Raw genomic sequence first — 210,617 nt, forward strand, 5'->3', positions numbered from 1 at the left:
TAAGAAAGGATACTTAAACAAACATGACAAGAGCTATTTAATTAAAGAGTACAAAGGCTACTAAATCAAAAATAAGAAAGGATACTTAATCAAACATGACAAGAGCTATTTAATGAAAGAGTACAAAGGCTACTAAATCAAAAATAAGAAAGGATACTTAATCAAACATGACAAGAGCTATTTAATGAAAGAGTACAAAGGCTACTAAATCAAAAATAAGAAAGGATACTTAATCAAACATGACAAGAGCTATTTAATGAAAGAGTACAAAGGCTACTAAATCAAAAATAAGAAAGGATACTTAATCAAACATGACAAGAGCTATTTAATCAAAGAGTACAAAGGCTACTAAATCAAAAATAAGAAAGGATACTTAATCAAACATGACAAGAGCTATTTAATCAAAGAGTACAAAGGCTACTAAATCAAAAATAAGAAAGGATACTTAATCAAACATGACAAGAGCTATTTAATCAAAGAGTACAAAGGCTACTAAATCAAAAATAAGAAAGGCTACTTAATCAAACATGACAAGAGCTATTTAATTAAAGAGTACAAAGGCTACTAAATCAAAAATAAGAAAGGATACTTAATCAAACATGACAAGAGCTATTTAATGAAAGAGTACAAAGGCTACTAAATCAAAAATAAGAAAGGATACTTAATCAAACATGACAAGAGCTATTTAATGAAAGAGTACAAAGGCTACTAAATCAAAAATAAGAAAGGATACTTAATCAAACATGACAAGAGCTATTTAATGAAAGAGTACAAAGGCTACTAAATCAAAAATAAGAAAGGATACTTAATCAAACATGACAAGAGCTATTTAATCAAAGAGTACAAAGGCTACTAAATCAAAAATAAGAAAGGATACTTAATCAAACATGACAAGATCTATTTAATTAAAGAGTACAAAGGCTACTAAATCAAAAATAAGAAAGGATACTTAATCAAACATGACAAGAGCTATTTAATTAAAGAGTACAAAGGCTACTAAATCAAAAATAAGAAAGGATACTTAATCAAACATGACAAGAGCTATTTAATGAAAGAGTACAAAGGCTACTAAATCAAAAATAAGAAAGGATACTTAATCAAACATGACAAGAGCTATTTAATCAAAGAGTACAAAGGCTACTAAATCAAAAATAAGAAAGGATACTTAATCAAACATGACAAGAGCTATTTAATCAAAGAGTACAAAGGCTACTAAATCAAAAATAAGAAAGGATACTTAATCAAACATGACAAGAGCTATTTAATTAAAGAGTACAAAGGCTACTAAATCAAAAATAAGAAAGGATACTTAATCAAACATGACAAGAGCTATTTAATGAAAGAGTACAAAGGCTACTAAATCAAAAATAAGAAAGGATACTTAATCAAACATGACAAGAGCTATTTAATGAAAGAGTACAAAGGCTACTAAATCAAAAATAAGAAAGGATACTTAATCAAACATGACAAGAGCTACCTATTCAAAGATGAATAGCTCGTTGCCACGTCACTTGTCTGTAACACGTGGCAAATAGCTACTACTCGTAAACTGCCTACAGGCTGTGACGTTGCAGGTGAGTGCTAAGGCCTTCTATTTACGAATGGTCACGACTTCAAGCTAGTTTGAGAACTTTCCACTTCATAGTGAGTCATCAAGCTTCATCCCAGTGTTGTAATGTCCTGGGACTACTCAACATTCTATCGCGTTGTATCTCAGGATCAGCTGAGATAAAGGCAAGTATTACTTTAGCATAACTTGAACTAGTTCTTACTTTACATTGGGGGGGGGGGTGTCGATCACGTGATAAATGGACCAAGTTAATGTTAAGCACGCTCCTGATTCTGATAGAACGAGTCTATTCAAGAAGTCGGTTCATTATCAGTAGTAACTTTTTTTTTGGGTAGTAAATCTTTTTTAGTGCTGGTCTCTAAGGGACACCACCAGAATACCTTTGTTTCTTTTTCTCTAAATTATTAACTTACGAAATTCGTTATTACCAAAGAACTCTACCATTTTAAAATCTAAGATATATTTTTATATACAATCAGCATACCAAAGCTGGCATTGTTAGATACTCGTTAGTGCTTAGTATGACATCATATGACATTAACATGACATAAATATGTCATCAGCTTGACATCAAGATGAGATCCGCATGACAAAGATCACACATATGACATCAAGATGGCGCCAACGTGACTCAAAATTTCATCCCTATACCAAACATTGAATCATTATGACACCTGCATGATAAACATGTCACCAACGTGACATAAAACGACGTCCAAATGACACTAACATGTCGGCAGCATGACATCAGCATAGCTCCCATCTCCGTCAACGAAAACTCTCTATCAATAATGAACAAATCAAACCCGTCCTCTTGCCACGCCTTCTCTGCTTTATAGTTTCTACTTTGGCAAAGCCCGCAATGCAATTCCCTTAGCATGCACAGGTCCCAACGGGGTCCCGAGGCGTAGCCCAGAGTGGTTGTCGCGAGAAGCGGCAAGGGGGGCGGGGGTGATGGCGTGAAAACTCGTGTAAGATAAGTGCTGATGTCACATGACACCTTCAACATGTCGGCTTCAGATGACAGCTTAATGTGGACGTGGAAGAAACTATAGATAACAATGAGAAATGTTTTTATTTCCTGACATTCTGGGAACTCTAGCGCTTTTCAATCTTTCATAACATTATGGCAATTTTATGGCAACTCTACATGTTGGAATGTGTTAGTTGTAGTGAATTAGAGAGGGGCGGGGGAGAGAGTGGAAAGCGACAAACAAGCTTGTTAGTATCACAGAACAAGCGCAATATAAACAGAAGCTTTTTCATACAAACAAAGCGTATATGAAGCTAATTGTATCAATTATTTTGGACTAAATCCTATTGTTGTAACTCCGCTCCCGCCCCGACACTGATGGTGCGCATCAGAGCACAGTTCAACAGAGTAGGAGAAGACTTGTTGATTCTACTAGAACAGGGGTTCTCAACCTGTGGGTCGCGACCCCTTTGGGGGTCGATTGACGATTTACCATAGAAAAAAATGGATTGTTATTGTCTACTCTTCTATTGCTGTGTGTGTGTGCGGGGGGGGGGTCGCGGCAGAGTGGGGGATGGTAAAAAGGGGTCGCCGAGCCTAAAAGGTTGAGAACCGCTGTACTAGACTGACTGTTGTAGATCCGACTGAAGGAATCTGTAGGTTATAGGAGTCTGAACTGTCTGGGGGCTAAGTGTCGTCCTGTCTGATACCAGTGAACTGTTTGTAGGCCCTGGAGCGACACTGGGAAGTGTGTCGGTGTTCTGTCCTAGTGTTATGTAGGACTTGTAGAACTTAAGACACTTACTCCATGTGACCGGATAGCTGAAATCTATGTCTAACTATTTGTTGATAGCTGTAGATAAATACCTCGTCTATTATTACCTCCCTTCCCTTCGCTGAGTGCTTGCATTAGATTTATTACAATATTGTTACGAATTCTTGGACACAGCTTCAGAAGAAGGGAGACAAGTAATAGAAACAAGTAATAGAACTAAGACAGAATAAAGCCAGGTCGAAAGAAGCACATCAAAACCCATGTTTTTCATCCACCCGAGGGCAAATCTTTCTGACGTACAACATAATCCATAATTTGCCTAGCGAGCCGCCCGTGCGAATCACAGGATTATAACACTATAAATAATCTATTATAATTAAACTGTGGGAGATGGGCGGACAGAGAAATATAGAGGTGCAGATCTTAGAGAGAAAGTGGAGATGGATTGGAGCCTTAGAGTGGAACCCCCAGGGCACAAGACGCAGAGGAAGACCAAAAAAGAACATGGCGACGCAGTGTACTAGATGACGCCGAGAGGACAGGAAAGAGCTTGGAAGCCATTAAAAAAAACTAGTACGAGACCGTGGAAAGTGGCGTGTTTTTACTGAGGCCCTATGTTCCATGAGGAACGTAAAGGAAAGATGATGATTACAAATGACTCTAACACATTCACTGATCATGGAATCTCTTAAACTGGCGTATGAATTTTGTAAACAAGTTCTTTTACCTCCTAGACGCTTGCTAGGAACGGTTTATTCCAGGTTCACAAACCTTACGACTGCTATTTGCAAAAGACAACACAAGCTTTCTATCAAACCTCTTGTATTTTAATTTCGGTATTTCCTCAAAAGGCAGCTGTCTACATAAAAAGCATTTTTCAAAATATCAGGAATTTCGTATTTTGAAAGAAATTTGTTTTCTTTTCCCCAAAGTCTACTTATTTAAACCTCCTTTTAGACAAAAGTCAACCAATCCTAATTGCATTAATAAAATAGATGGAATGGGTTGCCTGAGTCAGCCATTCCATGCTCTAATAACAATGAAAATAGATTTTTTTAAAATGTTGTACAAAATGTATACTAATAAATAAAGCTTTCTTATAAAAGCTATAAAACGAAACATGTAAATTGTAATATGTTTAATTTATATAGGTATTATGTGTCTACAAGTACTAAAATAATATATGTCAGTTAATCAATACATTTTAAAACATGTATCACACCCCCTTCTCTCTCTATATATATATATATCACTTTCTCTTGTTCTCTCTCTTTTTTTGAAGAACCACAAACCTATGAAAAGCTTAAGTGCTCCACTAGACGACTGCACGTGTTGGAACTTGGATTAGTCTTGTCTTTTTTGTCGACCCCCCTAGCAACGCGATGCGTTCTCTCGGGCGTTCTAGCAGCACGAGCAGATAACTCTCTCCTCTTTCACAAGGATAGCGTCCCTTGTTTTTTTTTGTTTTGTTTCGTTTTAGTTGACAAAGAGTCGAGGTCGTGAATTTTTTTTTTAGTTTCAAAATATTTCATTTAAAGATGATGACATCTACAAGTGATGACATCTACAAGTGACACTGTCATTTACAGGAAAAGTTAGCGAAGTGATATCAGTTCAAGTGAAAGTTCTAGATGTATTTATAGTTGTGACTCTCTAATTTCAACCTATTGATCCAGCGATTCGTGTCGGCTTGACGGACATGCTTTTAAAAGTGTAAAATGCCATCTTGATGTTTTCATTCTATGTCAAGGCGTAACTTTGTCATACGGTAGCCTCATTTGCACAGGGTGAGTTGTCATCTGCGCAAGTTAGCTTGAGTTATAGTGTAGACTTCCTTCATTGGATTACTGTACCATGTGAGTGCACGGATCACGTGACTTGATTGTAAACACCGAGGCACGTGGCTGAAGACCACGTGACAACAACGTTTCAGAAAACAGAGCAGAAGGTAAGATTATTCACATTTTGCTTTTTTCAAGTTTTCTTGGTTTAAGTCACAAGGACCCTCTACTCAACGCTTCACAAATCAAAGCAATGAAAATAGTAAGAGAGGTCAAAGGTCAAATCTAAAAAAAAAATATCGTTAAATAAACATTTTACGATGAAACGTCATGAAGTTATGGTATATCTACTTTTGTTAGCGCCGAATTATACAAGCATAGGAAGTTGGATACATTATTTGTATTGATTTCTTTAAAACAAACGCTAGCGTTTACTTGTTGACCTACTATTTGATTGATCTTGCACAGTATGAGGGACTTTGTACAGTTTTAAAAAGCTGAACAGAAGTAATAGATCTTATTTAGTTTGTGAGTGGCCATGTATGGAACTAGGCTTTTATTTACATGACGGCCTACCAGGGAGGACGGTAGAGCCTACTCGGTCAGACATAAGAACGTCCTTAAAATCCTAAAAAAAAAAATATATTTAAGAAAAGATAAAATAAAGATTATTTATAGATAAGATAGTGGTATGATACAAATGGCATAAATATAAGATACAAAAACATAAATATAAGATACACAAAAAACAAAAAACATAAATTAAAAGCGCCATAAATATAAATTACGATCATCATTAATATAAGATAGTGTTGCGACACGGTTACTGTGTGAGGTCAACCGTGACACACGGTCAAGTGTTGGGTATCGGAGAGTTAGGGGACTTGCGGGAAGTGACGAATGTGTAAACAAGAAGAGAGTAAATCAGCGAGTGAAGTTGGGTATCTGTACATAACGTTGCCGTGTATATATGTTATGTTGAAATGTTCCACAATTAAAAGGCACTGTCAACGTAAAAGGAACTTGTTTCTTCACAGGTAGAAATAACGTAAATATAAGATACAGATTAAAGATAAATATAAGATACAGATTGAAGATAAATATAAGATACAGATTGAAGATAAATATCAGATACAGATTAAAGATAAATATAAGATACAGATTGAAGATAAATATAAGATACAGATTAAAGATAAATATACGATACAGATTAAAGATAAATATAAGATACAGATTAAAGATAATATAAGATGCAGATTAAAGATAAATATAAGATACAGATTAAAGATAAATATAAGATACAGATTAAAGATAAGATACAGATTAAAGATAAATATCAGATACAGATTAAAGATAAATATCAGATACAGATTAAAGATAAATATCAGATACAGATTAAAGATAAATATCAGATACAGATTAAAGATAAATATCAGATACAGATTAAAGATAAATATCAGATACAGATAAAAGATAAATATAAGATACAGATTAAAGATAAATATAAGATACAGATTAAAGATAATATAAGATGCAGATTAAAGATAAATATAAGATACAGATTAAAGATAAATATAAGATACAGATTAAAGATAATATAAGATGCAGATTAAAGATAAATATAAGATACAGATTAAAGATAAATATAAGATACAGATTAAAGATAAAGATAAGATACAGATTAAAGATAAATATCAGATACAGATTAAAGATAAATATCAGATACAGATTAAAGATAAATATCAGATACAGATTAAAGATAAATATAAGATACAGATTAAAGATAAATATAAGATACAGATTAAAGATAAATATAAGATACAGATTAAAGATAAATATAAGATACAGATTAAAAATAAATATAAGATGCAGATATAAGATAAATATAAGATACAGATTAAAGATAAATATGTTAGGTACTTTTTCATGAATGCCATTTTTGTATGTTCTCCAATATTTTGTTTCTTTTATGAAGCATGTAGACTTTTTGTATTTTTTTATCTTTTTCAGAACTCCATCAATGTCCGGGTCACATGATCGGCTATTCCCGAAACTGACCTATAAATAAACTTGCCTGTAGTTCTGAGATAGAAAAAAGATTAAAAACAATGACTGGAAAAATTTCCTTTCCTGGAACTGAATGCTTACTCTTGACACTGATAGTGACCTCCAAGCTGTGAGTACAAGCCTCTTAAATGTTTCCTTTTCTAGTTGTTTGGTAGGAATATAATACTTGACAACATTAACAAACATAACAACATATAAAGGAATGATTGGAATTTATTAAATATAACATTTCAGTTTAACATTTCAACTACGTTTTGCAACATAGAGCTATCTTCTTCTTTTTAACATTTCAGCTCAGCCTTTAAATTGAACTTTGCAACGTATCATTTTAGGTCAACATTTAACTGAATATTTTAACTCAATATTTGAACTTCTCATTTTTACATGACATTTCCACTCAACATAGTGTAATAACTTAAGGGAGGCAACTCAACGATATAGATGTTTATTTGCAAGGGGACATCACACATACATAGAACAACGTCTGCCTTGAGCACAGCCTCTTCATGAGCGCAAGACTTGGGCGGAATGCGGTCTATTCCTTCTCATGTCAACATCCTTCTCAGTCTGGTTTCTGGCAGTGCGCACCTTCTGCACTTTCTTGAATGGCGGTGCGCATGACAAGGTTATAACATTGAATAGGTCAACATAACATTTCGATTTTTAACATTTGAACTTACCGTTAGGCGTCAAAGTATTTTTATTTCAAATGATCTTTTTAACTACACACTTAACTGAACAACTCAAACTAATGATCTTCTTTTAAATGGAATAGTTAGTGTTATTATTTCTGATTTCTGTTAAGGCAATAGTTGGTGTTATTATTTCCGATTTCTGTTAAGGCAATAGTTGGTGTTATTATTTCTGATTTCTGTTAAGGCAATAGTTGGTGTTATTATTTCTGATTTCTGTTAAGGCAATAGTTGGTGTTATTATTTCTGATTTCTGGTAAGGCAATAGTTGGTGTTATTATTTCTGATTTCTGTTAAGGCAATAGTTAGTGTTATTATTTCTGATTTCTGTTAAGGCTACCCAAAAGTTTAATAGAATTTCATTAACTTCATTTTTTTTTCTTCTATAGAAGTCATGTTATAGTCTTCTCATTGCATTGAAGATGTCCAAATTGGAAAAAATTTAAAGTAGCTAGTTGTTGTTTTTTTAGTCTATCTGGTGTACAGAATAAATGAACGTTTATAAGCTATTTTGTTGAAAAAAGGTTAATTATTTTTGAGCACATTGTCAGTGTCACAATCATCAATGGTGTCTGATGTCACAATCTAAGATGGTGCCAGATGTCACGTTCAATCTTGATTGTGGATGTCAGATGTCAAGATCTATGAAGATGCTATGATGAATGTCACGTTGTAGATTATCTTGACCTGTATCACACCATCAATGATAATGATTGCCGAGGATCTTGAAATAATCTTTCAATAAGATGATCGTATAGAAGTAGCTAGATCTATGTTGATAATACGATCATTCAGAATGTTGCCAGTTGATAAGAGGATCATCTAGATCTAGGAGTTACTATTTAACAATACGATCTAAGTATTTTATTGTATTCAATGAAGAAACTTCTCTTCGTCTAAAAACAATTACTTTAATTCAGAACTTGAAAAACACTTTTCACAAATAATTACAATATTTAAATGTACTTGAATAGAATATCTGATTTACACAATAATATAACTGAGTTCTAAAACAAAAGGTACATGTTTACACTAGCAAGTTCCATACAAGACTAACTAAAATATAAAGAAAAATCCAAGCTTTGGGCGATTTGCCATGTGACTCATATCTCATTGCCGCTTGGTTAAAAATCTGACCAATAAATGCAGCAACAATCAACACCTCAAACCAATTACTTTTGTTCTGCCACATAGCTCTCCACGTGAAGGAAAAACCCGAGGTCATTGACGAGCTAAATATAGACTGTGTACGTAACAGTCAGCACTGCAGAATCAAATTCTTAAAGTTTTTTTTTCTTAGCTGATTTTTGTTTTACAATTGAGTTGGCAACATTCAATTTAAAATTAGCGTCCTTGACCTTGTAGTTTATAATGAAAATACTCAATACGCGTGAAACTTTATGTTGAATTTCTTGGCTAGTGATTTTATTATCAATCATTATGTTTCAAAATACTGTTCCAGTTTATCAGTTCACATATGACACCTGTATAACATTACGTCAGCCCTATAGCATACACTTTAACAATGAATACAAATATAAATATACACTTCTTGTGTATAAATATTAACTTGAGTTTAAATCTTTTAGTGTCTAAACAAATCATAAGTAAACATGACCTAGAAAATACATTTGGCATTAAGATTTAAAATATCCTATAGCACTGTTATGATGCACGCTATAACTAGGATTAAGAATGTATTCTTTATCTATGAAACCGTCCAGTAAAGAGCAAAGGTGAGAAAAGATTTACACACAATTATGTGTTACAGCTCGTTGATACATAGTGATCTATCTTTCATCAGTTGTCATCCATTATTGTACAATTAGCATACACGATCTACCGGTGATTGGGTTGTATTAGCAGGGCCAGAAATGAACAGTGCTACAAGACTACACTGCATGTCTGAGACTCCTTAGGTCATTGATTGTATGATGCGCTGCCTGGCACGTATCCAGTTTTTGGGGGATGGCCACATGCTGAAGGCGAGTCTCTTTTGCGAGATAGAAAGATGGCAGAAGAGAAAACGTTACTAGATCCCAAGCGGAGAGCGTCTTGTCATAAGGCAAAATATGTAGGTCGAACTGGGGTCAACGTGAAATACTGCACTCATCCTTAATCTTTTTAATCGAAGACATTATTGTATTATTATTGTTATGAAATGTATCTGTCTAGATGTTGAGATGTCTTTATTGTCTATAGCCACGTCAACTTCAGTAATGTTTCGAAAATTGCAAAAAATTTCTAAATTAGAACAAGATCTAAAACCTGTCAAGTCTCTTGATACATTAATGCGGACGGTTTCAGGCCGAGGCTTGTCGATAATCCTGTTTGCACGCTTTGTCACAACCTCTAGACGTACACTGTGCCGATCTTTTGTTTTTGAGTGTTTCATTGTGAAGACGTCTTGATGTCACGAGGAGATTTTGTTGATCAGACAATGCGTTGCGGATATTATAAGTTAGTGTCGATTTCTATTTTAAACAATTACTGAGCACTCTAATAAGATCGTCATGCTGGAGATTCAAATACAAACTATTAATTCAAACAATGTAGATGGTTTAACAATAAATAATAAAGCTTTCATTCTGGAACTAGGAATCACTTCAATAAAAGACACACTGTACAATACAATTAAACACGTTAACTCTCTTACTTCAAGCTCATTACTACAACTAAATTTACAAATGGCTCAGGTTCTGCAACTTAACTCAACTAGAGTTGTTTCTACAACTGACTTTTCTTTGTCCTTTCCAAACTTTGTATTTTCATTAACCTCTCTCTGCAAGCCACGCCTTTGTCTACAGATACAAAAGAACTTTATTAATCCGACCGTTTCTCCACATCACCATCGGAGAAACCTCCACCAGTTGGCAGAACTACACCTGCTTCCAGATGTTAACCTGTCCTCTTTTTTAAAAAAAATTTTGTAGTTCAAAAGGTTTTACATTGTCAAAAACAAATTTTCATCAAACCGAAATTGAAACCTAACAGCATTGCATTGAGCTCATGGGTAATTAAGTGGACTAGATCTAAGTAGATTGTGAATACAAGTAAGTCTAGGTCTGGCGGTAATAGCCCCCCAATGAAACCCAGGGACAACTTATTGGGGGAAACTTAGGGACAACTTAACTTCTTCAGTTGACACCGAGTAGGAGTTGTTAGAATCACCACAGACTGACAAGATGTCAGCTTTTTTTTTTTTTGGTTCATTATTATTATTATTTTTTTTTGCTAAGCATTTAACACTTGATCTATATAATGTTATAGAGAACATACCAATATACAAAGTTCACAAAGCAGACTATTTAGATCACAGCTGTATATATACACATTTCACTAATGAGGTTGAAAACTAGCGACAAACAAGACAATACAATTGTATACTTTTTCTGTTCATTCATATATTATTATTTTTTTTTTTAAAGGAAACCTCAGAATTTGCGCTATTCAGTTTTAGCTTTATCATCATAGGAATCCTTGGGCCTTAGGCCTCTTTTCTTTGCCTCTTTTTGGGGCTTTATGTGCCTCTTTTATGGAGAACGATATAGATTATACGAAATAAAGCGATGACTTTACATACTTTAAATACAAAACAAATAAAAACATATTAAACTTTGAGAAAATTGAATAATTTGCAGCTGTATCGAAATTTTAACTAGTGACAATCAGGACTATCCCTACTTCTTAACTAAACTCTCCCTATCCCCCCCCCCCCACACACACACCATTCCTGCAATACTACCAATAAGTTTATGAACAAACAAGGAAAAAAAAAAAGAATGGGACGATATGGAGACGACTGTCACCTCAAACGCACGATTAGGGTTAGCCACCATTACAATTAAAAAAATCGGATGGAAAGCGAATCCTTACATTGAAGCATAAAACACTGCTTTTTAAATTCATAGAAATTCCGGGACAAGGTTCAGGATATTTTGAGAGAGCTTTTTAAATTCTATTTTTTAAAATCGGTTTTTACAAAAAAGTGCTTTTTTTTTTCACTTTGGTGTTATCCCCAAGCCCAAGTTCTCATGTGGGCCACAACTAGTCAAGAGTCATGGGCCAAAGCGTAGTGGGCCCCTAATGGTCGCGGGCCCGGGTTCATTGAACCCCTTCGCGCCACGCTTACTACGCCACTGTGCATCTACTAAGAAATATAGCAGCTATAAGAAGACCTCTCCTTAGTGACGGAAATAAAAAGGAACAGATTACGTTGGGGGCAGGTCACCTCGAAAGAATGCCAGAGAACAGAGGTGCAAAGATTGTTCACCGGCAAAATCCAAAGGGCAGGCGCCCCAAAGGCAGACCACGAGTACGGCGGCCTGATGACTTAGAGCGCAGCGGTTCTCAACCTTTTATGCTCGCCGACCCCTTTTTACACTCCCCCACTCTGCCGCGACCCCCCTCCCCCCCCCCCCCCAAATACACATACAGCAATAGAAGAGTAGACAATAACAATCCACATTTTCGATGGTCTTAGGCAACCCCCGGCAAATCGTCAATCGACCCCTAAAGGGGTGTCGACCCACAGGTTGAGAACCCCTGGCTTAGAGGCAGATCTACAACAGCTAAAAGTCCGGGCCTGGAGACGTAAAGCACAGGATAGTTTAGAATGGAGACATGTGCTAAAGCAGGCCAGGGCCCTCCATGGGCTGTAGCGGCCATTGGATGGATGGATTCGTTTCTATGTGTGTGTTTTCATTCTCTGTCCTCGAGTAATCCATCTCGATCATTCCTTTCCTTCTTAGTTCTCAATGATACACTACACACACAAAATAATTAAAAAATTGAATGCATAATGCATCTCGGGATGTTGAAAGAGGGGTGGTGTTGGTGGAGGATATGAAAGGAAAACGAGTTCAATGTGTTTTGGGAAAATTCGATGGGAATATACTAGGGCAACAAGCATTGGAACATGTGGGAACATGTATACTTAAAAAATACATAAAATTAAAAAAATGAGTGAAATCGCTACAAATATTGTGAATCATCAATACTGTCAATTTTGGATGTATCTAGACCACACTTTTTACCAGATAGAGAGAGAGAGAGAGAGAGAGAGAGAGAGAGAGAGTTGATATAAGCTTTGTAAAAAATAAGTGCCGAGATTATCATGTACTTACAAAGAAAAAAATTATAGTCTATTGTTAGTTTAAAATTTTTACCGAAAGACCTAAGTCTCTGCGCAAGGCTTCTTTCAGCTTAGCGCATTATCTATATTAAACAATATAATTTAATTACGACTAATTGATTAACTAATTGTTTGTTTTTATCGGTTCATGTGTTGTTATCGACAATGAATAATTATGCAAATGTATAAATTGATCCGAAAATTTGAAACTGAAGAAATACAAGATTCCACCCAGACAGTCAGACAGACAGACAGACAGACAGATTAAGTAAATATAAATTTTAAAAAAAAAAGAGACAGACATAATGTTTGAAAGAATTTAGAGCGACAGAATGACAAAAGAGAGAGAGAGAGAGAGAGACAGTAATAAACATAATTACCCACACAAACTATAGCAAAGAAAGAAACGGTGAAAATAAAAAAGAGAGAGAGATAGAGAGAAAGAGAAATAGAGAGAGAGAATGAAAAGGAGAAAGAGAGAAAAATAAAAACTCATTTTATCTAGTATCAGCAAACAAGTTCGTGCTGTTAAATATTCCAATTGGTGATCACTTTATTCTCTTTATCTAGTACAGAAATCAAAAAGTCTTCAAACTTAATAGCAAAAACATAGCCAACAACAACCGCTACACACAACAACAAAAGCGAAAACAACAACCTCTAAAACAATAACAACAATAGCAGCAACAAAACAACAACACATCAACAACCACAAAAAAAAATCAAATAAAATAAAAGTCTTGAATTTAGTAACCCAACAGACCATATTTCAAAAACTCGATATAACATCCAAACTTGTTTTTAACATTGAATTCTCCTCACGGCTAATAGTTTTAGATCACTCATTACACCGTAAACCGTATAATGGAATGAATCCTTAGTGTAGGTCGATAATACAGAAGTAGCTGTTCTCTATGGACATAATTCAATTTGTCACCATTTATTTTCCATTTACATACACCCGTTTGCAGTGACCTGTTTAATATTGCGTGAATTCTGTGGGTTTGTTAAACCAGTCATGTGGAACTGTGTCGAATGTTTTTTTTTTTTTTGAGTCTATATGAAATATATTGCTTTATTTTTTTCCACCCGTTACTCTTCCAAGACTCATACTGCAGCAGTAGAAGCGGGGGAGGGGGAGTTTGGGGTGGGGTGGGAGTACGGGAGGAAAGATATTAATTAACGGAAGTTGTTCGCGGCGCAGTAGAAAGGCTCCGAAAATGATGTCCATCATCTTTGAGAATCTTGTCCAAACAATGTCCAGACCTGGTGGGCCATTCACGCTCAGAGATTGGAAAAGGAGAAAATATTAGACAGTATAAGAGAGAGGGGGGGGGGGAGAGAAAGAGAGAGAAGAGAGAGAAAAAGAGAGAGAGAGAGAGAAAGTGTGTGCTTGAGTGTGCCGGGGGTGAATGAGACTGGAGCAGTGGCTAATACCAGAGCATGGACGAGGTACAAGAGAGAAGGGTTGAACAGGGGCTTAACTCATAGGTAAATAAACTCCAATCTGGGTTTTTTCGCACGTGCCTATCAGACAAAGTAAGATTATTAAGTGAATAGTCTGTGACCTGTATTCCACCATTCAAACCCTGAAACTATTTCATTTCCTTCGTTTTGAGCTGATTTACCAGGCATTGGGCTAAATATCTAAAGTATTATTGAATAATTAAAAGAATAAGCGAACTGCTTTAAATTATGTAATGGCTGGTTAATATTAGTATGTCTGAACATGTTTATTGATATTAAAAATATGCAGACTAGTTTCCAGTGGAAATATCCTTTGCTTATACATATGTTGAAATATTGGTTTTTTTTACCAATTATCAACCAATTAAAATTATATAAAGTTAAAATTCTTTGTGTCTAAATGTGCTTATAAGTCAGTGTCTCCGAAGCTGTGTGTTCCGGCGTACCCTTGTGTCCCGCAAGGCCTACATAGGTGTTGTACTTACTTCTGGAATAATTGACTAGTTGACTTTGTTGGGAATAAATCTCTCTAAAAAATAAGCAAAGTGTTCCGCTAAATACTCAGAATGTGCAAAGTGTTCCGCTAAATACTCAGAATGTGTGAAGTGTTCCGCTAAATACTCAGAATGTGCGAAGTGTTCCGCTAAATACTCAGAATGTGTGAAGTGTTCCGCTAAATACTCAGAATGTGCGAAATGTTCCGCTAAATACTCAGAATGTGCAAAGTGTTCCGCTAAATACTCAGAATGTGCTAACTGTTCCGTTAAGGAAAAATTTTGGGAAACACTTTTCGTAAGATGTATTAAAAAAATGTTCACGACATGTTAGTTTTGGTGTAGTGTGTCTTCCCTTCAGTGTTTTGATGTCAGGCAATACAGACAGGGTCTTAGTGTTCTGATGTGTCTCTGTCATTGGTCTCCTTCATCGTGTCTAGGACAAGGACAAAGACATAATACGTCTTTACAAAAAAAACACGGTTTTTAAGTGCACGTGTGATCCTAGTAGGTCTCGAGACCAAAACACGGCCTTTGGTGGCGCTAACTCTTGATAGGACCTGCAGTAAAGCTATATAAGAATCTAATATTGGAACCACCATTATTAGGTGGAGTCCCAACATTACATAGTTCAATCTTATTACATATATAAGTGCTGTGATGTACTGGAGTTTACGGAAAACATTTTGTGACATGTATTTGACATGGTACTGGGGTCTTTAGAAAACCTTTTGTAGTGCATGAGTTTGATAGTACTGGGGTCTTTAGAAAACCTTTTGTAGTGCACGAGTTTGATAGTACTGGGGTCTTTAGAAAACCTTTTGTAGTGCATGAGTTTGATAGTACTGGGGTCTTTAGAAAACCTTTTGTAGTGCATGAGTTTGATAGTACTGGGGTCTTTAGAAAACCTTTTGTAGTGCATGAGTTTGATAGTACTGGGGTCTTTAGAAAACCTTTTGTAGTGCATGAGTTTGATAGTACTGGGGTCTTTAGAAAACCTTTTGTAGTGCATGAGTATGATAGTACTGGGGTCTTTAGAAAACCTTTTGTAGTGCACGAGTTTGATAGTACTAGGGTCTTTAAAAAACCTTTTCTAGTGCACGAGTTTGATAGTACTGGGGTCTTTAGAAAACCTTTTGTAGTGCATGAGTTTGATAGTACTGGGGTCTTTAAAAAACCTTTTGTAGTGCATGAGTTTGATAGTACTGGGGTCTTTAGAAAACCTTTTGTAGTGCATGAGTTTGATAGTACTGGGGTCTTTAGAAAACCTTTTGTAGTGCATGAGTTTGATAGTACTGGGGTCTTTAGAAAACCTTTTGTAGTGCACGAGTTTGATAGTACTGGGGTCTTTAGAAAACCTTTTGTAGTGCATGAGTTTGATAGTACTGGGGTCTTTAGAAAACCTTTTGTAGTGCATGAGTTTGATAGTACTGGGGTCTTTAGAAAACCTTTTGTACTGCACGAGTTTGATAGTACTGGGGTCTTTGGAAAACCTTTTGTACTTCAATAGTTTAATAGTTTTGGGGTCTACAGAAATCCTCTTGATCTAGAATAGATCTTCTTTAAAGAAAAAAAAAACACTTAATACAATCGCAATAAAAATCGCATATTCTCCCTTGTTACAATGAAGGGAAAAAAAAAACAACAGTAAAATTCTTCATAGAAATTTATGCTGGTAAAATCATTTGCAAAAAACAAACCCCATTTGGGCAGTTGTTTGAGGCAAGCATCTATAAAAAAAGCTAACAAGATCCTCGAAATAAAGAATCACCCTTTGTGTCAGGATTTTGTGATTTTACCACCACAAAAGAGACACAAGACACCGATAGCAAAGACAAACAGACACATACACTCTTTTACTTTTAGCAATCAAATCATTAAATAAGAACAATCATGTAAATGATGAGTGAGTCTGGTGTGAATGTACACTTTGGCTTCTTATAATGATTTTTTGTTTGGTGTAATGCACAAATTGTAGGACACATTTCTATACGGACAATTAAGATTACTATTATTATTATTATTAGCGACTAAGAAAACAAAATGTAGTGAAAAATTTACCTGAGACTATTCAAGTTTTAGTTCCTCTAATGTATGCATTTTATTTGGGGCCGGGGTGGGGGGGGGGGGAAATTTATGTTTAAGTGAATTCGATATTAATAATGGTGATATTAGTTCTATTGTGTTCATTCTCCGTGTCTACAAAAAATTCCTAATTGTGTTCTAGTATAACTTGCTAAGTATCTAGAATGTGGTAGAAGTATTATGAATAATTTCTGGAGTTCTTGACCTATAGGTAACCCAAGGGCTTTAGCACTGGGTAACCCCAACAAGTCTATGACAATTCCTGACAAAATGAAACCTTTCTTATATTCTATTCTATTGTGTTGCAATTAAAACGGGGAAGGGGTAAAAAGTTCAAGGACATCCTCATGACAAAAAAAAAATCTATTTATATCCCAAGCAAAGGGGCGGTACTGCTACAGATGTGACGTAGTAAAAGAAAATGTACATGTTTCAGTTTCAGTTTCCATCCATCCTGGTTTTCAATTGGCTTCTTTAAATCTAGAATGTATGTTTTGTTGAATTGATGGTGAATTTACATTTTTTTTTAAATTACAAAATATAAAATTAAAACTTTTACATGCAAAGAGAAAGAGGGAGGCACACAACGAGATCAGCAGACACAGACACACACAGACAGACACACACAAAGAGACACACATACAGACACACACAGAGACACATACACACAGACACAGACACACAGGTAAAGATCAGCAGACACAGACACACACAGACAGACACACACAAAGAGACACACATACAGACACACACAGAGACACATACACACAGAGACACAGACACACAGACACAGACACACAGGTAAAGACACAAAAAGGGGCAAACTTATAGATCTAGGAGACGCGATTAGTGAGTGGTATAGGGCTTGGCTTCCTAACCGCGGAGTCCCGATTTCGAAATCTGGTGAAAGCTGGGATTTTATGAGCGCCTCTGAGTGCACCCAGCTCTAGTGGGTATCTGGCATTGGTTGGGGAAAAACAAGCGCGCTTGTCCATTGTGCTGGCCTCATGACACCCTCGTTGACCGTGGGTCACAGAAACAGATGACCTTTACAATTTCCACCCCATAGATCTCAAGTTGTAAAAGGGATACTTGAACACACAGATTTAGAGGTAGAGACACACATAGAGACACACGCTGAGATATAACATACAGACACAGAGGTAAACACTCACCAAGAAATACACACAGACACAAAGGTAGACACACACACTGAGACACTCACACAAACACAGAGGCAGATAGTCACGAAGTCAGAGTCATAAAGAGACAATGAAATAAAGACACACACAGAAAAAGAAAGAAAGAGAGAGAGAGAGAGAGACAGAGAGAAACAGAGCGACACAGCTGTAAAGATAGAAAGACAAATATATTTATAGACTGAGAATGGGAGAAAGACAGAATAACAGTAATACAATGTGTTTGGGTTTTTTTTTTCCACCTAGAAAACACAACTCACTCTTGGTTGTTAACATCAAGAAATGTATGCACCCACGTCCTTGGTTTTTAATTTCATCGCGTTTTGTATTGCAAGTCTGCTCATCGTACTTCCGGTAGAAAAGAAAGTGACATTAGATGCCATTCAGTACAGTTGTCATTCGAAATAGATGTCAATTCACCGCTAGCCAGTGAGCCGGCTATTACTGCGACAGTGATATCCCGAAGGGTCTATTTTTTTTCTTTTCACCCCCCGCTCCCCCTCCCATGTATCAGTAAGATAGCCTCTGGGTCTAAGCGGCAAATCGATGCAATCTGGAAAATCTATTGACCGCTATGACACAGAGTAGACGCTTCGGGGGGTCACTCATGATGGATGAGGCGCATCTCCAGAGTATCAGGGCCACCACCAAAAGGGGTCAAACATCGAAGGGTGTTTTTTTTTTCTGACCAGTTATGACCCAAATCTTACTTCTTTCTGTGTCTTGTTTTAACTTATATCAGAAGTAATACTGGGGTATGGACCTGGAGATGTAATTAACTCCTTCCCACCTACTCGAATAAATAGATGCAAACAAATATTTGGTCAGTAAAACTAAGACTTATGTGACTTTAATTTAAAAACGTGGCATTCTTTAGGTATGGGATTCTCATTAATAGGATTTGCAGTTAGTGGTGCGATTAGCCGACACGGGAAGGAAGCCTATTTTGTTCCTGACATGAGTTGTTTTTTTTTTTGTTTTGTTTTGTTCTTATTGGCCAGTATAATCAGAGATAACGCTAAAAAGATGCTAATATGAGCAGAGTTTGAAATACACGCTAAAGAGATGCTAATGTAAGAAGGCTACTCATTCAATTCTCTAAATTTGTTTTTAAAGCTGAGATTTATAATACTAATAAATAGCATACTCATCCGTTGAAACTTTTTTTTCTTTGTCTTTACTTTTTTTTTTAACCAGTTTTTATATTTATTTTTTTTAAATGTTTGAATTCTTGTTTATAGTTCCATTGGTTAAATCAGGATAGAAGATTCAATGGTATAAAGTGACAATTAAACATAAAACATTGAACGAAAATCTTCAAATACAAAAACAAAATTTAATAAAACACTCAGAAAGTCACAAAGATAAAGGCATATTTCTCGTTCCATATGCTAGAACTAATTTGTACAAATGCTCCTTCTTCCCTAGTGCTATTAGAGCATGGAATGGGTTGCCTGAGCTAGCCAGGAAAACCAGTGACTTGGCAGAATTTAGGTCATTGGTTAATATGCATGACTGAATGCATGACGCGTAGGACGTAATCATCTTCTTTTTTAAAGTAGCGTCTGTATTATATAAGATAAGATAAGAAATCATCCAATACAGATTCATACATTAATGTATAAATTTTGTCATTGTAATTCTATAATGATAGCATCTTATATGGTAAAGCCTACCACGGCAGCTAATATATAAAACAATAATTCCAAACTAAATATGTATGCAAAGTTAAACTTAAAATCAATAAAAATGGCACAATTCCGAGTCAGACTCCTGAAGGAAAAGTTTTTGTACATTGGGCTTACAACATAGCAATGTTCCTAACACAACGTAACATAGATTCTACGTTTAAAAATATAGGTCTACATTAACGCACACTCTAGCACATCACAAAATAATGAAACCATCACATTATTATTCTGATTACTTTCTCTTTGCCACCTTCTGTACTATTTTTATCCCCTCCCCCCCAAAAATATATTTCTTTTTACTAGCAATCCTTATTGACTTAAAAAATATTGCTATTAAGAAATGTGCTACTGAATCTGGGGGCTTGACCCAATAATAATAAAAATGTTATTAAAGTAAGTAATGTATATGTCTACATATGTCTATGAGGGCTAAAAAAAAAAACAACTGCTAATTTGTCAGGGGGTTTTTCATAGATTATCTCTGGCGTTTGAGATGTTGTTCTTGGCTGTGTGTTTCATATGAGAGTCAACACCGGCCCCCAAGTAAAAGGATCGAACACAGATAATAGAGTTAGGTCTCAAACAGTGTCTGTTGACCCGTTCACACGTTTCGCTGTGTGAAGGTCATCTGTAAGGCAAACAAGAACTGACCAAATGAATGCTAGAAAAAACAGCTGCCGAGAGTGGTCATCCATTGCCTTCGTTTAGCTCGTGGCCTCTTACGTTGTTGTGTGTGTGTGGGAGGGGATGGGGCGGGTGTTGCTGACCAAACGGCTCTCCCCCTTTCCTCCAATCTACTTTGTTTACTCTCACTCTCTTCTCCTCCCTAACAATCACGCTCACTCAATCTCCCCAATCCTGTATACGGCCCAAATAAGTGAGCTAAGGAGGTTAGCTGCGTTGGTATGAGGGGCTGACCTAGTTGGTGGGACTTGATGCTTGAGCTTGTTATGCTGGTGATGCTAACCTTTGACCCTAACCTAAACCTTTTAACAAGACCAACCAGTCTAATGAGTCCCTGGCATCCCTTGGAAGATTTGCCCTAGCATTTTTTTCAATTTTTACCATTTAGGAAATCACATACCTATGTGCGAGCTAAAATTGGGTCACATACCATGAGGACCTTAAAAACATTTAAGATCAAAAACAACTTTGTACAATTTGAATATTTTCTACTGTGAATTAAATCATTGGTCAAATTTGTAGTGCTCCATATAAGGACTTACCTTATACCTAATTTATTTTTATAATTTTGTAACACTGTGTGTGCGGGGTATGAAGTAGCTTCATTAGATTATAAATATAAGTAAAATTATTGTAACAACTTTATGGTGTAGCTCGCATTGATTAATAAAGATAGCTTTCGTTTTATTAAGTAGAGATAACGTACATTGAGTTAACTTTGCGCCACACTAAAAAAAAAAAAGTGGCATTCAATCAAATCCTTTCAAATGTATGAATTTGTGAAAAGTAATAAATCCGTACAACCCTTGTATTTACTCTACAATAACTCTCACGTGGTTTACGTGTTCAGGTTGCAAGAGAAGTGTCAACAGGAAGTTTATTTATACATTGGCTTCTCGATGCTGCGAGTCTCTGCACAAAAGAACACACAAAGGGAGTTAACTAGATATAAAAAATATTATTCCTATTCCACTACTAAAAGATTCGGTTCAAAAAATTAAAAAAAAAAAAACAACAACACTTTATATTTTGAAAAGACGAGTTTGTTTTGGGGTCTTGTAGCAATTATACATAAAACATCAAACCATAATCTTCAGATACCGGGTACAAGTATAAAATCTAATAACATACTCAGAAAGATAGACAGGCATATATATAAATTCCACGCACCATATGCTAGTTCTAGTCTGAGGAGATTCATTCTTTTCTAGGGCTATTAGAGCATGAAATGGGTTGCCTGAGTCAGCCAAGAAAACCAATGACTTGGCAGAATTTAAGTCATTGATTAATATAACATGCATAACTAGATTGACCTAGGAATACGCTTAGGACGAAGTCATCTTCTCTTTTTAAGTAATGTCTGTAGTTCATAAGTTAAATTAAGATACTAAGTTTTAAGCTTCATGTTAAGTTTACTTTTGTGAATTTATTAATGAATTTGGCAAACAATGTGCATTATTGCTTGATATAATGTGTGTTCAATATTCTCTTGATTTTTGTTTTTTTAATTCGTAAATAATAACTCTTATACTACTTCGCCTAAATGAAGATGTCCGACATTCTTTGGAGACTCAACCATTTAGAGTTCACAGAGGTTCTCAATTTTATTTTTTTGATCCGGGAACTCCATTATGTAGCCAAAACTTGCCAACGGACCCCAAAGTGAAAAAAACTTACATAAATACATATTACATAGTATATAATTTAGAAATGTAAAAAAACAACAACATTTTGTTGACGGATTTTTTATCAAAATTAAATCGTTTGTTTAAAATAAAATAAAATTTAAAAAAATGACTTGGCTAAACTTGATGAAATTTTATGAGTGTCCGTCTCGATGTTTGTAAATAACAAACGCTAATCTCCACAAGCACAAGGACCTTCTACGGTCGTTTAGCGAACCCCCCTGAGGGTCCTTGGGCGACAGTTTGAGAACCCCTGTTCTAACATATCAAAGCGAATTCAATATGTATAACGATTTTCATCCATTTTCATTTTGGGGCGAAATTAACTCTTCATATAGTGGCAATGTCCATTTTGTGGACAAACTGAATCTATAATCAATGTTTAATCTTAGTCAAAAGTTTTTCCAATAATAATTTCATCAAATTCATGGGAGAGAATAAATTAGTCAACTAAAAACATACAAATTATCTACCCTCACGATGTATAATCGAAATAGTCTATTAGATCATAAAATGCCAAATATGTCTGTAAGCAAAGTATTACTATAATTGTATAAAAAAAAAACATATATTTATAATACGTTTTTTTTTTCTATCGTCTGCTAAAATTGCAGACGATAAAATAGTATTGGAGGGGAAATGGGGAGACGATTGTACAGCGAAAGATTACGGGGACATCACCCACACGCTAGTTGTTTTTTTTTTTAAGCTTTTATCATCATATCGTTAGACGTCTGCTAAAATAGCCGCCATGTACTTAAATCTAAACTCCCTCCATGGCTAGACGAGTCTTTCAATTTTCCAATATCGTGATTTTTTTATTTTTTTTTCACAGACTTGGAACACACTCACGATAAAACTTGAGAGTGGCAGAGTTAGATTAAACGAATTAAATTCCTGTCAATAGTGTAGAGGGTATATAAACACTGAAAGTTTAAGAACTATACTGCCTATCTATCTATCTATCTATCTATCTATCTATCTATCTATCTATCTATCTATCTATCTATCTATCTATCTATCTATCTATCAGAAGCATAGAAGCATTATATTTGAGCCAGAAGATTAAAGGTGTGTTGTATTTAAATGTCTTGGCAGACCCAGGTGTGAACTACAGATTTTATCAATGACACACACACAAACTGTTTGACTGCTGATGACCTATTTAAGCCCTTCTTTTCATCGTCTGCGCCAATCTTCTTCCGGTTTTAAACGTAAGTGCGGCGTCTATTGCTAGAGTTCTTTAACTGTCTCTTCCGGACTCCCTTTCTGATAAGTGCTACTTGAATGCCAGAAGATACAACAAGTGTATTTACTTATACAAACATGTATCTTATACAAAGTGCCATCATAAAGATATCATATCATACACGATACCGATTCTTAGTTCACAAAGTGGTCATCCTTTTGTATGTACATCGCGAGGTGATTAGTGGTGTGGCACAATTTTTTAATACCGTGTCAAATGTCTAGAGGATTACCTTAATATCTGTTCGGACAAGCTTTTCCTTGAATTTTGCTTTGGAGATAGTATGGTGGGAATATGGATTGGCAGGACGGCCTTAGGTCACTGCAACCTATGCAGCCGCAGTGGGCCCCGCACTTTCGTAGGCCCCGCGCTAATTCTAGGAGTAAATTATTACATTAAACGATTGTAGCTTACAGATTGAACAGCTGAAATCATACCACAGCCTATTTTTTTTTTTTTTTTGTCTAACGAAAGTTTACAGCGAGCCTCAAGCACCGACGTCATCAACAGACCATTCAGCTGATATATCTGGGTGAAAACTTAGCAGATCAAAATGGAATCTTGAAGTCATATTCTACCAAATACCGCCAAAACTTGAGGAGACAATTTTAGCTTATCTGTCACTTATGAAAGGTACACTGCTTTCCCAAACTACTTTGTTGCACTCAGAATTTTTTTTAACAACTTCCGTGACAGTGGCATCTGGTGAAAGAAGCTTCTCGCGCCTCAAACTAATAAAAAATTGAGGTCAACAATTTGGCGAGTCTTGCTATTGAGCGTGATCTATGTCGGTAACGGAATTTTTATGATATACTGTATGACTTCGTTACACGCAAGGCTCGTAAAGTTAATTTGATCGTGATTTTGTACTTTGTAAAGAATGAACAAAATGCAAAGACGAATTTATTTTCGAATACAAAATCTTAATTTTCATTTATTATCATTATCTCTATCCAGACTTGATCCTGCGCATTCCGTTTTGCATTTGGCCCCACAATTTTTAGGGCCGTCTCTGATGATAGGAATATGGATTGAGTGTAGGATAGAAATATGGATTAAGTTCTGGGTCAAAATGTCCACGGAGTCGAGAACAAGTTATTTGAATACAGAATTGGGCGGGCTATTATTCCGTTGATTAGTCGGCTGCTCGAGTCAGGTGTAATTTCGACTCTGGGTTCCCCCGCTGTGGGGAAGGTAGGGGGACCCTCCACTTCATCCTTTTTAGTACTTGAGAGTCACTCTGTCTTGATTTGTTTACAGAAATGAGGGAATCACACACACAAGCGCAGGTCTGCTCTCCATGAATCTTGGTTCAGTAGACGTGATAACAGGAGGGTCCTAAATTGAATGACTATTTTTTTTAGGAAATTTCCCATCTCAGCATTTGTGTTTTTCACTAAGCTTTTCCATCATGGGTATCTTTTGTTTCAAAGCCTTTTTTTCGGCCTTTCCGTCTCTTTTTTTTTTAAAAGAATGTTCACACTTTACATACACGTTGAGTAAGGAAGGTGTTGAACAATAGTATAACACATTATTCAGTTATACATAAATAGTAGATTCTAGTAACCTTAGATTGAGCTAACTCATGTTTCCGTCTTGTGAAGAGTGATCTCCCGCCCTTTGTCGTCTGCTGATTTACTTTAGTTCTTTGTGTTAAAAAATCCAACGTAAATAATAGTTTATTTTTCTTTTCGTGAATCTTTGCCGCCTTCATTTTTAAATGATAACCAATTACCTTTAATTAGAGGTAGGGTTACTACAATTGAAGCGATGCTATTCGAATAAACAGTTCGGGGCTATTGAGATGGATATTATAATATTAAACTAGGTTTAAGAAACTGTTGTTATGTTTATTGTGACCTGTATCGCATCTACTCATTTGCATTTTAAAGACTATATGCTGTAATTATGATATGTTCAGAAGGTTGCTAGTATTGTGCCTACGTATGTCGTAAGAGATTACTATTTACTATAAAATATCAGAACAGTTTTTTCAAAACAACTGAGAATAAACTGATTAAACCTTCCCAGAGAAATATTTAAAATTTTATTTAAGTTTCATCTTAAAGGCTTCCTTTTTTTCTCCTAACAAAATCGAAGACGTTATTAAAATCGGGAGTACAGATTACCTCCCCTCATTATTAAAAAAAAAAAAGAGTAAAAATAGGGCCTTGAAATTTACATTCACTCTGACCTTCCCATTTGTCAGACGACCAAAATTTTACCGCAACTTTTTTTTTCCCTTCTGACACACGTCAGGTCCTGGAGTACATTTTAAAATTGCTGGTCTTTTATTTTGTGTATTTTTTTAGAAAAAAAAAAAAAAAAGAAAAGAAAAAGTTTGAAAGTTATATATTTTTGTTTTTACGCTGACGTCACACTAAAACGACCAGACAAGTACTTTAGCGGGTGAAAGCGAATTACACTAAGTGGGCCGGGGCGATCAGGTCAGACAGAGACCTCGAGATCCTGTGATAATGTATGGGCGTCCTTGTTATGGAGCTGCGGGAAGAACTTTTTTTTCTGACTTTTACACACACACACACAGAGACACTATCACACACAAACAGATTAACTTCGACACGCTGTAGAAATATTGTTTAATTTAAAAAAAAAAAAAAGGTTTCGGATTGTTTTTAAAACTTTTCAACTGATTAAAAAGACATTAGTCGAATCGGAGATTACATTCGAAGTCTCCAGTCGAAAATTTTGGCAGCATTTTTGTTTTTAATTCATCCTTTTTTTGCATTGATGTTCAGAGCGCTCTGGTTTGCTTGCTACCGTAGCATGTTCAGTGCGCCCTAGTTTGATTGCTACTAAAGCATGGTCAAGGGGCAAGGTTGTTGATGGGCAAAGCGATTGGCTTTCGAACCGGGGAGCTCGGAGTCGAATCATGTTAAAGACTGGAATTTTTAAATTCGAGATCTTTGGGCGCCTCTGAGTCAACACAGCTCTAATAATAATAACCTTGTTCAAAATGTGTACAAAACAGACAGGCAGAGTAAGTTGATATAAGCTTTGAAAATTAAATTGCGTAATGCATATTTAAATTGTATTTTATCGCTTATGTAAATTCTCTAAACAAGCTTACTTTTAAATGGTTTTTAGATTTAATTATGATAATAATTATTTTTAAGGTGGAAATTTATAATTCTAATTTACGTACAAATAAAACATATAATTTCACGAACACAAATGTCCATGACAGATATGCTCATTTAATCAAATTGCCGGCACTCCTCTGTTCCTCGAGTACCGTATTTTACTATCCATTTAATTTCTGGACGCGGATGTCACGAGGATTCTTTAAAGCATAAAAACTAAACCAAAAAAAAAAAAAAAAAATCCCTAAGAGAAGAACCAAAAAAATTGACAACAAGAATTAATTGCGTCATCGCAGATGTTTTTCTTTGCGTAGCTATCTTGACAAACTCACCAGGAGGGAATGCAAATTTCAATAATGCGTTTAATCTAAATGTTTGACGATTACAATAATTGAAATGAGGAATGTTGATTTTATTAATTCACAGCACTTGTTGCTATGGAAACGTGTCTAGCAACTTAGTATGATTTGTTCCCAAAATTGAAACCTGCTGCAGTCCGTATAAGCAGAGTAGCCTTTTCCTTTGTTGCTTTGGTTTAAGTTAGCATTTGTAATCTTTGAGAAGATAAACATTGAAGATTGTTTGTTTTGTTTGTTTTACATGTTTCGGATGTTCCTTCAGAGTTGAAGATGGTTTACTTCCTAGTCCAAACCTCCCGCAGGACGACGGGGGATGGGAGCGGGCAGGGTTTGAACCCTGGACCATCGATAAATCTGATCGACAGTCCAGCGCGCAAACCGCACGACGCTTTCATTCGAATTCTATTCTCAGTTATCTTTTTTTTGTTTTCATTTTAAAATTAATTTTCCAGTGGCGAAAAAAAATAAAAAAAATTATAATAATTATGGTTTAAAAAAAAAAAGAATATCAATATTTCCACATTCTGTACAACTTATACGCCCAAAAGTTTTATGGAATGGCTAAATTTTACAAACATTCCTGTAAGTTGAACCTGCTTTTCTCAAAGCCTAATTTATTTAAAAGTCCTGTGTGTACGCGCCATTGTCTGAAGAGATATGTAAACAAGATGTTTACTTACATATTGGCTTCTCGAAGCTACAGGGAATTTCCAATAGTGCTAAAAATAAAATGTGAAGTTATAAATAGAGTTGTCGTGTCCTGTTGCATGTTGAAGAAAACACATTATTTTGTGCTGGTATATACGTACAAGTTACTATAGATCTACTAAATGGTTTCAAACTTGATACTTTTAATACATATATATAATAAATATATTTGGAATTTGAATCGTATGTTTCTCTGTTGATGATTCTAACTTTTAATTTTTTTTTAATTTCGTAAAGTCGAATTCTATTTTCTTTCTTCATCAGAAGAAGAGTTCCAGGCAACACCGTGGAATTAGAGTCGTAAAATTGTTGCTGATGTTACTTTAAGGCAGGGGTTCTCAACCTGTGGGTCGCGACCCCCCTTGGGGGTCGATTGACGATTTGCCAGGGGTCGCGGAAGACCATCGAAAAAATGGATTGTTATTATCTATTCTTCTGTTGCTGTATGTATGTGCGGGGGAGGGGGGGTCGTGGCAGAGTGGGCGGTTGTAAAAATGGGTCTCCGAGCCTAAAAGGTTGAGAACCGCTGCTTTAAGGTATTAATTACCCTCTTCCGTTGTAACTTTAAGTAACAGTCATCTACATCAACAGCAGATTGGCCAAAGTATTGAAATGAGTATTTTTATCGTAAATAAGAAGCCTTGTTATAAATGGAAGTCTCACCCTTTTATATATCAATGTATGTGTCCTAATTAAATGCCGTTAAATTAACAATGAATGCATTGTACGGCGCGGCTTCAACCCACATGTCAAATATTCTAATAACCCTAAAAAAAAGGTTTATCAAGGAGGACATGCATCTATTTACAGGACGCAAAAAACACTGAATAACTAGCTCTGCTTTTATCACAACTTCTTCATAAGCCCTAAAAGTGATCCTTTCAAGTCTAGTCTCTAACAGTGGACACCTGCTGGCTGCCTGGTCGGGATGGCTTCCTGGGGTTTGCGCGCTGGACTGTCGTTCGGATTTATCGATGGTCCCGGGTTCAAACCCTGCCCGCTCCCATCTCCCGTCGTCCTGCTGGAGGTTTGGACTAGGGAGTAAACTATCTTCATCTCTGAAGGAACATCCGAAACATGTCAAACAAAACAAAACATAACATGGTTGGTTGTGTGCAATGAAGGCACATAATAATATTGTGTCACAAACTATCCGTTGTCCGCTGGTGATGATAAAAATTCCATTTTCGACGCTAATTTAACTCTTTCAGTGCGAATTATTTTGATCGAAGCAATCGAGTTTTCTTGAACAAAAATCTGCTGGGCTGTTAGAGTTACTAAAACTAACGTAGCTTTTTTTTTTTAAATGTTATTATGTAATTTGATTTTTTTTTTTTAAGTCTCCACCAGCAGCGCTAGCCTAGTTACTCCCTGAGAGTAACTCAGCACTGAAAGAGTTAAACTAATTTTAATTCTTTTTTTCATTTGTCTCTGACGTGTGTTTAAACCCACTCGTGCAAACAACGGAAAATGTAATACTTTGAAATTCAATATGAGTTTATCAACCCCAGCCACTTTGCTATCTCATGATTCTAAACATGAAAAAAAAAAGTCCATTGAATTGATTTGAGAGAAGACGGAAGCTCGACATGTAGGGATCCAGCTCAAAGTCTTCCTTAACAAAACAGACTAAAGTCTGGGAAGACACGTTCCCTTGCAGTCAAATATTATTTCAGTCATCGGCGTTTTCTACGCACGTGATCGTGGTGCTAGCTTAACCTTCATGGGCGGAAACTGGTTCCTTGTTGGCTCTGGAGATGTTCTAATTATAGATCAATGCTGTGCCTAACATTTAAAGAGATAGGGCGAATCATTGCACGTTAGTTTCGTATGACAACCTTACTTATTGTATGGATATAGATGATGTGTAGATACCGCCTAGAGTGAAAAAGTTTTTACAAGGCTTGTATTCACTCACTCTTGTCTGTCTAGTGAAAAGTGTATTGACTCAATCTTGTCTGTCTAGTGAAAAGTGTATTCACTCACTCTTTTCTGTCTAGTGAAAAGTGTATTGATTCACTCTTGTCTGTCTAGTGAAAAGTGTATTGACTCACTCTTGTCTGTCTAGTGAAAAGTGTATTGATTCACTCTTGTCTGTCTAGTGAAAAGTGTATTCACTCACTCTTGTCTGTCTAGTGAAAAGTGTATTGACTCACTCTTGCCTGTCTAGTGAAAAGTGTATTGACTCACTCTTGTCTGTCTAGTGAAAAGTGTATTGACTCACTCTTGTCTGTCTAGTGAAAAGTGTATGGACTCACTCTTGTCTGTCTAGTGAAAAGTGTATTCACTCACTCTTTTCTGTCTAGTGAAAAGTGTATTCACTCACTCTTTTCTGTCTAGTGAAAAGTGTATTGATTCACTCTTGTCTGTCTAGTGAAAAGTGTATTGACTCACTCTTGTCTGTCTAGTGAAAAGTGTATTGATTCACTCTTGTCTGTATAGTGAAAAGTGTATTCACTCACTCTTGTCTGTCTAGTGAAAAGTGTATTGACTCACTCTTGCCTGTCTAGTTAAAAGTGTATTGACTCACTCTTGTCTGTCTAGTGAAAAGTGTATTGACTCACTCTTGTCTGTCTAGTGAAAAGTGTATGGACTCACTCTTGTCTGTCTAGTGAAAAGTGTATTGACTCACTCTTGTCTGTCTAGTGTAAAGTGTATGGGCTCACTCTTGTCTGTCTAGTGAAAAGTGTATGGGCTCTCTCTTCTCTGTCTAGTGAAAAGTGTATTGACTCACTCTTGTCTGTCTAGTGAAAAGTGTATTGACTCACTCTTGTCTGTCTAGTGAAAAGTGTATTGACTCACTCTTGTCTGTCTAGTGAAAAGTGTATGGGCTCACTCTTGTCTGTCTAGTGAAAAGTGTATTGACTCACTCTTCTCTGTCTAGTGAATAGTGTATTGACTCACTCTTGTCTATCTAGTGAAAAAGTTTAAACACTTAATTTCTCCCTCACACACACTTTCCCGGATACAGTCGAAACTTTAAAAAAATATTTATTGTAAAAAAAAAACATGAAACAATTTAAAAAATTAACCAATTAGTCAAATAATTATTGGTAATTAAGTAATTTGTGTGCTATCGAAAAAAAGGGAAATAATATCTATATTTTTGAGTGATATAGTTGTGGAGTTATTTCCCTTTAATACGTTATTTTACAGTTATCTAATTTTTTGCTTCTCTAAAAAAATTTTTTTTAACAAGGACGCGTTCAGACTAACAAAAAAATAGTTTGGCTTATGTACACAAAAGCCAGATTCAAAAGACCTACATTTCGAGCAATAGTATCCAGCCTGATATACACATTACAGAGAAGCGGTATGAAGACACGTAGGGGAGATATAATGGCACATAATTGAAAAAAAATCATAAGAAACGGAAACACTTTTGCTTTTTTTTTTTTTATAAAGAGAGATATTGAAATAAATAAACAAAATAAAGAAAATCGTTGTGGCCAATAAATATTGGAAATAAATATTGGAAATAAATATTGGAAATGACTTATTGTTACAATAGGAGCTGCATGGAAACTGGATTGTGCTAATAAGTGTAAAAAAAAAATCAATTATAAAATAAATAGGTTATCAATACTAAGTGTCGTCTCTAAACTGATTACACCAAAGAAATATCTATTTATAGCATGGCTTCCATTATGAAAATACGACTTATAGGAAATAATGCTATAGGCGGCATTATGGAAAATGAGATAACTCAACGTTTTTATGTGAACCTTTTTCTATCTTGGCATTCTCGATTCCTGACCTAATGACGAAGATTTGGAAAATCATACAAATAAGAAACTCCAATTACACGCATATTCATTTTTTTATATGCCAAATTTTTGTGCATTCACTTCATTGGTCATGAAGATCTAGAAAAAATAAAATCCGTTATTGAAAAGAATTAAACAAGACAATCAAGCATACATACTTTGGTGCTAAATGTTGTAAATATAGTTTTTATTTTCTATATTTAATATGTACATGTATATGTTTATGCATATTGCTATAACCATTTTATCTATTAATCTAATAATGATTTCAAGCAATAAAATTCGGTTTGATAATAGGATCAAACAGAATATATGCTACTCTCTTCTCCAATACTTCTATTGCTACGTCTGCCGAATTACTGGGATCAGACAGTATATATCTATTAGGTTTAGTATACTTATATTATCAATGGTATGGCTATGGATTTGGGGGCCCGGGATTTTACCTCTTTAGAGGCCCCTGCATTTTTGGCATTCGACCTCTTGACATGACGTAATTGCGTAATATTTAATGTTAAAACAAAATATGGACACTCATTTGGGGGTCTCCTCAAGTGGGGGCCGCGGGGGGGGGGGGAATTTTCATATTGGGCCCCCTGCCCCCTTTCCTTTTGCCATAGTTATGCTACTGTATATTAGAGTAATAAGACATGTTAACTCTTTCTCTCCTAACCGACGATACAAACGTTGATTCCATCAGAATGTGGTAAATAATTACGGAGAGAAAGAGTTAGATTTAAGTGAGATTGGCAGTAAAAACGTAATTAGGGTTTCGCGGTAAAAATAAATAAAATAAAAAACAATTATAAGCAATGTATATATTTCCCTGTTTATGCTCAAATAATATGCAAAAGGGATTATACTGACACTTCGTAATAAAAAAAAATACAATGTAATTCATAGCTTTCTTAAGTCCCATATGACACGAGGCTTTAATTGAACAAAAGAAGTTTATGGGCCACATTTAATCTCGGTCAAATAATGACAAGTTGTCAACGAAATGACTCAAAATGCTTCACTGTCAACGAAAGTGTGAGTTAATGATAGAAATGTAAAAGAAAAAGAATGTGAATGAATTAGGGCTAGTATCACTAGAGGTCCGGCAAAAAATGGTTATTCTTTTTGAGGTCGTGTCCTCCGTCTGGTTGGCAATGGCTTAAAATGTGAACACATCCAGTTTTAGCTCTTTTGTTCACTTAAAATGGAATAATATTAGTCCCTAGAAATATATCAGTACACAAAATCATTTTTTCCACATACAGTCCCATGTTAATGTTGTTTTATTTTCTTGATATGTGTATTATTTTTTAAAAAATAAATTTTCAACACTCTACAATAGGCCCATCCTACTTTTAAATAAAAAACAAATCTTTAGAAAAACATTTATCTAAGGAGAATAAGTCTAAACGTATGATTGAGGTCCCTGCTTCAATATGTAACAAAATTAATTATCTATTATTCTATTCAGTTAACTATGGTTGCCTGGTCGTGCGGTTTGCTCGCTGGTCTGTCATTTGGGTTTATCGATGGTCCCGGGTTCAAACCCTGCCCGCTTCCATCCCCCGTAGTCATGCGGGAGGTTTGGACTAGGAAGTAAACTATCTTCAACTCTAAAGGAACATCCGAAACATGTAAAACAAAACAAACAAACAAACAACTATTTGTTGATTTTTTTATTGATTCATGTGTTGTCTTGGACAATAAATAATTGTGCAAAGTTTATTATTAAAAGTAAAGGGAGAAATAACGTGTTCAAAATTTGTATCAACCAGACAGACAGACAGACAGATAATGTGACTTATTATAAGTCTTGTAAAAAAAAAACTTTTATCAGAAACAACATTTTTTTTTTTTTACCTTTTTTCAGAGATCTAATCTCTTGTACTATTTTCAATAAAAAAAAAAAAAACTGGTCACGTGTCAGACACATCTGTTCTGTTGGCTAACCTTGACTCGTGGGGGCCAATAGTTTCAAAGGAAAAAAAATGAGTTAGGTCATCTGAAGAGCTAAAATAAAAATCCTTTTGGATGAAAGTATTAATTGGGATTGCGATGTGTGGCCGAGAGACTTAAAGCGCTTGGCTACCTTTCAAGGGGGCCCGAGTTCGACACCCTACTCGATCAGAGTTGTGTCCTAAAGGCAGCACGGAAAACAATCTCCCACATACCACCTCCCCCAACTGTTCCAGGGAAAAGAGAGGACCACAGCGCTCTGAGCTATTTTAAAAATTAATTGTAAAATCTATATAAAGCCTTCATCCATTTAATTATATAAACTGCCTGATATATCATTCGAGGAATTCGAAGATAACTGTTAATACATCGTGTTGGGTATACAACACATTTGACTCATGGACTAGAGTCAGGTCTATAGACATGCAAGTAAATTATCTGTTTTTCTTACATCCATCCCAGTGGCGCTACAGCCCATGGAGGGCTCTGGCCTGCTTCAACACACCCTCCATTTAGATCTCACCTGGACCTTTCGTCTCCACGCCCGAGCCCCAAGCTGTTTCATCATTTGGGGGTTAGCCTTTGGGTCGCCTGCATTTTTGTTTTTGCTTATAAAATTTTCGCTCCTCTGTTCTCTGACATACTTTCAAGGTGACCTGCCCAACGTAGTCTGTTCTTTTTTTTTCTGTCAATATCGGTGGGTTTTCATACAATTGATATTCTCTTTCTTCTTCTAGCCAGCTTTTTGCTGCTTAGCTGTCAGCTCTTTTGCAGACTGTGCCACGGAAAAATAGTGTGCTGTTTTCTTCAGTTGTTCAGCACTGCTGATACAATTGATCTACCTCATTATTTAATGGTACTCTTTTATTGTAAGTTTTTTTAAAACAGTTAATAAATGGTTGCCACTAACATGAGAGTCTAGTATTTTAATGTTTCTTTAACTACTGTAAGTTACATTACGGAAGAGGTCCAAACGTTTATCTGGGAGATTTGTGATCTGTGCCCTCAGGTCACAGAACTCTGCTCGAGTCAAATCCAACTAAAAATGTCTGATCAACACCAGGATTCAAATTCAAACCTGTCTTGTTATGTGGCCAAGCACTTCATCCCATTCAGACATTTACAATAATTGTAAGTCAATCCATATCCATCATAAATATGTTTAATGAACTATATCACAGTATTTGTTGTGGGTCAGAGGTTTAAATTCGTTGAAAATGACCTGGTCCACTTCTCAAAGCTGAAATGAAATATTGTCTGCAAGAAAATTCTTACGGAAGCTTCTAACTATTATTAAAGACCAGAGAGTCTCAACCATTGAGAGAGATCGGGTTTGAGACTAATTTCGTCTCCAGAAAGAGAGCGGAAACGCTCCGTTAGCTTATCATTCGGTCAACAGACTCGAGCTCTTTACCGCGAGAGTTTCAAATAGACAGAACGCAATCTACTTAATATCTCTACGTCCGGTCGATTCCCTGGACAAGTGTTTGCGTAACACGGGATGGCTGCCCATCTGAATGGTAGCAGACGACTGAGTTTGAGACGTGTCCATCTAGGGCCTTTGCTATTTCCACAGATGTGCAGGAAATTGATGTTGATTGGATAGACCCCTATGTAGCTGTTCAGAGGGGTTGCTGGAAATGGAAAGAAATGATTGTGTGTAGACATAAACATGATTGTATGTAGATATAAACATGATTGTGTGAATATAATTATGATAGTCTGTAGATATAAACATGATTCTGTGTAAATATAAACATGATTGTGTGTAGATATAAACATGATTGTGTGTAGATATAAACATAATTGTGTGTAGATATAATCATGATTGTGTGTAGATATAAACATGCTTCTCTGCAGATATAAAGATGATTGTGTGTAGATACTTGCTTCTCTGTAAAAATAAATATGATTGTGGTACATATAAACATGCATGTATGTAGATATAATCACGATTGTGGATAGATATAAAAATGATTGTGTGAAGATATCAGCATGATTGTGTATAGATAAAAATATGATTGTGTGTAGAAACATGCTTATCTGTGGATATAAATATGATTGTGGGTACACATAAACATGATTGTGGCTAGATATTAGCATGGTTGTTTAAAGATATAAACATGATTGTGGCTAGATATTAGCATGGTTGTTTAAAGATATAAACATGATTATGTGAAGATGTAATAATGATTACGCAAAAATATAAACATGATTTGACAAATCTCATTGGATATTGAAATTCCATAAAATAAAAGTATAACTAACTTAAGAACCCCGGCCTGTGCAGCTTTATTATGTATTGTGGAAATATTTTATTTGCAAGATAGCACCTCTAACCGGCAAGATAGAACCCGCAGACCGTAGTTTGGAGTTCACTGATTTAAAAATGTATAAAGACGTTTATTGTAATTTCTTATGCTAGTCAAACGAAAAAGGCAGACGACAAAAAAGCTGTGGCCTATTCCCAGCAGACGATTTCCTCTGCATCATGGGATAGCTTCGTTTTCATATCTGCAAATTTGATATAGATCTATAAGCTTTTTTGAACATAAGAGAAAAAGAAGGTACCCCTTGCAGACCTTGCGATCTAAGGTGGGTACCTGGTGTTAAGGTCACCAGGTTCTATGGACGATGATTAATGAGGGTGTCATGCATCCACCACAACCACGGCCGGCCCTAACTATTGCGGGGCCCTATGCGCAACGGATTGCGCGGGGCCTAGTCAGGATAGGGATAAGCATAATGTCAACATTTTAAGATCTTGTATTAGAAAATACATTCGTCTTTGCAAAACATTTTTATTAAATGAAAGCTCACAGTGCAGTTTTTACTTGATGACATCCTGAAATGACAATTTAGTCTATTTTTCAGTAGACTTTTATGAGTTTTAAGGAGATTTTAATAATTTCAGAAGATTTCCAGGAGACCCTGGAAAATCAGGAGGCCTTGGAACCACTGTTATTATATATAAGTTATAATTGTGTAATTTAATAATTTACACATAAAATTAGTGAGGGGCTTATGAAATTGCGGGGCCCACTGCGACCGCATAGTGTGCAGTGACCTAAGACCGGCACCTGACCACAACTACCAACCGCCTTTACATCCTCGAAATATGTCAGGAACCCATATAGTTTGGTGGACTCAGGGCGTCCTAAAAATTCCTAAGTTAAAAATCCAGTCTTCACAGAATTTGAACTTGAGACAAAGCGGTTCGGAACCAGGCCTTTCGTTACAGAAGGCCTCAACACTGTCCTGTGACGTCGTAACCTGTAGGCAGTTTAGACCAATACCTCGTCGCCACGTCATAAAGACTTGTGACGTGGCGACAAACTATTGGACTCTAATGCCCACAGGCCTTCTATGACATGGGCGTAGCCAGGATTTTTTTTTTGGGGGGGGTTTTGGGGGGTGAATTTTTTTCTCCCCCTCCCCGACCCCCCCCCCCCCCCCCGCAAAAAAAAATATTATATGTATTTATGTGTGTGTGTGTGTGTGTGTGTGTACATAATCTTTATTACATTCTGACCCTTCATTCTTTCGGAAGACGTTTATTGTGCCCTAGAATAGGTTCTTCCATGAGTTAGTGAAAAAATTGTAGATTCCCCGACATTACTAGGAAAGGGGTCTGGGGGAGCGCTAGGAGGTCCCCCAGCGCGGGGCGAAGCCCCGCCGCCAAGCACTATTTCTGATATTGAAAACCAACAAAATGCATATTCTGAGGTATCTACAGTGTATTTTCCTGCTATTAAAAAGTTCTATTTAAAAAACCTAATGTGCTATTCTTAATGACTTAGACCCTCCCACGCCGTTCGGAGCATTTGCCATCAACCTGTTTCCATAAAATTGTGGACTCCCCGGCATTACTAGCAAGGGGGCCTGGGGGAGCGCCACGAGCTCCCCAGCGCGGGGCGAAGCCCCGCCGCCAAGCACTATTTCTGGTATTGAAAGCCAACAAAATGCATATTCTGAGGTATCTACAGTCCATTTTAATGCTATTAAAAAAATTATTTCAAAAACCTAATGTGCTATTCTTACTGACTTAGACCTCCCACGCCGTTCGGAGCATTAGACGTCAAGCAGTTTCCATAAAAATCTGTCACTGGTAATGTCTGAAGCCTCTTCCCACCTACCATGAGGACCTCCATGAATGAGTGGCGTCAAGTTGTACTAGGATATCATTGCAACTCTTCTTATGCGTAATTCATTTTGTCGGAGAACATGTCCCGCAAACCTCATGCGTCGTTCTCTCACAATCTTACTAAGGGGTCGAATCCCAGTTCGGCATAGGATTTCCTTGATTTAGATCCGATCTCTATAATTGACTCCTGAAATCAATCTTAGCCATCTTTGTTGAGCTATATTTAGTGTTTTTCGATTTCGGTAGATGACTATTCACTGCAGTTTATTAATGGAGCCCTGCCACTGGTAAAAATGTGTAACCTCTCTTGAATACGCTCTTGGAATTAAGTGACTGTAGTTTGCTTTAGATTTTATATCGAAAAGAGAAGTTTTATCGTCAAAATCTTCTGTTGGGGGTTTTCCACCTCAAAATGCTTTGTAGGGGATCTTAGACTCAAAACCATCTGGAGGGGTTTTAAACTTTAAAAAAAAAAGCCATCTGTAGAAGAAACTCAAAACCCCCGATTGGCTTGGCTACGCTCAAATAATTTTAGTGTGTAATTTGCTTTTTTTTTATATTGAAGATGTATTTTTAGCCCCTAACCCCTCTGAATGGGGGTTTAAACTCAAAACCCCTTTCGGCAACGCTCATAGCATTTTGAGTGCGTAATTTGCTTGTTTTCTTACACTGAAGATGGCGGGGGGGGGGGGGGGGGGTTAAACTCAAAACCCCTTTGACTACGCTCATAGATTTTAGAGTGAGTAATTTTTTTTTATTTATATTGAAGAGGTACTTTTTAGCTTCAAACTCCACTGGAGGGGAGTTTAAACTCAAAATCCCATAGACTACACTCATAACATTTTTAGTGTATAATTTGCTTTTTTTTTATTATTAAAAAGAAGTATTTTTTACCTTCAAACCCCACTGAAGTGGGGTTTAAACTCAAAACTGAGTCAAAACCCATTTAGCTACGCACTTAACATTTTGAGTGCATAATTAGCTTTTTTTTATATTAAAGAGGGGATTTATCGTAAATTTTAGACGGGGTTTTAAAATCAAAATCTTCCTTAACTGTGCTCTTGGAATTAGAGGATTTTCGTTTTCCTTTTTTTTTTTTTGTTTTGTTTTATAAGAGGGGGAGTTAACTGCAAAAACCCAAGGTAGGGGGTTTAAAACTCAAAACCCCTGGTAGGGGGTTTCAAACTCGAACCCCCCTGGTAGGGGTTTTTAAACTCGAACCCCCCTGGGAGGGGTTTTTAAACTCGAACTCCCCCTGGTAGGGGGTTTTAAACTCAAAACCCCTTCGGTTGAGCTAGGGCAAGTGATGGTTTAGTATTAAAATCTCACCTAAAATAAACAAAATCAAAGCAAAAAATCAGTCACTAAATCCCTTAGGGGGGGGGGATTTCATTTCGGGGGGGGGGGGGGGGGGGTTGAACCCCAACCCCCCCCCCCCCCCTGGCTACGCCCATGTTCTATGATGATTGGTCTCGTTCGGAATAATATCGCTTTACCGCTTGTCCACCTCGCCTATGTTCATATGCAATATTTACATGCAGAAAAACAATAGGCCTTATTATTATTTGGTCTTATATACGATATATTTTCATAAAAGTAACCATAACTTATCTCATGAAAGATTCATTGACTAGTATTACTTCCCTTTTAGCAATGTCTCAATCTATGCCTGTGGTCATCGTCTCTCTTTTGTTCCATCTGTGAGATTAGAATTGTCCAGTTCAAAGAGCCGTCTGCCGGAAGACGTTTCCCAATAATTAGTCCAGGGAAAGTGAATTGCCGGTCAAGCAACTTAAACACGCCAGCCGGATAACTAATCTATAGCGACAGATACTTGAGTCCAGCAGGGCCGTGTTGGGAGGGGTCAGCCGCGACACAAATAAGATTTCGAACGGATGTAAGCGGCGAGCTTAATTTGATCCGTCGGTCCTAGCGTATGCCATTATGCTTGGTCACTTTATTATCACGTGAATGACTGAGTGATTGGTTTCTACGTTTCTTGTTTGTAGCTGAACATTGACCACAACGTGCATGATTGTCCAGTTTGCAAGTCGCCATTCGACAACTTATGAGATCAGATAGAGGTCAAAGTTCATATTTCAAGTTAACTTAGTGTATATAAATTTCAAAGGGTTAGCGTTTTGATTTCTTTATTTGATTTTCTGAACAAGAAAACCTTATTTAAATTTGACTTCCTTTATATAAATTTAAAAGAAAAATCATCATTTTGGCTTTTGTACATTCTTAAACTGGTCACTCGATATGTACCTCTGAGAGCCCTGTTCGCCCTCAAAAGTTACTGTTTGCGAGCTTTTTCAGTACATGGACCATAGGTTTGATAAGAGCGTCAGTTGAATGGACATTTTAAACAACAGCACTTACAATTCTTACAAATCTAACTTTACTAGATATGGCTAATTAATATTGCTTAAGATTTTTTCTGTTGCTTTCTGGAAGACATGAAGAAACTGACGGTGAGTATTATAATATAAACTTGGAGCATTTGTCTGCAAAACATTAATTTTGTTTCAATGAGGTCAAGAAATACGTTTTCACCTTCGAACAGAAAACAACAAATGATACCGCAGTGTCCATATAGAAGTTTTTCTTCGTTCTTTAAAGCTGCATACTACGTTAAGAGTCCCGAACAAGATATTGGGCCCAGAACATCCTACCAAAAGACAAGGTTAAGTGGAGAAATGCCTGATCTATGGAGAATGGCTTGATTTGTGAAGAAATGGCTTGATCTATGGAGAAATGCTTGATCTGTGTAGAAATGGCTTTGTTTGTGGAGAAATGCTTGATCTGTGAAGAAATAGCTTGATCTGTGGAGAAATGCTTTATATGTGAAGAAATAGCTTGATCTGTGGAGAAATGCTTGATCTGTGGAGAAATAACTTTGTTTGTGGAGAAATGCTTTATCTGTGAAGAAATAGCTTGATCTGTGGAGAAATGCTTGATCTGTGGAGAAATAACTTTGTTTGTGGAGAAATGCTTTATCTGTGAAGAAATAGCTTGATCTGTGGAGAAATGGCTTTGTCTGTGGAGAAATGCTTGATCTGTGGAGAAATGCTTGATCTGTGGAGAAATGCTTGATCTGTGGAGAAATGGCTTTGTCTGTGGAGAAATGCTTGATCTGTGAAGAAATAGCTTGATCTGTGGAGAAATGCTTGATCTGTGAAGAATCAGCTTGATCTGTGGAGAAATGCTTTATATGTGAAGAAATAGCTTGATCTGTGGAGAAACGCTTAACAAGGTTGTCATGTAGCCAGAAAAACGACCAACCACCATTACTTCCTCAACGAACGTCAGGTACACAGGGGCGTCCTAAAATCCGAGTCTTTACCAGGATTCGAACTCGTAACTCCCGGGTTTGGAAGACGAGCGCTTTACCACTCAACCACCACAATCCATATAATTTCTTGTATCATCTCTTTTCTTATCTTATAAAATACAGACGTTACTTCAAAACAAAAAAAAGGAGATGATTACGTCCTACGCATGTTCCCAGGTCAATCTAGTCATGAATGTTAATCAGTGACTTAAATTGTCAAGTCACTGATTTTCATGGCTGACCAACGCCAACATTTCTATATAGACACCAATTACAATGACGCCATTGCTTATTAGTTATTAGTCATTAAAAAATATTTGAGAACCCTTTGATCCAATCTCTCTCTGGTATCTCTTACATTCAGACTGTCTTTAGTTCCACAACCTTGACATTGTTAAGAACTCTCCAAGAAAAATACAAATCAATGCTGCTGTAAAGAATTGTGATCAGAACAGAAACGCGAGTGGTTCGAGGCTATTTACTTCTGTCATAAAATATCTGGCACGTGCCAGTCTAACTCAGTTTAAACAAACACTCTTTTAAACATTCACTGCTTGTTCCTCCTCCTTTTATACTCACTCCCTTATTTTACCACATTCTCTCTCGTACTCTTTATTTTTAATATTTTTTCCCACTCTCTTTCTCCTTCTTTCCAGCCAAATTCAGTTTCACTTCATTTTTTGGGCTCCATTTATTTTCCATTGTGCCAATTTGGCAAATCACACACACACACACAAAAATCTTTTTTTTTTCTTTCTATGCAAAAGCAAGCATTGAAATGTTTGACAGCATAGAACTGAAGTCTATACAAAGCTTTCTATTTAGCGAGGGAAAAAGTGATTCGATCAATGTTATTATTGAATTAAAAAATAATACAAGAAAATTTCCTAAATGTGTATAGAATGTAAGGGATGCATCGGGTATATAGCAATTTGTATCTGTAAGTTTTGAACAAGTAGCAATCATATTATTGCTGATGTATTTAAAGTTTCTTTTAAAAGGCTTGACTTATAATCGTCAACAGAAACCTTTACGTAGATACTGTATGGCAGGGTTATATCAAATGCAAGAAAGAATCATGAATGTATTTTTGAATTGCACTGTTTTCAGGAAATACTTGCTAACAAGTCAAAGGTCAAGATAAAAAAACAAACAAAACAAAACATAAACTACTTGTTATTACAAAGCTTATATCAACTCACCCTGTCTGTCTGGCGAAAAGTTTGTACACGTTATTTCTCCAACACTCAATCTCGGATCAAGCTGACATTTTGCAAGATTATTTCTTTTATCTGACAACAACAAGAATCATTATTTAAAAAAAAAAAATAACCAATTAGTTAATTAATATTTGGTAATTAATTATTTTGTTTGGTATTTCAAACAAGGGAAGGAATTTTTACTTGACTGAAATGGTGGTATAAGCTGAATTAGTCCCCTTTATAGGTCGTCGTCTGAGTCTTAGTGAAAACATGAAAACTAGGACGAGACTATAGAAACAATAGATATCTAGACAATCTTCCAAGTTCATAAGCTTTCTACTAGCAGAGTGGTTACCGTGTTGGCTTGGAAAGCCTGAGAAGACTTGAACCATGAGTTTGAATTCAGGTCGTTCCCCCTTTTTTATATTTTTATAAACGCTTATTATCGTAAGTCTAGATCTATTACAGGTCTAATTACATGACTGATCCAAACTAATACAAGAACGCTTAATCTAAGTATTTTTTAAAAGTATTTTTTTTGTTTATCTTGTTTTTACTTTTTTTTTCCCACTTTTTATGGATTTGATTTTCTATATTGAACATAATATTAAGGACAGTGCACTTATTCAAATGTATGACTACACGGCGGTGGAGGAGGGTCACTGATGAAATAGTAGCTCAAAGTTGGCAGAACTGTATTGCTGCCATGACCCAATGTGATTGAAACGGTCCAACATGAATGAAGAAAAAAATAATTTTTATTTTATTGAAAAAAGTTCCTGAGATTAATGACTTTTTTTTTTTATTTATCTAGGCCCTTTCAATGTCCCTCTTTTTTTTGTGTGTGCATTATTTTGGGATTCTTTCAAAGATATATCTACTTTTCCCAACTCAAAAATAATGTTTGATTACGAAATTAACAAATAGTGTTGAGATAGAGGAGAGCTAACTACCTTGAAATTAACTTTTGCAAGGATGAAACAAATTCATACGTCGCTTTCTGGTGTTAGTTAGCAGTTAGCCTATATTTCATTCAAGATTCACTGTGAGCGACATTAAGTGGTCTGGGCCTGCGCAAGTCAATCATCCCTTAAGCAAGAAAAAAAAATTAAAAAATAAATATTTTATAAAGATCGTGCCTCCCCCCTTCATTTAACGCCAAATATAATACAATAATAACAATAATAATAATAATAAAATAATCTATTCATTTCGGGGATTGAACTAGTGACACTGTCAGTTGCGTGATTGCCTTCAAGGTGATCGTCCGCATCATCTGATTCGGCCAGCGGTAAGACCAGGGGAGGACTGGCTATATGTGCATTTGGGCAAATGCCCGGTGGGCCGGTACCCAAATGGGCCGGTAGGGCCACCAAAATGGCCTAATCGAAGTCACTATGGCACATATCAAGTTGTTAAAAGTTTTATAATATTCTTATTTTATTATTATTTTTATAAAAGGCCCTCTGGGCGTCGTGTTTTAAAAATCTTTCACAGACATTGCAGTGTAATACTCTTTTAATCCAACACATTTTCCGAAAATAAAATGTAAAATCTAGACAGTGCTACTAGTAGGCTTCATCTTTTTAGGGCCTACATAATTGCTGATTTAAAAAGACGCTATATTGCTTATTAAGATATAGAGTTCACTGTATGCATGCATATCGATACATTATCAAACTTAACAATGATTTTTAAGGACCGATACACCTAGACATGGATGCCCATCACATGATAGAGAATTTGTGGGCCGAATTTTATAGAAATTCCCGGGCCGATTTTGACACCCAGTCTGCCCCTGGGAAAGACACATATCGAAAACGTATTGGTGCGTTTATTATAGACCTAAAGTTGTGATTTAGAACTCATCTAGTGTAGTTCTAGACAGTGGCGTAGCTAGGGTGGGGGGAGGCGGGGAGAATTGAAAATCCCCCGGGCCCCACACTTGAGGGGGGCCCCCAAATGAGTTTTATTTTACATTAAAAATTAAAAATTACTCAAAATGCAGGGGCCCCCAAAGAGGTCAAGCCCCTCGGGCCCACAAATGGTGAAAAATTCCTAGCTACGCCCCTGGTTCTAGATGTAGAATGTAGATGTGATCTATACGTAAAAATATAAGCAAGGCTTATAAACTTCCATGACATTGAGGCAACTTTAAATTGACTGTTATCCCATAATTACACCAATTACGGTAATGTTATTTTTAGTCAGTCTAGACCTAGAGTTTACCTCATGTTGCCAAGGAGCTAGTAATTCTCTTCTCAGTTCAGATTACTTAATATTTCATTATTCCACACTGCACAGCCACCAACCAAATAACCTTACCTCGCCCTCACCTGGGAAAGACACACATTACGTAGCAGAAGCATGTAGAGACTTTAGCAATTAAATGGCTTATACAATCATTGTTTAAGGCATCAAGTATTCAAATCTCAAAGTATTCAATCAATTCAGTCTTTTAATCTTTTCAATACAAAAACAAAATTTAATAAAATACTCAAAAATACACAAAGATAAAGGCACATTCCTCATTGCATATGCTAGGACAAATTTGTACAAAAGCTCTTTCTTCCCTAGTGCTATTAGAGCATGGAATGGGTTGCCTGAGCTAGCCAGGAAAACCAGTGACTTGGCAGAGTTTAGGTCAATGGTTAATATGCATGACTAAATGCATGACGCGTAGGACGTAATCATCTTCTTTTTTTGAAGTAACGTCTGTATCATATAAGATAAGATAAGACTGTCGTTCTGACTTATCGATGGTCCCGGGTTCAAATCATGCCCGCTTCCATCCTTCGTCGTCCTAAAGGAGGTTTGGACTAGGAAGTAAATTATCTTCTCACTGTGATGTAACATAGGAAACTTGTAAAACAGTTTACAAAACTTGAATCTATTTAAGCTTTCAATATGATATCGATCTTCCAATTCTTCAGTCTTCAATCACTTTACCACTCTGGGACATTTCATCTCTACGCTTTTGGAGAACGCTAAAAAAAATATTTTTTTGCCTGCCACTAGTCTAGAATACGTGCCACTACGCTAATGTTGAAAGATGAAACAGCTTCAACGTCCATTGCATGGGTCGTAAATCAAGATTACTTTTTCTTCCCCCATCTATTACAACTTAGAAAATTGTTCCACATTTACAAGTCTCATACAAATTCAAATATGTGATGTGTAGTATTGCCATGACAACCAACAAGAAGAAAGAAAAACAAAAATTCATTTTCGCCTCAGAACGAAACAAAATATCCTTTTAAAACTACAGCATAAATTTGATGTTCAGTGTCAGAAGAGCTATCTGTCATATCCATCACTTGGATAATATCCATAAATCCACTCAACCCTTGAATGGAGTAAAAAAAAAATAAATGCAGATCAAAAAGTTATCTACAACCTGAGCTTAACGATTTGGCCGACATGTTTAGCTCGCGCGACTACCCAGAAGACATTGCAAACATGGCGGAGTGAAAAAAGGGGAAATGTATTTCCTGGAGGATAAAAGAAAGAGCAGACGTTATTAGATTCTATTCTTCCCGCCATTTTCTTTGAGAAATGTTTTGAGGCGGAAATATTAGATTTTGATACCATCACATTTAATTAGTTTATCTTATGGAATGAACATAGCAATACCGGGTACATCAACGATTACATTTCTTAAATTACTTTAGACACCAGTGCAATATAATCTATAATATAAAGCAGAAAGTAAGGCGTATGTACATATGAATGTATGTATGTATGAATGTATGTATTGTATGTATCTTCTCAATCTGGCTTTACTATCTGTGTGAAGCTGAACGCAGCACATCTAACACAAGAACTTAACAACAAAAGTTTCAAGTAACAATGTGGTGGTTTAATGACAAATACATCAACAGCCAATAAAACACTATTGGCTTTACTCACTTCAAATGCTTTAACACAGTGATGCCCAACCTAATTCAATCTGCGGGCCATTTGAATTTCCAACACTAGAGTCGCGGGCCACATGATGAAAAAGATACAAAAACTGAATGATATTTGACCTATGACTATTTTATTTCAAACCCGAGGATCTAGTACTTACATTGAATTATTGAGATACTTGAATTTCCTCTTTACACTTAAAAAGAATTGACGTAAGTTCTGTTTATATTATATTGTATTTGTTTTTAAACAGCCATACTTTCGTCATAAAAACAAACATGCTGGCTAGCAATGGTAACATGTTCTACAAATTCTTACATTCTCCTATCTTACATTCTCTCTGCTATCTTACATTTTCTCTGCTATCTTACATTCTCTCCCCTATCTTACATTCTCTCTCCTATCTTACATTCTCTCTCCTATCTTAAATTCTCTCTCCTATCTTACATTCTCTCTCCTGTCTTACATTCTCTCTCCTATCTTACATTCTCTCTCCTGTCTTACATTCTCTCTCCTGTCTTACATTCTCTCCCATATCTTACATTCTCTCTCTTATCTTACATTCTCTCCCCTATCTTACATTCTCTCTCCTATCTTAAATTCTCTCCCCTATATTACATTCTCTCCCCTATCTTACATTCTCTCTCCTATCTTACATTCTCTCTCTTATCTTACATTCTCTCCCCTATCTTACATTCTCTCCCCTATCTTACATTCTCTCCCCTATCTTACATTCTCTCTCTCTTATCTTACATTCTCTCCCCTATCTCACATTCTCCCCCCTATCTTACATTCTCTCTCCTATCTTACATTCTCTCTCCTGTCTTACATTCTCTCTCCTATCTTACATTCTCTATCCTATCTTACATTCTCTCTTATCTTACATTCTCTCTCCTATCTTACATTCTCTCTCCTATCTTACATTCTCTCCCCTATCTTACATTCCCTCCCCTATCTTACATTCTCTCTCCTATCTTACATTCTCTCTCCTATCTTACATTCTCTCTCCTGTCTTACATTCTCTCTCCTATCTTACATTCTCTCTCCTGTCTTACATTCTCTCTCCTATCTTACATTTTCCCCCTATCTTACATTCTCTCTCCTATCTTACATTCTCTCTCCTGTCTTACATTCTATCTCCTGTCTTACATTCTCTCTCCTGTCTTACATTCTCTCCCCTATCTTACATTCTCTCTCCTGTCTTACATTCTCTCCCCTATCTTACATTCTCTCTCTTATCTTACATTCTCTCCCATATCTTACATTCTCTCTCTTATCTTACATTCTCTCCCCTATCTTATATTCTCTCTCTTATCTTACATTCTCTCCCCTATCCTACATTCTCTCTCTTATCTTACATTCTCTCTCCTATCTTACATTCTCTCTCTTATCCTACATTCTCTCTTATCTTACATTCTCTCTCTTATCTTACATTCTCTCCCCTATCTTACATTCTCTCTCCTATCTTACATTCTCTCCCCTATCTTACATTCTCTCTCCTATCTTACATTCTCTTTCCTGTCTTACATTCTCTCTCCTATCTTACATTCTCTCTCCTGTCTTACATTCTCTCCCCTATCTTACATTCTTTCCCCTATCTTACATTCTCTCTCCTGTCTTACATTCTCTCCCCTATCTTACATTCTCTCTCCTATCTTACATTCTCTCTCCTGTCTTACATTCTCTCACCTATCTTACATTCTCTCCCCTATCTTACATTCTCTCCCCTATCTTACATTCTCTCCCCTATCTTACATTATTTCCCTCACAGCTGATCTTGCCACTCATTGTATCTCTCATTTCTGTTTCTTTTTCATTACCTCCCTACCACCCCCTACCCTCAATATCTCTCTATATGTATATTTTTCGCTTTCCTTTAATTTTAATAATTTTTCTTTTATAACTTCCTTATATCTCTGACATTTCTGCCCTCCATTTTTCACGTCCCCTTTTACCCCTCCTTTTCTCTATCTATCCAGTTTTTTAGCTTTCTGTCTTTCTCTACCTCTTCTCTCTATCTTCTTCTCTCTTATTTTGCATTCCCCGTGTGTAGTAAAATAACTTCATCACTCATCAAATATCAGCCTTTCACAACAACAAAAAAATCAATCTATCACTATAAAATATCAGCCTATCACAACAACAAAAAAATCAATCTATCACTCTAAAATATCAGCCTATAAATTTTGAATAGTTAGTGTGTCACAAAAATGAGTATCACTATAGGCCTAGTTGTCTTTTTAATTATAAAAGAAAATTACTTTATCCTTTTAGTCTTGCCAGTCATGTCAATCTGTCACTATAAAACGTCAATCTGACATGATAGTCAGTTTATCTTTATAAAAAGTCAGTGAGTCTATCACGATGATCAGTCAGTCTATGATTATAGTTTACGTACATTTGTGTGGGTGTAAGTCATTCAACAGTCAGGTCAAGCCGCCCCCACCCCTGACTTTGTTCTGTGAGTATTTAAAAACAAAAGCAGAACTCATCGATCCGGAAGACACAGACATTAAGAATGAAGGTCAGCAGACGATGGTCTCTGGTGTTAATGTTTCTCTTCAACTTAATCCAAGGATCACATTGTGTGGCTGCTGTCTCCATTTACTTAATAATTCTTGAAGTCAACGTACTGTCGTCTGCTTGTGTTGAGACTAAAACAGCGAGATGTGGTTAGATGTGGTTTGATGTGGTTAGATAACATAAACAAGTATTTAAACAGTGAGATGTGGAAAGATGTGGATAGATAAAATACACACGTCTTTAAAAATTGAGATGTAGATACATGTTGATAGATGTGGATAGATGACCTACACAGGTCTTTAAACAATGAGATGTGGATACATGTTGATAGATGTGGATAGATGACCTACACAAGACTTTAAACAATGAGATGTGGATACATGTTGAGAGATGTGGATAGATGACCTACACAGGTCTTTAAACAATGAGATGTGGATACATGTCGATAGATATGGATAGATGACCTACACAGGTCTTTAAACAGTGAGATGTGGATACATGTTGATAGATGTGGATAGATGACCTACACAGGTCTTTAAACAATGAGATGTAGATACATGTTGATAGATGTGGATAGATGACCTACACAAGACTTTAAACAATGAGATGTGGATACATGTTGAGAGATGTGGATAGATGACCTACACAGGTCTTTAAACAATGAGATGTGGATACATGTCGATAGATATGGATAGATGACCTACACAGGTCTTAAAACAGTGAGATGTGGTTACTTGTTGATAGATATGGATAGATGACCTACACAGGTCTTTAAACAGTGAGATGTGGATACATGTTAATAGATGAGGATAGATGACCTACACAGGTCTTTAAACAATGAGATGTGGATACATGACGATGGCTATGGATAGATGACCTACACAGGTCTTTAAACAGTTGGATGTGGATACATGACGATGGCTATGGATAGATGACCTACACAGGTCTTTAAACAGTGAAATGTGGATACATGACGATAGCTATGGATAGATGACATACACAGGTCTTTAAACAGCGAGATGTGGGTAGATGACCTACACAAGATTTTAAACTGTGAAATGTGGATACATGATGATGGCTATGGATAGATGACCTACACAAGATTTTAAACTGTGAAATGTGGATACATGATGATGGCTATGGATAGATGACCTACACAGGTCTTTAAACAGTGGGATGTGGATACATGACGATGGCTATGGATAGATGACCTACACAGGTCTTTAAACAGTGGGATGTGGTTACATGACGATGGCTATGGATAGATGACCTACACAGGTCTTTAAACAGTGGGATGTGGATACATGACGATGGCTATGGATAGATGACCTACACAAGTCTAAAAGAGAATTACTTAAAAATTAAAAAAAAACGGTGACTCTATAGAATGAAATCCGTTGAATAAGTAAAAAAAACGGTTGACGTCAGACCTTGCAAACTTAAAGTGTTTTTAAGGAAAAGAGAGCTACCCATGTATATATAAGAAAGAAATATTTCCTATTTTTGTACAAAAAGAAATGAAACATCGTGTGATGTCTGTCACTTTGATACAAAAGTGTAGGCTTGGGGGGGGGGGGGGGGGGGGGGGAGAGAGACTTCTCTATGCTTTAACCCTAACCCTCCCATTTCCACCAAATTTTCAGTCCTCATTGTTACACTCCTGATGGGCGTGTGGTGGCTGAGTGGGTAAAGTGCTCGTGGGATCTCGAGTTCGATCCTATTGAATGGTGCCATTTTGAATTTCTGGATTTTTAGTGTGGCCTTAAAACTCTAATGCAGGGGTTCTCAACCTGTTTGTCACGGCTCCTTTGGGGGTTGATTGACGATTTGCCAGGGGTCGCCTAAGACCATCGAAAAAATTAATTGTTTTTGTCCATTCTTCTATTGCTGTGTGTGTATGCGGAGAGGGGGGGGGGTCGCGGCAGAGTGGGGCGAGGGGTGTAAAAAGGGGTCGCCGAGCCTGAAAGGTTGAGTACCGCTGCTCTAATGGTTACCTGATACATTTGTTCAGCGCGCATTAAAAAGCTGGACAGATGAAGTACAAGTAACTCAACACATTTCAAAGCGCCATTTAATATCTACCATTGGTCTTGACTGCTTTTAGAGCTTTACTTTATATCCATTTCAAGAATACAATTTCTGCAATTATACGCAGGCTTTTATACATGTATTTATTTTGTTTGATACGACTTGTTGTAAATTCTAATCAGAAAACACTTTATCTACTTATGCAGTCACGCAAAGCTAATGCACTGCATTTTTATCAACCTAACGAAATCTCAGTAATATCTCCACTTCAAATTTCTGGGACCGCTCTGAAAAAAACTCAAACGAAGTGATGAGTGTACTTTCATGTCCTTGAGTCTTCAAACTGAAAGCTTTCTGACGTGCATTCTTCGGGATCATTGACTGGCAGCTCTACGTCAGTGGTTCTCAATATGTTTCGGCCTTGGGCGCTGTATAAATTTCCGAAGTGGATATTACGGGTCGTATTCCTGATAAATGTCAAGTTGAATGAAACTGGGCGGCACTGTTAATATTATATGACCCGTGGGCCGTAGTTTCTCCTACCACCTATCCCTTCGTCTGTTGAACCGCTGGTGCACCACACAAGATCTGTTTACCGTCTTTCTCAATTCATCTGTGTCTTTAGCCTTGGATAGAATCTTGATCTTATTTCTATGGACATACAGTTTTAATTTGCGTTTTTTTTATAGTAGTTAGCAGATCACCGTTGCTCCATTGGCTGTAGTTTAGGCATTTTATCATATTTAAAGGTACTCCAGATTAAAAGCTTTAAAAACGACCTATTTTCCATCTGGTTTCAAGACCTTTGCTTCTCTAAATGTAAAGAAAGTTGGGAATCATCCAATCTTCTTCATTAAAAGTCTCGTGATCAGATAAATTATTTATTCATGTATAGAGCACTTATTAAATGATTGATGAGCAACTATTCATGCTCTAATGTACTTGTAATATTAACGAATACAACCGGGATTAAGGGACTACGCCACAGATAGGAGTCTACACTTCTATCGTTAGATTAAGGTTTATAGAATATGGTAGGATGAACACACACAGTGACTGTCATGGCTATGCAAATATCACTGATATATGTTCAAGCTTTCATGCTTACAATAATGTAACTATTATAAATTTTTGAAAGCTCTTCAAAAATCGGCGCTAAAAGTAGCTTGGAAAAAGAAGCTCTGGATAGATCCCCCGAGACAGCACGCATAAAGGAAGTGTCTTAGATTGCAGAAGGCGTACACACCTGAAGTAGAAAGAAGGGTGAAAGTGCCTGACGATTACAGATGCCCAACCTGTGACTGCAGCTATCAAGGATTGTCTTCATTAGTCACACAAGAAGTCGCAAAGGAAAAAAAAAGTCTTTTTCTCTCGACGAACAATGCCAGAGAGAAAAGCAAGTATTAGTAAGTGCAACTGTTCCATCTCCCATAGAGCCATTAGAGCAAGGAAATAGTTGCCTGAATCAGCCAATAGTTAAGACAGTTTAATGTCTTTAATAAACTTGCAAGACTAGATTGACACCTGAATACGCGTTGGACGTTAATATCGTCTGCTATAATAAAAGGTCTGTAATGTATAAGATAATAAAAAAGGATATATGGAAATAATAGGATTTATAAACAGAGAAAGATTCTCTAAGCTTTGCAGGTTGAGAACAAAAAATGACGCCTGACAATTTTGACTTTGATTTGACCACCGCAGTCTTGATCACTTTTGATACTAGTCTTTCTTTTCCAGTGTTTGTAATTAGTCAACAGATGGTAGCCGACAGTTTTATGTTACAGCAATACCCAATTGAAACAAGTTAGGTTCTAGCCTGGCAATATGATCTAATGCTGCACGAAACTACTAAAAGAAGTTGAGTTTTTTTTTTAACAAGGTGATATAAAAGAATTATCTGCCAAATTGAATGTATCGACTCGAATCTTTGCGAAATTTATATGTATAAACCAATTTCTGTAAACGCGTACAATATCCCAAAAAGTCGCATTAAATTGTTACGGTTAGGCCTATATTAGTTAAGAATGTTGACATTAAATTGTTACGGTTAGGCCTATATTAGTTGAGAATGTTGACATTAAATTGTTACGGTTAGGCCTATATTAGTTAAGAATGTTGACATTAAATTGTTACGGTTAGGCCTATATTAGTTAAGAATGTTGACATTAAATTGTTACGGTTAGGCCTATATTAGTTGAGAATGGTGACATTAAATGGTTACGGTTAGGCCTATATTAGTTGATAATGTTGACATTAAATTGTTACGGTTAGGCCTATATTAGTTAAGAATGTTGACATTAAATTGTTACGGTTAGGCCTATATTAGTTAAGAATGTTGACATTAAATTGTTACGGTTAGGCCTATATTAGTTGAGAATGTTGACATTAAATTGTTACAGTTAGGCCTATATTAGTTGAGAATGTTGACATTAAATTGTTACGGTTAGGCCTATATTAGTTGAGAATGTTGACATTAAATTGTTACGGTTAGGCCTATATTAGTTAAGAATGTTGACATTAAATTGTTACGGTTAGGCCTATATTAGTTAAGAATGTTGACATTAAATTGTTACGGTGAGGCCTATATTAGTTAAGAATGTTGACATTAAATTGTTACGGTTAGGCCTATATTAGTTAAGAATGTTGACATTAAATTGTTACGGTTAGGCCTATATTAGTTAAGAATGGTGACATTAAATTGTTACGGTTAGGCCTATATTAGTTGATAATGTTGACATTAAATTGTTATGGTTAGGCCTATATTAGTTAAGAATGTTGACATTAAATTGTTACGGTTAGGCCTATATTAGTTAAGAATGTTGACATTAAATTGTTACGGTGAGGCCTATATTAGTTGAGAATGTTGACATTAAATTGTTACGGTTAGGCCTATATTAGTTGAGAATGTTGACATTAAATTGTTACGGTTAGGCCTATATTAGTTGAGAATGTTGACATTAAATTGTTACGGTTAGGCCTATACTAGTTGAGAATGTTGACATTAAATTGTTACGGTTAGGCCTATATTAGTTGAGAATGTTGACATTAAATTGTTACGGTTAGGCCTATATTAGTTGAGAATGTTGACATTTAATTGTTACGGTTAGGCCTATATTAGTTGAGAATGTTGACATTTAATTGTTACGGTTAGGCCTATATTAGTTAAGAATGTTGACATTAAATTGTTACGGTTAGGCCTATATTAGTTGAGAATGCTGAGAGCCAGTGAAACACGTTTCAAAAAATTTTATTTCAGATGAAAATCATAAAACCATTTTAAAAGGATTATTGTTGTCCATTTTTGTATCAGATTTTTATTCACTTTTGGCCACAAAATCTAGAAAAAAAAAAAGAAAAAAAAAGCTCAGAAAGTAGAGGAATAAATTGTGCGCTGTTTAAATTGGAACTTGCTACCAACTAAGAGAACCAACCCCTAAAACAGCCCACCCTAAGACAAGCCCCACGTAATTATATCACTCTACTGAGAAACTCCAGAAGCCATGTTTTGTTTTTTTTCATTCTCCTATCGTATAAGTTTCTAGCATGTCCTAGGTGCAGTGCTGTGATGGTATCGCCCCAAGGGATAAGTAAGATTTCTCCAAAGATGACTATCTTATTTATCATGTAGGTCTGTTTAATTTCACATCCTTATCATCTCCTGGGAAATGACACTTTTTTTTTTATCTTCTATTTATAACTGGTATTGTTAGTATTATGTCTAATTACAAAAGTTTATATCGACTTTGTCTGTCTGGTACAAAATTTTAACACGTTATTTCTCCCACGCCAGTTCTTGTATTAAGTTGAAACTTTACATAATTATTTATTGTGCCTTACAAAACGTAGTTATAAAAAAATTACCCAATTAATTACTGATAATTAATTATTCTGTTTGGTACCAAGAAGGGAAGTTTTTTAGTATTCAGAGATATGGTTTTTTTTTTTCAATTACAAATCAATACCAAAAGATTATCTAAAATCGCTCGTCTGACTTATTGTATATATCCGGTATTTGTCATGCCGTAATGTGTAATATATCTCTTTATCAATAATAGGCTATTAGTTTGTAACCAGTTTGTTATTAAGTTAACAGCAATGCCTGGTCGTGCGGTTGGCGCGCTGGACTGATTATCTCGACGGTCCCGGGTTCATACCCTGCTCGCTGCCATCCCCGATCGTCCAGCGGGAGATTTGGACAAGGAAGTAAATTATCTTTAACTTTGAAGGAACATCCAAAACTTTTTTACAACGCCAAATAAATCTTTGAAACATTACTACTTTTGGCAATCAAAACAAATTCACTTCTTGCATATTCCTTCCGAATAGTCGGATCCGACAGTGATCCGACTAAGACGAGGGCCGCCTCTGATTTTGTGTGACAACACATACTCTCATTGTAATCGTTTTACATTTGTTTGTATTTCGCTAATATTTTTCCTTTCCCCATGTTTTGAAAGGTTTAGAGTAACATCTTTCCTATACTTAAGAAGGATAATTTTGTCTTTACTTATATACAAAATTGATGTACTAGAACTAGGTGTAGAACTTCAACTTTTTCTTTAAAAAATGCAATGTATACTAAATATATACATAATGATCTGTCGCTGTGTTCTTGTTTTAAGCTATATATATATTGAACTGTATGCAATGGGAACGTTCCATAACAGAAACAATAGTTTTGTTAGTACATTTTACTGAAGCCACTTGTCTTATGTTATTATGTTTATTAGTAGTAGTACAGTGAAGTACCCCTTTCAGGACTGGCGATGTATGGGGCAGATGACTGATCTGTTTCTGTGGTCCACGGTTAACGATGGTGTCATGTGGCCAGCACAACGACTAACCCAACTAATGTCAGGTACCCTTTAGAGCTGGATGGACTCAAAGGCGCCCGAAGATCCAGAAATTAAAATCCCAGTCTTCATCAAGAGTCTTCACCAAGATTCGAACCCGGGACCCCAGTTCGGAAACCAAGCGCTTTACCGCTCAGCCACGTGCCTCCCATCTGTCCTTAGGTTAATGAAAATTGAGAGCACGAAAGAGAGGTCGAGTCTAGTCTGACGTCATTTTTTTTTCACTCTCCTGGACAACAACTGCCCCCTCCCCCAACCAACTGACGCAGAGAGATCCTGGACAACAACTGCCCCCTCCCCCAACCAACTGACGCAGAGAGATCCTGGACAACCACTGCCCCCTCCCCCAACCAACTGACGCAGAGAGATCCTGGACAACAACTGCCCCCTCCCCCAACCAACTGACGCAGAGAGATCCTGGACAACAACTGCCCCCTCCCCCAACCAACTGACGCAGAGAGATCCTGGACAACAACTGCCCCCTCCCCCAACCCACTGACGCAGAGAGATCCTGGACAACCACTGCCCCCTCCCCCAACCCACTGACGCAGAGAGATCCTGGACAACAACTGCCCCCTCCCCCAACCAACTGACGCAGAGAGATCCTGGACAACAACTGCCCCCTCCCCCAACCAACTGACGCAGAGAGATCCTGGACAACAACTGCCCCCTCCCCCAACCAACTGACGCAGAGAGATCCTGGACAACCACTGCCCCCTCCCCCAACCAACTGACGCAGAGAGATCCTGGACAACAACTGCCCCCTCCCCCAACCAACTGACGCAGAGAGATCCTGGACAACAACTGCCCCCTCCCCCAACCAACTGACGCAGAGAGATCCTGGACAACAACTTCCCCCTCCCCCAACCAACTGACGCAGAGAGATCCTGGACAACAACTGCCCCCTCCCCCAACCAACTGACGCAGAGAGATCCTGGACAACAACTGCCCCCTCCCCCAACCAACTGACGCAGAGAGATCCTGGACAACAACTGCCCCCTCCCCCAACCAACTGACGCAGAGAGATCCTGGACAACAACTGCCCCCTCCCCCAACCAACTGACGCAGAGAGATCCTGGACAACAACTGCCCCCTCCCCCAACCAACTGACGCAGAGAGATCCTGGACAACAACTGCCCCCTCCCCCAACCAACTGACGCAGAGAGATCCTGGACAACAACTGCCCCCTCCCCCAACCAACTGACGCAGAGAGATCCTGGACAACCACTGCCCCCTCCCCCAACCAACTGACGCAGAGAGATCCTGGACAACAACTGCCCCCTCCCCCAACCAACTGACGCAGAGAGATCCTGGACAACCACTGCCCCCTCCCCCAACCAACTGACGCAGAGAGATCCTGGACAACAACTGCCCCCTCCCCCAACCAACTGACGCAGAGAGATCCTGGACAACCACTGCCCCCTCCCCCAACCAACTGACGCAGAGAGATCCTGGACAACCACTGCCCCCTCCCCCAACCAACTGACGCAGAGAGATCCTGGACAACAACTGCCCCCTCTCCCAACCAACTGACGCAGAGAGATCCTGGACAACCACTGCCCCCTCCCCCAACCAACTGACGCAGAGAGATCCTGGACAACAACTGCCCCCTCTCCCAACCAACTGACGCAGAGAGATCCTGGAGGTCTAAGAGAATCACCACGTATACAAACTGAAAAGACAAAGATAAAGAATCTGTTAGTACCTTTCGATTATTATTACTATTATTACTATTAATGTCCAGGAACTTTCCAGTTCGTATAGGCTGATCTAGATGTATGCATACTCGACATGAAGCTCTTCAAAATCGACACTAACAGCTGGGAAACAAGTGGCACTAGATAGATCCACATGGAGAGCGAGCATAAAGGAAGGGTTCCGTAGTGCAGATGCTACACATGCTATAAACATCAGTAGTAGAAAAAATGCGACGGAGCCTGGCGATAACTGGTGCCCACGTGTGAACGCAATCAAGGACCGGCTTCTTTAGTCCCACAAGAAGTTGCAAAGGGAAATACTATTTTCTCGAGACTTCCTTCTTCTTCTTCTTCTTAAACTGTCAGGTAGAGTTGAGTCTTCGGCTCTTGGAACTCTAGGCCAGCAAAAGTGAACAAGAGCTCCCTCTCACCGACCTGAATGACGGGTGGGTCCGACTCGCTGCAAGAGACCGTGTACACTAAGACCCCCGCCATTTTCCTTTTCTATACAAGGCTAACTGTGCGGGACACGCCATTTATGTAACGGCCCCTTGAGGAACAGCGCCTTGATTGTGACAAGGTCGTGGGAGCTTTTTTACAAGCTCTCGCACCCCTTTAGGCACCCCCACAGGAGTCTTGTTTTGCTACCCTTCAGCCTAATCGTTTCCTCTTACGTAAAATGCCACAGATAAAATGCCACAGAGACAAACGCAAAGTGCTCGCATTATGTCTGCTTAATCCAACCATTATAATTTACAGCCTTATAAAGCCTCAATGGGCTCAAACAGACTATTGATGATAAATCACAATGGTACTTTAGCGTATGAGCGAACGTACTTGATAGAATAGAAACTATTTATAAACAGCAAGATTCTAATAAACATTTAATCGTGGCTAATATACATTAACATTAAACAGTACATTCTTCACTTGCAAAAAAAAAATAATAATAAAAGGGGATAATATGAAAATTTGAATTTACACATTGCCTACTTCACGAGCCCTTATAGCAGGGGTTCTCAACCTGTGGGTCGCGACCCCCTTGGAGGTCGATTGACGATTTGCCAGGGGTCGCCTAAGACCATTGAAAAAATTGATGGTTTTTGTCTATTCTTCTATTGCTGTATTTGTGAGCGGAGGAGGGGGTCGCGGCAGAGTGTGTGTTTGGGGGGGGGTGTTGTAAAAAGGGTTCGCCGAGCTTAAAAGGTTGAGAACTGCTGCCTTATAGGCTTATATCTTACTATGTAATCTGTACCTTCGAAATAGGTCACAAAAGGCTACACTCGTTTCAAATGAAAAATGGACGAGCTCTCATCTAAAATCAAAAGAAAGATGATGCTTACTATAAGCTATCCCGATAAGACCAACGTCTAATCTTTCACAACAGAATGCGACGACACATGTACCGGAAGCTCAAAATTGGAACCAGTGAAATCTACCCATGTGGAGTGTCACCGGAGAATGCCGACCAACCCTCAAAAACTGCTCTCTTTACCAAGAGGCCCGTGTAAGACACTGGCCCCAAAGCACCCCAATAGAAGGAAAACTATATGGAGAGCTCCCTGATTTGGAAACCACTGCGCAGTTCATCTCATATATTTGTCTAGTCATCTGAACACTCCAACATAACAATGAGAACGAAGAAGAAGAAGAGGTTTCATTCTTACAGTGTCCCAGTAACCGGTAAACCTAGTCCATAGGCCTTGATAGTCAATGGCATAGTCTCAAAAACTTTTTTTTTAAATCGATAAACCTAAATAACTATTGTGGTGTCGCCACAGCTTTAAACTTATTTTTCAAAGAAACAGAAAAAAAAATCTTTTGTTATAATTGCAGTCTTTTCAAATATATTCTAAACATATTTGTGCACTCATTTAACCCTCTGAACCCCGAGACTCGTAGACAAAAATTACTTTCAACACTTATAGACTACCAACAATAATGAGCACCGATAGTGTTTCACGAATAAATACCTAGCTCACGTCTGCTAACTCTGCTTAAAGGGGGACAGAGAACTCTGCATTTTTGTTTATGCTGGATATTGTTTCCAAGGGTAATAACTAAATATACTTCAGCTTTACTGTCAGTGTAGATTCCCCCCTCACCCCCCACCAACTATGGCTGCCTGGTCGTGCGGTTTGCGTGCTGGACTGTCGTTCAGATTTATCGATTGTCCAGGGTTCAAGCCCTGCCCGCTCCCATCCCTCGTCGTCCTGCGGGAGGTTTGGACTAGGAAGTAATTATCTTCAACTCTGAAGGAACATCCGAAACATGTAAAACATTTTACAAACATTTTTACAACTAAGTTGGACGTGTGGAATAAGTTTATTTGATCTTTTAAATGTTGCACTTTCATAGTAATTAAAATAAGCTCATATAATTTTGTTGTTCCAAACAAATGAGAGTCTAATTTAGCTACAACCGTTCACCCGACCATTTAGTACTATAACTATAGCAATATCATTATTTGCATGGATAATCCATAAATCAGTCACCCTCCCATACATGAGTCCAGCGTAAGTGAATTCCCTGACAGGCTGCATCCATATAAATGTGCAGGAGAAATAACGTGTTTAAATTATTAACTCATTACTTCTATTACAACTCTGTGTCCTTGTTACTTGAAATAAAATAATACAAAACTTATACGAAAAGTGATGGTAACACTGTTATGGTGATTCACTGTTCTAGACACTTCTTTTTCTTTTTTTTTTCTAATTATCTCCCTTCTCAATTTTTTTGGCCTTGCCACCCTATATTGTAATACAGAAACGCACTAGGGGAAGACAACTTATGAACTAGGAGATACATTTTAGAAAGGTAGGAGAGGGGGACAGATTTGCACATACACACACAAGCACGCACACACACACACACAAGCACGCACAATGCATAAGGTAATAACTGTAACGGACAACTGCTAATGAGGAAGACTGGAACGGAAGTTGAGAATAACGATTGGCCGAAGATGGGGGGAAAAAAAGTTTAAAAAAAAAGGAATAGAAAGAAGCACACAAAAAACGCAGAAGGAAAGATTGTCTGCCCCTTATCCTGACAGGCAATTATGGCTCGCGGGACATTTCTTGACATAATGAGTCCAGAGGCTCGGGCTGCTTTTGTTGCCCGTCACGTGATTCGTTTGCTTATTGCTTGTGCAGTATTGCTGATCGATTGATTTCACGTTTTGTTTCAAAGCGAGACCAGCAGTGCTGCAATGACTGCATCCTTTTGCCATCGACTGATTTAAAAGCTAGATCTTTGATCTTTATAGTCCGTTTGGACAGTTTGGTTTCCGGTTTTTTTTCTCATAAAAGAAGTTTAATTTTGCATCCAATCGCAAGTTGAAGTTTTAATAGCGAAATGCTGTCCGACAGTAAGCAGTTGTATGGTAGGACATTATTGGTCTTCGTTCTTGAAGTCACGTCTGTTAATATAGTGTTGTTAATCCAAGGCGGGCAACTCAACCAAGTTCTACAGTAAATAAATAAGTGTGTTTTTTCACCAGGACAAACGCATAATAGCCTTCTACATTCGAAGAGTCTTATTCCAAAATCTACCAGTCCTTTCAGCAGCAACCTGAATACGGACCTACGACAGCCTTCCCTGCTTCGCTCCAGGTCCCCACTACAGTCTTCAGGAAGTACAAAAGACGGCTCCTTAGTTTCCAGCAATTCAGACTCTCCACAATCACGTGATACACTGTTCTTTTCTCTCTCCCAGCGTCTTCCTGTTCTTGTTCAATAGTGCCCTCTTCTGCATCACGAGCACTGGTGCAAGACAGGGTTACAACAATATATAAGAAATTTAATTTAAACAGACTTACCTCTAGCTTTTCTTATCTATACAATTCGTGCATTAAACTTGCTCACTCGTATGGTATTGAAATCCTCCACGTTTGTACTTAAATTTTCGAATTAGAATTTTGACACCATTAACCCTGAACAGAATATTACGTTTTACATAGTTATAGAAAAAATACTACCTTTGGCGGCATTTGTCTTTTCTTTACGCGTATGTTGGAAAGATAAAACTAACATGTTATTTAACCTTGGTTAGGCCAATAATAGAATATGCATCCTCTGTTTGGGACCCCTCAACTCAAGATAACATTAAAAAACTAGAACAGACACAAAATAGAGCAGTGAGACTCATAACAAACGAATATTCACACTTGACTAGAGTAACACCATTAGTAAAATCACTAAATTTAGAAAGCCTTCAGGACAGAAGACCCAAAAGTAAAGTAGCAATTATACAATAAAACACTGAACCATAATCTTCAAATACAAAAACAAAATTTAATAAGATACTCAGAAAGACACAAAGATAAAGGCACATTCCTTGTCCCATATGCTAGGACAAATTTGTACAAATGCTTCTTCTTCCTTAGTGCCATTAGAGCATGGAATGGGTTGCCTGAGCTAGCCAGGAAAACCAGTGACTTGGCAGAATTTAAGTCATTGGTTAATATGCATGTAAATGCATGACGCGTAGGACGTAATCATCTTCTTTTTTGAAGTAACGTCTGTATTATATAAGATAAGATAAGATAAGATATGGTTTTTATTTCCCTATCATCACGTGCACTATTTGCTTAACTTTTAAATTCTCATTAAAATTCTTCATCTCTCTGAATAACGGTTATTGGTCTGTATCGCCGTACTGCTGGAAGACAAATAAACAGTATTATATCATAACTTGTAGAACTTAAAATAACTTTAATAGCTTTTTGTGAACAATCTTATGTAGGAATGTATTACAATATAGACACAATCGACTTGAGATAAGAAGATGAAATAAAAGTAGTAGACTTTAGTCATAATATATACAATGGTATTCTGAACAAAATCTACCTCGCTACGTCAGCACATCTTTTCAGTCTACCAATCTGGAGTTGTCTCCCCTAACTAAGACCGCTGACGACAATGCCGATTATCTTGCATCATTCACAACCAATCACAAACCTCTTCCCACCGTCACCATAGAAACGCACACACTCACACGTATTGCGTGACAGATGGTATTAGAAGAATGGTATTAACATAGTCGTATAAGCCTTTAACTTTGCTAATTCTCACGTGACATAGTCCAACACTTGATACACATGAACAATCATAGGCAAGGAATTTGTAATCACCATACACTTCTTCCTATTTTTGGTATGCATACATCTGCCATCCAGGAACCCCCTCCGTTATGTTTGCCCTCCATGTGGATCTATCCAGTGCTTCTTTCCACCAAGTATTTGGTTTATTCCTGAAGAGCTTTAAGTAGCAATTGCATACCTAAGTGTCAGGGACGGACTGGGTATAAAAATCAGCCCGGGCATTTCAATACAATACGGTCCACAAATTATAAGCCACATGATGGGTATCCAGTTATACCTGTCCTCAAGAGCATTGTGTAAAGTTTAATAATGTATCGAAACTAGTGTAAAATGTTTGACATGTTTCCAATGTTCCTTCAGAGTTGAAGATAGTTTACTTCCTAGTCCAAACCCCCCGTAGGACGACGGGGGATGGGAGCGGGCAGGGTTTGAACCCGAGACCATCGATAAATCTGAACGACATTCCAGCGCGCAAACCACACGACCAGACAGCCATCTATATGAATAATTTATTAGATGATTTTGAAACTATCAGATATATGTTTCTTTTAATAAGAATATAAAATCATAAAACAATTTACTGGCATTCATGCGGCCCTTTCGGTAGCCCTACCAGCCCAATGGGGTACAGGCCCATCGGGCATTTGCTCGAATGCCCATATAGCCATTCCGCCCCTGCTAAGTATATCTTAGAATTGAACGACCTGCTACTCACGTATTACATCCCTATTTAAATGGCCTATAAAGAATGGTATAGTAACTATATTCGTAAAAAAAACACACACACAAAACACAGATATTTCTTGTTCGTTTTTTAAATTATACAGTGGTTGTGTTATAAAGTTTGGGCGTGTCTCCAGCGTAACCGTCTGAAAAAGGTGGGCGATTAATTTGGTTGTGTTGGCTGAATAGAGAGGGGGAGACAAGAAAGTCGTTGATTTTGAATGAATTTTAACTTGATTGAATCATTGTTTCTCCTGTGTTTCTACATAAATGTACATCAACTCTTACGCTGAGTCTGTGAATAGTATTATTATAAATACAAGTAAACAAAGAAAAAAACTAATAAAATACTCAGAAAAAAAAAATCAAGGTTAAAGGCACAGTCCTCGCTCGATATGCTAGCATGTATTTATAAGAATACTCCTTCTTCCCTAGTGCTATTAGGGCATGGAATGGCTTGCCTGAGCCGGTCAGGAAAACCAGTGACTTAGCATAATTTAGGTCTTTGGTTAACATGCATGACTAAATGCATGACGCGTAGGACGTAATCATCTTCTTTTTTGAAGTAACGTATGTATTTTATAAGATAAGATAAGATATTTTATATTCAGTTTTTGTTTAAAAGAAGCTTATTTATGTCTATTTTGAAGTTCTCTATTATGAAGATAATACGCCTACATCTGTTTAATATCGCTAGTTGTTTGAAGCTACAGACCAACGACCGAGCGTTGACACAGTGACAAGGTAAAAGGCTAATAATTGGCCAGCATTCTGTGTTCTCTCTACATACACACAATTGGGTATCTTCAATATAAACAACTTTCATTTCGCTTCACATCCGCATATCTTTCTAATCAGCTATATACACATCTTATCACTATTTTTTTGTCAGTTTGTCATCAGTCTGTCTCCTTGGCTGTCAGTCTGACAAAAATTAGCTTATCACCCTTTGTTACTTGTTTGGACATCAGTTTGCTTGTCATGTGATCGGGTTTCTAGTCATGTGATCAAGCTTCCAATCATGTGATCAGGATGTGGGCTCAACTGGGACAGAACACTCCAGCTATCTCGCCCAACGCTATGATGTATTTTTTATTTTTATTTTACAATAAAATCAAATTGATCCTTGTGCCTCCCTATAGACCTGATCTGAACCGACGTGGCGACAACTTAATCACGGACTATTAGACGTGTTTCAATGTTTTCTAAAAGTTAACCCCTTGGCGCCCGATCTCTTAGCGGCGCCCCCCCCCCCCCGGTACATATCGAAATAAGTTTGGAGGGCTTTGTGACATCTTAAATTTTCATAAAACTCTCGACGTGTTTTTTTTCTCTGTCTGACTCTGTTTCTTTTATGCTCTTTTTTTACAAAGTTTATATCAAGTCACTCTGTCGGTCTGTCTGTCATTCTGGTAAAAATATTGAACACGCTATTTCTCCCACACCCATTCTCGGATCAAGTTGAAACTTTGCACAATTATTTATTATACCTAACAAAACACGAATAATAATGAAAAAAAAGACAAAATAGTCAATTAATTTCTCACAATTAATTATTTTGCTTGATACCAACACAGTAAATTAATATTAAAATATTAAGAGATATGACTAAATATCAAGATTATGTCCCCTTAGATAATTGTACACGTTATTACTCAAATCAAGTTGAAACTTTCCACAGTTATTTATTGTACCTAACAGAACATGTATAAATTTTGAAAAAATTACCATTAAGCAATTAATTATTGGCTATTTATTACTTTGTTTGATATCTTAAAAAACAAAAAAAAGGAAATGGAACTGTACAAAGAGTTGGGTTTTTTTTGGTAAGATAAGCTGTATTTTTATATTTTGCTAACTTGATGTCCTCATGTCCGTTGTAAAGAATGATCTTATCAGGGCCGGCCTTAGGCATTGGCAAACAAGGCAGACACCTAGAGCCTCCGATTCAAATGTGTTTCTGAGCACCCTGCAGTCGTTGAGGATGTGTTCTACTGTCTCGCCTTCCGTGTGACAGTCTCGACATCTGGTATCGTGATTCTCTCGGGTCCTGGCGAAGTAGGCTCCTATTGCAAAGCTGCCTGATCCTTTCTGTCTAGCTGCCACCATTCGTCCTTCCTGTTTGGAAGTTTGAGAACCTTCCAGACATCCCGTTCCGTGCTACAATGGTCCAAATGATCGTACCTTTCACAAATCCTCGCTTTTGCACCCTCGTATGTTTGCGGCTCCTCTTTGTGTGTCTAAAAGCTTTGCCAAACTGTACGTCCTCTAGTTTCCTCTTGTTCCACAATGTGAGCGAATCTTTTGCATCACTTGATGTGGGATATAGACCTAGATCTAGATCTGTAGCCAAATTAAAATTTATTTCATTTTTTACATGAAAAATGAGAACGGTCAAACTAGTTTTTTTCCCCGTGTGACCAACGAGATGGTAATTATTTTCTCAGCAATATACATCAACTGTTAAATTTCTAGAAAAATCGTAAGAGCCGTTTTTGACATCTGCGTCCAGACTCCTCCACGATTGTCCGAGGTATTGAAATAAAGTTGTTAATAGCGTTCATTTATCCAACATATAGAAGATTCGTAAATAAATAAATACATATGTTTAATTGAATAAGGATTTTAACAACCAGAAAGATGAAATGGACCCGCTTTGTACAGCTTCAACTTACTTTACATATGGACACATCCAAGCCTGAACATTGTCCACTTCGCTGAAGAAGAACAGAACTGTGGAAAGTTAAGTTTATTTGACAATAACTTGATGGGGAGAAAGGGGGGGGGGGAGGTGGTGAGGCAGTGAAACAGGCATGGGCGTTGTGCGCATGCGTGCATGGGAGGAGAGGGTGGTGGGGAAGGGGAAGATTGTCCGCAGGACAGTGAAATGAGAAACTGCCAGGCTGGAGACATGTAGGTTTGATTACTGCCTGAGATTCACATCATTAGCCAGACACGGACTGAGCGATGTGTCTCTTTATAAAATCAGAAGACGAGGCTGATGAAGTGATGTGTCTGTTTGGAGAATTGTAGAGAAGGGGGGGGGGAGAATGTGTCTCTTTAAGAACTTCGCAAGAATGAAAGGATGTGTCCCCCAAGAAAATCGTTAACAATAAGTTATGTGTTTTGAGAATATATAAATTCCATGTCATGCCCTTAGATGTGTTTTTTTTATTGTGTTTTTTTTTTAAAGAAATTCATGCATCGCTTGGGGGGTGTAGGTTACAATGAATAAGTTTGAGATAGAAATAAGTTGATGTTTTAATCTAGAAACCGAAATAAAGCAGTTTGTCTTTTTGTGTTAATATTGAAACAAGGAAATTAGTTTAACTCTTTCTCTCCGTAATTATTTACCATATTCTGGTGGAATCAACGCTGGTATCGTCAGTTAGGAGAGAAAGAGTTAAGTTTACATAATATAAGAAAGTTGAGATATTCCTATAGAAGAAAAACTTGAGAACTGCCTGATTCGGAAACCAGTGCTGTTCATCTCAGATATAGGATTGCTGATCTGAACCATTGCAAAGGATGAGAACAATGAAGAAGAAGATATTTCTATGTTAAAGTTTTGTATTATAATTTCAGGATTAGAAGAATGTTTCTTTTTTAAATAGCTTAAATTAAAAATTTAAAAAATCAGAACAATTAGACAATGAAAGTATTTGTAACTCTATTTATACAAAAAATCTCCCACTCTAAGGAAATTTAACTGTCTGAATAATTGTATTTCTTTAAATGATAAACATTATTGTTGTAGTCGAATTAGAAGAAAAGCGTAGAAAATATTTTTTTTATATACCACAAAACTTGTACAAAGTGTAATTGTACCAATGGACCTCATTCACCAATCGTAAACAAACAACATTTAGTCACGTGATCTTATTGATAAAACAATGGAAAAAACTGTCACGTGACAACCATCATGAATTAAACATGAGATCGTAAATTATATAGAAGATATAGAGCGCCACGTGGCTAAATGTTGTTTTGTTTACGATTGGTGAATGAGGTCCATTAGTTTGGATCAGACATGTAATAACATTTGTAATAGATCTAGACTAGACCAACAACAATAAATCTGCGTGATTAATAATGTATTTAACAATGGACCTCATTCACCAATCGTAAACAAACAACATTTAGCCACGTGACAACATTGATAAAATAATGAAAAAAAAAACGTATCACGTGACAGCCTTTATAGATTGCGTAAATTGTATAGAAAAGATATAGAATCACGTGGCTAAATGTGAATGAGGTCCATAACGTAATACACACAGGCTGTCACGTGACAGTTTTTTTTTTCATTGTTATATCAATATTATCACGTGGCTAAATGTTGTTTGTTTACGATTGGTGAATGAGGTCCATTGATTTATTTTTTAGCGCTATTCCGTGCTTTTAGCTTTCTCAATATGCTATGATTCTATCATTTATATGTACCAGTCGGGAAAATGGGGGGGGGGGGAGAAGAAAGGGTTATCTGGGTGGATTTTACCGTCATAGTTTCTTAAAAGCATTTACAATAATAAATAAATAAATAAGGAAACGACCTGAATTCGAACTCAGGGCTCACGCCTCCTTAGGCTGCAATGCCAACCACTCTTCTAGTGAGACTAGATAAGATAGTATAGTTATATATTGTTTGTTTCAATTTAGAGCGGCCCTCGATAAAGGGGATTAATTCAGTTCATACCACCACTTCAGTCAAGTACAATTTCTTTCCTTTGTTCGAGATACCAAAGAAAATAATTAATTACCAATAGTTAATTAACTAAACAGTCAGGTTTTTTTTTTAATTTATTGATGGTTGTGTTGTCAGGTAAAAGAAATAATTATGCAAATTTCAGCTTGAACCGAGATCGGGCGTCTGAGAAATAACGTGTACAAACTTTTTACAAGGCAAAGAGACAGGCAGACAGACAGACAGAGTGAGTTTGTAAAACAAAAATAAATTCGTCTTAAAAAAAAACAACAGTTGGATCAAAGCTCTGGATTTGTCCGAGGTCTGACTGATGTATGGAGAACTAAAGACTTTTAATGTCGGACATTAGAGCTAAAGCATTGGCTTAGTTTCTCCCGTAATACTCTTTAGTTAGAGCTTCGCCCCCCGCCCCCTCTACTGGGCTCTAAGCTGAAGTATAGACTAAAGAAGTTCCGGTTCCGTTCTGAAACAAGGCGGAAACACTAATCCCCCGGTCTGCTTCCAATGACAGGATGCCGGAGATGACATCAAGAAGTACTGGGCGAAAGGAATTGGTTTCACTTCTATATTTAGCGCCTCGTGGTGACCAGACGTTTTGCGAATAACAAACAAACAACCAAAGTCTTATCAGACACAAATTTGTCTGAGTGAGCTTTGTACTCTTAGGCGAGGACAATTATCTTATCTTATAAAGTACAAGCATTCCATTGTATTATACGTCTTATGACTATTGATATTTGAACCTAGTCAAACATACTAATAAGAGATTTCCATTCTATGAATACATTGTCATCTTCGCTGATTAACTCTTTCTCTCCGTAATTATTTACCACATTCTGGTGGAATCAACGTTGGTATCGTCAGTTAGGAGAGAAAGAGTAAATGAAGCCCATTACATGGCAACAAGAAAGAAAGAGCACCTATAAGACTTTGTCCCATCGTATGGAATAATGACAATAATACTGTTGTCTTTATGACAACGTACAAATATTCATTTCGTATTTGTTTGCTGTGTGCGCCATTTTGTATGTATCTTGCCAACGTCACGGGCCTATGCAGAAAAGAAATCAGGTTCAACTTTGACTTTAAAGTCACGTGGTGTAGCTTCATTATTTATTTACTGAACCCTGAGTTCTGGTGTTGTTTTTTTTAATGCGCTATGCAAGGCTGATAATGTTTTGAAATAATCTTGCCTATTAAAAAAAATTAGATTCTGTAATTTTATCCAAATCTAAAGCTTTTTCTTATAAGTGTTTTCTCTTTTCTTTTCATTTTGCTGAGCATACTTTTAAGTAGTTTGGACTTTTTGCTATCGTTAGGTGGCGTTAGTAAAACATCTTCAAATAGATTAAGTGGATCCTCACTGCATAGCTGCTGTGCACTTAATATGTAGCCATAGACTAAAACTTATTTACGTTAGATTTGTATGTTTGTACATTTTACCTAAAAAAGAAACTTTCTTTATTAAAATTAAGCTTTATTTAATCCAATCATATTAAATCATATTAATAAACTATTCTAATAGAATGATAGGTGGCACTTTTAAGGTGCTAGGTGGTATCGTAATGTCAACCCCGTTATAAGTCTCATTTAAAAGGAATTTTTAAATACGAAAATACAAAAAACAAACGAAATGTGTACTTTTGTTTTCAATTTTCAAATTAAAAATCAACGTATAAAAAAAAATTTTGGAAAAATGAGACAATTCTGGTTTACCAAATTTCCATAAAATTATCTTTCTTATATTTTAAATACGAGTAGAAGAAAGAGACCGTCGACTGTTGACTACCATACTTACGCCCACTATCTGTACTATTTCGATCACACTGTCCACCACTTGTTCGTGACCGACTATGTAGATGAGGTCAACTTGGTGTCATCGGTAGAAGCCGTAGTCTCTTTAGGGAGCAGACAAATTTCTGTAAGAAGTGTCCAGTGTCTTCATGTCCAGACTGTCCGGCGATTCTTTAGAGGACCACCATGGGGACTACAAAAATTTGCATTTGGCTTGCACTCTTGGTGGTGCTGAATGGTGTTGTTGGTCAAGTTAGTGTCCAGTAGTGACCGTTGAATCCATTTATCCTGGTCATTAGGACATGTCCAATTCATTCTGACTAAAGAGTACTGTAACGATATTTTTATTTGAGAGCTAGACATGATAACGCCTTGATGTTACGATGAGATTGGGTTGATCAGACAATACAGTTCTGATGTTATACTTTAGACCAGTGGTTCCCAAACTTTTTTGTCCCCTTGCCATGCTTTCCAGTTTTCGGTAGACCCCCTGAATTTTTTTGAAAATTCATTCATTTCAAATGTGTTTTTCTTGCAGATTCTAGGCCATATGGCATGATATGGGATATAGATCTATATACATTGAGGATTATTCAAATTAAAATGAAGCAAAAAAAAAGGTTAATATGCATTACATGAATTGACAAAAAAAAAAACAACCTATTGGTGGAAACGATTGATACTAAAATTTTCATATTGAGCTTCAATTTAGGATTAACGTTATATCTTCTCGATTAGATAATGTTTGACTAAATTTGGAAAATAAGAAAATTCCTACAATACAATGCATGCTACATTCATTTAATCCTCACAAGAAACACTGAGATTATGACTTTGTTTAGACAAAATTTAGGTTATCACATTGTAGCTACAAATTAACCTCATGAAATTTATGAAACAAGTCTGTTACATAGACATGTCCGATTCCCGCTTTTTTTTTTTGTTTTGTTTTAAAATTGGAACATTAGCACCCAAGAACTCAAAATATTGTCACGCATAAACATAAGCATTATGGCAACTATCATACTTCAGTGTGACGGAGCTATTGATCAAAAAGTTCTTTGTAGATTTCTTGATTCATAACATAACGAAAAATATGATAGTAATAACACTATTTTATAGGGCAAGGTTAACTAGTCCAGCTTTTTTTAAATTTTAGAAGTAAGTCATTTAAAAGCAATTACATAAGAACCTTCCAGTGTCCTTACTCAATTACTATTACATCTTGGAACTGTAGTGTTACTTAGAGGAATTTTGTTCATGACATCAGATATAGGATTGTGTAAAACAGGTTTCAATGGCTGGCAAACTATATTTTTGCCTATAGTGTGCAATTTTCTAGAGTTTGATAAAGTAAAGTGCTGTAAAATGTTCACAAACCTCTTCTCTTTTATGATGTTTAAGCAAAAAAAATTTTCTACAGTGGCTCTTTTCTGAACTTAAATTGTTAAAACGTAGTCTATTTTAAATCTCAATATATTTTATCATGCTGGTGTAGTCTCAAATGATGTTCCAGATATAATGGTTTCATAGCGACATAACTTTAAACTTTATTGCATAAAAAGCACAAATGCAATTGCTTGTTTCACAAGGACGAAATTAAGCCAAATTTCTATTAACCAACACTGGACCCTCTACAGTCCTTTTTAGACTCTGCCATGTACAATATTACTTTCATATAGAAAAAATTAAGCAAATTAAAAGTAAATTTAAAAAATAAAATAGTTTAGACATGCTTAAATGAGATCCCGTATCATAGACCCCCATTCACAGTTCATAGACCCCCAATTTTTTTTTCACCTCCGTAGACCCCCTGGAAGTTTTCGTAGACCCCTGGGGGTCTATATAGACCACTTTGGGAATCACTGCTTTAGACCTAGTATGGCTTTCTATTTTTAAATTATTACTGAACACTCAAACAATATCGTGATGCCGGAGATTAGAAACTTTTGTATAAATATAATGGTGATAGCTTTCTTTAAGAACTATACACCAAATATTGAGCATTGGTCAGAGTTCCATATTCATATATGTATATACTTTTGGATAGATCAGCTGGGTGGAAAGGGGTCACTTCTGTGTGGGCGACATCGTTCCGACTTTCTTCAATCATAGGCATTCATCTCCGAAAGACACTATTCCACGATCATGTTTTTGCAAAAATATAATGGTGTTAATTAACTTTCTTTAAGAACTATGAACCAAATACTATGCATTGGTCAGAGAAAGACAATATTCCGTGATTAATTTTGACAACTTCCTATCTTCTACACCTTTGTTATAAGCCTGCCCCACATTATAACTGAACAAGAATTTCAACTTTAACGTTTCAATATGTGACTTACTCTGGTGTTTAGTCTCCTTGCTAAATATTTAATGTTATTATTTTTAGATTTGATCTCCTTTTTTAAAAAAATTCTGTTCTAATGATTACATTAACATTGTTTTTACACAATACAAAGACAACAAAACAATGTGACGAAGACTGTTGTCTTAAAGGAGTGTTATACACATTTGAAAATGTCTACTTTATTGGTTCGGATACAAAATTTTTAGAATTACAACTGTTGTGACAGCTTTATTACTTCGTAAATGCGAAGGACAATGAAATGAGATTTCCGATCTCACATTTTAAATACAGAAAAAACAAAAACCAATTGAGCTTTGAAAAAATTGAATAATTAGCAGCGGTGTCGAAATTTTAATTCGGGAACATCAGGACTTTTAGTGTCATCCGTTAGTTCTCACGTGGGCCCCAACTAGTCAAGAGTCATGGGCCCAAGTGCAATGAACCCATTTGCGCCTTTGCTACTCCACAGGCTGTGGGCCCCTAATGGTCATGGGCCAGGGTTCATTGAACCCCTTCGCGCCATGAATGTTACGCCACTGCCTAAGACCGCGTATCTTGCATCATTCCCACTGCATAGGTAACCTCTTTCCATCGTCACCATAGAATCACACACACACACACACACATACACACTTCATAACAATCAACTCTACTCTACTCAGAATTCCTAAGCCAATACAAACACATTCAATAACATATAGACACATACAAACTATAACAACAACAACAACAACAAAAACTCCCTTATTGTGTGGTATGTCCACTGGTCTGTCGTTTCGATTGTCCGAGATTTCCTTGTCGTGTTGTTGTTTCAATGGCACCAGATTCAAAATGTAACCGCTGCTATCACCAGCCGATATACGGAAGGAGCAGTTGTGAAAGGAAGAGGGAAGAAGGGCGTATCTTTGTGAATGTTTACATGATCGTTTTTCAAATGAATAAAAAAAAATCAGTCAGGGCTCAAAAGACCTCAATGGGACTATTCAAATTTACACCACCACATCTGTGAAGTACGATTTCTTTCCCTTATTCAGGGTACCAAACAAAATAATTAATTACCAATAGATAATTAACTAATTGGTTATTTTTTGTAATTGATTCTTGTGTTGTCAGGTAATAGAAATGATTGGGCAAAATCTCAGCTTTAGTCCGAGATTGGGTGTCGGAGAAATAAAATGTACAAACTTTTTACCATACAGAGTTAGGCCTACTTATTTATTTATCGGCATTCTTTTCTTTAGTTCCTTGAAGATATTCCGACATATTCTTATAATTCTGTGTATAATTCCCCTAAAGGGGAAAAGACCTTATTAGTTTTTGGTGGAATGTCTGTCCGTCCGTCAGTCCCGTTTAGATCTCGTAAACTAGCAAAGATAGTGAAAATCCGACAAAATAGTATTTCAGACCATTTAAAGTTCTGATCCAACGGCTACTTATTTCTTTTCTGAAAGCGAAAAATCTATTTTTTTAAAATCTCTTATGCAAGCAGTTTTTTCATAAAAATACACCACTTTTACAACTATTCACTATATTAATAGTCACAAACACTGGAGGCTCTTTAGTAAGGGAGGTTGCTATGAGACATATTTTATTATTTTTATCATTTATGCAAAAGGTTTTAGACTTTTTGTAAAATATTTTTTTTACATTTGTATTGCTAAGTTACGTAAGTTCTGTTATAATAATTACTACATTTACAAGAAACAATGTTTCCTATTTTTTAAAAGAGAAATCTATTTAGTATGCATATAAGTTGAACATAATTGAAAACAACAATTAATAAGTCGTTTTTCATATTATCAAGAGAACTTCAATACGAATTGAGAGATATAAAACACTTAACTATAGGAATTATTTTTTTTTCTTGAGGATTTTTAAATGAGAGATTGACCCTTTACAAAACAATTAAAATAATTAGATATTCATTATAAGACATCAGTGTGGCCAGGTTCACATCGAACTTCACATTCATTTTCACCTATCCTTTGGTCTGCTGGAGCACCACACAAGTTCTGCCAACCTTCTTTCTCCATTCTTCTCTGTCATTTTTCTTTCATAGAATTTCATTCTGATGTTCTTTCTGAAAACATTGAAACCTGCCTTTTTACCTGCCTGGGTGGACAACTTCGGGGGCAGATTTTGAATTTGTGTTTCACACAAACTGTTATTGTAACCTTGTTGTTTGTTTTTTTTAATTTACGTTTTGATCTTATAACTGAATGACATCATTATTTTGTTTAGGGCCTTAAATACTAAGGGAACCGAACAAATGTGAAACAGGCCAACTCCCCAGACCTACATCTCATAATACTGTCCATTCAACGTTCTGTCTCTCGCATCCATTAGCAAACATGGCCAACATTAAGCGGATTGGCTTAAAAAGGTTTTGATAGTGTTCCGAAAGGGAAACTACTCCAAAAGTTCACCTCTAGGGTCTATATGAAAAGTCCACTACTCTCCCCTTTAAGTCTGTCTTTCATTAGCTTGGCGCCAGGGTAATGTCCACTAATGCTCAAGACTGGGCCATCCTGATCTTTAGTAATCGATTACTTGTAATCGCTTTGTATTGTTAAATGATAAGTCTTCAATCTTCTTCTTCTTTCTCCTTAAAATGATTATTCAATTTTGAAACGCATTTATCTCTTGTGAATATTTTTGCATTTGTTACCCTTTACTGGGATACATTTGTGAATGGTTTGGAAGGATGAATATTTGTAATGTAGTTGAGATCGAATTCACCCACATTACAGGGGTTTTCCTCACGCGCAAGGAAAAAGAGAGAGAGAGAGAGCCAATCAAAGAACAGAGAAAGACCGGAAACGGAATCGGCCTTCTAATTTAATCCCCACTAACAATGGCGTGAGGTCGAATGGAGAGTGATTGAAAGTTCGTAAGAATAGCAGATCTAAACTACCACAATAGCGAATCTAATCTATGGCCTCCTGAAGATCTAAACTATTCAAATAACAGATCTAAACTAATACAGTGACAAATCTTAAAGAATAAACAAGACAATGGTGTCGAAACTGATCGTCTAGTATAGCATTCCATCTTATCATCTCACTGCACTGTATTTGCTACAAAAACAATCAAAATGAGAAAAAACATTTAAACAAAGCGCCTATACGAAGTGTAATTATATCAATTAGTTTGGGTCAGTCATGTAATAATTAAGTTTGTCAATGTGCAAAAGTTCAGCTAGACCCGAGATTGTGGGGGAAATAACGTGTACAAACTTTTTACCAGACAGACAGACTGACGGACAGAGTGAGTTGAAATAAACCAGTGGTCTTCAACGGAGGCGCTTTCAACCCCTGGGGAGAGGGCGTTTTCGTGATTTTAGGGGGCGCTGGAAGCCAAAGGGATGGTAAGGGGGGCGCTGGGCATAATGGGGAAATGAAGAAACTAAACGTGCACTGAAACAAAACAAATAAAACAATTCTTCAAAATCACAACTGGCAAACTAAATATAGACAAATTATAGTTAGCTTGCTTCTAATTTAAGAACAGAAACAACGTTAGAAATTGAGTTCGGGAATCCCATTTTCTATTTTTAAATTCTTACTCTTTTGCTGCGATCGGAGGGTATCTAGTGTCTTTAGATCTTAAGTGCATAAATGTTCATGATTTAATAAACAAATTATCTTATCTTATCTTATATAATACAGACGTTACTTCAAAAAAGAAGATGATTACGTCCTACGCGTCATGCATTTAGTCATGCATATTAACCAATGACTTAAATTCTGCCAAGTCACTGGCCTTCCTGGCTAGCTCAGGCAACCCATTCCATGCTCTAATAGCACTAGGGAAGAAGGAGTATTTGTACAAATTTGTCCTAGCATATGGGACGAGGAATGTGCCTTTATCTTTGTGTCTTTCAGAGTATTTTATTAAATTTTGTTTTTGTATTTGTAGATTATGGTTCAGTGTTTTATGTATGATTGCTACTTTACTTTTGAGCCTTCTGTCCTGAAGGCTTTCTAAATTTAGTGATTTTACTAAAGGTGTTACTCTAGTCAAATGTGAATATTCGTTTGTTATGAATCGCACTGCTCTATTTTGTGTCTGTTCTAGTTTCTTAATGTTTTCTTGAGTTGAGGGGTCCCAAACAGAGGATGCATATTCTATTATTGGCCTAACCAAGGTTAAATAACATTTTAGTTTTATGTTCTTATTTGATTTATAGAAATTTCTTTTAATAAATCCTAATGCTTTGTTTGATTTTTTTGTAGTTTCATCAATATGTGGATTCCATGACAGTTTTTCATTTATTATAACACCTAGGTATTTTGCGTTTTTAGTCTGTGTTACTGGTTTGCCATGAATAAGATAAGTGGAATTAATTTGTTTTAGTTTTTTTGTTACTCTTAACAACTGACATTTTTCTGGGTGGAAAGACATGCTCCAATTTGATTCCCATTTCTGTAATTCATCTAATTCTCTTTGTAAAATATCTGTGTCTTGTGTTGTTTTTATTGTTCTATATATTATGCAATCGTCTGCAAATAATCTGACTTTTGTTCCTGAACTAATGCAATTTGGTAAATCATTTATGTAAATTAAAAATAGTAGTGGACCCAAGACTGTTCATTGAGGTACACCTGAGTTTACTGTTATCGGTGTTGATTTAGAGCCATTTATTATTACAGTTTGTTCTCTCCCTATCAGAAAGTCTTTAATCCACTGATGCAGTGGACCATTAATGCCGAAATATTTTAATTTTTTAAGCAAACTATGGTGGTGAACTTTGTCAAAAGCCTTAGAAAAATCTAGTAAGATAGCATCTATTTGTTCACTATTATCTAAACCTTTTGAAAAATCATCAATTAGTCCTATTAGTTGTGTTTCACATGATCTATATTTCCTAAAGCCATGTTGGTATGGTGTGAGGACATTATGTTTGTCTAAGTGGTTTATGATGTTGCTACATATTATGTGTTCTAGCATTTTACATGTGATGCTGGTAAGTGATACTGGTCTGTAGTTTCCTGGGTCAGATTTTTCTCCTTTTTTAAATAGGGGGGTGACATTAGCTTCTTTCCAGTCCTTTGGTACTCTGCCCTGGTTAAGTGAAGCCTGAAAGAGTATTTTGAACACTGGGGCTAGCTCATTACTTAGTTCTTTGAGTAATCTAGCTGGAATACCATCAGGTCCAGAAGCTTTATTTGGTTTGGTGTTGGCTAATAGTTTTTGAATTCCATTTTCTTGTACTACTATATCTTCTATGTTGTCTACTTGGTTCAAATTCAGTAATATGTCTTTGTCTCCTGGGGCTGAGAATGCTGATGCGAAGTATTTGTTTAGAATGTTTGCTTTAGTTTCATTATCATTATGTATTATGTTATGTTTATCTTTTAATGGCGCTACGCCTGTTGTTTCCATTTTCTTAGACTTAATGTATGACCATAGGTTTTTGTTGTTGTCTTTAGATATTACATTGTTTATGTATTCACTCTGCAGCTGTCTGCTTACTTTTTGGGTTAAGTGTTTAATTTTTATATACTTTTTGTAAACTCTTTCTGCATTAGTTTCTTTAAATTTTCTATATAGGTTTTCCTTCTGTTTACAAAGCTTCTTTAGTCTATTATTAAACCAGCATTTATTTATTTTGTTTGATGTGTATTTAGTTGGTATTTGATTTTCTATAATGCTTTTAAGATGGTTTTTAATGAAATTCCAGAGGTCATCGACTGGTTGGTTAATGTCTTTTTCTAATAAGAATGTTTGTTGAAAGTTTAATGCAGCTTGGTGTAGTTGTGTTAGGTTACATTTATTCCAGAGTGAGATTTTTCTTTTGGGTTTTGTATTGGCTACTGCTTTTATCTGACTGTGTATTTTTATGATCTCATGGTCTGATAGACCAGGGATAATATCATAATCAACTACTAATCCAGGTCTGTTGGTTAAGAAGAGATCTAATGTGTTGTTTAATCTAGTTGGCTTTTTAATGATTTGATCTAAACTTAGGTTGTGTAAAGTTTCTATGAAAAGCTCATTTATGTCCTTAAGGTTTTGGTGTTTATCTATGGTTAGTGTTTTCCAATTTATATCAGGTAGGTTGAAATCACCCATAATCCAAAAAACTGCATTTTTATTTGTCTCTTTAAGTGTCGTAATCTGATTACATAGTTCCTGCATGTATTCTAAACTAGAATTTGGTGGTCTGTAAATGCTGCCTATTATTAGGGATGTTGAGGTGGTATTAATTTTACAAAATGTTGATTCTATATTTTTTGAGTTAGGTAAGGTAATTTCTTCTGCTATAAGAGTGTTTTTTATTGCTAAAAGAACTCCTCCATGATTATCAGCCCTATCTTTTCTAAAAATTTCATAATTACTATTGAAAATTTCTGCATTATAAATTTCAGGATGTAGCCAAGTTTCTGTGCCTGCAATTATGTCTGGTTTCTCACATTCTAATAAAATTTCTAAGTCTGCTGTTTTGTTCCTAATGCTTTGAAAATTTATTACTAAGGTTTTAAGGTATTTTGGTGTTACTTCTTTAGTAGGTTTGTTTAGTGAGGCTGTTGTATTAATTTTAGTAGATTTAGGTTTAACAGGAGTGGATCTGGCTAGTGGTTGGTGAGTTTGGTTTAGGTAATACGCCTATTAGATTATAATTTATTTTATCCACAAATGTTAATATACTGTACTCAGAACACATGCCTTGTAGACCTCCATTTAGGTCGCTGTGGTAAGCTTCTGGTTTTCCCAAACTCTTGGTGGTAAACTAGCGAAGGTCAAAGTGGCCTTCCCTATGCGGTTTTAAACTTAAAAAAAAAAGACTTGACCAAGGCAAGCAGCACGAGAGAGCTATACACGACCTGGTGAATAGAGCTCCTGACCATCCAGATGTATACCTTCCACCCCCCCCCCCACCCAGACACCACTCATGACAGTCATTTCGGTAGCCCAGGCTTTGAACTCTGCCCCAAACAATCAACTGTCGCCCTGCGGAACAATTTGGGTCACCTTGTAATTTTCGTTAAATCTGAAGTTACGCACGAAACACGTATGTAGTACAGCCTGTGTTTTGTCTAAACTCAACGGGGGGAATTTCCAAACCTTTGGTCCATTTACGGAAGAAATCTGAAAAAAGGTCACTGGTCAGGAAAAAACACTTGACGACAATTTTATTTTAAGAGAAATGTAAAAGTATAAGTGGGTCAAATTGGTGGCATTATGAGGGTATTCTGAATCTAAGTGGAACTAATTGGCGACATTACGAGGGTATTCTGAACTTCTGTAGACCTCCTGGGCGGCCTAAAGAGGGTATTCTGAATCAAGTGTTTCTAATTACCTCATTCACCAACCGTAAACAAACAACATTTAGCCACGTGGCGCTCTATATCTTCTATATAATTTACTATCTCATGTTTAATTCATGATGGTTGTCACATGACAGTTTTTTCCATTGTTTTATCAATGAGATCACATGACTAAATGTTGTTTGTTTACAATTGGTGAATGAGATCCATTGGTGAAATAAAAAGGGTATACTGAACCAGCCATATAAATCAACGACATTTCTTATACGACCTGTTTTCAATTTCAGGTCTTTGTCCAGTAAAGTGGAAAAAACAAAGGCTGTAACAGAAGTTTTGGACAACCTGCTGGAAGGGTACCAGAAGGAGATACGCCCTGGTCTTGGAGGTGAGTCACACCCTCTTCCCCCTGACACTTTGTTCAATGGCTTCCATATAGCCTCTCCAATGCAAACAGATTGTGTCTGTGTGTCTGTGTGTGTTTCAGTTCTAATTCAGACCTTTTATTTATGTACTAGAGAACTTGTCAATCGAACCACTTTTAATGTTAAAGTAACTGTATTTCTTGAATAGGGAAATATGATACAAATCTTAAAGATGTTGCTTGGAGCTTCTTTAAAAATTTGTGACTATCTCATTTGAAAATACTGCGAAAAGTCGCTTCCTTAAAGAAATATGACAGCTTTTGATTAAATAATAATAATATATTTCTCTTGTCCTTTCTGTTTGTATTCTCCTTTGTAAGGCTATGTCCTCCTTTTTGTCATCTTAGTAACGGCTATGTCCTCCTTTTTGCCCTCTTTGATAAGGCTTATTTCCTTCTATTTGACCTCTTGTGGGAGTACATGTGTCTGAAAACCAGTGGCGTAGCTAGGGTGGGGGGTGGGGAGGGAGAATTTGAAAATCCTCAAATGATTTGAATCTAGACGAAAAAAGGCATGTGATAATGTAATGAAAATATTTTAGATTGTTCAAATTTTGTCTTCTGATAAATAAAAGGATATTTAGAATCGTCTTCAATTAATTGAATTATGCACTTAAGGCTCACCTTTATTTCGTTAATAATTTCTAGTTTTAGAAACAAAAGAAGAAACTGTAAACAGGGCCGGCTTCCGCAACTACGGGGCACTATGCGAAACTAATTGCGCGGGGCCTAGTCTAGGTGAGAATAAGGTTAATAAGTGAAAATTAAGATTTTGTAATAAAATAAATTCGGCTTTGCATTTTATTCATTCTTTTCTAAGTACTAAATTGCGATCAAGTTAATTTTACTTTACCAATTTTGCAACCTATGGCATATTTATATGCAAGTAACAATAAAAGTAAATACGTATTGGAACTTCCTGTTAAGGGCAAAATTCGTCCGATTATTACATTTTATTACATGAAAGCTGACATTGTCTTTTTTTTTTATCGCGCGTAGGAATAGCGTTTCCCATAATGAATGACACACACAAATGGTAATTGTGTCTATTTTTCATGAGATTTTTATGAGTTTTCAGGAAATTTTAATAAGTGCAGGTTATTTCCAGGAATTTTCGTATATATTTTGCAATTAATAATTACACATAAAATTTGCGCGGGGCCTATGAAAGCGCGGGGCCCACTGCGACCGCATAGGTTGCAGTGGCCTAAGACCGGCCCTGACTGTAAATATGAAGTGCACACGCTTTACATAAGTATGTTGATATTAACGCCATTATGGCCAGCACAACGAGTGGCCAGCACAACGACCAACCGCCTTTACGTTTCCCAACTAATGTCAGGTACCCGTGAGAGCTGGGTGAATTATTTAGGCGCCCTAAAGATTCCAAAATTAAAAATATCAGTCTTCACTAGGATTCGAACTCGGGACCCCAGGTTCCGTAGCCAAGCGCTTTACCACCCCAATGGGCTTTCTTTTTTGCTTCCCTATGGGCCTAATCGACTCCTCTACAACCGTTTTCACCCAAGCGTGTATAAGCATTATAAAAAAAAGGGTTATTCTATTCTTCTTCTTGAAACTGTCAGATAGAGTTGAGCCTTCGGCTCTTGGAACTCCAGGCCAGCAAAAGTGAACAAGAGCTACCTTTCACCGGCCTGAATGAGAACAGGTACACTGTTCTGTCTGGCGGGGTGTCAGGCTCGCGGCCAGAGACCGCGTGCATCGGGACCCCTGCCATTTTCCTTTTCTATACCAGGCTAACCGTGCAGGACACGCCATTAATATAACGGCCCCTTGAGGAACGGCACCTGGATTGTGACAAGGTTGTGGGAGCACAGTGCAATGAGGATGCTCTCGCACCCCCTTAGGCACCCCAAAGGGAGTCTTGTTTAGCTACACTTGAGCCCAGCGGTTCTCAACCTTTTAAGTTCGGCGACCCCTTTTTACAATCCCCCACTCTGCCGCGACAACCTCCCCCCCCCCCCCCCCCCACGAAAACACAGATACAGCAATAAAAGAATATACAATAACAATCCAAATTTTCGATGGTCTTAAGCGACCCCTGGCAAATGGTCAATCGACCCCCAAGGGGGTCGCGACCCACAGGTTGAGAACCCCTGCTTTAGCCTAATCGTTTCCTCCTACGATCGTTTCCACCCGGGCCCTACTATGAGGCAGGGTAGCATGCCCGGGTTCTTCTATTCTAGACTTTTCTGTTGTTCCGTTGTTTAAGCTTCGAGGGGAGACAACTTGACAGGCCAGCATTTTTTTTCTGCTTAATGTTGTATATATCAAATAACGTTTTTATTTTTATTTTTCTTATGAAAGAAAAATTTACTGAACTTCCATTCAAATTATTTTTAAAACTTTAAAACTTTAATTCATGAAGATATTATTAAACACCTGTAAAGTATCAGCAATGTTGATTATAAATAACACATAAAAAAGGAATCTTTTTATGATTGTAGTTGCATCAAAAGTTAATGTGATTTTCCCACTTCAGATGGAAAATGAAATGAACTTAATATCACATGTAGTGCACTTAGTTATAATTTTACATTGATGTCATGCGTTTGAGAAAAGGCTTTAATTAACAATGTTTCATATGCGTTTATCTTTCATCTAATGTTCGATCATGTTTCATATGCGTTTATCTTTCATCTAATGTTCGATCATGTTTCATATGCGTTTATCTTTCATCTAATGTTCGATCATGTTTCATATGTGTTTATCTTTCATCTAATGTTCGATCATGTTTCATATGTGTCTGTATTTCATCTAACGTTCGATCATGTTTCATATGCGTTTATATTTCATCTAATGTTCGATCATGTTTCATATGTGTCTGTATTTCATCTAACGTTCGATCATCTATCACATGTGTTTGTGTTTTATCGAATTCTCGATCATGTTTCATATGCGTTTGTCTTTCATCTATTGTTTGATCATATGTACCTTGTATTCGTTCTTCTTCTTTTTGTCCATCTTCGTCTTCTGTTTGTCCAAAGACATATTGTCTTCATCCCTGTATCTCCTACTATCAACTCTACTGCGTCTCTAAATTTCTAGATTCTATATTTCTATTCAGTTTTCAAAGATTTTTTAAAACTCTCTCTCTCTTTAAATTAAAAAGAAATATCTCGGTGGGAGCATATTCTCAGCACTTGTAAATCAAACAGTTGTAAAAAAAAAAAAGCATGGAAAAAAAACCCTCTATTGAATTAGCATAAAGAAACAAACATGAAATCGAACGCAAACATGCCCTAAGGTAACGCGTGTTTGATTGGTGCTTGTCAGATTGTTGTCCGTGTCCACGTTCTTGATTGGATGGCTGGATCTGCACATTGGTTGCAGCCCATCAATGGGTGACTAGAGGACACGACAATAACATTAAGGAATTTTTTAAACTGCTAGTGACATATTTTCGTTATTCTGAGACCAAATAAAAACTTGAAGCGAACTTTACTGCATTCGTTGAAATCAGTATCTAAAAGTGATTTATGCCTATTTGCATAACGTCCTGATAGATCGTATTTAATTTATCAAGAATATAAATTTTATGTTGCGACTCACAGCTAAAGTAGTACATTTGCATTATCGATTATTATATATTAATTGTTGTGACCCTATTCGCGACGCAATAGGGTTAACTGTGTGTGATCAGCTGACATATGTGACACAGGCCAGTAATACAGTTTAGCGTGCTATATCGAAGGGCAAGGGACAGTACTGGCATGAACCTTGCACGTGAATAGGATCCGGGTTATGGTCATCTGATCATAAGCCTGCGTGGACCAGAGACACAATGTGTGTAAGGCAGTGCAGTTCAAGACCGGACAGCAAGTAGACCGGGACTGTTAGTATGCCATGAATTCGGTCCTGGTGGAGTCCTGAAGTGAATCTAGGAGCCCAGCAAGAGATTGAGACAGTAGAGCTTATTAGTTTAGTACGGTGATGTACACTGTACAGTATAGCATTTTTAGTGCTGATGTATTGTGTCATATTGGCTGTTTTAATTGACCAATATTAAAGCACCAGATTATTTGGAGCCTTGTCGTCAAGTTCTTGATGTGTTCTTGTGTGTTAATCAGTGTTTACAGAACGCCTGATTAGGAGAGAGAATCGAAACAGTATATATGTAAAAATAAAGTAAAGTTCCCCTTTCAGACCTTGGTATCTATAGGGCAGATGATGTTTATCTGTTTATATGGTCCATGGTTAACGAGGGTGTCAAGTAGCCAGCAATACGACCAACCACCTTTACTTTGCCCAACTAAAGTCAAGTACCTATTAAAGCTGGGTGAAGTCAGAGGCGCCCAAAGGTTCCGGAGTAAAAAATTGCCACTCTTCAACAGAATTCGAACCCGGGACCTCGGTTCTGAAGCCAAGCTTCTATGTATGTAGTTCAGTGATGCCCAACCCAATTCGATCTGCGGGCCATTTTAATTTCCAACTCTAGTGTCGCGGGCCACATGATAGAAAAGATACAAAAAAGTAATGAAATTGACTTGAAACTCCTTTATTTGAGATCCGAGGATCTAGTACTTACACTGAATTATTGGGATATAGTTGAATTTTCTGTGTACGCTTCAGAAAATCGCGTTAAGTTCTGTTTATGTTTTGTTGTTATTGGTTTTTAATACAGCCACACTTTCTTATCAAAACAAACATGTCGGCTAGCATGGTATGATGTTCTACAGCAAGGTAAAGATCCGTTCACTTTTCCTACTATATTCTGAGTCCTATTTCATGAACACACTAATGTAAAATACAGTTTCAACATTTTTTTTAGGGTGGGAAGGGGGGATTTTCTATATTTTGTGCCGACATTTCGGCAGGCCGGAAGGAAGCACGTCACGGGCCGGATCTGGCCCACGGGCCGTATTTTGGGCATCACTAATGTAGATAATAAGACTATCGATTTAAAGTTAGTCTTAAGCCTACATCTGATGATATATCAAGTAAAAATTAAAGTTCTCCTTTCAGACCTTGGAATCTATAGGGCTAATAGGTTAAGGTCATCTGTTTCTTTGGCAAACGGTTAACGAGACCAGCACAACGGCCTACCTTCTTTACAGTCCCCAACAAAAGTCAGGTACCCATTACAGTTGGTCGGACTCAGGGGTGCCTTCAAAATCCCAAAATTTAAAATCCCAGTCTTCATCGAGATTCGAACCCTGAACCCCAGGACTGGAAGCCAAGCGCTTAACCACTCAGCCGTCGCGCCCCCTCGTATCTGATGATAACCTCGAAGAAATGTATATAGCACAATAAACCTGATGCGCTGACCCATGTGGGAAAAAAAATGAAAAGAAAAAAGATGTGTACTTTCATCATGGTAACAAAACCTTTAAGTATAATCGATTTTTCAATAAGTTAAAAAGTTTTTTACTTTAAAAGTTCAACAAACACAAGTGCACGCATTCACACACACGTACACCTATTCTAATATCATATTAATGTCCAACTTCTCGTATCATATCAACAGTATAATTTACATAGCAACTAGTACGATGACTTTATAATTGATGAACTCCAGCGGGTATACTTCGATGAACAGTGTATTTGATCATGAACTGTATACAACTTCTCAATAACCTTGACTGCTCAACAGTATTATATGGTCTGGACGTGGATGCGTTAACCTGTTTGTCTTGTGTGTTAGTGTAAGTGAAAGTATAATCTGAATAAACCATTAAAAAAACAACAAAATATTAAAGTCTACATATTATATAGCATACATTATCTAATTAAGAAGTTAAGATAGCGATAAGAAAACATTAATGCAAACACACTGTAGCTATAACCTTTTACCTTTATAATTTGGCGCTACTTGTTAACGCCTTATAATTGTCAGTAATCCCAGCAGGGGCCGGCCCTACAAATTGTAGGGCCCAATTTAATTGACTTTTGCGAAGCTTTCTTCTAATTCTATTTACAATAACAGCTAATATTATTAAAAAGATCAATATACCAACATTTATTATTTGTTTAATAAATGAAAAACTTTCATGGAATCCCCACATTGATGAAGCTTTCAAAAAATCAAACAAAGCATTAGGGTTTATTAAAAGAAATTTCTATATATCAAATAAGAACATAAAACTAAAATGTTATTTAACCTTGGTTAGGCCAATAATAGAATATGCATCCTCTGTTTGGGACCCCTCAACTCAAGAAAACATTAAGAAACTGGAACAGACACAAAATAGTGCAGTGAGATTCATAACAAACGAAAATTCACATTTGACTAGAGTAACACCTTTAGTAAAATCACTAAATTTAGAAAGCCTTCAGGACAGAAGACTCAAAAGTAAAGTAGCAATCATACATAAAACACTGAACCATAATCTTCAAATACAAAAAACAAAATTTAATAAAATACTCAGAAAGACACAAAGATAAAGGAACATTCCTCGTCCCATATGCTAGGACAAATTTGAACAAATGCTCCTTCTTCCCTAGCGCTATTAGAGCATGGAATGGGTTGCCTGAGCTAGCCCGGAAAACCAGTGACTTGGCAGAATTTAAGTCATTGGTTAATATGCATGACTGAATGCATGACGCGTTGGACGTAATCATCTTCTTTTTTGAAGTAACGTCTGTATTATATAAGATAAGATTATTTTACAACATTCATAGGAAACAGCTTATAAGCAATAGGCGCCAGTGGGTTTCTTAAAGTTACACCAATCGAATGATACACTAAACATGTTAACCCTTTTAAAGGCCTACACTTTTAGAAGCATATGAAAAGAGCCACGACTGATATGCTAAATGACAATAGCGGGTCCGTTTCCAGACTGCCATAAGACCGGTCCCGATTCCCTGTGTACTTCGACCAGATGCATGCATGGGAGAGCTCGGTGATGCCATCACGTGATTGGAACCCACAGAAAAAGACAACGCTCTGCTAACTTCACTTTATCCAAGCTGTGTCCGTCCATTAAACTCTGTTTCGTCATTACATTTTTGGATTCTCTGAGTGCTCAAAGGATGTTGTGGGAAGCGATCAACTGGAAGACCAACGAGAGGGAGGGAGGGAGAGAGAGTAGATGAGTCTCAGAAAGGTTGAATAGCCTCTTTCAGGAGCAGATAATTACAACGAGGAGAGCTCTTAAAGTTTAGTCTGGGAGTTCTTTCCCCTTAAATGAGTTCCCTGGGTAAATTTGAATAGAGACAGCGCCTCCAGGGGAAACAATTTATCGCGATTGGAGTGGAGTTGGACAATCTGCACAGGCGCCAACCCTGGGTAAAATAAAAAAAAAAATACCATAATTGTCTGTGACAGTCAACGTAACATTGTTTGTAATATGTATAAATAGGAAATACTATATCTGTGTCTATGAATGGGAAAAGTGTTTACTGATATATAGCTTCTTCTTCGTGGTCGAAGATGTGCACAGTTATATTTCCTAAAAACTCAAAGATGGTCTATGTGAAGACACAAGTCCTTTTAAGTATCAACTGCCTTTTATTGTGAAGCATTCAAACATAACATATTTACAAGGCTAACATTATCTACAGACAGGGCCGGTCTTAGGCCACTGCAACCAATGCGGTCGCAGTGGGTCCCGAGCTTTCATAGGCTTCGCGCTAATTCTAGGTGTAATTATTAAAGTGCAAAATATATCCGAAAATTCCTGGAAATCTCCTGAATTTATTAAAATCTTCTGAAAAATAGACTAAATTGTCATTTGTGGATGTCATTCATTGCGGAAAACGCCAATCCTACGTGCGATAAAAGAAAAAAGGTATTGTCAGCTTTTATGTAATAAAATGTAATAATCAGGCGAATTTTCACCTTAATTGGAAGTTCCTTTATTTACTTTTATAGTCACTGGCATATAAATATGCCATAGGTTGCAAGGTTCGTAAAGTAAAGTTAATTTGATCGCAATTTTGTACTTAGTAAAGAATTAATAAAATTCAAATTCAATTTGTTTTCTAATACAAAATCTTAATTTTCACTTATTATCCTTATTCTCACCCAGACTAGGCCGCGCGCAATCAGTTTCGCATAGGGCCCCGCAATTGTTAGGACCGGCCCTGTCTACAGATGACCAACTCCACTAGATGACTTCCTTCTGCATATTTTTAACACACTCGTCACTTCCCGCAAGTCCCCTAACTCTCCAATACCAAACACTTGACCGTGTGTCATGGTTGACCACACACAGTAACCGTGTCACAACAGTCTATATCAATAGAGTGCCATCTTCAATTTGAATAGCAGGTATGCACACAAGGCCAACGGGTAAGTTGGATATTTTGGAAGAAACAACCCCAAAACACGGTATGATTTAACTGATCTTGGCAAAGTACTGGGACTTTTCTGGGCGGTGGTATAATAGACTTTTATTAGCTTATAAAAAATATTACTAGAGTTGTTTTTTTAATAAAGTAAAAAGGAAAGTAGAGACCTTCTGGTCTATAAGGCAGAAAATGTACAGGTCATCTGTTTCTGTGGCCTACGGTTAACAAGAGTGTCACGTGGCCAGCACAACGACCAACTGATTTTACTTTTCTCCAACTAATGTCAGGTACCCATTTGAGCTGGGTGAACTCAGAGGCGCCCAAAGATCCCGAAAAGAAAATCCCAGTCTTCACCAGGATTCCGAGACCTCCGGTTCAGAAGCCAAGCGCTTTACCGCTCAGCCACCGCGCCTGCTGTGTTGTTTTTTTATACCTTAGTTCTCTTCTGTGTAGCTCCTAGCACCTGACCCTATGTACAATAAATGGGATAAGTAATCCTTGAGAGATTGGACGCACGACCTGACTTTATTGTGACGATGTGCTAAATATTAAAAATACCAAATCCCTATAGAAGTAGTAATAAACTACCCTGTCCTATAACTTAACACAAATAGTATTGTTAATTGTAATAATTTTTGCCATTTGGGAGGGAATTATTTATCACTTCCTCCTGGTCAATTGGGTCTCCCAGATTATATTCCATGGAGACCCACGTTCCTATTGGCAGTTTGTGACATTACCTGATATGAGAAAATTGTGTCGTCTTAGGGACAACTGGCTTTATGGACATTCAGGCAAATGCCCGGTGGGCAGGAAACAAAACAAAAAGTGCCGAATAATCGTTTTAAATGATCTTATCTAAAAATCTGTGTGATTCTTGTTTTAGTAGCCTATATGGAACAAATACCTTCCCACAATTGAAACCTCGCAAACATATCCTTTCTGGTCCATCAAATCAGTTGTAGCCCTGAGAATAAAGAATAGCCATTCCGATGATTAAGGATGAGTCCAGTATATCACATGACCTCGCGAACCCGAGAAACTGCCTTTCATACACACAGAAAGACAATAACATCTTTGGCCCGTTATGGCCCTTATGGAGATTCACTAATTATTAGAATTATTTCCCCTGAATCAACAAGCTAAGACTTTGCACTTTTAGGATCATCATGCATGGGCCAGGAGATAGAAAAAAAAAGTGACAATGCATTAAATAGAACAGCCAAATGTTTCAGCCCAATACCCCAGAACATATGCTTTAAGCTCAGACCAAGGGATTCAGGGATAATATATTGAGCTTCATGCGATCCTATATGTAATCGAGCGTGTAGGTCATCTATCGTCATACTGAATGGAATCCTGGTTCAATTTACTTGACACATCCTGCATCAGTTCACGAGTCAATATCATCTCATCTTTCCTGTGTTCTTCTCGCGTGGCTAGTATTATCGCCCCCTGCGCGCTATTTTTAGCTGATAGAGGTGATTGGGTTCTCCTTGCATATGTTTAGATTTCAGGGGAGACAAAAAAAAAATCTATGCCTATTTTCATTCATATAAATCTGTGTTGTAATATAAGTATCACATATAATAATAGTAATAAATGTGAGTTATAATTATATACTATCGATCTATCTTTTATATATACACAAGCATTACCCATCGGCAACGCCCGATAAATTATTTGGTATTCAAACCTATAGATAGGGCTGCCGTCTCAGTCTTAGTAAACACATACATAAAATACAAACAATATAACACCATTCGGTCCCACATTGCCATGGTCTTTCCACTAGTAGAGTGGTTACCGCGTTGGCAGGGCCGGTCCTACAGGTTGCGGGGCCCTACGCGAAACGGATTGCGCGGGGTCTAATTTGGGTTGTGATAAGGATAATAAGTGAAAATTAAGATTTTGTATTTAAAAAAAAAGTCGTCTTTTTAAAAATACTTTACTAAGTACAAAATCACTGTCAAATTAACATTACATTTACTTTACAGTAGATTGTAGTTTTCCAACAAAAATCCGATAATCATTCATATCTCCCTTTTAGATTTACCATCGATTAGCAAAATATCGCTTTTTTTTCTCTCAGAGGTCGAGATAGATTTAGATCTTAATATGCCAGTGACTATAAAAGTAAATTAAGTATTTGAACTTCTTTTTTGGTTAACATTCAGCTTCTTATTATATTTTTATTAAATGAAAGCTGACAATGCCGTTTTTTCTTATCGCGAGTAGGATTGGCTTTGTCCATATTGAATGACATCCCGAAATGACAATTTCGCCATTTTTAAGGAGACTCGCATCAGTTTTAAAAAGATTTTTAATAATTTCAGGAGATTTCTTATGACTTTTTCTTATAATTTTAAATTCAGGAGAATTCCAGGAACGCTATAGTATTAAGTTAAAATGATTTAATTTAATAATTTACACCTAGAATTCGTATCGCGCGGGGCCTATAAAAGAGCGGGGCCCACTGCGACTGCATAGGTTGCAGTGGCCTAAGACCGGCCCTGCGCGTTGGCTTGAGATTAGGCTGCCGTCTCAGGTTTAGTGAACACAAACATGAAATAGAAACACTACACAACTACACAATCCTAAATAAAAAAAAATATTTGACACTCAAAAGTCGTCAGCAGAACAATGCATTGGCCACGAAAGAACTTTGGCCATTCTGACATGAGAAAATAGCGCCCCCACGTTGTCTGCTAATTTCTTAAAAAAATAAACTTTAGACAGGCCTTTCAAAGACCACAGTTCACCATGACTCGTTGCTTACATCCCATAATTTCCCTTGTCTAATTGACAAAGTAGCAAAATATTTTAAAAATCCTTTAAAAAACAAAAACAAAAAGGCGAATAACTCTGCACTTACAACTATAACTTTCAATAATGTAGAAGTTATTTCCCCTTATTCGATATCCATATAATTGATTTCCAATAAATAATTGGCTTATTGGTAAATTGTTTATTTATTCATGCTTGGTTAGGTACACTAAATAATTCTATAAGTATCAACTTGATCCGAGATTGGGTGTAGGAAAAATAGTGTATTCAATTAACTAAGGGGATAAAACTATATATATTGAGTATTGAGCCGTAGCTCTGAATACTGAAGCATTAATCTCCTTTGTTGGTATCTAACCAAAAAATTAATTACTAGAATTAAATTGACTTATTGTTGTTTTTTTTTAATGATTCGTGTATTCTTATAAAAAAAAAAGTAAACTTCTCCTTTCAGACCTTGTGGTCTACAGGGCAGATGATGTAAAGGTCATCTGTTTCTGTGTCTTACGGTTAACAAGGGTGTCATGTGGCCAGCACAACGACCAACCGCCTTTACTTTTCCCTAACTAATGTCAGGTACCATTAGAGCTGGGTGGACTCAGAGGCGCCCAAAGATCCCGAAATTAAAAATCCCAGTCTTCACCAGGATTCGAACCCCGGTGTCCGGTTCGGAAGCCAAGCGCTTTACCGCTCAACCACCGCGACTCCATGTATTCTCTATGCCTATGAATAATTGTGTAAATTGATACTAAAAAATGTGTGCATGAAAAAAAGTGTAAAAAAAAATTTACCAGACAGATAGACAGAGTAAGTTAAAATAAGCTTTCTAAAAAAAAAAGAAGAAAAAAGGAAAAAGGACCAGAAGTCTATCTACAAAATATTAAGATATTACCAACAGGGACATTAAGACGACGCCACAATTCTCCTGGCGCTGCAGCAAACACTTGTTCAGAGGCCGTTGCTACAAATACTGGCATTATCCACAATTTTCATATTCTATTGGATGAGGTACCGACTCCAGAGGGATTGAATAGGATTTGATACTCAAAAAAAAAAGGGAGATAAGATGGTCGAGTTAGAGAAGTCACTTGGGGAATCAACTAAAGTGTCATCACTCAGTTGGTCCGATTCTAAGCACTGCAAAGAAAAAGTCAACCTCGTCTTCTAAGTATATAGACTTAGGTTTGGGTTTATTTGCATGACTTATAAACAACATTTTGTATACAGTGAAATAATGTAAACATTAGATAACTATAACAAAATTAGATGTCTATTTTATCAACAATAAAAAACATACTACAATTGTACCGTACCACACCAAAAATGTACATGCGTATATGTGTCTACATAATATTAATCGATCGATCCGTAGATAGATGGAAGGATGGACAGAGTAGATAGATAGATAGTAAAAATATTTGTTTGTTTGTTTGTTGTTTTAAAATGTTTTACATGTTTCGGATGTTCCTTCAGAGTTGAAGATAATTACTTCCTTGTCCAAACGACTGGGGATAGGAGCGGGCAGGGTTTGAACCAGGACCATCGATAAATCTGAAAGACAGTCCAGCACGCAATTCACTCGACCAGGCAGCCATCCTTTAGATAGATAGATTAGATAGATAGATTAGATAGATAGATTAGATAGATAGATTAGATTAGATAGATTAGATAGATAGATTAGATAGATAGATTAGATAGATAGATTAGATAGATAGATTAGATAGATAGATTAGATAGATAGATTAGATAGATAGATTAGATAGATTAGATAGATAGATTAGATAGATTAGATAGATAGATTAGATAGATAGATTAGATAGATAGATTAGATAGATAGATTAGATAGATAGATTAGATTAGATAGATAGATAGATAGATAGATAGATAGATAGATTAGATAGATAGACAGATAGATAGATTAGATAGATAGATTAGATAGATAGATTAGATAGATAGATAGATTAGATTAGATAGATAGATAGATAGATAGATAGATAGATAGATAGATAGATTAGATAGATAGACAGATAGATAGATTAGATAGATAGATTAGATAGATAGATAGATTAGATAGATAGATAGATTAGATTAGATAGATAGATAGATAGATAGATAGATAGATAGATAGATTAGATAGATTAGATAGATTAGATAGATAGATTAGATTAGATAGATTAGATAGATTAGATAGATTAGATAGATTAGATAGATAGATTAGATAGATTAGATAGATAGATTAGATAGATAGATTAGATAGATTAGATAGATAGATTAGATAGATTAGATAGATAGATTAGATAGATTAGATAGATTAGATAGATAGATTAGATAGATTAGATAGATAGATTAGATAGATTAGATAGATTAGATAGATTAGATAGATAGATTAGATTAGATTAGATAGATTAGATAGATAGATTAGATAGATTAGATAGATTAGATAGATAGATTAGATAGATTAGATAGATTAGATAGATAGATTAGATAGATTAGATAGATAGATTAGATAGATAGATTAGATAGATAGATTAGATAGATAGATTAGATAGATTAGATAGATAGATTAGATAGATAGATAGATTAGATAGATAGATTAGATAGATAGATTAGATAGATTAGATAGATAGATTAGATAGATAGATTAGATAGATAGATTAGATAGATAGATTAGATAGATAGATAGATTAGATAGATTAGATAGATTAGATAGATAGATTAGATAGATAGATTAGATAGATAGATTAGATAGATAGATTAGATAGATTAGATAGATAGATAGATTAGATAGATAGATTAGATAGATAGATTAGATAGATTAGATAGATAGATAGATTAGATAGATAGATTAGATAGATAGATTAGATAGATAGATTAGATAGATAGATAGATTAGATAGATTAGATAGATTAGATAGATAGATTAGATAGATAGATTAGATAGATAGATTAGATAGATAGATAGATTAGATAGATAGATTAGATAGATAGATTAGATAGATAGATTAGATAGATAGATTAGATAGATTAGATAGATAGATAGATTAGATAGATAGATTAGATAGATAGATTAGATAGATAGATTAGATAGATAGATTAGATAGATAGATTAGATAGATAGATTAGATAAATTAGATAGATAGATAGATTAGATAGATTAGATAGATAGATAGATTAGATAGATAGATTAGATAGATAGATTAGATAGATAGATTAGATAGATAGATTAGATAGATTAGATAGATAGATTAGATAGATAGATTAGATAGATAGATAGATAGATAGATAGATTAGATATTTCGATCCTAATATTAATTATCTTAATTTCTCTACTGCCTATATCTATCTGTCTATCTTTCCATCCATTATATCAGCTTTTATGAACCGTAATAAACTTCTATGCTGTCTGTTTCATATACACACACATACTCTATACGTTTATTTTCTGGTCAATGTTTCTGTCGAGATTATTTCCCATCGTGTTATTTATCTTTCTATTGCTTTTTGTTTCACTTGTCAACTATTCAAAGTAACAAAGAAAACTAAAACAAATTAATTCCACTTATCTTATTCATGGTACACCAGTAACACAGACTACAAACGCAATAGGTTAGGCTAATACTAGAATCACTAGCGGATCCAGAACTTTGGAGTGGGGGGGGGGTGATTCTTTTCCAAACCCTAACCCTATGCCAAAACGTGCGTACAGTACACACACACACACACACGCACGCACGCACGCACGCACACACACACACACACACACACACACACACACACACACACATATAAAATTGTATATATATATATAAATATATATATATATATATGAGAATTTTTAAAAAGCAGCATTTCTCAACCTTCGGGGAAAAACAAAACAACTGGGGCAGCGCTATAAGGTTCTTTTGTGGGGTTCGGCCAAAAGCGTTTTCTTGCATTCTTCACTGCAGAAACGCATTCTCCTGATAAGTACAGCTCTTTATTCATCGATGCAGTTCGGGGCGAAGCCCCGACGCCAAAAGCGTTTTCTTGCATTCTTCACTGCAGAAACGCATTCTCCTGATAAGTACAGCTCTTTGTTCATCAATGGAGTTCGGGGCGAATCCCCGACGCCAAAAGCGTTTTCTTGCATTCTTCACTGCAGAAACGCATTCTCCTGATAAGTACAGCTCTTTGTTCATCAATGGAGCTCGGGGCGAAGCCCCGACGCCAAAAGCGTTTTCTTGCATTCTTCACTGCAGAAACGCATTCTCCTGATAAGTACAGCTCTTTATTCATCAATGGAGTTCGGGGCGAAGCCCCGACGCCAAAGGCGTTTTCTTGCATTCTTCATTGCAGAAGGGCCTTGTCCTGACTTCTACATCTCATTATTCATCAATGGAGTTCGAAGCTCATTATTCATACTATTAAAAAGGACCTTTTGATTAATGTACTAGAAAATTATTTTAATATGAATTTATAGGCCTTTAATACATTACAAATAAAACCGATTTGTTCCTTGAAAAGATAAGATACCCCACATATTTAGATTTTGGCTTTGGGGATCGCCGTCGAAAAAAAATTTAAATTATTCAATAAATAATATTCAATAAAATTGAAGTATAAATTGTGAGTTATTTAACAAGAAAAATATCAGATTGAGTAAAGGTTGGTAAAAGGCGACTATGTAAATATTATTAGAGTTTATAACTCATCTCAATCATGGCTCTTATACTGAAAAATTTTGTTTGAATTCTAACTTTTCTAATGCAAAGTCTTACTTAAAATAATTATGATAAATTCATGTGAAATTAAATAAATTCTGTCTGGAAATGGGAGGGGCGGTAGAGTGAAAACCATTAATCCTCTCTCCTTTAATAATTTCTGCTAAAGATTGAATTTGGCATTAAAGAATAGGGGTGGGGCGCCTCAATATAAGAATTTAATTTATAGTATATGTAAATTATATTAGTGACCGATTTTTTAAATTTTGTAATTTCTTAACAATAATACAAAAATAAAAAGTATTGATTTGTCCGATGGGGGAAATGCGATTGCATGTATCGCTCCTCCCACATGGTACAACCCTTTTACATTTAAATTTACGAATGATACAATTTGAGATTAGAGTGTGGTACGACATATTTACAATGGGCCACATATCAATACATAGTTTATATTATATAGATATTCAACTAATTTTATTCACAAACTATGATTCTCCACAAAAATAGCACCGCCCCCCCCAGCACTCAGAGGGCTAGAGTGGGGAGGGCAGTACATGTAATCGCCCCCCCCTCTCACCCCACCGAATCGGCCAAAATACTAGAAAGGGAGCGACATAATATAAAATGTATATATTAATTCAACTAATTTTGTTCACAAACTATGAATTCTCTATAAAAAACGGACCGCCCCCCCTCCCACTCAAAGGGTTTAGGTGGGAAGGGCAGTAGAGGTATACCCCCCCCCCCCCCCACCAATCGGCAAACAGGGAACGACATAATATAAAGATCGGTTAAAAAATCAATAACAAGATTTGACAATACAGATATTAAATTGATTCTATTAGCAAGCTGCGATTTCTACAAAAAAAATTGGACCGCCCCCCCACTCGAAAGTGCATGGGGGGGGGGCGAGATTGATACCATCGCCCCCTCCCGACCCCACCAATCGGCCAACATACTAGAGGGGGGGGGCGAAATAATCTAAAAATAGGTTGAAATATAAATAATTAGTATATATTTTTAACATAAGTAATAAATTCGTATACAAATTGTGTGAATTCTATAATAAAATTCGCCCCTACCGCCCCCCCCCCCTGGATCCGCCAGTGACTAGAATAGAATATGCATCCTCTGTTTGGATCCTCAACTCAAGAAAACATTAAGAAATGGAACAGACACAAAAATAAAGCAGTAAGATTCATAGCTTGTCAAATATTTAAATTTTGACAAGAGTAACACTTTTAGTAAAATCATTAAATTTAGAAAGCCTTCAGGATTGAAGACTTTTTTTTAAAGTAGCAATTATACATAAAACACTGAACCATAATCTTCAAATACAAAAAGAAAATTTAATAAAATACTCAGAAATACACAAAGATAAAGGCACATTCCTTGTTCCATATGCTAGGACAAATTTGTACAAATACTCCTTTTTCCCTAGTGCTATTAGAGCATGGAATGTGTTGCCTGAGTCAGCCAGGAAAACCAATGACTTAGCAGTATTTAGGTCATTGGTTAACATGCATGACTAGATTGACATAGGGACACGCGTAGTACGTAATAATCTTCTTCTTTTTTTTTTTTTTTTTTTGATGTAACGTCCGCATTTTATAAGATAAGATTGCCCTTCCTCTAGTAATTAGTATCCAGAAAATAACTAGTGGTACTTTTGACCAATACAATAATCCCATGACGATGTCTTGACTTGTTCACATTCATCTCATTTCTTTATTGATTTTAAAATCTCCCCCAATCCACTTCTTTTAATTTTCTTTCCTATTTTTTGTTTCCCCCCCCCCTTCCAAAGTTTCTCCTAATTGTCTACTCTTCTTTTCTAAGTTTAAAAACATAAAGAAAAGACTGGTGTGTTTAAATCTGAATGTGAAATATAATTGAAGAAAAATTATGAAGAAAATGTTAAATAATTCTTTTCTCCAGACACTATATAGAAGACAGTGGCGTAGTTAGGGAATCTAGGGCTCGGGGTCTTGATCTCTTTAGGGGCCCCTTGATTTTGACAATCGACATCATGACATGAGATAATGGCGTAATAGTTAATGCAAAAACAATTTCGGACACTACATTTGGGGGACTCCCTCAATTTAGGGCCCAGATGAATTTTCAAATTTGGACCCCCACCTCTCCCCACCCAGGCTACGTCACTGACAGAAGATCATTTGTAAAGATGTTTTATATTTGTTGGACGGTACAGAGTATAGTTCATCTGACATTGATAGCTAACTTGGAAAGCAAAACGAGGAATAAATGTATTTCTGATGTAGGTGTGTGTGCGTGTGCGCGCGTGTGGGACCGTGAATACAACAGAAGACTAAGAGCAGACATCGATGGAATCAGCCATAAAATAGATGTTGTGTTGGCGTGCTGTGTGGGCTGAATGGGAATAGGTTAGCGCGTGAGTTGATGGCAGTACGGAATGACTTATTCATTGCCGAAGCTTCTGGGCAACGTCTTGCTTTGTGTCCAAGTGTCTTGATTGTATCACTACGCTATCTGTCATACCCGGATGTAACCGAATTCTGTGGGGTTTTTTTTCAGCGCGTCATTATTTCCGGCACTTTATCAGTACGTTAAGGGCTTCGTTGCAACGCGAGTCATAGTATACAACATAGACGCTAAGAGTATAGCATTGGCTTGATTAAAACCACAAAGAGACATAATATTACCAGAGACATTGACCAATATTTTATCATTTACATACTGCAATACTACATTATTTTATAGAGGTAGCACAATACATCTATTCCCTTTTCTGCGACTATGACTTTTTAATTGATAAACTCCAGCGGGTATATTATAATGAACAGTGCATTTGATAACAACCGCACATTGGTCCGCCTCAATATGTCTATGACTACAAGATAACAGAGCCTGTAAGCACTAGCCTCCCTCATAGTTTGAGAATGACTGAGTACTGACAACACACCATCCATAACAACGTCTGTGTGTGTATGTGTCCCGGAAATGTTGGACTTTACTAGTAAATAAAGACATTGACCTTCAAAACTCCGAAGATCATGCATTTCGTGTGAGATTTAAGCCCATGTGGGATGTATGCGGACTTTCACATGTCTAGAGAGGGAGAATAGGACACGCAAATGAACGTAAGAACTATGAACAATTTCTGAACAAAGTTATTACATTTGTTGTTGTGATACCATGAATTTCGAAAGTGAATTGAAAAAAAAAAGAGTTTTTCTTTTTCCTATTGTGCTATCGATCCTGTTCTCACGAAATAGGCTTTTATATTTGAATGGACATGGCTGACTTAAGTACATACAAAAACTAATTTTAATAGTCCCTGGGAGGAGAATGGAGGAGGTATTACATTTATACATTTTTAGGTCTGTTGGGGCGTCACTGTTAACTAATTTATTGCTTCATTTTTACGCAATATGAATCTATGTTTGGATATAGGCAAGTGATGAACCACATTTTCGCTGACTTGAATCCTACTTTTTAACCCTTCAAATAAAGTCACACATACGCAGCTTTTAGACTGAGCCGTATCTTTAAAATAAACACTCTTTCGAGTAACTAAATAGACAAATAATTGATATTCAGATGGACTTTCTAACCCAGACCTACCACTTTAAAAACAAATATTACATAGTTAAGAACTGCTACTTTTTTTTTCTTAATAAATTGGAATAGAAAGTTACAGACTTTCATTTTAAACATGCAAAATTTTTTAAAGTCCTTTAGAAAAAAAAAACAAAAAAACAAGCTTATCTAAAGGGGAAAAACTCCGTTCTTAAAACTATATCTACTAATAATGTAAAAGTTATCTCCCTTATTCGATATCAAACAAAATAATTGACTAATTGAGTACTGTAGTTTATTGATTCGTGTTTTGTCAGGTACAATAAATAATTGTTAAAAATAAAGTATCATATTTATCGGAGAAAAAGTGTTGACAATTTTTAAGGGGATTAACCTAACAAATTTAGCCATGTCTGTGAATACTGAAGTATTAGATTCCCTTCGTTGGTATCAAACAAAATAATTAATTTTTTAATAAAAAAAAAAGTTATTAATTGTCTAATTGGTTACTTTTGTTTTATTGATTTATGTCTTGTCTATGCCAATGAATAAATTTGAACTTGATACGAGATTGGGTGTGGGAGAAATAACGTGTACACACTTTGTACCAGACAGACAGACAGAGTGAGTTGATATAAGCTTCGTAAATATTTTTAATCGCACAGATGTATTATGTCTAGGTCGATTACGTATATAGGAACACGACTAATCTATACTCATTGATACATAATACACTTATTACGTAAGGTTTTTTTAAACGTTTTTGTTTTGTTTTGTTTCCTTGTTGTAGGCCTACTTGCAGTATTATGTCGTTTAAGTCAATTGTTGGGTTTAACAACAGTCAGTTTGAGCTAGCACAAATCAGAATCAACTTGCTATTAACGAAACCTCATCAACTCCACCCGTACCAGCAAAGAACAGAGTCAAGGGTTTGAACTTCAGTGATAACTTAGCTACTTAGGGCGAAGTGGTAACGCCACGCCCGGCCCACTTCCAACCCTCCTCATAAGGGGATTACGGTTTAAAAAATCTTTAAAATCTTCATTTAGTTTTGAATATTTGTGTATTTGAGAAAAAAAGGAGCACTTGTACGAATTTGTTCTAGCGTATGGAATAAGAAATGTGTTCCTATCTTTGTGTCTTTCTGAGTATTTCATTAAGTTTAGTTTTTTGTATTTGTAAATTAATGTTTAGTGTTTTATGTATTATAGCTACTTTATTTTTTAGTCTTCAGTCCTGAATCAAAAACGTGAGGTTAGATTTCAATCTATCAGGCCGACGTTTTGTATGCTGATGTAAAATTTTGGCTACGTCTTTGATAAATGAGGCTACACCTACGCCAAATAAGACTACTCTTTCGCTTAACTTGTCACATGCCAACGCCAATATTAAACATGTCTAGACCATAGACATAAATAAATATAGACTGGCCGAAGGAAGTAACTTCATGTAACTTGAAAACATTGTATTCGGATTTCCGAATTATGAAAAATTGCATGATCTCTACATTTATGGATAAAAAAAAATACTCTGCCTTCTTATTTACAATATATGTAATACTTATATAAGTGTGTGGCTGAAATAGACATGAATACTTAACTTTTATACTGCTCATAAATGCTGTATACTAAAGTACACAAAATTGCAAGTCACAAACTTTCGTTTCATAAAACTCTTTAATCGGCAAGTCTATATTTATTTATGTCTATGGTCTAGACCTAGTATGTGGGAAGCCAATTTCGTTTAGTTTTATCCTGTTCCTCAATTTACATTATTTAATATCGTAAATTACTTGACATGCACTATGGCTTCATGCATTCTTTCTTCCCCAGGCGAGAGGGTTATCATAGATACAGACATTCTCATTAAAAGTATGGGGCCTATCAAGGAAACAGACATGGTGAGTAGATTACATTGATCAACTAAACGCTACAGCTAAAGACTATGCCGTCACTATGCTAAACTTTCACTTTGTGGTTATCCAGTGATTGTGTAGAAAATATCTAAACTTATTATTTTGAAGCTGATCGATTAGTTTATGTCTTCAACATTTTTAGGTTCCTTTTATTATCTAAAAGTGCGTAGGGAAGATCTAACATTCTGTTAAACTTTCCGTACTCTCTTGACGAATTAATAGTACAAAAAAAGTGATTACTAAGGTAGGTACAACATAGTTGGCCTCCTTCAGTCGTAGAATGACTATGGTTCATCTTTAACACTTTTTCATATTGCTGTGGAGCCCTATTTTGGATAGACTTTCACGTCCACATATATTGCAGGTCAAGGTGGCTTTTGCTTTGATGGTAGAGGAACCAGCCAGATTTCGTGTGGCACGCTTTTCTTCAAGAGCTAAGGCCTCATGTTTTCTCGCTGTCCATAGCTTTCTTGGTCACCATCTCTCTTCAACTAATTTGGTCTAAGGCTATGTCTTCACTGTGGTCAGTCTCAACGTTCAGTGATTTTAAATCCCGTTTTATCACATCCACGTAACGGAGGTGGGGGCGACCAGTTTTTCTTGAGTCAGACGCAAGTTGCCCGTACAGAATCATTTTTGGGATGCGATTGTCCTCAATCCGGCGAATATGTCCGAGCAAGCGCAGGCGGCGTTGCCTGAGGGCTGTACAGAAGACCCGTTCTCGAGAGGATCTCGGTATTATACACTCTTTCTTGTTATTTTCAAAATCCTTCAGAGGCGGCGCAAGTGGAATGAGTACAACAAATGACTACAAATAACAAGTAAAACATAGGGGAAAAACGACAGGTATAGAAAAATTACAAATGGTAGAACAAATGACACATACAAGAAATGACAAATTGTTGGCCTAGTTGCTGTAAATGACATCAAAAGATAGGTACATCACATCAAATGACATATGCAACAAATGATATTTTCTAACAAATGACAAGTACAACAACAGATATCTACAACAAACGATATTTACAACAAATGACAATTACAACAACAGATATCTACAACAAACGATATTTACAACAAATGACAGGTACAATGAGTGACGATTGACAGTTACTCCAAAAGACAACAAATTTCAAGTACAATAAATTTCAACTAGCCTGTACTATAAATGAAGACTTGAACTAACTAATGCCATGTAAAGAAATGTCAGGCAAATGACAGGTGCAACCAATATCAGCTTCAACAAACGAGAGCATCAACAAATGTAAAGTACAGCAAATCTCAGGTTAAATGTCGGTTCTGAAGGGACTCATGTTCGGCTTCATTCAGCGGTTCTCAACCTTTTAGGCTCGGCGACCCCTTTTTACAACCCCCCACTCTGCCGCGACCCCCCTAGCACACACACACAGCAATAGAAAAATGGACAAAAACAATTCATTTTTCGATGGTCTTAGGCGACCCCTGAGAAATCGTCAATCGAGCCCCAAAGGGGTCGCGACCCACAGGTTGAGAACCCCTGGCTTAATTGTCCCGAAAGCACTTTCTCGATCTCGTCATTTGGATTCGACGTTGAGACTTCTAGGATTGACAACAGCAATCTAACTCTCGGCCATCCCATCCTTCACCTTCTTCAACCATCCCTTAGTTTGTTTGACCGTTGGGGGCACCACACAAGATCTGTTGACAGTCCTTCTCCATTCCTCTCTGTCTTTTGCCTTGGACAGTAATCTCCCTCAATGGTTCCGATAGCGCCGAAGTATTTAAAACTACTGTCACATGTCAGCTTTTCACCTCCAATAGTGATCTCCCTTTTAAGGCCCTATTGGCTATTAGTCATAATTTTTTTCGGCCAGCTAAATAACTTGTTAAAACACAATACCCGTTATTCTGTTTGGGGACATGGCAGACTTTGAAACACTCCAATACATAGTAAATTCAATTACCAACCAAGTGCTGATAAATTGTCAATTATCAAAGAAGCGAACTCTCGCACGTAGCGGCTCCCGGGGCGAACAGTTTTTACACTTAGCTGGCTTTTTACTATTCTCGCCACGTAAGCCCCCCACCCCGCAGGCAAGTCACTTCCCGTTTTAATCCGATTTCCCGCTGTTTCGTAAAGAAGACCGCTATCTGGAAGAACTAATAATTGTCACTATTAATACTTCTTAAAGTAGGGGGGAGGGAGGGGCAACTGTGTGTTTGTGTTAGTGTGTGTGTGTGTGTATTTCAGTGTCGAGGCTTGACTTGATGCCCGACAAACAAGTTCCGGTAATGTCACGTACAAATATCGATACCTAGCGGAAAGAGTTCTGTCCCTTCCTTCATCTTAAGTCTGAACTGTAAAAGTTAATCGCTATCTTGGCCCTTAAAAGTTGTACTTCTTTAATACTTCAAGCAGTCAAAATCATTGATTTATGAATATCGTTTCTGGATGTTACTGAAAAAAAAGTATGAAGCATATACTAAATGCAAAGCACATTTGTTTTATTCTGTGCTTCTCTTTTTATTTTGTAGGTTAAAAATACACAAACTTGCTTTTATAAGATAAATACATTATCTAAAGTTTCTCAGTTTTTCAAAAGATATAACTAGAAATGATGATACTGAAGTTTGGTATGTGGTAGATAAATCTGTGTTTCAGGCTAAATGAAAAAATGAAATTCATTCGATTTATTTGGCTTGCTGGGCGTGTAGTCTGCGTTCTGGACTGTTGTGTCGATTGTCTAGGGTTCGATTCTTGCCTGACGCTACTCTTGCCTATCTGCGGGAGGGTCAGGCTAGTATGTAATAAACTTGAATTGTGAAGGAACATCCGAAACATCTAGAAGAAAGCATACAAAACATCTTCCTAGATCAGGAGTGGTCAATTCATAAATAGACCCAAAGGAGACTTACCTTTAGTGTCAACGGGTTTTCGGAAGTGAAATTTAACTTAACATCTATCTATGAGTTCAATTACCCCCAAGTGCTGATAAAGTAGAAATTATACATAAAACACATAATCTTCAAATACAAAAACAAAATTTAATAAAATACTCAGAAAGACAAAGATAAAGACACACTCCTCGTTCCATATGCTAGGACAAATTTGTACAAATGCTCCTTCTTCCCTAGTGCTATTAGAGCATGGAATGGGTTGCCTGAGTTAGCTAGGAAAACCAGTGAATTGGCAGAATTTAGGTCATTGGTTAATATGCATGACTAAATGCATGACACGTAGGACGTAATCATCTTCTTTTTTGAAGTAACGTCTGTTTTATATAAGATAAGATAAGATAAGTTCATAAGTGATTAGACTCTGATCATATTCAATCTCAACTGTGGAGTTTGATGCGAGGTGGTTGAGTGGTAACGCGCTTTGCTTCCAAACATGAATCCCGGGTTTGAATCCTGGTACATATGCTACCAATGTTTGAAGGCTCTAAGGATAAGAAAAAATGCATTTTGACTTGGTTAAAAAAAATTATCTTTATTAAATTTAGATAGTGGCTCTACTATAGAACGTACAACAGTATACAAATACACCACAAGCATCAATACCAACAACAACATAACCACAACACCTTTCAATAACAACAGAACTCTGTCAAAATTTCTGCGGAAGTGTTGGAAGCAACGAAATTTTAAAATAAGTCGACATTTATAGCGCTGTGTAACAACACTAAATGGATGTAGGTACTTTGCTCACTGTATTATGGTACAACCACAAGAGCTAAAACAACAATAGTTTTTATTGGGAAACTTTGAGGGTAAAACTGAGAGGGCTGGGGTGACACCCTGAGCTTACCGCTCCGGATGACATCCACTCTAGTGACGCCATTAATATTTTTGTTTAAAAATTGTTTTAAAATAATCTGAAAGTTTTATACCTAGTTATAGTACACAATTCTGTCATATAAGTAAACACTAAATTTAAATTATTGAATCTTATGTACGAATAAATGACTTCAATTAATTATCTCCACACCAGACATACTGGAATGTATAATTAATCTTAGATTATATCTAGTCCTCTAAGGTCCTCATGAGCTCACTGCGATACTGTGTGGCCTCAATGTTGGGTTGACGACAAGTGAACATCTGGAAACCGGTACCGGTCTGTCAACTTGTGGAGGTTTCTCTACTAGTGATTTGGGAAAGCGGTCATAGTAATAGAGTTCAGCCTATAAACAATGGCGTGGGACTTATGACTGAGTGATGTACACAAACAATTGTTTGTGTTGGTTAGCCCGCTTTGTGGTACATAACAACAGTTTCAGGAATTCAATCGCACCAACAAAAACATTTATAGTTCCTGGAATCTTTGGGCTTCCATAGAAAATAAAGACAAATCTTTCCGAAAGAATCTCAAAAATTTCGTTTGTCTACAGCAAAGGACAATGGACAACCCAGTGATCGTCAAGTTTGGACAATTTAGGAACAATTTTAACGTGAACTGTTGTGTAAACCGTAAACTTATGTTAGTGTCTTATGTGTTGTTGGCTTCAATACTGAAAAACCATTTATATTTCTTGGAATCTTTGGGCTTCCATAGGAAATAAGGACAGATCCATCCGAAAGAATCCCAAAAACTTCGTTTGTCTACAGCAAAGTGATCGTCAGGTTTGTAAATCTGTACATTCATGCATCCATTAAAGAAAACAAGTGACGACCAAATTATCACGAGCCATTCAACCTGCTTGGTTTAGTCTTGTGTGCTTTCGGTACTGTAATCCTCCTAAATTGCCGTATAAAGGTGAAACTAATCACTGTTCGCTTCATTAATTAAAATAAATTGTAACGTATTAAAATGTTGTATTAAAATGTATTAACTATGTTTTTACATTGAATTAAAAAAAAACGCATTATTTTTGTATTCGAAATTTTTCTATGATACTTCATAAAAGTCTCTAATTTTTTTTTCTTTTTATGTCAGAATCATAGTTTCATTAGACCATAGTCTTTTCCGGGTCTGAGAGTCCAGTAACATTGTTTAGGTCTGTGATACTTGAACTATTTTAGGCCAACTTAAAATGAGGGGATGCGAATCACTTTACCCCTGTTTAGAGACCCCCCGATAGGGGAATAGCCGCTATTAGTTCGTCCGTCCGTCCGTTTAGATCTCGTAAACAAGAAAAAGATATTGAAAATCCGACATCATGACATTTTAGACCTTTCAAAGTTCTAATGCAACCTCTACTTTTTTTTCTTTTTTTTTAAAACGAAAAATTTAATTTTTAAAATCAACTGTGTAACCAGTTTTTTTTTAAAATAATGTACACAACTTTTAAATGATTAATTTTTAGATTCGCGCATTGGTACAAAAAAAAAATTGCATGTAAGGTCACAATGGTAAAAGTATAAATGGCTCATTTTAATATATATTGTGCATTTATTAACTAACATTGAATGAAATACTGATTGAAATGTTGTTAAAAAATTTTGATACGAACTTCGCTTAGTTTAAGCTTAGGAAAAAAAAAACTGTTTTGACAGGTCCTCAGTATACACTCCACAACAATCAATATAGTACCAAAATAGAGGCCATATATAGATCTACATTTATACATAAATGTCTTAATAATTTGAACAAAATTTACATCTATAAATTAGTATGGCAAAAGTTTATCTTCTGATAGCGTAGGGGTGCAGATTTATTTATTAAGTCTACGGTAGTATGGCATTATGAAGCGGATCGGACTCGAACTGCATTATGTACCTTATTACCGGTGGCACTAGACTTGATTAGATCTAGTAATCCTGATCCCGTTGGTCTAGTAACGTGTAATTAAGACATTTAGACCTAGACCACAATGAACCACAGTTTTTGTTAAACAGGCGTTAAATGATCTACACGCATTTTTAGAAAAGAAAACAAGAGACTTTTGCTTACTCTTCAATATCTATTGACAATGTCTAAGCTAGGGATTGGAGAGCCTGGGGGCATGACCATTTTACTGGCCCCTGCAACATGACATGAGATAATGTACTTGATAATTATATAATTCTGAATTCAAATTGTTTGTATAATTTAAAAAAAAAAACAAAAAAAAAAAACAACATATAGACTGTTTAGATGAATAATACCGTTGTTTATTGGTGAGATAATGCTAAAGTGATAAATTTCAAATCGCCTCATGTCGTGCTTTCTGTGCAGCAAAGGCATCTGTAACTTCATCTAGTTGTATTATTGACTCCACAGGAATAGGGAATAGCAAGATTAGATAGCAGTAGCGTAATATTTAATATTTAATGTGAAAAAAAAGGACATTCAGTTGGATGTGGGCCCGGGTGGACTTTCGAATTTAAACCTTCCTTCTCCCCAAACCTTAGCTACGCCACTGTGTGTTGAAAACAAAAGATGCCCAAAGAGCGATGGAGACAATATACAGTGGTCAGCACAGGTTGGTCAAGAGTACTATCAACAAACATGTCGATATATAGGCCATTCAAATTGTAATAGCGTCTGAAATACTAGCAGACTTATATGATGCTGCAGTATAATATACCTTTTGAAATTTCCCCTCTAGTAATTAAATATCGTTGCCCCAAAATCCTAGACTGTTCAAGGCAGTTCTTTTCAAAGCTATTTTAAGTTTTGTCTACATTGCTTTAGAGCTAAGTGTAATTTAGTATATTACACGCAGTTTGCAATGCATTTCACTTCATAGTTCTATTTGAATAGTTTTTCAAGGCTGTTCAAGGCTGTATTTATTTCAGTAAACGACACATCTAATAGCTCCATTTAATTAGCTGTTCTAGACTGTTGAAGGCTGTTTTAGGCTGTTCCATAAGTTTTTTGTATTTATTTCAGTAAACGATACATCTTATAGCTCCATTTCATTGGCTGTTCTACGCTGTTCAAAGCTGTTTTCGGCTGTTCCATAAGCTTTTTGTATTTATTTCAGTAAACGATACATCTTATAGCTCCTATAATTAGTTGATCTACGCTGTTCAAAGCTGTTTAGGGCTTTTCTGTAAGCTTTTTGTGCTTATTTCAGTAAACACTACATCTCATTGCTCTGTTTGATCCTTTCAGTCGTACAGCATGCAGGTGTACTTTAGACAGCGCTGGAAAGATGACCGTCTGTCCTTCTACCTCCCAAACATCACCAGCTTCACCCTCAGCAACAAGTTCATCAACAACATCTGGAAACCCAACAGCTATTTCATCAACGGCAGGAACAGCAAGCAGCACAACCTGACGGTGCCCAACGCCTTCATCCGCCTCAGCTACGACGGCAGCATCTACATGTCCGTCAGGTAAGTCACAGCTATGGATGGTGTAAAAATCTACATCTGCTGATAAGAACTACGGTAGGGTGGTGGCCTACCTTTTCTTCTGTGTGCCATTTTTTTTTTGCTTCTAATTTTGATGTGATACACATATTTACTTAGTCAATTATATATATATATATATATACCCTGTATTATCATTTGCTATATATCATTTGTTAATAATAATAACTATAAGGCGTGGCTTCGTGTCCGAAGATTCATGAGGACGGTAGTGTTTCCCATGGCTACGCAGCCCTAGCTGCGACCTACATATTTTGCAATCTCATGCACAGTCATAACCAATTCCTGCCGGCGGTCGAGTTATTTCCTTTTCGCCGTCCATTTCTGTCCTTGGCAGCTGATTTTGTTTTGGTCTCAAATGTGTGTGTATATATATATAAATATATATCATTCATTTCATTTACGAAACAATTAGTCTTTATCCTGCAGTTTTACATTTAAGTCATTGAGATGGCTGGTAACATCTACCAAAAATGCGAAATCATTCTTTTTAATCACGTCTTCTAGAAAATCGTGAACGATATTTTTTTGTTTCCAAAGTCTTCTAAAACTTGTCTTCTAGAGATGGAGATATTCTACACCATCACCTTGACCTATCCCTTAGTATGCTGGACCGTTCGGGCATCACACAAGATTTGTTGACCGTCTTTCTGCATTCCTTGCTGTGTTTTTGTCTTGGATAGAATCTTCCACTTCTTCTTTTTCCTGGTGCTGTTCCCTGAAGGAAGGTCTTTGCGAGCACTGAAGACCTTGTAATATGTCCTTGTAACATATGCCTTTTTATTTTTACAATAGTTTGCAGGTCATCGTGGGGTCTAATCGCTACAATAATCTCTTCTTTGTGATGCGGTCTTTAAATCTACATCTATCTAACAGTTCGCACAAGTCTCTAAATTCTCTTGTGTTTAATCCTATATCCATATTTGTATTCAAACAATCCTCTACCGGTTTAATAATATGAGATGTATCACGCAATGATATTTCAGAAGAAGAAGATCTAGAAACCTTTCTGGCAGGGTTACAGTTCCAGCCTCTAAGTCATTGATTGATACAGTACTCCATCAGTACAGACATTTAAAAGCTTACTAAATTTTAACTGATGATTTTATAGAACTGACTTTGCTTTCTCAAACAGGCCTGTTTTTTTTTTATCCATGGATTCAAGGCCAATAAATTCTTCAAAGGTGTTGAAATTATCCTCAATTCCTCTTATAAGAATGATTAGCATCACAAAATAACTAATCTCAGTAGACTCGTTAAAAGCAAATAAGATAAGCGTGCCGACTCTCGGAAATATCGATGCTAAACATTTCAAAACTACCGTGTTCTGGGTATTGGGATGATTAGTACTATAACTATGTAGATTTGGAAGTTATAATAGCAAGTCAGATAAATTCGATTTATGCATTCTTTTATTGTAATCATTTTCTTAGGTAGCTGGCAGGCTAGTTCTTGATTTTTTTCCTTGGATGCATAGTGCGCACTTTTCGCGCATTGTATTACATATTTTAGAAGTTCTACACCTTATTTAAGTACACTTAATTTGTATATAAGTATAAACCTAATAAAAGTTTTTTTTCCATTAAAATCTATTTGCAATGTATTTGGAATGTCCATTATTCCTTCAAGATAGAAGTACTGTAATGGATCTATTGGAAGCAAACTGTGGCAATTATGTAAATGTTAACTTGTCTATTATTTTAAACAAGCTGCCAAAACTAAAAAATAAAATGATTCATAACTTTAACTTGATTATTGTTTCCGAATACAGGAATCTTGTTTGGGCTAGCTGGCTCAAATGTCTACATAATAATAAGGTGTTTGATCCTAATCACTTGGAATTAACATTTAGAAAAATAATGGACTTTTGGGTAGAGAATTATCTAGTTTGATTTTCATATACCTGTACAATGCTCATGTAGTTTTCCAGAAATAGGGTGTTGGGGGTCAAGGATATCTGATATTGTGTTGATTGTTCTGGAGTAGAGTATACTTGTATCATTTTTCTGTCTTTAGGGGGTTCATTGGTTAGGTAGTATGTCTTTGATATTAAATAATATTTCTATTACTAAAAAAAAAAAAAAAAAAAAATAAGAACTTAAGATAAAGTAGCCTTTTTCTAATACACAATGATACTCCTCACTATTTTGGTACAGTTACTCATCCATTTTACAAATCTATTTCAAGAATTTTACCTGGTAATAAACATTTAATACACAACAAAACCAAAGAATCATACACAACACTTAAAAAGCTGTTACATGAAAGCCTAGTGAATAGGATTAAGTGGGGGAGAGTTCTTGGGGTGACAGAATTCAAGGACACATTCATAAACCTACACAGTATACATATCCCACCAAAAGCTAGAGAGATAAGTTATAGACTTATCTTTGGGATGACCCCTATGGTTACAAGACGGGCAAATGACAGTGAATGTATATTATGCCACCTTGAAAATGCTGATAATGAGAAACATATGTATTTGGAATGTCCATTATTCCTTCAAGTTAGAAGTACAGTAATGGACCTATTGGAAGCAAACTGTGGCAATTATGTAAATGTTAACTTGTCTATGATTTTAAACAAGCTGCCAAAACTAAAAAATAAAATGATACATAACTTTAACTTGATTATTGTTTCCGAATACAGGAATCTTGTTTGGACTAGCTGGCTCAAATGTCTACATAATAATAAGGTGTTTGATCCTAATCACTTGGAATTAACATTTAGAAAAATAATGGACTTTAGGGTAGAGAATTATCTAGTTTGATTTTCATATACCTGTACAATGCTCATGTAGTTTTTCAGAAATAGGGTTTTGGGGGTGTTCTGGAGTAGAGTATACTTGTATCATTTTTCTGTCTTTAGGGGGTTCATTGGTTAGATAGTATGTCTTTGATATTAAATAATATTTCTATTACTATTATTATATTTTTAGGTTAATGACTTTTCAATTGTTTATGATTTAATACTTGTGAATTATGATAACTTACAAATAAAAACATAAAAAAAAGCCCACAAAAGAGGCAAGATGGCCCATAAAAGAGGCACATAAAGCCAAAAAAAAGGCAAAGAAAAGAGGCTTAAGGCCCAAGGATTCCTATGATGATAAAGCTAAAATTGAAGGCGCAAATAAATATAAGAACTTATAAATAAAAATTAGAAAAACTTTTGTAAAAAGCCCACAAAAGAGGCAGGATGGCCTAAAAAAAGAGGCCTAAGGCCCAAGGATTCCTATGATGACAAAGCTACAATTGAATAGCGCAAATGCTGATGTTTCCTTTAAAAAAAACGCAAATGCTTCAAATAATATTTCTAGCATACATCACGCTCAAAAGCAAGAATTGTCTAATTGTTCGTGAATTGTTGACCTCAAGTAATTAAATGACATCCCAATATGAATTTTTTTTCTCCTATTTTTCGAGAGATTAGGGTTTTTTTTGTTTTTTTTTTTTAGAGAATTTAATAATTTTAGGAAATTTCCTCTAGGTTTCTGGAAAATCAGAAGGCCGCGGGAACGCTGTATAATATAAGTTACAGTTGTTTAATGTAATAATTTACACCTATGAAGTGACCGGGGATGAAATGACGGGTATGAAGTGACTGGGGATGAAATGACAGTAGATGAAGTGACCGGGGATGAAATGATGGGGATGAAGTGACCGGGGATGAAATGACCGTAGATTAAGTGACCGGGGATGAAATGACGGGTATGAAGTGACCGGGGATGAAGTGACCGGGGATGAAGTGACCGGGGATGAAGTGACCGGGGATGGAGTGACAGGGGATGAATTGACCGGGAATGAAGTGACCGGGGATGAAGTGACCGGGAATGAAATGACGGAGATGAAGTGACCGGGGATGAAGTGACGAGGATGAAGTGACCGGGGATGAAGTGACCGGGGATGAAGTGACCGGGGATGAAATGACGGGATGAAGTGACCGGGGAGGAAGTGACGGGGAGGAAGTGACCGGGGTTGAAGTGACCGGGGATGAAGTGACGAGGATGAAGTGACCGGGGATGAAGTGACCGGGGATGGAGTGACAGGGGATGAATTGACCGGGAATGAAGTGACCGGGGATGAAGTGACCGGGAATGAAATGACGGAGATGAAGTGACCGGGGATGAAGTGACGAGGATGAAGTGACCGGGGATGAAGTGACCGGGGATGAAGTGACCGGTGATGAAATGACGGGATGAAGTGACCGGGGATGAAGTGACGGGGAGGAAGTGACCGGGGTTGAAGTGACCGGGGATGAAGTGACGAGGATGAAGTGACCGGGGATGAAGTGACCGGGGATGAAATGACGGGATGAAGTGACCGGGGATGAAGTGACGGGGAGGAAGTGACCGGGGAGGAAGTGACGAGGATGAAGCGACCGGGGATGAAGTGACCGGGGATGAAGTAACCAGGGATGAATTGACGGGGATGAAGTGACCGGGGATGAAGTGACCGGGAATGAAATGACGGAGATGAAGTGACCGGGGATGAAGTGACGAGGATGAAGTGACCGGGGATGAAGTGACCGGGGATGAAGTGACCGGGGATGAAGTGACCGGGGATGAAATGACGTGATGAAGTGACCGGGGATGAAGTGACGGGGAGGAAGTGACCGGGGAGGAAGTGACGAGGATGAAGTGACGAGGATGAAGCGACCGGGGATGAAGCGACCGGGGATGAAGTGACCGGGGATGAAGTGACCGGGGATGAAGTAACCAGGGATGAATTGACGGGGATGAAGTGACCGGGGATGAAGTAACCAGGGATGAATTGACGGGGATGAAGTGACCGGGGATGAAGTGACCGGGAATGAAATGACGGAGATGAAGTGACCGGGGATGAAGTGACGAGGATGAAGTGACCGGGGATGAAGTGACCGGGGATGAAGTGACCGGGGATGAAATGACGGGATGAAGTGACCGGGGATGAAGTGACGGGGAGGAAGTGACCGGGGATGAAGTGACCGGGGATGAAGTGACGAGGATGAAGTGACCGGGGATGAAGTGACCGGGGATGAAGTGACCGGGGATGAAATGACGGGATGAAGTGACCGGGGATGAAGTGACGGGGAGGAAGTGACCGGGGAGGAAGTGACGAGGATGAAGTGACGAGGATGAAGCGACCGGGGATGAAGCGACCGGGGATGAAGTGACCGGGGATGAAGTAACCAGGGATGAATTGACGGGGATGAAGTGACCGTGGATGAAGTAACCAGGGATGAATTGACGGGGATGAAGTGACCGGGGTTGAAGTGACCGGGGATGAAATGACGGGGATGAAGTGACTGGGGATGAAGTGACGAGGATGAAGTGATGAGGATGAAGTGATCGGGGTTGAAGTGACCGGGGATAAAGTGACTGGGGATGAAGTGACCGGGGATGAAGTGACCGGAGATAAAGTGACCGGGAACCATAGATATATATATATTACAGTACTTACCAGGCAGAAATTATACCATTCAATTATTTAACGAGAGTGATTTTAAAAAAAAACGAAAATAAAACAACATTTTGTTAAATCTTAATAAATGTCCTAGTTAATTTATTCTTTCTCTCTTTAAGAAAGCTCTAGCTTATAGACAGCGTTCTTAAAGAGTCCTAACAAATGACAATGTCTTTTGTAGTTTCTATTTCCTTTATCACGCTGCCTCTTTCTGTTGATCCTATTCCTAGCCCCACCCCACTTGTATTCCTCTCGGCTAAAAAAAAAATCCAATTCATCTCAAATAAATTCTTTTTTTTTTATTTTCACATCATTTCCTGTCAGGTAATTTCGCATTATTCTTCTGTTCCGGTTTTGGGGATTTATTGAAGGAGGAACGCACCGGAACGGAGTTCCGATTCTCTTTTTTTGGCATAAAAAAAGGCACTTGGAAATTCTGGTTTAATATTAGCGAGAAATAAATGCAGGCTACAATCTTCTTACTTTAAATTATTATTTTATAATAACATACTTTTATTGCTAATTAGTTTATTGTATATTTCATCGCTACATCATGTTTTATTCTTATAACTGTGTGTTCAAAATGTTTTAAAAGTTTTTTGTAAGATATTTTTTTCGCATGACAGGTAACAATGTGATCACGTATCAATGTGATCATATATTAATTGTATTTTTAATTCATGTATGCGAGTAATAATTTAACAATTAAATAATTTGATCATGCAAAAATGTTAACGTATATAAATATAGACATGTAATAATTTAATCGTATGAAAATGTAATCATGCAATAATCATGCACTATTATAATCATGTAATCATGTAATAATATAATAATAAGCTCATGTAACAATATCATCATGTAATAATGTAATAATGTCATAATGCAATTATCTTATCATTTTATAATGTCAGCTTGTAATAATGTCATATTGCAAAAATGTAATCTTGTAATTATGAAATCATGCAACAATACCATCATGTAATAATGTAGTCGGAGGCGGGGTGGCTGAGCGGTAAAGCGCTTGGCTTCCGAAATAGGGATTCCTAGTTCGAATCCTGGTGAAGACTGGGATTTTTTTGGGGGGATCTTTGGGCGACTCTGAGTCCACCCAGCTCTAATGGGCACCTGACATTAGTTGGGGAAAAGTAAAGGCGGTTGGTCGTTGGGCTGGCCACAGGACAGTCTCGTTAACGTATGCCACAGAAACAGATGACCTTTACCTCAAATGCGCCATAGACCACAAGGTCTGAAAGGGACAATTTATATATTTGTGTTTATAATAATGTAATTATGTAATAATCTCATAGTGTATTTATACTATTATTAGCTTGAAATAATGTTAAGTTGTAATAATGTAATTATGTAATAATAATAATTTACACCTATGAAAGTGTGGCCTAAGGCCAGTCATGCCTGTCTTTTAATATCAGAGATCTAGTGATACCGCTAACGGAAACTTTAGCGAGGTGCATACCTAGCAAGGTCCGAAACGGGGACTTTTTACCGTATACTTCGTGGGTAGGTGTGAACACTCTGCTTCTCATTTCTCTTTCCAGGCTGACTGTGAACGCCAGATGTCCCATGATGTTGTCCAGGTACCCCATGGACAGAGTGGTGTGCCCTTTGTTCATCGGCAGCTGTAAGTCACCAGTCTCCTTGTGGTGATCCGTCTAGATGTCACTATTGTTCACAAGTAAAGCCATTCAATGACATGTCTTTCAATGTCAACAAACAAAGCATAGTCTAAACATTTATACTATCTATAAAATGTTTTTGATCCTTACAAAAGATTTTGGGATCTAGTTTTAAACCAAGCATGCTAAGAACACAACGCATTGATTCACGAGAGTCTTGGTGTTAGAGTAGAACGGTGTCCCTCAAACTGTGTTCCGCGGAACCCTAGTGTTCCTGAATAGGTGTTTCATGAGCTACTGGAATAATTAACTAGTAGGCCACCACGTGAAAATAATCTATGTAAGCAAAAAATACTCAGAAAATGTGCCAGATGTTCCCTTAAGGAAAACGTTTGGGAGCCACTGGTGTAGAAGAGGAACTGGCTCATTGCTTGTTCTTACACTCAGTTGATCATTAGTGGAGAGTGAGATGTGAGATGGCTGAGAGGTATAGGTTCTTCTGGCTCTAACCCCGACTCAAGATATCTTATGTTTTTTAAGGGGCTAAAGGCAGCACGGAAACCTTCCCCATATATCCTCACTTGTCACGTGTCAGCAAAAGATATTAGACCAGAGCGCGCTGAGATTATTATTAGCGTGAAAAGAAATGACACCAGCTTGAAATATAGCTTCTAATTAAATCCACATGGGGGGAGGGATTTTTATCGGGACTATGGACATCTTCTCATGTTCATTATTCTGTGTAACTATTGGTGCACCAACCATGATCCTTTTCCATTCTACTTTTTTTTTATGCCCAGGGTTAGGCTCTATTTCATTGACGCATTTTTTTTTTCTTCCTCTACTTCTTTTGCCTGTTAATGTTCCCTGCAGGAAGTCCTTGGCTATACTGTGTCAGTATTAACCGCTAATATTCTATATAGTATTTTAGCTAAACGTAAGGGCACATCTATATATTAGGAATAGTCTACCATGTGATCATCATCATTATCTGGACCTTGACTTTCGTCGTAGGGGGGCGCTGAGGCACTTCGCGTACAGCTGTCCATCAGACTATTCAGATAAAATCCAGTCCATCCTTTTACATTGTCAGACCAGCTTTCTCTTGGTACGACTCTTCTTTATCAGTTTAATGTACATTGAATGATGACTTATGACAGTGATTCATGTCTTACAATATAATTGAATATAATGGACCAGCTCAGCTTTCGTCTCTTCACAGTATTGAGAAGCTCATCCTTTAACTCGTTCCCTCCTAACTGACGATACCAGCGTTGATTCCACCAGAATGTGGTAAATAATTACGGAAAGAGTCAATCCACCCAGAGTGATGACATCGTAAAGCAAAATTTTCTTACTTTTCCGGCATGATATTTATCTATTATTTGTAGCATTTACTCTTAGAAATAGTTGTCTTTGCTGTTACATTTTTATAGCTATATATATATAAGGCTTGTCTTCGAGTCCGAATATTAGTGAGGAATACAGTATTTTCCGTGGCTGTGCAGCCCCAGCTGTGACCTACATATTTTGCCACATCCAGGGCAAGCATAACCATTGTCCGCAGGTGGTCGATTTAGATTTTCTTTTCGCCGTCTGCGTTTGTCATCGGCAGCAGATTTTCTTTTGGGGTCAAATGTGTATCCCGCGGTCTTCGTGAGTGACCTCCAGCTGTCTCGTTCCGACGCCGCTTCCAGCCAGGTGCTCTCTTCTATGTCAGCCAAGGAAAGTTGACGCCTAAGCTGGTCTTTGAAGCGTTTCCGTGGGGCGCCTCTGTTACGTCGACCACCTTTTAGCTCACCAAAAAAAAACACAGTGTGGAGTTCAGGCGCTCCCGTGAATCATCTCCCCGTGCGGTAGATAGGGAATTGTCCACCAGATAGTAGGCAGGGAAAGCAGAGCCAGCGTCAGCCATTTAAAAAGTAAGAATGGAGCTCGTTAGTTATTCAGACATTTAAAAAAAAAATTTTTGTTTGGGCGAAAACACCAAGAAAGGATTTGTGGGGTTCAACCACGCAGACTAAACCCACTGAAATGCTGTGAGAAGTCGAAGCCGTTCAAAAACCATGCCGGAAAGGTCGAGGACAGCTTTTGTCCGGAAAAGGTGAAATGACCTCGTTACGCTTACGACTAAAGTCAAGGGACAGATGATGACGAAACAGTTATTCGTTATTAGTTTTACGGTTAGGTCATAAACTTACGTTGGGGGAAAAAAATATTTATTAGCCCCCTAGAAATCACGGATCCTCCGAGAATGATGCAATAGGCGCGTTTTCAGCACCTTGGATTATCATGAGCCGCCTCGAGTCACAAGGGGGGATAATTATGAGGCGCTTTTCACACTTCTGCAATCCAAAAGGATGACACATTATTGTCTCTATCCTATATTTTTTGGGAGGGAGAATATGAAGATTTAGGAATCATTGTAAAGCTCAATGAAAACGAGAACAAATAATGAAAAGGTAAAATTTGAACATTTAAATAAATACCTAGTAAGGATCATATTAGCTTTAGCATTTACGCATACATTCTTTATTGAATTCATAGTGAGCAATTGTATATTACAAATTATAATACAATATATTTCTCACTAGGCCAGTGTTTGCCAAACTTTTTCTTTCACGTAACACTTTGCAAATTTTGAGAATTGAGCAGAACACTTTTTTGTTTAAATAAAAAAAAAATTAATCCCTATTCTAAATTTAGCATTATTACTTATTTTCACCTCACAAGACGGATAAAAGACAGACATATGCATTAGGAAAAATATTGTTTAATCACTTCGAAGGTGATTATGGTATTGAGTCTTTGAAGAACAATCTGCTTGCTGTAAGGCACGCTATTAATAAGTTCCAATATCTGGTGTAGCATCGAGCCTGTTACTATTCTTTTTCTTTTGTTTCAATACAATATGAAAATGATTCGCACTAATAGATTTTAGGAAACGGAATTACATTATTATTGTCTTATCTTAAAATATTGTGGTAGACTACTTTTAGACAAACTCAACCAGAAATCATGAAATGGTTGATCTTTGTATAACTATCTTTGTTTCAAATTAGGGTGAACCCCCGTTCAAAGTTCATAGTGTGTTGTTAATAAGTTGTTATAGACATACACATCTTCTGTTGCTGAGATGAGCTATAAAAATACAATATTTCTGTTCTGCATTTACTGTAACGTTAATTCACGTGGTGGCCAACTAGTTAATTACTCCTATGGCTTGGGTAACACCTGGTCACTTGGGTTCCGCGAAACACGGCATTAGACGATTCTCTAATGACCCCTGTGTCTTGTTCTAGTTGGCTACACAACAGATGAGGTGGTCTACAGGTGGGAGAACCAGGTGGACATTGATCCAGGCGTGACCTTGTCCCAGTTTGAGCTTGGGCGCATAGAGCAGCAGAACATTACCAGGAAGGGGAAATATGGTACGAGCTTTCTTGATTACATAACCTCTTAAGTGCTAGCTAATGGGTTTTTTCATTTAGCTACTTACAATATCCTTTATTTTCATTTTTAACTACTGAATTATAGTTTTTTTTTTGACGGCGTCAGAATATCTCTGTCTTTTTTTCACTCTCTCTCTCTATGTCTCCTTCTCTCTTTTTCTCTCTTTCTCCTTCTCTCTCTTTATCTTCTTCTTTATCTATCTCTCATGTTATCTCTTTTTCTTTCACTCGCATTCTCCTTTCTCTTTCTCTCTCTCCTCTCTTTTATCTCTTTCTCTCACTTTCTTTCTCCTTATAAATTTCATTATGTCTCTTTTTGTCTCTCCTTATCTTTTTCTCATTTTTCGTATCTCTTTCTCTCTTTATCTCTCCTTATACCTCTTTCATTCTTTCACTCTCTCCACTTCTCTCTCTCTCTCTCTCCCCCACTTTCTATCACTTGTATAACAATCTCTTTCTCTCTCTCTCTCTAACTCTCTCTCTCTCTTTCTTTCTCTCTCTCTCCTTGTCTCTCTCTTTCTGTCTCACGGAATAGACTTTTCCTTCTACCTATAAAAATGAATGTCTATAAAGCAGTGGTTCTCACATGGCTCTGTGATGTGGGTGATTTATAAGTAACATTGGTTGTTCTTCATATCTACATTTTTTTACCTTGAACTATTATACAGGTCAAACTAGAGTTTTCCCAGAGTGTCCAACGAGCGAATAATTCTTTTCCGATCGATATACATTAAATATCAAATTACTAGGAAAATCGTTAGAGCCGTTTTCGATATCCTTGTCCAGGCTATGGAGCCCACCCAGGTTCCAAGAAGCACTGTAAAAAAATGTCTTTGTTTAAATTTTCAGGAGACTTTTCCATCTTGCAAGTGTATATCCACATGAGTAGAGTAGTTGGGTATTTCGTCATTCAGACTTACGTCCCTTGTTATTTGATCGTCTGCCTCTCCTGGGTCTCGTTCTGGATCAACAGAGACGCTGCACCTGCAAGAGTACTGCTAGGTAAGATGCCTGGTAGGCAAGAGTACTGCTAGGTAAGATGTCTGCTAGGCAAGAGTACTGGTAGGTAAGATGTCTGATAGGTAAGAGTACTGGTAGGTAAGATGGCTGCTGGGTAAGACTGCTGATAGGCAAGAGTACTGCTAGGCAAGAGTACTGCTAGGTAAGATGACTGATAGGCAAGAGTACTGCTAGGTAAGATGGCTGATAGGCAAGAGTACTGCTAGGTAAGATGGCTGATAGACAAGAGTACTGCTAGGTAAGATGACTGATAGGCAAGAGTACTGGTAGGTAAGATGGCTAATAGGCAAGAGTACTGGTAGGTAAGATGGCTGCTAGGCAAGAGTACTGGTAGGTAAGATGGCTGCTAGGCAAGAGTACTGGTAGGTAAGATGGCTGATAGGCAAGAGTACTGCTAGGCAAGAGTACTGCTAGGTAAGATGGCTAATAGGCAAGAGTACTGCTAGGTAAGATGGCTGATAGGCAAGAGTACTGCTAGGTAAGATGGCTGATAGACAAGAGTACTGCTAGGTAAGATGGCTGATAGGCAAGAGTACTGGTAGGTAAGATGGCTAATAGGCAAGAGTACTGGTAGGTAAGATGGCTGCTAGGCAAAAGTACTGCTAGGTAAGATGTCTGATAGGCAAGAGTACTGCTAGGCAAGAGTACTGCTAGGTAAGATGGCTAATAGGCAAGAGTACTGCTAGGTAAGATGGCTGATAGGCAAGAGTACTGCTAGGTAAGATGGCTGATAGACAAGAGTACTGCTAGGTAAGATGGCTGATAGGCAAGAGTACTGGTAGGTAAGATGGCTAATAGGCAAGAGTACTGGTAGGTAAGATGGCTGCTAGGCAAAAGTACTGCTAGGTAAGATGTCTGATAGGCAAGAGTACTGCTAGGTAAGATGGCTGCTAGGCAAAAGTACTGCTAGGTAAGATGGCTGCTAGGCAAGAGTACTGCTAGGTAAGATGGCTGCTAGGCAAGAGTACTGCTAGGTAAGATGGCTGATAGGTAAGTGTACTGCTAGGTAAGATGGCTGCTAGGTAAGTGTACTGCTAGGTAAGATGGCTGCTAGGTAAGTGTACTGCTAGGTAAGATGGCTGCTAGGTAAGTGTACTGCTAGGTAAGATGGCTGCTAGGTAAGTGTACTGCTAGGTAAGATGGCTGCTAGGTAAGTGTACTGCTAGGTAAGATGGCTGCTAGGTAAGTGTACTGCTAGGTAAGATGGCTGATAGACAAGAGTACTGCTAGGTAAGATGGCTGATAGGTAAGTGTACTGCTAGGTAAGATGGCTGATAGACAAGAGTACTGCTAGGTAAGATGGCTGATAGGTAAGTGTACTGCTAGGTGATGGCTGCTAGACAAGAGTACTGCTAGGTAAGATGGCTGATAGGTAAGTGTACTGCTAGGTGATGGCTGCTAGACAAGAGTACTGCTAGGTAAGATGGCTGATAGGTAAGTGTACTGCTAGGTGATGGCTGCTAGACAAGAGTACTGCTAGGTAAGATGGCTGCTAGATAAGAGTACTGCTAGGTAAGATGGCTGCTAGATAAGAGTACTGCTAGGTAAGATGGCTGATACTTAAGAGTACTGCTAGGTAAGATGGCTGATAGGTAAGATAGGAAAGAGTACTGCTAGGAAGAGTTTAATCAGGGCTGGCCTTGGATAATTGTAGGCCCTAGGCAAAGGGAATTTTTAATCCCTAGACAAAGTCAATTTGGTGGTCCTAAATGAAATAAATAAAAAAGAAACAGCGAAAAATAAAATTAGGCAATTCATTTATAAAAACCTGCTCGTCTATATCTAAATCGACAAATATCTAAATCGACAAATCGACAAATAACTGAACTTCAAATATCGCAATTCTTTCTCTAATTTTTTGTTGAGTTCTGTACGAGGCTCCCACCATTTGGAAGCCCTAGGTGGGTGCCTAGTTTGCCAATGCCTAAGGCATGCACCGGCTTAATACTTTCCAACTCGCAAAGAAAGATTTTTTAGAGAGTTAGGGAATAGTGGGTATTGAAATTATAATTAGTAACATGTCTTGATGTATAAGTTAGGGCTTGATTATGCATACCTTACTCTACAGGTGTCACCACTATTTTGACCACAGCCGCCATAGGTATGACTGTGCGGGAGGGGCTTCCAAGGGTTCCCTACCCCACAGCTCTAGACGTGTTTCTCAACATGTGCATCTTGTACCAGATGGCCGCCTTCATCGAGTACGCCGCTGTCAACTACTTCACCAAGCTCATGCCACTCGAGGGAGGCGCCGATGAGGACGATGACGAGGCGGATAACTTGGTAGGTAATACTGCCATCGTGATTGCATGCTTGTGTGATTGTTGTAGATGATTCAGGTGTTCTTTCAGAATGGATGATTTTTACATCCTGTGGGACGATAGGCAGGGTTGGAACCCGGGACCATCTAGACGACAGTCCAGAGCGCGTACCTCACGACCAGGTAACCATCAGTAAGGTTGGATTTGTAGTTCTATATGATTCTCTCTTCATCTGTTTTTTATATTTAACAAACTGGAAATAAACAATTAAAACATTGGCTACATTGCAATGGCCAACAAAATATAACAGTATACGCCATGGCCTATAAGTTGCAAATCTGCAGCACACCTTAAAACTTGAAATACTTGAAGTGCCGTAACTATCATTACTCTGTACCTGGCGCCTATTGTGTAACGGACCCCTTTGTTCCGTCATCGGTAATGCGTATTTGGGAAGGTTCCCCTGCGTATTATTTTCTAAAGATATTGTAGGGGATTGATCTCATGTATAAACATTAGATTCTAGATTGAAAAATATTGCATTTATACATTATGGTTTATATGTTTAGGTCTATACTACCTATGTGTCTGCTTTAATGAACATAAGGATTGTTATGAGATGTTTTTGACTATTTTATCTTGGTTGGGAGGGCACATAAATTATTGGATTGAAAACAAAATATAAGCCTCTAAAGATCTAATCTCTCCCTCGAATGCAGCAAAGTTTTACTTCCCTTGGGTATCTACAATCTTTTACTTCTCTTGGGTAGCAATCTTTTACTTCCCTTGGGTAGCAACAATCTTTTACTTCCCTTGGGTATCTACAATCTTTTACTTCCCTTGGGTAGCAACAATAAATAAATGCATAAATTATAGCTTTTATATAGCGCTACTTTTATGCTTATAGCATGCTCAAAGCGCTTTGGTTCAATCTCAGTTGTGGACCAGTGAGGTGTAAGGGGTATCTGGGAGAAGGTTTTCCGTGCTGCCTTTAGGCGCTCAGTAAACACAACTCTGCTCGATTCGGGTGTCGAACCTCGAGCCCCCTTCCCATTTTGTAGATACAATCTTCTACTTCCCTACTTACGTCCCTTGGACTCCACAGTTTCTTGCATCAGATAGACTATGTTTCTAAAAACAACTTTCCTTGTCAGGTGAAGCCAGGAATCAACAGAAAAGTAAAAAAAGACGGTGAGAATCACACGGCAGAAGCCGAGTCTCTCCTTGCAGGAAATGGACAGAATCTGGACAAGACGTATAGACACATCATAATATCACGAATAAAAAGTGAGTCGTTGAAACAAAACGTTATGTTCAAATAATCTTATTAAAAATTATTTTTCTGCAATATTATATTATTAGGATGATAAGATGATAATCTAAGAATCGCTTTTGTAATTCCCTAATCTTATATCTAGATATCAGTGATTATTGGGGGGGATCAAAGGGACAAAACCACATTTATGTCAACAACTCAGCATAGAGGAGTTGCGTCTCTTTCCATTACGATGCCGCTTACTTCCCATACGTTAATTAAGCCACGTCTCATCAAAGTTTTTACATTCAGATCTATTTTAAAATAGTTTATTTACATAGATAATGGGATAACAAATATTGAGCTTTAAAAGATCTGAAAGGCATATGGTATAATCTAACGATTAGTTAAGTATAGCTTGATAACTCTTACAAAGGCCATGTGAAAACTAAAGGAAAAACCACCATGGCTGACGAAGAAAAGAAAACGAGCTACCCTGTCGGACTAGCTATAAAGGACTAGCAGTGAAGGACTAGCTGTGAAGGACTAGCTGTGAAGGACTAGCTGTGAAGGACTAGCAGTGAAGGACTAGCTGTAAAGGACTAGCTGTGAAGGACTAGCTGTGAAGGACTAGCAGTGAAGGACTAGCAGTGAAGGACTAGCTGTGAAGGACTAGCTGTGAAGGACTAGCTGTGAAGGACTAGCAGTGAAGGACTAGCTGTAAAGGACTAGCAGTGAAGGACTAGCTGTGAAGGACTAGCTGTGAAGGACTAGCAGTGAAGGACTAGCAGTGAAGGACTAGCAGTGAAGGACTAGCTGTGAAGGACTAGCTGTGAAGGACTAGCTGTGAAGGACTAGCTGTAAAGGACTAGCTGTAAAGGACTAGCTGTGAAGGACTAGCAGTGAAGGACTAGCAGTGAAGGACTAGCAGAGAAGGACTAGCTGTGAAGGACTAGCAGTGAAGGACTAGCAGTGAAGGACTAGCTGTGAAGGACTAGCTGTGAAGGACTAGCTGTAAAGGACTAGCAGTGAAGGACTAGCTGTGAAGGACTAGCAGTGAAGGACTAGCTGTAAAGGACTAGCTGTAAAGGACTAGCAGTGAAGGACTAGCTGTGAAGGACTAGCAGTGAAGGACTAGCAGAGAAGGACTAGCTGTGAAGGACTAGCTGTGAAGGACTAGCTGTAAAGGACTAGCTGTGAAGGACTAGCTGTAAAGGACTAGCTGTAAAGGACTAGCTGTGAAGGACTAGCAGTGAAGGACTAGCTATGAAGGATTAGCTGTAAAGGACTAGCAGTGAAGGACTAGCTGTGAAGGACTAGCAGTGAAGGACTAGCAGAGAAGGACTAGCTGTGAAGGACTAGCAGAGAAGGACTAGCTGTGAAGGACTAGCTGTGAAGGACTAGCTGTAAAGGACTAGCAGTGAAGGACTAGCAGTAAAGGACTAGCTGTAAAGGACTAGCTGTGAAGGACTAGCTGTAAAAAACTAGCTGTAAAGGACTAGCAGTGAAGGACTAGCAGTGAAGGACTAGTTGTGAAGGACTAGCTATCATGAAGAGCTGTGAAGAACTAGCAGTGAAAGACTAGCTGTGAAGGATAGCTATCATGAACAGCTGTGAAGGACTAGCTGTGAAGGACTTGCTGTGAAGAACTTACTGTGAAGGACTTGCCGTGAAGGACTAGCTGTGAGGACTAACTGTGAAGGACTAGCTGTGAAGGACTAGCTGTGAAGGACTAGCTGTGAGGAATAGCTGTGAAGGACTAGTTGTGAAGGACTCGCTGTGAAGGACCAGCTGTGAAGAACTTGCTGTGAAGGACTTGCTGTGAAGGACTTGAACCAAATATCTAGTCCAATGTCATTTAGGCCAATGTCATCTGTACACAGTGGACAGAAGTCTCGAGATGACGAATGTCACCGAATTATTGGCCGGAGATAACCCGGAAGCTCAACCAATGTGGATAATTTTTACATAGTTTTTTCATGTCTTGATGATCCAAGTATCTGACAAGTTCTGAATACAGGAGAAAATGAAGACTGTCTTATGTTAGAAATTTCAGATGTGTCTTCAATATAGATTATTACGTTCTACGCGTATCCATGCGATAATCTAGTCGTGCATGTTAATTATCTTATCTTATCTTATAAAATACAGACGTTGCTTAAAAAAAGAAGATGATTACGTCCTACGCGTCTTGCATCGAGTCATGCATGTCAATTAGAGACTTGAATTCTTAAGTTATTTTTTTTATTCAGCTGTTATAGTTCGTAGAACCAACAATGTATCTGTTTACATTTTAAATCGTCCTTGTTTTCCCAGGATGCAACCACTGCTTCCTGGCATTCCTCAGCTGCATTGTGGGAAGCTCCGCCTACCGGCAGAAGCGAACGGAGGCTGCAGACCCGGAGGCGGGAAACAGCGTCAGCGACATTGATATGGTCTCTAGGGTTGTCTTCCCGTTGACCTTTGGCCTCATTAACCTGTGTTACTGGCTCATGTATTTTTACTTAGAAGTTAGTTGACTAGATGGTGAGGTGTGCATTAATATCACATGTTTCCTTTGAGTCATTATTTTTTATAGAGTAGTGTCTTTAGCAGTGGCGTCGCTAGGCGAGTGCGAGGTGTACGGTCTACACCTGGTAACATTTTGTAAAGGGTCACACCAGAGTGATTAAAATTCATAAACAACGAAGTATTTTTAAAATTAAAAAAAAAACGGTGCAGTTATTATACAGGTGCACATTTGATGATGAGTGTTGTAAATACTCTATTCGTATTATGTTGCAACAAAAAGAATTAACCAGCCACAAAATGTATTTGAAAAGTGTTGTTGTTGTTGTTGTTTTGGGGGAAGGGGTTTACGCCATTGGCTACACGCACTAAACATCAATAACCCTAGCGACGCCTCTATGCTGTAGTATTTTGTTTATATTTTTAAGATATACAGTAAAACCTGGAAAAAGATGGGACTACCGTTATCTTATAAATAAACAAATTATTTTACATTCAAAATGTTTTCTATTAAATCAACTGAAATTCATGCTTTCTCTTATTGTCTTGAAATTGTGGCCGCTAAAAATGTGATCGAAATAAGATTATGCACTTAGGCTAAATTAATTTATATGCAAGAAAGCTGGTACCAGTGGCGGCCTTAGGGGGTGGCTAGTGGGGCAACCGCCCCAGGCCCCGCGCCTGAGTAGGGCCCCGCGATCGGAGAATTAACTGTCACAAACTTGATCACTACACATTTTCCTAATAAAATCCGATTGGTTGTTGATGTTTATATACGAAATAAACGATTTAAATTGGTTGCTTCTGTCTAAGTGTTTTTTTATTTTATATATCTTGCGCCATGGGATTATTATTTTTTTTAACTTGAAAGAAAAATCTTGTAATATGTAAAAGATATATAATGCATTTAAGCAGACAATAGTAGGTCAACAGTACTTAACTAATGTTCTACGTTTTATAACAAAAATAAGGTGTTAGAGGCGGACATACTGAATTGTTATTGTTACAGCGTTAGAGACGGATTAGCCCGTATAGTCTACCCTTACGGCTCAGGGCCCCGCACATGAGGCTCGCCCTGGGCCCCGCGCACTGCTTAGGCCAACCCTGCTGGTACCAATTTGTGTGTGTGTGACTTTATCCTGTGTGAAATGTGTCTGACAAACAGACTTGAAAGAATGCAACAGCTCTAGCCACTCTCGTAATAAATTGCAGATACATTGAATCAATTCTGCTTTCACATTTTAACATCATTTGTAACATTATAAAGGTTGTTGTTTTTTTTTATAAATTGAACAAGATACATTGTTCTTATGAAAGATAATATTTGGTCCACATTTTAAATAATTCGAAGAGATTGACAATGTCTTGCTACCATCCATGATCGTCCCACTAGATTGTGTGTTCAATACCAGAATTCAAATATAACGTTGAATTAATTGTGATATGATCTACATTGTTTTAAATAAATCATAGTTCATTGCCTCATATGAAGGGATCAAACACAGACTTCAGCCTTTTAAGCACACACAAATTTTAGTCTTAACTTTTGATGAACAATCAAATAGAATTTATAACTCTTTCACTCCTAGACGATGCCAACGTTGATTTGACCTCATTAAACTAAAATGATTTTTAGATTTATAAACTTTAATATGTGTTGCCTAAAAAATTCGATACCAAATATAACATTTTCTAATGAGCAAACAAAAAAGTTATTTAAGTTTAATCAGTGCAGGTTAGTGAAATACAAATGAGCCAAATGAATAATTCTATCGGAACAAGGAAAATAATTACGGAGAGAGAGAGAGAGAGAGAGAGAGAGAGAGAGGTTAAACTTGCTTTTTTTTTGTGACACGGTTATTGTGTGGTCAACCGTGACACACGGTCAAGTGTTAGGTATCGAGAGCTAGGGGACTTGGGGGAAGTGACGAGTGTGTAAACAAGAGGAGAGGAAGTCAGCGAGTGAAGTTGGGTATCTGTATATAACGTTGCCTTGTATATATGTTATGTTGAAATGTTCCACAATTAAATGACACTTTAAACGTAAAGGGACTTGTTTCTTCACACTTTTCTATAGCCTCTTTCATACTTATAGCATGCTCAGTGCCCCATGGTCCAATCTCTCTTTTGGACCTGTACTGGGAAGGGGGTATCTGGGACAAGGTTTCCGTGCTGCCTTTAGGCGCTCAGCACACACAGCTCTACTTGAGTGGGAATTTGAACTGAGCCCCCTTGATAGATGGTTAGATTTTAGACAAGTGGTTTTGTTCTTTGAGCCATACTTTCCACACAATTCGGTATTTAGAATATCTTATTCGTAATACTAGCATTTAAAAATAATATTTACAAAAATTGTATGGCATTGTAGGATTTCAATTAATCCTGTTGGTTAGGGATAAAGCTTTTAATACCATCTATTTGAAGTTGAGTATAAGTTTAAGTTGCAGAACTTTGCATATTCTTCATCGTCTGTTTACACTAGTTTACAGTAAAGGCAAATTTATCAAATTAAAAAAAAAAGAATACATGCATAAAGATCTCAATAAAATAAGATTTCGGAAATAACAATTCTTTAGACAAATCATTTAAAATGCTGATATTTCTTTTACTGGTCGTTGTGCTGGTTATGTAACACAATCGTTAACCGGTTACCATAGAAATTGATGACCTTTACATCATCAGCCCCAAACATCGCAAGGTCGGAAATATATAATTTACATTTTTTATTTTACAAAAATGATTAGGGTTCACGTCTAATGAACGAATTTTACAGGTTTTACTGTATCTTCTTATACAATACAAGGCGTTACTTCAAAAAAAGAAGTCGCTCTTATTTTTCTTCTTCTGTGGATTGAAAGAATCAGTAAAATTGTTTCAATTAAATAAGACATGCACATTCTGTTTTTATATCCGTCGTATGAAAAGTTTGACTTAAAAATTACATCGAAACCAAAATTTGCTTCATTTCATAAGAGCTCTTTTTTCCCCAAGTTTGAGATGTTAACGCACACCTCTGTGACGACCTCTTGTCTAGTGAAATACAAAATATCATTTTTTGCAAAAAAAATTTTAAGAGGCAAGAATTCAACTTTTACCATTTCTTAGTGGATAAAAGAAGAAATGTTTTCTGTAATCATTGCATCCGTTCAATGTTTTGTTCTAAATCTTATCTTATATTTGATATGAAAAAGTTACATTTTTACAAAGCTTATATCAACTCATTGTGTCTGTCTGTCCGGTAAAAAGTTGTAACATGTATTTTCTTCCATTTTCCATTCTAGGATCAACTTTGCAAAATTATTCATTGAACCTGACAAGAAAAATTACATTAAAAAAAGTCAATAAGTCAATCGATTGTTCGTGATTAATTATTTTGTTTGATATGGAAATAAGTGGAATAAATGTTACTAAATGAGAGATGTGGATGTATATATGGATTTATTCCCCATATTACACTTCGACTTGTTTTTTCTCCTACTTCCCATTCACGGATCAAGTTGAAATTTGCAAAACTATTTACAGTCGATGAGAATACGCGAATCAATCCAAAAATAAACCAATTACTTAATTATTTAGTACTAATTAATTAGCGCATTCTTTCCCTTAGATAAGCTCTGTTTTGTTTTTTTAACTCTTTCTCTCCTAACTGACGATACCAGCGTTGATTACACCAGAATGTGGTAAATAATTACGGAGAGAAAGAGTTAATACTCTTTTTTTCAATTGCTTGTTTCACTTATTTTTACGTATATTTATGAAGTCATTTATTTGCCAGTATTGTTAATGTATGATTTGCGAATCTGAATGACTGATTCAACTTGTAAGGAGGTCACAACTTGTGAAGGTGAGCTTGCAGTTTATCTTGTTTTTTAAACGCCAAAATGTTTATAATACATGTAAATGAAATTTTGATTGAAGGAAATGTCACATGATAATAAATAAACATTCACCATGTCAATAAACAAAAAGTTTCTGAGGTATTTTTTTCCTTTATTTTTTTTTTTTTTAATTTAACTTGATGTTTCTTTGGTGAAAGAATGAATTAAAAACTATGTGTCAATTATGTGTAACATTGTCACTATTGTGTTTCAAGAGAGAGCTGTGTTGTCTTTGCTCCACAATCGTCTGACAAACGCGGACTCGGAGAAGTCGTTTGTATAGTTCAATCACTATTAGTACTTAAAGAACTAGCTATAAGTTTCTTGAGGTTGATACGTTTAAACTCAAACATTAAACAAGGACAAAATGTAGATATAGCGTACTTTCAATGTAGATACGGGCTACAATAACATTAAGACAATGTACAAAGAAACGAATCCAGCTTTGTGCCTTAACTAGTGACCAACTAACTCTCTAACTCTAACTTGAGTAGCGACTCCCACATCCTTAAATATTCCCATCCCCAGAATATTCCAGCAATGTCACTTTTTTCATCATTTCCCTATGTCAAAATAAAAAACTAATTAACAAAAACGATAAGCATTTCATGGTCATTTATTAGTTTTTGCTTACATTTGGTATGTAAAATAATTCTGGGATGATATCACAGTGTAAATATCAAATTGTTTTACCAGAAATAGAATTAAATATTCTGATGGAAATATTGACAATAGCAGTCTTATAGGAAAAAAACATGGATGAAGGCACATTTCTAATTCCATACGCTAGAAAAAAAAAGTCATACAAAATGTTCATTGTGTTCTAAAATCATGGAAGGTATTGCCTGAACTATCTTGGATGGCTGCCTGGTCGTGCGGTTTGCGAGCTGGACTGTCGTTCAGATTTATCGATGGTCCAGGGTTCAAAACCCTGCCCGCTCCCATCCCCCGTCGTCCTGCGGGAGGTTTGGACTAGGAAGTAACTATCTTCAACTCTGAAGGAACATCCGAAACATGTCAAACATTTTACAAACCAACAAACTAGACACACAACAACAAACTTAGTAGAGCTTTAGTCTTAAATGAGCATGCACAATTAGTTTGACACGTGGATTTGGATAGGATGCAAATATCTTCTGTTTAGAAAAAAGTCTCTAATTTATAAGTTAAAATAAAGATTAGATCTAGATACTTGTTAGTTTCAACATAAAGAACGGTCCCCGGTCATTTCATCCCTGATCACTTAATCCCCGGTTATTTCATCCACTGGTCAATTCATCCCTGATCACTTCATCCTCGGTTATTTCATCCACTGGTCAATTCATCCCTGATCACTTCATCCCCGGTTATTTCATCCACTGGTCAATTCATCCCTGATCACTTCATCCCCGGTTATTTCATCCACTGGTCAATTCATCCCTGATCACTTCATCCTCGGTTATTTCATCCACTGGTCAATTCATCCCTGATCACTTCATCCCCGGTTATTTCATCTACTGGTCAATTCATCCCTGATCACTTCATCCCCGGTTATTTCATTCCCTGGTCGTTTCATCCCAAAATAAAAATAATATTTGCTTATAGTTTAAGGAAATATAAATTTGTACTTTAGAGATTTAAATGACAGCCTTAAAAAAACATATTAGGTAGAAACTGCGTTTTAGGTCAATTTAACCGCTATAAGGTCGTCGTCTGAGTCGTGGTGAACACAAACCTAAAAAAAAATAGGTCGTATCTATAGAAACAATAGATAACTATACGTCAATATACGATCTTCCATATTTATAAGCTCTCCACTGTCACAGTGGTTACCGTGTTGGATTGAGAAGCTTGAGAAGGCTTGAGCCATATAATAATAATAATAATAATAATAATAATCTTTATTATCCGTAAGGAAATTTGTCTTACAATTTGTGCATTACACCAAACAAAAAACATTATAACTATAAGAAACCAAAGTGTACATTCACACCAGACGCACTCATAATTTACATGTGACAAAGTTTATACCAGATTGTTCTTATTTAATGATTTGATTGCCAGGGGAACAAAAGAGTGTTTGTGTCTGTTTGTCTTTGCTATCGGTGTCTTGTATCTCTTTTGTGATGGTAAAATCACAAAATCCTGACACAAAGGGTGATTCTTTATTTCGAGGATCTTGTTAGCTTTTTTATAGATGTTTGTCTCAAACAACTGCCCAAATGGGGTTTGTTTTTTGCCAATGATTTTGCCAGCAGCATTGAGGATTCTATTAAGTTTATTCCTATTTTTAATGCTCAGATTGCCATACCAGGCAGTGATATTGAAACTGAAAATATTGCAGATGTGAGCGTGATAAAACATAGCCAAGGCCTTTTCGCTAACATTAAACGAGGACAGTTTTCTTAGTAGTCGTAATCTTTGCTGCCCTTTTTTGCTGATGAGTTTGAATTCGGGCCGTGTTTTCCTTTTTTTAATTTTTTTTTTATAAATGCTTTTTTTTATTGTTAGTCTATAACTATTACAAATTTAATTACATGACTGATCCAAATTAATTGATACAATTGTCTTAATATAAGCTTTGTTTTTGTTTTTTTAAGTAGCCTACTTTTTGTCTTTTCTTGTTAAGGTTTGTGTTCACTAAGATTTAAACGACGACCTATAAAGGTGACTAATTCAGCTAATACCATCACTTTAGTCAATTACGAGTTCTTTCCCTTATTCGAGAGACCAAACAAAATAATTTATTACCAATAGAAAAACAGAGCAAGAGTTTTGCAAGAATGAGACTACTGTGAACAATCTTATAGTCTGTTAATCTCTGACTTCTATCTTTTTATTTCGTAACATTTTATTATACTATAATTTTTGATTTGTGGGCGTGTGTGTTTGTGTTTTGAAATAAAAAAAAGATGACAACAAAATCAGAACCCGGAAGTGACAAATCTTTGGACAAGACATTTCAAATGGTACTTCTTCTAGTTATGTCGATATCATTATACATTGGTAATGTACATTTTGCAGAACATTAGAATAGTCCAACTAAACCCTAATCATGCTTTTTTAACAAATAAATAGACTTGTATATAAATCGTACCCTTTGATATATATATTACATCCATAACTTTTATTTAGACTTTACTTATGGTATGTAGAATCTAGATCTAGATGGATCTATCTTATCTTATCTTATAAAATACATACATTAATTCGAAAAAGAAGATTACTACCGAAGCGTGTTTCTATATCAGTCTAGTCGTGCATGTTAACCAATGGCTTAAATTCTGTCAAATTGGTTTTCCTGGCTGGCTCAGGCAACTCATTACTTGCTCAAAACTAATAGCACTAGGGAAGAAGGAGCATTTGTAGAAAGGAATGTGCCTTTATCTTTGTGTCTTTCTGAGTATTTTATTAGATTTTGTTTTTGTATCTGAAAATTATGGTTTAGTGTCTCAGTGGCAAGAGTGGTCGAGAGGCCAAGTGCGTTTGAACTTGGCTTACAGGGCGCTCGAGGTTCGACACCCGGGCAGAGTTGTGTTTACTGAGCGCCTAAAGGCAGCACGGAAAACCAACTCCTAGATACCCCCTCCTTCCCCCCCCCCCACTGGTCTACAAATGAGATTGGACCAAAAGTGCTCTGAGCATGTTATAAGCATGAAAGTAGCGCTATATAAAAGCTATAATAATAATAATGTATAATTGCTACTTTACTTTAAAGTCTTCTATCCTAAAGGCTTTATAAATTTAGTGATTTTACTTTAGGTGTTACTCTCTAGGTTATTCTAGGACACGGAGCGGATCCAATTTGGCAGGATAACTCATAGCTTAGCCACCTCAGCCACCTAGATGACTTTGGCTAATGAAACCTCGGCCATTTTAATTTTTCAAAACTTATATCATTTCACTCCGTCTCAGGGGCATCTGTCCGTTTTGAGCACAATATTTATCACCACTTCCCATTCTCGGATAAAGTTTAAACTTTTCACAATTATTCATTGCCCCTAACGAAACACTGTGGCCGAGTGGTTTAAGCGCTTGGCTTCCGAGCATGGGTTTTTGGATTCGAATCTCGGTGAAGACTGGGATTTATAATTTCGGGATTCTTAAGGCGCCCCTGAGTCCACCCAACCTGACTTAAGCTGGGGAATATAAAGGCGGCGGTTGGTTGTTTTGGCCACGTGACCCCCTTGCTCGTCAAAGAAACGGATGACCTTAACATTATTTGCTCTATTGACTGCATGGTCTGAAAGGCAAACTTTACTTTACATAACTAACATAACACTGACTATTAAAAAAATTAACCATATAATTAATTAATTATTAGTGGTAATTGATCAATTTTGTTCGATTTAAAAAAAGGAAATAAATCTTAGAGCATTGAGAGATATGGATGCGAATGTGCTGCTTATTCCCTCATATAAGGCTTTTTTTTTAATTTTGTTTTATTTTGATTGTTTATCTCCCCTCCCCCCCCCCCCTTTTATATTCCTCTTAAGTATTTACTTGAAAACTGCAAGATATACCATTTCAGGGTTGAGCAGGTCAGATTGCCTTTTCTCTTCAAAACTTCAAGGTGCCTGGTCTATTCCTCACGTCTGGGATAACCTGTCAATAGCTGACGGTACAGTGTCCGGATTAAGAATAGATTTGAACGGAAGTCTCGTGGTGACCAAACTAACTTGTTTTATGAACCAAGGAGACTTCTACATTGTGTAAGAGTGCCCACAATATAATTAAATAATTCCGTTGGTTTTCTTATTGTTTAACCGTGCGGGACTCGCCATTTTCGTGAAACAATGAAACTGTGTGTGTGTGTTGACTTGGTTGGGTCTCTATTTGCAACCCCAACCTGTGCTACGAAGGTAGTCCCTCCCCCTACGTGTTTCGCTACCCTAAGTCATTAGCTCCTTCTGTAGTTGGAAACTTTTCCACGTTTTTGTCTTAGGCCGTTGTAGAACGTTTCTAAAACCCCCTATTCAATAGACTTGATTTAAACTTTTTAAAAACAAGATTTCTTCTAGTCTCATTGCAAGCGTGATTACAAATCATTTTGGAGATTAACGATTCTATTTTTAATAAAATCGGGAAGGTTTTTATTTTTTAAATAATTTTCCAAACGAACAGGCCCATAAAACCAGTGTATAAGCCCCCGAGTGGGAAAATGAGTATTTTTGAAGTTTTTTATATTCTAGTGGTAAAAATATATATTTTTCAAAACTAGACATATAGTTCTATTGTTTGTTTGTTTATGTGTATTACATCTTAAATGTGATTATTTTTGCAAAATAAATATTTTTTAGGATTTTTTAAATACGGAGTTATCCCTCTTTGCTTAGGACTTTGCAAGGGTTTTTCTTAACCGGAAATAGGAGCTATTGGGCAAATATCGTTTCGTCTTGCGTTCGTTTACACCGGGAGCCACGTTGATGCTGGATCGAGCTGCTCATTGCATAAACATGGAAAAGGCTTCTGAAGACAACAATGAGAAAAGATGTGGAGCCTGTGATTCTTAGGTAGCTTACAGCTTACAGTCTTACATCCTGGCAGCACGTACGGTGTCACTGATACCAAACTACATCGGGCCTCTTCCATTCGTTAGGACACGTCAGCTGCGTAGAGAGGGTGAATATGCTATGTGGGTGAAGTCATTCTGGCTATATCTATTGCCCAGAAGGCCAAGATATACTAAATAAACTTTCATAATTAACTTATTTTTCTTCATTCCTTACAATGTCACATTGTAATCACTTCACAAGTATACAATCTTGAGGCCTTTCACAAATCAACTTAGAGACCATACTGTTTCTGATAATCAGTCTGACAGCATTCAATCCTCTAAAAAAAATACGCCAATAATAAGTTATTAATGTTATATTCATCGCCGACAGAACATCAAGCAACCTACGAGGACCTAAAGGAGACTACTCAATATTCATGTGTTGGGAGTTTGTCTCGGTTACCTATGACACGTTTCTATTCTATCAGCTGACTGGTGAGTTGAACAGTAAATATGAGGGTCTAGAACAGTGATGGATTGGTACCATGACCTTTAACATTTGTGTGTTTATGAGATGGGACTCTGAATGTAGAATCTACCAGCAAATGTGAGAGAACCTTATACTTCTTTGTGGAACATTATCAAAAGCCAACAAGTTTGTTCCATAAAGAAAGTATGGCTAAAAAAATAAAAAAAACAAAATATAAACATCATTTTTATTCTAGCCGCGAATAAAGATTATTAAACTACGGGTATTAGATCCACAGGTTTCTACTTTCTAATAGTTTCAGGTTGATTACATTTCATTTCTGTGTCGTTTTGTTGATGTGGCCCGCGACACGAGTTTTTGGAAATTAAAATAGCCCGCAGGTTGGGCATCACTGTTCCAGAAGATTATACAATTATAAAGAACAGAGTGTACAGTACTTAGCCAAGTGTAATAGTTACAAGTGAGACTCAAGTCCTACGTCACCATTCGTTATAGAAGGCCTGAACACTGACCTGCAACGTCACAGCCTGTGGGCTGTTTAGACCAATAGCTCGTTGCCACGTTGTTCAGACTTTCATCCATTGGATGACTCACGCTGTTAAGTTCCATTGGATAACTTACGCTGGCAAGTTCCATTGGATGACTTACGCTGCCAAGTTCCATTGGATGACTTACGCTGCCAAGTTCCATTGGATGACTTACGCGCCCAAGTTCCCGTGGATGAATAACTCGGCCAAGTTGCGTAAATGAATCACGCGGTCCAATTCCCATGGATGACACTTGCGATCAATGTCCCATGGATGACTCACGCTGCCAAGTTCCCGTGGATGACTCACGCGGCTAATGACTCCAAAACAACTCAGACATCATTTTAACAAATATTTCCTCGTTTTCTCATATTTTAAGATGGTGGATGTTCTTCTTAATGTTTTTCATATCAAATCTGATAAGCACGTGACGGCGTTGTCAACAATGGTTCCTGGGTTGCAAGAGGACGTAATGCCAACATTAGCGAGGATGACGTCTGCTCGGAGCAAACCCATTCAGCCAACTATTACCCCATGTTCCGAAGAGGTAAGAATGCTATTTATGTAAGTATCGAATGTTTTCATCTTGATCGGTGACTTGGTATTCTAATAATTTTAAGGAGCAATGCTGGTATTTCACTTGATGATTTATATATGAAAATCTTCTAAACCTATTTTATAACTACCAAAGACTTCGTAAGAAGTGTTATTGATGTCTAATAATTGCCACATGGCGGTGATAATTGAATGTTTAGTCATTCTCGACATGACAACACAGGAATCAATAGAAAAATTAACTGATTATTTAAATACTTAGTCGTAATTAATTATTTAAAAAAAAATAGAATGGAAAAATAAATCTTGCACCATTGAGATATAGGGTAAAATAAATGTGCATTTTTTCCCCTTATATTAGCTTTGATTTTTTTTTTAAGAATTGTTTTTTAAATATTTTGCTTGTTGACTTTCTACTGCTGTAGACATTGAAGCTTGGATCAACTTTCCACTGTGTCCAAAGTTTGTAGTTGACCAGGTCCTTGACTGTAGATCAAGGGCGTCCACTTGTAAGAATGCTGATCAAAACTTATATAGACCAGGTATTTGTGAAAAAAATAAATTACACTTTGGGTAAAAAGGTGATAACTTTTTTTTCTATTAACTCACTGCGTCTGTCTGTCTGTCTGTCTGTCTGGGTGGATCCTTTTACGCTCTTCTACCACTTGTCATTCTCGTATCAAGTTACTGTTTCGGACAATTGTGTATTGTTAGTGACAACACATTAATCAATCCGAAATAAAATAACTAATTCATAAAAAAAATTACTGACTATTTATTGCTTTTGTTTTATATAGTAAAAGTAGAGATACAGCTTGCAATATCGATAGCTCTTGTAGGCTTTGTAGCCATTGAACAATGTACTTTAAAAAAAAGTAATTTAATGTTGTTGTTTTTTTATTGGATGAATATCTTAAGAAAATTAACTGACAAAACGACATAGCCTATTTATGTTTTACCCACAATTCAATTAAAACATAAGCGATGTGTATTTAAAAGTACGTAAATTACAGTTTCAACTCTCTGGCCCTCTGGCCCTCTGACCCTCTGGCCCTCTGACCCTCTGATCCTCTGGCCCTCTAGCCCTCTGACCCTCTGGCCCTCTGGCCCTCTGGCCCTCTGACCCTCTAGCCCTCTGACCTCTGACCCTCTGACCCTCTGGCCCTCTAGCCCTCTGACCCTCTGGCCCTCTGACCCTCTGGCCCTCTGACCCTCTGGCCCTATGACCCTCTGACCCTCTGGCCCTCTGACCCTCTGGCCCTCTGACCCTCTGACCCTCTGGCCCTCTGACCCTCTGACCCTCTAGCCCTCTGACCCTCTGACCTCTGACCCTCTGGCCCTCTGACCCTCTAGCCCTCTGACCCTCTGGCCCTCTGACCCTCTGGCCCTACTAAGCTCATGATTATAAGTAAAGTTCCCCTTTCAGACCTTGTGGTAAATAGGGCAGATGATGTAAAGATCATCTGTTTCTGTGGCTCACGGTTAACGAAGGTGTCATGTGGCCAGCACAACGGCCAGCCGCCTTTACTTTTCCCCCAACTGATGTCAGGTACCCATTACAGCTAGGTGGACTCAAAGGCGCCCAAAGATCCCGAAATTAAAAATTCTAGTCTTCACCAGGATTCAAAACCCCGGACCCCTCCGCGTCTCCGGGTATTTAAAAAGCAAGAATTAATTTCTTTCAGAGAGGATATATTAATCACACCTGTATTTCAATCACAAGGATTGTTGCCTTGTACAGCGATCAACTAGCTTGTGAATGAATATTGACCTAGTTCTTCCCTTATGTAATAAAATATAATAAAATATAATAAAATATAATAATTCGGTATTGGACTTTGTGTATATCGTACTTTCTTATTAATGTTATGTCCAGTGGTTACTCTACAGAAAGCTCCATGATGGCGTGTCAGAGCTTTAAGCTAAAGTGTGCATTCTTGTATCTGGCCAACACAGAGCTGGATGGAGACAAGGTCATTTGTGTGGTAAGTGTGTGTGCCCACACTTTTGTGTGGGTCTCATGGCTGGATCTCTTTAAACGTCCTATTTTATAATCGTCTTTAATTATAAGATAATTATAGGCCTCTGTGTCTCTATGTATTCTTCTTCACCTGCAATTATATTTAAATAGTACGATTTTTAGTTATTTATATGGTGTCAAGTGTTTTAATTTTTAAATAATTTTTACATATTAATTCGTTTCTATTTTCCTTATACACAAGAAGTGGAGCAATCTGTATATATAATTATCTTCGTCACCCAACTATGCGGGACACCACGCTAGCACGCCTCTAACCTCGATGAAAAAGTCATGGAAAGATAACTTTTTTTATTTCTGCAAGTCGGACTAGATTTACCCCACGTAACTTTTGCGGCGACAGAGAACAAGGCTCAGAAAGAAAAAAAAAAGATGGGAGGGGTATGCTACGCCGCGGGTCGGCTCGTAAATTATATTTTCTTTAAAAATTGAACACAGTAAATATCATTGTCTTAAAATATAGCGTAAACTGAGACTTTTATTTTTTTCGGGTTCTTTTGGCGCCTCTGAGTCTAACCAGCTCCAACGGGTACCTCACATTAGTTGGGGAAAAAAGTAATGGCGGTTGGTCGTTGGGCTGATCACATGATATCCTCGTCAACCGTTGGCCACAGAAACAGATGACCTTTACTTCATCTGCCCTAAATATCGCGAGATCTGAAAGGAGAACTTAATTTACTGTACTTACTTATACTTCTAACAGTGCTGAAATAATCCGTTTTATTCTTTTAGCAGGGCGAGGATGCATTCGGTAACTTCTCTGTTGGATTTTATTTGGGGGTTTGCAAATTGTTACGGAATGATCTCACCATGCCGTGTGATCAAAGTAAGTTGACGCATTAGTGACAGATATAGAAGAAGTTAAAAAGAAACGAAACAAATTAGGCTAACAGTTTTGAACCATTTTTACAACACGAAATGAATAGACAAGTATGCTCTAAAAACCATAACAAACAATGGCATTGTTTTGCACCCGCATATAGATTATTCAGATTTATATATATATATAAACTCAATGTTCTGCCTTTATTAAGAGGGAAAAATAAGACACTGGCCCCAAAACATCCGTATAGAAAGCAAACTAGATGAAAGCAGGCATGATTTGATAATCACTGCACAGTTCATCTCATATATTGGTCTAATCAACTGAACGCTCCAACCTAATAATGAGAACCGGGAAGTAGAAGAATGTTCTCCTGAGGTCTCTTTAAGGTAGAATATATATATATATATCAATATATGTATCTTGCTACGATTCTGCTTTCTGCTATCACTGGAAAACTCGACATCACTAAATCAAGAGCTTTTTAAACTTAAGTTCCGACTAGCGTGGCACTTTATGGAGTCGAATAAATGCACGGACTAATACTGCACGATGGGCAATATGATACTGCTAGAGCTGTACAGAACTATACTGTTCTATTGAATCCTAGAGCTGTACAGAACTATACTGCTCGATTGAATCCTAGAGCTGTACAGAACTATACTGTTCTATTGAATCCTAGAGCTGTACAGAACTATACTGTTCTATTGAATCCTAGAGCTGTACAGAACTATACTGCTCGATTGAATCCTAGAGCTGTACAGAACTATACTGCTCGATTGAATCCTAGAGCTGTACAGAACTATACTGCTCGATTGAATCCTAGAGCTGTACAGAACTATACTGTTCTATTGAATCCTAGAGCTGTACAGAACTATACTGTTCTATTGAATCCTAGAGCTGTACAGAACTATACTGCTCTATTGAATCCTAGAGCTGTACAGAACTATACTGCTCTATTGAATCCTAGAGCTGTACAGAACCATACTGTTCTATTGAATCCTAGAGCTGTACAGAACTATACTGTTCTATTGAATCCTAGAGCTGTACAGAACTATACTGCTCAATTGAATCCTAGAGCTGTACAGAACTATACTGTTCTATTGAATCCTAGAGCTGTACAGAACTATACTGTTCTATTGAATCCTAGAGCTGTACAGAACTATACTGTTCTATTGAATCCTAGAGATGTACAGAACTATACTGCTCAATTGAATCCTAGAGATGTACAGAACTATACTGTTCTATTGAATCCTAGAGATGTACAGAACTATACTGTTCTATTGAATCCTAGAGCTGTACAGAACTATACTGTTCTATTGAATCCTAGAGCTGTACAGAACTATACTGTTCTATTGAATCCTAGAGCTGTACAGAACTATACTGTTCTATTGAATCCTAGAGATGTACAGAACGATACTGTTCTATTGAATCCTAGAGATGTACAGAACTATACTGCTCAATTGAATCCTAGAGATGTACAGAACTATACTGTTCTATTGAATCCTAGAGATGTACAGAACTATACTGTTCTATTGAATCCTAGAGCTGTACAGAACTATACTGTTCTATTGAATCCTAGAGCTGTACAGAACTATACTGTTCTATTGAATCCTAGAGATGTACAGAACTATACTGCTCAATTGAATCCTAGAGATGTACAGAACTATACTGTTCTATTGAATCCTAGAGATGTACAGAACTATACTGTTCTATTGAATCCTAGAGCTGTACAGAACTATACTGTTCTATTGAATCCTAGAGATGTACAGAACCGTACTGTTCTACTGAATCCTAGAGCTGTACAGAACTATATTGTGCTATTGAATCCTAGAGATGTACAGAACCATACTGTTCTACTGAATCCTAAAACTTTACAGAACTATACTGGTGTATAGGACCATACTGCTGTACTGAACCCTAGTGCTGTACTGAACCATACTACTGTACTGAACCCTTGTGCTGTACTGAACCCTATTGCTATACTGAACCATACTGCTGTACAGAACCATACTGCTGTGCTGAACTCTGAACTCGTACCTCAGCTTCGATCCCAAGTCCACTGTACTGAGTCTTGACTTTACTACTCTCTCTTTACACAGGCCATTCCTTCCGCGACGATCACGTGACCATATCGCACGCGATTATCAACTGCAGTGTTCACGTTAGTATTTTTTTGTGAACGCAGCCCTCTATCCCTAGTCAATATTGACCGTTTGCAGTATGCTGGCCTTTGTTACTTGTGGCGACTATCTCACACATTTCTAACCCCCTACCTTCTTCAACAGATCATTTAAAACAATCTATTTTTATCGAAAAAATAAGGTATGACCAAAGCAGCCAGCTAAGGGCGCTAGAAAGGTTAAGGGATAGACAGCTAGTTAAAGTGAGCAGACGACTTAACAACTTTAAACCCAGAAAGCATTAAGAATAAACTTTTTTTTTCTTTTTTTGTCTGCTATATTTAGGTGGATGGTCAGCTGTTGCATGTCATGGCAGACGTGTTGAACTGGCCTTAACTGGTCCAACATTTATTTCTGTACTTTGGATTTCACGACTATTTGTGACGTTTTGACTGTGATACGGCCAAGGGAAGAAACTCATGCATGTTAGACTTTAGGCTTACTCCTCTTTTTTCCCAGAGATTTATTAAAATTTTGTATTCTTATTCTCGATCAATAGATCAAAAAAGATATACTCAATTTTGTATGCACCTGATTTTTTGACTATTCGTGATCAATCAAATACAATTCTTAATAAAATTTTGTTGTTGACTCATAAGTAACATATCCCTTATAAACACTCCAGTTATCGGAAATATATCTGAAACGAAAGAGTGCACGACGAACAAACTCCCAATTATCAATATGATATTATTTCAAGGGAGAGAACGAGAGAGAGAGAAAACTAGAATAAGAGAAAAAGTAAGAGAGAAAGAAAGAAATAGAGTTAGATAGAACAAAGATGTTAGAAAGAGAGAGAGAGAAAGGAAATGAGAGAAAAAGAGAAATAGAAAAAGAAATAAGAGACAGAGGGAATATAGAAGATTAAGAAAATGACGGATTGAAACTAAAGCTATCAGAAAGAAAGATGGATTAAGATTAAAAAATAAAGCATTATTTATATAGGTATATATATATATATCCTCCTATTGTATAGACACAAATCTGCCTTTCTATTTCCCCAATCATGTGTACTGTTGGGAAATATGTTTCTTCAAATCGAAGCATTGCCGAAATATTGATCCGAATTAATCAGGCGTACATTGACGATTTCACCCAGCAGACGATATGATTTCTCTTAAATATTAAAGATAATATAAGCTACCATGTAGTGATTGATCTAAATAAATCCTTTGATCACACTCTGTAACCTGTGTTTGATCTATCCTTATCAAACTCAGTCATGTACGTAAAAGAATCTATAAAATATCAATCAAAAAGCAGATACATTGTTCAATTGTGTGTTTTGCACAGAAATAACCAATTGCAATACAGAAACACGCCATTAGCAACAATTCTTATTAAGACACGCTCACATGAATTAAAGAACTAGACAGTTTAAAGGAAAAAAAAAAGTTTATTATAATAAATGTTAATTTAATGTGTTGCTATTGGACAAAAATATATTAGGTCATACCTGGATTAGCTTGTCACTTGTAATGTTGCACTTTATCCTCGGACCAGAAGATATTCGCATTATTACTTTGTTCATGCGTTATTTTGGGTTCACAATTTTTTGCACATACAGTTTCACGCCAGGGCCGACCTTAGGCATAAGCAAACTAGGCAGCCTGGGGCCTCCTATAGGTGTGGACCTCGCACGGGACTAAAAAAAAAAATTAGAGAAAAACATACACAATAGATGGATCAGTTCTCAATCATAGTACAGCACTCGACTATGACTATGCTTGCTAGTCTAACACTGTCTCCTCTATTGAAATTCAAGTTATTAGTCGATTTAGATATAGAAGGGCAAGTTTTTATCAATTGCTTCTTTTTTTATTTTCTGGCTTTCCTTTTTTTTTTATTGTTTCATTTTGGGCTCCCAAATTCACTTCGTCTTGGGCCTCCAATTATACAAGTTGTAGCAGTTGTAGCAGAAGTTTTCTGGTGATGTCTTCCTTACACATATGATTGTCGTTATGAAGGTAGAAGGTTCGATTATCTCCATCTGCCTTAAATATCCCTTATAGCGAGTAAAAATTACTTAATGTATTCCTTTTCTTTATTGCGAATTTCATGGGCGATCGGTCTTTGCAGTTTCGCATTACATACATCATTGAATACCTAGAACGAATACGATTCTATCAGAGGGTCAATCAGGCCTTGTTGGCAGTTCTGGGCCAAAGTCAAAATATTCTCATCCTGTGTCGAGAGCGATTTCAAACACAAGGGCAATTGAGAGAAATGTGAAGTTGTTGGCCTTGACTAGTTCACACGGAACCGGTCAAAACAACTGGACAAATGATCATTACTATACATTGATCTGTTCCTATCAGACCCAGTCATGTACGTAAAAGAATCTATAAAATATCAATCAAAAAGCAGATACATTGTTCAATTGTGTGTTTTGCACAGAAATAACCAATTGCAATACAGAAACGTGCCATCGATCTATGCGAATGTAGTTACATAGTTTGATACCAATAGTATATACAAATTTCATGTTTTAAACTTGGTATTAAGAATAAAAATTAAATAATATGCTGTGATAGATTAATTACCTTTCCTAAGTGATATACATATAGCGAGTCCGGCCCATGCAAACTAAGCCCTAGGGCTTTCTATTTGTGGGGGGGCCTTGCACACAACTCGCAACGATTTTCATAGGAGAATAAAAAGCCAAACATGTAGCCAATGCTATTGTTGGAGTTATTCCGACTAATTTAGACTGCAGCTTGTTGTAACTGAAGTGCGTAATTTTATTTTATTTCGCTGATATCTTTTATTTTCTATTTACTTTGCGGTCACCAAATCACTTTGCCTAGGGCCTCCAATTATCTAAAGCCGGCCTTGGCACAAGTTTCTACTTTCGTTTCAGTTTACAGCACATTTTTTTTTTTAAAGTGCCCATGAAGGGAGATAATTTAGAGTTGAACTACAGTATCCAAGAATTTCACACCCACGACCTTGTGATCGAATATAGGAACGGCAATCCGTTGGTCGAAACAAACAACTTTGTTATCAGGTCTCTCTCTCAGTTGTCTCCCTTGTCACTATAATTAACTCTCCAGTGGGAATACAAAAAAAGTAAGACCGGCACCAGCATGTCATTGTTGAAGTAGAACACTTCAATGTATTCATACTGACGATAGTATAGTGTGTACTAAATCTAGGTCTTCCTTGACATGTCAGGTTATCTCGTGTACAAATACAGGGTGGGAGCTCTAACAAGAACAATACAATAACATTTTGTGTCATTGTCGAATTTGTGTTTCAAATGGCGATATAATTTCTGGATTATGTTCCTTCTAATAAGGTACTCGTATATTTTAATTATTTTTTTTTTTTGTAAATCAACAAATTTTATATGTTTGTTTGGATACTACAGAGTCTAAATGATGATTGACTTTTATTTTTATTTATTTTTTGTTACTCGTTTTGAGTTGAATAAAAACAACATGTTCTTCCAAACTTTTAAATTTTGTTTGTCTATTTAATGTATCGTTAGGATCAAAACTAGTTTCTATTTGAAATTAAATAATTATTGTTTCCGAATACAGAAATCTTGTTAGGGCTAGCTGGCTCAAAACTCTACATCAGGGGTGAGCAAATTGCGGACACATGCGGCCCGCGGACACCTATAGAAATCACGTTTACTTACAGATTATACATATAAAAATGCTAATATATTAAAAATAACTAATTGTAAATATTTATATAAAATATTGAAATTTCCCTTTCCTATCACTTAGGATGAAGATGCGAAAGAAACATTGTCTCTACATGTCATTCTAAAAAGCTGAAAGTAAACTTAGATTATTCCTATTGGCAATATTTCGAAACATTCAGTTAAATATTCAACCCAGGCCACTATTTATTCAATGCTCTGAAGAACTGTGTTGAAAGTCTTGGGTTAGCTTGGAACGAATTGACAAAGGTTAACAGCTGATGGAGCCTGTGTTTTAGCTGGGAAAAATAGTTTTTTCTTTAAAATAAATTAGAGAAGAACAAGCTGCATTTAATATCAGACATGTTGTTAACTTATCTCAGTGATCAAACTCATCAGTGCCAGGGGTCTTCAACCACAAGCAGTTCCGAGAAGTACTTGAAGATTTGGAAACACAACATTCCGATGTTTGGTATCACAGCACTATTCTCTGGCTTAGCCTGGACAAGGTAGTGAGAGGAATATGCAAGCACACGTAAGAAAGTGTTATGTCCCTTGAAGGAGATTGACCATGACGTTGTTACTAATATTTCTAATGAAGAGTGAAAGACAGACTTCATGTTTTTCACTAAGAAGATAATACACGTTAAGTCTTTTCATCAAAGCTATCCCATTTCTACAGACAATCACGTGAAAACAGGTTTGTCATTTTGTTTCGCTAAAAGTGAAATGGTTGAAAAGTACAAGACTTATTTCAATTCTTTGATTGGGGAACTTGGAATCAAATTTTATGACGCCAAGAACTGGGAATTAGTTTTCAATACCCTCAGCTCACCATTTGTTGCAGGAGCTGATTAAGCTCTAAAGGAAATACCTCCAAGCCAATTACGACCTGAAAGAGAAGTTCCAGTCATTTATTCCGCGGGAGTTTTATGGGTGCCAAAGCTGTTTTTTCCACACTTTAAAAAAGTTGATGCTAAACTTTCACATTATTTTGGTCCACATTCATTTGTGAACAAGAGTTTTCATGTTTGAAAATAAACTAGAATAAGAACAGGTCAATGCTGACTGTCTGTAATTTGAAAGCAGTTACGAGGATAACAAATAGTAAGCTAGTTCCACAGTTTCCGAACATTATGCACGAGTGTAATTTGTTAAAAACTTTAAATTAAGTACAACTGTTCATTTGTGGGGAAATGTGACATGTAAACAGACGATAACAAATTTAAAAAAAAAAATAATAAAATTGGTTTCAGAAATTGCTAACTCTTGTTGTAATTCCTCAATTGGAAGTGCAAAAAAAAAATTAAATCTAAATGTATAATACAGTATAAATGTGAATTGAAAGATAGTATGCACAGCTAGCTAGCGCATTTTTGTAAGTTGTATATATATATATATTGTAATGCGGCCCTAGATAGGAAAAGGTTGCCCACCCCTTCTCTACATAATAATAAGGTGTTTGATCCTAATCACTTAGAATTGACATTTAGGAAAATAATGGATTTTAGGGTAGAGAATTATCTAGTTTGATTTTCATATACTTGTACAATACTCAGGTAGTATTCCAGAAATGGGTTGTTGGGGGTCAGGGATATTTGATATTGTGTTGATTGTTCTGGGGTAGAGGATACTTGTATCATTTTTCTGTCTCTAGTGGTTTCAATGGTTAGGTAGTATGTCTTTGACATTAAATAATATTTCTATTTTTATTATTATATTTTTAGGTTAATCACTTTTCAATTGTTTATGATTTAATACTAGTGAATTATGAGAACTTACAAATAAAAACCTATGAAAAAAAAAGAAAGCCCACAAAAGAGGCAAGATGGCCCATAAAAGAGGCACATAAAGCCCAAAAAAGAGGCAAAGAAAAGAGGCCTAAGGCCCACGGATTCCTATGATGATAAAGCTAAAATTGAATATCTCAAATTCTGATGTTTCCTTTTTTTAAAAAAAGAGAAAAAAAAATATTTATTAAGACAAGTAAAGAAAAAGAGAATGATGCAGAACAAATAATTTTTATCTAATATGTGATAAATTTTAAGTGGTAAGAGACAATTGAGATGAAATAATTTGACCAAAGTTGAACCTTTTTTTTTTCAACCACCATACTCAAATTAAGAAACAACAAAAAAATAGACTTAAATTGTTTAGTCCAGAACTGTGTTTAGAATCCATTAGTTCAGAAGTGTGTCTTAGAATCCATTAGTTCAGAAGTGTGTCTTAGAATCCATTAGTTCAGAACTGTGTCTTAGAATCCATTAGTTCAGAAGTGTGTCTTAGAATCCATTAGTTCAGAACTGTGTCTTAGAATCCATTAGTTCAGAAGTGTGTCTTAGAATCCATTAGTTCAGAAGCGTATCTTAGATTCCCTTAGTTCAGAAGTGTGTCTTAGGTTTCATTAGTTCAGAAGAGTGTCTTAGATTCCATTAGTCCAGAAGTGTGTTTAAGATTCCATTAGTTCTGAAGTGTGTCTTAGATTCCATTAGTCCAGAAGTGTGTTTAAGATTCCATTAGTCCAGAAGTGTGTTGAAGATTCCATTTGTTCAGAACTGTGTCTTTGATTTCATTAGTTTAGAAGTGTGTCTTAGATTCCATTAGTCCAGAAGTGTGTCTTACTTTCCATTAGTTCAGAAGTGTGTCTTAGATTCCATTAGTCCAGAAGTGTGTTTAAGATTCCATTAGTTCAGAAGTGTGTCTTAGATTCCATTAGTTCAGAAGTGTGTCTGAGATTCCATTAGTTCAGAAGTGTGTTTTAGATTCCATTAGTTCAGAAGTGTGTTTTAGATTCCATTAGTCCAGAAATGTGTTTAAGATTCCATTTGTTTAGAAGTGTGTCTTAGATTTCATAAGTCCAGAACTGTGTCTTTGATTGCATTAGTTTAGAAGTGTGTCTTAGATTCCATTAGTCCAGAAGTGTGTCTTAGATCAGATCCCATTAGTCCAGAAGTGTGTCTTAGATCCCATTGGTGAAGAATGTGTCTTAGATTTCATTAGTTCAGAATTGTGTCCTAGATTCTATTAGTTCAGTATTCTGTCTAAGATTCCATTATTTCAGAGGTGTGTCTTAAATTTCATTAGTCCAGACATTTTATGCATGATCTAAAGCTATTTTTGAGAATCTATGAATATAGCCTAGCTGATACAGTGTATTGAGTTCTCAAGAGTTTTGTTTATTACCATTTCTGAGTAGCGATCAATTTACGAGTGTACAATAAACTTTAAACTACAGAGGGAGAAGCCATTAATGTCATGTTCAAGTGACGTTCAGATAACTAAGTTCCTCTACAAGCAGGAGGTCTTCAGTTGTGAAGGTATATTCCGAAAGGACTGACACACAAACATTTTGACGGAGACGTGGAAAGATACTTTAACCAGGACTGTCTTTAAATCATTTGCCAAGCGTACATAAAATATCTGCCTCTCTTTAGAGTTAGAGGAAAGACTTATAGACAAGAAGTAATATCTCAGGGAGGGAGAAATGGGAGGGTAAATAATATACTTAGGGCTCCTTCTGTCTCGGAAGACAATGGATGCGCCCATGATTAGTCACTGATTTGTGGTTTCGTCTTGAGACGGGGCAGAAGACTAATAAAGCCAATTCTGACGCAGCATATTTTCGCCACAGTTTGTGCATGTAGATGCATCTGTTTTAGGGCCAGCTGATAGGACTGAGAGGGAAAAATAACATTTATGTTAAAGGAGAAAGGACTTTTAGAGATATTTATTGTTCGTTGTATGACGTAATATTTCTCTTTCTGTCTCTTTCTATCTCTTTCTCTCGTGCCCTCTCTTTCTCTCTTCTCCGTTCCTCTCTTGTCTTATACTTTATCACCTCTCTCGTCTCTATTTACTTTCTTTTTTTCTATTCTCTACAGGTTTCTCAATCTTTTCTTTCTTCTTTAATTCTCTCTTTTTTCTCCATCTTTCTGTCTATTTATTTGTCTATCTATCTATCTATCTATCTATCTATCTATCTATCTATCTATCTATCTATTTATCCATCCATCCATCCATCCATCCATCCATCCATCCATCCATCTATCTATCTATCTATCTATCTATCTATCTATCTATCTATCTATCTATCTATCTATCTATCTATCTATCTATCTATCTATCTATCTATCTATCCATCCATCTATCTGTCTATCTATCTATCTAACTTTATTTTTATTTTATTATATTAAATATCTATTTAACTAATTCTCATAAACTATTCTAGAAGTGACCTAGCATTGATTATTGTAACACTTCTATACTGACAGAAAATCAATATAGATACTAGATATTGGAATACAACTCTAAATTTATCACATGTAAACAATACATTCCCTTCCCCCTCCATCTCGCACTGAACCAGAACACAACAAAGTATCATATAAAACGATAAAATAGTCACATAATCTCAAGCTGTTTAGTAGCACCTAGCCTTTATTGCACAATTGTGTAAAACCATTTTGTCAATAATGTGTAATAAACTGATTGAGATTCAGTCACACATGAGAGATAGATTAAGGAATCATGTTGCCCGATTATTTTTTTTTCTGGTTGCCCTACCTGGTAATTGATAAAATATTACGAGACATTGTTGTAGACAGATACAGTAGATGTAGGTCACATAGCGCTATATATTATGAGACATTGTTGTAGACAGATACAGCAGATGTAGGCCACATAGCGCTATATATTACGAGACATTGTTGTAGACAGATACAGTAGATGTAGGCCACTTAGAGCTATATATTATGAGACATTGTTGTAGACAGATACAGCAGATGTAGGCCACATAGCGCTATATATTACGAGACATTGTTGTAGACAGATACATCAGATGTGGGCCACATAGAGCTATATATTACGAGACATTGTTGTAGACAGATACAGCAGATGTGGGCCACATAGCGCTATATATTACGAGACATTGTTGTAGACAGATACATCAGATGTAGGCCACTTAGAGCTATATATTACGAGACATTGTTGTAGACAGATACAGCAGATGTGGGCCACATAGAGCTATATATTACGAGACATTGTTGTAGACAGATACAGCAGATGTGGGCCACATAGCGCTATATATTACGAGACATTGTTGTAGACAGATACATCAGATGTAGGCCACTTAGAGCTATATATTACGAGACATTGTTGTAGACAGATACAGCAGATGTGGGCCACATAGCGCTATATATTACGAGACATTGTTGTAGACAGATACATCAGATGTAGGCCACTTAGAGCTATATATTACGAGACATTGTTGTAGACAGATACATCAGATGTGGGCCACATAGCGCTATATATTACGAGACATTGTTGTAGACAGATACATCAGATGTAGGCCACTTAGAGCTATATATTACGAGACATTGTTGTAGACAGATACAGCAGATGTAGGCCACTTAGAGCTATATATTACGAGACATTGTTGTAGACAGATACATCAGATGTAGGCCACATAGAGCTATATATTACGAGACATTGTTGTAGACAGATACAGCAGATGTAGGCCACTTAGAGCTATATATTACGAGACATTGTTGTAGACAGATACATCAGATGTGGGCCACATAGCGCTATATATTACGAGACATTGTTGTAGACAGATACATCAGATGTAGGCCACTTAGAGCTATATATTACGAGACATTGTTGTAGACAGATACATCAGATGTAGGCCACTTAGAGCTATATATTACGAGACATTGTTGTAGACAGATACATCAGATGTGGGCCACATAGCGCTATATATTACGAGACATTGTTGTAGACAGATACATCAGATGTAGGCCACTTAGAGCTATATATTACGAGACATTGTTGTAGACAGATACAGCAGATGTAGGCCGCTATTGTATGGCGACACTCTTGTTTCCGCTGTTGAATTCCCTCAGTCTCAATGAACCTTGACGAGTCGAAATGAGTCCTGCATGGCTGCACTCTCTACACTTGTAGGTTTGACCAATCCTTCTAAGATTTGAAACTACAAGCTTGCATCACAATCTTGAAGACAGAAATTAGGATGCCATAGCTGAGCAGTTGCTGGTAGATGAACACTCTAATCCTACTCTGGCCGTTGTGATCAGTGGCGAAGCTAGGGACCCGTAGCCCAGGGCGCAAGAATACCGTGTTAGCCCTTCCCACCCGTTCACCATGGAAGTAGGTTGTATGATGTCTATGCAGGGCTGGATTTAAGTGTGTGAAGGGCAGAGAGAGGTTCCTGGGCAGGATTCTTGTGGAGTCCCCACCATTTTTTCCAAACTTTAAGGATTATCCACTTATGAATAGTAATACCTAGAATTGAAGGCATGCTAGATTTTAGAAGAATCAAAAAAAGAGCTTGTAAATTTAATAACAGTTTCATTTTTTAAAAAATTAATATGCTTATTTTAGTTCATTTTTTAAAATTAATATGCATATTTTAGTGTGTTTTTTTTTAATTAATATGCATATTTTAGTTTTTAAAAAATTAATATGCTTATTTTAGTGTTTTTTTTAAATTTATATGCATATTTTAGTGTTTTTTTAAATTAATATGCATATTTTAGTGTTTTTTTTTAAATTAATATGCTTATTTTAGTTAGTTTTTTTAAATAATTATGCATATTTTAGGTTGTTTTTTTAAATTAATATGCTTATTTTAGTTTGTTTTTTTAATATGCTTAATTTAGTTGTTTTTTAAATTAATATGCATATTTTAGTGTTTCTATTTAATTAATATGCTTATTTTAGTTGGTTTTTTTGGAAGGGTAGGGTACTAGGTAGACGCGCTGCAGTAAATCAGGAGCTGCAGTTACATAAGATTATATTATTATATAAGATAAGATAATATAATACGAGCATTCTAGCAGATACTTCTTAATCACGACACTATTGCCAGCCGACGTAAGATTTACAATGCTTGAGGTAAAAATCGCAAAACATGTTCGAAAAATAAACTTTAACGTTTTTGATCCGTCAAATTCGGATTTTTTAATTTTTTTGTGTGGAGGCCACTTTATTGTGGATACCCCGGGGCAGTAGCCTCGCCTGTCCTCTTTGAAGTCGACTCTCTTATGGAGGTGCGTCGTTACAACTGGCTCTATTAATCATAGTTTCAGGCGCAATGAACCTTATCACGCCATGATTGCTACGCAACTGTTTATGATGCAGTTTGAGAACTTACAATCTCATTCCTATTTATTTTCCAATTTCAAGTTCTAGAATAAACTTTTTTTTTTCTTTTATAGACAACTGAAAAGGGGAAAAAAAAAGTTAGATGTCTGTCTTTGACAGTTGCCCCTATTTCCCAGGTGTGAAGTTAGGGGCATGTACCTGGACTATGAAAGAGACAAGTGATTGACAGATTTGTTGTGTGTGAAGTTAGTGAACGAGTCTAACCTATTTATTAAGTTTCACCAGACTTCACTCTGCTAGTCAAAGTATTGGCATTTCTCTTGTGTAACCAATGTTTGTTTAACTTCAAGTCATTCTAAGCTCTTAAATTATTGAAAGTATTTGTTTCAAAATGTATAGTGAAGCTTTACTTTTATTTTGCTTTTTAAAAAGCTTATATAAAATCATTCTGTCTGTCTGTTTGGTAAAAAAATTATGACCACGGTATTTCTCCCACACCCATTCTCGGATCAAGTTGACACTTTACACAATTAGTCTTTTGTTCCTAACAAAACATGACTCAATTTAGAAATATTTGTAATTAATTATTTTGTTTGATATAGAAAAGGGAAATAAATTCTACATTATTTATATATACAATGTTAAATGTGGAGTTCTTCCCCCTTACATAAGGTGTTTGTTTTTTTTCGTCTTTGATGCCAAAAAACAATTTATCTCAGTTGTTGCTAATCCACAATATCAGAACTGGATTTAGCCTTGCTCAGGCCCTAAGCTATTTGAGGGCCCTAAAAATCAATATAACATAATATCCATGTGCTTTCTCTTCAAATCAATATGGGGTGGGGGGGGCCCTAAGTAGAGTGGGAGGGGGGCCTAAGCTAGAGCGTATGTAGCCTAGAGGTAAATTCATCACTGCACAAAACATATGGAAAAAAAAACAACAAAAAAACAAGCAAAATGCAAAAAAAAAAAAAAAGCTTATATTAAGTATATTCATGCAATTTCATGCTTTTAGCTTTCTCAAAACACTATTATCCTATCATTTGTCTGGACCAGTTGGAAATGGGTATGAGGGAGAAAGAACGAGGTATCTGGTTGATCGTTTTATAAATTATTTTTTTTTAAAGGGAACGACCTGAATTCGAACTTGTGGGCTAAAGTCTTCTCAGGCTTCTCAAGTCAACGCGTTAACCACTCTGCTAGCGAAGAGTCTATGAACATGGAAGATTGTATCTATTGTTTGTGCTCAATAAGCCTCAGACAACAACCTAATATACATTGGGATTAATTCAGCTTAAACCACCACTTCAGTCAAGTACTGTTTCTTTCCCTTGTTTGAGATTGAAACAAACAAAAAGCTATTACCAATAGTTAAATAACTAACTGTTTGTTTTGTTTATTTTTCAATTTAAGTTTCGTGCTGTCATGTAAAAGAAACAATTGTGCACAATTAATTCAGCTTTATCTGAGATTGGGTTTCGGAGAAGTAACGCGTACAAACTTTTGGCCAGACAGACAGACAGACACAGAGACAGACACACAGACAGAGAGAGTGAGTTGATTTAAGCTTTGTAAAAATAGAAAAAGAAATGATAGACTACAATTGGACGTAAAGAAGTAATTGGATTTTTATCAAGAAAAAAAAAACAACTGTTAATTTAGCCTAATGCTCGTCTAGTCATCTAATTTATGAGACTTCTTCTACTTGAGAAAAGATATGTACAATCACTAGATATCTGTAGAGTCAAATCTTTGTCTGAAAACATTGATTCCTTTTCGGTCCTAAGAAAGTTGGGCCAGGATCAAGAAAACAGGAATACGCCTTTGATTGTTGAGGCTTAGTGCTAATGACTAATCGGATACTTGTATCGTTTTATTGTAAATTTTAATATCGCTAGGTCTCGTTTGAGGTTTGATGTCATTTGAGATTGTAAACTTCGCAAATCCCTATATCTGGACTTGCTTTGAGAGTCAAGCTTGTAGACTTGAAGTTTGCAAACCTCCGGATTCAGCTAAATCTATATTCTTGTTTAAAGCTTACATGCAAACTAAAAAATCGAAAGTCAATTAAAAGAAGTCAATTTGTAAGGGAAGACAAGAGAGACATGAATGACGCATTCACAAAACTGTTGACAGAACTCGATTCAGCCAAACAAGAAGCGAACATGTGTTCCATACATTTGTTCCATAGCTACAGTCCATAGATCGCGATTGTTTCACTTAAGGTCGGCCAATAAATAGACTCTTTCACAGACAGAGTCATAAATATAGATATATCATTCATTCAAACTATTTTTAATATCTTAACCCTCCCCCCCCCTTCTTTTGTCCACGGAACTGTGAAGCCAGGGGGAAAACTTTATAATTGTTTCTAGATATGTCCCGTTCCACATGACTTGCTCAAGACTCAATGCCAGGCGGTTAAGTAATAATAGTGGTCCATACGTGGTTTAGGTTTTGATACTTTCACAGCGTATTGGATTTTTAACTTGCCAGTATTTACACGGCTTGGTTCAAAGTTTACACTATAACAGAAATTGTTTGTTCTTGTGGGGATCGTTGATACTGAAACCTGTGAGCAATGTGCTATACGGTAAATAGTTAATACACAACTTGTATTGTAATGTATCTATTTATCGATATCAATTTATCTATATATCTTTTTTTTTAAAGTCTTTGGGCGTTCATTAAAAAGTACGTCAGCTGCAACGACGGGCAAGGTTTGAACAGGGGACTATCGTAACGACAGTTTAAATCACATATCACTCAACGAGTCAGCCGTCTGCTGAAAATGACAATCTGACGTTCTTACTTTTTTCTCTGCTCATTAAAAAAAAAGTTTAAAGTTTTATCTTTCGGATCTTGCGATCTATTGGGCAGATGATGTAAAGGTCACCTCCTTCTGTGGCCTACGGTTAACGAGGGTGTCATGTGGCCATCACAACGACCAACCGCCTTTACTTTTACCCAACTAATGTCAAGTTCCCATTAGACGATGAAACCAAGGACATTCAAAATCCCAGTCTTCACCGGGCCCCCAAGTGCTTTACCACTCAGCCAACGCCCCCCCCCCCTTTCTGTTTAATTCTACCTAATTTTTCTTTAGAATCAGTCTACCTCAACGTTAGAATGAGACAGTAGACGGTAGAGTGAGACAGTAGACGGTAGAATGAGACAGTAGACGGTAGAGTGAGACAGTAGACGGTAGAATGAGACAGTAGACGGTAGAGTGAGACAGTAGACGGTAGAATGAGACAGTAGACGGTAGAATGAGACAGTAGACGGTAGAATGAGACAGTAGACGGAAGAATGAGACAGTAGACGGTAGAATGAGACAGTAGACGGTAGAATGAGACAGTAGACGGTAGAGTGAGACAGTAGACGGTAGAATGAGACTCAGATGAAGAGACCAACGCAGAAGAAAGACAAACAGATAATTGACATGAGCAATGAATCCTTTTGTAGACATGGGACAATGTAGGCCACTTCCTTTCCTTACTTAATAGTTCTACTGCTAGCACTTTTTTTTAAATTTCTAATCACTAGATTTGACTAGATAATTCACGAAGACAGCTTGCTATTTTTTATAATGGCTAATTAGTGGCTGAGCAGTAAAGCGCTTGGCTTCTGGGTTTCCGGGTTCAAAACCTGGTGAAGACAGGGATTTTTAATTTCGGGATCTTTGGGCGCCTCTGAGTCCACCCAGCTCCAATGGGAACCTGACATTCGTTGGGGAAAGTAAAGTCGGTTGGTCGGTATGCTGGCCACATGACACCCTCGTTAACTGTGGGCCACAGAAACAGAAGACCTTTACATTATCAGCCCCATAGATTCTAAGGTTTGAAAGGGGACCTACTCATTGCTAAATTAAAAACTATGAATATTTTTTTCAACTTACGCCAGACATACTATTGCACTAATATAAATCGCATTCATTACTGGAAATAAATGTAAATTTCGGAGTATATATTACATAGCTTACAAAAATGTTAAGTCAATATCAGGGGAAGCTATAAAAAAAACAAGCTCTTTTAAAAGTCCTTTCCATCCAATTGCATCCTATTTAAAATGTTTGTCTTTACGAAAACATTATATTGAGTATTTCTTACTGAGAATCAATGGTTAAAACGTTAGTAGAGATATGATAGAGGAGATTCAAACCCAAAACCTTTATACTGTCAGTTTGTTTGTCTGCTCATGCTTTGCCCCTTGCGTTTTCGCTCATATAGTTTAAATAGTTTCTATCATTTCAAAACATCATTCCCTAAGACAATACGTTATCATTAGAATATTTAGATATTGTCCTCAACGATCATGGAATTAACGTCTTTGGAATTGTGTTTGACCAAGACCGATCCTTATATAAGGCCTAAAAAATTACCTGCGACGGCGAAACCTACGGGCAGTGAAGACCAATATCTCGTTGCCACGTCATACAGACCTGTGCCCAGGCAACGAGCTATTGGTCTCCACTGCCCACAGGTAGATAAGTTGTAGGTCAGTGTACAGGCCTTCTCTGACGATTGGTCTTGTTTTGACTGCCTCTCAACCTTATTGTTGTTTGTTTTGCATACAGCGGCGTAACTGGGAATTTGCGATCATTCGGGGGCTCGGGAGTGTTGACCTCTTTGGGGGCCCTGCATTTTGCGTAATGTTTAATATTTAATTAAAAAAAAATCGAACTCTCATTTGGGGGCCCCCCTCAAGCGGAGGCTCGGTGGGATTTTCAAATTCTCTACACCCCCTTCCTCACAACAGCTACGCCACTGTTTGCACGTTCCGGATGCTCCTTCGGAATGGTAAATTCCCAAGCATCCCATAGTTGGACGCGAAAGGTTTCGAGCCCGGGTCCATCGAGACAACCCTCTTGTGTGCATCCCACTCAGATCCGGCCCTAACAATTGCGGGGCCCTATGTGAAACGGATTGCGCAGGCCCAGTCTGGGTAGGTATAAGGATAAAGAGTGAAAATTAAGACTAGTATTAGAAAATAAGGTATTCTTTGCATTACATTTTTATTAAAGAAATCTAACAGTGCCGTTTTTTTAAAAGACGTAAGATTGGCGTTTTTCATGTTAATATTTGTGTAGTTATTAACTCTTTAAGAAACATGAATTAGTTTTATAAGTAGTCAATAACCTTAATAATTATTTATTCACGTTATGACACTCAAAAAACCACTTGGAAAAGATGGTATTCCTACCGAAATCATTCCCTAATCAAACCACTCCATGCAGAATCGTAGTAAGCAAAACGTGCGCCCTTGGGCAAGTTACATTAATGGCGCCCCCTCACCCCTTAATTTTTTATGAGCATTACATAGAAATATAGCGTGCGTGTAGCGCCCCCCAAGATGGTGGCTATCGGGGCATCGCGCCCTCCTTGCTCACTACGCCTCTGACTCCTCGATCTGCTAAGCTTCTGTTAAGAACAAACAAATGGTCCCCCCAGGAATAAAAAGATTCAAACATAGTATAAAAATAACGGTGACAGCTCTGATTATATCAGTCACAGATGCATTTCACCTCTTAGCTTAGTTGGAAAGGCTTATGCAAGAGTAATACTGAAGCGGCAGCAAGCCTTGGCTGAACGGGCTTATCTGGAGTCGCTGTGTGGCTTTAGGGCGGGTAGATCCATAACAGATATGAGTTGATCATATGAAATTGTAACGTGAGTGTGATGATACGATGACCTGTTTAAGGTAGTAGGCCTTTTTCTATTAGAATAAGTTTTTGTAAATATACTAATATATATATACAGTATGGCTCAATTTGGATTCAGTCGAATATAACAAAAACAAGGCCGGACCAGTCTAACATGGCGTCGCATCTTCTTAGCAGATCCAAACCTTGTGGGCATCAGTTGGGAAGAGGCTGTGAAAGGTGATCCCTGTAATGATATCTTGTCGCGTGATGCTCTGAAAAAAAACGAGAGGACATAAGTAAGTTAATAATTAACACACCAGTAGGGGCCTTACGTCAAATTCCTAAGCCCAAACCCACGGGAACTTTGCTACGCCCCTGAACTCAGGCCCCCTCAGATAAGCGTTACTCTAGCCAGACATTTATTGTTGTTACTCAAACAAAGAAATATAAATATACGCAGATACAAAAGACAAATTCATGGGAACTATTGTTATGTATTGACTTTGTTTTCTGCTAACGTAAAGGTTATTATGGATTCTTATTTTCAATGATCACATTATCTTTATTGTTTCACAATTATAAAACAAGTTATTTAAAACATTTTTTTCGATAACTTTCAGATCAAGTTCTATGTCTTTCAGTAAACTTTGAAAAAAATGGATAAAAATAGTACTAAAAAGCCTGGCTTAACTGTCGGATTGAAAGGTGCCAGCAAAATGAAACAAGATCCGAACCCTAATCCGTCTGGAATCAAGAAAAATAAAAGCACTCCAAATTTCGCGCCAAGCAACGTTCACGATGCGAGCCATCAGCACGCAGAACCCCCACGTCAATTTCTCGTCACACACACCTCTGACAACTGGAAGATACGAAAAGCCGCGAAACAGGCGGCTCTGGAGGCGCAGAAGAGACAGGAAGAGGAAATGGCCAAGCAGAAAGCAGCATCCGAGTCACGTGATACGAAATCGAACGGAGATGACGCAGCGCTGACGCGGGAAAAGATTTTATCGCTAAAATGGCGGCGCCAGTCAGCAGACGATGTTATGCTGGCTAAGCGAAACAAGGACTCATTGCAAAACATTCTAAGCCAAAGAAAAAAGTCGTTGATCCCAGGGCTTCTTGGTTTAGAGAATCGCAAAATGTCAGTTGAGTCGGACGAGGTCGCATCCCAGGGATTAGATATACTAGAGGAGGACGTCAAAGATAAATCGGAGGAGGAGATTTCCTCAAGAAGAGAGCAGGAGGAGGACGATGCATCGTCAAACTCACTCAGTGATAATCTCGGCAACGAGGATGATGATAGATACTCTATACTATCTGACACGCCAGGACCGTCTTTCCTAGAGTTGAATTCTGATGACTTTGACACAGATCTAAGCGACGACGAAGGTATGTGTTGCAAGTAGTTTGAACTTAACTCTTTCTCTCCTAATCAACGATACCATCGTAAATTTAGCCCCATTTAAATTAAATTAACTTTTGGTTTTATAAACTTTAACTTGTATTGTATAAAAAAGAGCATGCATTCTCCTATAATTCTATACCAAAAGTAACGTTTTAATCATAACAGGGAAACAAAGTACAAATACAAAATATGAACAATATATGGAAAATAATTACGGAGATAAAGAGTTAATTTCCAAGCTCATACCCCATTAATGTGGTGTTGTGTATTTCTGTTTCTTGTTGTGTGTTGTCAACTGATCTGTACTGGTGTGTCAAACTGGTTAGGTGTCCGGGTCAGCTTGTGTGTGTGTCTACTTTAGTATGAACTGTTTTACCATTCTTGTGTAATAAATTCTATGATAGAGACATGTTTTCGAGTAGTGTTTAATGGATTAATGGTGTTTTAAGTATGGATAAAGGTGATTTAAGTATGGATAAAGGTGTTTTAAGTATGGATTAATGGAGATTTAAGTATGGATAATGGTGTTTTAAGTATGGATACATTTCTATAACCTAAACGATTGGATGTGAATCCTAATGAATCGGACGTAAAAAGGATCTGGAATCTGAAAAGGTTTGTACCGCAGCCTATGTAATAAGTTCTCCTAAAATGTCTCTTTCAGAGGCCATCTGCTGCCAGAGCTACTTGCCTCTATGCCAGTAAAGTTGATCTTTATAGCGCTTACGGGGGGAGGGGGGCACCTAGGTTACGCCTATAGCATGCGGTCGACTCCCATCCGAGATAATTGTATGTATCAATATAATGTTTACAAATGTCGTTACGGTGTGACTAATCACTTTAATCATGCTCTGTTACAATATTTATAAAAATAAAACCTCTATTCATCGTATTCGTGGATATTTCATTTTGCATATATGAACTATTAACTCATTCTGTAATCTGCATAGGCGCCATAGGATATTTTTGACAACGCTCAGACATCATTGTAACAAATCAAGTCTTTTTAAAATATACGCACGATTGACTTATATACCTGTTTCTTTAAAATTGGTATTGGTTTTCCTGGTTATAAAATATAAAATAAGTTTATACATATAAATTTACATGATGTAATCAAAGTACATTTTGACTTTAAAATATAAATAAAATTATAGCTTGTATATAGCGCTACTTTCATGCATATAGCGGCTCAGAGCGCTATGGTCCAATCTCATTTGTGGACCCGTTGGGGAGAGGGGGTATCTTGGAGGTTTTTTTCCGTTCTGCCTTTAGGCGCTCAGTAAACACAACTCTGCGCGAGTCAGTTGTTGAACCTTGGTTCAAGCGTACTAAGCCTCTTGGCCACGCTTCCCTATAGCTGTAGCACTAAGAAACATAATACATATGGCAGACATTGGCCTTTTTCCCCTTGACATGAGTCAAAATATGTGTGTCAATGATGTATCTGCGTAACCACGCAAAATACGTGTGTATCCTGATTTTTCGAACTTTAAGTCAATGCCTAATGATGATTAAACCAGTAGATACATTTTTAAATACCAATAGTACTCTGTGAAATTATAGAATCTCGTGCTCGGAAAGAGAAATTGAGGTCAAGTTATGGTAATCTTCACGATTAGCTATGACGTGTTGTAAATGACTTTAAAAAAATATTTTCGCTACACCCCTGCTTCCCCTGAACCCTATGACTTTTAGACTATTCTTGGTGTAAACACCCTTGTTAATTACATTCTCAAATTGTTGTTTTCTTTTATTTTTTTCCCTGAACGCCTCTTATATTGCGTCAATGTTCGTTTATGCTTTTGACTGAGGATTGTTGTACTCGATGGTCCAGGGTTCCAATCCTGCCCGCTGCCATCCGACGCCGTGCTGATGGAGATTTTGGAGGGACATCGGAAAGCTGTAAGGCATGGACATAAAACAAGAGACGTTTCCACTTCAATGTTTATATTGGAATCAGTGGCGTAGCTACGTGGGGGGAGGAGGGGGGAGAGTTCGAAAATCCCCTGGCCCTCAAGTGAGTGTTTTTTTACATTAAAAATTTAAAAAGATCAAGCCCCCCCCCCCAAGCCTCCAAACGATGAAAATTCCTAGCAACGCCCCTGATCGGTATACTAATAATGAAACGTATGTAGATGTCAGTTACAGAATTCTCTTTACCTTCTGTTCCCTACAGATGCAGAGACTGAAAAGAAACACAGAAGAAAGCGAAATAAAACCCTAGAAAACTACAAGACAGCGTGTGCAAAACTGCAACTCAAACCGAATCAGACGTTCTTGAGGCAATGTGGAAGACCAACCATCGACATCAGGAATAGAATGCTCACTCACAAAGACGCCAAGCCCATCGCCATAGCCCTGGTGGTGAGTAGTGTCATTTTCACGGTCAAGTCATGCTGAATTTTCCCTCATGAAGGTCTTTTTACCTTTTTCCCGTGTCCTCTATTATTACGACTTATTTTACTAATGTACTATTCTAAGGTAGACATTCTCCTCTGGTGTGATTCGGGACATCTCCAGGATGTTGTTTTCAAGTTGGCTTCTTTCTCCTGAATGTACTTCTGGGTGTACTTCTGAGTGTACTTCTGAATGTACTTCTGAGTGTACTTCTGAGTGTACTTCTTGGTGTACTTCTGAGTGTACTCCTGAGTGTACCTTTGAGTGTACTCCTGAGTGTACTTCTGTAACAAGTACAACATTTTCCCAGCATGGAGGCCATATACATTTCTGGCACGTATTCCGCGGGCAACAGCGCCTAAAAAAAATAATCTTCCAATGGAACCGAGAGTCTGCGATTTCATCATTTGTTGTAGGTAAAATTTGTAGAATTGCATCAGCGACCGGATTTGGCCCGCGGGTCTTAGATCGGGAATTACTGTTAAATACAGAGTTCTTTATTTTCATGTCATATAATGTTTACTTTGGTGTCTTCCCCGTGGTGTCCACCTTTATGGTGTCTTCACTTTTGATGTCATAAACTCTATAGAATCTAGACAAAGACTACTGCCCACAAAAACGCGTGCTGCTTCCCCTCCCACACCATTCCCGTCTCTTCTCTTGTTACCTGTATGTTTACCTGTAAACATGTCAATTCTTCTTCATGTTTTGTTTTCTTCTGTAATAGCATGCCAATGTCGTTTTGTTTTGTTTTCATCAGGTCTTTGCTGGCAGCAATCAGTGTGGGGTCGACAATTTAATCAGAACTGACAGATACAATAAAAAAAAGTCAAAATGTTTCACTTAGGAAGGGGCATACATTATTAATGAAAATCATTAGATTTTGAGACAGCGGGTGCACAAGTTGCTATACTATACCCATAAAGATCTGGTCTGTTTTTTTTTTTTTTTGTGTGAGTGTTTTGTGTGTGTGTGTGTGTAATTTTTAAAAAATTTTTTTGCACTTGAATGAAAGGGGCTAAGGTGGCTGTGGGTAAATCGCTGGGGCTCGAATCCTAGTAATTTTGGAATCTTTAGGGCGCCTCTGAGTCCAAACAGTAATGACGTTAGTTGGAAAGGTAATTGCGGTTTGTTGTTGTGCTGGTCACGTGACACCCTCGTTAGTCATGAGCCACAGAAACAGATGACCTTTACATCACCTGCCCTATAGCTCGAAAGGTCTGAAAGGGACCTTATGGAAAGGCGTGGGGGCCTGTGAGATATGTTCTTCTTCTTTTAAATCTCGAAAGCTTCTGCATCAACCCTCAAATTTACCATTAACTCTTTCTCTTCTTATCGACGATGTTATCGTTGATTTGACCTTATTAAACTAAATTGATTCTCTCACTTATAAACTTTAATTTGAGTTGTGTAAAGAAGAGAATGCATTCTCCTATAATTTGTATCCAAGTATAACATTTTCTAATAACAAAAAGTTATTTAAGTTTAATCAGAACAGGATAGTGAAATACTATGAATATTACTATCGGAATGAGGAAAATAATTACGGAGAGAAAGAGTTAAAGAAAAGAATAACCAAATAATGGGGAGATGGGTTCTGTACGTATTGTTTTATCCAGTTCTTAATTCATTGGAATAACATTTCTGAAGTCCAATGTCATTTGTAATGTCTATGAGGTAGAGCTCTTGGCGTCTCGCGTTCAAATCCTTTCTGAACTTAACAGATACTAAACTGTGTACCAGACTTATTACAGTATCGACTACTTAGTATAAACAAAAACGTTTTAAAAAGTTAAAGCGGCACTGCCTCACTGTAAAAGAGAGAAGAAAAAGAACTCAGATAAGCTCTAGTCCAGCGGTTCTCAACCTTTTATGCTCGGCGACCCCTTTTTACAATCCCCAACTAATCCGCGACCCCCCCCCCACACACACACACACAGCAATAGAAGAATAGATAATAACAATCCATTTTTTCAATGGTCTTTGGCGACCCCTGGCAAATCGTCAATCGACCCCCAAGGGGTTCGCGAGCCACAGGTTGAGAACCCCTGCTCTAGTCTATCTGCCCCATTGATCATTGAAATCGCTATTCAGGATTTAACGATTTACATATTTGACTTCGTCCAAAAAAATATGTTTATATCATGGCCATTAAAAGTTGATAAGTTGACAGTAGTGCACAGACTCTTGAGTAGAATGTAGAGTCGTAAAGAAAATAAAAGCGACTGTTTGTAAAATGTTTGACATGTTTCGGATGTTCCTTCAGAGTTGATGATAATCTACATCCTAGTCCAAACCTACCGCAGGACGACGGGGGATGGCAGCAGGTAGAGTAGGAACGACCGCACGACCAGGAAGCCATCTATGTGTAACATGGCGTAGTTTAAACTCGTGAATATTTGAACATTTATAAGTACATGCGTTTTAATTAGGCCCAAGTTTATTGCTGGCATTGGAACCTTTCCTCTCTGGTGAATTTCTTTTCAATTACCGGGAACTTCATTGAACCATTGTACTTTTTTTTGTCCACTAGGATGACACTAAGATCAGTTTTCTGGACATATCGGACAACCCATTAGGACCAGCTGGACTTAAGTGCATCTCTGAAATGCTGACAGCCAACGAAAGCATTGTGGAACTGGTAAGTCTTGAGAGAAGATTATACTGTTTAATTTTCGCTTGACTAAATTTACTCAATGTTAAACTGTAACTGGCTTCACAAACAATTTGAGGATTTTTATTTTCCCAAAGAATTCCTTGAAAGTTTTTCCTATATTTCTCTCGCGGTCAGGTAAAAATATATATGACACTTTGGAATTATCTTCCTCACAAGCCATGATCAGTGGCGTAGCTAGGAATTTGCTATCATTTGTGGGCCCGGAAGGCTTGACCTATTTTGTGTAATATTCAATATAAAAAAACACCCATTTTGGAGCCCCGCTCAAGTGGTGTCCCGGGGGGATTTTCAAATTCTCCCCTCCCCCCCCCCACTAGCTACGCCTCTGGCCATGACACGTAGGCTAGGCTATTTTGTATCTTTGATTTTGCGATAAAAATGTTAGCAAGGCTCATTAAATGAACATAGCCAAAGCTTAGTCTGATTCTGCCTGTGTACTGTACCACGTGACGTGCATGTCTGAAGCAGACGACAGCAAACCAAAAAACTATCAAATGGTCGGGCCAAATTACCGCCATAAAGCCGCGTAGGCACTTCCGGTTTGAGCCGTTAGACATTGATTTTAGCGTTAAACAATACAGTGATCCGACTGGACGTAGGAACCTTACTATACAACAATGCAACAATACACGCCGTCCACAGGGGGGCCAGCGCATGATTTGAATCTTATTTAAATATCTTAAAGTGACGTCTATACAACAAACGACTCCCATGTAGCATGAGCTGATAATCTAAACTTTGGCACAGGCTCATTGTTAAGATAATGCACCTTTTGCACCTTTCCCGTTAAAAAATAAAAATATTTTAGATGTAAATATTTTACCAATATAGCGAAACGGTCTCTGTTAACTTATGCATAACTCACTTGGTTATAGTAGATTTTGTGGAAACTTTTGGGTGGGTGTGTGGAACATGGGTGGACACGGATCTCGAAAATGACTCTAACGATTTTCCTAGAAATTTTACAGTTGTTGTGTATCATTGAGAAAAGAATTATTCGCGTTTTTGGCCACACTGGGAAAACTCTGGTTTGACAAAGTAACAGATTTCTCGGATTAATGTGTGCATTTAAATTAGAAAAACAATTCAGGAATGTGTCATTTGGCTATAAAGGCTACAAAACACATAGTTACAACATTTTTTTTAGATATCACTTTATCGTTGAAAATGGAACTGGAGGTGCCAGATATCTATTACAAGCTCTAATTCGGCACATAATAGCAGGCCTAAAGGTGGTCAGCTATACTGCTAGATCGTTTCAACAAATAACGGAAAGGTAAAGTTGTGTTACAAAAAGAACATTTGAATTAACATGTTTTTTTTAAAATGTATTTTTTGTTTATATATATATATATATCTTTAAATTAAGTACTCGCATTGATCTCCTTTACAGAATCTATCCAACACACAGCCAGGGAGGGAAGGCCTGGCGGAGTTGTCACAGGCGCTAAGCAAAAATAAAACAATCAGACGGGTCTATCTGGACAGCAACACCACTGACCAAGCTGATGGTGACCTAATAGCTGAATTAATTACTGTAGGTAGATTAATTAGATTCTGTACACTATAAAATAACTTTGTCCTCAACTAATTCACATTTCGTTTTTTTTTTTTGCATTTGAAAAAAAAAGTGTTTTAAAAGTTGTGTTTTCTTTTATTTCTCCGACCATATAAATTGCATTAGCCCCCTCCCCCTTTTAATGACATTTTAGCAAAAGTTATCACAGGCTTTAAATATAACTGTAGTAATTAGAATGTAATAGAACTGTTTTTATAGAATTTAAAATATAACTGTTATCTTCTTTCAATGTCTACACTTGATTTGAGCTTGGCTGGATCTTGTGAATCACTCCTCCAGTGCCGCTTAGTTTGCAGGGATCGATCTTAAATTTAAAAAGAAAAGAAAAAAAAATATGCGCTTAGATCTGAGTATTACAAAAGAAAAAGTAAATTACCGCACACCCTTTTTAGATTATTAATTAGAGGTGTATATGGCAGATGAGGTAACAGTAACTTTGCTGTATGCGATACATGGCCAGTACAACGAACAACTGATTTTTACATTCCTCAACTAAGGTTGAGCACGCAATAGAGTTGGGCGGATAGGGTCGTACTGAAAAATTCCCCGTCTTCAGAATGCCCTGATCCTAATCTCCTCGGTTTAGAAAGCAAGCTCCTTACCACTTAGCCATCACGCCCCTGCATTTGTGTTAGGCCCACCTCATTCATTTTCTGTTGTCCTATTGCAGACCACATTTGGGGCTGCGTAGCCACGGGAAATACTGCTTTCCCCATTAATCTTCGGACTCGAAGACACGCCTTATTATTATTATTTTCTTGTACGTGCACCTCCCTGTCAGTCCCACATTGTGTCGCCCCTGGTTTAATATGCTCTACAGGTAATTGTAACCTTGAATCTCATAATGCTGGGAGTATCTTGGGGGTAGTGATGTAGTCATTGTGGGTTGTGGGGGGGGATATAACATTTGGAGAGAATAAATAATTATGGGAGAGATTCGCATTAAGTTTTTGTTTTTTTTTGGAAGTGGGGGGGCGTAAAAGGCAGGGGCGATTTAGTAGTGGGGAATGACTTGGAACGGGATGGGGAAGATATAGACCATGCGTGTGGGAAATGGTTATCGAGAGTTGGGATGTAGCTTAAACTGGCTTGGGAGGGTCTCATAGCACTAGGAGGACTGAGGCGCGTAACAAGTGTATAGCAGTGGTGTATATTGTATTGACCGCCTGCGGACAACGGCTCTGTCTGCACGGAAAACATATATAGCTCGCAACTGGGTTTGCTGCGCTTTCATAAGCTTTATCAGATAGTCTGCTGGCTTGATGCATACAAGACTGCATCTGGATACGTCTTCTGCATCTCCAACCATCCACTAGTTTTCTAGCTGGGAGGTATTCATCCAGCCTTTTATACCGCTCAAAGCAAGTCAGTAATGACCTTTCACTCCTAAGGTTTAGTGGATCTGCATTAGCCATTATTTCAGCCGCATTTTACTGGACTTGTCCTAAGGTTATACTGACTTCGTCTGTCTGGGAGCCTATTTTTACATGCTCTATTTTTCTATTACTTCCCTTTGAAGTATCAAGTTGAAATTGTACACGACTTATTCATAGTCGATTGCAATACATGAATCAATTCTAAAAAAAAATTAACCGATTAGCTAATCAATCAGCGGTAATTCATTTGTTTTATATATTAAAAGGGGAGTAGAACCTTGCAATGCTCAGTGTTATGGCAGCGATTGCGCGGTTTTTCTCCTTAGATAAGCTCTTTTTTTTTTAAATGCATTATTTTTTTATTTTTATTTTTGGCTTGTTTCATCTTTGTTTCAGGAGGTTCCGGACTTAAGAGAATTGTACATCTCCAATAATTGTCTCGGCTTCTCGGGTGGGAAAAAAATAGCAGGGGCCTTAGCGTCCGACAAAGGGAGGCTAAGTGTCCTTGACCTTCAGTACAACCACATACGTACAGACAGCGCTGTGCAGATAGCATTGGCTTTGGCGGTAAGATTTCAGTTTTTCTAAAAAAAAACAATTAAGGCTTTATAATATAAGGCGGTATTTTTATGACGGTTACCAAGTTTTGGTAGGGTCTAACTATAATAAATATAATTACAAATGTAGTTACAAAGTCATACAAAGTTTAGTGTAACAGTGTAACAGTTTTTTTCTTTCCTCCTTTTTTCACAGTCTAATGCAGTGGTTCTCAAACTGCGGTCCGCGGGGGGTTCGTAGTAAGATGAAAATTGTATACAATTAAAATAACTCCTTCACTCAAAGCCATTTAATCCGATCGGATAATTTGAAGACTAATGAACTAGCTCGTGACTAATGTTTAATATGCCTGCTACGACCTATTCTATTACCACCCGAATCATAGATTTCAAGACAGTCTTCACTTGAATAGTAACGACTGAGTATTGAACCCTATGGCTTCCTCCAATATGAGTTTATTTTGTGCTTCAAATAAAAGAGCTAGGAAACTTAGATTCTGGGGTGCTAAAAATGCACTAAGGTACGACCATAGACATAAATAAATATAGACTGGCCGATTAAAGAGTTTTACGAAACGAAAATTTTGGGACTTGCAATTTTGTGTACTTTATTATACAGCATTTATGAGCAGTATAAAAGTTAAGTATTCATATCTATTTCAGCCACACACCTATATATATATATATTGTAAATAAGGAGGCAGTGTAGTTTTGTTTAATCTCTAAGAATGAAGATCATGCAATTTTTCATAATTCGGAAATCCGAATACAATAGATATACATGTTTTCAAGTTACATGAAGTTACTTCCTTCGGCCAGTCTATATTTATGTATGTCTATGGGTACGACATATTTTTTGTAGAGAACATAAACTATCCACATTTGTTTTTTTTTTTCGTTCACCGGATACTCCAAAAAGATTCCTAGTTGTTGCTTTCCCACCATGATTGTAAATCTCCAATATGAAGAATCAGTTTTGAATAGACTAAATTGTGACCAAACATGTGGTTTTAGATGTCACCTGTTTTAAGTTTAATACCAAACATTTGTCAAGTAGAGATTTTTAAACACATTAATGCTCATCTAGAATATGAACTACATTTCCTACATTAATTAACAAATTAATCTAATTTGTATTTTGATACACCATAACAAAAGCTTCAAAACTGAAAGCAGCACTACAAACAGTAGCAAAATTCAAACGAGAAGAATGGATCTCCTTCCCCAATAGTAAACAAACAAAATTTAGCCACGTGATTCTCTCTTTTATACGTAATACACAATGGCTATCATGTGACTTTTTTTTGGTTGTTATATATATATATATATATATATATATATATATATATATATATATATATATATATATATATATATATACACATGAGAATAAAATAAAAAAGTAATTCTCAACCTTCGGCGAAAAAAAACAAAAACAGTCATGTTGAGACTTTTCTCTTGCAAGCTTAAGGGTCTGGGGGAGCGTTGTTAGCAGTTGGACAAGACACTAGATATATCATCATAGCACCAACGTTACTAGAGTTACCCTAACCTTGGATCAAGTGTGGTGTATATACACTAATTCACATTGTCTTGGTAATTTTAATATAACAAATTTAACATGTCAATATAGTGGCAGTAATGTCTCTAACAGCCTCTGTTCCTCCAGTGGAGACAAGTTCTATTCCACAGAAGCAAACTAGCAATTATAGCAATTATAGCATAGGCATTATAACTAATTTGATTATAGAGGGGGAAAAGAGAAACCACCCAATTCAAACGAGTTTTATTCAACTAATTAACACAGAAAAACTCAACCCTTCGAACTCTGAACCTTGCTTGGAACGGCCTTGGTACGGAAGGTTGTCGTGCACTGGCGAGGTCTCTGGAAGCCAACAGCTCTCTCACAGAATTAGACCTAACGTGCAATAGACTTGGGATCAAGTCCCTGGAGTTTTTACTGAAAGGGATCATCAAGAACCGAGGATTGACAACTCTAAAGGTTGGTACTGGTTTATATAGGTCATGTCTATTAAGTTTATACATCAGTAGAAGTAAAAAAGGAGTGGATACCATATGTGACAAGGAAAATTACTCTAAATTTACAGACATTAAGGGCTTAAACTCTTCAAAGTTATTGGTTTTCCTGGCTGATTCAGGAAACCTGTTCGATGCTTTACTGACTCTAGGTAAGGGGGAAGACACCACGGCCTGAAATATTGAATAAGAAAAGTGCCTTTATATTTGTGTCATTCGGAATTTTTATTTTAAGTTTGTGTATTTTGTATTTTTAAATTATGGTTTTACTGAATGAAACGCTAGCGCGCTCACTCACCTACATACAATATTATATGTATATAACAGCTTACATTTCTAGACAAGGCAAAAAGACAGGGGGGGGGAATAAAGAAAGACGGTCGACGAGTCTTGCTTGGTGCCCCAACGGTCCAACAGACTAAGCGATAGGTAAAGGTAAAGGTGAAACAGCTTACATTTTAGCTTATAAAGTAAAACTCTGTCTGCTGAATTTATTTTTCAATTAAAAACTAAAAATTCTGTGCATGCCAGTGATAACTGAGAGACCCGGAGACAGTTTGGCTTGCTTGAATGAGATGTGTGGATAAGTGGTAAATACCGCTTGGTTACCAATGAAAGGGGCTGAAGTTCGAATCCCGACTCCTGCTGATTTGTGTTTGTTGAGCTCCTAAAACTAGAACGGAAGTCTTCTCTCAGATACCGCCCCCCACACCCACGCACACAAACACACACACAAGCACACACACTGGTCGACTGAAGAGATTGAACCATAGTGGTCTGAGCATGCTGTAAGCATGAAAGTTGAGCTGTACAGAAGCAGATCGAAAATAAAGGTGATAGAGAAATAGAGAATAAAATAAAGGTGATAGAGAAATAGAGAATAAAATAAAAGGTGATAGAGAAATAGCGAATAAAATAAAGGTGATAGAGAAATAGCGAATAAAATAAAGGTGATAGAGAAATAGATAATAAAATAAAGGTGATAGAGAAATAGAGAATAAAATAAAAGGTGATAGAGAAATAGAGAATAAAATAAAGGTGATAGAGAAATAGCGAATAAAATAAAGGTGATAGAGAAATAGATAATAAAATAAAGGTGATAGAGAAATAGAGAATAAAATAAAAGGTGATAGAGAAATAGAGAATAAAATAAAGGTGATAGAGAAATAGAGAATAAAATAAAGGTGATAGAGAAATAGAGAATAAAAAAGGTGATAGAGAAATAGAGAATAAAATAAAGGTGATAGAGAAATAGAGAATAAAATAAATGTGATAGAGAAATAGAGAATAAAGTAAATGTGATAGAGAAATAGAGAATAAAATAAAGGTGATAGAGAAATAGAGAATAAAATAAAGGTGATAGAGAAATAGAGAATACAATAAAGGTGATAGAGAAGTAGAGAATACAATATAGGTGATAGAGAAATAGAGAATAAAATAAAGGTGATAGAGAAATAGAGAATAAAATAAAGGTGATAGAGAAATAGAGAATACAATAAAGGTGATAGAGAAATAGAGAATACAATAAAGGTGATAGAGAAATAGAGAATACAATAAAGGTGATAGAGAAATAGAGAATACAAAGACGAGTTTAATAAATCCTCTTTCAAACCTTGCGAACCACATTGCAGATAATGTAAGAGCCATCTTTTCTGTGGCCCACGTTTAACAAGGGTGCCATTTGGCCAATTAATGACATGTACCCTTGGTGGACTCAGAGGCGCCCCAAAACTCCGGAAATTAAAAATCCCAGTCTTCACCATGATTCGAACCAGGGGCACTTAGGTTATGACACCAAACACACCTACCAAAGACGAGTCTACTTAAACTGAATTGTTCTTCAATTATTTTATTTGGCTACTTTTCAGATAGGAAACAATCCATTGACAACACAAGGGGTGAAAGCTTTACTTCAAACTATCGTTTTGGCTAAAGACTCAGAACTGACTCACATAGATCTACAGGTAGGCTAGTAGTTAAATAGGCCTACTTGTTATTTTGTTCAATACTTAGGCGCCAGCTTACCTTAACTAACATGTGTCTAATGTAATTTATTTTGAAGGGTATTCCTATCGACACGGAATGTCTGAAGCTTATAGAGAAACTGAAGGAGACAAGGAATGTCCAAATAATCTACGACCCAACCATACACATAGCCACAGTTGACCAAACCAAGGAGTTTGACGGAACCAATCTGGACCGGTTCGACCCGGTCATGGTTATGTTCGAGTATATGAAGAAAGACAACCTAAGAGTTATAGACCTTTTTCAGGTAGGTGAGAGTTATCGACCTGTTGTTTTTTTTTAGTTTTGTCTTGATTTTAGTGTGTGAATATATTTACAGACTCGTGTGAATGGTGTAAAAATATAAGAGATTTCATTTGGAATTATAGGTTGGGTTTCGTAATATTGATTCGTTTCATTTTCTTAGCCTACATGTTTTGCCTGTACCACGTAGTGAAACATGTTTATCACCCAGCCCACTTTCCTGTATATCTCTGTAAGCCCATTTAAGTCATGGTTGCTACGTTGTAACAATAATGTCTATAAAATATTATTTTTTTTTACAAAAGACAAAGCGATAGCTTCTCCTGATGCTTCATGGGCCCCCTTAAAAGAATAATTTTAAAATATTTTTTAGCCTTACTGTCGTTGAAAGTGGCACATATGGCAGAGGCTTCACCGGACGATTTTTCCGGCCCACCAAGCACTCGCTAGAATGCCCTTATAATAGTCAATATCAGGTGACCGAGCCTCGCTCGGATGAATAATTTGTTAAGGAAGGATATATACCCGAAGTCATTTTGAGAATATTTTTGTACCAGGTGGCCGAACCTCGCTCTGTTAAATAATTTCGGAAGGTTATATACCCGAAGTCATTTTGGGAATATTCTTGTAATTACGAAAATGAACGATCGGATAAAGACTACTAATCTGAAGAGTTGTTTTAGTGTTCTGTTAGTTCTAATTGTAGGCCTAATTGTACATGTCGATTAAATTTAAAGTCTTTTAAGTCCTCCTACAGTCTAGACAAACTACAGCTCACGTCCGTCTTATAGTTTTACAATCCATCTTTTGTGTAAAACTATTGTAGGTTTACTATTATTGGCTTGGAAGAAAGTCTTTGCAAAGTAACTTCTCTACGTTATAGGGTAAAACATGCCCTTAGTGACAAAGTAAAATGGCGCATTTTTTCTTATTAGACTTAAATCATGGCATTAGTTTTCTAAAGAAACGTTTCCGTGGGGCACCTCTGTTACGCCAAACAATATGCTCGTTACCCATACGGGATACGTGCCCTGCCCAGCCTGACTGTCGGACTATAGGAAGTTCATACCGGCTTTTGCCATCCATCCATCCTTGTGGTACTATGGCCTGCTTTTACGCAACCATCCATTCAGATCTCTCCTGGCCCTAACTCCAAGCTTTTTACCGAGGTTTATAGTTAAATCAAAAGAGGCTGCAGTGTACTCAAACTCGTTGACCGCTAGATGGATATCATGTTTAGTGTGAGCAAGTAAGGCGTAGAGAAGCTGTGTTATGACCAGTTCCTTTGTTTTGGTACAGGAGAGGTAGATACTGAAGCATGAACATGGTAATAATTCACCAGCAAAATAATAATAATAATAAGGCTTGTCTTAGAGTCCGAAAATTAATGAGGATTGCAGCTGTGACCTACATATCTTGCCACATCCAGGGCAAGCATAACCATTGTCCGCGATGCTCGATTAAGATTTTCTTTTAGCGTCTGCGTCTGTCCTCGGCAGCAAATTTTCTTTTGGTCTCAAATGTGTATCCGCGGCCTTTGTATAGAGGGAATTCTTTAAGTCCGACAGTTACGCTGGACAGAGCAGTATCCTGTATGGGAGACGAATCTTAGACGAACGCATGCCAAAGGCAGTGTTTTTTTGGTGAGCTAAAAAGTGGTCGACGTAACACCGAAACCCTTAAAAGACCAGCTTATGGCGCAAACTTGACTTAGCTGACATAGAAGAGAGCACATGGTTGCATGCAACCTCAGAACGAGACAGCTGGAGGTCACCAGCAAAATAAACAACAAAGTAAAAGGTGTCTACACCGCTCTACACAATTAAAGTGTAAACAACTTATTAAGCACTTAAAACACAATAACTAATCATATATCGGCACATTTAATTTCATTACTTTTCTTTCATAGTTCTATAATAAATCAATCTACATTAAGATGGTGCGCAAATGTTTAATTAGGTCTATTGATTCTTTAAAACTCGTTCTTGTTTGCAAAGAAATATTTTAGTATACTGCGGTAAGCCTAGTGACGTAAGCAGCGTTTTTCCCGTTTACGTCATGGAAAATTTTCATTCATAAAACATTCTAGCCAAAACTAATTTTTCGATAATGAGGCATTTTCAAACCGATATAACGGTCGACCTCGAGTTTTCCCGATGTGGCCAATGAGTTGAGAATTTTTTTCTCACTATTATGCACATACCATGAACTTTTAAAGAAAATCGTTAGAGCCGTTTTCGAAATAAAATTTATATATATATATAAATATAAATATATATACATACATACATACATACATACAAGAATTGCTCGCTTAAGAGTATAGGATTCCGCCTCTGAGAGTAATCGTCCTTTTTTTTTTACGATTAAAAGTTATGGCCCTTTTTCTATAAGTGTACGAGTCAACTGCCGTATTCCTGTACACCATATACATTTTAACAGTGTTGAAGGATAAGTTAGATCTACATATATTGAGAAGATGTCAACTTTTGTTCCTGTCATTTTTCCTGAAGTTGCATTGTCGCAAAGATTATGTCTGTGGTTACACGCTTCTTTCCGATGCCGAATAGTCTTTCTGTTTGTATTGCAAATGTATGCCACTGAAGGATGTGTCACGTCTGTGTCATATGCCCCCTTCACAAGCCATTCTTCTCCAATCAGACCTTGACCCTTCAAAATTTTGCTTGACCCACTTTCAATGTTTTGCAGTTCATGGACGCCAAGAAACGAGAAAAGCTGAGCAGAAATGATATCAGAAGTGGGTTTAATGTAAGTTTTGAAATTTGACATCTGCTTTGTTTGTATTGAATAGATGATAAAACTTTGTACGCTTATGGAAATACCATTGTCGTCGTTATTTTGTCGAGAAACTAGACCGAGTTGTCTTTCCTACTTGTGTCGTTAAAAATATCACATTCAATAAATAACTAATAGTAGCATACCAAAGTTTATGCAAGGATTATCATCGAATTGAACTATTAAAGTTATTAAAGACTGCGAAGACCCGATTTCGACCTACTTAATTAGCCCGAATAGCACATAATAAAGGGTCTACTTGAAGGCTAATATGAGTATGTAGCCTGAGTCTGTCTTCAACGCATGATGCGTCTTTAAATAAACATACAAAACAATTTGTTGACACTGTCTTCAAAAACGTTTTCGTGGTATTGGGACATGGATAGAAGGGAGTCTATAGCGGGAAGATACATACGAAGCATTAAAACATTGCTAACATGCAAACTGTAATGGAAATATTTTTTTATTAACATAAGACGTAGATCTATCAGAATATAACGAACGTTTAGATAAAAGGGTCCAAAATAAAATTAACCGCTACAGCATAAAATAAAGACGTAACAGAGTCTGAGGTTTGCCGGACATGTCGTCCGACAGAATGAATTACGCACACCAAGTGTTGCGATGACATGGAGGCCAATACGAGGAAAGCGCAAACAGGGACGTCCTCGTATAACTTGGCGCCTAGCTTTCATGGAGGACCTCTGAACAGTGGACATCGAGGGGGGGGGGGGGAGAGGCTTAAAACATTGTCAGTGACTGATCTCTATCTTTATGCACAGAACGGTGTGGGGAGATGTAAGTCTAATTGAGGGTAATTTTAATGTTGTGAATAGACAAAGTAGTCGTGCAAGTAATCAACATTATTTATTTTACACCAATCTCCACCTTTGTCGAAAATAATATAGTAATTAAATGATCTCTTATCGTATTATGTATTAGGTATAAAAATGGTTAGGAGCCTTTTGTTTCGTTCACGATTAAAAATTATGTTGGCATCACTTACCTATATTTATTTAACTTCATTGTTTGCAGATTCTGATGATTCCTTTTACAGAGCATGCTATTGACGTTATAATGGAGAAGGTGGATACCAACAGAGATGGTTATATTACTTTAGAGTAAGCTAAATATTACCAATAAAATAATAACCAATCTTAATATAAACATTTTCACTTAAAAGAAGAACAATATATATTATTTACACATGGCTACCTACTTCTGGTTCAAATAATACTGTAAACAAAACATTTCAGTTTTGTTTGTCATCTGAAATAGAGATGATGATTTTAAATTGCACAAATATGTCCAGGTTTTTGCCCATTTGTTTTTAAGTTTTAAGTTAATCGTGGGCCACAGAAACAGATGACGGGGGATGACCATTACATCATCAGCCCCATAGATCTTTACATCATCAGCCCCATAGATCTTTACATCATCAGCCCCATAGATCTTTACATCATCAGCCCCATAGATCTTTACATCATCAGCCCCATAGATCTTCACATCATCAGCCCCATAGACCTTTACATCAGCCCCATAGATCTTTACATCATCAGCCCCATAGACCTTTACATCAGCCCCATAGACCTTTACATCAGCCCCATAGATCTTTACATCAGCCCCATAGATCTTTACATCATCAGCCCCATAGACCTTTACATCATCAGCCCCATAGACCTTTACATCTGCCCCATAGATCTTTACATCATCTGCCCCATAGACCTTTACATCATCAGCCCCATAGACCTTTACATCATCAGCCTCATGGATCTTTACATCATCAGCCCCATAGATCTTTACATCATCTGCCCCATAGATCTTTACATCATCAGCCTCATGGATCTTTACATCATCAGCCCCATAGATCTTTACATCATCTGCCCCATAGATCTTTACATCATCTGCCCCATAGATCTTTACATCATCTGCCCCATAGATCTTTACATCATCTGCCCCATAGATCTTTACATCATCTGCCCCATAGATCTTTACATCATCTGCCCCATAGATCTTTACATCATCTGCCCCATAGATCTTTACATCATCAGCCCCATAGACCTTTACATCATCTGCCCCATAGATCTTTACATCATCTGCCCCATAGATCTTCACATCATCAGCCCCATAGATCTTTACATCATCTGCCCCATAGATCTTCACATCATCAGCCCCATAGATCTTTACATCATCAGCCCCATAGATCTTTACAACATCAGCCCCATAGATCTTTACATCATCTGCCCCATAGATCTTTACATCATCTGCCCCATAGATCTTCACATCATCTGCCCCATAGATCTTTACATCATCAGCCCCATAGATCTTTACATCATCTGCCCCATAGATCTTTACATCATCTGCCCCATAGATCTTTACATCATCTGCCCCATAGATCTTTACATCATCTGCCCCATAGATCTTTACATCATCTGCCCCATAGATCTTTACATCATCTGCCCCATAGATCTTCACATCATCTGCCCCATAGATCTTTACATCATCAGCCCCATAGATCTTTACATCATCAGCCCCATAGATCTTTACAATTATCACTCCTTTAGAATTCTAATGATTTCTTCAAATGGAAATGATTTTACGCTTTAAACGGAAGAGCTTAAAAAATTTGATTTTACAGCTAAATATTTAAACAAAAAAAAATACCTTGAAATCGGTTTGAAAATGCCTCATTATCGAAAAATTAATTTTGGCTAGAATGTTTTATGAATGAAAAATTTCCATGACGTAAACGGGAAAAACGCTGCTTACGTCACTAGGCTTACCGCAGTACACTAAAATATTTCTTTGCAAACAAGAACAAGTTTTAAAGAATCAATAGACCTAATTAAACATTTGCGCACCATCTTACTGTAGATTGATTTATTATAGAACTATGAAAGAAAAGTATTGAAATTAAATGTGCCGATGTATGATTAGTTATTGTGTTTTAAGTGCTTAATAAGTTGTTTACACTTTAATTGTGTAGAGCGGTGTAGATACCTTTTACTTTGTTGTTTATTTTGCTGGTGACCTCCAGCTGTCTCGTCCTGAGGCCCCATGCAATCAGGTGCTCTCTTCTATGTCAGCTAAGTCAAGTTTGCGCCATAAGCTGGTCTTTTAAGGGTTTCGGTGTTACGTCGACCACTTTTTAGCTGACCAAAAAAGACTGCCTTTGGCATGAGGTTCGTCTGAGATTCGTCTCCCATACAGGATACTGTTCTTTCCAGCGTAACTGTCGGACTTAAAGAATTCCCTCTATACAAAGGCCGCGGATACACATTTGAGACCAAAAGAAAATTTGCTGCCGAGGACAGACGCAGACGCTAAAAGAAAATCTTAATCGAGCACCGCGGACAATGGTTTTGCTTGCCCTGGATGTGGCAAGATATGTAGGTCACAGCTGCAATCCTCATTAGTTTTCGGACTCTAAGACAAGCCTTATTATTATTATTATTTTGCTGGTGAATTATTACCATGTGTTCATGCTTCAGTGTCTACCTCTCCTGTACCAAAACAAAGAAAATGGTCATAACACAACTTCTTTACGCCTTACTTGCTCAGACTAAACATGATATCCATCTAGCGGTCAACGAGTTTGCGTACACTGCAGCCTCTTTTGATTTAACTATAAACTTCGGCAAAAAGCTTGGAGTTAGGGCCAGGAGAGATCTGAATGGATGGATGTGTAAAAGCAGGCCATAGCACCACTAGGATGGATGGATGGTAAAAGCCGGTATGAACTTCCTATAGTCCGACAGTCAGGATGGGCAGGGCATGTATCCCGTATGGGTAACGAGCATATTGTTTGGCGTAACGGAAACGTTTCTTTAGAAAACTAATGCCATGATTTAAGTCTAATAAGAAAAAATGCGCCATTTTACTTTGTCACTAAGTGCATGTTTTACCATGTAACGTAGAGAAGTTACATTGCAAAGACTTTCTTCCAAGCCAATAATAGTAAGCCTACAATAGTTTTACGCAAAAGATGGATTGTAAAACTATAAGACGGACATGAGCTGTAGTTTGTCTAGACTGTAGGAGGACTTAAAATACTTTAAATTTAATCGACATGTACAATTAGGCCTACAATTAGAACTAACAGAACAGATTAGTAGTCTTTATCCGATCGTTCATTTTCGTAATTACAAGAATATTCCCAAAATGATTTCGGGTATATAACCTTCCAAAATTATTTAACAGAGCGAGGTTCGGCCACCTGGTACAAAAATATTCTCAAAATGACTTCGGGTATATATCCTTCCTTAACAAATTATTCATCCGAGCGAGGCTCGGTCACCTGATATTAATAATAATAATAATAATATAATCTTTGTTGTCCGTATGGACATTTGTCTTACAATTTGTGCATTACACCAAACAAAAAACATTTCAACTATAAGAAACCAAAGTGTACATTCACACCAGACTCGCTCATAATTTACATGTGAAAAGTTTATATCTGATTGTTTCTATTTAACGATTTGATTGCCATGGGAACAAAAGAGTGTTTGTGTCTGTCTTTGCTATCGGTGTCTTGTAACTCTTTTGTGATAGTTAATACTTCCTTCAGTTTGTACGCCAGATACACACACTCACACAAAACTAGCTATTTATATTTTTTTACGCCGTGCATGAAAATTGCTTCACAGAGGCGATTTTTTTCAAGATCGTTAATTTGAATACAAAAGCAGTAAAGTTCCCTTTCAGACCTTGCAATCTATAGGGCAGATGATGTAAAGGTCATTTTTGTGGGCCACGGTTAACGATGGTGTCATGTGGCCTATAATTTCCCCTTATACATCTAGGTAGACTCAGAGGGACCTTAAACATCATTAAATTTTAGAAAATCGGAATTTTCACCTGCATTCAAACCCGGGACCCTCGTTTCGGGAGCCAGGCGCTTTACCACTCCGCCACATTGCCTACTTATGCAACCATTGTTGTTATCTAATGTTTGTTTCAGAGAAATGACCAAAGCTTACAGAGAGAACGATAGAACAGTCAAACTCCGAAGGATCAGAGCCAACAAGAAGAAACGAAAGGACCAAGGGCTGGAAGATCTCTGGAAAATTCTGAAAGAGCTCATCGCGAAGAGAAAAGCAGTGAACGACAAACGAGCTCAGGCTGGACAGTAGCAGACGATATAAAGAAAATATAGTAGCAGACGATCTAATAAAAAAGATAGTAGCAGACGATGTAAAGAAAATATAGTAGCAGACGATATAAAGAAAATATAGTAGCAGACGATATAAAGAAAATATAGTAGCAGACGATATGAAGAAAAGATAGTAGCAGACGATCTATAAAAAAAAAGATAGTAGCAGACGATATAAAGAAAAAATAGTAGCAGACGATCTAAACAAAAAAAGATAGTAGCAGACGATCTAAAAAAAAAAGATAGTAGCAGACGATATAAAGAAAAGATAGTAGCAGACGATCTAAAAAAAAAAAAGATAGTAGCAGACGATATAAAGAAAAGATAGTAGCAGACGATCTAAAAAAAAAAAGATAGTAGCAGACGATATAAAGAAAAGATAGTAGCAGACGATGTAAAGAAAAGATAGTAGCAGACGATCTAAAAAAAAAAAGATAGTAGCAGACGATATATAGAAAAGATAGTAGCAGACGATCTAAAAAAGAAGAAGATAGTAGCAGACGATATATAGAAAAGATAGTAGCAGACGATGTAAAGAAAAGATAGCAGCACACAATATAAAGAAAAGATAGTAGCAGACGATATAAAGAAAATATAGTAGCAGATGATATAAAGAAAAGATAGCAGCACACAATATAAAAAAAAGATAGTAGCAGACGATATAAAGAAAATATAGTAGCATATGATATAAAGAAAAGATAGCAGCACACAATATAAAGAAAAGATAGTAGCAGACGATATAAAGAAAATATAGTAGCAGATGATATAAAGATAAAAGATAGCAGCACACTATATAAAGAAAAGATAGTAGCAGACGATATAAAGAAACGATAGTCGCATACTTTACTATTAATTTATACCAGAAGATTAAATATTACCTATAAGAAGACGATTTAATAAAAAAAAATGTAATGTCTTCACCTGAATTTAAGCTCAAGACACTTCAAGACCCCTAGATTCAGAAACCAAGTGCTTTACCACCACAGCCACCAGCTCACGCCAGAACTCTAGCCATTCTACTATTTGTGAAAATTTAGTTTGAAAATAATTAATTTTATTACTCAAAGCTTATGCAAAATTGTTTTACCACATCATCAATGGTAAATAGATCACTTTCACCTAACCCTTATTCTGTTGGACTGTTGTGACACTCTATAAATATCTTTCTCCATTCCTTTCTTTTGCCTTTAATAGAATCCCTGTCGATGACAGGCCCGTCCAATATTTTATGTTGTCTTCCTATTGCTTTCTCTGTCTACCTCCTCTTCCTTTTACTGTAAATATTCCCTGAAGGAAGGTTTTTGCGAGCCCTGAGGGCCTTGTAGTATAGCCATAGAGTTTTAGTTTGCTTTTTGACAAGTTGGCAGATCATCGTAGTGTCCGATGTCTGAACTAATCTTGTCTCTAATCTCTTTGTTTGTTATTTTGTCTATGTGTGTCTACTTAAGGCACTGTATTCTTTTCATAGGACGTTGTAGCATTTTGTAAAATGTTTGAACATTTTTTTCCCATTTCCCATTCTCGGAGCAAGTTAAAAATGTGCGAAATTATTCATTGAACCTGAAAAGACACGAATCTATCAAAAAAATTTACCAATTAGTTAATTGATTGTTGGTGATTATTTTTTTTTTCATATCGAAATAAGGGGAATAAATGCTACTTAATGAGATGTGGATGTATATATGGATTTTATTCCCTTTATTATGTCCTATTGATTTTTGTTTCCTACTTCCCTTTCTTCGATCAAGTGGAAATTGTGCGTTTCTTATTTATAGTCGATGACCATACACGAATCAATCCAAAAATTTATTAGCTACTAATTATATTTTTATATGGTAGAACTCGGGCTAAACCCTGTAATTTTCAGATAAATGGCAGTAATTAGCACTTCTTTCCCTTAAATAAGCATTGTTTTTTTTATAAAGTATTATTTTTTTCTGTTAGTTTTTCTTTTTCGCGATAAATGTCCTCAATTCGTTTCATTATTTGTACATTTTGTTGCATTAACTAACTGGTTGTTCTTTCTTCACCGTTCATTATAAATATCTTATTGTATGACTATTTCAACAGTCAAATATTGTCTTTAAAAAATGCTATAATTAATTTGTGTTATCCGTCCATTATTTATTTACACATGAGTCAGCCTATTGCTCTAACCAGCTAATTCATCAACTCAGTCATCGATTTATTATCATCTCAATCATATTTTTTTAAAACGATTCGTTGTGTAGAAAAATTACAAATGTTTATAAATGATTGTTGGGCCATAAATAAAATTTAAAAAATATATCTTTTTTTTTCTTTTATAACTGGTAGATGGAATTATAAGAGTATCATTTTTAGGAGGAAGACAGTATGTTGTAGACAGGAGTTGACTTGCAGCACCAATCTGTTGGTAGACAACTAAACCGCTGTAAGCGTATTGTAGCCTATCTTAACTTTAAATAACCTGCATGACTAGATGCATGACGCGTAGGACGAAATCATTTTCTTTTTGAAGTAACGTCTGTTTTTTATAAGATACTTCTTTAGGAGTAGCCTGGTGCACAGATTACGACACTAACTCTTATCTTGCATTATTCGTAATTATGCGTAGGACGTAATCATCTTCTTTTTTGAAGTAACGTCTGTATTATATAAGATAAGAAGATTATTCTGCAAGACTAACATTAAATTAATGCTCGCTCTCTAAAACTAACAATAAATACTCCCTTTTCCATATCTATCTATGTATCTATCTATCTATCTATCTATCTATCTATCTATCTATCTATCTATCTATCTATATATATATATATATATATATACATACATATATAGTTCAATTCGTGGCCCAACTACGCGGGTCAGCACGTTAAAAGTCATGGAAAGATAACTCTTTTATTTCTGCAAGTCGAACTCTACATTACCCCACGTAATTTTCGTGGTGATAGAGAGCGAGGCTTAGAAGAAGAAAAAAAAAGAGAAGGGAGCATATGCTACGCTGCGGGTCGGCTCGTTATTCAGAGAAAACACTCAATAACAAGTATGACGCAATGTTGGGAGCATTCAAACTGTTATAGACTGATTCATCTCACACGTTGTAGCCCAATCAGAAGTCCCCCCCCCCCTTCCTTTTTTTTTTTTTCATATGACCGTTTAAACAGAAAAATGGCAGAAAAACTGATAACAGTTTGGTATCCGCAGTGTCGGAGGTTCTGTCAGAATGTAGCACTGTGTGCCGTAGGCTGCCCAAAAAGGTCGTTGTCTCCTGATTTTTATCTCAGAGTTGACTTCAGAAGCTTTTTACGAGTTGGGGTTTAATCGCAAGACAGCGGAGATTTTGGATTCAATGATTTCCCTCTCCAGCGTGGCTAGCCTAACAATAGTACTGGCTGAGAAAGAAAGGAAATACATTTAAACATCCGCTGTGTATTTATAGCATTATGACGTCTATTGGAGCCAAGCATGACACGGAAATGCAACTCAAAAAAAAATAAATGATCATGCTAGTAGCTTACTGTTATTGCAGTTCCGCCATTGACAAGGAAATAAACTTTTACAGACAGTACAGTGTGATAGGATCTATCAAACGATGCTCTATCATTGAAACATGGTGTAGCTTCGAAACAGCTAATTTAAAAAAAATTAAAGAGACCGCTCCTCTATAAATATGTTTTGGAAAGAAAGAAAAAAAAACTGTCCACATTATCTATTTATTCATCAACATGTTGGGCCGCATCAAAGTTCCTGTTTCTATGTTCGAGTCTTTGTTTGACAGCGTTATACACCCGTCTTTCATTTTAGACCTATTTCTTTGGTTGAGTAAATTCAGTTTTTAAAGGAAACAGTAAATACAATTTGTAAATAGAACAGTGAATATGATAAACAGAAATGAGTCCGTACACCTTATCAAGATGGAGAGAGAGAGAGTAAAAAAAAATGGAGAGTGACATTGAGTAAGGGAGACAAAAAGAGAGAAAGAAAAGAGAACGAATAAGGGAAAGAAAAAAAAAAGAGAAAACAAAAGATTAATGGAGATAACAAAAGGAGCACAAAATGTATAGCAGAGGGAGAAAGAGAGAGAGAGAAAGAGAGAGAGAGAAAGAGAGAGAGAGAGAGAGAGAAAGAGAGAAAAAGAGAGAGAAAGAGAGAGAAAGAGAGAGAGAAAGAGAGAAGGGGAGAGTAATGGAGAATAAAAAGAGAGCTCAAGGAAGAGAGACACGATGAAAGTGGATAGAGATAGAGAACGATAAAGAGAGTGAGGGGGGGGGGGAGAAAGAGATTGAACAGGTAAAACGCTTATTGACAACATGTAATTGTACATTTTCATACATAGAGGAGAATCCTTTTTTTTTTTTTGGTACACCTGGACCTGGTGTACACAATAGCCTAAGAAAAAAGGCCTATCGATAAAAAAACAAATTACACAAAAATAAAACCATATAATAATTTGTGTGCATTTTCTATTTCTATAGAATGACATTTCTAAGTTCTTTAGCTTTTAATATAAAGTTATTTTTGTATTCTTCTTTCATCTTTCAATAAGACGTCATTGTCGTCGTTTTGTTTTATTTTGAAAACCTCTCCCATTAAATCTATCATTTCTTTGTGTTTTCTGACATCCCTACCATATCTTTTCTTTATATCGTCTGCTACTATCTTTTTTTTTTAGATCATCTGCTACTATCTTTTCTTTATATCGTCTGCTACTATCTTTTTTTTTTTGATCGTCTGCTACTATCTTTTCTTTATATCGTCTGCTACTATCTTTTTTTTTAGATCGTCTGCTACTATCTTTTCTTTATATCGTCTGCTACTATCTTTTTTTTTTTAGATCGTCTGCTACTATCTTTTTTTTTAGATCGTCTGCTACTATCTTTTCTTTATATCGTCTGTTTCTATTGAATTTTATTGCTTAAGAATTGGAAAGGGATGTCTAAAATTAATAAAAGAAGGGACTACTGGGATTAACATGTGTAAACATTAAAGTGTAAACATCCTCAATAATAAGGCTCATTGATCCGGCTTCCTGAAAGTGGCGCTGGAGCAGGTTTAAGAGATGCAGCTACCGGCGAAGCGAACCGCTCTATTTCTAGTCTAGAGGAGCTCCTGGTGAGCATGAAACGCCTAGGCTACGTGTAAATAGTGTATAGCCCATCGTGGGCTGGTCGGTAACAAGTGAGCCAACCTTTTAGCCAAAGCCTGCGCCTGACGTGCCGCTCTCATTTCAAAGTGTTCGAGCTTTAGTCTGTAAGAGGAGTAAGAGGAACACACACTCTGGGCAGATAGCAGGGACAAATCAGATAAAGGCAGAGAATGGAGGCAGATGAAGAGAACAAATCGTAAAGATGCTTGGTGGCATGTAAAGCGAGAAGAACAGGACGTCCAATCCCAGTTCAACAGGACGTCCTATCCCAGTTCAACAGGCCGTCCTATCCCAGTTCAACAGGCCGTCCTAGCCCAGTTCAACAGGCCGTCCTATCCCAGTTCAACAGGCCGTCCTCTCCCAGTTCAACAGACCGTCCTATCCCAGTTCATCAGGCCGTCCTATCCCAGTTCAACAGGCCGTCCTATCCCAGTTCAATAGGCCGTCCTATCCCAGTTCAACAGGCCGTCCTATCACAGTTCAAAAGGCCGTCCTATCCCAGTTCAACAGGCCGTCCTATCCCAGTTCAACAGGCCGTCCTATCTCAGTTCAATAGGCCGTCCTATCCCATTTCAACAGACCGTCCTACCCCAGTTCAACGGGCCTTACTATCCCAGTTCAACAGGCCGTCCTACCCCAGTTCAACGGGCCTTGCTAACCCAGTTCAACAGGCCGTCCTATCCCAGTTCAACAGGCCGTCCTACCTCAGTTCAACGGGCCTTACTATCCCAGTTCAACAGGCCGTCCTACCCCAGTTCAACGGGCCTTGCTACCCCAGTTCAACAGGCCGTCCTATCCCATTTGAACAGGCCGTCCTATCTCAGTTCAATAGGCCGTCCTATCCCAGTTCAACAGACCGTCTTATCCCAGTTCAACAGGCCGTCCTATCCCAGTTCAACAGATAGTCCTATCCCAGTTCAACAGGCCGTTCAATCCCAGTTCAACAGGCAGTCCTATCCCAGTTCAATAGGCCGTCCTATCCCAGTTCAACAGGCCGTCCTATCCCAGTTCAACAGGCCGTCCTATCCCAGTTCAACAGACCGTCCTATCCCAGTTCAACAGACCGTCCTATCCCAGTTCAACAGATAGTCCTATCCCAGTTCAACAGATAGTCCTATCCCAGTTCAACAGGCCGTTCAATCCCAGTTCAACAGGCCGTCCTATCCCAGTTCAACAGGCCGTCCTATCCCAGTTCAACAGGCCGTCCTATCCCAGTTCAACAGACCGTCCTATCCCAGTTCAACAGGCCGTCCTATCCCAGTTCAACAGGTCTACTACCCCAGTTCAACAGGCCGTCCTACTCCAAATCAACGGGCCTTGCTATCCCAGTTACACATTCCGTCCTATCCCAGTTCAACAGGCCGTCCTACCCCAGTTCAACGGGCCTTACTATCCCAGTTCAACAGGCCGTCCTACCCCAGTTCAACGGGCCTTGCTACCCCAGTTCAACAGGCCGTCCTATCCCAGTTCAACAGGCCGTCCTATCCCAGTTCAACGGGCCTTGCTATCCCAGTTCAACAGGCCGTCCTACCCCAGTTCAACGGGCCTTGCTATCCCAGTTCAACAGGCCGTCCTACCCCAGTTCAACAGGCCGTCCTATCCCAGTTCAACAGGCCGTCCTACCCCAGTTCAACGGGCCTTGCTATCCCAGTTCAACAGGCCGTCCTACCCCAGTTCAACAGGCCGTCCTATCCCAGTTCAACGGGCCGTCCTACCCCAGTTCAACAGGCCGTCCTACCCCAGTTCAACGGGCCTTGCTATCCCAGTTCAACAGGCCGTCCTACCCCAGTTCAACGGGCCTTGCTATCCCAGTTCAACAGGCCGTCCTACCCCAGTTCAACAGGCCGTCCTATCCCAGTTCAACGGGCCGTCCTACCCCAGTTCAACAGGCCGTCCTATCCCAGTTCAACGGGCCTTGCTATCCCAGTTCATATTATGCTTCGGGCGATTCAAGGAGAACCACGACACAGGATGCTGCCATTATAGAGGACGAATAAAGAACAGAAACACATTTTGTCATAATGTCGCGTCTTGCACGATGCAGTTCGTGGAGTTAGAGAGGATAAACTGGTCCATTTTGGGCAACAGCCTAGGTTCTCCCTTGAACGGTGACAATAAGGAAACCTATAAACTGACCTATTTCTTTCAAGTGCTCTACAAGATTAAGTCTCAACACGATACTCTTCACGAAGGGAGTTTAAGTCATAATGTGTAATGCTTGTAACGAAACACAAGCGTTCGTATACAAGTCTACATCTAAATCTTGAAGTCTTTACATTATTTTTGATTTTTAAAAATTTGTTCTGAACATTTGTCATTTAAACAAAAAATCTTTTAGGATAATTTAAAAAAAAAAGATTTTGCCATACATTGATCTATTTGGATTTGAATAATAGATCTAAAATCTAGTTATCCTTCGTTGTTAATTATAACAAATACTAATTTAAGTATATCAAATAGAGATCTTTATGTTTTCTTTCTACATAAAAGAAAAATTAGTTCATAAGCAATGTTTTGTTTTGTTTCCAATTTTAATTGTTCTGATAATTTAGTTTATATTTTATACTCATCACACCACTACTCTTTTTGTTGGGAAGATTAGTAAACATGTTTCGTCAACAACGATCAATAACAATTGGAAGTTAATTTTAGATCAAGAATCTAAAGTTTAGATCTAGTGTAGTTCACTGTTTAGATTTATTTCTTGTGTCTCCTCCTTAAGTCTAGATCTAAGATCTAGATTCTAGATTGCGATAGTAAAATGTTAGAATGAGTCCGCTTAGGCTTAATAGACTGTAGTTCACAATTGGTCGAAAAAGTAAGCTGATAGTAGTAATGTACTAGTCTAGTGATAGTGACAGTGACAGTGTTAACTTTACTAAGTAAACTTAAGTTAAAGTCTTACATTCAATAAATGAAAATGATTCATTGTCATTCATCATTGTCATGATTAATGATTCATTATAAAATTAGATCTATATTATTGTTCCCTTCCTTTACATTCTTTAGTCTTTACTTTGTCACAGTTTGTGTGACTTTACTTTAAACTAAGAAGTCTAGATAAAAAAGTAGTCTAGATCTAGATCTAGTCTAGTAGTTAGTTACTTAGTCTTAGTAGATATAGTTTTATTATAGTATAGTACTTAAATTGACTTAATTTAATAAAATTAGTACTACTACCAGATTAGAATTAGATCTATCAAGTTTTAGATCATCACTACTCATCTCTACTCAACTTACTGTCTTACTTAATTTTAGACTTAGTTACTACTGTTCAGTGTTCTGTAACTTACAGCGTAAGAGACGATGATAGAATCAGATAGATCTACATCTAGCTAGGAGTATCATGCTCATAATAGATCTACTTGTCTTGTACCATAGATTATTTTAGATTATCATCTATCTATAGATCATAGACGCCATAGTCAGTGTCATCATAAATCATAGTAGGGTATATGATACTTATGATAGATCTCTATAATAATCTATATCAAAGAGATTTAATTTTAAGTTCTCCAGATTATTTACTCACTGAATGTCAGATCCAAGTCTTTAGATTGAGATCTAACTTTTAAATTTAAAGTCAAAACTATGTCTAGAATCTAGATCTATATTGATACTAGATATATCTAGACTTTTAGTGTTGTTACACTATTTACACCTTAGTCAGTAACACTACTAGATTTTAGTATATAATATATATTTTAAATCTTTATAAATGTATTTATAAATATATAATAATATACACTAATACAGTATTATGTATAGAATAGTTTATAATAAAAAAATCATTTGATCTATGTCTGTAGGTTATTACAGACATTACTAGAATACTAGATCTAAGTTTTTTCATCCTAAAAAAAGCATTATTATTATTAGATGAAAAATACAGCTCAGAATATAAGTAACATTATTTTTAAGGAGACTTTCACGTTTGCCTTGTCTTAAGGGTACCCTCACTGATTTATTATTTGAAATCTAGGCAAATCTGGCCATCTTTTGATGGAAAGCATTGCTATGAAAAATACATTTTTTCCGATTCTACTCTTAAGCCAGTTCTATTTAGTTGATACATTAGTATTTTTCAAAATAGCTTTATAATATGTCTAGATCCACTCCCCTTCTGCTGGGGAAGGTAAAAAAAAATGGAAACATCCATACATGTATGTCAGCCTTGACATCGAAGTGAACATTGTTATTTAAAGGGAAAATAGAACAAAAATATATATATAATAGGAAAATCTAAAAAAAAAAGGCATGCTAACTACTGTAATATTAATTCAGCTCAAACCTTCACAATAAAGTAGTATTAGATAACCTATGTGTGTGCTAGCAATGGTCCCTAGTTTGAACCCTGCCCACTTTTTTACCACATTGACCTGCAGGAAGTTATAGGATGTAATAATTTTCATTTCTGAAGGGATGTCTGAAAGTTATAAAATAAAAAAAAAACAACTTTAAATCTATAGATAGACAATTTAAATAGAAGTTTTGTAATTGATTGTACAGCAATTTTAATCACTAGCTCCTGCGCTGTGTAAAGTTTCCCTTTCAGACCTTGTGGTCAATAGGGCAGATGATGTATAGGTCATCTGTTTCTGTGGCTTACGGTTAACGAGGGTGTCATGTGGCCAGCACAACAAGCAACTGCATTTACTTTTCCCCAACTAATGTCGGGTACCCATTGAAGCTGGGTGGACTCAGAGGCGTCCAAAGATTCCGAATTTAAAAATTCTAGTCTTCACCAGGATTCGAACCTGGACCCTTGGTTCGGAAGCCTAGCTCTTTTTCAAAGCCATTTTCAATACAAACTAAGAATAAATTTTATTTTGATATTTTTTAAAAATCTGAAACATAAAAGCTGTTTTGTTGGAAATAGCCCTTTTATTTTGTAGCGTGAAGTCCTACTTATTCGATTCTCATTAGTAATCATGAGTAGGCCTTGGAAAAAAAGATTAAAAGTAGATATTTAAACACAATGGCAAAAAAAAAACAACCTAATATTACAATGCTGTTTAGTCTGTAAATTAAAAGTTAATTCTATTTTTATTTTTTTACTGGTTTCTATTTGATGAAGTGTTCATTACAAAAATAAAAAATAAATTATATTTATAAAAGTAATTCCATGACTTTTAAAAAAGATCTAAGTTTGATTTTTCTTATTTTGAGATTTGTTAATGAAATACATCTACCTTATTCCCTTGTTTACTTTAAGATACATTGTAATTAAAATTGTGATTTTAATTTTTTTTAGTGAGTCATCAATCCAAGAGAATAAAAAATAAAAAATTGCCTCAAACCAATGTTCATTCCCAGTCAGCTGGTTGTAGATTTTCTGGCTATTTCCATACGACTGCAAACAAACTCATAAGATATTAGATATTTAGTAGTTTTACTTTTAAGCCTTCCGCTAGTGATAGGTTATGTCTGGCTGTAGTATTAGAACTGTCCTAATCTGTAGATACCCCTTTTTTTTTACTGACTGGAATGGTAAGCTGCAAATTAAGTTAATTTTCAACAGTGCTTTTTAAACTGCTTGTATTTTAAATTAAAAAGAAACAATTATCAGCCCCCCCCCCCCCCCCCCCCCCCCCGCATGCCTACACCTTAATTGATTTTAATTTTTTTTATTTGTGTACTCTTTCTATTTTTCAGTGTTTAATTCTATGCTTGGAAAGCTAACTGGCAATTCTAAAACTCCAGACCAGAAAGCAGCAGATTTTGAAACAGGTTTAGCCGAATTAAAACTTAAATGTCAGGTAAGATTTTATTTTTACAGTGTTGCAGAATCATTAAAAAGAATTTGCCTTTAGAAGTTCAATATCTCTTCTGTTTGCCAGCATTTTTAAAGTAATAAATTTGATTCATCTGAATTAGTTGGTTTATTACATGAAGCCTATACATCAAATACTTAACCTTAGTGTCCATAATTTTAAATGTGTACTAAACATTGCCTTTGCATTCAGTAATGTCTTTGAAATATTTTTTCTTTACAGCCGGTGTTTGAGGAGAATCCATCAGAGGTAAATATTTAAAATGTAAAAAGAGCTCGTCCATTTCTCATTTATTTTATTTACAATTAATTTCTTCAATTCTTCTGGATAGAGTGCAGAGTTTATTTGTGAGTTAGTTCTCCCACTCTTGGCGAGTGTGTCAGCCTTCTCATTTCCTTCAAGTTGTATATGAGCTGGTATCCATTGAATAACAGTTTTTTTTACTGTTGTGGTTGAGCTTTGTAAGTGCTGTTCTGAGGTTTTTAATGGATGAGCTCTCATCCAAATCACAAGAAAGATGATGCTTACTATAAGCTATCCCGACAAGACCAACGTCTAATCTTTCGACTCAGGACCGGACACAACAGAATGCCACAACACATGTACCGTAAGCTCAAAATTGGAATCAGTGAAATCTGCCCATGTGGAGTATCACCTGAGAATGCCTACCTTGTCCTCCAAAACTGCTCTCTTTACCAAGAGGCCCATATAAGACACTGGCCCCAAAACACCCCAATAAAAAGAAAACTATATGGAGAGCTCCCAGATTTGGAAACCACTGTGCATTTCATCTCATATATTGGTCTTGTCATCTGAACGCTCCAGCATAACAATGAGAACGAAGAAGAAGAAAATGTAAAAAAAAAAAACCCAACTCTTTTAGGGCATTCATCTGCTGAAAGAAATAACAAAGCTCTCTACTAACAGTATATAGTGCAGGTGTGCTTGTGTTTTCTTATATTGTTGAAACAAAGTATCATTAAAATAACTTTTGTTTAATATAAAAAATAGACATTTTAGTGCCGGATAAAAATCAAGTTTATATATACATTCAGAAAAAATATTAAAATATAAAATTTTCTAAATGATATATAAACTGGCTTACTCATTAATATTAAGTTTCTCTTTTTTGCTAAATTATTTTGGAGATTAAATTCATGAGTACAATATGTCATAATAGTGAATCAACCCTAATCTCTGACCCTGTGGCATTCTGTGTCAATGTCTAAGCCTGCTAAGACGTCTACTGCTGATAACAGTGCAAATATGCAGGCACCCTGATCCTCAAAGGACTTCTTCATTGATGATTTTATCTTGCTGCCTTATTTCAAGATCCAGTTTCTGATTTTTGCCATATTATTTAGCAGAGTGCTTAACACATAAGTTCAAGACTTGACTTAAGTGCTAATAGTCAGCAAAGCACTGTCTTACACATGCTTATCTGACCTATTCTGGGCTTGGATCTTTTGTTATAAATCAATACAAATTAAGTGAACAATGTCTTGGGAAAATTAAAGAATAAAGGTTTTTGATATACTTTTGAACCATTTGAATCCCATCCCTTAAAGCCATTTAAATTTTTTGTTTGTCTCTGCTAAGGCTCACTCTGAAGCCTCCCTGCGTCGATTTTTGCGAGGCTACACTACTGCGGATGCTGCATTTGTGGGTATAACCAAGTACAACAAATGGAGGAAAGAGTTCCAGGTAGACAGCTTGACTTCTTCTGATCCAGATATTATCAGTGAAATGTCTAAAGGTGTTGCCCATTTACTGAGGACAAGGGATGTCAAAAGCAGGTCAGATGTGTTATTTTCTACGGGCTTACAATTGTTTATTCATCAGATATTCAAGATCTAAATTAACAAGGCCAATCTTTTTGCATCGAGCTGTATTGGACTGGCTTAGTTTAAATTGTTGTCATGGTTCTAACTATAGCTATGTAAGTAAAGTTTCCCTTCAGATCTTGCGATCTATAGGGCAGATGATGTAAAGATCATCTGTTTCTGTGGCCTATGGTTAATGAGGGTGTCATGTGACAAGCACGTGACCAATAGCCATTTTTTTCCCATCTAATGTCTGGTACCCATTAGTGCTGGGTGGACTCAGAGGCACCCAAAGATCCCGAAATAAAAAATCCCATTCTTCAGCAGGATTTGAACCGAGACCCGGTTCAGAATCCAAGTTCTTTACTGCTAAGCTTATTTATAGCTAATGCCCAGGCATAAATCTCACTTCATTGAGATGATCCATAGTTGAATAAATGAGGCCATAGCTAGCTATATATAATATCTTGAATATCCTTAAATATAAAACAAAAAATCAAGATCTTCATCTTGTAATCAATCTAGGGCAGGGGTGAGCAAATTACGGCCTGCGGGCCACATGACACCTACAGAAATCAGGTGTGCCCACAGTAAATGCATATAAAAAATGCAAATAATTTTAAAAAAATATTTATTTAAATTATTGAAACTGTCTTATTATAAACAGTTTCAAGTAAACTAAGATTATGCTTATCGGCTACACTTGAATACACTCAATTTCGGACACAATTTCTAGTCAGTATTTATTCAATGCTATGAAGAACTGTGTTGAGTGTTGGGTATGCTTGGAACAAAATGGCAAGTGTAACAACTGATGAAGCTTGATCTTTGACTGAGAAAAACAGTTTTTTTTAAATTATTTTTTAATAAAGAATATCCCAACTATAAACAGTAAAGTTTGCACAAAGCTGCATAAAATATTGAAATATTGGTTTGAAAGTTATAGTGATCAAACTTATCAGAGTTAGGGGTTTTAACCACAGGTAGTTCCAACAAGTACTTGAAGATTTAGAAATAAAATATTTTGATGTATCCGTTGGCTTAGCATGGGCATGGAAATGAGAAGAATTTAAAATCTCGAGGAAGAAATTTTTATGTTCCATGAATGACATTGACTGAGACTTTCTTTCTAATATTTCTAATGACGAGTTGAAGACAGATTTACTGTTCTTCATCATAATTACTATTACAATGGGTTCTTTGCATATGAAATGTTAATGCATGCTAAATCTTTTCAAACAAGGCTTTCCCATTTCTTCAGGAAAGCAAAAGAAAACAGGCTTTGTCATTTTCCTTTGCTGAAAGGTGAAACTGTAGTGAAATAATTAAAAGTACTAGACTTATTTGGATTCCTTAATTGTGGAATTTATAAAAGCAAATTTTAAGACATCAAAAAACAGTTTTCAATACCATCAGCTCACCATGTGTGTGTATATATATATATATGTGTGTGTGGCCCCCTATTTCCCAAAAATTTTGTAATGCTGCCCTCGATACAAAAAAGTTGCACACCCCTGATCTAGGGCCATCAGTATCGAAGATTACAAACTTTTTATGACAATGACCTTTATGGTTACCAAACTGTAGTATAAATATGTAGAAATATTCTTTGCTGCGTCAAAATATATTAAATAGATGGTCTAATTTGCAATTGAATCATGGATGTTAGGAATTGTGGTTTCATAAAATACTTTCAAAAAAAGCTAGAAGTAAGGTGTATGCATGCTAGAATTAAGTTTAGGCATGCTACAAGTAAGGTTTAGGCATGCTAGAAGTAAGGTGTAGGCATGCTGCCCTTTTAGACCTTGTGACCTATAGGGCAAATTATGCAAAGGTCATCTGTTTCTGTGGTGTAGGCATAAGCAACACAAATGTAAACATTATATTATGTTTAACTTTCTTTGTGCTGGATATGTTTAATGTAATGTAACTACCACAAAGTTTGCAGTTGTTGAATTTTTTGATTTCTCCTACCCAGGCCTGTGTTGTACATAATTGCGAGGAAGCATGTGGCCGCAGACAGAGACCTTGACAAACTTACAAAATTTACTGTCTACTTATTGGTAAGTTGATTTTTGAATTTTTAAATTTTTTTGTGTAGCCTAAAACAAACAGCATGAACGTCAACATTTTGACACATTATTGTTTGAAAATGATGAAATTAGCCTCAGAATTCATCATCACTCCTTTGAGTTCCTCATGGAACATAGGGCCTCGACAAAAACACGCCACTCTCCACGGTCTCTTGCTAGCTTTTTGATGGTGTCCCAGCTCTTCCCGGTCTTCTCTGCTTCTTCAAGTACACTGCGTCGCCATGTTCTTTTTGGTCTTCCTCTGCGTCTTGTTCCCTGGGGGTTCCACTCTATGGCCTGCCTAGCTCTGTTGCTGGTATCTTTTCTAAGGGTGTGACCAATCCATCTCCACTTCCTCTCTAAGATCTGCACTTCTATATTTTTCTGTCCACTCATCTCCCACAGTTTGGTGTTTTCTACTTTGTCATACCAGTGTATTTTTAGGATATTTCTCAAGCCTCAGAATTGCATAGCAGGTAAATATTCATCTAAGAATGAATGTGAAGAGGATTGGACTTTTTTGATGCTTACATTTGAAACACTAAAAAGCGTGGAGCTGGTTGTAGAAAGGGTGAAAGTGCAACAGCCCCTGGTGATTACAGATACCCAACCTGTGACCCCAGTTGTGTATCAAGGATTGGCCTCTTTAGTCACACAAAAAGTAGAGATGAAAAATGTCATAGGCAATGAGGAATGCAGTATTTCCAGTGGCTACGCAGCCGAGCTGTGACCTACATATTTTGCCACGTCCGGGGTTAGCATAACCATTGTCCGCCGGTGGTCGATTAAGATTTACTTTTCGCCATCTGCTTCTGTCCTCAGCTGTGGATTTTCTTTTGGTCTCAAATGTGTATCCTGCTGCCTTTTTGAGTGACCTCCATCTGTCTCTTTCTGAGGCCACATGCAACCAGGTTCTCTTCTATGTCAGCTAAGGCAATAGTATACTCATAGAGTGCTTTGGTCCAATATCTTTTGTGGACCTGTGGGTTAAGAAGTATCTGGGAGAAGGTTTCTGTGCTGTCTTTATCTGCTTAGCAAACATAAGCTCATGACTTGATTTGAACTTGAGCCACCATTGATAGGATGACCAAGTGGTTTATGCCACTGAGGCACACATTTGATAAAGCTTCTAGAATCATTTCTTGTTGCTGGTATGTCTACAAAATTGGTGGGAAAGTAACTTTCAGGATTGACCCTATAGCTTATTTGAATGCTGGAAAGTCATGACATCAAAATAAATTGAAATAAGTATAAAAGATTTGTTAATACAGACCCCTAAATTCATGTAATTAATGTATACAGAGGTATATATGTTTTTAGAATGTAGGTTGCCTTAATTGAAAATTAGTACAGTATTTGTAAGCTGAAATCAATTTTTTTTTTAAGATCAATACATTTTTCCTATTCATCAATTGTTTTTTTTTTCCCTTGAAAGTCTAAGTGAATATCTTATTAGGCCATAAATAAATCTAGGAGTTTCTTGACATCTGTTTAATTCTTTGGAGCTAACCTTTTGGTAATCAAACATTTTCTGAATATAACACTTCCTCATCCTGTAACTGTCAGACTATCAAAAGTCGAGTGTATTTAAGTTTATCTCTGTAACCTTAAGAGCCAGACCCTAAGATCCTAATAATAAATTTTGTACAATGTTAACTGCGGACCCATGTTTTATTTTATTTTTCTGAGTTTATAAAGAAATGATTTCCAAGTTGTCAGTTTTAACCAGGGCTCTTAGGGCTCATAAAATATCAGGAAATCCCCTAAACAAAATTGAATTAACTTGTCCATTTTTTAAAAATCTACTTGACAAATCTAAAATCTATGTTTTAAATGTTATTTTGACAGGAACAAACATTTCAGAGACTTGATGAACAAATTATAGACAATATTTGTATAGTGTTTGATATGAAGCAGTTCTCTATGGCCAATATGGACTATCAGTTTGTCAAAAAGTTGATATGGCTCTTGGGCAAGTACTACCCAGAGAGGTTAGGAATCTGCTTAGTCTACAACGCACCAGTCATGTTCCAGGGATGCTGGGCTGTTATACGGCCGTGGTTAGTAGCTAGTTTTTGTTTGGTTTGTTCATTTTGTTTGCGAAATTTTACTTTAAAATTTTTTATTTTTTTAAAATAAACAGTGCCTATAGCTGTAGATGCATTGTTTACATTAGATGCAGAATGTGGTTGGATGCCTTAGAATGCTAGCAGCAGTTTTTTAAACTTTCAAAACTTTCAAATAAGAAGACCTTATCATATCTCCTTCAGAAGGAGAAGTCAAGCATGGTTACTCTTCTTAAGTAAAAACTGGATGTGTATAATTGGGTTTTTTTTTTTTTGGAAATTTTTTAAACAAAAATGGGAATACCTCAGTGAATAAGGCCTGCCCAGGAAATTGAGTGTTTTTGAAGCTCGTTTTAATTCTAAAGGTATTAAATATTTATTTTTTTTGACTAGACATATTTTTTTATTTTTAAACTTGTTTCTTTATTACTTTTGATATAATATTATATTTCTTTTCTATAACTATTTTTTTTAGCTTATATTTTATTTTATTCAGAGTTTTTTTTTGTTGTTGTTTTTGTTTAGGAAATAGAGGGTAGCTTTTTCAAATGGGAAATAGGTGCTATTGGGTTATCATATAATATTCGGTCATGTTTCCTTTGATGTTCCAGTCTTTCTCAGGCTATATTTTCTTTTGTTCTTCACATTGTATATCCAATCTAGCCCCATTTGCGTCTTTTAATTTCTTGCTTGTTATGGTGTTAGCTGTATTGTTTCCCACAGACTGTAGTTGGAGATTTCTCTTCAGCCATCTAAGTAGTATAAATAACATTTATATTTATTTTTAGATAATTTAAATAATAATTAAATGAAGCTAATTTAGTAATATAAATTGGTTTTGCTCACATAATAATAGTTTCTGTGCTCCTTAGAATTATAGCGAGAGTTTAGATTTTAACTTGCCGCTTTTTATACTTGATTATAAAAAAATGTTTACTTTTCTTTCGACATTCGGCTCTCTTGTGTCTGTTATTAGAAAACTGATTTATATTGGTTAGTGAAAAGTTAATCCCTTACAATTAAGAGAACCTTGCACAGTCAAATTAGATTTCTTATCTTTTCTCTCATGAGCACAGCAAGTCTCTTATCTATGACCTTAGGTTTCTTGTAAGATAAAACTAAATGAAAGTAGTCTGATTGTGTTTTCTGTAGGATCAGTTGAACTTAATTTTGTTGTGCCTACCTTTTGTTCAGTCCTACTAATCAATTGAAAAAATCTTTACAAGGGATCATGATAATAGCAACATTTCAGTAAAATTTATGTTTAGCTGTTGTAATAGGGGACTTCTGTAAATGTTTTGTGACTGGTTAGAGGGGAGACCTTGGCCTACTTCTGTAAATATTTTGTGACTGGTCAGAGGGGAGACCTTTGCCTACTTCTGTAAATATTTTGTGACTGGTCAGAAGGGAGACTTTGGCCTGATTCTAGCAAACGTTGAATTTCTGTGCCATATCTATTGGTTTCATATGACAATGTAGTATGATTGTTACACCACTTCTTGATAGCTTGATGTTTGAAAGCTAGAACTACGAATCACCTTTTACTCATTTCTTGAGTGATAATTGAGGAACAATTAATTAACAACTAAGCAACTAAGCAGTGAGCTGAGCTGTTAGACTCATTGATATATGTCTAGACGTAAATCCTCTTTTTATCATAGGGTTCAGATTGTTGACATGATGGTCCAGGGTTTGAGACATTCTCTAGAGGAACTCTTCAACTCATTCTCTTCTTTTAAAATGAATTGACTTAATTCACTTAATTTTTTTATGACTTACTTGACTTAATTGACTTAATCCTTTTGACTCCCTGTGGAGCCTAGTATCGTAACAGTACTTTGACATTGGACTCTGTTCTGGGCAATTCACCTCAGGGTCCATTCCCAGTTCTGCTATCTTTGCTTCGTATTCCACTGATTTTAAAAATGAATGTACATAAGTTATGAAACACTTTGACCTATCTCTATCTATTTATTTATCTATTTATTTTTTATTTTTTTTTCTCTAGGCTGAATGAAATTACAGCCAGCAAAGTTGTCTTTGTCAGCAACGAAACCCAGATCTGTCAGTACCTAAACCCAGACGCCCTTCCACCAAGCGAAGATTAATGACGGCAGCATTAGCAATATGTGTGTGTGTGTGTTTATAGATGTGTACCATGTAAACAGGAAACAGAAACAAAGGATGGAATGAAAGGAAGTAATTTGTATGCAGTGTATATTTTTAGCTCTGACCCATGAAATAAGACATTCCTTTGGCTTGTACAAATATTGACATTTATTTATTTCTATTTTAAAGTTTCAATAAATTTAATTGAAACTGGAGTTATATTTATTGAGTACAAAACATGTACTCCACAGGATATCTTGGATTTTTTCTCTTTATTTCAGGATGAGTTTTGATTTCATCATTTATCCTTTGGTAGTAAAATTCTTTTTAAATTGTTGGTAGAAAATTTTTATCTTTTTTTTTACTTAACCCTTAAAGTGCTGAGCTATTCTACAATGAGTGCATAAAAAAATGGAGGCTAAACTACCACATGCACCTTAAGGGTTAAAACCGACCAAAAAAGTAATAAAATCTGCATATTTTACAATGTACTTATAAGTTAATCTATAGATTTGTATTTAAGAGACATTGACATAAATATGAAGTCAATCATGAAGAGTGTATATATATATACATATATATATGTTCTGTAGGGTAAATGAATGTTATTTATACTTATTTATACAATTGACCTCAGCCAGATAACAAATGACATTTGATATTTCAATTTGTTTCACTACTTACAATAAAAGCCATTGAACTTTTATATGACACAGACTAGTATTTACATTTCAACTGTCGTGTTTTAGTGTTCTGAATTTTATGCTATTGACTGAAAAATGACAGATGTTTGTTTGCTTTATTTATTCAGATATTTGTATTATGAAAGACACTAATCGGTTAGCCTTTTAAATATTTAGTCCCACCTTATTGTAACTGGCTTCATGATCTGATTCAGTTTGGTTTATGACAGTCTACTCTATTTGTTAACTTACAGTCTATTTCAGATGTTTGGAAAATGATTAAATACTGGTAACTGTTGAATGTTTAAATAATGTTTTGACTTGAAGGAAGCCATTTAGATCTTAGAAAACCTGTGTATATCAGTGACTGATTGGCTTTAATTTATACTTCTCTATTTTATTGATTAAATAATTATGAACAGTTAGGTAAACCACAAGCATTTTTTTTCCACCAGATGAAGTCTCACATTTGTTAGTTAACTGTTTGACCTATCAATTTTCTTCATAATGTAAGCCTCGTTTGACTTCTTTACCCGATATGGAAAGGTCAAAGGGAAATTTCTACAATTTTAGTTTAGAATGACGATATGACTTAGAGTGGAAACAAAATTGTTTAAGCTACAAATTCTCACCATGACATATTTAGACGACTGGTTAGAACTCCAAGCTCTGTGTACAGCCAAGCAAAGAGTATTTTAAAAAATACAGTTTGCAATGTTGAAAGTATATTTTTTTTTATAGTGGACTTGACAGAAGGTACTCTCTTTTATTACCTACTATCTATAGTTCTGCTGATTTGATTCCTTGTACAAATGCATTCATGCTAAGAATTTTTTATCTAGATCATTCTAGTCGGGGAAAAAGAAAGATTATAAAGTCATAAATCATGATTTATTGTAGTTGTTTCTTGATTTATTCTATAATGTTTTTAGAAGTTTTCTTTTTGCATGCATTGAGCAGTATTTTATTCATTTGCTCTCCTCATTCAGTGATTGAATAGTTTGCTTTCACTTGGCTTTTAGCTTCAGATACTTAAAGTACATTTCATTGTGTGCATTGCTGTTGGGGTTATTCACTTTGAAATTCATGTTTTTTTTGTTGTAGTTTTTTTGGGTGTTTAAATGTTTTTTTGTTGTTTTTTTTTTGTTTTTGTAACTTACATTTGACTTATGAAATATTGATGGTTGAAAAAAGCTGCTTAATCATTTCTTTTTTTCCACAATTGAATTTATTATTTTTTTTAAACTAGAAAAATTAAAAAAAAAATAATTTTTTACAGTAAATTTTTTAATTTAAATTTCAGTCTTATTTGCAATTAAACCTACTATATCTATAAATGTATATTTTTTTCCAGACTGCCTGTAGATTATATTGAAGTTCATTTTGAATCAGCTTTGAATATTAATTGAATTGATAAAAAAAAAATGCAAACTTGTTTTCCTCTCACTAAGCAAGGTAGTAGAAGTCTCACCGTTTGTTGATCTTTTTGCCTTGATCCGAAAAATACATTGACCTGAACAATAATTTTTATTTATTTTAACAAAGATCTAATTAATTAAATTGTTTTACTGCTGATAAATTTATTACAAAGTATTTAAAATAATTTTTATTGAAATTAAGTATTTCTTAATTTTTTTTTTCTTAATTACAAAAGAGTTCTACTCATAATTATATACTTAAATAATTTAATAATTCAATTTCTACAGATGCAACATTTTTGTATATTTTAAAAGCACTTACTTGTTTATTGAACAGATTTTTTTCCTTGTCAAGTTTATTATGAATTCAAAGTTAAAGCATCTTGTATCTCAACTTTTTCATTCTGAGAGTATAGAACACCTAACATCATCACTCAACAAGCTTATTAGATTGGGAGTTACCAAATGCTAAAAATAGCAAGCTAGAATTTTTTTATTTTGTTTTGTAAGTGTCCAGAAAAAAAACAACCTTGCAAGAACATATTAAAAGGGGAGAAAAACAATTTAGGTCAGTCAATTACTAAGTTTGACTCTAGTTTAAAGGTTCTTTGTTTATTTCTATAACATGAATTCTATTATAATGAATCTTTGTATTTGGGAAATCTACTGTGCCTGCTTATCTTACAAACAAATCTGTTGTTTTCACTGAATCCTCTCTCCTGTCATCACTAATTTCCCAGCAGTTCAAACCTGTCTTGCACTTACGTACTTCGCTCAATAGTCACAGTTAGTAGTCTGTCTACTTATAACATCTATCAGTCAACAATGTTTCATTTACATGATTGCCCACTCTTGCTTTTTTATTTTATTTTATGTTGTTTTGTTTTTTTACTGTGGGACCAATGGTAACACACTTATCCAATAGCTCTTGTTGAAGAAGCTATAAGGAATTTTGGGTGTGTAACCAAAGTCAGCCGTAACATGGAAAAAAAAAAGAAAGGAAAAACATGGCTGTCCACAACTCCACATATAAGGCGTCACACCTTCTTAGAAGACAGAGGGCACTAGCTGAGAAGAGACTCTGAAAGTTCCCTATAAGTAATCCCTGAGGAGAGATTATCTCCCTTTTACAGAACAGCAAAGGAAGACCTAATTCTATAACAGGTTCACTCACTTTATTTCTTATTTATGTGTCTTTTAACTAGAATATTGTCTTTCTTCAGTTGTCTGTTGAAATCTTTAGTTCACTTCTAGTGTATATACCATTTTAAGAGTAGAATTATAATACTTTTTTTTTCCTGGCTCTAGGCCTGCCTGGAATTGGCATCTAAGTTTTGGTTTAACTGGCGCAACACATGGTTACCAACACAATATTACAGACCTACTTACCAATGTTGACATTGAACAATTGTGGTTTTTATACTAGTTGTAGTGTTTTTCTTTATAGAATAGTTCCATTTTAAGCTTGTACTTTGTATCTACCAATCTATATATTGGGTAAACTAGTTTATTTTGTAGATCTGAAATTATTATTAGTTCTTTTTTTTTTTTGAGTTGGTTAAATGTCTTCATTTGTACTAGACATCACCTTCAGCAGTGGCACTGTTATGCTTTTATGAACTCACAGCTAAGTCAATACTTTGTATTTACCAATCTATATATTGGGTAAACTAGTTTATTTTGTAGATCTGAAATTAGTTTGTTTTTGTTTTTTTTTGAGTTGGTTAAATGTCTTCATTTGTACTAGACATCACCTTTAGCAGTGGCACTGTTCTGCTTTTATGAGCTCACAGCTGAGACAATACTTGCCTTACATGCTTCATCTGGACATTGTTATTATATTGGATTCTAATTGTTATCTATTAGACTCTTTACCATTAGAGCTACCATTTACCCAATAGTGGATGGGCACGACATGGCCTAAATTGTGCCGATGTGCTAAAAGCCCAAATATCAAATACCTAATAGTGGAACACTTTGGCTGATTCCTACAATGTCCTGAAGTGAAGTTGTCAAAGCTAGATCTTACTGTTTAAAATCTGTGTTCTTTTTAGATTTGGAAAGAATAATGCAAAGGTAATTTATTATTTTTTTATGCTCAATGGTATTTTGTATACATAATGTCTTGATAAATGTTTTCATTATGTTAAAGCTTATCCCAGCAATCTTGATTCTTTGAGCAATCTTGATTCTTTGAGCAATCTTGATTCTTTGAGCATTCTTGATTCTTTGAGCAATCTTGATTCTTTGAGCAATCTTGATTCTTTGAGCATTCTTGATTCTTTGAGCATTCTTGATTCTTTGAGCATTCTTGATTCTTTGAGCAATCTTGATTCTTTGAGCAATCTTGATTCTTTGAGCATTCTTGATTCTTTGAGCAATCTTGATTCTTTGAGCATTCTTGATTTTTTGAGCAATCTTGATTCTTTGAGCATTCTTGATTCTTTGAATAAGAAACCTAGATGTTGTATTGGGGCTTTTTTTTTTTAATCCGTCTTTTGACCATTTCCATTGTAGACATTGATTGGTTCTATGTCAGAAAATTCTTTTGATTAAAATTTTTTTTTAAAATTAACTTTTAATGAATGTGTCCAAACTGTGTACTTAGTTGTAAGAAGATGTTGCATTTTGATGACCATATCATTGTCTTCCAACATGGTAAGATGAAGTCAACTAGTGTCTATGTATTTATGACAAACCTTCTCTTTGTAACAGGTGAACATGCACTTTGTATAGCCCAGGGTCCTTTTAGATGTGAGCTTTTGGGGCTGTACATGTGCACATTTTCTGCAGGTTTTAAGCTTGTATGAAGAGACCCCTTAGATTTGTTCTATACCATAATATATTTTCTCTGATTTCCTGGGTTTAAGTTTTTATTTTAGTAGCCATTGTTAGAATTGCATTTATTTATATGTTTTTCAGACATTGAAACCTTTTTAAAGAAATCCAGTTTCAGTGAAGTTTCTATTATGTTGAAAAAAAAGTCTAACTTTACCCAACAAATTTGTTATCATTGCTGTAGTGTAACTGTTGTTAGTTTTTGAAGTTATTGCTATTGTACCATTGCTTTACACTTTTTATGGTCTCTGAGGCCTATGTAAGGCATTTTTTTATGGTCTCTGAGGCCTATGTAAGACACTTGTTATGGTCTCTGAGGCCTATGTTAGACACTTGTTACGGTCTCTGAGGCCTATGTTAGACACTTTTCATGGTCTCTGAGGCCTATGTTAGACACTTGTTATGGCCTCTGAGACCTATGTAAGACACTTGTTATGGCCTCTGAGACCTATGTAAGACACTTGTTACGGTCTCTGAGACCTATGTTAGACACTTGTTATGGTCTCTGAGACCTATGTTAGACACTTGTTATGGCCTCTGAGACCTATGTTAGACACTTGTTATGGCCTCTGAGACCTATGTTAGACACTTGTTATGGTCTCTGAGACCTATGTAAGACACTTGTTATGGCCTCTGAGACCTATGTTAGACACTTGTCATGGTCTCTGAGACCTATGTTAGACACTTGTTATGGTCTCTGAGACCTATGTTAGACACTTGTTATGGTCTCTGAGACCTATGTAAGACACTTGTTATGGCCTCTGAGACCTATGTTAGACACTTGTTATGGCCTCTGAGACCTATGTTAGACACTTGTTATGGTCTCTGAGACCTATGTAAGACACTTGTTATGGTCTCTGAGACCTATGTTAGTGTTAGTACTATTTAACGTGTTGATACTACTGACTGCTGTTTCTTGCTCTGACCTTTGTTATTTGGGTGATGGATAAGGTAGATACAGTGGCTTGACTAGTCAAGTCTTTATAAAGGTTATGTCGGTCTTCATCAAAATATCTTTTGAGATGACCAGTGGCTAAGGCAAGTTGCTGATGTCAAAGAGTGTGGCCTTAGCCTATGGGCATTGCTTCCAAACCTTTAGTGTAAGGGAGTTAAGCTGCCATCACTTTGTGGGGTTGCGTAGATATGCTTGATCTAAAATGTGACTAGCTTTGGTACATATTGTAGTGTGTGTGCAGGGGCGTAGTGAGAGAAATGTGGGCCCGGGGCAAGCTACATTATTGGCGCCGCCCCCCCCCCCCCCATTTTAAATGAATATCACAGAAATATAGGCTGCGTGTGGCGCTTTAGGTTGGCGCCCGGGGCATCGTGTCCCCCTTACTACGCCTCTGATTATGTGGTGATCGGAAATATATCTATGTATGAAAAGAAGAAGCTGTTTATAAGATTAGGTTCAAAGAATAAACAAAGACTACTAGGTCTATAATAGAGACATAAAAGTTCACTCCCAGATCTTGCAGTCCATGTGGCAAATGATGTAAGGCATATCTCATCTATATGAAATGAACATTATCACTTCACTTGTTATTGTAAAGCATGCATATATCGTTTCAAGTCTACTTTGGTGAATGGAAAAGTGCTACTACATGGATTATGATTATAAAAGACCTTGACATAAACAGGACAATTGCCATCAGATTTTTTTTAAACAGTAAACATTTATAACGCATGTTGTATTCTTTCTCGCTAAAACTAAACATTCCGCTGTATATTTGATTCTATGTTACTATATTTAGAATATCGTTTGCTAAAGTGATTAGTATTCTCCCTTGATGAATAAAATAAAAACACAATAAGGCACTGTGCTATTTGGTTGCAGGTTGGCGATACTTAGATCTACAGGGTGGCCCAAAAGTAGGTTGCAGGTTGGAGGTACTTAGATCTACAGGGTGTCCCAAAAGTAGGTTGCAGGTTGGCGGTACTTAGATCTACAGGGTGTCCCAAAAGTAGGTTGCAGGTTGGCGGTACTTAGATCTACAGGGTGTCCCAAAAGTTGGTTGCAGGTTGGCGGTACTTAGATCTACAGGGTGTCCCAAAAGTAGGTTGCAGGTTGGCGGTACTTAGATCTACAGGGTGGCCCAAAAGTAGGTTGCAGGTTGGCGGTACTTAGATCTACAGGGTGGCCCAAAAGTTGGTTGCAGGTTGGCGGTACTTAGATCTACAGGGTGTCCCAAAAGTAGGTTGCAGGTTGGCGGTACTTAGATCTACAGGGTGGCCCAAAAGTTGGTTGCAGGTTGGCGGTACTTAGATCTACAGGGTGTCCCAAAAGTAGGTTGCAGGTTGGTGGAACTTAGATCTACAGGGTGGCCTAAAAGTAGGTTGCAGGTTGGCGGTACTTAGATCTACAGGGTGTCCCAAAAGTAGGTTGCAGGTTGGTGGAACTTAGATCTACAGGGTGGCCTAAAAGTAGGTTGCAGGTTGGCGGTACTTAGATCTACAGGGTGTCCCAAAAGTAGGTTGCAGGTTGGCGGTACTTAGATCTACATGGTGGCCCAAAAGTTGGTTGCAGGTTGGCGGTACTTAGATCTACAGGGTGGCCTAAAAGTAGGTTGCAGGTTGGCGGTACTTAGATCTACAGGGTGTCCCAAAAGTAGGTTGCAGGTTGGTGGAACTTAGATCTACAGGGTGGCCTAAAAGTAGGTTGCAGGTTGGCGGTACTTAGATCTACAGGGTGTCCCAAAAGTAGGTTGCAGGTTGGCGGTACTTAGATCTACAGGGTGTCCCAAAAGTTGGTTGCAGGTTGGCGGTACTTAGATCTACAGGGTGTCCCAAAAGTAGGTTGCAGGTTGGCGGTACTTAGATCTACAGGGTGGCCCAAAAGTAGGTTGCAGGTTGGCGGTACTTAGATCTACAGGGTGGCCCAAAAGTTGGTTGCAGGTTGGCGGTACTTAGATCTACAGGGTGTCCCAAAAGTAGGTTGCAGGTTGGCGGTACTTAGATCTACAGGGTGGCCCAAAAGTTGGTTGCAGGTTGGCGGTACTTAGATCTACAGGGTGTCCCAAAAGTAGGTTGCAGGTTGGTGGAACTTAGATCTACAGGGTGGCCTAAAAGTAGGTTGCAGGTTGGCGGTACTTAGATCTACAGGGTGTCCCAAAAGTAGGTTGCAGGTTGGTGGAACTTAGATCTACAGGGTGGCCTAAAAGTAGGTTGCAGGTTGGCGGTACTTAGATCTACAGGGTGTCCCAAAAGTAGGTTGCAGGTTGGCGGTACTTAGATCTACATGGTGGCCCAAAAGTTGGTTGCAGGTTGGCGGTACTTAGATCTACAGGGTGTCCCAAAAGTAGGTTGCAGGTTGGTGGAACTTAGATCTACAGGGTGGCCTAAAAGTAGGTTGCAGGTTGGCGGTACTTAGATCTCCAGGGTGGCCCAAATGTAGGTTTTACCGTTCTCACGTAGACTTTTGTTTGAAAATTCGAAACAGTGGGAAACTTGATCTACCTGTTCACACAAACACAAACCTTTGAATCTCTCAGATGTTCAAAATGTTCTCCATCGACATTCCAACGGTCTTCAAATCTCTATAGGACATTCTGACACACAGTGTGGCACAAAGTCTGATCTTCATTTCTGTGAATGCGAGCTGAATGTTATCTTTGAAATCATTTCTTGTTTTTGGGTTTCTTCTCACAAACCTTGGTCTTAACGACACACACACACACACACACAATAGGTGTTAACGTCAGGTAGACGTGGTGGTCATTTGATGCTGCCCCTTCTTCAGAACCAACTTTTGGGGCCACCCTGTGTATGTATGGAGCATTTGGACTCAATTCTTACGTTCATTGTTTTGTCTTGTTATGATAATGTAATAAAACTTGACCATTAGAGACGTACTGCTCCCTGACTTCTTACATATGTTAGGGATGTTATACTATGTAATAAACATGAAGTAGTAACCATGGATCTGTCTATCGTCTGTTGTTTTATGTACTTTAGTCTATTTATAACTTATTAACCTACCGCGTCAAATTTTTAGCATGTTTAAGTAAGTTTTTTAAAAGTTTGTTTGTAGATATATTAATATACATGTAATCCTATCGTGTAAAAAGGCATGGTACTAACTCATTAACATATAACACTGAACATTCAGGGGACGCGGTGGCTGAATGATTTAGTGCTTGGCTTTCGAACCTGGGGTCCTGGGTTCGAATCTTGGTGAAGACTGGGATTTTGAATTTCTTGATTTTTACGTCGCTCCTGAGTCTCTAATGGGTAGAGGACTTTCATTGGAAGAACTTTCCTGAACATTCAACTTGAAGAGTGCTTGGTAATACACGTACTTTCTCTTTGCGTTGACTGAGTGGTAAAGCGCTTGGACTTCCAAACCGGAGGCTCCCGGGTTCAAATCCTGTTGAAGTCTGTCGATTTGTAATTTCTGGATCCTTAGGGCGCCTCTGAGTCCACCCAGCTTTATTGGTTACCTTAACATTAGTTATAAAGTAAATGCGGTTGGTCGTTGTGCTGGCCACATAACACATTTGTTAACCGTAGGCTACAGAAATAGATGACCTTTACATCATCTGCAGTATAGATCTCAGGGTCTGAAAGGTAAATAATTTACTATAGTAAAGTAATTGTGTATAGGGGGTATATATATATATATAGAGAGAGAGAGATTGATAGATAGATATAGCATTTTCATATGACCAAGAGGTGATACACAAGTCCGGTCACAATTTGGGCATCTGTAATCAACAGGTGCCGTTGCACTTTCACCCTTCTTTCTACTTCTGGTGGGCACGCCGTCTGCAATCCAGGACCCTACCTTTATGCTTGCTCTCCATAGGGGTCAATCCAGGACCCTACCGTTAAGCTTGCTCTCCATAGGGATCAATCCAGGACCCTACCATTATGCTTGCTCTCCATAGGGATCAATTCAGTACCCTACCTTTATGCTTGCTCTCCATAGGGATCAATCCAGGACCCTACCTTTATGCTTGCTCTCCATAGGGATCAAACCAGGACCCTACCATTATGCTTGCTCTCCATAGGGGTCAATCCAGGACCCTACCATAATGCTTGCTCTCCCTAGGGGTCAATCCAGGACCCAAACCTTTATGCTTGCTCTCCATAGGGGTCAATCCAGGACCCAACCACCATGCTTGCTCACCATAGGGATCAATTCAGGACCCTACCATCATGCTTGCTCTCCATAGGGGTCAATCCAGGACCCTACCATCATGCTTGCTCTCCATAGGGGTCAATCCAGGACCCTACCATCATGCTTGCTCTCCATAGGGGTCAATCCAGGACCTCTTTCTCTCCAAATTTAACTATATCGTTTCTTTGGTATTGTATTGAAATGAACTATAAAACTGAGAATGAAATAATATAACATAAATAGCGTGAGCACTTGATTTCCTACTTGACTGGGTTGAAGGGCAATTACATGCGAGTGAACTTTGACATTGGTTGCATTCCCCAGTCTTTTCTTTCGTGGATTCAAACCTTGCATCTGTCAAAACAGTTTCGCACTTGGTTTGGAGCTTTATGACACGGGACAGACGGAAAGTACAGACAACGACGTCATGTTCAAGGGTTTAATGAAGAGAGATCTATACTTCTCACAACAATGGAATCTCAAATTGACTGTGTCAACCTGAGCCAGCCAGGAAAACCGATGACTTGACAGAATTGAAGTCATTGGTTAAGTCGCAGGACTACATGCACGGCGCGTAGGATGTAATCATCTTCCTTTTTGAAGTAGCGCCTGTATTCAGGGCCAAGGCGAGGGAAGTCACAGCGCCCCACTTACTCATGGTCTGCGGCCCTAATGAGGCTCCAACTATTGAGTCTCCAATGCCAATAAGCACAAGGCCCCAACATTGTCAAGCCCGGAACTGATGTATACAACAATGTTATTGACATACAAGACTTTACATAATTGGCCTTCAACAACGCCACCAAAAGTGCAGTGGTTCTCAATGTCTGGGTTAGAGAAAACAAAATTGAAAAAAAAAAAGACTCGGGTAAAGGTTGTTGTTAGGAACCCTGCATTTAAACACGAACACGTTCACCAATTGTAAAACCAAATATTAAAAAACAAAAGTTTAAAGTCTGCATTGAAGATATATACATACCTCTGACACGATGACAAGAACGCCAAATTAAACTTCAATTCGGCCAACTAAATAAAAACTACAAATGGAATTTCATTCTGCAGTACAACTAGTGCATAGAAAAATTATATAAACCTTTTTAAAAAAACAACGTATCAACATTTCCGTTACTTTGTACACCGGATACCCCAAATAGCTCGCCATTTATCGTTTTCTCCGCCATTAATGAAAATCTCAATGCCAGTGTGACCCGAGAACATTTAGCATGACTACTATAACAAGTAGTCGCCTCAATCTGAAGTGGAGAAAGCTATCCCCATATATACCTCGTTAATTTATCTGTTCTTATGCGGACAAGTCAATAAAGTTCTAGACAAACATGCAACTTGCTCTTTCTTAAGGGGACACTATTAGTGG

The 210,617-nt window shown here is 36.9% G+C and overlaps 4 protein-coding genes across 7 annotated transcripts; all 4 read left to right on the plus strand.

The window, feature by feature from the left end:
* Positions 1–4,754: 4,754 nt before the first annotated feature.
* On the plus strand, positions 4,755–129,525 carry LOC106065343 (gamma-aminobutyric acid receptor subunit alpha-2-like). Its single transcript, XM_056039589.1, has 11 exons — positions 4,755–5,266; positions 7,110–7,275; positions 79,368–79,465; positions 100,640–100,707; positions 107,741–107,964; positions 115,004–115,086; positions 118,384–118,512; positions 119,383–119,535; positions 121,622–121,836; positions 122,969–123,101; positions 125,386–129,525. Exons 2-11 carry the CDS (start codon positions 7,208–7,210, stop codon positions 125,586–125,588), a joined length of 1,374 nt encoding a protein of 457 aa, XP_055895564.1. The 5' UTR covers positions 4,755–5,266; positions 7,110–7,207; the 3' UTR covers positions 125,589–129,525.
* Positions 129,526–132,317: 2,792 nt separating this feature from the next.
* Positions 132,318–143,895, plus strand: LOC106078064 (uncharacterized). Of its 3 annotated transcripts, none has more exons than XM_056037275.1 (8): positions 132,318–132,403; positions 133,966–134,146; positions 135,323–135,426; positions 136,373–136,495; positions 136,929–137,045; positions 138,394–138,488; positions 139,274–139,367; positions 141,833–143,895. In XM_056037275.1, exons 2-8 carry the CDS (start codon positions 134,121–134,123, stop codon positions 141,937–141,939), a joined length of 666 nt encoding a protein of 221 aa, XP_055893250.1. In that variant the 5' UTR covers positions 132,318–132,403; positions 133,966–134,120; the 3' UTR covers positions 141,940–143,895. The 3 variants fall into 3 exon arrangements, with proteins under 3 accessions (XP_055893250.1, XP_055893248.1, XP_055893249.1); XM_056037273.1 differs by having other exon boundaries at positions 132,360–132,440; XM_056037274.1 differs by having other exon boundaries at positions 132,360–132,440; positions 139,277–139,367.
* A 448-nt stretch (positions 143,896–144,343) lies between these two features.
* On the plus strand, positions 144,344–182,475 carry LOC106078068 (leucine-rich repeat-containing protein 74A-like). Of its 2 annotated transcripts, none has more exons than XM_056039153.1 (12): positions 144,344–144,845; positions 158,583–159,351; positions 161,547–161,734; positions 164,301–164,408; positions 165,838–165,981; positions 167,796–167,966; positions 169,764–169,958; positions 171,862–171,957; positions 172,056–172,265; positions 174,971–175,030; positions 176,093–176,178; positions 180,021–182,475. In XM_056039153.1, exons 2-12 carry the CDS (start codon positions 158,619–158,621, stop codon positions 180,190–180,192), a joined length of 2,163 nt encoding a protein of 720 aa, XP_055895128.1. In that variant the 5' UTR covers positions 144,344–144,845; positions 158,583–158,618; the 3' UTR covers positions 180,193–182,475. The 2 variants fall into 2 exon arrangements, with proteins under 2 accessions (XP_055895128.1, XP_055895129.1); XM_056039154.1 differs by lacking the exon at positions 144,344–144,845 and adding an exon at positions 154,769–154,911.
* Positions 182,476–187,936: 5,461 nt separating this feature from the next.
* On the plus strand, positions 187,937–208,042 carry LOC106078063 (uncharacterized). Its single transcript, XM_056038673.1, has 7 exons — positions 187,937–188,158; positions 190,996–191,099; positions 191,337–191,363; positions 192,714–192,910; positions 194,916–195,000; positions 196,858–197,069; positions 199,084–208,042. Coding segments are annotated over exons 1-7 (726 nt in total). The 5' UTR covers positions 187,937–188,157; the 3' UTR covers positions 199,184–208,042.
* The last annotated feature ends 2,575 nt before the right edge of the window (positions 208,043–210,617 follow it).

This window comes from Biomphalaria glabrata, chromosome 8 (genome assembly GCF_947242115.1).
Source record: "Biomphalaria glabrata chromosome 8, xgBioGlab47.1, whole genome shotgun sequence".
NCBI classification, from domain to species: domain Eukaryota; kingdom Metazoa; phylum Mollusca; class Gastropoda; family Planorbidae; genus Biomphalaria; species Biomphalaria glabrata.

Excerpts from the sequence above, each read along its gene's own strand:
- LOC106065343 (XM_056039589.1), top strand. The coding sequence starts at position 7,208 with ATGACTGGAAAAATTTCCTTTCCTGGAACTGAATGCTTACTCTTGACA. Across the intron at positions 107,965-115,003 it reads AGCATCTACATGTCCGTCAG|GCTGACTGTGAACGCCAGAT; the intron begins GTAAGTCACAGC and ends TTCTCTTTCCAG. Across the intron at positions 115,087-118,383 it reads CCCTTTGTTCATCGGCAGCT|TTGGCTACACAACAGATGAG; the intron begins GTAAGTCACCAG and ends GTCTTGTTCTAG.
- LOC106078064 (XM_056037273.1), top strand. The coding sequence starts at position 132,401 with ATGGTACTTCTTCTAGTTATGTCGATATCATTATACATTG. Across the intron at positions 134,147-135,322 it reads CAAGGAGACTTCTACATTGT|AACATCAAGCAACCTACGAG; the intron begins GTAAGAGTGCCC and ends CATCGCCGACAG. Across the intron at positions 139,368-141,832 it reads CACCATGCCGTGTGATCAAA|GTGGATGGTCAGCTGTTGCA; the intron begins GTAAGTTGACGC and ends TGCTATATTTAG.
- LOC106078068 (XM_056039153.1), top strand. The coding sequence starts at position 158,619 with ATGGATAAAAATAGTACTAAAAAGCCTGGCTTAACTGTCGGATTGAAA. Across the intron at positions 161,735-164,300 it reads CCATCGCCATAGCCCTGGTG|GATGACACTAAGATCAGTTT; the intron begins GTGAGTAGTGTC and ends TTTGTCCACTAG. Across the intron at positions 176,179-180,020 it reads GATGGTTATATTACTTTAGA|AGAAATGACCAAAGCTTACA; the intron begins GTAAGCTAAATA and ends TGTTTGTTTCAG.
- LOC106078063 (XM_056038673.1), top strand. Across the intron at positions 191,100-191,336 it reads AATTAAAACTTAAATGTCAG|CCGGTGTTTGAGGAGAATCC; the intron begins GTAAGATTTTAT and ends TTTTCTTTACAG. Across the intron at positions 192,911-194,915 it reads ACAAGGGATGTCAAAAGCAG|GCCTGTGTTGTACATAATTG; the intron begins GTCAGATGTGTT and ends TCTCCTACCCAG.